We start from the raw sequence: 288,358 nt of genomic DNA, 5'->3' as shown, positions 1-288,358 counted from the left end.
TAGATCACATAATCAGAAAAAGGATTTATCAATCAAAATCCAAAGGGAAAGGGATAACAAACTGGAGGTAAGGATCGGGTAGAGGAAAGAGATACAGTGGGAATGGTGCTGCCTTAAAAAAGATTAAGAAACATAGTACTATATTTATGGTAAAGGAGATGGAGAAATCATAACTTATAGGGGAAAAACAATACTAGAGACAAATGCAGGAAAATGGAAACCTAACTCTTGGATTAAAGAATCCAATAAAATGAAAAGGTGACAGATTAGATAAGAAAACAAACCCCTACAATCTTTTGCTTACAAACAACACATATAGAAAACAAAGACATACACAAAATAAAATTGAAGGGGTGGAAACAATCTTAACGTGTTAGCAAGTGAATCCAAAAAAGGAGGAGTTACAATCATGCTGAGAAAGCAAAAACATTCAAAAAATGAAAGTGGATAAACAAGGAAACTATAAGATACTGAAAGGAACCATAGACAACGAACCAGTACCAATAATAAATAAACGTATATCCTCTAAATGCCTGAGCACCAAACTCCATAAAAGGAACATTAACTGAGCTACAAGAAGACAGACAGTAGCTCACCAATAAAAGGAGACTTCATGATTTTTCTTGAGGTTCTGAATAAGTCTAACAGATGAAGATACTCTAAAGGGGAAATACGGAACTGAACTAATTCCTGGAGAAACTAGAGTTAAAAAACTTCTCTCATCTTCTAGATGGGACTCGCCAAAGAATATACATATTTCTCACCCACATGGAACTTTGAGAAAAACTGTCTATGAATTAGGGCACAGAGAAATAGCAAACAAATGTCAAAAGGCAGAAATAGTAAACATCTATGACTACACATAAATTGAGACAAATCATCATTGGTTCAAGGATCACAGACAGAAAACACAGACTCAAGTAGAGACTTGAAAATGACCTAATAAATAACAAGTCAAAGAAGTTAATGATGAATCATACCAAAATTTCTGGGCTCAGCTAAAGTAGTCCTAAGGGAAAAAAATCATATCCATACAAACATATATTAACAAAATAAATGAAGAGAGGATTAATAAACTGAATGTGAATTTTAAAAAAAATTAGAAAGCCAACAAATAAACTTAAAATAAGTGCCAAAAAGGAGATATTAAAAATCAGAGGAGAAATAGATTAATTAGAAACAAAAAAACCCATAGAAATGGTAAATAAAACTAAAAGCTAGTTGTTTAAAAGATTAATAAACCTTTAGTTTAACTAAAAAGAAGAGGACAGAAAATCAAATCAATAAAATAGCAAATGAGCAAGGTGAAAGCACAACAATACTATAATAAAGAGGATAAGCAAAAAATTATACACAACTATATGCTAACAAAACTGACAGCACAAAAGAAACAAAGGAATACCTTCAAAAATATAAAACACCCAAACTGTCAGAAGACCAGATAAAGATTTTAAATAATCTGGTCTCAGAAAAGGAAATAGATCTAGTTGGGAGGAAGGAAGGAAGGAAGGAAGGAAGGAAGGAAGGAAGGAAGGAAGGAAGGAAGGAAGGAAGGAAGGAAGGAAGGAAGGAAAGAAGGAAGGAAGGAAGGAAGGAAGGAAGGAAGGAAGGAAGGAAGGAAGGAAGGAAGGAAGGAAGGAAGGAAGGAAGGAAGGAAGGAAGGAAGAAGGGAGGGAGGGAGGGGAAGAAGGGGAGTAGGGGGGAGAGAGGGGGAGAGAGAGGGAGAGAGAGAGAGAGAGAGAGAGAGAGAGAGCAAGAGAGAGAGAGGTAGAGAGAGAGAGAGAGAGAGAGAGGAAGGGAGAGAGGAAGAAAGAGAGAAAGAAAGAAAGAGAGAAAGGAAGAAAGAGAGAAAGAAAGAGAGAAGGAGAGGCAGCTAGGTGGCACAGTGAGTCGAGCACTGGCCCTGGAATCAGGAGGACCTGAGTTCAAATTTGGCCTCAGACACTTGACAGACTTACTAGCTGTGTGTGACCTTGGGGAAGTCACTTAACCCCAATTGCCCTGCCTTCCCCTCTGGAAAAAAACAAAACAAAAAAAAATTTTAAGAGAGAAGGAAAGAAAGAAAGGAAAAGGAAAGAAAACTCCTGGTTCTATGATAGATTCACAAGAGAATTCTATCAAATTTTAAAAAACAATTGATACCCATACTTTACAAACTATTCTCAAAAATTGAGAGGAAAATACCATACCAGAATCCTTTTATGAAACAAATACAACCCTAATACCTAAAGGAGGAAAACATGGAAGGAAAATGATAGACTAATATAATTAATAAATATTGGAATATTGACTCAAAAATTTTAAACAAAATCCTGTCAAGTAAGCTACAGTGATTTATCCAAGAAATCTTTCATTATGACTATGTAGAATTTATACCAGGGATGCAAGGATGGTTCAACATTTTTAAAAATCAGCATATTTAATCCAATTAAAAACCAAAACATCCAAAACCACATGATCATCTCAATAGATGCAGAAAATGTTTTTTAACAAAATACAACATTCATTTATGCTAAAGAACTCTATCAACTATAAACATAAAGTAACCTTTTTTAATATCATAGAAAGTATCTAAAACCAAAAGCAAGCATCACATGCAATGAAAATATATTAGAGTCTTTTGCAATAAATATGGGAGTGAAGCAAGGATGCCTACTCTCCTTACTATTATTTGACTTGTTTCTTAAAATGCTAGCAACAGCAGTAATACAAGAGAAAGAAATTAAGGGTATAAAGATAGGTGAGAGAGAAGGAGACAGAGGAGGAGAGAGAGGAAGAGAAAGGGAGGAGTAGAGAGAAAGGGAGGGCAAGAGGGGAAGGAGAGAGGGAGGTTGAGAAAAAAGGGGAGAGAGAAAAGGAGGGGGAGAGGGAGGGAGGGAGAGAGAGAGGGAAAGAGAGAGACAGAGAGACAGAGACAGAGATGTATTTGCTAATGACATAATGGCATACCTGGAAAATCCTAGGCAATCAGCAAAGATACTAATTTGGATAATTAATAGCTACAGCAAAGATGCAAGACACAAAATAAACCCTCAAAAATCTACAGAATTTCTGTATGATAAAACACAAGAAGCAAAAACAGAAAGGGAAATCCCATTCCAAATACCTAAGAATCTATAAAAAGTATCTGGGGATCTATCTACCAAAGCATACAAAAGACTTGTTTGGATTCAACTACTAAGTGCTCCTTAAAGAAATAAAGACCAGTTGAAATAGCTGGAGCCATATTTAGCGCTCATCACTAGACTATGACAACATGACATAAATGACAACACGACCAAAGTTAATTGATACTTTTAATGACATAACAAATTACCAAGGAGATATTTTGAAGAGCTTGATAAAAAATAAGATCTCTAGGGAAATATGAAGGGAAATGGTGAAAAGAAGTAGAGATGAAGGGAGAACATAGCATTTCCAGACCTCAAGCTGTATTCTAAAGCAATAGTCATAAAAACCATATGGAATTGGTAAAAATAATAATACTGATAATTGAGAGAGGTCAATAGAATGACTGTAAAAAGAGAGAATCTGAAACAATGGAATTTAATAATCCAGTGTTTGATAAAGTGGAAAAACATAAATTGCCTAGGGGGAAAACTCTTTATTTGGCTTTAAAAAACACTGGGAAAACTGGAAAGCAGCCTGGTAGAAATTAAGTTTAGACCAACACCTTATATAATATTCCACAATATGGGCACCTAGGTGGCACAGTGGATAGAGTGCTGAGTTCAAATCCAGTCTCAGATACTTACTAGTTGAGTGACCCTGGGCAAGTCACTTAACCCTGTTTGCCTCAGTTTTTCAACTGTAAAATTAGCTGGAAAAGGAAACAGCAAACCGTTGCAGTAGCTTTGCCAAGAAAACCATAAATGGGGTCAGGAAAAGTCAGACATGACTGGGCAACAAATAGCTCTCTTATTGCACTATTCCATAATATATTCTAAATGGATATATGACCTTAATATTAAAGACCATACTATAAAAAAATAAGAAGAGAAGCAGATCATATACCTTTCATAGCCATGGATAGGAGATGCACTTAACCAAAAATAGATAAAGGATATTTTAAAAGATAAAATAGTTAATTTTTATTACATGAAACTGAAAACCTTCTGCACAGACAAAATTAATGCACATGGGATCAGAAAAAAAGCTTTGTATCAAATCTCTCTGATAAATGTTTGTTATCCTCTAAAGGTGCACACGTCCATGTGTGTGTGTGTATAAAAGTGCATAAAGTATAAAATATATAAACACACATACATATATATCTCCAAGGTACATAAACTATATGTACACATACATGCATATGTGTATGTGTATATGTATTTGTAAATATGTAGGTATAGATATAGCTAATCACCATTCCTTAATAGTTAAGTGACCAAATGAACACACAGTTCTCAGAAAAATAATGGCAAAATATTCACAACAGCATGAAAGAATGCTTGAAATAGAAATGCAAGCCAAAAAAACCCTGAGGTTTCACCTCATACCCTTCAAATTGGGAAAGACAAAACAAATGGCAATACTTAATGTTGAAGTGGTTGTGCAACAATAATATATTGTTGGTGTAGCTGTAAAATGGTACAACCATTTTGAAAATCAATTTGTAGTTATGCAAAAAGTATGACTAAAATATCCATACCTTTTGAACTAGAGACTCCATTACTGGGTTTATTCCAAGGAAGCCATTGATAATAAAGTCCCCATATACACCAAAATAACCACCAAAAAAGCAGCACCTTTGGTGATGGCAAAAAATTTGGAAACCAAGCAGATGCCCATCAGTTGGGTAATGACCAAAATCCATGTGTCAGATAAATAGAATACTACTGTGCCATAAGAAATGTTGTATATGATGAATACGGAGCAGCATGGAAAGATCGACGTGAACTGATACAGAGTGAAGTAAGTAGATCAAAGAAAAAAATATACACAGTAACTACAAGAATACAAATGGGAAGAATAACCACATACACAAACACAAAACTAAAAGTGAATGTCACAAAATTATAAAGATCGAGCAGGACTTGGATGAAGAGAGATGAAACGATGCTCCCCACTACCCTCTTCCTCAAGATGGGAAGCCCACAAGTGTTACACATTTCACATATTTTCAGACTTTTTCAATATATTAAGATTTTATCAATATATATTCAGGCTCACTCCACTCTATGTCTACTGTTCTTTATTGTTATTTATGATTCTCCATGATTCCTTTTGGGGTTTTCGTGGCAAAATACCAAGTAAAGCTGGACTTGGAGTCAGGAAGACTCAACTTCCTGAGTTCGAATCTGGCCTCAGACACTTATTAGCTGTGTGACCCTGGGTGAGTCACTCCACCCTGTTTGCCTCAGTTTCCTTATCTGTAAAATGAGCTGGAGAAGGAAACAGTAAACCACTCCTATATCTTTCCCCAAAAAATCCCCAAAAGGGATCACAAAGAGTGAAACACAACTGAAAATAACTAAACAACAAACTAACAAGGCATTGTAAGACAGGAGGTGAGGAAGACATATGTTTCAGGCATGAGGAAGGGCTCATAAAAAGGGGGAAGGGAAGAAAAAGGGAAGAAAGGGAGAACAGAATAGGCATTTATATAGCACCCATTTACTTTGTGCCACTAAGTGTCTCATTTGATCCTCATAATAATCTTGATTGGGTAGATACTATTATTATCCCCAATTTATAGTTAAGGAAACCAAGAAAAACCAGAGGTTAAGTGACTTGTCCAGGGTCACACAACTTTAAAAAACTGTCTAAGGCAAAATTTGAACTCAGGTCTTACTAATTGCAAGTCCAGTGCTCTGTGCACTATGGTACCACTTAGCTGCCGCCTTCCACGATATTTCCATTTGTTGATGCGCTCTGCTGCCCCTACCCAATTACTTTGCATATATTTGGCCCCTTTTTATCTGTGTACATACTGTATGGGTCCCCTGAGTACAGGGACAATTTTTGTATTGTCTTGTCTTTGTTTTCTCCATATCTAGAACAGCCCCTGGCACCTTTAGGTATCCAATATATGCTTGTAAATCTGAACTGAACCGCTGAGTTGTAAAGCAGTCGGCCCAATTTGATGGGAAGGGGAGGAGGGGAACCAAAGTACTGTAGTAGCCAAGAAAGGCAGAGAGGGTCAGGGTTGAAGACACTTCAACTGGGAGGGAGTCCCATGGGAAACAGAGCCTTAGAGAGGTACCATGCCAGTTATTTTGTGTAACAACTGAAAGTCCAAGGAAGAAAGAAAAAAAAAGAAAGGACAAAAAGAAGGCTGGAATGATCACATTTGGGCAGAACTGTGGCTCTGATTTTTGTTTTGTTTTTTAAGCTGGTTTTAAGAGTTCTGCTTTTGACTGGTTTCAATTGCCCTCTGGCAATTCACAGCTTTGGAATCAGGCTAGGTCTGTTCATAGTTAGCTGCATTCTATAATAGTGATGGTCATGTGAGTGGAAAGAAATATATACATATAAGAAATGTTGGGGCAGCTAGGTGGCGCAGTGAGTAGAACACCGGCCCTGAAGTTAGGAGAACCTGAGTTCAAATGTGACCTCAGACACTTGACACACTTACTAGCTGTGTGACCATGGGCAAGTCACTTAACCCCAATTGCCCTGCCTTCCCCCCTCCAAAAAAAAAATTAAAGTTGTTAATTATTTGGTGGGGGAGAGGAGGGAAGAAAATCTGGAACTCAAAATTATGCGAAACTGAGTGTTGTAAACTAAAAATTAAAAATCTTAATTTAAAAAAAAAGAAATGTAGAATCAGTTTTGTCATTGTTCACTCATTTGTGTCTGACTCTTCGTGACCCCATTTGGGGTTTTCTTGGTAAAGATACTGTACCGGTTTGTTATTTCCTTCTCCAGCTCATTTTACAGATGAGGAAACTGAGTCAAACAGGGTTAAGTAACTTGCCCAAGGTCACACAGCTAGTAAGTATCTGAGGCCTCATTTGAACTCAGGTCTTCCTGACTTCAGGCTGGACGGTTCTATCTACTGCACCAACTAGCTGCCCAAGAATCAACAAAATACAACAATTTTTTGGGTAGAGCAGGCAAAAAAAGTGAAGAGGTCAGGATCACTCCAAGATCACAAGCCTGAGGAACTGGAATGTTCACATCCTAGGAATGAAAGGTGGGTGTTGTTTGGGTTTTTTGAGGAAGGGACAGAGTTTACGCGGGAGGAAGAAATGGTCGATTATTTTCAATTATGTAGAGAAATATGGTTCAGTCTCAAAGTGGTATGATTTCAAAGGCCCCCAAACCTCACTACCCTCGTTATCCCTCACCAGCCCTCCCTTAGAGTTGGAGGCAGAAGGGGAAGTCATCTGAGTCAACCTCCTTGGTTACTCTTCACTCAGGAAGATAAAACAAACATCGGGGGCTCTTCTCAAGTGAGATACTCTCTTTTGGGCTCTCAGGAGAGGAAGGTTCTAGTTCATTTGCAACCTTTCTCATAGGTCAGGAAGAGAGAACAAGACTGAAGAGTTACGCAGAGCCATAAGCCTACAATTAGTGGGGCTGAGTAGCCTAATGACCGGGCTGAAGTTAGCTGTAAGCTGAGGAGAGAGAGCTTTAAAGAAAGACAAATAGGAATCCTCATAGCAAAGAGGACAAGAAGCAAACTTCCCGCCAGGGGACCCCAGCTCTGGGCTGGAAACAGATTAAGTTCATATCCTGGGGGATTCTGAACCCAAAGCAAGAAGTTAGGTTCTTTAGTTCTCAGGTTCAGTGCAGCCCACCCAGGAGCCCCAGGTAAGCATCTCTTAAAGCTTAAGTTTGATTCATGTTCAGAGTCTCCAGAAAAGTTATTGACAGACTCTATTCTAGAAGGGTACTCAGCGTACAATGTGGGTCAGGCAGATAACAGCAGCTAGCTGGCACAGTGGATACAGCACCCCTCCTGGAGTCAGGAAGACCCAAGTTCAAATGCAGCCTCAGATACTCACTGTGTGACCCTGGGCAAGTCCCTCAGTTCAGTTTGCCTCGGTTTTCTCATCTGTAAAATGAGCAGAGAAGGAAATGGCAAACCACTAGACTATCTGCCAAGAAAACCTCAGAAAGGGGTCAAGTAGAGTCAGACACAACACCACCAACGTGCTTAAAAAACAAGACCCACGAGCAGACGGCGATGGATACTTAGAGCATAATACAATGAATAACACTTCTGGATTTTACCTTGCATTTACTAATTGAGTGATTCTAACAGTACCTGGCATTGGCATAGCACCCTAAAGTTTATAATGACCTCACTAAATCTTCCCCCAAGCCCTACGAAGCGCTGTTATCATTCTCACATTAGAGATGAGGAAACTGAGGGTAAGTCATAGCCATTGTCACACAACTACCGTATTTCACTGCACAATCGTTGCAGACTTATGACAAATGCATGTGAAAAGTGGGGTGGGACCACTATGTGAAGCTTTTAAAAAATATGTGCTGGTATTACTTAAAAATCATTTATTACTAAACTGTCTTTGGTGCAGGATTAGGATGCATGGAATACTTGAGAATATACGTTAAAATTGGGAAGATGCAAGTCTTACCATATCACATGACTTACTCATGGCAGCATCGCCTGCCCTCCCGTCCTCAGCTCCCCTTGGCTTATGGCTCTTCACTGGGTTGGGTAACAAAACCGTTAGTACCGCAGTGCCCTGAACAAACCACGCAAGTGGGCTTTTGGAAATACACTGACAATTCAGGTGCGCTGAGAGTTCCAGGCTTACAGTTTACAATGCACAAGACATAAATGTGCATTCAAATGCCACTGGTGAATACACTGCTGCTCTGTTTACCTTTTAAGCAGCATGATGAACAGAACTATACCATGCATGATAACACGATGAAAGGTTATAAACCAATTTTTAACTGAAAAAACAGGAAGCAATGGTACTTTGTGTGGGAGGCATGATTTGAACCCAAGGTCTTCCTGGCTCGAGTCTAGTGTTCAATCCACTGTACCATGCTGTTTTCTCTAATTAAACCACTTCTTTAACCACAAGGTTGCAGTTTGCATTATTTCAATTATACCCTCTGTGAGGCTGATACTTAAAACATCAAAACATGAAACACTTTTTGGAATTGCTGAACAGGTATTTTATTTTCACCTTAGATCTGTGCTCTTGGAACAGCTTACAATACATACCTTCCGATAAATCAGGGAATGGCTAGGACTCATCTTCCTAGCAGTGATTATTTCTTCCAAGAAGTTATTTCCGAAGTCATCCCCCTACCTGGCAATCAGCATGCACCCACCCCTAGGAGCTCCTGACCTCTCTTATTCCTGAGGTTGCCACCAAGGACAGAAATTCCCACCTTAGTATTTTTATTTGGTTTTCTATGCTCAGGAAAAGAAATATAAAACCAAAGAGGCATCCAGAAACTTGCCCAATCTCAGACTCTTACAGACTGGCACATGTTCGTTGCATGTAGCAGCATGGTCTAATGAGAGAGATGGGTGGGGGCACAGGGGAGGGTGAGATGACTATCTCAGCCTGTACAGGCTTGGATTAAGGAGTGAAATCTGGCAGTGGCAGTAAATTTGGGGGCACCTGGAGGACAGCCAGTGGGTATCATGGCTGGGGCCATGGAAACCAAGAAGCAGGCCAGTGACTGACTAATCAATGGGATGAAAAACAATCAGGATCCCCCAGGAGCAACCAGAATCATTCCCCACAGCAGGCAGACAAGGCTGCCAAAGCTACAGCCTTGGAATGGAAGAAAGGCCTGATGAGTAATGGATCCTCACCACAGCATACCCAGCGCCATAAAGGCTGAGGGGTTGTCTCCATTCTCCCCTCCCTTAGATGAATCTAAGAAAACAACTATATCTTGTTGTGCTATCCATCATCGCTGTTGGTATTTGGTAAATCTGATTGTCTTTTTATGAATTGGTTCATCCTCATTGTTGGCCACATCTGTGACTTGAGATCAGAGCGTACAGGGAGGAACAATCCTGAGGGGTTTTGTATATTACAGGCTTCCTACTATACTAAGTCCCTGTGATTCTAACAAGGGAGGTCAAAGACATTCCTGGAAATGACTGAGTCACAGTTTAGTTTTATGAATGATCCTATCACTCCCCCAGGCAAAAACCCTAAAAAAGTGAGCCATAAATGGCTCGCTGATGTTTCCCCTTGAAGAACGAGCCATTGGAGGCATTGGAGAATGGTTCCTACCCCAGGGTTGGGGACTAAACTGTCAAAAGAAAAGGGAAAATAATTACAGCACAGACCCTAGTGGCCCACAGCCGCTGTTTGTGGGTTCACCACAGCCGGGTGTCCTAGCTACTAGGAGCAGGGGGGAGGAAAAAGAAATCCACAGACTTAACAGAGGGGAAGAGAGAGTGAGAGCAAAAGTCTCTCCCTTCAAAGACTACTGAGCAGCACTGCTTCCTCCTCAATGGTCCTCCTTTCACAAGGGCCAAGGGCCCAACCAAGACCCTCAATTCATTTATGCTCTTCAACATGCCACCCCAATAGACCTTATATGGGTCCACAAGATGAGAGCGGGGCAAATGCTTAGTTCCATGGAAAGTACCCTGGACAGAGAAAACTGGGGGTAGGAGACAGGGACATGTTCTCCTGATCATTCCCATTATATAAGTGAACCTGGACTAAACATCTGACTCAGTCCACCAGGAAAAATAGTATCCTCAGGCACGAGCACTAGAGTTAGATTAAGAAGTCTTCCTTATTTACAATTCCTTTTTTCAGGGGAGTTTTTAGTTATTCATGTCAAGATCAGTATTTAGGAACTTTGACATCTGGACTACCTTCATTTGCCCTTCCCTTCTCAGATATACGGCACCCTGGGGACACAGACTTGAACTGGTATACTGACCCGTGTCAAGGATGCAAGACACCATGGTAGGCATAGACTTTGAAATAGAGATAGAAACATGGCGGCAATGAAGAACATCCCTTCTCCTTCCTTGCTCTCCTGGTCCTCAATGATATGAAGGCCTAATCCTGGCCTCTGGTGCAGACAGCAAAGATGGGTGGCCTGAACATAACAAGGCCTGGGAGGTGTAGACCAGCCAAGAAGAAAGCAGTTTGGAGTAAATGACATGTGACAACCGGCACATGCTGCCCTGACCAGTAAGGGACTTCAACCAATACTATGTGTTCATGAGTTAAACGGCATGAATGACAGAAAAATCTCTCACTCCTATGGTATATGGAGATGGGAGCTAATTAGGTAAATGTAATTCCAGGTTGTCTCTCTCATAGCTCAGAAAGGAAAAGAGATACTAACCTCAGAAGCAGACAGAGCTGGGCAGGGTTTGTCTGGCAAGTTACATTTTATGATACAAGTGGTTAATGCTGCTTGACTTTACGTTGCATTTATTAATTTTGTAATCCTAACAATGATGACATTTACCTAGCATGCTAAGGTTTACAAAGCATTTTACGTACACGATCTAACTGGGTCTTTCCCCAAATCCTGTGGAGTGCTATAACTATTCTCATGTTAGAGATGAGGAAACAGAAGTTAAGTCACTTAGCCATTGTCACACGACTAGTAAGGGTGGAGAGAGGCAAGATTTGAGCCCAAGGTCTTCCTGACTCAAGTCCAGCGCTCAATCCACTGTGCCATGCTGTTCTCTTGAATTAAATTTCTTCAACCATGATTCTGCACAGTGTGACTGAGTGAACATACTAGGATCTGGAAGGAACAAGAGGGGCTATAGGTGAGGGCTGGGGCTGATGAATTTATAAGTAATAAGGCAGTAAGGAAGCAAGCATTTCTTAAGCACTTACTATGTGTCAGGCATTGTGCTAAATATTTTATAAATATTATCTCATAATACTGATTTTTGTTGTTCAGTCACATCTGACTCTTCGTCACCTTATTTGGAGTTTTCTTAGCAAAGATACTGGAGTGGTCTGCCATTTGCTTCTCCAGCTCATTTTACAGATGAGGAAACTGAGGCAAACAGGATTAAATGACTTGCCCAGGGTCACACAGCTAGTAGGTGTCTGAGGCTGGATTTGAACTCAAGAGGAGTCTTCCTGACTCCAGCTCCAGAACTCTATCCACGGATACTGATAATAATGAGCATTTCCACAGCAAAGCACTTTATAAATATCATCTCATTTGATTTTCACATCAACCCTATGAGATACATGCCCCCCATTTTATAGATGAGGATACTGAGGCAGAGGTTAAGTGACTTACCCAGAATCACACAGTGACGTCCTAGCAGATGATTATATATGTCCCCGTGAATCCCAGCCATCTGGGAATAATCAGAAAATGGTGCTTTCAGGTTGCAGTGCTCAATTTCAAAAGAGCCTCTTCTCCCTCCCTCCCTTGTCCTGGTGATCAGTAAGTCAGTCAGCTGTCACCCAGTAGGATGCCCCCAAATAAATAAATGAATGGGTAGATAGATAGGTAGATATATAATTAGATAGATAGATAGATAGATAGATAGATAGATAGATAGGTTGCTATTCCAGTTGAAAGCAAAAAATTTTTTACTTTCAACTTGGCCACTGAATTAAGGATTTGGGTTGCTCAGCCCAGTAGGTTCCTGCCCAATTCCTACCCACTGCCATCTTACTCTTTGATCCCATTAATCATTTCTTCTTCCCGCACGTAGAAGATTATACTCCTGAAGATCTTTCTCCATCCTACTGTCTTAGAAAGTGGAAAGTACTGCCTAGCATGGAGCTGAGCTCTAGCTTTGAATCACAGATGTTTATTTTGTGGTGTAATAATGAAGTCTTGGCTGCCGGCTCTGGGCCCCCAGCCAGTGACAAAGCTGTTTTTACAGCCCTTGGTGACACAACAATGCCGTTGTGCAGCACTCTAAACTTAGAACATCATCCTGGTGGCTGCACGGGCCAAGATAAATCACCATCCTGCTAAGTGCCCTAATCCGATTAATCTCACCAAACCCCTACCCTTGCCAGGGCAGCCACCATCTTCCAAGAACTGCTCTGGGTGTGCCCTCTTGGCAGTGCCAGCTGATAGCCTGGACCTTCACCAGCTTTGGGAATTCCCTCCGCTTTCTCCTCAGTAACCTGCTACCCTCAAAAGCAGCTTTCGATGCACGTGGGCTAATTGGGTACAAAATGCCCCCAGACAACGCAATCACATGATGGCAGCTTTGAAGTAGAATGTGAGAGAGGAAAATAATTTCTGAACGAATAAAATTTATTCTCATAACTCAAAGTACTTGTATAGTGTTTTTACCTTAATGCTGGCAGTTTTAATTTCCCTCAAGCAAGACACTGGATTAACACGAATATTGACATGTCTCTGATCCCCACCTTCTCCACTTAAAATTTAGCTCATGACAGTGACTTTTTAAGTTTATATCCAATTTCCTAATGGCTAGCAGACTTTATGTCTTCATATCCATTACAGGTAAGCAACTATAGAACAGTGCAAAAATGTCTTTTGCTTGACTACTCACATATGTTACCAGGGTCTTGTTTTGTTTTGTTTTTTCAATGTTGTGGGGAGGGATGGGGGTGGAGGGGAGAAAATTAATGCTTATTAATTGATTTTTAAAAGAATGTCAATAAGCTAGAGAGCATCCAGAGATGACAGCCAGAAATGATGAAAAGCCTCAAGCATATTCCACAAGATCATTTGAAGCACCTGGGGCTGATTAGCCTGGAAAAGGAAAGATGATAGGGTGGGGAAAATGAAAGCTACTTTCATGTATTTTGAGGCCTGGAAGAGAGATTGTTCCTTATGACCCCAGAGAGCAGGTCTAAGGAAAGGGGAAGAAATGACCTAGAAGGAGATTTGGGCTCTACATAAGGAAAAATTTACTAACAATTAGAGCCATCTATTCCCTGGAGGCAGAAGTTTCCCTTGGAGGTCTTCAAGTAAAAGGCTGACAGACCACTTATGCTTTTCTAAAGAGTTTCTTTTTTAGGTATTAGTCGGGCTAGACCTCTTAGGCACATCCCACTTTTTCATTCTTTGATTCTATGCCATTTTTTTTCTCCTTAACTCAATAAATATTTCAGTGCCAACTCTTTTTAAGATGCTTTTTAAGACCTGGGCAGTGTGGTACAGTGGAAAGTCTGGCAGCACAAAAAGGTAGTAAGGACCCAAGTTCAAATACCATTTTTGCAACTTGTGGCTCCCTCTTTGTGACATGGAATCCCTGGCAATTCTTTACAGGTCTGGCTGGACTTACTCTTAGAATGCCCCCTCCTAGTCACTGGGCATGGTGGGAGAGGAAAAATGCTCTTTGATCCCCTTTGTCACTTCGAAACTCTCCCTCTACCACTACTCAGTGACCATGCCTCCTTCCAGGTTCATGCTATCCAAATCCTTTCAACTCAGATCCTAGGGGCCATTATCTAATGACCCAGGAAACATTCTCCTTCCTTCTTCAGTGATCTCAATGCCTGGCTCACACTCTCTCCACCTCAGCTTCTGTCCTCATGTTAAGGGACTTCAACATAAATAATAATGATAATCCCTAAAATACCCTAACCTCTCAGTTCCTCAATCTACTCCATTCTCATGACTAACTTCTCCATTCTATCTCCACTACCCAGAGAGATGATCATTGCTTTCAATTTGCTATCATCCACAAGGGTTCTACTCACATGTTTATGAACTCTAAAATTCCATTATCTGATCATAATCTTTTATCATTCCACCTTTCCCTATGTTTTACAAATCTTAACATTCTTCCTCATCCTTATTATGAACTCCTATCTCTCCATCCCTCAATTCTTTCCCTAGATCATTACCCAGCCTCGCCTTGGTGAATCAGCTGAATTCAGTATTATTCTCTATAACCTTTCCCCTTTGACTTTTAATCAATCTTGTCTTACCAAATTGAAACTTTAGATTATTGGACAAAGGAGCCAGCTCAAATCGGATCACAAGAGGCAATCATTTAATTTTCTTTTTTTTAATTTTTTAAAAATTTTTTTGAATTCCATACTTTATTATTTCATACTTTTTAGTTTTCAGCATTGATTTCCACAAGATTTTGAGTTACAAATTTCTCCCCATTTCTACCCTCCCCCACACTCCAAGATGGCATATATTCTGATTGCCCCGTACCCCAGTCAGCCCTCCCTTCTGTCCCTCCCCTTCTGTCTCCCCCCCATCTCTTTTCCCCTTACTTTCTTGTAGGGCAAGATAGATTTCTATGCCCCATTGCCTGTATATCTTATTTCCCAGTTGCATGCAAAAACAACTTTTTTTTTGAGCATCTGCTTTTAAAACTCTGAGTTCTAAATTCTCTACCCTCTTCCCTCCCCACCCACTCTCCCTAAGAAGGCAAGCAATTCAACATAGGCCACACATGTATCACTATGCAAAACACTCCCATAAATAGTCATGTTGTGAAAGACTAACTATATTTCCCTCCCTCCTATCCTGTCCCCCTTTATTCAATTTTCTCCTTTGACCCTGTCCCTTTTCAAAAGTGTTTCCTTTTGATTACTTCTTCCCCCTAATTGCCCTCCCTTCTATCATCCCCCCTTTTTTTTAATCTCCTTCCCCCTACTTTCATGTGGGGTAAGATACCCAATTGAGTGTGTATGTTATTCCCTCCTCAAGTCAAATCCCATGAGAGCAAGATTCACTCATTCCCTTTCACTTGTTCCCTCTTCCCTTCCAACAGAACTACTTTTTCTTGCCACTTTTATGTGAGATAATTTACCCCATCTCTCCCTTTCTCCCTCTCTCAATATATTCCTCTCTCATACCTTAATTTTATTTTATTTTTTTAGATATCATCCCTTCATATTCAACTCACCCTGTGCCCTCTGTCTTTATGTATATATATATATATATATATATATATATATATATATATGTATATTCCTTTCAACTTTACACACATCATCTTTCCATGTAGGAATGTAACCAAAACAGTTCAACCTTAGTAAGTCCCTTATGATTTCTCTTTCTTGTTTACCTTTTCATGCTTCTCTTGATTCTTGGGTTTGAAAGTCAAATTTTCTATTCAGCTCTGGTCTTTTCACTGAGAAAGCTTGAAAGTCCTCTATTTTGTTGAAAATCTATATTTTACCTTGGAACATTATACTCGTATTTGCTGGGTAGGTGATTCTTGGTTTTAATCCTAGCTCCTTTGACCTCTGGAATATCATATTCCAAGCCCTTCGATCTCTTGATGTAGAAGCTGCCAGATCTTGTGTTATCCTGACTGTGTTTCCACAATACTCAACTTGTTTCTTTCTGGTTGCTTCCAGTATTTTCTCCTTGATCTGGGAGCTCTGGAATTTGGCAACAATATTCCTAGGAGTCTTCTTTTTGGGATCTTTTTCAGGAGGCGATCAGTGGATTCTTTCAATTTCTATTTTACCCTCTGGCTCTAGAATATCAGGGCAGCAATCCTTGATAATTTCTTGAAAGATGACGTCTAGGCTCTTTTTTTGATCATGACTTTTAGGTAGTCCAATAACTTTTAAATTATCTCTCCTGGATCTATTTTCCAGGTCAGTGGTTTTTCCAATGAGATATTTCACATTGTCTTCCATTTTTTCATTCCTTTGGTTCTGTTTTATAATATCTTGATTTCTCATCAAGTCACTAGCTTCCACTTGCTCCAATCTCATTTTTAAGGTAGTATTTTCTTCAGTGGTCTTTTGGACCTCCTTTTCCATTTGGGTGATTCTGCCTTTCAAGGCATTCTTCTCCTCATTGGCTTTTTGGAGCTCTTTTGCCATTTGAGTTAGTCTATTTTTTAAGGTGTTATTTTCTTCAAAATTTTTTGGGTCTCCTTTAGCAAGTCATTGACTTGTTTTTCATGATTTTCTTGCATCACTCTCATTTCTCTTCCCAATTTTTCCTCTACTTCTCTTACTTGCTTTTGCAAATCCTTTTTGAGCTCTTCCATGGCCTGAGACCAATTCATATTTTTCTTGGAGGCTTTTGATGTAGGCTCTTTGACTTTGTTGACTTCTTCTGGCTGTATGTTTTGATCTGCTTTGTCACCAAAAAAAGATTCCAAAGTCTGAGTCTGAATCTGAGTCTGTTTTCACTGCCTGTTCATGTTTCCAGCCAACTACTTGACCCTTGAGTGTTTTGTCAGTATATGACTGCTTGTAGAGTAGACAGTACTTTGTCTCAAGCTTTAGGAGCTATGCTACTGTTTTCAGAGCTACTTTTACACAGCAAGCTCTGCCACACCAGTGCTCTTCCTCCTCCATGAACCGCCAACCCGGACCATGACCCAGATCCAAGCAGGCTCTGCACTCCTGCTCTGATCCACCACTTAATTCCTCCCACTGGATGGGCCTGGGGCCAGAAGCAACTGCAGCTGGAGCTCTGGAGGCAGCCCCAGAGCTGCACCACTTCCACGCCTCCAGGGCTAGGGCCAACCTCGCATTCCTTTCACTCCATTCCAGCAGTTTTTCCCACTAACCTGCTCTGTCATCTTTGGCATTTGTGGGTTGAGAAGTCTGGTGACTACCACAGTTCAATGATTCAGGGCCCTACCGCCTGTTCCGACTGGTTCCTAGTCTGGTTGGTCCTGGGGTGGCCCACACTGGGCTGTGCTCTACTCCGGGTTCCAACTCCGTGTGATAGACCCTTCCCAGCAACCACCTAGACTTTCCTGGGCTGGAGCCCTGCTTCCCTGGGCTGGAGCCCTGCTTCCCTCTGCCATTTCATGGGTTCTACAATTCTAGAATTTGTTCAAAGCCATTTTTATAGGTGTTTGGAGGGACCCGAGGGAGAGCTTAAGCAAGTCCCTGCTTACCAGTCACCATCTTGGCTCCACCACCAATCATTTAATTTTCGGTGTGAAATTTAATTCAGAAATCAGCCAAGGACACAAATCAAGGCTTGATTAATGATTATTTTGTTGATTTCTAGACTTAAGTGATAGAAAAATGTTAATAATACAGAGTAACCTTTTTTTTTTTTTTGAAGAGCCAGTTGTTAAACATTTAATAGCACATCCCTGGATTTCTCCCATCATATGCTTTCTTTGCTCCTATTCACTGGAATGGAAGAGAAAAAAAATCACAAAACTATGCTGATTGCACTCACTACAAAATCAGATTCTCTCAAGTGGGAGTTGAGATCTCAACATGGAGTAAGTAAAGCAATCTTTTTATATCTCCTTAATCAACTCAGTATCTGTCTCACCACAGCACTATTCTAATCTCAATCATCTAGTCTCTGCTCATGGGCACACCAGGAGAAAAAAAGAAGGTAAAAACCAGTCACCAAGTAGATTCTCTAGGATGTCAGCAGTTTTCTTGCTGACTTTAAAAACTGCTTTTATATTCTTGCCCAAAAGGCCCACAGCTGACTCCTAGATCAATCCACCTGGGGGCAAAGTTAATCCCACCTGTCCAGGTCTGCCTCACTGCTTCCTTGATCACAATAGTCCTAGCTGAGATTGTAGGTTATGGGAATTTAATTCATGCCTCCCTAGTTCCCCAAATATTCTGGCTTACAATGCCCTTCTCTACCCTCTCGGATGAGGAGCACAGCTTCATATTTCACTGAAAAAAAAATTAAGAGTATCAGTTTAGAGCTCCTTCTTCTCTCCTCCTGACTCATATCACACAGACATCTTTCCCTATTATCTCCTTCTTCATCTCTGTCTCTTGTGTTGAAGTAGTCTTCTTGGGGCATCTAGGTGGCACCAGCTCTGGAGTCTGGAGGACCTGAGTTCAACTTCAGCCTCAGAAAGGTAGTAGCTGTATGACCCTGGGCAAATCACTTAACCCTGATTGCCTCCCCAAAAAAGTGGTTCTTCTCCTTTTTGATGCTAAGCTCTCAACATGTACCCTTGATCTCATCCCTGTCTATCTTCTCCGGTAGATTGCCCCTCCCCATTTTCAATTTTTGTTTTCAGTCTCTATTAGCTCCTTTCCTGCTGCCTACAAACATTCCCATGTTTCCCCATTCTTAAAAACCCTCATATGAGCCAACTATTCCCTCTAGTCATCATTCAATTACCTCTACTAACCATCCTGGCTAAACTCCTTGAGAAAGCCATTTCTCTACACTAAGTACTTCCACTTTTTTTCCTGTCACTAGATTCTGAACCCTCTTTAATCTGTTTCTGGCCTCATCATTCAACTGAAATTGCTCCCTGCAAAGTTGCCCATGTTCACTTAATTGCCTAATCTAATGGCCTCTTCTTAACCTCCATCCTTCTTGACCAATCTGTATCCTTTGATACCTCTCCTTCTGAATCGAGCCACTCTCTCCTCTCTAGGTTTTCATGACCTGCTCTCTCCTGGCTCTTCTTCTACCTAATGCCATCCCCTTCTCAATCTGCTTTGCTGCTCACACTAGGTCATGGCTAAAACTCTGCCTTTATCCTAATCTGCCTCTATCCTAAACCTCTGCCCTTCTCTTTTCCCTCTCTATTATCTCACTCTGTGATTTTTCCAGCTCATGGTTTTCACTATCCTCTCTATGCAGATGATGTCCAAATCTACATATGCAGCTCCAAGCCTCTGTCCTGTCCTGCAGTCTAGAACCACCAATTGCCATTTGTGGATCTCAATTTACAATGTCCCACAGGCATCTGAAATTCAACATGTCCAAAACAGAACTCGTTATCTTTCCCTCCACACCATCTCCCCTTCCCAACCTTCCTAGCATTGTGCAGGGCACAAACATCTTCCCAAGTCACCCAGCTCACACTTTAATTTTGTTGTCTACCCAGTTAGTGTACCATCCCATTCCAGTAGCAAGTGCTTAGTAAATGTGTTTGTTGATTGTACTGACTGACCTCCTACCCGTTCATCTGCACAGGAAACTCAGAGGATTTCAGGGACAGAGGGAAGTCACACACATCCTCAGATCCACACAGGCGTTAACAGTTTGTTGAAATATAGTCTCCCCAAAATGGTGGTATGAGAGGGAATGCTGGTCGACAATCAGCCATTGATTAAATTAAAGGGAACTTTCTAACCTCAAGTCAGATAGCAGTTTGAGACACAGGCTTCAGTTCAGTTAGAAGGAGGAAATAATTTCAAAGGGAAAACTAAAAACTGCCAGGCTCTAAGCAGTTGGCTCAGAGGGTTTGAATTACCAAAGAGCTTAGGGCCTGAGGCTAAAGACTCAGAAAACTGAAATATCTCTCTTCTTATAGAAAAGCTTCTTTCTTTGTTTGAACAAGTGGGGGGTGTGATGCCTCTCTCCCTAAAATAGTTGAAGTTTTGACCCTGGATAACAATAAAAAAAAAGAGAGATGGCAGAGACAATTCTTCCTCTTATGGGAAAATGTAACAACACCTCAGCTAAAGACTGAAGGCACTGGGGCAGCTAGGTGGTGCAGTAAGTAGAGCACTGGCCCTGCAGTCAGGAGGACCAGAGTTCAAATCCGGCCTTAGACATTTGACACGTGTACTAGCTGTGTGACCTTGGGCAAGTTACTTAACCCCAATTGCCCTGCCAAAAAACAAAAGCAAAAGAAAAAAAAAAGATTGAAGGCATCAAACAGCCAAAACAGGTAGGTAAGAGAAAACAGCAGAAATGAAGTGTCCGGTCAGGATACAATGACTAGTGGAGTGCAGACTCAACAATGCAACTTAATAATCTCACCAGAAGACACCAGTTCCCATTACCTGCCCCCTCTAGTGTATATACTGGCAATTCTTCCTCTTCTGTCAAACATGTTCATTGAGTATCCCTTCCCTCTGTGTGTTCAGGCCACATGTGTTCCCTACTCACATGTTGTTGTTATTCAGTTGTGTCCTTCTCTTTGTGACCCCATTTGGGGTTTTCTTGACAAAGACACCAGAATAGTTTGCCCTTTTCCTTCTCCAGCTTATTTTACAGATGAGGAAACTGAGGCAAACAGGGTTAAGTGATTTGCCCGGGGGAAGTGTCTGAGGCCAGATTTGAACTCATGAAGGTGAATCTTCCCAACTTCAGTCCCAGTTCTATCCACTGTGCCCTCATGTGCCCCGTGCATCATTCCTATGCACAGTCTACCCTTTCCACAATTGTGGTCTGTATACTTGTAGCCAGGTATTCTCTAGGTTTATGACGAGAATATTCTATTACTACTTTTCCTACTCTTACCCTTGAGTCTTTAATTTTTCCCTATCTACTGGTTCATTGCTGACTATTAAAAAAACAAGCCCCCCTCCCATCTTAAAAAAAAATCCCTTCACTTCATTCTGCTAGTCCCCTAAACCAGCCTCTAACACCCCACCTCCTTTTCATATCCAGACTCTTGCAAAAAGCATGTCTCCACAAGCCTCCTCTCATTCAGTTATCATCTGCAATCTGACTATCCCACCTCATCATTTAACTGACATTTCTCTCTTGATTAATGATCTCTTAATTGCCAAATCCAATAGCCTTTTCTCAGTCCTAGTCTTTTTTAACTTCTCTACAACATATGACACCACTGACCACCCACTCTTCTTGAATATACGGCTGTGTCCTTGTGCAGGAACGTTCGTATCTAGATTGTTTGTGAATGGCTCCATGTGGGTTTAACTACAAAGCACCCCAGTTGATATGTGGGGACAATAAATGTTTAATTTGGAGGAGAGCGATTTGATTCCTGACCTTCTCTTCTCTCCCCCGTTGACTCAGTTGGAGTCAATGGATGTAATCACAGATGATGACTTTTTAACCTGTTAACAAGATGGCTGAATCTGAGAGACATTCATACTTCATAAAGAGATAACGGGGAGTTAATACTTGGCTAACCTGTTAGCACCTCATTATCTGCAATTATATCCTGCGATTTCTCTATGGAACCAAATCCTTTACCCTCCCGCCCTTCCACCAATTACATTAGCATGGCTGCTTGGTCACCTATACTCAAGGGGAAAAATTACAAATCCAAAGAGGCTGGAAGAGGCCTAAGGCCTAGGCTCAGGCTCACTTAGGCAGCCTGTGTTTTTTGGGGAAAAGAAAGAAATCTGTTCCCCCGCTCCTCACTTCATGGGAAATGCAAAGGAGGAGCTCTCATGACCCATAGGAGAGAAAAGAGACAGGGCCGAGTCAGCTCTCTGAAAATCTGAGTGAGCGGGTGTCTCAATTGTCAGGAGACCCATTCTGCTGTTCTCCTGAGAAAAGGGATGGCCGCAGCTTCCAGATAACCAATCCTTCAACACTGAGCCAGTACATATGACCCAGAGCTCTAGGATCCCTGTTTATACCAATTACATTTACATTAAGCCTAAATCTTTCTGCACCTCCTACTATTGCTCCTGGTTCTCCTTTCTAGGACAAAGCGAATCTAATCCCCTTACCCCAGCTCCTCCTTTTACAGGTAAAGAATCTGAGAGCCAGAGAAATTGTGCCATAATTGCACAATGAATTTAGTGGCAAAAATTATTAACTAGAGGAGTCACTGGATCTCTCCCCCATAACATTCCCAAATACTTTTTATCTGGAAAAGTAAACATTTATTAACAAGAAAACTATGACATAATGTAGATAAAATATAAACATATGTGTTTAATAGAGGTTTGTTAAAGTCCCAGCTCACAAGTCTAATTTTCTCAAGGTAGGTTTTGGCCAATACGAAAAAAGCTGGGCTAAAAATGTTGTAGGATTAGGCCAATTAGTCACCAATTCTCCTCCATTCTACCTCCACAACGTCGTTAATTATCTGTCCTCTTATCTTGACTCACACAATCACCCCCCACCCCAGTTCGAGCCTGCATGACCTCTCAACTGGACTATGGTAATGGACTCCTCATGATCTTCCTTTTTCTAGCTCTCCCTTCTAATCCATCCTCCACACAGCTGCTGAAGGGAACTTCCTCAAGTATATGTTTGATCAAACCATTCCCCTGCTCTAAAGCCCCTATTACTTCTTGGATCACATACAAATCCCTCTGTTTGACATCTAAGGATTTTCACAACCCGTGCCCAGCCTTCTTTTCCAGACCTGTTAACAATTTCTCCCATTCACACACAAGTGCACAAGCCCTCATACATGACATCTCTCCCATGCCCAGGGCCTGGAATATACTTCCTCCTCATTTTTACCTCTTAGAATTCCTAGTCTCCTTCAACACTCAGGCCTAGGACCAACTTCGAGGCCTTCCTGATCTCCACTACCCATGCCACTTCTAGAACCAGTCTCACCCCTCTCCCCAACCCCAACCAATTGCCTTGCTTTTATTTTGTATCTATTCATATATGAACATGTTGTTTTCCCTGAAGGAGAATGTAAGTTCTTTGAGGTCAGGGATGGTTTAATTTTTGTCTTGGTGTGCCCAGTACCTACACATTGCCTGGCACATAGCAATGCTTGTTTTCTGATTGATTGGCCTCCAAGGTCCCTTTCAGCTCTAGGATTTGAGAGCTATTTTCCCAGGGGACACACTTGAGAACAACTCATCCGTCGGTTTGCCAATAGGCCTACTCCCTTCCAAATGGGCACACTTCCCATTATAAGCCTAGCACTGTGTGTGACATATTGCATGGTTATAGCATGTGTTTATTTAGTCCCTTAAAGAGCTAGAAATTGTACTTTCCACAGCTTTATAAAAAGCATAACTTATTAGAGAGCTCAGTTAAGGATAAAGAGCACATGCCTATCAAAGCTTTTCTATAGCCCTTTTTACTCAAAAAAAGGTAAGGGCTGTGAAGAGGGAGGATGGAGCTGAGCCTGCTCCTGACAGGGAGCTCTGGTCAACTGTTTCTCCGGGGAATTCTTCAGAGGGTTCATAAGCCTGAGAAATACAAGTAATGTCCTCCCTAGCTAGGAAAGGGCGAATGCTATTTTGTTAAAAGGATGAGGCAGAGCCCCCAGCGGGGTGTAAATCCTAAAGGGTAGGTCCAACATGGCGAGGCCTTTGGTCGGAAGAAATAGGGCAACCTTCATAGCAGTGTGACTCCTAAATCATTCTGCCCAGCACTGAGTAAACAAGGCAAGGGGAAAACATCTCTGGGCTTCGGGGAGAGCTGTGCCAATGTATTAAAGGTCAACAGAGTCATAAATCAACTACATTTGCGCCCAACAGATTATGAGAAGTTATTTTAAAATGACTCGAGGGGAAAATGCTCTAGAGGGGAACTGATTCAAAGCACACACTGTGAACGGGGAAGTCTAGCTTTGTCCTTACCTTTGGCCTTTCTCTCCCAAGAGAAAGGGATGAATGAGAGGCTAAGGACTGAATCCCACCAAGCTAATAGAGCCTCGCCACTCTTGCTTCCTATTTTACTTACAGTGTTACACAGCTGAATTGAATGCTGGTGCAAAGTGGTTTCGGTCAAGTAGCAATGGTCTCAATTAGCCTTCATGGTCTATGTAGCAGTCGTAAAGACTTGTCTCTCAGGGTCAGAACTGGAGAAGAGCTGAGCTGGTAGAAAAGCACCTAGCCTAGCTCCAGTAAAGCCCTGAAATTCTGGATTCCATTTTTTTAATGGTAGAAACACTGCATCTTGGTTTTTGGATGCCTAATCAGTTTGAGATCAAGAGCTAGAAAGCCCTAGGACTGCAAAATAAAAAAATAGGTGTTTGGAGCAAGAATCCTAGTGAGAATTGTCAGGACCTTAGTTTTTCAATTAATAAATATTTACTGAACATTGGACAGCAAATTTAGCCACTTATTTTCTCCATTACTTTGTAATCATATCTAAGTCATTACCAACCAACACCAATCAAGTACCTAGCACACGGAAAGTGCTACAAGTATAAGATAATTTTTGCCCTCAAGGACCTTACAATCTTGGGGTGGGAGAACAAAGGGCATAGACATATGGGAGGTCTAATAGTGAGGATAAAGGAGCATAGGACTTGAACTCACTGTTACCTAGGGAAGAAAACTCACTTCCCTTCTGAGTCTGTTTTCTCACCTGCAAAATGAAAGAGGGTGATCAAAATTATCTCTAAGGTCTTCTCAAGCTCTAACATTAAATATGGACCATAGACTTGGTTCTGGAAGTGACTTTAAAAGTCATCTAGTTCAAGACCCTCACTTTACAGATAGGGAAACTGAGGCACAGAGAGGCCATGCCAGCAGTAAGTGGCAGCACCAGGATTTGATCTTGGGTTCTGCAATCCCAAGCTGATCACCTCCACTTTACCACCCGGCCATACATATATATGCATACTAAGGGGTCAGAGTCATGCAGGATAAGATGTGGATGGATTTTGATATGCACTGTTGGAACAAGACCCACACTATAAGATCAAAGATACATGTAAGTATCTAAGTAGAGTATTCAGAGATAACTAACAATGTAAGACAGCCTGCATCTAAACCATGGAAAGTGCTATATAACTGGCCAGGGACATTGTGGTTTTCAGGGAAGGCTTCACAGACTTATGCTGGACCTTGAAGCAGGTGTAGAAATAAAAAGGGAAGAAAAGATGCCATCAAGTCTTTGGGGAATGCAGCAGAGTAAATTCATTAGAAGTTCAGCCATAGATGAAAGGGGAGGACCTCAACACAGTAGGGGTTGTCAAGAAGTCAGCTCCTGGAAGGTGGACACCGCATTGAAAAGAATCTGCTTGGGGCAGCTAGGCGCAGTGAAGGAGCACCAGCCCTGGAGTCAGAAGGACTTGAGTTCAAATTCGGCCTCAGACACTTGACACTTACTAGCTGTGTGATCTTGGGCAAATCACTTAACCCCAATTGCCTTGCCTTCTCCCCTCCAAAAAAAAATAAATAAAAATTTTAAAATTTTAAAAATAAAATAAAAAAATAGAAAAGAATCTGCAGGTGGTGGCCAGGGGAGGTTGATCTCTGCACCATCGGAAGACCATGAGACTTGGCCTGAGGACCATAATCATCTCAGGGACAAAGTGTTCCCTCCACCAGGAGATGCCAGCACCCTAGAGCAAAGCACCCATTGTTACACGAAAGTCAATATTCTGGACTTACTGTGCTTCAATGACTTTGTCCTACCTTATCAAAGTTTGGGGTCCTTCCAACAGTGCAAAACAAATCCATATCTTCTCATTCTTGCAGCTCTGACAAGAACAAGAATCTAACATAATAATAAAACTAGCTAATTTTTACAAAGTGCTTTAAAGACTATAAAGTGCTTTATTAAAATTATCTCTTTTGATCTTCATAATAACCCTGTTACATGCTATTATTATCCCTATTTTACAGATAAGGAAACTGAGACTCTGAGAAGCTAAGTAGGGAAGCTGACAAATGTGAGCCTAAGGAATGAACTCCAGCAAGCCAAGGAACTCGAGCTATTATTACTTCCTCTTTTATTTACAGTGTTATAAAGCTAAATTTAGTGCTGGTGAAAAGTGCCTTTGGCCAAGTGATAATGGCTCCAGTTAGCCTTAATGATGTATAACAGCCATTAAGACTTGTCCCTCAGGCCCAACCTGGCATAAGACAGGATTTGAGATCAGGTCTTCCTGACTCCAAGTCCAGCACTTTATCCACTATGCCAGACTGCCTCCTTATTCTTAACCTCAACAATAAATGGAGAGTTAATGAATGGATCAGTGAATTGGAGTCAGATTGTAAGGAGCCTTAAATAAAAGACTGAATTTGGGGCTGAAATAAAAGAAGTTTAGAAGTTTAGAAATTTAGGCTAAGATAATGACCTATTGGCATCCTCTAAATATCCATGTGATAACTACAATCAATCTAGACCAATCAAATCATGGAAGGTAGAAGAGACATTATTAGTGGTCATCTAGTCCTTTTCTCATTTTACAGTTAAGGACATGGAGACTTAGAAACATGAAGTGGCTTGCCCAGGGTCAAATTGCTACTAAGCAACAAAACCAAGACATTACTCTCAGTCCAGTACAATTTCCATTGCATAACAAGGTCTCTTTGTAACATAGGAACACAAATTAAAGTTTATGCTACTTACTCTCCAAATAGGTCATGTCTTTATTTGTCTATCCCAGGAACTGGTTCTGTGAAAAAAATAACTTTTGAGGGCTAACACTGCTCACTTTAACTATATGTATGCTATATTAAGAAGCAGAATTTCACCCAAATGAAACCAAAATTATTTCAACTTGTTCATTCTGTTTAAGGAAACACTCAAACTATCAGAATAATACACAATAACTTATATACTAGGACAGTGGTTTTCAAAGTAGGGCAAGGGAGTAATCAACCTATCAGATGGTCAAAAGAGGGTCATACTCATACTCATACACACATATACACACACATACCCTCCAAAATAGCCAGTTTTGTGGTTTGTTTCAACCATAACCTACCCTCATGCCTCAACACTCCTTCCCTCCAATGTGCAACTTTCCAACCCCCTTTCTGAGTCCTTTATTGGCCCCTCAGGGCAGTTATAAACAGATTCCTTTCCTATCCAAGTGACCACAGCAGCAGCTGCCCAGGTGCCACTGGAGAACCCCACCCCCTTAATCCCAAGCATTCCCAGATCACTTTGTGACTGTAGCAGAAGCCCCTTTCAGTGTAGGCTATGCTTTCCATAACATTGACTGATGAGTAAGGGCATCACTTCTCCATTTTCATCTTGGGTGGGATAATGCAGGTGGCACAGGAAAAGCAGGTTGTGAGAGAACAAAGCTCTCGTTATCTTTTCCCCAAAACCCATGCTTCTTCCAAACTTATTACTATTAAGGACACAATTCTTCCAATCTCCCACGTTCACAATCTCCCTGTCACTACCTCCACTCATTCTCCTTCACCTCACCTATTCAGTCAGTCGCCATACTTTGTCTTTTCTACCCCTACAATGTCTCTCCCCTTTTCTCCATTTATATGACCACACTCTAGCTCAGCTCCTTATCTCCTTTTAGCTGAACTATTGAAATAGCCTCCTAATTAGCCTCCTTGCCTCAAATCTCTTCCTTCTCCTATCCATCTTCCAAGTTAGTGATTTTCTTAAAACTCGGTGACGCGTCACTTTCTATTCAGTAAAATTCGGTGATTCCCTATTGACTCTAACATCAGATATTATTTCATCTTTCTATCATCCTTTTAAAATGTTTGTTTTTGTATAATATGTATAATTATTAGTATGGTAGTACATGTATATCATTTATAAATATACATATATATGTATATGGGGCACATGTCTAAAAAATGTTTTATTGATAAGGATGCATGATCAAAACAGCACATACCAATTTACTAAGAGACAAAGATCATCTTTCCATCCTCTGGTCTTCTAGGTCCTCCTTCTGTCAAGAAGGGGGAGAGACTGAGTGGCCGTCCCTCCTTCCTCCTCCCACCGTCCTTCCCCCTCCTCCCTCCTGTTCCCACCAACCAATTCCTTCTCAAAAACTTTGTTGGAGGCTTCTAAAGATACTCAATTTCTCCATTCTAAACTGGTTTGCTGGTTTTATACAAGCCCCACAGGGCACCTTCAAATACAATCAAGCAAGCCAAACAGACTTCTTCTTACACCTAGTTGAAATACCTTGATTGAATCAAGATGTCCAGACAGACATACTTATTGGAGTGTTAGCTAGATGGCAGGAAATCTTTAGGGGAAACTACTTTAACAGACAAGTCATGGGTGGAAGGTAAAGGATTCTTGCCCTCCTGAGGCCTGGAGGTGTGAGAGGAGGTAGTTTTGGGAAATGGATAATATAGCACCTGTTTCTTATTTTAATTTCTTGTTATGAGAGGCAGTATCAGCTTGAAGAATCACACTTGGAGTCAGGAAGATATAGGTTCAAATAATACACTTAGTCTAGACTTATGAGGTGTATGACTCTGGGCAAGTCACTTAACCTTCCTCTTCCTCAGGTCCTTTATCTGTGAAATGAATATCATGTTACCACCTACCTCCCAGGGTTGTTATGGGGATCAAGTGTTATAATATGTGTTAAGCCCTTAACAAGCTTCAAAGTAAGTTATTGTTATTAACTTATTTTATTATTATTATTAATTATTATTATCTTAGTTTAAGTAAACATCCTTTTGCCTTACTATGATGGCTCATCCTTAATTCTGGCCAGGTCAGGAGGAGTGAAAAGCAGGAGCTGCCGAGCTATGATTTTGAATTGTAGACCCAAGCAAGTTCTAGAAACCCAAATGGAGCAGCAAGGGGTAGAAATAATAGTTAACATTTACATAGTGTCTACACTGTGCTAAGCGCTTTACAATTATCGTCTCGCGTGAGCCTCACAACAGTCCTGGGAGGCAGGTGCTGTTCCCATTTTACAGATGAGAGACCTGAGGCAAACAGAGGTTAAGTGACTTGCTCAGGGTCACACAGCTAGTAAATTCCCAAGGCTAGATTTGAAGTCAGATTTTCCTGACTCCTGGCCCAGCATCTGGCCACTGCATCAGTAGTATGGGAGGGAAGGGAGGGGAACGGGAACCTAGACAATTATGCCACCTCACTTAATGTAAGATATTATGCTCCAAATCTTTTCTTGGGTGAGAAAATATCTCAATCGAATCAACCAGAGGTGAACTAGGTGTAGACAGGTCTAGATGGCTTGGTTTAATCAAGGTATTTCAATTAGGTATAACAAAGTCTGTTTGACTTGGTTGATGTACTTGGTCAAGCCCTGTGGGGCTTGTATAAAACCAAGAAGCTTAGAATCGAGGATTCAAACATCTAGTAGCCTCCAGCCAAGCCCCTGAGAAGGAATTGCTTGTGGGTGGGGGTGGAGAAAGACAGTGCTTCATCCTCAGTCTTCTCCCCACCTTGATGAGAAGAGGACCTAAAGGTCCAGAAGACTGGGACTTTCCATCAGATCCTAGAAGTACCCCCAGAACACCAAGAGCCAAGGATGGATTGGACTCAGTGAGAAAATGTATATTCAAAGTTCTACAAGGACCCTGGGAGGAACTTCATGAGTATCCTATGAAAAGGAAAAAGGTCTTCCAGTAAAGGGACTTCCAAGAGCTCTGAGTGGCGCCTTTGCCATACATGCTCCCTCTCAAGCTGAATCCACTTTGTATGACTCAACAGAGGGAATATCACAGACTTTTTTCCTTGGAGGAGGGGAAGAATGTTTTGTATCAACTAGGTGTCAAAGTGGACAGAGCACTGAGTCTGCAGTCAGGTCTGTAGTCAGGCCTGCGTCCAAATCCTGCCTTAGGTGGGTAGGTCATTTAACCACTTGCTCTCTGTCTCAGTTTCCTCAACTGTAAAACAGATTATAACAGCACCTACCTCCCAGGGTTGTCAAACAAGATAATATTTATAAAGTGCTTAGAACAGTGCTTGACCCATAGTAGATACCTAACAAATGCTTCCCCGTCCCCTTTATTACACTTACTTCAGTATATACCCTTTCTGTAACTAGGCCTCTTTAAGTTAATCAAGGGATGGCCCCTTTAATCAAAACTCAAAGTGAGAACCTGAAAAGACCTTAGCCTAAAAGGGCCGGTCTCCCAGTGCATCCTGGGCCATGTCCAGTCCTCCTGGTGAATATCAGGTCACTGAACCCAGATGGCCCTGGAGGAGAAAGTGAGGCTGGTGACCTTGCACAGCCCTCCCTCACTCGAATCAAAGTCAACTGCAAGTCATGTCATCATTTCCCTGATGCCATGGTCCTCTTCGAGAGCAAAGGACAAACACAACGATACCTTTTCTAAAAAGTTAATTAATTCTGGCTGATTAATTGCTCTCAACTGATATAAACGTGGGGGAAAGCACAGACATTGGGGCCTGCGGACATTAGAAAAACAGCACTACCCAACTACACAGGGCTACCCCAGAGCCCCGAAGGAAAAAGTGGGAAACTCTGGGAGTCCAGCTCCTCGGCACAAAAGGAGGTTTGAGGGAGTAACTTCACAGATGTCCTGTACTTGCGTGAAAACCACTTGCTATCTATTTCAGTTCTTCTATTTAATAACCCACATGTTTTACAAGTAAGTAATAAGTTTTACAAAATACTTTTTTCATAATGACACTGTCAGGTAGTCAGTGCAGGTAATTACTATGCTTATTTTACAAATGAGGAAACTGAGGGTCAGAAAAGTCATGACATCCTAAGTCACGCAGCCAATATGCGTCAAAATGAGGTCTCAAGCCCAAACCTCCTGACCTCAAGACCAGTACACTTCCCACTTTACCGAGCTAACTTTCCAACAGCGAATCTCTAAGCACAGACCTTAAGCATTTTCATAATTCTATTATTGAGTACAGAGACCTCATGAACTGTTCCTTGGAACTCCTAAGTGACGGTCTGGGGCCACCACTTCCCAGTGTTAACCCAGGTCTTGAACTACTAACCCAGCTTGCTTTAATTCACAGGCCTCTCAGCTCTAGAGGACACAGTTCAGCTGTGTGTCAAAGGGAACGGGGTCACCTTCTGACTCAGAAAAACCACTTCCTCCTCCGCCCCTCTCCCTGGAGGTGCCCTTGGGAAGGGTTCCATACCCAGTTTCATCTGTCTCATTCATCAGAGTTTGTAAGAACCATGGAATGCTAACCCCCCCAAGTTTATCCACAGAGCCATCTAGCTCAGCCTCCCTCCCAAACCCCCCACTCCCTGCTGCTTTGCCACCTCTAGACGGGCAGGAGGTGCCCGGAGCTTTGCTGGAGAAGAAGGTCAGTTTTCCTGTGGGAGAAAGCCTTCCTGGCTTTAGGCCTGCTGTTTTTCTCAATTCACAGAATGGGCCTTGCCTCAGACAAACTGAGACCTGGGAAAGACCTTAGCTTAAAAAAGCCAAGGCCATCCACTGCATCCTGGGTCGTCTTGACTGTTGTCCTACCATTGGACTCAAATGACTCTGGAGGAAGGAGGGAGGCGTAGACTGTGCCTCACTTAAATCCAATTTATGGACAAATCAAGATGATGCATTGGTCTCTTCCAGAACAAAGGGTGGACAACAATGGGCGTTTAATAAATGCTTATTGAATGATTGGCTATTTCACCGAATCACATAAGACTAAGGGTCAATTTCATTCATTGAAAAACATCCCAGAGTTCCTCCTGGGTCTAATATGGCAGTTTTCACCCCGGGGTTAAACTTCCAGCATGCTTTCCCACCCCATATCATCATTGTATCTTATCCTCTGTTTCTCTTTACCTCTGATGCTCTCCTTACTACATCCATACTCCCAGGCCCCTTCTGAGGCAGCGGACATAACAGGGAGTATGGTGAAGTAGAGAGAGCACCAGAGTTGGAGTCGGGAAACCTGGGTTCCAATCTCACCTCAGACAAATACTAGCAATCCGATGCTGGACAAATAACCTCTCTGGCCTCAGTTTCTTCATCTGTAAAATGGAGGGGCTAGACTTGGGGACCCTTCTGGCTCTATGAGCCTATGAATTCTGCCGAGGGTTTGCACCAGAGATCTTGTCTGAATCCTAGAATAGTCCCCTTTTGGTAAGGACCAGGCAAGGCCTGCCTTTTCCCCCTCCCACCTACCCTTGCTAACATTTGCAATTCTGCCCCCAAATCACCTCCCAGGTGGGTCCCAGATGAGGAAAAGCACCAGTGGAGACAAGTACAGCCTTTGGTTTCCCTGTGTTGGGCAATTGATGACTGTGGGGCAGGTTTAAACAAGAAGCAGTTTTTCTGGCACTCCTCTGAGGTCAAAGGCGGAAGAACGTTTGAGCAGTTAAGTGATGGAGCCTGGTGTCAGAGAGGAGGTGACGGAGGAGGTGGGGAGGGCTGGCCCAGCTTCTGCTTGCTCCTCCCCGCCTCCCCCTGCACCCCCACTAGCCTTGGAAGGCTTCTGGCCCAGCAAAAGACTCTCTGGGCATTGTCTGATGACCAGTCTAGTCAATCAAACCAGGCCAGCCCTGAGAGAACCACAGCAATCCACAGGGCCAGTTGGCTGGGGGCAGGGGTGGGGACGTAGAGGATTCTGCATTGGTTTAGGGAGTAAAGGAACTGGTAAAATCTCAAATAATTTAAACATTGAAGCATGTGTTGTCAATGAAAAACCTTGAGGAAACAAGCCGGGGCTTCCCTGCTCATGAGCAGCAGACAGGACTTTCAGCGAGGGATATGTGTCTCCTTGACCCTCCTGAAGCATTTATTAAGTTCTCACCATGAGCCAGACCCTGGGCTGAGTGCTAAGAATACGAAGATGGACCAAAAAACAGCCCCTGCCCTCAAGGATAAAAAACTATCAGCCATGACTTGACCCTCCTATCCTCCTCCCCCACCCCCATCCCCACCCCCCATGGCCCCTCACCACAGCACTCAGCCCCAAAGTCCACAAACAAATGTCAGCCAGCAACGTCTGCTCTATGGCCCTAACCCCTGACTTCAATCCCACATCACAAAGGTGAGGCTGGGGGTGTAAGGGCAGGATGGTAGAACTGGACCTGAGAACTGATTGTGACTAGATCAGAAGTGAGCATAAGGGAATGAATGAATGAACAAATTACTATTACTTTTATTTATTAAGCCTAGTAAGCACCTATACAATTAAGGATATCGCCTTTACCAAGCCCATTCACGGCACGTGTCACAATGACATACGGAGACTTTGGAAAACAATTCCAAAGGGTATCACGCTTGGCGTTTTTTTTTATTCGTTTGTTTGTTTCTGGTGTGCTTTCCTTAGACAGTGGTACTCTGGCATTCTGGGAAGAGCCAGAGAACCGGAGTCCTAGGCTCATACACCTGCAACTGGAAGGGCCCATTGAGGCTGCCCAGCCCAACTGTCTCATTTCACAAAGGAGGAAACTAAAGCCCAAGAAGGTTGTGAATTGTCTCAGGTCACACCAGGGAGCAGGATTTGGACACGTATCCTGAGACTTCAGGTTCTTTCCCACTTCATCACACTGGTTTGACTCCTCCTCTGACCCTTGCTAGCTGTGTGACTTTGGACAAAGCACTAAACCTCTCTGACCCTTGGTTTCCTCATCTGTACAAGGGGGACAGTAATATTTGTTGAGAGGCAGAGATAAAATAATATATGTAAAGTGTTTACCAAACCTTAAAACACTCTATCAATGTCATTTATCATTATTAGTCATAGGAAAATAAGAGAGAGACAGCTAGGTGATTCAGTGCATAGAGCGCTGGGCCTGGAGTCAGGAAGACTCATCTTCCTGAGTTCAAATACGGCCTCAGACACTTAGTAGCTGTGTGACCCTGGGCAAGTCACTTAACCCTTTTTGCCTCAATTCCTCATCTGTAAACCACTCCAGTCTCTACACCAAGAAAACCCCAGGTGGGATCATGAAGAGTCAGACATGACTGAAAAACAATTTAAGAACAACAGGAAAACAAAGTACTTCTTACTGACCTTCCCCTCCCCGCCCCAAGATGCCCCAGAACAACAACAAAAAACCCTCCTCAAAGGAGACAGTTTCACTATTTCTAACCCAAAGCAGCTGTGCAATGATTCTATGGTAGGAAGCAGAACAGGCAGCTAACAAGTCATGAAATGAGCACTGGATTTTAAGGGAGAAGACCAAATTCAAATCCTGCCTCTGACACAATTGCCTATCATCAGACTCCTATGGACCACGGTTCCCTCCCCTTTAAAATCAGGGGATTCGACTAGATGGCCTCCAAGGTACCTTCCAGCTCTGAATCTGTGATCTTAAGACCTGGCTTTCAATTCTGGCTCTGATTTACTACCTGTGTAAGCTTGCACATGTCTCTTGGCCTTGATTTCCTCATCTGTAAAATGAGGAAGCTGGACCAGATGACCTCTCGTTCTAGATCCTATAAATCTATGAAATCTTTTTTATTTAGTTCAAGAGGAAAAAAAAAAACTCCGAATTTCCTTCACAGTATTTAGCTAGGAAGACCAAATTCATTGGTCCTAAAGTTCCCTAATGCTCCAATGGATTTGTGACCTCAGGATGCAAGTATTTCCTCCCCCTACAATGCTGATCACAAACTCTCCATGTCTGCCTCTCCTATGTAACTCTTAGTCTTGTCTTCTCATAAATTCACCACAGGGGGATCAGTCAACTGGCTGGGGATCTTCCTGGATTTTCATACTCTGATAATATACCAACAGAACACACAGGTTGGTTTTCTACCTCTCTCCTTCACCACACAACCAATCTCCCTTCTTTCTGACTCAAAAATATCTTTGATAGCTTCCTTTATAGTACTTTTTCATAATTTCCTGTTTGTAATGTGTTGCAACCTGTTTGTACCCACCATACACCACCCCAGTGTCCTTTGGGGTAATCTTCAGTTTCAGTTCCTTGGAGACCTTAGTGTTCCGTGACTAGGATATCACTGGCAGAATGCTGGTATTAAAAAGATGGGCCTTTGTTTCAAGGAAAATCTTGGATTCATTAAGAGAACTTTGTAATTTCGTCAGAGCAATCCAACTGACTTCACTTCTTCCTTAGTTTTAGGGTCCGATCATGGCAGCGTCTGTCTATGATAAATATGCTGCAATATCTAACTGTATCTCATAGTCTAAAGAACAGGAAGTCTTCACTCACTTGGTCTTTGCAGCGCAAATGGCTAGGCCAAGCCTCTGTAATGTTCCAGGACTTGATCTGCACGGTACCATCCACCAAAAGGGAGCACTTCACCATCTGTGGCAGGAGTTCTTAAGGGGTTTGTTTCTTGCATTTTGACGAATCCTCAGACATTCTCAGAAGAATGTCTTTAAAGGCATAAAATAAGGTACATGGGATTGCAAAGAAAAGCAGTTACATTGAAATATAGTTATCCCTTCCACATCACGGGGGTTAGGGGTGCAATGCCCCCACAATTTGGAAAATCCACATAAAATTTTTTGACTCTCCCTTTGCACCAGGGAAGAAGTCTGAAATATTATAGTATTAAAATATAAAATATCTTGATATTATTCAATACTATATGTATACATATATATAAATTGCATTTCTGAGTTTCTAAACTTTTTCTGTGTTGTCTACTGGGCTTCACATGTTGTCTGTGGCTTCCCCCCAAATTCCCATTTAATTTCTTAGGCTGGACCTGTCATATATTGAAACCACTATGGGAAAAGTTGCAATGTGGAAGGAATAACTATAAAGGTATAATTTTTTTCCAAGTTCACATGCCCCCTGAAATCTATGCACAAAGCCCAGGATAAGAATTCCTGATCTATAAGGATTCCTTCTTTGATTGGACTCTGTACTAGACATCCTCAATAACAGGAGCGTCTTTGCCAAGCATCTCCCTTCTTATTTGATATTAATAATTAGAGGGTCGGCAAATAGAGTTATCTCTGTTGTTACATCTTGTAAGCAACCTTGTATGATTTTTGACACATGCATGGGAAAAGGAGGGCCTTTGGCGCTACTGAAGTGATTTTTTTTTTTTACAGACAAAATAATACTTGTACTCTCTTTCAGTCATATCCCAAATAACAATGTAAATTGAATGTGTCTTCAAGACAGTTTTGTTTTGTTTTTTTTCATTTAGGTCGGACAGCAGGACAGGGGAGTCAATTCTGACTCAAACCAGGCTCAAAAAGTGATAAATGTGCTTTTAAGTGCCAAGGTTTCAGACTCAGTGTTTTACCATCAACACGGAGACATATCATCACGTCACAGTGTTTTACAACTAGTCATATTCACAGGATTCATAAAAGAGGTCTGGGAAATAGATTTTTTTTAAATAACACACTGTACTGTTACCATGACCACTGGGCCTTGTAACAGTAAATGGGAATGAACCGTCCTTTGTCCCTGTATATTGCCCCAGGGCTAATCTCTTTGGGAAACTGGAACCTCTAAAGCTTCAGCAGTCACAAGAAATAGAAGGGAGGGAAAATTTACCTGCTGCTGTGGACCTGCCAATTCTGGCAGGCCATGGGGCTAGAACCTTAACCAAGAACCTTTAGACACTGGATAGATAGAACATCTGCTGAAAGCTGACAGCTGTACCAACTCGATCTGTGGCCTGTGTGAGTTACCTTGGATGAAGTGGCTCCTTGCCTTGTGCCCATATGTAGCTTTCAGGGCAGAAGTGGAACATGCTGCTTTATCTTTTATGGGTGAGATCCGAGGAGGCCCTTTTTTTCTCCCCAGTATAAAAGGCAATTATAGGATAGCAAAGAGGTCCAAAGGGCTACATTCTAGTCCAGTTGGTTTAGCCTGGTGTCCCTAGGCAGTCAGTGGTCCTCTGGACCTCTGCCACAAAATTAAAATCCATCTGGTTACTGATACTGTTTGGGCCCATTACTATTGTGGGAAAGAACATAGGGAATGGAGAAGACTTTGGACTTTAGCAAAAGGCACTATAAAAATAGAAATACTGGTTTTTATCACAATGTGAAAGAGAAGCCAACTTTGAATATGAGGATGGTTAATATAGAGATACATAATGAATCTGCAAAAAAAGGTCGCCCTCCTACTGTACCAATCAATCAACCAAGTATTTAAAAGACCTATGTGCCTGGCACTGTGCTAAGTTCAGGAGGGTCATAGAATCAGAGTTAGAAGAAACCTGAAAGGTTGCCTAATCCAATCCCTCCATTTTAGAGGTAAGGACACTGAAGCCCAGAGAGTTATGAAGTTGTAGAGAAACCAACTAAGGAACTGGCTAAAATGGAGAAAAGTGAACAAACCTGGGATTTCACTCAAAGAGAAAACTTAGAAGTCACCTGTTTAACAACAAGAAAATAGCAAATAAAGTGGAATCTCTTTACAATAAAACATTTAATAAAAATAAGATTCCAGGGCAAGGAAAACATTTGGATTGTTTCTCGGTGTTTACTGGAATGGGATTTGGCCTGTGTTCACCTTTGGGTGTGTGTGTCAAACCCCTGTGGCCTGCAGATTCAGTATCAGCCAACAGGGTGACGTAGCAGACAAAAAGTAACAGCGGCATTTGTATTGCATTTTAAGGTTTGCAAAGCACTTCAAACTTGTTATCACATGCATTCCTCCCACCAGCCCCTGGGAGGTAGGGGCTATTATCATTCTAATATTACAGATGAGGACACTGAGGCCAAGAAAGATGAAATGACTTGCAGGGTCATACAACCAGTTAATGGTTATATGAAGCCACATTTGAATGCAGGTCCAACCTGACTCCAAGCCCTATCTATTTCACCTCTAGGTAAAAGATGGTAGGATATCATTATCTCCTAATGATATGCTACTAAGGGCTACAAGTAAAAGAGAATTCTGTGATGGGCGCCATATTTTAAGAAGGACATAGAAAAGCTGGAACACCTCTGGAAAGGAGCAACCAAGAGGATGAAACTTTGAAAAGTCATGTCATGAGAAGACTAAAATAATATGAATAGGGGCATTTAGCCTCAAAAAGAGCCTTAGAGGGGGATGTTGAAGCAGCATGGTTTAGTGGAGAGGACTGGGTTTGGTATCAGACGCCTTGGGTTGGAACCTTGGCACTGTCCCTTGGGCACAGTCATTGTAACTGCTTTGTGACTCAGTTTCCTCATATGTAAAATGAGAAGGTTGGCCTCTATAGACTCTAAGGTCCCTTCCAGAACTAAATCTACAGTCCTGTTATTATAATGCTATCTTCATGTATCTAAGGGGCAGTCATAGAGAAAAGGGACTAGATCAAAGGTTCTTAATCTTTATTGACCCTTTTGGCAGTCCAGGGAAGCACAGAGATCTCTTCTCAAAACAATATTTTGAAATGTATAAAATTAAAAAAAAAACTAGAATTGCAAAGGAAACCAATTATATTTAAGTAATCATCAAAAAATTTTTTTCTAAGTTCACAGACCCCAGGTAAAGAATCCCTGGATTAGAATTATTCTTCTTGGCCCACCCCCGAGAGCAGTGGGTAGAAATGGCAAAAACAAACAACAAAAAAACAACAAAAAACCCCACAAACTTCCTAACAATAAAGTCTGTTCCATTCCAAAGTGGGATGAGCTGCCTTGAGAAGAAGTAGGTTGGTTCCCCCCTCAATGGAGATCTTCAAGCAAAATGTGAATGCTTATTTATTGAGGATGCTTTAATAAGCAATCCCAGGGGCAGCTAGGTGGTAGTTCAGAGAGCACCAGCCCTGGAATCAAGAGGACCTGAGTTCAAATCCAGCCTCAGACAGGTACTAGCTGTGTGACCCTGAGCAAGTCACTTAACCCCAATTGCCTCCCCCACCAAAAAAAAAATATAGAAAATCCCTTTTGGATTCCTGCTCAGGTGGAGGCTCAGACTAGGGGACCTCTGAGGTCTTTTCCACCTCTCAAATTCTGTATCCTTCATTCAGGAAATAGGCAAATGGCAGCAGGAGTGGGGCAAACTCAGTAATGGAATATCTTTCCTTGTCTTCCTTGACCTGATCTCCATGTGCATTGGGAAAGCTTGGATGTCGCCCTGCCCAGAGACAAAGGGCCCCTACCAGTCCTGCCATCACAACAGGAAATGTCAATTGTGCATGAGTTGCTTTCAGTAGGGTTTGCAACTCTAGCCTCCAGAACTATGTAGTCCAAAGGATTCTAGGGATGCCACAGGCATATGCTCTGCTCTAACTTCTCATAGGTTTCCAATTCATGGACAAAGGCGACGGTTTTTCTCGATGAGTAACATCAGACTAGGGATATCCACAAGGCTGGGAAACAAAGACATGACTTGGTCCACCTCATCTTGGGGGAAAATGTTATAAAGGGCTGTCCGAATGTGGGCTCGCTCTCCAATGACTGAATCCAAGGTGGGGTATTTATATTCAGAAGAGTGTAGGTAACTATCTGCTCTCCCAAAGGGATGGTTTCCCCAGCTGGAGTCCCCCAAAAAGATGGACCAGGTGGTTGCTTCGGTACTTGCTCCATACTCCAGTTTTCATTGGGCTGGGTGGGATGGGGAAATGGATCCTGAGTGTGAGGGTGAGAGCAGTATACAGACTGCCGTTGGGGCTGTTGCATATCTGCTTTGAATGTGTGGTTACTAGGGGCGAAAGTCTTCTGCAGGACTGGGCCTGGCTCCCTGGTACCATTACAATAAGACCCTCTGATTGTCAAGTGTCTACAAGCATATGGAGTTGGCATGGCCCCCTCCTGGAAATGACCACTCCTTAGACAGCTACAATCCAAGCTGTGTTGATGAGGCTTGGCGTGGCCGTGACAGCTGGAGTGATTGAGATTGCAGCCTTGGTATAAATTGTTCGTCCCATTCTGAATCCTGGAAGTGGTGATACCAGTGTGCAAGCCACAGCCATATAAATCATCACTAAATGCCAATCGGGAAAACTGGCTTTCCAAGAACCCAATATCTCCTGCTTGGTAGTTATTTGGAAAGCCACTGTCAGGGTCCTGCCTCTCCTGAGCACAGTCCCTCCAGTTCCTGGCCAGAGTTCCCCTAAAGCTCCCATCCACAGAAGGAATTCTCTCTTCTGTCCAACTGGAGACTGGGCTGCTGTTACAGCTACTGTATTTATTGATGCTTCCCCTGGGATTCCATGGTCCTTCTGTGCTCAGGCTGGGGCGAGGCAGGGAGGGAACTGGCCCAGGCTTCAGGCTGGGTCCCGGCGGCTCCTCCTCTGACCCCAGCAAGGTCCTGGTCTTGGCTCGAAGCTCATCCGCCACCGACATTTGGGTTTGATGCAGTCTCTCTGGGTGGTAGAATTTACACTTACTGCCGTAGGTACACTTTCTGCCTGGAAGGAGGTGAAGACAAGAGTCAGCCCACAAAAGGTTGGGTCAAGGATGGATTCAGGTCCTTTCACTGCTGCTTTGAGCTGGCCCCACTGCCTATTTCAGGTCCTGAACCACCCTATAGTGGAGCAAGGCCGTGGCAAGTCCTACGAACTGTCACAGAGCCAAATTCTACTTAAGTCAGCCCAGCCCCATCGGGTGGGTGAATAATTACTGCTCTCTTCCCATGGTATGGCTATGACGGGCAGACCTGGATTTAGTAGAACTGGCGGTGTGTGTGTGGGAAGGACAGGAAGGAGGGATCTGTGTGGAAGCGGACTGCATTCAGTATGCACGCATGGACCAAAGAGACAGATCCATCAATCATTCCGTTCTCACTGCCCAAGAACTCAGGGTGGTCTCAGCATCCGGTGAGTGGGACGCCGTGGAAAGAGCTGCTCCCCCTGGCTCTGTGATCACAAAGACCAGACCGACAGGGTCAAGCCGGACACGGCCAGCTGCTAGGACCTGCCCACTGAAATGACCTTGTGTTTAATTTGTAGATATTTGGTAGGTTCTTTTAGATGTACAGATTGTTTTCCCCTACAGAATGTAAGCTTCTTGAGGGCAAATATTGTTTTTTATTTTGGAATTTCTTTTTGGCCTTTGTATTCTCAGCACCTAGCACAGTATTTAGTATTTTTTCAGCCATTTTCAGTCATATCCAGCTCTCCACGACCCCTTTTTGGGGTTTTCTTGGCAAAGATACTGGAGTGGTTTGCCATTTCCTTCTCCAGACCATTTTATAGATGAGGAAACTGAGGGAAACAGGGTTAAGTGACTTGCACAGGGTCACATAGCTGAGTCCACATTTGAACTCAGGTCTTTCTGACTCCAGGCACGGTGTTCTATCCACTGTGGCACCTACTTACCCTCTGGGACACAGGAGGTGCCTAATACATGCTTGTTGACTTACCGAGTGGCAGTTGCATCTGGGCTATGATCTGAAGTTCAATGGAAAGGCTTCTCCCACCCACCCTAATATGGAGTCAGCGTGGCCCCTTTCTGGAAATGATCACTCTGCCAGCAGCCACAGTCCGCACTGTGCTGATGAGGCCTGAAGGGGCCACAGCAGCCCTCCAAGATTGAGTCTGACTCCTCCACAATACCTGAAATTCTCCCAGTAACCGGTGCCAAGCACTGCCTGCCCCTGAAGCCCTCTGCACGTGTACCTGTTTCTGAGAGGGGGACCCATGAAGACCCTGACGCTCTTACATGTAGGAGTTCAACAACATTCCTTTCCTCCATGACAAGAGATAGTGAAAACAGTTGGGGTGGGGGTAGGGGCAGGTTGAGGGAGTAAGGGGAGGAGGGGACAGCATCAGAGCAGGAGGATGAACAGGGGAAAGGAAAACCAGAGGAAGAACCCGGGACAGGGGTGGGGAACCTAAGGCCTCGAGACCTTCTAGGTCCTCAAGGGTGGCCCTTTGGCTGAATCCAAACTTCCCAGAACAAATCCCCTCAATGAAAGGATTTGTTCTGTGAAACTTGGCCTCAGTCAAAAGGCCAAACCCAAGGACCTAAAAGGCCACATGTGGCCTTGAGGCCACAGGTTCCCCACCCCTGGCCTGGGAGATTCTACAGACAAACTTCATCCGACATCCCCTTTTCGTTTATGACCTTCCTTCACAAGCTCACTCAAGTACCCATAATAATAATAATAATTGTCTCTGAACCAGCCACAGGGGGCAAAGGGTAAGACCTACCATAGGGGCAGTGCTGCCAGGAGGCCTGTGGAAGTTTTGGCTTTTTGCTAAGGAAATTATTAAGAGTTGGTCCGTGGCGGCCCAGAGGATCATCAGGAGGCATGAATCTGGAAAACAAGACAGTGGTCATTCCCAGAGAAACAGGGTCAGCGGCTCATTCCTCAACAGCCTTCAAAGATTCTGAATACTCTAGTTTACCACTAAAACAACTCCTATCTCTCTAGCTTTGCAAAGCTTTGCTTTTCTTTCCTTACAATGAACCTATGAGGCTGGCAGAGTACCTACTATGTGCAAATGCACCTACTATGGTGCTAGGCACATTGGGGAGGATATAACTAGGAACTGGTCTTATTCCCTGCTCTCAAGAAGATTCCATTGTAGCAGAAGAAATAAGCTCTGTACACAAATAACTATGATACAGAGCAATATGGGAGAAGAGTTCTAGGAAAAGTAGGAAGGGCCATAGGAAGACTGAGGAGGAAAGCATCCCTTCTGGCTGGGGGAGGGAGAGAGAAGAGTTGAGAAAATCAGGGAGAGCTTCATTGAGGAGACAATGGTGACTCCAGACTCTGAAGAAAAGTGGAATTATAACAGGTGGAATGGAATGCAGGTAGAAAGAATGACATAAGGCAAGACCCAGAAATGAGAAAGCAGACAGCCCTTTTGGGAACCACTAAGTGATGCGATTTGTTCGAAACATAAAGTAGAAGGGGGCAAAGGAGGAGGACGGGCTGGGCACAGAGCACAGGGAATCTTGACCTAATTTTTGTGAGAGATAAGAGTCCACAACGGAAGGACTAGCCAGGGATGGGGAACTCTAGGTCTTCAAGTGCGGCCCTTTGAATCCAAACTTCACAGAACAAATCTCATTAATAATCAGTCAAAAGGCCATACTCGAGGGCCTAGAAGGCTGCATGTGGCCTCAAGGCTGCAGGTTCTCCACCTCTGGTAGACTCCTCAGGAAACCTGTGTCCAAGCCCCAGTTTTAACACTTACCAGCCATGTGATCATGGGCAAACCACCACCTTTCTAAGGCTCAGTGTTCTCCTTTGGAAAAGGGGGGACTATTTTTGCACTCTCTGTGAGGACAATTCTGTGTATACCTTAACATGCACCAGGGATGTGATTATTGTTGTTGTTGGACATCCCCAACTCTTCTTCACAGAGAAGCAAAGCAGGGTAAATCCCCAGACAAACCTGAAGGAATTGGCTACCTTCCTACTGTCCATTTCATCTGCTTCCTCTTCACTCCTCTCCTCAGACACAGAGATGCCTATGGGAGGAAGACATCTCCCACACCCCTCATGGGTGCTGAGGTCCCGGGGGTAGAGGCCCCTGCCTGCCACAGGGATGGATGTGGGTGTGAAGCAGACCTGAGGCAGAGGGGTGACACGTGGGTGTACATCCCAGGAGAGGGCAAGAGACCTCTCTGAAAGCAAATGAATCAGTGGTTTCAATAGGTACCATCTGTGACTAATGGAAAAAGTAACTCAACTCCCCTCACAGATTCTAAACCACATGAAAGGTCTGGGGCCTTGGCAATTCAGAGCTTGGGGCCACAAAACAGGTAGCCCAAAAAAAAGTCATTTGATTGGGTTATAGACTCATAGAATGTTAAAGATGTGAGGGACCTTGGAGATCTTCTAGTACAGACCCCTTTTACAGATGACAGATAAGGAAACTGAGATCCAAGAGAAGTTTAGACACTTGTCCAAGGACACAGAGCTAATTAGGGAGAGAGTCAGGCCTAGCTAGGACCCAGGTTTTTTGACTTCTAGGTCAGTGTGTTCCACTCTAGCCAGTCAGTCACCCCAGCATCGTCTCCAGTAGGCTATGCCAAACTTCACAAAGCTTGCGCTCTATTTCAGGGAGATTTCCATACTCTTGTAAGCGCCCAGGCACTGGGGGCCAGATATTTTTTTTCTTATATTCTCTACAGTTCAGAGCACAGAGCAGATGCTGAAATACTGACCCTGATTGGAGTCTTAGTTAATGAACTGGAGGGTGGAGCAGAAGGGCATGGGCAGATGGAAGGAGGAACACGGGCAGAGACCCAGAAATGAGGACAATTCATGGCACATTTGAGGACCATGAAGTGGGATGATTTGTTTGAAACATAAAGTGGACAAGGGGGAAGACTTAGCCAGCGTTACTGAGGGTCCGCGGTGTCTCCTACTCTGCCTGGAGGATGAATTGACCTCCTGAGTTTTTTCCGCATCTGGTTTTAGCTTTTCATGTTTACTGGCTGAATTGCCCCGATTTGAACGTTCATGGTTCATGGCTCACTTGCACTGCCAAATGGGGAAGTGACTTCTCCCTATCTGTGCCCAGGCAATAATACTTACTCTCAGCAATCACCTCTCAAAGGCAGAGTGACTTACAACAGATGGGAACTTCTCTCTATTATCTGGATAAATGCAAATTTGTTCCCAGAGCACATTTCCTGGTTAAGGAAAAGCTGGGTCAGGTGGATCACCAATTCTGAATAAGTTTAAAAAAAAAAACAATACAGTTCAGATCGAAATTCCCCTCTGAGGAGTCCATTGGAACGAGTCTATAGATCACCCCAGGCCGGAGGCTGCATGTTCCAGTGTTGGACTCTGGTTGCTCAGGCTACCAACTGTACACAGAGCTTCTGAATGTTGGACCCTAACCAAGAATCTGGGAAGTGGCTTGCCACGGTTATTCTCAGTGACCAAAGGCCTTGCCTCCTGAACTCTCTCTCCTGGGCCCCAGGAAACAGTGCCAACAGCCCGCTAGGGCCGTGCCGAGGACTCTGGGATGGAGTTCCTTCTCGCCCAGGCAAGCTGGAGGGCAGGCGGGCACAGCATTCTGGCAGCGAGGGAGATGACAGGTCCTGTACAGGGATCAGTTGTGTTAGACGGACTTGGACCCTAACCCAGATGCTGTCACCAGTCCAGAAGTCGTCATGGTTCTTTAGGCAACAGTGAGGATTTGTTGGCACTCAAAGCACTAAGACTGGCCAGATTCCTCTGGGCTGAAACTGGGCAGTGGGAGCCTCTGGCTACACACACATGGAAATGGGAGAGAGACTGAATTTGACTACCCCGGAAAGCAACCAAATATCTGCCCCACGGTTTAGGGGGCAGCCCTTCATTTTCAGGAGCATAGGGTAGAGTAGCAGAGTGGTAGCTCCCTCCTCACTGACTTGACCTCCCACACTGTGCCTGCCCTGGCTTGTGGAAAGTTGCCCAACCCAAACCACAATGAACTCTCTCCTTCCCTCTCCCTAGGGAGACCAGGTCATCTTATAAGTCTTCACCTGAGTCACAGACAAAAATATTATAGGGTCAATGGAAGACAGATCCCTGAGGCACTCTCCTCGAGACCTCCTCCAAGTTAACATTGACCCCATTAATGTAACCGTTCTTTGGGCCTGGTTCAGGGATGGGGAACCCGCGGCCTCAAGGCCACACGCAGCAGTCCTCGGGTGCGGCCTTTTGACTGAGTCCAAGTTTTACAGAACGGATCTTTTTATTAAGCAGATCTGTTCAGTGAGGTTTGGATTTAGTCAAAGAGCTGCACTTGAGGACCTAGAGGGCCACATGCAGCCCAGGAGGCCGCAGGTTCCCCACCCCGCTGGTCATTCAACTAGTTCTGAACCTACTTAACTATACCACAACTAGTTATAGTTTACTATACTATAAGGTACTTAGTACATGCTGAATGGACCTCGCTCAAAGTGAGAGCCTGAAAGGGCCGGGGTCTCCCAACGCATCCTGGGCCATCTCCATTTGTCCTGGTGAATATCAGGTTATGGAGGAGAAAGTGAGGCTGGGGACCTTGCCCAGCCCTCCCTCACTCAAATCAAAGTCAACTGAAAGTCAGGTCATCATCTCCCTGACGTCATGGTCCTCTTCCAGAACAAAGGACAAACAGAACTTACACTATAGTGACTATACTGTACCTACTTAACTATGCCAGCCCTCACGTCTCTATCGTATCCTCTAGGACAATAAGAAAGACTGTCAAATGATTTGCTGAAATCCAAGCTTCTCGGAAAGTGATTTTGAATTTGTTTTCTGCTACCCCAGAATCTCTGGAGAATGGTTATACCCTATCTACAGTGTTCTCCAAATCTCCCAGTGAGAAGCATGAGATACAAGCACAGTGTGGTATGGAAGAAAGAGCTCTGCATTTGGCCTCAGAAGACCTGAATTCAAATCCTGCTACTACCTAGCCATGCAACCATTAACTTCTCTGGGCCTCTAGTCTCATGATGCGTAAAATGGAGACAATACATCAGATTTTAGAGGAAAGCACTAAGACTAGGTGACCAATTAATAATAAGCGGCAACATGGAGCGACAGATAAAGAGACAGCCTCGGAATCAGGAAGACACAGGTTGAAGTCTAGCCTCTGACTAGCCTCTGGCTGTGTGACCCTGGGAAAGTGACTTAATCTGTGTCCCAGGCAATGTTCTAGGATGCTAAGTTGTACAGTGGTTAGAGATCCGCCTAGGTAGAGGGAGCTTTATCCCCAAGAATTCCCAATACCAGTGAGATCAGAGGAGTAGCTCTCATTTCTCAAAGTCCAGGCCATACCCTCAAACAGAGGCTCCTCATCTTATTTTACTTATTTTTTTAGTGTTGTGGCCCCCTTTGGCAGTCTGGGGAAGCCGAGGGACTCCTTTTCAGAATGACATTTTTAAATGCATAAAATATAATATATAGGATTATGAAGGAACCACTTCTACTAAAATAAAGCTATGGAAAATTTTTTAAAAACAAACTCACAGACCCTACATTAATAACCAAGCCCTCACTTAAGCATAGAAACAAGGTATTTCCTAACTCAACAAGGAGAAACTAAAAGGAAAATCTTCCTTCCTTCCCCTCCTTTTTAATTCCCAAGTCTTACTTGGTCCCTTTCATTTTCCTTTTCTCTCTTAGCTCTTGCTGTTGAGTTATTTTTCAGTTGTGTCAGACTCCTTGTGACCCCATTTGGGATTTTCTTGGCGAAGACACTGGAATAGTTTGCCATCTCCTTCTCCAGCTCATTTTACAGATGAGGAAACTGAGGCAAACAGGGTTAAGTGATTTGCCCAGGGCCACACAGCTAGTGAGTGTCTAAGGCCACATTTGAATTCAGGTCTTTCTGACTCGAGGCCCGGTTCTATCCACTGTGTCACCTACTGTGTGCCGGGCACTGTGCTAAGCACTTTACAAATATCATCTCCTCTGATGCTCACAACAACCCTGGGACGTGGGTGCTATTATTTTTATCAGATTATTTTCACACCTGAGACCACACAGGTACTAAGTGTCCAAGGCTGGATTAGAAAACGGGTCTTCCCTACTTCAGGAACAATACCCTGTCTTCTGCTCTCCTTGGGCTGCCTTTAGCTACAAGGACCCTTCCCCACACATACTTGTCATTGACAAAGGAGAACATGAGGAGTCTCTGCTCAATGAACCACTTCCACTCCGGGTTCTCGCTCTGGAGGTCCCGATAGTTGTCATTAGAAACGATGATGCCGTCCTTCTCATAGGCCACCTTCACAATGTAGCGGTCATCGTAGCAGACGACTCGTTTACCATTGACCTTGCGAGATGGGGTATACACTAGAACCGCCTGCTTTTCCAGATCCTCTAGTATATGCTGTTCTGAAAACAGAAGAGGGAAAACAGGGAACTCATGACACTATGCATTTTAAAATTTCAACCATTCTCTATACGTCACTCTCTCTACCCCCACCCCTAAAAAATTGCTTTGTTAACAATAATAACTGGGATAAGTAGTCATACACACACACACGTGCGCTTATAGATTGCTTTAAAGTTTTTCAGGGCACTTTACATACACTAATTCATTTGACTCTCTCAACAACCCTATGGAATACATACTATAAATATTACTGCCCCATTTTACAGATGAGGAAACCAAGCATCAAAAAAGTTAAGTGATTTGCTCAGCGTCACACGACTAGTAAGGACAGCTAGGTCCTGATTAGTGAGAATAATGAACCCTGTGAAACGGTCCCATGTATTTGTACTATTCTGTTACAGTGATATAAAATGTAGTTATAATTATACAAAAATAATAATTACATAATTATATGAAATGTGACCATTAGTTCCAGCCCAATAGACATGTGGAGTGAGAATGCAAATGAGACCACAGGATTCATTATTCTCACCAATCAGGATTTAGCTATGGCCACTTAGTGGGGTAAACAGAATTCACTCTGGAATGGGCTCTTGGAAGAACTCTGTGGGATTTACACTCTTCTGATAGTGATGGTTTAGAAGCCATGTTCCATCTCATATGGAACCTCACATTTGTATGGTACCTGCCGATTTTCAAAGCACTCTTAAGTATATTTTCTAATGTGATCAAAATCACAGGCAGGGCAGATAAATTGTCCCTACTTCATATAAGTGAAAACTAAGGATGGGGGAGGATCGTTGACTTGCCCAGTCACACAGCTAGTGAAGAAATAGAAATCAGGATTGGAATTCAGGTCTCTTGACTACAAGTCCAGCATTCTTTACCCTACTCTACTGTCTTTTTTCCTTGTAAAGTTGTTACAATAATTTCTATATGTGTACGCATATAATACACCATAATGTATTGGATACAGGATCATCCTCCTAGCCAGGAGGATCTGGGTTCAAGCCCTACCTCTGACACATACTGGGCAACTCTCTGAGGCTATAATTGGCAGAGAAAGTATCGACCTGCCTTGATAAAGGGAGTTTCTTCATATGGGAGCTCTGTAAACCAATGAAATCACAGGACTAGTTTTAAACTCAGGACTATTTAACTAGTTTAAATACTATAATCTGTAGATTATAACCTTACAGAGAGGCCTAGAGCACAGAGTTGATAAACAACTTTGATAAAAAAAATTTTTTTAAGGATCACAGAATGTATCGAAAGTGGGACTTGAACTCAGGTCTTCCTTGCTGTGAAGCCTATTCTCTATACTTGACTCACTTCTTAGAGAGGCCTATTCACTAAAAGGGCATTGCCTCACTCACAGTGAGAACTTGAAAAGACCTTGCCTTAAAAGGGCCAAGGTCTCCCACAGCATCCTAGGCCATCTCCAGTCATCCTGATCGCTATCTGGCCACCAGACCCAGATGGCTCTGGAGGAGAAAGTGAGGCTGGTGACTTTGCACAGCCCTCCCTCATTCAAATCAAATTCAATTGCAAGTCATGTCATCATCTCCCTGATGTCATGGTCCTCTTTGAGAATGAAAGACAAACAACCCAATTCTCTATTCACTATGCCATGTGCCCCCCTCTCTCTCCTTTCACTCTCTCTACCTCTGTGTGTATGTCTTTCTCACTCTTTCTCTATACGTATACATACATGAATATATATAAATATACATACACACACTCTTGATGCACATACACATACACAAAGAGTTAGTTTTCATATATCCTAAAGTGAGCTTCATTTCCCAAGGGAGTCACTTCCTCCATAAGTCACTACAGAGGGTCAGAGAATTTAGCAGAAGGAAGAATGCAGAAAAGCACCAAAGAAAACGACGGGGTTACCAGCTGAATTGCTTCAAGCAAATGAAAGTACCACCCGCTGCTCCTCCCTTCTCTCCCCACACCGCACAGGCCCCAAGGGTTTTTATTTCTTACTTCCTCTGAATTTACCCACAGCTCCCTTTCAAGAGGGCTCCTTTCCTGCCTGCATGAAGCCAAGAGTCCAAAGTACAATATTTGATAAGGAAAAAAAAAATCAGAACCTCAGAGCCGGAAAGGGACCATAAAAAGTCTGACACTCGCTGGCTTCTGCTTGAGCCTTTCCACGAACTCTGTTGATTAGCCCCTCTAAGGGGTGAACCACTTTCATTGTCGTAGTGAGAGAAGCACTGGCCTGAGAGTCAGGAGACCTGGTTCTAGTCCTGATTCCTCCGCTTAACTAGTTGTTTGACCTAAGATGAGCCACATATAACCTTCTTCTGCCTCAAATTCTTACATGTCAAAGAGGAGTAATAACACCTGCCCTGCCTACCTCAGTTTCTGTGGGCATCAAACGAAAAAGTGTAGGTAAAAGCTCTTTAAAGCTGAAAAGCCCCATGCAAATGTAAGATACTATTGCTATCACCACCATTATTAAATTCTTTCTTGGGGTGAGCAGAAATTTACTCTCTGCTTCCTTGTCACTTTCACCTGTTGGCCCTAGTTCCATCCTCTGAAGCATAATCCAATCCCCATTTCCACATAACAGATCTTAAAAAGCTTGAAGAAAAGTGCTACATGCCCCTAATCTGCCTTTCTTAGGAGAATATCCCTTCAATCTTTCCTCACGGGGTCACAAAACCCTGGAGCTGTATTTATATGTAAATAGAACAGCCCTGCCCAGAGCCAGATGTTCAGCTGTACAAACAATTAATAGGTTACTGGGGATAAAACATGGTGATTTTATGAAAGTTTGAACTACCCATTTAATATCTCCCTAGGTCCCCAGTTTCTTGGCAAGGTCAGCAGGACGACATATTAAGAGCAGGTTATGGCAGCTTAATCTTTTTTTTCCTGACAGATAGAACAGGGAAATGTATAGACATTGTAGGCTAGTTTTCAGGAAAGCATCTGACAGTTTCTCATACAGAACTTACATAGGTGACACTAGCTCTATGACCCTGGGCAAGTCACTTCACCCTGTTTGCCTCAGTTTCTTCATCTGTAAAATGAGCTGGAGAAAGAGATGGCAAACCCCTCCAGTACCTTTGCCAAGAAAAGTCCAAATGGGTTCATGAAGAGTCAGACACAACTGAAATGACCGAGTGACGACAGTATGCCAAACTTAAGGATCAGATGGAACGATAAGAGCTTGATAATAGTATTCACCCAATATATCTAACTAGGTGGAATCAGAGCTGGTTGACTGATCAAACTCAAAAGATAATTATCAATGGGCAGCTAGGTGGCTCAGTGGACAGCTGAGTCACTAAGTCGGGAGTCAGGAAGACTTGAGTTCAAACTTACTAGCTATATGACCCCGGGGGAAGTCACTTAATTTCTGTCTGACTCAGTTTCCTCATCTGTAGTTTGGGGATGATTATAACACCTCCAATGGTTGCTGTGAGCATAAAAAGAGATAATATTTGTAAAGTACTTTGCAAACTTTAAAGCACTATGTAAATGCTAGCTAATTTTTATTATTTTTTTTTTAGTGAGGCCAAGGTAAATTTGGAAGGAGATCCCTATGGGAATGCCCCCAGGCATCTATTTGCCCCTGTGTCATTTTTGTCAGTGGCCTGGAAGACACAAACCAAAAAAGAAAGTATGTTTCTACAAACCCATGTTTACTTTATATATACTTTACATGTAAGAAAGTGTGTTTGCCAGACTTGCAAATTACATAAAACCAGGAGGAATAGTTTACATGATGGTTAGACATCTAGACATCTAGAGCTTGGCAGACTAGAACGATGGACCAAATATAAGAAGATGAAATTTGATAAGGAAGAAAAATTCTAAACTTGGGATAAAAAAAAATCCACTTTACAAATACAGGATGGTTGAAGTGCAACAAAATAACACTTTTGTTAAAAAGATTTTCGTGTTTCAGTGGCCTACAAGCTCAATGAGTTAAAAGTTTAGCAAGTCAATCAAAAAAACTAATGATCTCTTGGGTCCCACGGAGAGGCACAGAGTCGTAAGAAGTAACTGATAATTCCACTGTACTGTTCTCTGGTCAGAACACGTCTGGTATATTTTATTCAGTTCTGGGCACCACATTTTAAGAAGACCTAGATAAGCTAGAACCAAGTCAGAAGAGGGTAGGCATGTTGATGAAAGAACTGGAGACTGTATCGCAAAAAAGGACTCCTTGATGGACCTGAGAATCTTTAATCTAGAACAAAGTAGGACCATGATCACTGTCACCAAACACTTGAAAGGATATTACATGGAAGAGGAACTAGACCTTCTTTTCTTGGAACTAAGAACAAAGCAGCTTAGTTTCAGAGAGGCAGAGAGAGACTTAATGCATGGTGAAGACTTCACAATGATTAGAATGAACCCAAAGTGAACTGAGATTCCTCAGAACATGAGCTTCTCCCTCCCCCTCCCCCCAAAGGTTCTGAAGTAAAAGCTGGATGACCATTTGTCAGAGATGCTATAAGACACAGTCTGGATTAGATTGCTTCCAAGGCCTTTTCCAGTTACCCTCCAGACATCTTAAACTGGATGTCCCATAGACATCTAAACTCAACATGTCCAAGACTGAACTCATTCTGCTTCCCCCAAACCCTCTCATTTTCCTAATCCTCTGGAGGGTACCACCATCCTCTCAGTTGCCCACACTTGAACCTTTGAGATCATTCTCAATACTTCATTCTCTCTCTCTCACTCGGTATATCCAATCTGTTGCCAAAATGGATGGATTTTACCTTCACGACATCTCTTGCATATGCCCCTTCCTCTCCTCCGATACCGCCACCACCCTGGTGCAGGCACTGATCCCCTCATGCCTAGGCTGTTGTAATAGCTTGCTGGTTGGTCTCTCCCTATTCTAGCCCCTTCTCCTGTCCAGTTGATCTTCCTAAAACACAGGCCTGACCATGTTACCTCCCTATTCAATAAACTCCAGTGGCTCCCTATCCCCTCCAGAATCAAATATAAAATTGTGTTTGGCATTCAAAATCCTTCATAACCTCCTTTCCGCCCCCCCCCAAAGCCCTGCCTTTTCAGCCTTCTTAGACCTTCCACCCCTCCATGTACTCTGCGAGTCAGTGACACTGAATGCCCTGCTGTTTCTTGAACAACACACTCCATCTCCGGACTCTGGGCATTTTCACTGGCTATCTCTCATGCGTGGTATGCCTTCCCTCCTTTTCTCTACCTCCTGACTTTCTTTAAGGTCCAACTTAGATCCCATCTTCCATGGGAAGCCTTTACTGAGCCCCTCAGTTCTACACACTCCCTCTGTTGACGATCTCCAATTTATCCTGTATATTGCTCGTCTGAATTTGACTGTTTACATGTTATCTCTCCATTACACTGTGAGGTCCTTGAGAGCAGGGCATGTCTTTGGTCTTTCTTTAAACCCTCAGCTTTTTTGCACAATGCTGGTGCTTAATAAATGCTTGTTGACTATTTCCGCTTTGAGATTCTGTGATTATGGGATTATATTTCTCCATCTCTCTTTTTCCTCCATTTTTCCAAAAGTGAGGCTATATTAGCTGAACTCTGAGTATTCTCCCAATTCTAATACTGTGTGGTCTTATAATTCTATTTATTTTACAACAAAGTATAGATTATGTAGCAAGAGAGACAGCATACCGGCCTGATATTTTTTGTAGGCTGGTAAATTTTTCTGCAAGGCAAAAGTATGACTACTTTTGAAGCCTCCCTTGGCACCTGGAAGATGGAGAAGCATCTGTAGCAACATACCTGAAATAGGGGTATCAGATCTTGGTGGTTCCTTCCTCCAAGATGGGACAAAGACCTTGATGTAGTTGTGTCCTCTCTCCCTGAACCAGTCCACAGCCAACCGAATTCCCCGGCAGGAAAAGGTTTCTTTATTTCCATGACTATAATTGGAAAATTTAAAAATATATGCTCATAGAATGTTAACGCTAGAAGGGATTTTCTAGTCCAGCTCCCTTATTTTACAGAAAAGGAAATTGAGGTCTAGAGAAAAGTTAAGTGACTTCTCTATGGTCACATTTGTACTAAGATTGATATTCCCCTCTTCTGAATCCAAATTCAGTGCTCTTTCTACCATACTGTGTGTTGCAAAGATTTATAATCACAGATTCTGGGAGTTGCAGTCCAACTGAGGATCTCCAAGGAGGGAGTATTCAAAACCTTCCCAGGCTGGCCTGTTCCCATCTTGGACAGTACTCATTCTTAGAAAAAATTTCCTGACATTCAGCCTAAATTGGTCTCTTTGTAACTCCCTTCATTACTGATGGTTCTGCCCTCTAGGGCCACAGAGAACAAACCTATCCTTCCTCCATGTCGCCCTTCAAATGTTCAAAGATGACTGTGATGACCAAACATGGCCTAGTTCCTTCAATCTGCCCTCATACGACATGGACATATATCAGCTAACATAGCCTCACTTTTGGAGAAATGGAGGAAATATAGACATGGAGAAATATAATCACATAATCATGGAATCTCAAAGTTGAAATAGTCAATAAGAATCCATTAAGCACAATCCACCATGCAAAAAAAAAAGCTGAGAATTTAAAGAAAGACAAAAGACATGCCCTGCTCTTAAGGACCTCACAGTCTAATGGGGAGAGAACATGTAAACAGTCAAATTCAAACGAGCTATATGCAGGATAAATTGGAGATCATCAACAGAGGGAGTGTGTAGAACTAAGGGGCTCAGTAAAGGCTACCCATGGAAGATGAGATTTAATATCTTTACCACCCTGGCCATCCTCCTCTGGACACTGTCCAGCTTGTCAGTGTCCTAAACTATCACACCCCAAACTGAACATAGTAATACTATAGATAAGGGCATTGTAGAGTGGACTCTCACCTCTGTATTTCTAGAAGCTATGCCTGTCTTGAGTAGGTAGGTGGCACGGTGGATAGAGTGCCAGGACTGGAGTCAGGGAGGCTCCTCTTCCTGAGTACAAACCTGGCCCCAGACACTTACTAGCTATATGACCCTGGGCATCTCATAACCCTATCTGCCTCAGTTTCCTCATCTGTAAAATGAGCTGGAGAAGGCAATGGCAAATCACTACAGTATCTTGGCCAAGAAAACCCCAAATGGGGTAATGAAGAGTCAGACACGACTGAAACGAGTGACCAATAAAATACCTGTGTTAACAATGCCCGATGTCACCTTAGCTTTTTTAGCTACCACATTGCTGACTGTGGTTAACTAAAACCTCTAGATCTTTTTTCAAAACAACTGGTCTCTAACTATGCCCAAGAAAGGACTGTCTTCTACCTCTCTTTATATCACCAGTCTTAGAATAGGCCTGGCACAGTGTAGGAATTTAATTAATGTTTATTAACCAACTGACTGGCAAAAGAAACTAACTTTAGACAATGGTCTAGGATTAACCAGAAGGTCAAGTACATTAAGTAATTAAGTAGGTATTTGAAATTTGTACATTGTATACAATTGGTAGGTGCCTATGACTACATAATTCAATCTATTCGGTCAATTTTCAAGTTAAAATCTGACTACTATTGCCATTAAAGTTATTCCTTGTGTATCAGAGACTTGAATCTGCACTCTCAGAGGAAGGATCATTCCTTCCCACTCCCTTACTTAATGCTTTCTGAAAGCCACTGACTTATATGGCTTCACCCAGAGAAAGATAAGAGTGGATTTAAATAGGAAAGGAGCTGAAGCAGGTCTTCCAGACCTCTCAAGAATCACTGCAGATGGGAGGGGAGGAGGTACACTGCCTGTGTAGTATCAGAGGAAAGAGATAAATGGAACAAATTCACCCTTACTCAACCAGAAAGAGAAAATGCTTACTTGACGAATAAAAGTGAGCAGAAAGAGGTTCTCAACAAGAACAGAAAAGTCACTGAAGTCTTTTGTTTTGTAAAGCAGTAGTGTAGGACTGAGTATAAAAGAACAGAAAAAATAAACAGCCCAGAGATACTGGCTCTTGACATGAAAGAACTTCAAAGACCTATTAGGATCTCAGTATAATCCCTCCTCACTCTAAAGACGGCACCATTTGTTCATGAGAAGGAAAAGAGAGCCAAAGAGAAGAAAACAATGAGACAACACTGAGGACAGAGATACTGGGGAGGACATCCATGATGGTAGATGGTGACCAGGAGCAGAGGACAGCAACCATGGCAAGATGGAGTAGTGGAGCCCTGCTGCAAACAGAGCTACCACAGTGAGATACATAAGGAGCAACCTTCACCTCTCCCATCAATAGATGTACACCCAGCATGACACTATGAGGTACATGCCTCTTATGTGGTCAAGAAACGGACCTGCAGGAAAGAGGTCTCCTGACTCTCTACTGGTTTGCATACAAGTTCTTTTGTGTCCTTTGAAGAGTAAATCAGACATGTTCTATGCTTGATGCTTATTTAAAGCCAAGTGCTTTTAAGGGGTTGAAGACCACCCCCATGGGAACTGCCATGTACTGATGTTCTCTAGTTCCACCTGGATAGAGGCAAACAAGCTAGAAGGTCTCCAGAGTATACCTAGGGCCCTGTGGTCAGGAAAAATCTGCTGACACAAGTGGAATTTTGTTCTTCTCTAGAATCCTATTCATCTGCTATCAGCAACTTGGAGAAGGGCAGGGGGTCTGGCAGCTTTTCAAAAGCTGTGTGTCAAAGCCCTGGTCCCTTTTTTCCTAGCCTTCCAGGGAACAAACATTATTGCACATAAATTTGTATAATGTATATAGTCAGGAGGGTTGTTACTATGCCATTTTAGGATTAGACAACACTCTCACAAGCCATGAAGAGTAGAGAACACAGCAAGTATGTTGAGACCAGTGAAAAATAAGCCAACATGCCATCTTTAGCATATGTACCACAGGTTGCCAATCCTAGCCTTAGAGTCTCTGAATGGTAAGAAGGTAGGACCCAATGAGTTAAGGAAAGGAAGAAAGGAAAGAGTTTGCAGAATGCAGGACAGCTATTCAGCTCTTCTGTTAATTCAGAAACACTGGTTCCAATATTCAATGACACCACTTAGTTGCCCTAGGACTACTATGCTCCAATGAGTGTTTCTTCCTTTCTTCCCTGCTGTCCATGATCTGGCTTTCATTCTGCATAGAGATTACACAGGGAAGACAGGTAAGGCCTCAGATAAGCATTTGGTTTGAACCAATCCAACTGACTGAGTTCACTACAAATTTATGTTATTGAGCCTCAATTGGACCTGTTGTTCTGCACAGCAATCTCATTCCCTCCATCACATTCACCAAATGGGCGGTTCAATTCCTTCTCTCCTTAAGACTCCAATCTCTACCCTCATATCCTCAGGGCATGACTTTGATCCCTACACTGTTCAGATGGGAGGCACTGGTCTGAACCATTTTCCTTCTCTCTCCTTTTCAATATTCTCGCCTATCATCCCCTTCCCTCCATCCTAAGATGGAAAGCTGGCCTTCCTCCTTGCCAGATAACCTCCCACTTACATCTTCGGAGGCCGTCGCCTCTCATCCCTTCATGTCATTGCTCCCTCAGTCATCCTCTCTCTCATGCATCTTCAATAACAATGACAATCTTTCACATTTCTATAGAGTGTTAAGGGTTTCACTTCTATTACCCTATTGGCTCTTTTCTTTCAGCTCATAAACATGCTCAGGTCTCCCCAATCCTATTTTTTCTTTTTTTTAAATTTAGTTTTAATTGATATCTTTGATTTTTATATAACTTTACTTCCCAATTTATATCTCTTTCTAATCTTATGACAGAATAAAGGAGAGAAAAAAACAGCTCAGCAAAACTAACCAAGATGAAATCTGAGTCCAACAGTATATGTATGCCGTGCTCCACAACCATGGTCTCCCACCTCTGCAAAGAAGGGAGAGATGTAGATTCTGTCTCTTCTTCAAGGTCTCTCTGATACTAAAAAACAGTCTTCCTTTGAACTTACAACTACCTCAAGCAATTATTCTTTCTAATTTCCCCTTCATTGACAGACTTTTGAGAAAGAGTTGTTTATACTTGCTACCTATACTTCCCCCATCATTCCTTAGCTCCTTTCCTTCCATCTTTACTGCTTCAGTAAAACAGTTCCCCCCAGGTCATAAGTTATCACTAAATCCAAGGTCTTTATTGTCTGCCTTAATCTTCCCTGACCTTTCCAAGGTTTTTGGCCCCCAGAAACATCCTTTCTTTCTAGATAATCTGTGCCCCCTTGGCTTCCATGACTCTATCTCTCTGTTCCTCCTTGGTTTCCTTTATGGCTCTTTATCCTCTTTGTGTGAGTCTTCCAAGGTTCTGTCCTTATCCATCTTCTCTTTCCATACTCTCTCTTGGAGATGTCATAGCACTAATTATCATCTCTATGTAGATGACTCCCAAATATATACAGACACCAACATCTGCCCAGAACCTCCAGCCCTGTATTTCCAACTCCCTAGTAGTTATATCCATATGGATGGCCTACCAACACATCAAACTCAATATATCCAAAATGGAACTCATCATCTTCCCCCCCCACTCAAATAAAAACCTTCCTCCTTTCCTGATAGCTTGTCTATTTGTGTAGGTAAGATCACTATCCTCTTAGTTACCCCAGGCTCTAGACCACACAGACATCTTTCCTCTCCCTCTCTGTTACCCTCCATACTCAAACAGCTGGTCAGTCTTATTGACTCTATCTCTTGCTCACATACATGCTCTCCTCCTTCAGGCCCTTCTTATCTAGACCACAGATGTCAAACACACAGCCCATGGTCCACAACACTCTCAAGTGTAGACAGAACCAAATTAAAATGTAATTGGGACATATTTAACAAAGCAAATAAAAATACAATAAAACATAGACAATATTGCATTTTAAAACCAAGTCAACAAATAGGCAGTCCATAGATGTCCTCTGTATGAATTAGCAGCCTCCATTTCTACATGAGTTTGATACCACATATTAATATTAAAATATTTAAATTAATTTTATTGTATTATATTATATAATAATAAAATTAATATTATACTAATATAATGATATTATAATAATTATGATAACATAATAATACATTAATATTATAATAATTATAGTAATATTAAAATCTCCCCCTAAATAGTGTTCCTAAACAGGCTCTGCCCTTGAAAAGCTCACATTCTATTAAGGGAAACAGCATATGTACACATACACCCATATGTATATATGCTATATATGTGTATATTCATACTCACACACAGAGTATAGGCACTAGCAACTGAGGGAATCCAAAAAGGCCTTGCGCAGGATATGGTGCTTGAGTTGAGTTTTGGTTCAAAGAGGATTATAGGGATCCTAAGTGGCAGAGGTGAGGTGGGAGTATATTCTAGTTACAGGGCACAGCATGGAGCAGGGAGAAGGAATTTCATGGATAGGGAAGAGCAGGTTGGATGGTCTGGCTGGACCACAGATTGTGTGAAGGTACATAAGGCACAGTAAGTCTGGAAAGGTAGGTTGGAGTCAACTTGTATTTGATTCCTAGGAGCAATGGGAGGAGGGAGAGGACTGAAGGGAGAAACATGTGCTTTAAGAATATCACACTAGTTTAGCAGGTATGTGAGAATGGATGAGAGAGAGAAAAATGGAAATACTTGAGATAAGATATAAACCCCTCAAGGAGATCCCCAAGGCTTAACACCTTGACTTTCACATAGTAGGTACTCAATAAATGTCTGTTGTGGTTGTTGTTTTCATATCATCTCCAAAGAATAAATGTCAACCAACTCTGAGACTTTCCTTTAGGCATCTTAACTGGTACTATATGAATGGAATTGAAACTCTCACTATCACCCAGAGAATTCACTAATCTGCTACCTTAGGGAAGTACCAAAGTGTGTTTGTTATGTGCAGGGAGAGTAGACAGTCACCCACATGCTGAGAAGCGCCAAATCATCACTTTTTCACCCATGAAATTCCGCTGAAAACTCTCTAAAGAGCCCTGCTTTGACCTTATCAAGAGTTACAAAACAGAGCCTTTACCAATCATTTTGTTCAGGTGTTTTTTCAGTCATGTCCAACTCTTTGCGAACCCATTTGGGGTTTTCTTGACAAAGATGCTAGAGTGGTTTGCCATTTCCTTCTCCAGAACATTTTATAGATGAGGAAACTGAGGCAAACAAACTCAGGGTCATCCAGCTAGTAAGTGCCTGAGGCTGGATTTGAACTCACAAAGATGAGTGGTCCTGATTCTAAGCCTAGTGCTCTATCCACTGCACCACCTAGCTGTCCAGCTACCAATCATTAATCCCTTTATCAAAAATTTGCTTGTCAAATCCTTTTCCAACTATAGCTCTACTGGAGCAGGCCAGAGAACAGGTTAAAGTGTTAGGGCAAGTTGAGAGAAATATCCAAAGTGCAGGTCACTGCTCAGGAAGGGGGAGATCCTGATTAGGGTGATGTCTGTAGAGCTTTGAGCAGCCAGGCAGTATCTGGGGGTGGGAGAAGAGATAATCAGAGGGTGCCTAAGACGAAATTTCACCTACTTTAAGTTCTCTGTATGGCTGGCTGCAGTCACATCACTGTTCATTATGGTGTTTGTATCACCTATCTGATAGACTTTGTAAACATTCTATGTATAACTCCTGTCCCAAAAGTTCACGTAATATTTGGGGGCTTCTCAAAGACACAGTTCTCCCCGCTCCCTAGGTCATTTCTGTGGTGACCCTCATAGACCACAAATTAAGTTTCACAAAATTGTTCAGGGAGTTGGAATTTTAATCTATGCCATTGTTTCTCATCACTTTTTATATTGAGGAAACTTTATATAACCATAACATTGAAGTTAGATGCCATACCCCACCCCCTTCTCCCAAGGGTTCAAAATCACCTCACATGGGGAAATCAGGACAGGAGGGGGCACTGGCAGTGTCAGCCAGGAGGAGGTAACACCTGGGGAATCTGGAAAAGCCTCAAGTTTCTTCAAAATATCATGGGGATATGAGGCGGGAGACAGGCATAGTTGATTCCTCCATCTGGGCTGGACATCAGTGGTCAAAAGTCACACTCAGAACCACAGTCCAAAGGGCTCCTTGTTAGAGGTTGTCCTTATTTCCAATCCAGTCAAAGGAACCTAGGATCATTAAACTAAAGCCGTGAAGGACCTCAGAGGCCATTTAGTCCAGCCACTTCATTTTATAGACGAGGAAACTGAAACTCAGAATGGTTGAGAGATTTCCCCAAGGTCACATAGATAATATGTCAGAAGCAGGATATGAACTCAGGTTTTCTGCCTCCCTTCATAGGTTGCCCAGATTTCAATATTAATAATGCTACTAAATGTTTAATATGATTGTGCACCTATAGCCTATATGAGATTGAATGATGTCTTGGGGAAGGAGACAAAAAAAATTTGGAACTCAAAATCTTATGAAAGTGAATGCTGAAAACTACCTTCCATGTAATTGGAAAAAATAAAATACTATCAAGTGGAAAAACAAAACAAAAAACAAAAATTTCCTACCCCAAGACAACATTACAGGAAGGGGACCTTTACACTCTTTTAGTTACAAAATAAACCATCTCCACTGTTCCTAAAAAATAAAAATAAAATGCTATTGAATGGGAGTCCTCAACTAATACTTTTGGGAGGGTTGGTTATTCCAAATAAGCCTAATTCAGCCTGTTTTATTACAATTACAGAAAATGGGGACACACATAGTCAAATGAAACCCTTGGGTAAGGCTGTAGGAGGATGTGAAATTGTCAGCTGTTTCCCCCTAAGCTTTATTCTTCAAATCATGCCTGCTGCAAATTTGCCTACTGAATATAAAAAGTCGTTAGAGCTATTTGACTGAATTTGCCCTACCCCAGTTGCATACAAGGAAATGTATGCAACTATTAGTATATGCTAAAAGACATTTGGATAAGCTCTTACCAAACACCATAAGGAATATTAGAAAACACCTTCAAAAACAGCCTCTTTTGTCCTTTCAGAGTCTGGGTGTATACCCAGGCACATACAATGTGAATATCTGCTCTCTCGACATTACCCACCCATATCACATATGGCTGAGTGTCCCTACATACACGTGAAAGACACTTTTCACTCATGGTTGTATCCACATCATCTGGTTGAGGCCATGCACACACAACATACACACTCACACATATCACATCTGAGTGACCACACATATAAGTTGCCCACGTAGGACATATGGCCGAATATCCATGTACGTCCAACACATGCCCAACACACATACACACACACACACATATCATATTTGTCTGACTGCTCAAACTTATGACACATGCATCACATCTCGTTAAGCGCTCAAACATATGACATCACAACTAGCGGAGTGCTCACACACACACAACACATCATATCTGGCTGAGTGCCCACATGCACAACACATCTCATCTGGTTAAGCACTCACACAGCCATGATACACGTGACATACACTGGGGCCCATAAGCATGTGACACACAGATATCTGTTGAACCACTGGGGAATTTTTTTGAAGTGTATTCTTAATCGGTCTGTGACATTATGCAAATATAAACATCATATTCTGTAAGCTTAACATTAATGGACTGCCAACAATAGAACTTAGAGTCATCTAAGTACATCCGCCCATATCATAAACACTTTATACCCAACTCTGGCTTCCTTTAAGTCCCAAACCAAAATCCCATCTTCCACAGGAAGCCTTTCCCAACCCCTCTTAATTCAATGCCTTCCCTCTCTTAGTTACTTCCTATTTATTTTATCACTTTTTTGGTACATTATTTGTTTGCTTGTTGTCTTCCTTATTAGATTGTGAGCTCCTTGAAGACAGGGACTGTCTTTTGACTCTTTGTATCCACAGTACTTAGCACAGTGCCTAGTACACTGTAGGCATTTAATAAATCTTTATTGACTGACTGGTTGATGCAATGATGGGAAACTCACTATTCCATGAGTCAGAGCATTCCACTTTAGAAAACTCCAGTTGTTGGTAAGCCAATCAAACCTACCTCCCAGTGATTCAATTTCCCCAAGCCTATCTTGCCTTTTGGAGAAGACTGAGATATCTCTCATCACAGAAAGCACAATTAGCCCTACCCCAGAGTATGCTGAAGAAACCATAAGAACCAGGTGTGACAGCCATAGAATTAAACCCTATAGGAAGCAGCTGAGCCTATGAGGGAGCTGGCTCTGGATGGAAGGGGCATCACCATGCTGGGAATCAGGGTACTGCTTTCAGGACAGTGAAAGGTCTGGGAGAAGCCCACTGGGTCTCATTCCCTGTCTCCTCATAAAGATCAGAGATGTGGATGACAGCGTGGTTTCCTTATTGCTCTGGCTACAAAAACAGCAGCCCCACGACCAGATTTTGTAACAGCAACAGAAAAAAGGCAAGTATAAAATGCAGCATCTCCATGAAATCCTTGTGCACTTTCGTGTTTTCATAACTAGAATTTCTAGTATAATAGAAACGATTTGTTAATAAGACTTAAAAGCAAATTTTTAAAAATTTAGGACACACAGCTGTGCAAGATGTATCTTCTTTCAGATCTTGTGACAAATGAAAAACAGCTGTAAATAGTAAATATTGATGCAATAAAAGAGGAACCTGTGTCTCCCAGTGAGCACTGAAGTGCCAGTAAGCCATGGGAAGAAAACTCATTTTGCCTTTAAATGTCATTTATAAATAGCTTCCATCACACAACCGAAGTTACTAATATTGAAATGTTTAAAAATTACAGAAGAACTTTACAATCCTTTGCTATTGTCATGGCCCTGAAAAGAAATGCGAACATCTTTCTTTTGCACTAATTATAATAATTGTTGAAAATGGACTTTGTGTAAAATAATGGTACCGTCAAGGTCACTTTACATGTCAGAGGCTACATAGATCATATTCAGCAGAACAATGTGAAAGTTTTGGGTTCACTCTGTGAAACAGAATTATGCAGAATTATAGTGGATTCAGAGTCAGAGGGCCTGGGTTCAAATCCTGCCTCTTCTACTTACTACCTATGTGACCCTGGGCAAGTCGCATGGACTCTGTGCCTCTGTTTCCCCATCCATAAAACAAAAGAGCTGGGTTTGATGAGCTCTAAATTTGTGATTTAGTGTATTCCAGCTTTAAATCCTGAGAAACTTGGAAAGGTGAACCACTATTTTCAATCAGGAACATTGTTAAACCACTAGAAAGATAAAAATCTGTCACATATCAAAAGGTTCAAAAAAAAAAGTCTACTATCTTGCTATGCAACCATTCTTCCTTCTTCAAGCTGTAGTTTCTTGTCTTTGGATATCAAAGAAGATTTTTACTTAAGAAAAAAATGTTACAAACCAAATAAAACTAATAGTCTAGTGTTCAATAAGTCCAAAGACCATAATTCTTAGGGAAAGGTAACACTACTTGACAAAAACTGCTAGGAAACTAGTTTAGACCAACACCTCACACCATATGCCAAGATGATCTCCAGATGGATATATGACCTATAGATACAAATGGTCATATGACAAACAAATTAGAGAAACATCGAAGATACTACCTATCAAATCTACGAATGGGAGAAGAGCTCAGGACCAAACAGGGGATAGAGAGGGTCACAAAAGACAAAATTGTGATTGCATAAAATTTAAAAGTTTTTGCATAAACGCCGCTAAAATTAGAAGGAAAGCAGTTAACTGTGGGGGAAGCAATCTTTGCAGCAAGTTTCTCCAATAAAGGTGTCATCTCCAAAGTATTTAGGGAATTGATCCAAATTATAAGAATAAAAGCCATTCTCTAATTGATAAGTGGTCAAAGGATATGAACAGGCCGTTCTTAAAGGGAAGAAATCCAAGCTATCTATAGCCATATGAAAAGAATGCTTCAACAGACTAATAATAAGAGAAACGCAAATTAAAGCAACTATGGGGTTCTACTTCACACCCATCAGAATGGCAAAGCTGACGAAAAAGGAAAATGACAAATGTTGGAGGGTGTTGCCTAAAAACAGGAGCTAGCTATTGGTAGAACTTTGAATTGGTATAGCCCTTCTGGAAATCAGTTTGCAACTATGCCCAAGAAGTTACTAAACTGTATGCCCTTGTCCCAACAATATCACCACTTGGCCTATACCCAAAGAAAAAGTAAAAAATTTTATGTGTACAAAAAATATTTACAACAGCTCTTTCTGCACTGGCAAAGAACTGGGAACTAAGAAGGAGTCAATCAGTTGGGGAATGGCTAAACAAATTATGCCATGTGAATATAATATAATGTTATTGTGCTATAAGTAATGAAAAAAGTTTATTTTAGAGACACCTGGGGAGATTTGTATAAACTGATGCGGAATGAAATGAACAAAACCAGGAGAAGAATTTATACTATAAAACAACATTGTAAAAATGAACTGTTTTGAAAGATTTAAGAACCTTGACCAGTTCAATAATCAACCATGATTCTAGAGGACCATTGATGAAGAATGTTACCCACCTCCTGGCAGATGATGAGCCAGGTGGCAGACCAATAGGCAGAATGAAACCAGAATCTTTGAACATAGTCAATATGGGTATTTGTTTTGCTTGATTATTTGTTAAACACTTTTGCATTTCTTTTCTTTCCAGTGAGAGAAAAAAAAAAGAAGTACTTGAAAGCTGAAAAAATATACAATAAAAGAAAAATCTTTGTTTTATTCTTTTTGACCTCTAGTGAAGCCCTGCTCAACAAGCAGCATTGTGGTTTAGAAGTGAACTGGGTGTTTACAATAGAGAGCAGACTCCTGTAGGGGCAAGAAAACTGAAAATAATAACAATAATAATAATTAGTATTTACATAGTACTTGAAAGTTTTCAAACCACTTTACAAATATTATCTCATCCTCACAACCACCATGGAAAGTAGGTACTATTATTTTCCCCATTTTACGTAGGAAAAAACTGAGGCAGACAGAATTTAGGTAATTTGCCCAGGGTCACAGCTTTGAACTAATTTTCCTGACTCCAGGTCCAGTTGTATTTCACTCTGTAGCTGCCACTAAGGCTTCAAAAGTACAGACCCCAGGGGTAACATGCATCTGCTGTCCAAAAACCAGCCAAGCTTTTACAATACTTTAATATATAATTTAATACTATATATAACACATAATGAAATATTATATATAAAATAACAATATAATCTCAATAATTTTGGAAGACTCATCTCCAGAAATTGATCACTTACTAAGTGACTGATGTTTTTGACCCCAGCATTTCGCAAGCACCATCAGCAATCTTATATACATAGTAGGGGTGTCCTTGACAGTGAAATCTTGGGTTTCATTTCAATGTTTCTCTTTGTCATTAATAAATACCAACTCTTGCCTTTAAATTAGTTACAGAGCGCACTAGTGTCCTGACTTCTCACCCCCACCTTTGCCTTCCTGGTAAATATGATATATCCCCACTCTATATAGGGGGAACAAGATGGGATATAAAAAACCTGTGATAATGAGAATTGGGGACATGTTTTCCTACTTCATTTGTTTAGTTAACATTTATTTCACTTGTTTAATACATTAAACTATATTGCTTTTCCTAAGTCTTCATTACATGAGCCATCATTTGTAATGAAGTCAATGTGGTATAGCCAATAGAGCACCAAAATTGGAGTTTGGGAAGAACTGGGTTCAAATCTTGCCTCAATCACTTATTGGCTGGGAGACCCTTGGCAAATTATTTAACCTCTCTAGACCTCCATTCCTCATTTATAAAAAGAAAGGATTTATTCTAAATTAGATGGCCTTTCTAGTCCAGCTCTAAGTTTATCCTGCGAACATTCGTTTTACTTCTAGATACAAATGTCTTCCTTTTCTTATGAAAACAAGCAGATAGAAGGTTTTGTTAGGTACAGTATGGAGTAACTCTAGACCTAATTTCCTTGGTTTACATGGCTCATGGACAAATTGTGTTCTGAAAATGAGCCAATTCCTCCTTCAAGTACTCTGGGCAAATGAACTCCCATTTCTTTTAAGAGACTTTGGACAGCAGCATACACACACCTAAAACATGCTGACACTGCAGAGTGGTAAGCACAAGTCTATTAAAATCATTCTCTACTAATACTGTAACTATCCAGTAAAGAGGCTAAAATTGCCCTGTATGCAAAAAAAAAAAAATGGTTCAGGAGAAAAGCCTACGTAACTTCTCTTTAACAGAGAAGAGCATGGTAAAGCATCATATGAAAAGCAAAGGAAAACAAGATGTGGATGATGTCTCAAAAAGAGAATATGATGCCTAATTATGGTCAATTAACCCCCATCAAGAGTAGGTTTTACCTTCTGAGAAAAAGACAAGAGTTGTTTTGTTATGTTTTCTTAAATGAGTAGTTTTTCTATAGGTTGGAGAGTCCCACCAGAAAAGGTTCTCAGTAAATGTTGATGACTAGCTGGTCTTTGGGCCACGTTTTTTAATCAGGGAGAGATCTTCTCCCACTCTTTGCACTTCTTCCTGTGGCCTTATAAATTCTGTTCTCCTCTTCTAGTCAATCAAGTAATAAACATATAGACATGAGTGAGGGGCAGGGAGAAAATTAAGACAATTGACTTTCAAGACTTGGTTCAAGTCCCTTCTCTAACATACACAAGCTGTATGACCCTAGACTGGTCATTTAGCCTCCAAGTGTCCCAGGCAAGCCTCTAAGACTATGATTTACAGAGAAGTTCAGGATCTCCATAGATAAAGGGGCTTTCCTTATTGAAGAGCTCCTAACATACATGAAAGCATAGCTCTAGACCAAAAAAAAAAGCCATGTATAGAAAGGGAAGAACAATATTATGTCCATTTCTCTATTTGGGGGAGATCAAGTAAACGCATAGACCAAGAGATCTTTAGGTTGTAATACTTAGACTCATTAAAATGCAACTCAATCAATACTTGGTCCAGAGAAGGGCTTGCTTCAATTAAAATACAATTTAATTCAACAAGAATTTATTGAGTATAGATTATTGTAGGTGCCATGAGGGAAATAAAAGCAGCATAAGACACAGTCCCTGCTTTAGGGAGACCAGTCCCAGTTCATCCATGAAACTCTAAAGTGTTATTGAGTTATTGTATCCACTAAAGACTCCCACTGGTGACACATTAAAAAAAAAAAACACGGTTAGACAGTGGTTCATAAGAAAAAGACCTGGGGATTTTAGTAGATTCACTATGAGTCAACAGTGTGATGTTTTTGCCAAAAAAAGCTAATGTGTTGATCTGAAGGTGTATTTAGAAATGTGTGGTGTCTAGAACAAGGGATGTAATAGTTCAACTGCAATCTGTCCTGATCAGTCACATGTGGAGCATGACATTCAGTTCTGGATAACACATTTTAGAAAGGATATTGACAATCTGAAGGGCATCCAGAGGAAAGCAAGTAAGATGTTAAGAGTACTCAGAACCATATTAACTGAGGTTTGGGTGAAGGAACTGGGGATTATTGCCTCCCCAAATGTGGGGAGGGACATAATGGTTGAATCCAAATATTTTAATAGTTGTCATGTCAAAGGGGTACTGGACTTATTCTACTTGGTTCCAGAGGAAAGAATTAGGACCAACAGGTAGAAACTACAGAAAAGAAGATAGAACCTCAATATAAGGAAGAGTTTCCTAACAATTTTAGTTATCTGAAAATGGAATGGGTTGCCTGATACTGAGCTCCCTGTCACTGGAGATCTTCAAGTGAAGACTACATTACTAATTGTCTGTAATGTTGTAGAAAGGATACTTGCTTGACATAGGAGCTGGTCTAGATGACCTCTGAGATCCCTCCCCACTCTAGAATTCTATGATTCTATAAAGAGAGATGATGGTAAATTAGCAAATCCTCTCCCAGACACTTTCATTATATCAAATAGTACCACACCTCAAGGTACAAATTCTATAACATTAATAACAGCTAGTATTTATATAAATGTTTTAATGTTTGTGAAGCACTTTAAAAATATTCTCTCATTTTTTCCCTCACAACAATCCTAGGGGGCAGATGCTGTTATTAACCTCATTTTACAGATGAGTAAACTGAGGCAGAGGTTAAGTGACTTGCCCATGATCACACAGGTAGTAAGTGTCGGAGGTGTTACACACTTGCACTGACGGCAGAATGAGGACATTCAGGGGCACCATGATGCTGATACTTTCAAACTGGGGATGAGGTTATATTGTGTCCTAAAGGCTTAAGACAGTAAAGTGGCATACTGGGTAAGAGTTCTGGATTTGGAATGAGGAAGACTCGAGTTCAAATCCTCCTCAGATACTAATTTGCTGAGTGATCCTAGGCAAGTCACTTAACCTCTGTCTGCTGTAGTTTACTCAACTGAAGATGGGAATAATTATAGCACCTACTTCCCAAGGTTGTTGTGAGGATCAAATGACATATTTGTAAAGTGCTCTGTAAACATTAAAGCAATATATAAATACTAGTTATTATTATTATTAATTCCATTTCAGACCAGGAATATGTATGCAGTGAAATGTCTTCACTGAAATGACTACCTAACCACTTTACACCTATCAGAGGTGTAATATTAGCTATCAGAGTAGCTAATATTAAAAAAAAAGGAAAACGTTGGATGTTGGAGGAGATGTGGGAAAATCTGGATACTAATGCACTGCTGGTGGAGTTGTGAACTGATCCAACCATTCTGGATCTATGCCCAAAGGGCTATAAAACTGTGCATAACCTTTTATCCACAATACCACTGCTAGGTCTATATCCCAAAGACATCCAAAAAAATGGTAAAGGACCTATTTATACAAAAATATTTATAGCAGCTCTTTTTGTGATAGCTAAGAATTGGAAATCAAAGGGATGCCCATCAATTGGGGAATGGCTAAACAAGCTGTGGTATATGAAGGTAATGGAAGATTATTTGCTGTAAGAAGTGACAAGCAAGATGATTTCAGAAAAACCTGGAAAGACTTACATGAACTACATGAAAGACTTACATGAACATGAGCATAATGAAGTGAGTAGAACCAGAACACAGTACACAGTAACAGCAATATTGTTCAATGAAGAACTGCGAATGACTCAGCTATTCTCAGCAATACAATGATCCAAGACAATCCCAAAGGACTAATGATGAAGCATACTATCTGCCTCCAGAGAAAGAACTGATATTTATTGCATACGGACTGAAGCATGCTATTTTTCACTTTCTTTTTTTCCTTTTATTTGAGTCTTCTTGTACAAAATTACTAACATGAAAATGTTTTACATAATTCCACGTGGATAATCTATATCTGCTTACCATCTCAGGGAGGAGGGAGGGGAACAAAGGAAGGAGGGATGGAATTTGGAACTCAAAAATTTAAAGAAAAATGTTTAAAAAAAAAAAACTTTTTAAAAAAGAAATGACTATCTACTTGATACCATTTTCAAAAATTTGCCAGGATCTTTTTCAGTCACTTATCTGAGCCAGCCATTTCTAGTTGCCTGTTTCTGAATTAATTCCTGTATGCATTACAGTGTTGTAAAAATGTGATTTCCATTTAATCACACGTATCAGTCAATCAGATAAGACATTAATGTCCTAAACCAGAAATGATAGGTTCAAATCCCATATGAGATGAATAATTTTGATAGTACTAAAAATAATAATAAAGTTCATGTGGAGGCAAAGAAGTCAAGAATCTCTAAGGGAATAAATGGGGGGAAAGTGGGAATAAAAGGGAGCTAAAAGTACCAGATCTCATAATTATCCAAACAATTTGGTACTGGTTAGAATCAATGGAACAGGTTCAGTACACAATAGACAGAAGCAAAAGGACCTAGTAGCCTAGCACTTGATAAACACAAAGGCCCCAGTTACTAGGATAAGGGCTCATGATTTGATTTTTAAAACTATTGGGAAAATTGTATGGAAGTATGGAAGAAAACAGATTTAAACTAACACCTTACATCTTATACCAGAATAAGCTCCAAATAGGTACAGGGCCTAAATATAAACAGTGACATGAAAACAAATTAGAGAAAACAGAAAAAAATATACCTATCAGGTCTATGGATAGAAGAAAAGTTCATAACCAATCAGGGGATAGAGAGGAACACAGAAGATTAAATGGATAACTTTGATCACATAAAATCTTAAAATTTTTGTACAAACAAACCAAATAAAGCTAAGATTAAAAGAGAAGCAATTAACTGAGGAGAAAAAAAAACATTGTAGTAAGTGTTTCCGATGATGATCTCGTTTCCAAGATATGTAAAAAACTGATTTAAATTTATAAGAGCCATTCTTTAATTGATAAATGGTCTAAGGATGTAAACAGGAAGTTCTCAAAGGAAGAACAACTTATACTGTAACGACAATATTATAAAATTGAACAATTCTGAAGGCTCGTATAAACCGATGAAGGGTGAAATGAACAATTGGGAAAACAATTTATCCAATAACAGCAATACTGTAGGAAAAAAACCACAACTTTGAAAGCTGTAAGAATTCTAATCAACACATTGGTCATCCATGATTCGAAAGGCCTAACGACAAAGCATGCTACGTACCTCTTAACAGAGAGGTGATATATTCATTGTGCAGAATGAGACACATATTTTCAGACAGGAAACAAAGACAATTTGTTTTACTTGAATATGTATATGTACTACAAGGTGTTTGTTTTCCCTTTTTTTTTCCCAATAGGGCAGAGCATTAGAAGGAGAGAAAATGAATTTCTACTAATTTAAAAAAAAATTTTTTTAAAGTTTCCAAAAGAGAGAGACAGAAAGAGACAGAGAGAAGGAGGGAGGGAGAAAAACAGAAAGGGTGCTGGGTTTGGAGATAGATGACCTGAGTTCAAACTTCAGCTTTACCACTTCTATGTGTGACTGGGTCTTACCCATAAAATGAGATAGTTGGACCAAATGACCTTTAAGGTGACTTCCAGTTCTAAGTCCATGATCCTATGAACCACTCTAAATACTTAGATCTGCAAGGACTTGGTCAGAAAGCATAAACACATCTAATCCTTCCTTCTTGATTTGGCTGGCTGGGTCTACAACCAATACTAATAAACACTCACGTTACATAGGGAAATTCAGGCAAGAAATCATGTGGCTATACCTATTGATAGCCAACTTTAACTGTTCAGTGATACACACAAGTGACACGAGAATGTCTAATATTACCAGAAGTCAAATGAGGATGTTTTGTCAACATATTCTGGAGAAGGTAGGCCTTAGACTAGAGATTAGAGAAACCATAAAGCTGGATGGCAAAGAGGAGGAAAAGGACTCCAGAAAGCAGGTGTGTGTCAGAGCTTGGAGGCAGTAAAGTGTCCTGGGGTAGCAGGGTGAAAACAGCAAAGAACACCTCACTCCCACAAAGTGAGACAAATGCAAAGAATTGGAAACTAAAGAGGTGCCCATCAAGTAGAGACTGGCTGAACACGTTGTGGCATATGGATATGATAGAATATTATTTGTGCTATGAGAAATGGCAAAAGAGATGGTTTCAGAGAAACATGGGAGGACTTGTATGAACTAATGCAGAGTGAAGTGAGAAGAACCAGGAGAAAGACAAACAACTCTGAAAGACTTAGGAACTCTGATCAGCATAATGACCAACAACAATTCCAGAGGACTCAAGATAAAATGTGTTGCCTACCTCTGGATAGAGAGGTAATGGCCTCAGTATAGATTCATCCATATTTTTTTTTTTGATATGGCCAATGCCAGGATTTGCTTTGCTTGTAATTACATGTTTGTAATAGGAGTTTTGTTTTGTTTTTGCTTTTTCAATTGAGAAGGGAAGGAAAGGGGAAGGAAAGAATGTAAATCTGAAAATAAAATAAAATTTATTTTTTAAAAATTTTTAAAGTGAGTCAAATAGAAAAGTAAGTATAGAGCCTAATATTTGTTCTGGAGCCAGGGAGTTATTCCATTTCAGCAAAGCAGCAGCACCAATGAGCCGGATCCTTGGGGTCTAAACATCCTAATTTAGGTGAACTCATCCTAAATGGAAGGATTATAAAAAGTGACTTTAATGTCACATGTGTCTGTCAGTCAGTCAGCAAGCATTTATTAAACATGTGCTATGTTGGAGGCACTGTGTTAAGAATTGTAAAATAAAAGTAAAGAATGCTTTCAAGGAGCTTATATCCTAATGGGAGAGAAAACATGTAAATAAATAGTTATATACAAGACACATACAGAGCAGATGGAAGGTAAGCTTAGAAAGGAAGACTCTAGCAGCTGGGGTACCAAGAAAGGACCCCTGCACATGGTGGCTGCCTGATTGGAATCTTAAAGGAAGTCATGGATTCTAAGAGACAGAGGGGAAGAGTGAGAACCTTCCAGGCATTAGGAGGCAGCCCAGTGCAAAGATAAACAGACAAGAGACAGCATTATGTGTGAGGGACTGAAGGTAGACCAGTGTAGCTGGATCACAGAGTTTGTGTAAGAGAGTCAAGAGGAAGAAGACTGAAAAAGTAAGGAGAGGCTTGGATACAAAGAGCTTTAAATGGCAAAACCCAAACTAGGCTCACTGGATTGCTAAATATGTCAAACAGAATAGTTAACAGGAACTATTTAGTATTTGTATATATATAGATATGTATATGTACATGTGTATGTGTATGTATATATATACACATATATTATACATACATATATAGGTGGAGAGGGATGGGGGAGAGAGAGATCAATCAGTGGAACAGATCAGGTATATATTCCAAGATAAGCTCCAAACAGATACCACTTAAATATAAAAGGTGACATCGTTAACAAATTAGAAGAACAAGGAATAAAATATCTTTTACAACTATAGATAGAAGAATTAGCAACCAAACAAGGGATATGGACAAAGGTTATGCTGGAGTCAGGACAACAAATTAGCAAATGCTACAAATCAGGGCTTGATTTATTGTTTTGTTGATTGTCTAGACTTTAAAAAAAAAAAGTGATGGGGAAAGATGTTAATGATTCAAATTAAATGTAAAAGTGTGTCATGCATACATTTATTTTTTTAGAAAGCTGGATATTAAACATTTGCCAGCACACTTATGGATACAGGAGATCACAGAAAACAAAATGGACTAATTTGATTACATAAAATTTAAAGTGTTTTGCACAAGCAAAGCAAATGCAGCTAAAATTAAAAAGAAAGCTTAATGGGGGGGGGGAAATCTTTGTAGTGTTTTTCTGATAAAGAGAAAAATACAACACATATATGGTATTAATTCAAGTTTACAAGATCCAATCAATGAGTGAGCAGGAAGTGTTCAAAGGAACACATCCAAGCTTTCAATATACTCTCCCTTCTTACTTCCATCTCTTAGCTACCCTGACTTGTTTCAAGATGAAACTCAAATTCCATCAAAAGCAACAGACTTTTCTCAGGCCTCCCAGCTGCTAGTGCTTTCCCCTTCAAAATTCTTCCTCAACTACCTCGTATATATCTTGCAGGTACCAAGTTATTTTCATGTGTTTCCCCTATTAGAATATAAGCTCATTGAGGTGAAAGATTATTTTTATTTTTCTTTTAAGAGGTTAAGGGATTGTTATGCTTTAATGTTACATTTGCCATAAGCGTCATCAATATAAAAAGTTAATAGAAATAGTGGTGTGAGTTAAAATTCCAGGTCATCAAGCAATTTTGCAAAGTGGTTAGTCTAGACCACTGCCAGCAAGAACAGATGTGCCCTCTAGGCAGATTCATGGGGAAAAGGTGGGGGAGGAAAAGGGAGAAAGAGGGAAAAGAGGGAGGGAGAGGGACAGGGAAAGGGACAGAGATAGGGAAGGGGAGAGAGGGAGAAGGACAGGAAGAGGGAGAGAAGGAGGAGGGGGGAGGGAGGAAAGAGAGAAACCCACTTCTTTAATGAACTCTGAGTCAGACATGATCTCCTTGGTCAGTAGTAACAGAAACAATAAGTCCACTGAACAGATTATACATACAATACAATGAACAAAAGTACAGCCAGGACCAGCCTAGGTGTAATTTGTTAAAGCCACCTTCTCATTTCTGCTTTCCTGCCCCTTTCTCCAATTTAGTTCAATTCAACAGACATTTCCATAATTCCCTGACCCCAAGAAACTTACATCCCAAGTCCTAACCAGAGCCACTCTTCCCAGACAATAGACAATTGCTTTCTATTCTCCCTTATCAACCCCTTAACCAATCCTCTGACCTTTTTCAACAGACCAGCCATCAACTGTAAAAGATCTGATAAGATAATTCTTGATAAGGTGTTAATGATTGATAAAGGCTCAATATGTTGCCCCTCCCTAGACTATTTACATTTAAATTGGGGATGTAGCCTTGACCCAAAAGGAGTAGTGCTTATTACAACCTTTCAGGGTGGGTAAGGGGAAGGGGTTTTCCCAGCACACAGGTGACTGCTTGCTACTCCGGTTTATGGCAGGCTTGGTCACTTCCCTAAGGCATTCAGAGCAGTGAGCTCCCTGGTTGATTGTGGTGGTTACAATACTAGTGACACAGTGCCAGGTGGGACATCTCAACTTGACATTGGTTGGTATTTATTGCACAGAAATTCTACTGGTAAGAGTCTCACTTGGTTAAGGAGTCAGGGGACCTCACAGCAGCTCACAATTATGGTATTTTTTCATGTTGACCCTGAGGCTAGGGAGGTAGCCCAAATATTATCATCCCCATTGTACAGAAGAGGAAACTGAGGCTCCCAGAGGTTAAATCATTTGTCATTGGTCATACGGTTTGTCAAAAAATTCAAACTCAGGTTTCTTGATCCCCTCTGCTACTTGTCATTCTGCTATATTTGAGAAGGGATGTATAGAAGCCATTGTCAGAACATCCTTCATGTCTGAGACACTTCCAATCTTTACTATATTTTCTGCTTGTCCTTCTGACTTCACTATTTCTGTCAGTGGTCCCACCATTCAGTCTCGTATTTGTGGGGGACACCTCCTGTCGTCCTAATCTATATCTGGCCATTGGACCCAGATGGTTCAGGAGGAGAAAGTGAGGTGGTGACTTTGCACAGCCCTCCCTCACTTAAATCCGATTCACTTGCATGTCACGGCATCGCCTTCTAATGTCACGGTCCTCTTCAAGAAGGAAGGATAAACAACAATATATTTGTAACCTTGAGGTCCTATTGACCCTGTCCTCTCCTAGCTCATCAGTTACCAGGAGCTACTGAGTCCACCTCTGCAATGTGCCTTAAATCTTTTTGCTTCACATCTATTCCCAGGGGAATACAGGCTCAGGTACCTGGGAATCCAAATTATACACACCAATGTTCCCGCTGTCCCATAATGTAGAGCTGAAGAAGGGATCGGATCATACACAAGCTTATAGATTTAAAGCCTGAGAGGGTAATTAAATCCAACCTGTTATTTTATAAATGAGGAAACTGAGATCCAAAGAGGTAAGCTCCCTAGGAACAGGTCACTTCCCTGATGTCACACAGCTAGCTAGTGTGTGTCAGGGACAGGATCTGAAGATGGAATCTCTGATTCCAAACCCGAAGTTCTTTCCACTGTACTATGCTGATGGCATCCAGTATGCACTGACCCCAGAACACATCGTGTATATTTTTAAGGGGAAAAAAAGTCCTTGATAGTTATTCTCTTATGATGTGTCTGTTTCTCCTTAAAGTTGCATACAAATGGATTTGGGATGACCCTGCACCTCAACATTTTGAGGTGCCCCTGAACCTCCTCACTAAGATCCCATTAAGTCGAGTTACAATTTTGGGGCAGCTAGGTAGTGCGCTGGATAGAACACTAGTCTAGAGTCAAGGGCCTGAGTTCAAATCTGGTCTTAGATCCTTACTAGCTGTGTGACCCTGGGCAAGTCACTTAACCTCAATTACCTCAAAAAAAAAAAAAACACTAAGATCCCATTAATTGAAGTGTTATTCTATCTAGTAAATATGTAAAATCAGCGGAAATTTTTATACTTGGACTAGACCTGAGGGGTGGTGTTTGTGAAGCTGAGGCAGGAACCTGGTGCCCCTTTTCAGTTACTGTCTGCCAGAGCCATAAAGCCTTTGGTCCAACACATGTACCTTAATATCATAAAATAAACACCTCTCTGCCAATGAAAGGGTGATTGTGAAAATATGCATTGGGAAAAAGTAATATTAAAAAAAGTGTCATGCATTAACACCTCTGTGTGTTATTCTCTAGAGGCAATTGCCTAACTTTTCTCCTTCCAGAGCTCATTCTGATTGGGACTTTATTTTTTCCATAAGAAGCTCAGGCAATAAGAAAATAATCTTCAGTTTATTCACTGAGACAATAGTTACCTTTAGCAAGAGAGGAAGAAGACTGGATAGAAGGACGCCCTCAGAGTCAGGAAGGCCTGGGTTTAAGTCTTGCCTTCAAAATACACTGGCTATGTGACCCTGCGAATGAACCTGGGCAAGCTGCTTAATTTATCAGTGCCAAGTGATGTTCTAAGGTTGATCTGCATTCTTGGAGGGACTTTGCACACCAGGAGTCCCCACCCTGATGAAATCAGTGGCCATACCAACCTCCCACCCCTAAACCATGTACATTAGAAATGTGAAGCATGGGCAAGTTCCCTGACTTACTGAAAAAAGTTTAGTTCATCAGAGGCAGAGACCTGGGAATTGAATTCCCAGTGGTGCCTCCATAGCCAATTCAGTTATCTATTTCCCACCACAGCCACTGTCACATTCTGCTGGCATCTGATTTTCTAAAGAATTTTAAGTCTGTCCAAACTGACTGAGGCATCAGAGTCCTTTCTAGTTCTACCCCAGTCCTATAAACCGAACAGGACTTCAAATATGGTGACTTAGGGGAGGGGGAGGGGAACAAGGAAGGGACAGGACAGAGACATCTTTGGGCCTGGGAAGAGATTTTGAAAGCAGACCTTAACTTGGATAATAACAGCATCCCTTTACGTAGCACTTTTATGATTACAATTTGCTTAGAAGGCAATGTACTTATTCTCTCATTTTATGAATGAGTTTCACAGAGGTTAAGGGATGTGCCCAGAAGTCACCCAGGAAACAAGTGGCAGATCTGGGCAATGAACCCAGAAACTAGGACCAGGAAATATGACTTGACTCTGGGACCAGTGACAACCGGAGCAGCTGGAACAGCTTGATTAGTGACTCAGTAGTCTACCTCTCAGGGCTGTCGTGCAGATCAAACGAGATCATATCCATAATGAGCTTATCACATCTGGCACATCGTAGGCATTTTTTTGTTGTTGTTAGGCAGTGGGCCTGGCGTCAGGAAAATCTGAGTTCAAATCAAGCCTCAGAATCTGGCTGTGTGACCCTGGGAAAGTCACTTAACATCTTTGCCTCAGTTTCCTCATCTGTAAAATGATCTGGAGAAAGAACTAGCAAGCTACTCCAGCATCTTTGCCAAGAAAACCCTAAAAGGGGTCATGAAGAGTCAGACATGACTGAACGACAACATAGGCAGCCTCTCTGGTCCTCAATTCACTTACCTGCAAAATGAGAGTTGTATTTGACAACTTCCAATGCTCTCTCCAGCTCTAAAACCAGGATCCTATGATATAATTCTATGCGAAAAGGGCTCCACCCTCTGTTTTAATACTATCCCAGCCCAGAGTGACCCTACTGAATAATAAGAATAAAAAAAGAATGAATAAGCCAGATGTGGATCTATGTTGGGCTTGTCTGAACAGGAGCTATAAGAGACAAGTTTGTAGTTGAACTGTTGTAAACTCTTGACCCCTCATTGCCAAACTAAAGTCAGTTCATGCAAACGATATAGCCTGGTCATATCCACAGTCTGTTAATAAATATGAGGTTTTTGATAATGTCGGTGAATTCGATTCCACCAGTGACTCAGCTTACAAAAGGGAAACATATCAACAGGAATGACCCAACAGACAATTTCCTATGGTAAAGTTCTTTCTCAGGCTCTGACTCAGCAAACTGAGTTTGGACAAAGTGAAATCCTTACTCAATAATATTGTGGGCCCAGAAGTCTAGAAAACTCCTATGATTTAGACCCAAGTGATGATAAGTTAACTCCTGGAAATCAGGAAAGATGTTACTATTGCATTAGATGACCTCATTTTATTTTATTTTTGAAAAAGGCTAGTTTAGCCATATCTGAAACTGGGAAGCTAGAATTAATTCTCACAGAGCTGACAAGTGAAATATTCCCAATAGAAGAGGCAGTACTGGAAAGTGATGTGGAATTAGAGGCAGAGGACCTGGATTCAGACCTGATTCTGCTATGGGCAACCTATATGCCAATGGATAAAGCATTTCCCCTTGCCTCAGTTTCCTTATCGGCAAAAAATGAGGGGATTGGACTAGATGATCTCTGAAGTCATGTCCGCTTCTAGATCTATGGTCCTGATTCTTCCAGCTTAAAAACAATGATTCTGAGATGCTTTAAAGAGTGTATACACACAAACACACACATGTATATGTATATCATCTTAGTTGAGTCTCAACACCAGCTTGTGAATGAAAAAACTTGACATGGAGATGTTATGTAACTTGGTCAAGGTCAGGTAAGCTAGCTGGTGATGGAACAAAGACCAGAACCCCAAATCTCCTGCATCCCAGCTGTGCTTTCTCTATTACACTATACATCCTAATGGTATGTCAGACAATTTATGAGAAACAGAGCACCCTCTAGGTAACAGAATGAATGAACTGGATACCTCATTGCCACGTTGCTGCCATCAATAACAATGGGTCTCAAATGATTGTCAGGGTCCTCCAACTCATCTTCAGTATCTGTACCCAGAAGCCTTCTGGACAAGTCCACGGTGCCGCAGGAGCCCCGGGCGACAAGTTTCAGAGCAGGGCTCTCTCCGTAGCTTTCTTCAACGTGAGGTCGGTTGCCCATCTGAATCAGCTCCTGTAGGATGTCGTTCACCAGTGCCCCCTGGCCCAGCTTTGCCAACACTCTGACGACACCATCTCGGCTGTAGCCTAGTTTTCGGAAGAACTCCAGCTTATCCGTGTGGGGCTCCATCAAAACCACTCCAGCTTGGCTGGGGGAACAGGCTAGGTTCTGTCTGTCTCTGAAGTCAGCCCTTTCTGGTTCCTTCCTTTGTTTTGATCCTCACCACCAATTTGGAGATACGTGAACTAAAGGAGAGGAAAAAATTAGCAGTCTTTTTTTTTTTGCCAACCTGGCAGTGAAACTGTCAGTTTAGTGAGGACAAATTATTTATACACTTGCTCTCCAGCTTTATCTTTCAGGAAATCAGGGTCCCTTTGGGGATTTTCAGTTGCTCAGTGTGGTTAGTGAGCCACAGATACCATCACCCTGCTTTTACTTAGTGCAATCTCAAAATGTCAGCTCTGTACCCATGGGCAAGCTTCGTCAAGCACAGAGGAAAGAGGGAGGTAGGGAAATGAGGAGAGAAGTCGTTCTGGAGCATCGCTGCAGATCAGAAACGCATCGCAAAAATCCTTCTTTTGGAAAAATCGCCTTTTTTTAAATCTTGGAATTTTGGAAAGAAAAATCATTCCAAAAATCTTTTTGGGAAAAAAAAAATCTTTCCAAATATTTTTTTGGAAAACTCTACATTCCCTTCCCCCTAAACACACACCACACATAGAGCCAGGTGAAACGTTCTTCTAGAACAACTCACCTTACCTACCATCCCAGCTCTATCATTCAATGGCCACCTAGTATGACCCTCTGTCTTGCAATTCAATTCTGGCTGACCTGAAGTTCTAAAACTCTTGCAAAACTAGCAAGACCAGCCCCTGAGAGCTCTTGGGGTTAGTTCTTTCTTAGGATCACATGGATAATAGGTTTTGAGTGGCCTTTAGCAAACATCTAGTCCATCTCTCTTTGTCTTACAGACAAGCCAACTAAGACCCTGCAATGGTGTCCTGGGAAGTTTCTGTCCAGGATCCCCCCCGCTTTCCAATCCACCCTCCAAACAGGCATAAGAGTGAAATTTCTAAAGGTCTGACCACAACACTCCCCTGCTCAAGACACTTCAGTGATTCTCTAGTGCCTCTATGATAAAGGACAACCTCCTTTGTTTAGCATTTGAAAACCCTTCACAATCTGACTCTAATGCTTTCCACACACTAAACTCCTGCCATCATGGCCTACTTGCAATTTCATGAATACGACAACCCTCTCTTTGTGCCTTTGCAGAGACCCTCTCTCATGCCTGGGACACTCTCCTTCCCCACTTTTACATCTTGGAGTTCCCCCTTCAAGGCTCAGATCAAATACCACTTTCTATGGGAAGATTCTCCCTATGCCCTCATTGTTAGGATTCACTCCCAACCTTAAAATCATTTTGCATTTATTGTGTATTTAATTATCTGTGTGTGTGTGTGTGTGCGTGTGTGTGTGCGCACACGCACATGCACTATTTCTTCCCAGCAGAATGTAAAGATTTGAGGTCAGACTTTTTTTTTTAATTCTTTGCATCCCCCCCTCTTTACACAGTGCCTGACACATAACAGGCAGGCAGTCACTAGATTGTACACATGGTGATGCTGTACTCTTTGCCTAAGAGACATTCAAAGACATCTAGACATACATGTATGTATGTGTATATATGTATACATACGGACACTGAGCTGGATCTATATATAAATATATACACATATGTATTTTTGTTGGCCAGTCATTTCAGTCCTACCCAGCTCTTTGCAACGTGTGTTAAGGTACCTGGATGCTTGAGGAATTGAAGTAACTTTCCCAAGATCACATAGGTAATAGGGTTGGGTTTCAGACCCATGCCCGTTGATTCTCCATCTGGAATTCTTACTGTCATACCACACTGCTTCTCCCTAGACATCTGAGTAGTTCAGGATGGAACCCAGGAGGACTGCATCGCTGTGGACATTTGTCTATCCCAACATAAAATGGTAGAAGCCCCAGCGTGATATGGTGTTGTTGTTCAGTCATTTTCAGTCCTGTCTGACTCTCTACGACCCCATTTGGGGTTTTCTTGGCAAACATACTGGAGTGGTCTGCCATTTCCTTCTCCAGCTCATTTTACAGATGAGGAAACTGAGGCAAACAGGGTGAAGTGGCTCACCCAGGGTCACACAGCTAGTAAGTATCTGAGGTCAGATTTGAACTCACAAAAAAAGTCTTTCTGACTCCAGGCCCAGCCCTAAATAGGATAATAGCTTTTTCAAAGACTACAAAGGTGACTGGGAGCAAACAGCCTCCACTGTTCCTTTAGCATCACAGTTCTGCAGTTCATCAACTCCTAGGTCTAGACCTGCAAGGGACCTCAGAGGTCATAGAGACCAATCTCCTCATTTGGCAGACGAGGAAGACACCCCCCCCCAAAGGTTAAATGACTTGCCCAAGGTCACACAATTATGGGATCATAGATGGAAAGACTTCCTCTGGCCTTCAGAACCACGTCCCTGTTCTAGCCGCCTTGGCCCCTCCCCTCTTAGCTTCCTCTTCTGTGTTGTCTTCTCCCATTGAAGGGCAGGGACTGACTTTCTTTTTGCCTGTATTTGTATCCTTGGCACTGAGTCTGGCAGGGAGTAAGCACTGAAAAAAAGGCTTGTTTCCTTCCTCCCTTCCTTCCCAAAGCTGGAAGGAACCTTCTAGGCCCCAGAGTCCAACCCCCACCCCCCCACACACACTTTGCAATTAAGGAAATTGAGACCCAGAAAGGGTAAAAGTCATACATGGTCACACAAGTCATAAGTGCAGAGCTGGGACACTAAGTCAGGTCCCAAGACTCCCAAGTCCAGCACTCTTTCCATTGTCTTAACTGTTACAGAAGGGATCTGAACCCAGCTCATCTTATTCTAGAGCCAGTTTTCTTTTTCACTATACTACACTGGGGACAGCAAGATGGTGCAGTGGCTACAGTGCTGGGCCCAGAATCAGGAAGACTCAATTTCATGAGTTCAAATCCAGCTTCAGGCACTTACTAGCTGTGTGACTCTGGGTGAGTCACTTAATCCTGTTTGCCTCAGTTTCCTCATCTGTAAAATGAGCTGGAGAAGGAAATGGCAAACCTTTTCGATATCTTTGCTGAGAAAACCCTAAATGGGGTCACAAAGAGTCAGACACAACTAAATGGCAAATACTACACTGCCTCTCTCCCCATTCAGATTCCTCCCATCATTCATTTCTCCCTCTCAAGTCCACTATTCTTTCTGTGGGACCTATCACTAAAATGCTATAGCTGGGATAAAAACAACAATCATAAAGGTGGATATGGAAAGATTAGTAAAGGAGATTCTCTTCCCCTCGAGGAGATCTAAGAATTTTGCAACATTCCAGCAAATCTATTTCCTAGCTGTAAGTGAGGAATCTCGAGAGAAGTAGAGTATCTCTGGATACACTGCAATGGAAATGGTGAAAATCTCCCAGATCCATTCATTTCCACAAGGTGATTATGTATTAAAAGGGAGGAAGGCATCGTCCTACCAACACAAATGGGGTGACCAGAATACATATGCAAGGAGGGTTCCCCAAAATCACACATTCGTTAATAACAAACCCAAGTAAAGAACCAATATTTATTTCTTTTTTTAATCTTTTTTTTTTAGAACCAATCAGGGTTAAGTGACTTGCCCAGGGTCATACAGCTACTAAGTATCTAAGGCTGGATTTGAACTCAGGTCCTCCTGACTCCAGGGCCAGTACTCCATCTACTACACCACCTAACTGCCTCTTTCAATATTTATTTCACGGAGGATAAAATTCTAAGACCCTAGAGTCACCACCCTCAAGTATCGCTTAATTGTCCTCCTAAATCCAAAGGGGACTCCATCAAGAAAAAGTAAACCCTTCTAAAAGGAGATAAATTGAAGGTTTTCTTATTAAGAGCTAATAATGCTTCTTACATTTTCTTGTCACTAGACAGTACATGTGGTGATGCTGTACTCTATATTCAAAATACTAGAAAGTATCTCTTTGCCTAAGAGACATTCAAAAACATATATACGTATATATGTGTGTATGTATGTGTGTATATATATGTATACATACAGACACTGATCTGGATCTATATATACATAAACATGTACAACATACGTATTTTTGTTATTCAGTCATTTCAGTCCTATACAACTCTTTGCAATCCCATGTAGGATTTTCTTGGCAAAGGTACTAGAGTAGTTTGCCGTTTCCTTCTTCAGCTCATCTGACAGATGAGGAAACTGAGGTAAACAGGCGTAAGTGACTTGCCCAAGGTCACACAACTAGTAAGTGTCTGACGGTGGATTTGAACTCAGGTCTTTCTGTCTCTAGGCCTGGAGCTCTATTCACTGTGCCACCTAGCTGCCATCACATACATACATATATGTATGTATGTAGGTAGGTATAGGTGCAGATCTGTGGTTTCATTCATATAGGAGAAAATTATCCCACTAGGGCAGCTCAACAACTCATATGTAACTTATAGTCTTGGAGAATTCCAGGGACATTGAGAAGTTAAGTGACTTGCCCAGGGTCACACAGTTGGTATGCACCAGAAGCAGAACTAACTTGCACCCAGTTCTTCCAGACTCCAAAGCCAGCCATCTCTCTATCTATCAGTTAAAGAAGGGGGCTATTTTAAGAGTTAAAGTAAACTGTAAGCTCCATGAAAGTGGGAATTGTCTCACTTAGTATTTGTGTCCAAGACCTAGCACAGTGACTGGTATAAATCAGATTTTTAATAAGTGCTTACTGATTGACCGAAATCTGTCACTTCAGAAACTCTTTAAAACACTTTGGAGTTTTAAAAATTCCTAAAGGAAGGGAGATATTTCTGAAGACTTTGAAAAAAGGTTGTTCACAAGAACCTGCAAACATCTACCTCCAGCTTATTTAATATCTTCCTTAAAAGTTAGAGATCGGGCCCTCGGGTCTATCTTACCATGAGCAGTTTTTCCCTTCCCTACCCCTTCCTTCTTCTCATTTTTCAATCTTGAAAGAGTTAAAGATTTCACCGGAGTTCTCTTCCTCTGCCCTGACTGGAAATGACAAACAGCACTGCTGATTAATAATGCTTTGCAAAATCTGTACAGCCTCCTTGCCAGAGTGTTGCAATCTTTATGAAATCTGCAGCATCATGATTACCTTTCTGTAGGCTGTGAAACAAGGGGGTAATGGGAAAATATCTAAGTTGATTCCAAAGTCATTCAAGTACTAAGGAAATTTTCCACAGGGTAGAACTAAGTGGAATTCTCTTGAAAAAATTTCCTTCTACTGCTATAATCAGTTGATATTAACTTAGTGCCCCCAATACAGGAGATCAGGTCTCAGAAACCTCTTTGGTCTTTAGTGCCACTGGCAGACCAAAGACCTAATCAGGGAAGAAGAAAGGATGGGAGAAAAAGTAGGAGATAAAAAAAGATTGATAGGTAGAAAGGGAAAAGGAAAAACAGAAAGACAAAGAGATTAGGAGGGAGAGAAAGAATGGGTGGGGGGGGGCGGTATCTGCCAATAGCAAGAGATTGGTCACCTTTCTGGCTTAGTGCATTGAGGACACTCAGGAACAAATATGGTGCCAGTACTGCTGACAGAAGAAAAACATACTAGCACTATTCTAGTTGGTACCATCTGTGGAAAATCTTCCCCAATCCCTAAGAGGTGCAGAGTTGCGTCAATAACAGCCTCAGGTGCTTCTCAGTGGCACAGGTTGCTCCCAGCCAGCACTGGGTACCCTAAGAAAGACCAAAGCTTCCCCTCAAAAAATGCAGTCCTCACCATCCAGAGGCAGATCTTCTATGGCAACAGGCTAAGTCACAATCCCCACTCAATTCAAGTCAAGTCAAAAAGCATTTATCAGATAGCTGCTGTGTAGGAGGCACTATGCCTTGTTAAGCTTCTTGGACCCTGATCTGAACTCTAGTCGGTATATCTTGTTGGGTCCATCCCCCCAGTCTCCTCAAGAACTCTGATGAAACCCTTTTCACTAGCAACTTTAAGCCCCTCAAAGTGTTCCCACCATGAGGAAAGTAAAGGTTTATTTGACTTCTTGTTTCTAAACACAGCTCTCAACAAAAAGAAAGAAAAGAAGAGAAAAAGGAAAGGACAGGAAAGGGAAATGAAATTTGCTTTTGCTCAAAACCAACACTCTAACACATGGTAGAATTTGCTACAATTTACACTGTGATTTTAAGAAAATCACGGAAGTCCAAGGTTTCAAAGAATAGCCCTTGAGAATACATTCCTGATTTGGTTTGGTTTGTTTTTTTCAGACTATCCCAGACAGTTATGTCTATTGCCTTGTTTTATTCATGGCAAAGTTGTAGTCACCAGGATGCTGATTTGCATCCATGTTCAAAGGGAGAAGGAGTGGAATTTTTAAAAGTATACCAGCACCCACACTTAGAGTCAATCTCCCCTCCTGAGTCACAGGGAACCGCTAAAGTCATTCTCTGTCTAATCACATGTCCGCAGTACCCAGCTGGCTGAGGTTCTCACTGACTACAGTGAAATAGCCATATGTTATCATCACAGTGAGTTCCCACTGACTTAGTTCACTGCCAGAATATTGTCTTTTCCCATTCTCCTGGAATCAGGTTCAGAAAACTTCTTCCCTTTGCACACTGTTTATACCTATAGAGCTCTTATCTAGGAGAAATAATTTGAGGAAGATACTGCACATTCATAATTTGCACTCAATCGGTTACGGTTACCCACAAATCAATAACTAAAAGATGTTTTCAAGGGAAAAGGGTACATATTAAAAAATATCCTGAGAATTGTACTGTTCCTTATTGTACACAAGGAAATTACCTTCTGCGATCACAGCCACTTTCATTCATTTTTGCATTTATGATTATCAACATAAGATCTTCCTTTGAGTAACTTTTCCCCCAGAAACCACTACTTGAAATTAAGTATGATTTTGCTAAAATGTATAAGAATTTGGCCTGAAGAAAACGAAAGGACATTTGATTTTCCATTTGAGTCCATAATGCAAAGATTGAAGCTATGAGAATTTAGATTGCTGAGAATAGTTATAAGAGGAAAAAAAAATTACATCCCTCTCTTCCCCGCATTCCACTGCCTTTCCCTTAGGGCCAGTTTCCCAGAAAAGAATGTGATGCTTACCAGGCAGTGGCACCTGTCTCTTGCCTTGGCTTGTCCAATGTGATCTTTGCCAGTAAACACCTGAATCATCCAACTATGGTACCAGTCTTCAGCCTGAGCATGGGACAGCCTCTGGAGGAAGTCAGGGCTGAATTCACAGGCTTAGCTGGAGTCAACTGAGAGGGGAAAAAAAGCAAACAGACACGACATGACAACCAAGCTCATAGGGCAGTTGTTAGCTATTCCATACCAACACCTCACTTCCGTAACTGCTGGGCTTTTGAGTGAGGTGGTTCTGCTTTGAGTTGAAAAAAGAAAGAAAACACACGTGGGCACACACTTACACAAAAGGGAAAGGCAGGCTTCCTTAAAGCCTCCGCATGAGTCAGAGACTCAAAGTCCGATAACCACATGCAAAAATGACTGGCAACTAAGTCGTTGGACCATGGGATATTTTACAAAATAGACTTAGGGACCAGCAAAGGGTGAGTGGATGCGAAATCATTTTAAAATTCTGAGAATTTGGATCGTTATTATCATTGTCCAACTAACAACAGCTTGTGCTGTTATTTTACAGACGTCATCTCATTGGAGCCCTACAATCTGGTGGGGTAGGTGCTATTATTATCCCCATTTTACAGATAAGAAAAGCGAGACCCACAAAGATTAAGTGATTGGACTAGGCTCACACATCTAGCAAATATCTGAGGTAGGATTTGAATCTGGGTCTTCCTGGCTCCAAGTTCAGCACTCTTGATCACCATATTGCTGCATCTCTCTGGTACGTAGAAGACCTCATTCAAACGCAGGATCACAGACTTGAGCTGGCAGAGCCCCTACAGGTCATCTACGATGGAACCAGGCTCAGAAAGCTTATGTGCTTTGCCCAGCGGCACAAAATGCAAATGTTTCAGGGGCAGGATTTAAACTCGAGTCTTCCTGACTTGAAAGTCAAACTTCTAACTGTGATTCCATTCTTAGGGCTCATACGGAGTCTTGTGTTATTAAACGATGGTGGAAGGTAAACAGACAAGAGTGGAGTGGGTGTAAAAGCAAAGGACAAAAAGGGGGAAAAGGCATCAGAGAATGTGTTGGTCCTTTAGTGAGAAAGACAAGGAGGAAAAGCCTTTTCTCTGCCATAGATTTTAGTTATACTGCCAGGCAAATCCGATGCATTTGGTGCATCCATCTCTCTCTCTCTCTGTGTAAAAATTTGGGGGGGCGGGAAGGCAAGGCAATTTGGGTTAAGTGACTTGCCCAAGGTCACACAGCTAGTGTCAAGTGTCTGAGGCTGGAGTTGAACTCAGATCCTCCTGACTCCAAGGCTGGTGCTCTATTCACTGCGCCACCTAGCTGTCCCTCAATGTGAAATCTTAAAGCAGGGATTCTTAATTATTTTTTGCATCATGGACCCTCTTGGCTGTCAAACAAAGTCTATCACCACTTCTCAGATGAATGTTTTAAATGCATAAAGTAAAAATACATAAGATTAGAAAAGAAATCAATTATGTTGAAATAAAGATGTCTTTTTTTTTCCTATCCAAGTTCACAGACCTTCTGAAATCCCAACCTTAAAGGAAGATACTGCTCTTTAATCCTGATATCAGTATTGCAAGAGGTTCTAATATTTTTAGCCAAACCATCTAGCCTAGAGACAGGCACAAGAATAGATTAAAGGAAAGGAGGCAAGGAGAGAGAGAAGGAAGAAGGAAGGGGGAAACAGGAAGGAAGGAGGGAGGGAGGAAAAGAATGGAAGGAAAGATGGAAGGAAGGAGGGAAAGAAGGAAGAAAGGGAGGGAAGGAAAGAATGGAAGGAAGGATGGAGGGAAGGAGGGAAAGAAGGAAGGAAGGAAGGAGGGAGCAAAGGAAGGGAAGCAAAGAGGAAAGGAAGAAAGAAGGAGGGAGGGAGAGAAGGAAGGAAGGGAAGGAGAGAGGAAAGGAGGGTAAGAGGGGAGGGGAAAAAGAGAGGGAAGGGAGGGAGGAAGGGAGGAAGGAAGAAAGGAAGGAAGGAGAGTGAAAAAAGGAAGGAAGAGAGGAATGAAGGAAGGAAAGAAGGGAAGGAAGGAAGAGAGGGAGGCAAGGAGGAGGGAAGGAAGGATACAAATACTATAGTCTATGTCCTTGAATGCCCTTCATAAGAATCAAAATAACTGCTCAACCTACCTGTAAGGACAACAAGTCGTAATAGATAGAAAATCTATCCTTTCTATGCTCCAGAAATGAGGAATGTCACAAGTCAACTAAAATTGACTCTTGTATGACTGCTGAACCTTACTGAAAAAAGTTGTATTAATCAAATTCACATGAAGAAAACTGCGTATTGAAGGCTCCAAGAGAGTTAATATCAAGAAAAAGCCTGTGAGACATCCTCAAATGAAATAAAGAAGGTTTGGGTTATATAATTAATTGCTACCCTGATTGGTTTATGATTTTGGATCTTTGTACAATGTGGGCATTATCTTTCTTAGTAGTGTTTGTTCATTTATTTGTTTCTTATTCGTTGAGCCATTCTTAGGATGTGATGCAGTAAAATTTGCCTAAGCTATGTCCAGAAATCCTTCCAGTTGATTCCGAAGAGAGTGCCATCAATCATCACACTTATCGATCACAACCCATACTTCCATAAGGGCTCATGGGAAAAGGAATAAAGCAGTCTCAGATATTAAAGAGAAGAAAAGATGTCAGCTTCCAGGAATATGGCAACCAAGTGACTCAATCTTCTCATCACAAACAGAACTTAACAAACGTAGAGTAAAAAAGATCTGAGGGATGGGAAAAATTGTAAGTGAAGGATAATTGCGCATGGAGAAATGTCTGGGAAAGCCCTCAAGGAAAAGAACTTTAAACTTAGTTTAAAGCTTTCAGTATCTTGGCAGTAACCTCCTAAAAGAAGATGACAGCTTGAAAGAGACTAAATTATAAACAGATATAAACCTATAAGCCTTCTAAACAAAATGCTAGCACTATAAGCAGTCTTAGAAATCATCTAATAAAACCTTGTCATTTTAGAGACAAGGAAAACTGAGGTCTAGAGAAAGAAAGAATATTGGATTTGAAGACAAATGGCCTAAGCTTGGGGCAGCTAGATGGTACAATGGACAGAGTGCCAGGCCTGGAGTCAAGATGACCTGAATTCAAATCCAGCCTCAGACACTTACTAGCTGTGCGACCCTAGTCTCAGCTACTCACTACCTCTATGACTTTGGACAAGTCACTTTATCTTTACAGGATGTAAAGTGTGTATGTAAATATTATATACATATATACAGGTATATAATATATAATCCTGATATATATGTGAATATAATGTGTATATTGTAAATATATGTGTGTATATATATAAAATGTATAATATAAATATGTACATTAAATGTACATTTTACATTAAAAATATAACATATAAATAATATATTTAATGTATAATATAAATGCTTTTTATCATTTTGGATTAAAAAAAAAGGAAACAACACTCTGGTGGAAGCAGAGGTTATAATGATTGGCCAAAATGAACTTCTTGGTTTGTCTTTATCCATCATATCCCTCCTTCCTACCTCCCTTCTCCCTCTGCACAACCAAGATGTGGCAAGGATTACAAATCTCTTTCTCTCCTCTAATTGGAAGAATCCTGTCTAACCACTCTGGGAAAAGGCAGAAAATGGAGGGATGATTAGGAAAAGGATAGAATGGTTTACTTGAATCCTGGACCCAGTGAGAAAAATGAATCAGTAATTATCAATGTTGTTGTTGGACACAAGTCGTGTCCGAATCTTTATGACCCCATTTGGGGTTTTCTTGGCAGAGATACTGGAGTGGTTTGCCATTTCCTTTCCCAGCTCATTTTACAGATGAGGAAACTGAGGCAAACAGGGTAAAATGACTTGACCAGGGTCACACAGCTAGGGTCTGAGGCCAGATTTGAATTTAGGAAGACGAGTCTTCCTGACTTCAGGCCCAACGCTCTTTCCACTGCGCCATCCAGCTGTCCTTACTAAGTGCTTACTATATGCAAAGCACTATACTAACTGTTGGGGCAGAGACAGCCCCTGTTCTCAAAAGGTTTCATGTCAGCTGGAAAAATCCATGATCCTGAGGGTATGGCAGCAAATCAGACGGTAACACAGTTATCCCTTCCCCATTGCAACTTTCCCCATTGAGGTTTCACTGTACCTTGGGTCCACATAAGAAATTAAATGAGAATTTGGGGGGAGTTTTGTGGAAGCCACAGATGACACGCAAAGGTCTGCAGATGACACAGAACGCCGTGACCAAATATTTAACCCAGATTTTACAATAAAGTACTGTAAGCACCCCATAAAAGAAAAAGAAAAAATTCAGATTTCTCTGGTACTAAGGGAGAGCCAAAACATTTTATGAGGATTTTCCAGATCGCGGGGCTGAGGCGCCCCCAGCCCCAACAATAACTGCACTTCTTTTTAAAGTGTCATTTATACTGATGCAAGCCCGTCAGTTTCTGATGTTGAATGATTGGGTAGCACCAAGAACTTTGGTTTCAAAGACTTTGCTTTCTGAGTCTTCGGTAGCTATGGTTGTTGAGAAGGTAGTGGCTTAAACACTAAAGGACACAGTTGCCGGGCAGTGTCTCTGTAGGGGCTGGTTCCCAGGATGACAGTTGCAGGCACTGGGCTGGAAGCAGGACCAGTGGCCTGGGGAGCACCATCCAGGGTTCTTGGGTTTCCATGCCCATTGGAAGCCACTGGTCAGTGGTGGTGAAGAAGTCGGCTTCCCCTTCTTCAGAGGGACTGTTTCTCTCAGCAATGGCTGCAGGGCCCACACTGGAAGCTTGTGGTCTAGGAGGCACTGCTATTCCCAGGCCTCCCTGGTTCAGAGACCTGAAATGACTCCATCAGAATCTGAGGTGAGAGTCCAGGTCAAGATAGTGGCAGTTGTTTGGTTCACCTAAAATATACCTATCTTTCCATCTGAGTGCCTTGATGCTTCAAGGTGGCAATGAAACAACCACCTGCTCCAGGTACTTTATGGAGATTTACTAGAATAAACACTAAGGAAAACCGCAAGAAACAAGAGCAACACAGGATCGCACATGTGGTCAGTAATGAGGCAGCCATTAGAGGTGCAGTGGAACCGCTGAGAAAATTCATTACTTAATTCATCCAACAGATTTAACACTGACTACAGTGGCCCTTAAACACAAACACTTATCAAGAGTTTACTGTGCACAAGATACCATGCTAGGCACTGTTGGGAAAGAAAAATTAAAAACAGGAATAGGCCTTGCCTTCAAGCAGTAAACAAATACCGGGGAGAGCAACATAGATAGATAGAAAGATAAACAGATAGATGGATGGATAGATGGATAGATAAAATATATTAAACATATAAAACATATTATATACACACACACACACACATATATATATATATATATACACACACACACACACACACACACATAATTACAAGATATTTTAAGGCTCGAGAGAATGCTAACAGCTGGGGTGGGGGTGAAAATCAAGAAAGACTTTACATAGGAAGTAACAATTGAGCTGAGCCTTGAAAATGGTGAGGAGAACAGAAACTGGAGACATCTGCTGAAGCGAAAGTGACCAAAAATAAATAACAACCCACTGTGGAGGGGAGGAACAAACACTGACCACTCCTCCCTCCCCAGCTAGAGATAGACAAGTACTATAAGTCACGGGAATTGCACAGGTATGTAGGGAGGAGGTTGCTCCCTGGGGGTACCATTACTTGTAGACTCTCTGTTTACACTAAGCTGTAAATAAAACCATTCATGCTTTGTGTCTCATGAACCTATGAGGCTGTAAGGGGAGCTGCTGACCAAGTTATATCTGGGCAGAGTCAAGCTACTGAAGTTTCCAGCTTAGACAATCTGGTGAGGGGCAATGAACCAAAGAAGGGAGCAGTCCCCCCAAAAGAACCTTTAAACAGATGTTCTTTTAATGATCAAGCAATGTCTTTGGATGAAATACTGTGCTAGGCATTGAGGCTAAGGAGAATGGGGTAATAAAAAAGATGTATAAGACAAGACTCTTGCCTCCGAAGAAGTTACGATCCAGTAGAGAGTTGAGTGCACTAGCATAGCTACCAGGGAGCCCAGCAGAACGTAAAGAGAGGATAAATTAGAAAGATGATGATTAGTTCCACTTATAAAATTACAAAATAATTCACTACAGGCTTCCATTAAATTAAAGCATCCCACATGAATTTAAACACACATTAACCATAAGAAAGAGAAGCTATAGAAGTGAGATACTGATAGGGGTGGGCCCAACACCAGCACTCAGATCAGGTTCCATCTTGAGACAATATGAAATACGAGCCAAGTCATTGCACATTTAACAAAAGGAGGCCTGATTTGTCCCAACATAGCAAGGATACGTAACTAAGACAAAGTGGTACTTAACTGCTATAGACACCGTCCCCGTTATCGTCTGTCATTTGGAAAAACACTGAATCAGCAGGGCAGGGTGTGGTGGCTCCGGTGGTCTTCAGACAGTCACCAAGCTGGAGATGTTCCCTACTCCAAGAGAATGGAACTTTTTGTGCCATTAGAAGACCAGGAAGCTATGTCAAGAGAGGCAGGGATCGATGAGGTCCTGGGCACAGCTGTTGCCTTTTTGGGAAACCAAGTCCCTATTACTTGAACAAGGGGAAACCCTGATAGATATTGATCCTGTCACATAGGGTAAGGGTGGGAAACAGGGAGATCAAGCAGAAATAAAAATAAATCTGTCAACCTACATCTGAGTTTGCAAAAAGAAACATTGATTGAGCTTCTATTACAGAGAGACAAGGTGTTGGGTTTGAAGATAGGAAGAGGTCTAGGGGAGTAACAATCCTCAAGAAGTTTTACACTTTAGTTAGGGGAGTCAGGAAATAGAACAAAAGAGAATAAAAGAAGTCGATACTGTCTTTTTGTGTGATCCTAACAAGAAGGTCAAAGGAGGTCAGAAGAGAAGAGATCACAGAAGATTAGAATGGTCAGCAATGGTTTGGGAAACAAGTAGGACTTGACCTTAAAGAATGCATAGATTCAATGGGAAAATACAATTCCATTGATGAAAAGGTGATTTTCACGTGATTCTTCAGGAAGATATCCATTGTATAAAATATGTACTAAAATAGAGTTTTTAGGCTAAGTTATTATCATCCCCAAAACGTCAACCAAAAATAGCCTATTGAAACTGCGATAATGGTTAAAGGAACAATGGCTCTGAAATATCAGGCCTCACTTAGTCTAGGAAAAATCCAAGCGCCTCTCTCTCTTTTTAAAGACTTATTTTTTGAAGAAAAAAAAAACCTGGCTAATTTCATTCAATTCAATAAACAACTGTCTAGGTACTATGTGCCAGGCACTAGGTGTCAGAGATACAAAGACTCCCTGCCCTCGAAAAGCTTACATCCTACTGGGAGAACATGACATTTACAAAAGATAAAGAAATACAATGTATATAAAAAAACCAAGAAGGAGAAAGCAACAACTAAGGGATTTAGGAAAGGCCTCCTATAGGCTGGAGCACACGAGCTGTGCCTTGAAAGGACTGAGGGATTCTAAGAAACAAAACAGCAAAGAAAGGGGATTCCTGATGTGGGGGGACCACAAGCACACAAAGGCAAGGAATAGAATAGCAAGCAGAGGAAAACAGCTAAACAGTTCAGTTTGACTGGAATGGAGTATGGATAAAGGGAAATGACATAAAATAAAATGGGGAAGGTAGGCGGGGAACCAGATCGTGGAGGGCCATAACTGCCAGACAGAGAATTTGGTATTCTATGCTACTGGCAATAGGGACTCATGGAAGACTTTTGAGTAGAGGAGTGACATAATTATATCTGTGAATTTAGAATAGCTATATTCTCCTATTTTTAATTTATTTTTATTCTGAACTTTACAAACCCCCCCAAAAAATGGATATTTCCATATATACAGAATATAACAGAAAAAGAGGGTTGTACATGAAACTTCAGACTTCTAATATCTACAACTTTCTTTTCTTTTATACATAACTTATCTTTTTATATATAATAATCTATCTTTTCTTTTATATATAATAAATTGAACTTGTAGTTTTCAAAGCTGCCCTGTCTATCTGTGTTAGCTATGTTCTCTTACAGATACGATCTTTTGCTTAAGTTTCTAGGGCCCAAAGCAGCCTCCTATTCCAAGAGATATTGCTGAGCAAACCACATCAACATTATTTTGGGAAGTTGATTGGTCTCTTATAATACCTAGTAACAAATGGAGTTTTATCAACTCCCCAAGAAATCAAAATCAAGTAAACTCTGAAGGGGCTTCTAGTCATTTTCTAACTATTTGGAGGAAAGGGTATAGTTGACCATGGAGCTCTCTAGTTGAACATACAACCACACCAACTTTCTCTACCCACTACCACTAAATTCATTTGCCCTGGATCTACCCTTTTGACTCACCAAAGGCAAAGGCAGTTTGGGGTAATGAAAAGAATACTGGATTTGGAGTCTCAGTCCCTCAGCTAAAGTCCTAGCTCTGCCACTTACTAGTGGTGCACTTTGGGTAAGTCATTTAATCTATCTGAGCCTCAGTCTTCTCTTCTGTAAAATGGAGATAATACTTTCCTGCTTCTCAAGGCTATTGTGAGGAAAGGACTTTGCCAATTTTAAAATACTCTTTAAATATATTATCTGCATATGATAGTCTTTATTCACTATCTGTATTGGCTGATATGGTGTTTATCTTTATGTCCATTCATGAGGCCATCCTCTGCATAAGATGATGAGCTCCCAGAATAATAGTAGGCTTATAGAGTTAGAGCTCAAAGCGTCCTTAGAGACCCTCTTTGTTCATAGATCCACAACTGAAAGGGACCTCAGAGGCCATCTATTCCAACTCCTTCACTTTACAAATAAAGATTACAATGTCAAAGCTGACTGACGAATCATTAATAGGTTCATAACAGCACAATTATATATTGTATCAAAGTGTATGGAGGCAGCTAAGTGGCGCGGCGGATAGAGTGCTGGGCCTGGAGTCAGGAAGACTCATCTTCCTCAGTTCAAATTCAGCCTCAGACACTTACTAGCTGGGTCACCCTGGGCAAATCACTTAACCCTGTTTATCTCAGTTCTGTCGTCTATAAAATGAGCTGGAGAAGGAAATGGCAAACCAGTCCAGTATCTCTGCCGAGCAAACCCCAAATGAGGTCATAAGGAGTCGGACAGGACTGAAACAACTCAACGACATCAAAATGTATAATCCAAAAAAGCAGAGAAGCACTTCGTAAAGGCTTCCCCGTGATCCCACTACTGTGGCTTCTCATCCCATAAAGTAGGAGGCCGTCGTGGCTAATAGCCAACATTTATAGCTGGCATTTGTTCACAAACATGCTTTATAAATATTATCTCATTTGTCCCACACAACAACCCTGGTAAGATAATAATAAGTGCTATTATTGTCCCCATGTTACAGATGAAAAAACTAAGGCATAGAGCTAGTATCTGAGGCTAGATTTGAACTCAGGTCTTCTTTCCTCTATATTCAGCACTCTAGACAGCATTCAGCTGCCTGTAGCTTACAGAAGCCACCCCCCTTCTTAAAAGGTCACAATCTAGTGGGATAGGGGAAGCAGTCCCTACTGATAGTATTACATATCCTTGGATATTAAGGGGAAGTAGATTTTCAGACAATGAAGATTTCTAGGCTATTTGTTGTTCAGTCTTATCAGAATTTCATGACTCCATTTGGAGTTTTCTTGGCAAAGATACTTGAGTGGTTTGCCATTCCCTTCTCCAGCTCAATTTACAGATAAGGAAACTGAGTCAAACAGGGTTAAGTGACTTGCCCAGGGTCACACAGCCAGTGAGTATCTGAGCCAGATTTGAACTCTGGAAGATGAGTCTTCCTGACTCCAGGCCCAGCACTCTGCAATGCTCCACCAGTTGCCCCATAGAATGAGGGGATCAGGTTTAATGACCTCCAAGGGCTAAATGTCTTCCCTGATGCTCCACAAACATTTTTTTCCATACCTAGCAAAACGCATTTTTTTAAAATTTCAGCTCAGCAAGCAGCTCCCCATCTCTGGACTCTACAAAGCCATCACCTCCTTCCCATAGGAATCCCTCATCCCTTGGAAATCTTCCACCTCAGACTTATCCCAACTCTCAGAGCCCCCTCATCCAGCCCCACCAATCCTTCCAGCATCTCACTCCCTGAACTCTCTGTCCTCCTATTTTGCTCCATTCCCTGGGCCTTCACTGATCAAGACAAACAACCTTTCTGCAGCTCGTACCAAGAAAAAACTTGAGTAATAGGGTACTCTATGGATGAAAGTAGGTCATTGTCTCCAGTCTTTCATCTTTCCTAGTCTATGCTTAGGGTCAGAGGATCATAAGTCTAGAACTGGAAGTAACTTCGGAGGCCATCCATCCCAACCTCTATTTTACAAATGGAGAAACTGAGGCCAGTGGGAGGTCAGTGACTTGCTCGAGGTCATACAAGTAGTGTTAGTTGCAATATTTTAACCCAGGTACACTGATTACGGAGCCAGTGCTCTTTCTACTGTAACATACTCTGAAAGTCATTTACTAAACAGCTAGGTGGTTCGGTGGATAGAGCACCGGGCCTGGAGTCAAGAAGACCTGAGAGCAAATGCAGCCTCAGACACTCACTAGCTGTGTGACCCTGGACAAGTCACTAGAGAAGGAAATGACAAATCCCTCCCGTAACTAACTTGCCAAGAAAACCCTATGGACGGTACAATCCACAGTGTCACAAAGAGTAGGACATGGCTGAATAACTGAACGAGTATAAAGGGGGTGCTTAACTGGAGTCAGGATGACCTGAGCTGAAATCCAGCCTCAGATACTTCTAGCTGTATGACCCTGTTTCCGCATTTTGTAAAATAGGTGTACTCCCAGGGTTATTGTGATAATCAAAATAATATAAATCAGGAGTTGTGCAAACTTTAAAGCGCCACATAATGCTTAATAAAAGAACAGTGCTTTTGCTATCCTTTTTGGTTGCAACCTATGCCTTCTTCTTATACTGCTTAATCTCTGTTGGGTAAGAAAAATGGAAGCAAGAGGGAGAGGAGATTTAAGCTGAACCCAACTGCCCGGAATTGCCTTTCAGATAGACCAGGGAACTGCTGGCTTACACAGTTCTATACCTGACCCGAGCAATCTGTGCCCGAGGCAGCAATCTCTAGATTCCATTCTGAATGAGATAATGTACATTAGAAATCAGCCCTTTTTACTGTAAAACTCATCACAGTATTTTCCATAAGCATTAACAGGAGAAAGCGGTGTTTTCATTTTGGTTGGTTTTCGGAGAATTAGCAGATAAAAGGTTGTCAGTAATAATGAAAAGTATGACAAACAGAAGGAAAAAAAACCTCATCATCATTGCTACCCATCCACTAAGAGAATAATCCGTCTTGTGTATTTGGCCATAGTCACAGTTCGGTTATTCATGGAAGTAGTTAACAATACCAGCTTCCAACCCTACACGTACCACAACTGTGACCACTTTAAGACAACCAGGCATGATAATTAAAAAGGTTAAAGAGATATAGTTTCTGGCAATTTAATCATTTCATAAACAAGACCAGGAAGTTATTAATAAAAGGACAGTCATTTGGCTATCTCTCTTAAAGACCCTTAACGGCGATGGGGGTCACAGTTTGCTCATCTGTAAAATCAGAGAGTTGGAAAGCAAGTTTTCTTTAAAGAGGTTTCAAGCTGTGATGTTTTCACTCCTCAGCTTTGCTCTGTGTTTTGTTCCCGAAGAAAATAAACTATATGTGAAATTAAGGGGATCCCCACATTCAAATGTTTAATAACAGGAAGGAGCAAATGTCTATAATGTTTCCCATCAAAACAAGGTTTCATAGCAACGTCAAAGAGGAGGTAAAGAATGTAAAGCTTCTGCTCTGAAGATTTTAACTTTAGTAATCAACTGAATGAACACCTTTTGTGACTCAAGCTAAACCTGAGGTTGGAACTTTCACCAAAAAATTCCTTTTAAATTTTCATTCTTTTAAGCATGTCCTTTGGGAATTGAGAGCAGTTGGAGTGGTTAATCCAATTCTGCAAAGACCTAGTTACTGATCTACTAAAATGCGTTTATTCTTCACCTTTTCAAAAAATAAAACTGACTCAAGTTTTTGAAAATGCACCAATTTTAGAGGTAGGAGGAAAACCTGAAGGTAAAGGTGGCATTTAGTGACTAATTCTATTTTTCAAGCAATGACGGTGTGGGTAAGAGTTTGTTTTAAATTCTGAATGGAAAATATTGCAGTTCACCCAAAGGCCCTTACCTACTTCCTGAAGTATTTCTGGGGAGCTTGAGGGTGGGGATTTGTATTGTCAGAGTCTAGATGCTGCCATTTGCTTAAAAGTGAGAGCTGCAATATGATGAAGAAAACAGGTACCTGAAAAGAACTATTCACTTTCCCCTCCATCTTAGTCACCATGACCTAGATACAACTTAAAGCAAGACTGGACTGTACCCCAAAAGCCCCTTTACAGGAGAATTCAAGATCAATACCACTGAATGCCTATTCTATTCTATACTAGTCAATGCCTATTTTTTCTAAGTACATATGCATCTGATTTTTAACTGTAATACCTCAAAACCAGTGCAACAGAATTTATAACTAATAACTTTGTTCTTTAAAATTTGTACTTATCACTTGCTTAATATCACCAACTATAATCATTTAAAATTATTAATTTTAGTTAATTAAAATTAAAATATTAAAAAAGAAAATTCACCAGTGTCAAGGAGGATGCAAAGTTGAAATGGAATGATTCCTTATCGTTGGAAGTGTTCCCCAGATGTTTCTATTTGAAGATAAAATTGTGCTGACTTGATGTAGTTCAGGTGGTCTACTGAGTTTACCTGAGATCCATGTGGTCACCCAAAGGAGATCAGCATACTAAACCACAAAGAAAAAAATCAAGTGGATAGAGAATGACTATTACTCAGATTGTGACACACAATTTGATGGGTGGCCCACTTTGTCCATCAGTGCGTACATCTTAGTCTGATGTTGGCTCCCAACATGCCCTTCCACAGCCACATCCCCAACTGTGGGAGAGTTGAGAATACAAATAGCAGGATTCCTATCTCAGTATCTTGCTCCTCTATTTCCAGCAGAGTCTGATTAGGCATAGGATCCTCATCTGGAGAAAGAGCATAGGAACCAGTGCCCTAAGTCCAGCTGAAGAACAGGGAGAGGATTTGATTGGGATCAGAAAAGACAATTCCAGCAACAGATCATTACTGTTGATTATTACTTTCTTTCCTCATCTTTTTCCTTGTGTAGTGGGAGAGAAGGGGAGGGAGGGGTTGGACAATGAAGGCCCATTCGTTAGAGCATGCCCATGTTTACACTTCCTGGTGGGTTATATGGAGAATAGGTGATATTCTCTGCCTACTGCCAATCCACCATCTGGAACTCTGGAGAGCCAGTTCCTAGGCATAAGTGAGAGTGATTACGTAATGATGAAAAGCCTTCTGGTTGGAAGAGAAGCCAGAGGTCTCAATAGAACAGGAGTTCTTAACCTGAAGTCTGGGATCTTAAGAGAGAGAGAGGAATACAGTTCAATATAATTAGTTTCCATTATAACCCTATGTATTTTATGTATTTAAAAACATCATTCTGAGGATTCACCCAACTGCCAAAGAAGCCCATGATACCAAAAACTCTTGCCATAGAGGCTAAGCCAGACCTGAGTATGAATGTAAAAGGCTCAATTTCTTACCCTATTCTGGCAGCTTTCTAGTGAGTAGATAAAAATGTTATAAGCCTCCAAATGGGGGAAGAAGCAGCAGCTAAGCTCCCTGACTTCCCCATCCAGCTCCTGTGTAACTGTCAGCAAATGATGCCTGTGTCTTTCATCTCTCATGCTTATCCTTTCTTGAGCTCAAGTGAATGAATATCTGGAGAGGAAACAGGCTAGGTTATGACCTTGGGAGTTTGAGAGGCTGCATGAGCCATCAAAGGTCCAACATCTAGAGTTGGTAAAAGCATCTGCTGGGAACTCTAGCAGTCAAGTCTGGTAAGGAGATGGCTCTGAGGAGCTGCCTGCTTGAGCAAGAGCAGAAGTGAATCAACCCAGCAGCCAAGATATGATATCCTGCAACCAAGGGAGCAACTTGTCCATTTTCTGTGTCTTACCCCAAAGCAAACCCGGTGGGGACTCCTCGAAGGGAGAAAAGGACTCCCTTGGCCACATGCTTGCTTCATGTATTTCAATAACTTGGTGCTTCAAATTTGAATCTTCCTCCTCAGAGACCAAGTGTAAAGGGTAGAGTATGTCCTCGGTTTAGGGGCCCCCCCTTTTTTTAAATCTTTGGTCATTTCTATATGTTTTCAATGGGGGCAGCTAGGTGGCACAGTGGATTAGAGTGCCAGCCCTGGAGCCTGGGTAAGTCATTTAACCCTGTTCGCCTCGGTTTCCTCATCTGTAAAAGGAGCTGGAGAAGGAAATGGCAAATCACTACAGTATCTTTGCCAAGAAAACCCTAAATGGGGTCACAAAAAGTCAGAAATGCCTGGAATGACTAAACAAGAACAATATGTTTTCAATAAATAACCTTTAGGAAAAGTTGCTCTTAGAGCAGAAATTAAAACTGCCCTATGGGGACCCAACTCACTAGTACAAGTTGGAGGTTCAGAGAGTGGGTAAAGGAGTGCTACATTGTAAAGAGTGTGTGAGCCAGGAAAACATCATATAACTGGATATAATGCAACCATATGAATACAGATGTAATTCATTCATCTATAAAATGGAAGATAACAGAATGGATCAGAAAGCAAAATTCAACAACATATTGTTGACAAGAAACACAACATAGATTCACACAGAATAAAAACCAGGTGCTGGAGAAGGACCAGAAAAGTTGGGGGAGGGCAGTCATGTTCTCAGAAATGGCAAGAGTAAAAATATTCAAATGGATTTGTTATCAAACACTTTGGAAGTTCCCTGTAATGATGCATGACAACCTATCCACGACACAGGAGGATTTCCTCACTTCCTCCTGACATTTTAAGGGTACCCGTAGAGTTGCCTAGTTTTCCACCTGTCATCCCTCACCTTCACCATAAAACCAGCCCTGGTTCTCTTCTTAAGAAATAATTTCTTGGTATCTTTTACTCCTCCCTCCTTTTTAAAATTCCTCATTGAATGAGTATTATCGCTAGGCAATGAGATGTGTCATAGTGGACAGTACTGGACCTGGAGTCACAAAAACCTGAGTTTAACCCAGCATTCAGACTTTAGGTGTAGGTTGTTGTCCTTCATTCTCAAAGAGGACCAAAATAACATTACTACATTAGAGTCAAGTTACAGTGTATCCAACTGTGGCTGATCAGACCAATACAAGCTCGGAATGCTCTACCACAAGTCAGGCACAAATAGTCCGTGTGAACATTTGGGGTGGATTCTCTAAATTTGTTCATCTCGTGTTTCTCTTGAGCTATTTCAATTCTGCTTTGCTCATAGAGCACAGCGCCTTCTCTGATAAGGGCACACCATGCTGGGAGGTCATGTGCCAGTGTCTTCCAAGTCACACAATCAATTCCAAAGTTCTTCAGAGAGACCTTGAGAGTGTCCATGTATTGCTTCTTCTGACCACCGCGTGAGTGCTTGCCTTTTGTGAATTCTCCATAAAACAGTCTTTTAGGCAAGCACACATTTGGCCTTCAAACAACATGGCCAGCCCATCGGATATGTGCTTTCTGCAGTAGAGTTTGAATGCCTGGCAGTTTAGTTGAAGAAAGAACCTCAGTGTCTGGCACCTTATCCTGCCAGATCTTCAGAATCTTCCTAAGACGATTCAAATGGAAGTGATTCAGTTTCCTGGCATGACACTGGTATAACTGCCCAAGTTCCACAGGCATATACTTACTAGCCAGGAGACCTTGGGGAAGTCACTTAACCTGTTTGCCTCAAGTTTCCTCAGCTGCAAGATAGGGTTACTAATAGCACCTACCTGCTAGGGTTGTTGAGGATCAAATGAGATAATATTTGTAACGGGCTTTTCACAGTGCCTGCTACAGAGTAGTCACCATCCTTCTTCAATCACGTCCGACGCTTCATGACCCCAGTTGGGGTTTTCTTGGCAAAGATACTGGAGCGGCTTGCTACTTCCTTCTCCAGCTCATTTGACAGATGAAGAAACTGAAGCAAGCAGGGCTAAGTGACTTGTCCAGGGTCACACGGCTAGTTTCTGATGCTGGATTTGAACTCAGGACTTTCTGACTCAAGGCCAGCTACTGTGTCACACAGCTGCCCTATGAATGTTATTGTTGCAGGCTGCTCACACTCACCATGCTTTCCATTGTCTTCTGTGTGGTAACTCATTCATTTTCCTTTGGAAACTGTAGCATTCCATATTTCACTGTCATACAGAAATAGTTAGAATGCCAGTTAAAAGTATGGGCCCTTGCCTTTATGGGAAGCTTGAGATCATTAAAGGAACAGAGCAATGTACCTAAGGCAATCCAACCTACTCTCTTGTTCAACTCTGGGCCCAAGTCTTCCATGGAACAAGCGCTACAGGTTGTCCATGAAAACGCATGTTGTGATCTGTGCAACAGACATCCTTCATCCTTTTGCACGGTCAGGCCAAATTCTTTTGACTGACGGCAGAACAAGGTCTTTTCCAAGAGTCTCTGCAATGTTCTAGGGCTAAATGTCACTAATACAATGTCATTATAAAAAGAAGCATATGGAGAAATTCACCACCCACAGGGAATCGCTCTCGAACCTGGGTTTTGTGGGGGTTCTTACTCATCCCAAAATGACAGCAGGCATCCCCGTTTTATGCTATGTCTATGTTACATAATGTTCGTGAACAGGGTTATTTCTGGTGTATTATTTCAAGAAATCTTGAATGACTTTAATGTGTGGATAAGAGATACCTTGATGAAAGAGCCTAGGACATTTTACTCTGCTACTTTTTCACATTCCAAAAAACATAACCATAGTGGGATCCCGCATCCTCATCTTTCAGTCAATGGTGAGATAATGAAAATTGTGAAAAAGATGGTCCGTTGTCAACTATTATTTGTGAAAGCCTGTTATTCCCCTACTGATACCTTCATCAAAGATGCCTTCAATTCATGTACTGATGACTTTTTTTAAATGGATGAGTAGGTATATAGGTCAGTAGTGATTGATATATTCTTTGTCATTTTTGGCATTAATAGGGTCAAAGATTTTTTCCATGACTTTGGTATCTTCCCCTCCTTCAATTACTTGTATAGCAATCCCTTGATATCCTTAAATTTTGTCACCTGCAACATAGATCTTTTACGGAAACTTGGTCCAAGGGACTGCTTTCCCCATTTTTTGTTCTCTTCAGTGCCATTTTTCTATTAGCAACATCTGGGGCTGTGATGTTAAAGTGGTAGTTTCATTGTCTTTGACGGAAAAAATTTATTTTTACAAACTCTTACCATTTCTCTTCTGTTTATGTCCTCTTTCAACACCACCAGGATGCTCTGGAAGGGGGAAGGGGAAAATATACAGGGGAAAATTTAGGTGATGTAAAATGGTATCAATATAGATTTTTTGAAAATATCCTTCGGATGCCTCTTTAGCTAAATGTCTTTCAAAGCTTTCTTTCAACAGGTTTTACTCTCCTGTTTCTCTCAATTTTATGAGACAAATAATGTTCATATTCATCTATCATCCTTCATTATATGATTTTACAAACAAGTTTATAAATTCCGACCTGGTGTTGCCTGTCATCCATCACCATCCGTTTGGTGATCAGGTCAAATATTTACTGACTTTAGGTACTTTCTGAGCTCCTTTAGAATTAATTTACATTCGTTAGACTTTTTAATAAAATTACAATTAATATCTATGTCATCTCTGTTGTTCATTTCCAATTTCTGATTTAACTAGCTCAGAATTGAGTTGTTTCAGCTGTACATCGTATTAATCAGGAATGGCTGTATTTGTCCATGCCTTCACCAACAATGCTCGAGTTTAATGCAGATAATAAGGAAGCCCAATAGTTGCACACCAAGAAAAAAATCAAATAGCAAGGGGTCAAAGCTATACACAAAATGTAATTATAATAGAGGCCAAAAGGGAAGGATGGCATGGGTACACAGCTGGGAGAAGAGCTATCAAGTTGTTGCCCAGTCATTTTTCAGTCATGTCTGCATCTTTGTGCAGACTCCCATTTGGAGTTTTCTTGGCAAAGATACAGGAGTGGTTTGCCATTTCCTTCTCTAGCTCATTTGACAAAATAGGAAATCGAGGCAGAATGAAGTGACTTGCCCAGGGTCACCCAGCCAGTAAGTGATAGGATGCCGATTTGAACTGATGAAGGTAAGTCTTCTTGATTCCAGGCATGACACTTTATCCACTGTGCCACCTAGCTGCCCCTAGCTATTCAGGAGACACATCTAAAATCATCTTCTCATCAACTCATCAACACAGCATTCCGTTGGAGAGAGCCCACTAGTATTAGGACTGAGGCTCTTCTGAAGCTAGCAATGTTCTTCTCAGCTTAAGAGAAGCCTCAGCTGATCAGGAACTTTCTGAAACTCCACAGCAAGGGCTTTCACAAAGAACTGTGTCTTCACGAAAATAGTGTCTGGCATTACTTTCCCAACTGGTCTTTTAGGAGTTGGTGTGTCTCTCTCTAGATCAGCCCCTTTAAACTGACACAAGGGAGACATAATCTGTGTGGTATTTCAAGCTCTTCAATCTTTCTAGACCTATTTCGCGTTTAATTCTCTTCACATACTAGAAGGTCCAGCCAAACTAGATTTCTTTCTGTTCTTCAGAAACAACAGTCCATATCCCATCTCCAAGCCTTTATGCAGACTGTTAAAAGCCCACAATGCACTCTCTCTTCACTGTGTTCTCAGCATCCCTAGTTTGCTTCAAAGCTCACTTTGCTACCTCCTATATTAGGTCCTTCCTGATTTCCCCCAATTACCGCTCCATCCCACCAAAACTACCTTCTACTTATCTTATACATGTTTACACATGTGCAAGTTCACTCTCACAAGGCTGTAAGCTCGAGGGCAGGGATTATTTATTTCACTTTTGTCCTTGTATCCCCACCATTTATGTGGCACAGAGGAGAGAGCGCTGGGCTTGGAGTTGGAAGACCTGGGTTCAAATGTGCCTTAGACATGGAGTAGCTGTGTGACTCTTGGCAAGTCATTTAACCTGTTTGCCATGGTTTCTTCATCTATACAAAGGGGAATAAAAGCACTGATTTCCAAGGGTTGTTGTGAGGATCAAATAAGATAACTGCAAAGCACTTAGCACAGTGCCTGGCATGTACGCATTATGTAGATGTCAGCTATTATTAATTATTATTATTACTATTAACAATCAAATTAGTTAATGTACCAAAGAAAATTTTAAAAATCTTTTATTGAGTCTTTCACGATCATGTATACTTTTTATTAATTGAAAATGTCTAGATACTTCAGTGAAAGATTTAAGCAAATAAAAAGTAAGAACAGTTTCTGACTTCTCTGATTCAGGGCTGTACAAATCCTTAATTAGCATGATCAGTCACACTAGAGAAAATTTAAAAGCCACTTTCGGAGGTATCTTCCTTCATCTGTACCTAGATCTTTCTTTGTCTCTGGCTTTCTTTGGGCTTCTGCTTCTGTCCCTCTTTTTATCCTTTTCTCTTTCGCGGGGTTCTGTTCGGTGTTTAGATTTACTGTTGCTACGGTAGCCGTCTCTGTCCCGAGATCGACTGCGGCTGCGGCTCTGAGGTCTCTCGCTTTTTTCGCTCTTCCGCTTCTCTTTACAATACTCTTCTTCATGTCTCCTATGATGCCTCTCCCAGCTGGAATCCTGCCAAAAGAAAATTGAGACATTTACAGGAGCAATAGTGGCTCATTTGGTGGGCACTTAGCCACAGTACCCAATATTCAAATAAAGAGATGATCTCCTTCCATTGATGCACATTCATCCTATCCATTCCTGCCCATCCTATGTGACTCCAGATCCTCCCATCAATTTGCCAAGGAGGGCCCATTCAACATCCAGGAGGCTTTCCTCACTTCCTTCTGAAGTCACAAAGACACTGGTCTAGCATCTTCTGCTGTCAGACAGTTCCCCGATGACATCTTTTACTCTTGTTCTTCATAGTTCGACACTCATGACATGGTGCAGCCTGTTCACACCCACCATCTGTCTCTGCTGCCTTCTGCGTGATGCTCATTTTGAATGCTTCAGTGATGCAGTGTTCCGTGTCTTACAGAAATTCAACACCGCTTTGTTAACAGGAACTCAACAAGAACTAGCACAGAATAACTCAGATGTAGATATTAACATTGCTAAATAGGCTCTTCTATCAATACCAACAACTGTAACAATAATAGTGACCACAACAAGCATTTTTAAACTTCGGTTTTACAAAGTGTTTACGTGTGTTATTTCACTTGACCCTCACGATAACCCTGGAAGGTAGGCACTACCGATACTGACACACGTGGAAACTGAGACACATAAGAGATTAAGTGACTTGCCCACAGCCATACAGCTAGTAAAGTCTGAGGTGAGAATCCAACTCAGATTTTAGATATACATCGACTAAGAGAAAAATCAGACAAATTTGAGTCCTCATTTGTAAACAATTTCAAAAAAGAATCAGCACCTAGAATTGAGAACTAGACCGCTAAATTTAAATTAGTACAAACCTTTGCTGCAAAAGCACAAGCTTTTCTACATATTTGTTAAGGAGATTCCTCCCTTTATTTGATTCTTATGAGGTACATCTGTCAGAGCAAACGATTTCTCTTTTCTGGAACATCCCATGAAGAGCTTCACATCACACAATAAAAGGGAGGGTGAGACAAGCAAAAAAGAACCTTCCTCTCTTCTCTTCTTTCCCAACGTCCACCCCTTATTAAATTTTAACATCTCAGCAAAGTGGCTAAGAATTGAAAAGGTTATAGTTCTCTCTTCTTCCTCTAATAGAGAGTTGCTGAAATGCCCCCACAAGTCAAGACTGCTGTCCCCTTGATCCATTCTGACCATGGGAACCCTAGGATTACTGCTTCCATGGGGATACCTGTCCTTGGAAGGTATATATTAAAGAAGTACATGTCAAAGCTTAAAATCAAGACTGCTGTGGTGATCCTAGGCTTCTAACGGTGTTGCATGGTTTCACATGAAAGCTGAAATTTTCCTCAACATCCTGTTTCTGTGCTTTATAAAACACTCTGAAAGGAGTTGGCAATGATCATAAAAGTTGACAGGGATATAGCAATGTAAGGTTTAAAATACAGGAAGAGCATGGTGTAGTAGAGAGGGGGCTATAGCCTTCCAGCCAGAAAAACCTGGCTGGAAAAGTCTGCTTCTAACACACACTAGCTGTGTGTCCCTAGGAAAGCTGCCAACCTCTCAGGGCCCCCAAGCAGGTAAGACTAAGCTCTCAATCTCATGTCAGTGCTTTTGCACAATTTTCAGTGTGATGCAGCGTAAGGAGAATTGGAAGAGATTTTAGGTTTGAATCTCAGCTCCCAATTTACTACCTGTAGTGACCTCCTGAAGGAAGATCCTTTCCCTTCTTTAAAGCTACAATCCTATTTTTCTCCTCTCCCAAAACAAATTCTAGCATTCTACAGAATTCTTAGAAATAATACACAGTGCTCACATAAATGTTCTTCTGTTCTGATTTGGCAAATATCTAAAAATGAATAAAGTCAAAGAGAAAGGAAAATTTATATTTTACGTAGAATATATAGCATGAAAATACCAATTCTTTATACAAAGAATTGCGATTTTTTACACCTGGTTTTTAAAAAATTTTAATGCATTTAAAAATGTATCCTCAACTTGTTAAACATCAGCAAATGTTCAAATATACAAATAGGAATAAACAATCATAAATTAAACAATAACTACATTAGGTTCTTGTAAAAAGTATCTATTTAGTTTTATTGATGTCTTTTGTTTTTTAAATAAGTCATTTCTGGGTATCTCCTCTCATAGACCCCTCCCCTCAAAACAAGAAAAAAACTGAAGCAAAACCAACACACTTTATGACCACACTTAGCTACTGAACAGACAGCATGTGTTATATTGTCTTTCCTCTGGGACCATGGCTGCTCATTGGGATTTAGTCTTTTAATGTTGTTTTCTTTTATGTTATTGTAGTCACTGAGTACTCTGACCACTCATCTTAGGCATATATCCTTGTATAGTCTTTTTTTTTTTTAAATGAAAATTTCATCACAGATACTTGGTACAAAGACTTATTCTCACTCATAACATCTCTATTCTAGCTATATTGGTTTGTTGAGGGAAACAGAGGCTTCTGAGGTTGAGGGAACGTATAGATACAAAGCCAGAAGGAACGGTCATTACAATGGGGTGTGTACGTGTGTGCAAGCACACCTGCGTACACACGCACACACATGATCAGTCCGTGACAGTAGAGACTGTGTCTTATATAGCTTCCCATCTTCCCCCGTGTTTTGAATACAGGCGTTTAGCGTTTGTTGAATTAGAATAAAAAGTTCACCTTGGGGAGCAGTGAGAGAGAATGGGTGATAAGTAGGGGGAGTACAGATTGTTGGGAAGCTCTTGCTGAATGTTGATAAACAGGGCGATGAACGCTATCAGCCTGGAACTGTTATGCAAAATTGCTCAGAAGGAGGCCAAGGCTGTCAGACAAGAGATCCGTTTGGAGGATGTTGTAACATAGCACAGATGCCATGTGATGATTTCAGTATGGCAAAGAAAACTGGACTGATACAAGCAACACTTTAACGCATCATCTTAATGGAAAGTTATGACAGTTTAGATGAGAGTTAAAGGAAAAGGTATTTCTTAAGCACTTGTTCTGTGCCACCCTCTGCTAACCAGCAGGATACAAACAGAAACATGAAGCTAGTCCTTGGCCTTAGAGTTATGTATGAAGAGGGGACACACAGAGAGGCAACCGGAGGCCAGGAAGGGGTCTTTAGGTTTGCAAAGCTGCTAGGCTGGCAGACAGAGCCACAGGGGAGCTAACCGACACCTCTACCAGCAGCAATGGTAGTACTAGTAGTACTGATTAGGGTTCCCGAACTGCAAAGTTGGAAGGGGCAAAGGAACATGCACAAGTGCCCAAGCTGCATCGGAGAAGATGGCCCCAGAATAGAGTTAAGCCAGCTGGTATCAGCCTAGAGCTCGGGGGCCACAAGAAGCATTCACCAAAGAGGCAGCAGAGCCACAGCCACCCTGAAAGAGTCAAGGAGTCCAGGTAGCATGTGTCGGGGTAAATGCTGAGAAGATGGCCAGGGAGTGAGAAGTCAAAGGAAAGGCATTACGGTAACAGAGGCGAGAGCCTCTCTGCCACTTACTCACTCTATGACCTTACTTAACCTTCGGCCTCAGATTTTTCATCTGCAAGATGAAGGACATAAGACTTGCACTGCCTACCTTGCAGGGTTGTAGTAAGGAAAGAATTTTATAAACTTTAAAGCAAGAGGTGAATATGAGTTATTATTTCTGTCTTTGGAAAATATGAGAAGTTGAACTTATCAAAGACAGCCAGCTGACTCCACAATACCACTGTGAATGATGAGGAAGGGAAATGAGGATTAATTGACCAAACAAGTCCTTATGACTGACTTCACTGAAAAAACTGTAGATGCTACTACTATACCAATGTAAAGGGAAAGAACAACAACCAAAATAAAGCTGTTATAAGAGAAGTCTCTCTGGAAAGGGGAGGGAGAGAGAGAGACTGGGAAATAAAGTCGACAAATACAAAAGACATCAACTTGTTTTTAACATTATAGATATTACAGAAGTTGAAAAATAAAACACTCCAAAACCCAAAATGCAATCCTGTTCAACAAATATTTGAATGCCTACTGTGTGCCTACTACTTTTTTTCCCATTGTTAAGCCAGTTTCCCCCACAAAGGCAAATAAATATTTTTTGGTTATTTAAAGATTTTTATACATCTCTCCCTAGGTATAAATACAAAAACAGCCACCCTTAAACATGTTTCTTTCATTTTCCTATGATATATTGGCTAAATTGGAAGTAATGACGCTATGCTTTATGGATTTTTGCCTCTTTCGGAGTAGTAGATTTTAAGAACTTGGCATTTAAAATAATATAGATCACAACAGGGAAATAATTTAGAAAAAGAAAAAGGCAAATAACAGATTAAGAAAAGTACTTACAGCAAATCTGATACATAAAAGCAGAGTATTTAAAATATATAAAGAATTGAATAATTTACAAAGGTGTAGCTCAGAATACCATATAGATACATAGTTAAAGAATATTATGAACAGAGAATTTTCTTTTTCTTTTTTAATGCTGTGCCTGAATTGATAGAAATTGCTGGGGATAATTTTTAGCAAGTCTTAAGTTTTAACCAGCCCAACGATTCTCAAGGTGTCATATGAGGTCTTCACACTCCTCGAAGTTGTCTGGAATAATTAAGTGTCCCTTTTGTCCCTAGTTTTCCTGAAACTAGCTGTCACTTTTCTTTTTAAAAACTTATAAAAATGTTTTATTAAAAGCATAATTCCGGGGCAGGTAGGTGGCACAGTGAGTAGAGCACCGGCAACCTGAGTTCAAATTCGGCCTCAGACACTTGACACATGTACTAGCTGTGTGACCTTGGGCAAGTCACTTAATCCCAATTGCCCTGCCCCCCCCAAAAATGATAAAAGCATAACTCCAAATACCAATACAACTAATTCAACTTGTTAAGTAGCTCTTTAATTAATTTCAACACATAAAGTAGAATAACAATTTCTCAGTCACTCCCTCTTTAGTCCTCTCCTCTCTTATCTCTCCCTTAAGCACTTATTGCTCCCTCCCATTATCCACCACAAAAGAATCCATAATGCCAAAGAGTCCAGCAAAATAAATTCATTAGCAAACCAGACATAATAACCAATAAAGTTAAAAAAAAACCCACCATACAAAAAGATTATCAAAATATGAGGGGGCAAAATTAAACTGGCCCATCCAAGGTACTCTACAAATTTTAAACAAAAATAAAGTTTGGCATACAGTCAGCAATCAGGGTTGAGATACCAAACTTACATACACAATTAGAAGCTATTCAAAAGCTAGTCTACCTCAGGATTCTACAGAGATAAAAATGGAGGCCCAAACCAAAAAGAAAAGCAAGCCCTTACAAATGCAAACAACACATGAAAACCACAACAGGGAATTATAACTCATTACTGTATCATCCCCCTATCCTGCCACGTGACCCTACTACCTAAGACTCATTTCCTGTAACATAGGTGAAAAGAATTTCTGTATCTTAACCACCTTCAGAATGTAGGCATAGGGTGGAAAAATTAAATTTATATGAGTTTTTGAAGTGAACTTCAAGGTTCAGAAAACAAAAAGATCTGAAAATATGAGTCAAAACATTCTTATAAAACCATTCTCATGAAAATAAGAAAGAATAGGAAAATATGAATTGCAGGTGGATATCAGTCAATAAACATTTAATGCTTGGAGTCGAGAGATGAGGGATCTTATTCAAGGAAAACCAAGAAGGCCATTGTCACTAGATTGCAAAGTATGTGGAGGGGGCAGGGAGGGCGACAGGGACGTGGGGGGAAGAAGGTATAAGAAGTTTGGAATTGGGGGAAGAGGGGGAGGGAGCTGGTTATGAAACATTAGAATGTCGGAGGATTTTATATCTGATCATGGGGGTGATAGGGATCCACTGGAGCTTATTGACTAGGGGTCATGGTCAGACGGGAGCTTTAGGAAAATCATGACAACTGAGTGAAGGATGGATTGTAATGGGGAAAGACTTGTGGCAGAAAGATCAACCAGTAGCTGTTACAATAGTTCAGGCATGAGATAATGGGGACTGTGTTAGGGTGGTAGCACTGTCAGTGGAGAGAAAGTGGAGTATACAAGATGTTAAGAAAGTGAAATCAAGGCCTTGGTAACAGACTGGATACATGGGGGTGGGATGGTAGTGAGGAGTTGAGGATGACACCTGGCTGACTGAGAAGAAGATGGTATCCTTGAGAGTAACAGGGAAGTTTGCAAGAGGAAGGTTTGGGGGGAAAGATGATAAGTTCAGTTTTGGATATCTACAGCACACTAAGCTTAAGATGTCCTGTTGGAAAAACAAGATCAACTGGAAGTCAACAGAGAGGTTACGGCTAGACAAGAAGATCTGAGAATCATCAGCACAGAGATGGTAACTGAATCCACGGAAACTGATGAGATCACCAAGTGAAACAGTACAGAAGGAAAAGAGAAGAGGGCTCAGGACAGAGCTCTGGGGACACCCACGGTGAGTGGGCATGACGTGAATGAAGATCCAGCAAAGGAGAATGAGGAATAATCACACAGGCAGGAGGAGAACCAAGAGAAAGCAGTGTCATGAAAACCTAGAGATGGGAGTATCAAGGGGAAAATGATGAGCAACAGCATCAAAGGCTTCAGAGAAGTCAAATAGGATGAAGACAGAGATCTTTAGATTTAGTAATTAAGGTATTTTTAGTAACTTCTGAGAGAGCAGGTTAAATGATGAGGTTGGAAGCCAGGCTGCAGAGAGTTAAGAAAGAGGAAGAAGAGGTACTCATTGTAGCCAGCTTTCTCAAGGAGTTTAGCCACAAAATGGAGAAGATATATAGTACGAAAGCTATTGGGCATGGATGGATCAAGTGAGGGTTTTCTGATAATGAGCAAGACAGGCATATTTTTAAGTAACAGGGAAGCCAAGGAGAATAAATGAGGGAACAAGCAAAGATAAGTGAGAGAGTGGGGATGATACAGAAGGCAACCTGCTAGAGGAGACAGGATACAATAGGATCACTTGTGCATAAAAAGGCATTGGTGTCACCTCATCATGTGAGACAGGGAAAAAAATGGAAATTACTCGAGTGTTCAAAATTGCCTTTAATGATTAAATAATTTTCCTAGACTAATTCACTTTTTAATTTTAATTAAAATACAAATGTAGACTCACTAAAATTTCTAATCCTAATAGTGAATTTTGTCAAAAAGTCAAGAAGAAAAACAGAGAAAACTACTAGCAACTCCTCTGCAAGTCAAAAAAATTAGCCAGTTGCCATTTACAAAGGGGGGAAAAACCCCTAAGAGATTACCACTCTTATTTCTGCTAGGTGACATAATTATTTAAACTAATACATATAGCAGAATTGGCTAACATTCTTCTTCCCATACCAACAGAGAGCGATTATAAATGCCACTGAGAGGTTATAAGGGATGAGATAACAGTGTCAAATAATTCACAACAGGAAAAGAATTTGCAGGCTGTAAATAATTTGTTAGTCTACATGTCTTAAGCCTTTATGTCCATCACCTGATCAGTATTTAGGCCTCTGTTCATTACAGATTCACACTTACTAGAATTTTGTCCTTGTTGGCCTCAATTACAGTTTGATCTAGGGTGTTCCCTACCCATATATATGTCAAACACTGGAAGACAACATTACTTTTCCTAAAGCACAACTCTAATTATGTTATCCCCTTCTCTGAAACCTTCAATGAATCTCCATAAAACGAAGTATAAATGCGATAGACTGGCACCTACTTTTTGCCTCATCTCCTACCACTTCCTTACATACATTTTCTATTTCAGACCAAGTGGATTATTCAGTGTTCCCTGAACTTTCCCACATTGGCAGAACGGCAGCAGTAAGATTAGATTTGGTGTTGGAGAACTTGTTTTCAAATCCTGACTCTGCAGATACATAGCTATATGACCTTGGGTAAGTCACACCTCCAATTCTCATTTGCAAAATAGGGGAGTCAGACAAGCTCTCTAAGATCCAACCCTCCAGCTCTCAATCCTAGGGTCCTAAACTCATTCTCTTTCCTATGACTAAAAGGTGCTTTCACCATTTCTGCTTTTCAAAATTACATCAGTCCTTCAAATACCATCTGTTTCATAAAATTCACCAAATTCCTAGAACATTTTTATACCACTTCTAGGTACTTACTACACACAACCTTGCAGTAATTCATGTACATTTCATTTCTCCCACTACACTGTAAATGCCTTGAGGGCACAGACCACCACTTGGTCATCTCGATATTCAAGAGCCTAATATAGTCTCTGTGCATAGCAGGCACTCAAAACATCTTTCTTAAATATTGTTTTTGCATAAAAACTAATTTTATTTAAACTCTAACAATTTGAAATACAGTGTTTTGAAGTATGATTAAAAAAAAGCATCACAGATTTCCATTTCTAACATGTACTACATTTGAAAAATAGATTGTTGTGACATTTGTTACAGAACGCCAAATATATCAAGGTTAAATGAAAACAATAAGAAAAATAAAGGGTGGCACGCCTTTCATTTACAAATTATTTTCTTTCATGAATACTTTTGTTGTCTTAATCAGGGCAAGAAAAAGGGATTCTGAGGATGGGAAAATAGGTTCTGTCAGTGTTAACTTTGGTATAGAGAACTCCCAAGTAAGGACTGTCCTTTTATCAATGCAGATTGTTACCTTCCCATAACATAAAGCCTTAGAGAATTGCCTAGAGCTTAAGTGATTAATTGGTTTGCCCAAGGTGACAAAATCCAAGAGTCAGAAGCAGAGATTTTTGATTTTGAGGCCTGCTCTCTACCCACAATACCATACTACCTCTCATGAGTGTTATATTTGTTTCAAATATGTGATACAGCTAAATATAATTTTTTGGGCCCAGCTTTCTCTAGCTACTGGACTTTATATGTGGAGAGGAATTAAAATCACAAATGAGAATTTTTTTCAGCATGTTGTAATTGTTTTTGATGAGGGAAAATGTCAATCTATAGCTCAAGGCACTCTGGTTTGTGTTAAAGACTATTAAGGGGTCCTCTGAACTTGTCTTTTTGAGTTGCCATATTTTCCATAAACACAGGAGGCCTTGAATGTGTCAAGGAAAAGCCCCCACACCTCACTACCACCACCCTGTCCTTAGCTGACATAAGGTGTTGTTTGCATCCCTGTGTGATCTTGGGACAAGCCACAGTCAGTTTGTACTAGGCTTGTGCAGCTGGGACCCTTACAGAAGCAGACCATCATATCTTCATGGTATAAGCCATTTCCAAGGGGAAAGAATGTGGTTTTTGCTGACTCCTTGCTCCTCCCCTTCCAGAAGGCTTTTCCTTTTCCTATCTTCTGGCACCTTTCCTCCTCCCATGCCACACTCCTTTAGGTAGAGATTTCTGGTATCTCCTCCTTCTTTTGTCCTGCTGTCATAAAAAACTTCTATATGGATTCTGAACTCTTTGAGCTCTACATGCACGTTCATTTCTCTTATAATAAAACTGGTTTTCACCAAGTTTGTGAAGCTGTGATTGCCTGTTGACACTTCCCAGGTGAAAAATCAGGTATAAAACATCCATTTATAATTTCTGACACCATACCCCACAGATAAACCACCCGAACACTCCCAACTATTCTGTGTCTGTAAGCCTGCGATGTAAAAAAATGTTCAGAACTGTATTCTTCCTAACAATCAACGAAAACAGTAGTGAAGTGAATACGTCATTATTGTGAGATTAAGTATTTTGCTCTCTGTAAGCTAAATACAAAGAGGAATTGAATTAGAAGTACCTTAGAATTTTTCACTGTTGTATAATCCTCTTCAGAACAGTGACGAGTTTTCTTCTTATGCTTTTTACTTGAGTGTGAGTGACTTGATTTAGAGTCTTCCATTTCTTCATCTAGCACAAGATCATATTTTGTACTGAAGTACAGAGTTAAGGGTAGTTTTGAGAGTTGATCATGTGTTAAAACACAAGGATTCAAGGACCAAATGAGGTTACCAAAGCAACTAGGTTTTAAAGGTAACAAGTCAAAAAAAATTTCTATAGAACAGCAAACTTAATTTGTAAAAGAAACTCAGTCAGCATTTTCTATCATTACATAGTCAGTGGACATGGAGGTCATTGTACTCCTTAGCGAATCCTCTAAGAAGGGAGTCAGCATTTCCTGTTAGGAACTACAGGTTCTTAGGATAACGTTAAACGCGAAAAACTGTGGAAGATGCTATTCTGAGTGTGTCCTCTAACATTCCAGGTCACCACTACAAAGGGCCAAAATCCTAGCAATCTCCAAATAAATCAGACACCTTGAAACTGCTGGCTCCTCTGTGGCAAGCCCTTCTTCTGGAATGTCTTATCACCACTTAAGAGCAAACATATAACAGAGCTACCTACTTCCCTTTCCAACCTTTTCCCTTGAGTAGTATCTGTACTCTGCCATAAATATCCTATGCTTGCATTGATCTGATGATTCCTCTCAGAAATGACATGATTTAAAAGCCACCCTTATCCCACATTTTTTATTTCCACAAGACTTGTCTATATTACTTCCCTCCCACCCCCATTCTCTGGTCTGTTTCAGGCAGGTTAAAACTAGCCTGAGACCATTTGCAGAACCTCGCCTCCTCCCCAGGCCTAACAAACCAGACCTTTGGGCCCTCTAGTTACTAATCTAAGTCTCATCTCCACCAGGACTGCTCAAAAAGACCTAAAGCAATCAAATTTCATAACAAATTTCTTTCTCCCCACCCCTAATCTCTTGGTATAAGTAGGAATTTACCTTGAATTCTAATAATGTACATTTGCATGGGCAAATAATATAAACTTCAGGTGTGTGTATATATATACATATATATACACAATCACATGTAAAAATACCTTTCCCAATCCCTCAATCTATAATCTTAGAATACAAATTCCTCAATAAGAAATATTAGGTTTGTTTTCATACAAACCTAAGAAATGTCATAACGAATCAAACCTATGTTTTCTCTCTTGTCCTCCATGTTAACCTCAAAAAGTCCAAACCTTTCTTTAATCTTTTTATTACATTTAAAAAAAAACAAATTTTTGTCCCCTCTTACGGAAACAAGTGCCTTAAATGCATTATTTATATACCAAATATGTGATCTCTTCAATGTGTCCTTTCACCGGTGTAGATCACAACCCATCCATGTGGTTTCTGCTTTTCCTGCTCATGTTCTCCAGCAGACCCTCTACAAAAGAGCTACCCAACATTTTGAGGGCCTACCCACCTCTAGATCTTTTTACATTTCATCGTATCAGCAAAGCACTCAGACTGTCAGCCTTCTCATCCGTATCATAATGATCCCACCTTTTCCAATCATAATAAACATTCATGATAACACAGGTTACCAAAGGAATATGCTATAAGACCGTGCCTACCAAGCATCTCTCTATTGACTTTTAGGTCACCTGAGCCTTTGATTTCTCATGGACTGTGCTGTTCCAAGATTTGTAACCAAAGAGAACAACATCAAGAGAATATGTGTTGAAAAGACTGGCCTTTACATCAGCTTGCTACCATTATGCATTAGTATGTAATTTCCTAAATTCAATTCAGCCCACTCTTTTCCTTTCATTTGATTCTGGGATCATTTCATTGTTCATTCACAGTGCTTATCCCAGATATATGTACTGATGTATGAAGACAAAAAACTGGCCTTCAACACTCATGTCACAGTCTGAACAGGCATTTTCAATCCATTTTGTTTCCTTATTTCTTTTGATAAATCCTGAACCTCAGTAAAAAGGCCCTGAAAGGTTGTTGTAATCAACATAATATCATCTGCAAGCAAGAACAAAAATTAGAGGACCTAACTGCCTTTAGGAAATCGCTCTTCTGTTTGGATTCTGCAAAGGACAGCTTCCATAGCTTGTTGGCAAACATCTCTCTATTTTATGACTCATTTGACATTAATAATCAAAGCGACACTGAAAAAAATTTCCTCTATGGCCGCATTTATCAAAGAATTTTGTGTGGTCTTAACATAATATGAGAGAATGACTGGAGGAGAGCCACTAAGGCTACAACTATGCTTCCAAGTCAATTGTAATCAATAAAGGATAAACACAGTTGTATGGTTGTAAAAATGTGGTTTGCTGAAGAGAACTGTTTATGAAAACTTGCCTATTCCTTTCCCATATTTTCATCAAGGGTACTCTCGACATTGTATATATCATTTTCATAATGACTGTATGAAGATGAAAAAGTAAGTATGTGGGTTAAAAGCTACTGATGTTCTCAACAAGCTATACAAATTAGTTAGGACTTTTTATTTGCCCTATCCTAAATTTACCTCTTTCAGACTCACAGTATTTCCACTAGCTTTCATATTCAAAAATCTGGTATAGATTTCCAAGTTCACTCTATATCAGGAATTCCTAACCTTTCATCCATGGATAGATTTCAGGGTCCATGAGCTTAGATGAAAAAAAAAACTCAATTACATCTTTATTTCTATATAATTGGCTTCTTTTTTAATCCTCTATATTTCATTTTAATGCATTTAAAAAGAGTGTTCTGAGAAGGGCTCCACAACCTTCACTAGACTGCCACAGGAGCCTATGACACAATGAAAGTGAAGAACCCCTGATCTATATGATGATTTTGAGATCCTGATATTCCTATCAATCCCAATTGTATTTTCCAGACTAAAAGAGACTATTTTTAGTCAATCTTAATATAACAGCATTTCCATCCTGATTATTCTTTTTTTCTGCAATCAATCAACAAGGACTTACTAAGCTCTAACCCACTGCCAAGCACTATAGCATCTCTTATACTGCTTTACAGACATAAAGAATTCAATAAATGCTTTTCACAAAAAGTCCGTCAGATAAAAATCTTCCTTCAAAAAATATTGGGTAGAAAAAGGTTTAGATGATGTAGGGAAAAATGATGCTGTTTTGCCAATAGGAAGCTGGAAAGAAAAAGATCATTCACTTAAGAATGCAAAAAAACAAACTGCAGTGTGTGAAATGATAGATTCCTAATGAGTCTATAAAGGAATAAGTAAACCAAAAATGACATAATATGAATTGCATGTTTAATTGCTTCCTGCTTGTCTCAACCCAAAACTTGGAAGAATCTCAATTTTTTTAATTTTTTAAAATTTCTTTTAATTCTATTATGTTGACTGACTTGCTCAATAAGTACTTGCTAGTTATCACAATAATAATGGTGATGATGATAATTACCAATTGAGGACAACGTGTTAAGGGGATGAGAAAATTTAGAAACAGAGTTCAAGTACATGAAGAATTCTTACACAGAAGATGACCAGATAATCACTATTTCCAGTAAAGACTAGAATGGAAGGAAATGTGTTTAAAATACAAGGGATTAAGGTTAGATAGAAGAAAGAATGTGGTGACTATGAAAGTTGTTATCATAATCAATATCTGAAAGAGACAAAAGTCTTCTCTGAGGGCCAGATGAGAATAGGTTGGGTTCCCATCTATCTAGGACTAGGTATGGTTCTGACTAGGGATGATGGAATAAACTCAAAGTAACTTTCAACCTTTTCCTAGCATACTACTGGTAACAGTGACTATTAGTCCAAGACACCTAAGTATTAAAAGACTTTTAAAGAAAGAATAATTTTGAAAATAATGACAATTTTGCAAACAACCCTGTGGCAAAAAAAAAAAAGTTTTCTATTTCTTTTGCAATTTTCCACAACACCTAGAATTCTGTATGTAGAAGGTGCTCAATAAGTGTTAACCAACCAGCTATAATAAAGGATACTCTTGTTTGGGTTTTACTTTATCTTTGAGAGCAAATTTAGATTTTTCCTGCTCCTTTTCATATTCCTTAAAATCACTCTTGGTATATTTTCCACCTGTTTATTAGGAAAAGAAAAGAGATGGTTGGGTTAGTTCACAAATACAGAATTCAATAAAAAGAATGAATTGCTAATGCTTCATGAAAGAACCCTCTGAAGTTTAACCAAACTACATGCTTCTTTTATTAATTTCATTTGTTAAATATAGAAACTTAGAGCTAGAAGGATTTTAAAAATAATCTAGTTCAGCTTACTCATATTCCAAGCCTAAGGAAGTTAAGTGGCTTGCTCAACATGGTGGCAGGGCTAGGACTAGAACCCAGATTCCCCAGCTTCTGCCGATCATTCTCTGGACTGGAAAAGGTCACATTAATTCATCTCTCTATTACAAATTTAACTGAAATCAAGTGGTGTGACTGATATAGGCAGATGCTGCCACCTAATGACTGAAGAGAATATTGCAACACAAAATACAAAAGGCGGATACAATACGTATGTGCTCCTTAAAAAGAATTGGCATAGTTTGGTACGATAACTTTAGACATAAGTCTTCTTAGTAATTTATGAATAAATGGATTCATGAATAAATAAACCGCAAAACACTCATACACAGCATACTACTGTTCTCCATCAGGAAAAGACCTCATTAGGTTCTAGATAATATCTATGTAAATGAAAAAGTTATGTGATTCTTTTCCTTATTAATAGCCCAAATTCTAAGAACCCATATATATTAGCATTTAAAAAGAATAGAAACAACATACCTTTCCCTCTCCATTTAACTTTTGCAACAGACTGGCTAAAATCTACATGTATTCTTCTGTCATCTATAAGCACATTATCCATTTTGAAAAAGGCTTTTTCACAATCTTCTTCCTAAAGCAATGTTATTTTTAAAAGTTAACTCTTCAGTATATTTTTACAGCTAAGTAAATTTGCTTAAAAACAAACATTAACAAACCTACTAGTCATTACTGATGCACATAAACCATTAAAATGTGAATGATTTATAAAAAAAATGTCCATATACTTCAGAAGGGTATAACTGCTTGACTACTACTCTAAGCCCCTATCAAACCCCTCCAGCTGGAGAGGCAGGATGGTGTAGAGGGCTGGGGATCAGGAGACCAGGATTCAACCCCAGTCTCTACCATTAATTAGCTAGCCTGAGCAAGTCATAACCTCTAGGAGCTCCAGATTCCTCATTTGTAAAATAAGGATTACATCTGCATCATCCACCTCACAGGGAATTATGAAAAAAGCATTCTGTAAACCATCAAGTGCTACATGAGTCATTATTATTATTATATGTAGATAATTAGCATCAAAATTTGCTAACTATTCCCTAGTCCTGAAAGGAAGAATGAGCTATAGATCTTTAAAATGTGTATTTCTGCTTTCTTTGTTTACTTAATGTATTTTTTTAAAAGCAGGAAATGAGGACTTATTCCACATAGGAAAAAACTTCCATCTCTGGAAAACATCATACTCTGATGCCTCAGGGAATAACGGGGATGACCTGGAACACAAATTCTGACAGGTTCTACCAGGTTAAAAAGGCCTCATGTTTAGTCCTGGAAACAAGGATCAGCCCAACTAAATTCAGAGAAGCTAACCACCAGGACTTTATCTAATAAGTGATAGATTCTTTGTTCTCAGAAGCCCACAAAAAGACAAATCAACTCAGTCTGTGTGACCCCTTTTGTTTCCATAGTCACCATGAAAGAGTAGAAAAAGAGGCTGGCAATGCTAAGAATCACAGTCCTTAGACAACTTCTAAACATTAATTTATCTCTTGGTTATCAAAATGTGAGCAGCTCCCTACTACAAAGACCCACCAACTGTCCTCCCAGCTATGCTATATGGCTATAAGTCACAGATGACAACACTCTCCAAAGAATCAAAGGTGAGGGCAACAGAGAGGCACAGAGAGGGTATAAGTAAGCCAGTATAACCAATGACTGTATGCAGGAAGTATGATTAGATGTGTATGCAATGGAAATAACGGGTCTGTCAGCCAGTAATGTGAAGGATAAGTGATCCATTCTAATACAGCCGGTCAGTCCACAAGTATTTATTAAGTGCTTACTATGTGCCAGGCTCTATGCTAAGCTCTGAAAATACTAAGAAAGGCAAAAACACTGTCCCTGTTGTCAAGGAGCTCGGGCGCTAATGAAAGAAATATTATGCAAATAACTAGATATATACAATATCTCAACAATATTTCTAAAAAAAGAAAGGAACTAGGAGTGGGTGGGACTGGGAAAGGCCTCCTGCAGAAGGTGGGGTTTGAGCTGAGTCTTGCAGGAAGCCAGGCAAGCTAGGAGACAGAGCAGCTGCTCCTACAAGTGCTACTACTACAACTACTTAAGACACAGAAAAGGAAGTTCTCACCATTGAGATCCTTGAAACTGCCAAATGGGTCCGCATCAGAAACTGATTTTATCAGTGGGAATGACATTAAAGAAGAGGACCGTGGGACTTTCTCCATCTGACCTGCAGCTGAAACCTGTTGTCTCTTCCATTAGAACGTGAGCCCCTTGAGAGCCAGAACTAGCTCACTTTTCTACTGTATCCCCAGCCCTTGGCACAATGCTTTGTACACAAGAAGCACTTAATATTTTATTCATTCATTCAGAAAATATCACTGCCAAATTTCACTCTCATTCTTACAACAGACTAGTCAACTTTCTCTTGGATCAATTTCTGTGCAATAAGATTAACTGTATGTTGTGGCAGTCACGACTAGTGATTGCTCTATGAAAAGAGAGGGCTTTGATGTAGATGTATTTGTATACACAGAAAATAATTGAAACACGATCTGGAACAATGGAGGTAAAACTATGATCTGGTCAGATCCCATCTAGACTATTTGGTCAGAACTGGGTAACATTTTAGGGTGGCTGGAGAGGGTCAAGATCAACCAGGAAAAGCTCCAAGAACACAACAGCTAAAATAATAAAAACAGCTAGATAACATTTACACAGTGCTTTAAAGCTATTAAATACTTTACATATCTATTTTCTCATTTGGTCCTCAAAACCATAAAGTAGTATAGGATATAATTATCTCTATTTTACAGATGAGAAAACCAAGGCTGCACTAACTGAGGTTAAGTATCTTGTCCAAGGTTACACAGCTTGTGTCTGAGGCAGCATTCAAGCTCAGGTCTCCCTAATTCAAATAAAGCACTCTATCCATTGTGCTATCCAGTTGCATGAGAAGATCAATTGAAGGAACTAGGGATACTCAGTTTGGAAAGAGAAGGCTTTAGAGGAAAAGTTATTAAATATTTAAAAGGCTGCAAGTGAAAGAGAAATTAGACTTGTTCTTCTTGGTCCTAGAGGGGAGAACTAGAAACAATGGATTATTTAAATTGCTAAGAGGCATGTTTTGGCTCAGAAAACTAGAACAATGTATTCAAATTGCCAGGAGGCAAATTTTGACCAGCAAAAACTTCCCAACCATAACATCTACCCAATAAATGCTCATTGGTTGAGGAGCGGTTATACAAATTGTGGTACTTGAAAGTAATGTACTATTAATGTGCTGCAACAAATGATACACATGATGAATACAGAGCAGGATGAAAAAGATTTACAGGATCTGAAACAGTGAAGTAAACAGAGACAAGAAAACAACACACACAATGACTATAACAATGTAAATGGCAAGAATCATGAGATAATCAAAAGTGAATGTTGCAATATTAGAAAGAACAAGCATGGTACCAAAGAAGGAGCTATGAGAGGACTTCTCCACTCTCACTCCTTTGCAGAGGCACAAGGTCAATGGCTTCCGTTCATACAAATATTTTCAGACTTTTTTTGATAGAGTGATGAATTTTGCTGATTTGTCTCTTTTTTTTAAATCTTCAAAAAATATTATTTGTTATAGGGGATGGCTCTCTAGGAGAAAAGAGGGATACTGCGAAAAATTTTGGTGATATAAAAAAACATGAAAAAATAAAAATTCATTCTAAAAAAATCTATCCAAAAGCGCAGTGGGCCATTTTGGGAAATTCTGGGCTACCCTTAATTAGAGGTATCCAAGGACAGGATGTAAGACCACTTGTCAAGAATAATACAGAGAGGATTCCTGCTCAGGCAGGGGCTGTACTAAATGACCCCCAAGATCCCTTCCAACTCCAAGGTACTGTGATTCTAGAAGGACAACCGTCTACATTCTAACTTTAGAGTCACAGAATATTAGGGATGGAACTGACCCTCAAAGATCATCTAGTCCTATTCTCTTATTTTAAAGAAAAGCAAAGTGAGGACTAGAAAGAGATTTGACTTCTTAGATTCTGACCTAGGATCAAGAACCAGGTCTCCTAAATCCTGGCCCAATTCTATTACAATACACTGCCCCTCCCTGCAAAAATGCATTAAGATATTAAAATGACGATTAAATACAGCTCTTGGATTACCAAGCACATTATCCAAAACACTTTAGGCTCTAAATGCAAACTAATGTGCGCTAGTTTTGAAACTAGAAATTGAAATATAGGTCAAGAACTAACAATAAATGAAACATCCTAACCTTTTAAAAAGAGTCATTTTTTCTTAATTGACTAAACAAGAAATTACTTATAAGAGATTAAATGAAGACCATACTAATACAGTATCAAAACTTAAAATCTCCTATCATAACAAAAGAGAACAAAACAGGTATGAATCTGAATGTTTCTGCAATATGGCATACCTTTTCAAACTCAATAAATGCGTAACAAAGAGATTCTCCCGTCTTCCAGTCACGAATAACTTCACAACTAAAAAAATAAGGAGAAAGGGATTAAAAGGAAAACTGAACATGATGGGGGGGCGGGGGGGGGGGGAGAGGTACCAGCAAGCCAACTCTATCAATACAAAAAGCAAAATAAGACACATGAGCATTAATGCGGAGAGTTCCTGGAGCTTGAACTCCTCCTATTTTGGTTAAATAATGTCTCTTTTGTAAATTTAACAAGTTTACAAATGGGAAGAATTGACCTAGAACAGCCTAAATGCCCAATGACATTAGGTCCCATGTATTCAATAAAGGGAAGGATGGTATAAAAATATTCTCTTTGTTTTCCCTCACCAGTAAGGGTCAACTTAATTTTGCCTAACCCTGTGCTTAAATTATTAAATTTTTTACTATTAGATTTTTGTGTAAACATTGAAGTTTATTTTTAAATGACCATAAGCCAAGACAGTGTATAAATATAGGTGTTTTTAACCACAGCACCATAAACAAAGTATCTTACTGAATACGACTACTAATAACAAGAACTAGAAAACCTTTATATGGTGCTTTAAAGTTTGTAAAGCCCTTTATACGTATTAGCTATTATTATTAAGAGTAGTAAAGATGTATAATTCAAAATAGTACATACATACTTGGCCTTGGAAGGCTGTGTTGTTTGTTTTTTTCCTATCAAACATTCTCTTTCTCTGAGCACAAGCCAACTGGCTGACAGCCAAAAGGTTGCCATGTAAAATCACATAAAGATTAATATTTTTCTCTGGATAGTTTACAAAATGGAAAAAAAGAGAGCTGACTACATTTTGTTTCTGATAGCTGAGATAAAAACTGAGCACTTTTTAAATTCTTGTTCTGGTAAAATACAAAAGAATCTTTTCTTATACAATCCACTCCTAAAAACTTCATGTTCTAAAAACAGAGGTATGTTATGGTGGTAATGAGTTAATATCTCCTTCGATGAGTAAGACGTTATAAGTAATGATCCTCCGTAAAATAAAAAGAACAAAAAAATTTCTGCCCCAAGATCTAAATTCTAAATGGGGAATGCTTCAAAGGAAAGAAATTAAAGGGCTGTGGATTCACGATGACACACTGCATTCAACCTCAACATAAGAAGACACATCAGAGAGGGCTCAAGCTAAGTATTTAATCCAGGAAAAAGCTTAACACCAATTCCAACCCAGCCAAGTAAATGTAAACTTGGCAGAAATGAGAAGATAATCAAGTATGAATAAGGCCTAACCAACAGAAACAAATAATCTAATCAGAACACTGAAAGAGAGTTGCTAACAAAATTAGGAAGAAAGTAAGGATAAACTATGATTGTCAAACACTGAATAAGTGATTATAGGATTGTAGGAGTCTCATCCACGATGAATTCAACTAATGTGAAAATAGGAAAAGTGAGTTCAAAATTAAATTGTGAAGGAAAATAGGCTTGAAACTGCCCTGTGTGCAGAACACATATACTAGAATGTTAGAGTAACAACTTATTTAGCTATCATTATCAGAGAAAAAATAATCTACACAAGTGAATTTTCCATATAAAGTTTACTCTCTTTAAAAAACCAAATTTTTTTTTAAATTTCACTATTTTTCAGAGGGAACTGTAAAATGAATCACACACTTCCCTGGTTTCTTAAACAAAAGGTTTTTAAGAAAGAAAACTGAACTAGCATTCCATAACCATGCCTGGAATGAAATCAACTGAACAACTGTCAAATGTCTATTACGTGGAAGATGCTGAAGGCCTACTCCCTCCTCCTTTCAATGTTTTAAATACCTTCCATTAAGGTCTAGATTCAGTGCCACTGGCTTTCTAAACCTCCCAGATATAACTGTTCTAAAACTCCTCCAATATTCCTAGAGCACTTGGTCTGCATCCGTCCTTTTTACCATCACTCCCTACCTCAAATTATATTTACCTATTTACGGGTCCCAACTCCCTCTGTAGAGGATAAGTTCCTGGAACACTTCTGTTTTGCATCCCCAGCACTAGTAGCCCAGAGTGTTGCCCACAGAGAGCCCATCATAAATATCTGTTGAGCTGAACATGATTAAATATGATCCAACTTTCTCCCAGGGACTGAGTCACCACAGTGACAACTAGCAGTATTCCATGAGTGGTTCTGTATCTTTCTTATGTGGTCCACCATCATCTACATCTACTTCTTTTCTTCCACATGGTCCTCCTCACCTGGCCCCAATCACCTTTATAATTTGCTGCTTCTAATATTCTGTGGTTTGAGAAGTAGGAAACCAAGGTGGTGAGAACAGATTATCATCAGCAGGCTCCCAACGAAACCTCAAGGTCAGACCGTGCTCACAAAGTAAGAACAAAAGCATGGGCGGAAAGACTTCGTGGCAGTTAGCTTGCAGGCAGAGCCCCTATGTTCATTTCCTAACTTCAGCTCTAGTCTGGATGGTTAAGGTTTCCAGTCTGATGTCTGGATAAGTGGGACTACAGTATTCATATAGCTTTAAGACTGGATAGCCAAGGACAAGAGGGGGATGAGTGTGGACCAAAAACTGTCTTGGTTTCTTCTTTTCCTGTTACTTCTTCGTGTGCGGCACAGTAGCAGTTACTTTTCCTGTTTTTGTCCATTCTTATGCTTCCCATGCTCTACCTAGAATTATTGCTTAAATAATGCATAAACAGAATTTAACAGTAAGGAAGCAACAATAACAGACTCAATAAGGTCTAGTTTTCATTGTTTAACTAGAAAATTATGGATTTAAGAAAGCTTGGTTTGTGGGAGGTCAAGAGTTCTCTTAGAGTGGGACCTTGGTCTGGAAGGAGCATGATGGACTCGGGGCAAAAGGCCCAAATCAGAGTCCCAGGCTCTGCCACTTTCTGGCTCTGTGGGGGAATCACTGGACCTCCCTGAGACTCAGTTTCTTCAACTGTCAAGTGGAGTTAGTCCTTGCACTATGCAGGCAAAGTGTTGTGTCAACTATACAGCACTTCTTAAACCATGGCAACAGTTAAAAGTTTCAGAGTGCATAATGAGCAAAAATTAATTAAAAATCGAACTCGTAATGAATCCGAGGTGTTTCTGGCAGAGCCTGCCAACGCGCACTTTGCACCGCACATGCCCTCAAGACACACAGTGCCAACAAACGCTGCTGAAATGGGAAACAGAGTCTTCAGTGGAAAAAATTTAAGAAGCCTTGACTACACAATATTATCTCCATATGGGTTACTATGTCTAATTCTATTCATCAGCATGTCCAGTAATTCACTGCATGTGGTCCATTTCTTCCTGGCAATTCCCATATTCTCTTGTGTTTCTTCTCCCCCATAATTCTCTTTCCTCCTTTTCCCCACTGCTACTTTGGTACCTCTGGCCCTGCCGTTAAATTAAGAGCTTCTTCGGGAGCAGGTAAAGAGCAAAGAGAATCAGCACGCCTTCCTCTAATCTGGGCTTTCTGCCTCTCCTTTTCTCCTCTTCTCCCACTCTACCTCTCTTACACTGAAGGTACAAAGCGGTTGCTGCCAACTCTGTGGTCCAACAAAACCAGTGAGCTAGAATTGAAGTGGATGCCCCACCCTGATACCAAAGCTTCAAACCAAACCCAAACAACGGAAAGGAAATCCTAAAAGTCTCCTTGAAAATTATTTTCTTCTCTGACATGTACCCCATTTTTACAGCCTCTTCTGCTTTAAAAAGGAAATTTTTGAAGGGACTGAAAAATGTAAGGAAATCCAGATTCAAATTAGAACTAACTGTTCTTTAACTCTGAAAACGTTATTAGTTTTTGATAGAGATAAATGCCTTAAAGATTGATAAGTGTGGTATCATGGGAAGAGCACGAGACTTGGATGCAAGGAGCTAGGTTCTTATCTTTTACTTTCTATGGGACCTTGGAAAAGTCATTTAATTTCTCCAAGCTTCAGTTTCCTCATTTGTAAAATGAAGATAATATTTGCACTAAACACCTCTTAGGGGTGTCAGGAAAGGCAAATGAGCAAGTGTACATAAGGCGCATTATAGTAAAAAGAAATCTACACAGATGTAAGCTACTATTAACATTCGTGAAGATGCTGGTAAATCAACAACTATGAAAACCATTAATTTACTACTTTAGAGATGAAATATTAAAAATAAAATCTATCTTCCAAATGCTATAGTTATCAATGAAAGCTAAACTAAGAATCAGTTCATATATTCATTAGTACATAAATACAAAAAATCATACATAAATTTATACTCTTTACATAAAAATAATATATAAATTTATACTCTCATACATCCTATTTCTTCATTTCTTTTCCCCCCCTCAAATGAGTAATAATTACCTTTTTATGGGCCCAAATCTTGAGAATATTATTTCCAGATCTTCATCTGTGGTTACTGGATTCAATTTGCACACAAATAGGACATTTTCTGGAGGTTTGATATCTGCATCAGGTAAATCTCCTACCTGAATTAAAAGTAAAAAGAAAAATGTCATTTTCTTTAGTAAAAATATTTTTAAAATTCTAAGTCTCACACAAAATCCGCTAATGAATCTGAATCTGTATTTATGAACTGAAGGTATAAGGAAATTAATCATTAATAAATATTTTAACATGCAGAGTAATACAAAATGTTCCTGATGATGAGAACAGTAACAAAAAGGGACAAAGGACCCAAGAATATTTCTTGCTCCATAATCTCACCACCACCTTGCTTAGTCACCTGCCCTCAGGAACTGCCCAAAAACAAGAGTGTGAGATCTCCACTTCTTTATAGTTTTAGATGATGATTGTAGTTATTGTGGGGAAAACTACATTTCCCTAAAGCCTTCAAGTGGACCAAAAGAAGAGCAAGCATCAATAAGTAGTCAATCATAAATGTTGTTTAGACAGAAAGACAAATGGGACAGAAAACCATTATTCTACTTACAGCACCATTAAGAGTGCCCAATAATAAAGATATTTAAAATTTATATTTTTCAAATGAAGAAAAGAGTACCTCTTACTGAAGCTACTTATCACCTACAAAGTATGCACTTGAAATAATGGATTCCTTTATGAATGAATAAGAAAGGCAATTCCATAAAACAATATCCACCCTAAAGTAACACTGCCAGTTAATTCACAAAGCAACAGCAAGCATGAAAGTTGCAGCAAATGTGATTCAGTGAAAAGGAAACAGCATGATGGAGGTTATGATGGCATATAAATATAGACATCATTATTATGAAATAAGAGGCAGCACAACATTGTGGATTAGAAATGGGGGAGGGAGACATATTTGGGCACTTAATCTCCTTCTTAACAACAGTCACTTAAATGGTCTCATGCCCTCAGCTATTATTGACTGCATACACAAAGAGAATACCTGCTAGCATCCTCAGTTTTCTCCCCACATTCATTTAGTTATGTTAGTTTTGCTTTATGATTTAACATAGTGTCATTAACTTACTCTGTAATAAATGTTAAATTCCTCAATACTCTTCATAATCAGAGGATTTAGAACTAGTCGTGATTTGGGAGGTCAACTAGACCAGGACCCTCACCGAGCTTCAAAGGCTAGGTGACTTCCAAAGTCACACATGAAAGAAGCAATAAAGCTAAAGATTCAAACCCAGATCTTCTGACTCCAGATCCAGTATTTTCCCCACTATATCATATTGCCTTTTACAAATCCAACAATTCATTTTTCACAAGATGAAATCTACAGTACACCCAAGTAGTCATTTAACTTGACATTTTGGAAAACATCCTATTTCTTTCTTTCCTTTTTCCTCCTCAAATAAGAATTACCTTTTTATGGGCCAAGTCAAGAGGAAGAAGACCTCTGGAGGGTTTGGGGGCCACACTACCTTCTAAGGAACTCTTCCATTTTTGGAAAGTTCTAACTGTTCCTCCCCTCCATGCCATGTATCTCCTTCGTGAAGTACAATTACAATGACATCATACAATATTTAAAAACAAACATGGACCTGGAAAGACTTTATGAACTGATGCTGAGTGAGGGGAGCAGAACCAAGAGAACATTATACACAATTATAGACACATGGGATCTATAAGAAGTAACTTTGATAGATCTTGGCTCCTCTCATCAATGCAAGGTTCAAAGACAGCTCCAAAAGACTCGTGATGGAAAAAGCTATGCACATCCAGAGAAAGAATTATGGAGTCTGGATGCAGATTGAAGCAAACTATTTGCTCTCTTTTTTCCCCCTTTTTCTTGGTTTCGTTTCTCCTTTCTCATGATTCATTCCATTGGTTAAAATTCTTCTTTACAACTGGACTATTATGTACATAAGTTCAATGAGAAGGTACGTGCAGAACCTATATTGGATTACATGCCATCTTGGGGGGGGGGGGAGGAGAGGGAGGGAGAAAGGTTTGGAACTCAAAAGCTTATGGAACTGAGTGTTGCAAACTAAAAATGAAAAATAAATTTAAAAAAAAAACTTAGGAAAAAAAACAAACATGGAAGAGACTTATTTAAATAGTTTTTCATTGCCCAGAAAACAAAAATCTAACTGAAGATGATGTAAAAAAAAAAGCAATCTTTTAACAATTTCTCTGTTCTACAGTGAACTCTGCAGCAAATCCACTTTATAAATACATTTTCAAACTGTTCCAGTTCTACAAAGAAACTGGGATATAGATGGATTTAGCACATAAAAATTGCTGTCCCAGGAAAGTTTATGCAAAATAGCAGAATATATAGGGATAATACTAACCTTACTAGGAAATATATCCTAGCCAGAAAAGTTGCTAGTTGTTATCAACACTTTGAAACCCCAGCCCTTATCATAGTGCTTTACACAGTTAATTGCCTAATAAATGTTTTAATGGATTCAATACAAAAGTACGGGATAGTCACGTAAAATTCCAAATAGGCTAAGGAAGGCTAGGAAAGCTAAAGACAACAAAAATGAGTTTTAAAAAGCTGTATTAGAGGGGCAGCTAGGTGGTACAGTGAATAGAGCACCAGCCCTGGAGTCAGGAGGACCTGAGTTCAAATTGGGCCTCAGACACTTGACACAGACTAGCTGTGTGATCCTGGGCAAGTTACTTAACCCCAATTACCTCACCCTCCCCCTCAAAAAAAAAAAAAAAGCTGTATTGGGGAAATGAGGATGACCACAGAGGGTTGACTGCTGCTCAAGACCCACGGGACAAGTACCAAATTTCAGAACTGGAAGTGATTTCAGAAGCCATGTCTAATCCATAGTCTAAAATGAATCCTCTCTAGAACACACCCAAATAGTCATTCAACTTTTGCCTGAAGACCTTTGGCAGGTTTGGGGACCCCACTCCCTCCTGAGGAACTCTATTCCATTTTCAAAAAGTTCTAATCATTCCTCCATGGTTCCTCCCCTCCATACCATATGACTCCTTCTCCAATATTCCCCCTTCTCTCCTGTTACTGCCACCATTCTGGTGCAAGCCTCAGGCCTGGACCACTGCAATAGCTGCTGATGGGTCTGCCTGCTTCAAGCCTCCCCTCACTCCAATCCATCCTTCATTTAGCCACTAAAGTGATTTTCCTAAAACACCGTGTCAGCCCAACCCACACTCAATAAATTCCAGGGGCTCCATATAACCTCCAGGATCAAATACAAAATGCTCTGTTTGACATTCAAAGCCCCCCTCCTACCTTTCCAGTCTTCTTACATCTCATTCCACACCACATACTCTTTAATTCAGTAACAGCTGCCTTCAGGCTGTTCCACAAACAAGATCCTCCATGTGTCATCTATGGACATTTTTCCTGACTCTCCTCTACCTCTGGAATGCTCTCCCTCCTCCGTTCTGACTACTGACCTTGGCTTCCTCTAAGTACCAGCTAAAATCCCACCTTCTACAGGAAGCCGTTCCCAACTGCACAATTCCAGTGCCTTTCCTCGGCTACTTATCTCCTATTTGTCTTGTATGTGACGTGTTTGTATATATTTGTTTGCAGATTGTCTCCACCCTTAGACTATGAGCTCCTTGATGGCAAGGACTGGTTTTTTGCCTCACTTTAAATCTCCATTACTTAGCATAGTATCTGACACATAGTAGGTATTTTATAAATATTAATTGGTCAAAATTATCAACGCAAGAGTAGCTCTGTAAACAAACGCACACATATGACTTAAGAAATATGTGCAAGAATATATTTAAGCAGAAAATTATCTTACCATTTCTAGAAGAATAGCCTGAGTTTTTGCCTCCTTCTCGGCCATCATTTCTTCAATTTCTTCAGCTGATCTCCCCTTGAAATCATCAATTTCTTCATCTGCTCCTATTCGGCCACTCTACAAACGAAAAAGGCGTTTTGCAAACAAAAACAAAAGTTACTGATCCATTTAAGAAACAAAATCTGATATATATGAAAGAAAAGATACCTTTTGGTAGTTTAAAAAAGCAACTAGGAGTAAGCTTACAAAGCTGATGAAATTTATCTAATGCCAACCAAAACGAGCTGCTGAGAAACCAAAATGACAAAGAATCCTGTAGAAATTAGCCAGTGTCCAACAAATTATTGAATTCCAAAAATTAAACAATGCCACAGGTGGTATCCAAAGTCTTTCATTCTCAAAGTTGGATTTTAGGTCACATGTCACAGATACCAGTTTAAGGGACAGAGTTAGGGACAAGATGTGATTTCACAGGTATAAAGCACTGCCAGATGAGAAAACTTCCAAGTGGGTACATTCTCTGCAACTTAGTCTTAGCGAGTAAGGCAGAGCACTAAGATATTAAGTGACTTGCCAGGATGGGTCAGAGGTATGACCTGAACCCAAGTCTTCATGGTTTCAAGGCTGGCTATCTGCTCATCAGGCTGATTCTGTTTAGAGCAGAAAAAAAATCAGAAAAAAATCTACACTGATACAAAACAGTCCCTCAACTGAAAGGGCCCTCCCTAGGAAACCAGTTTGGTTTGGACCTTGGAACACATCTCAGACAAAACCAAAGTAGTGCCCCAATAGACCAGTAATGTCAGAGGTAAGCTGGTATTAGCACTACTCCAAATACCCTCTGTTGCCCTTCTCCTCCTAGTTCCCCCTTGACCTATTTCAATAGAGACCCATATCCCTGGAAATAAGATCTTTCAAGAATTTTTTAAAAATTCAAGTCAAAACAGCTAACGCAGTTTGAAGTGTCTTAAATCATTATTGTTTTAATAAAAACAAAAGGGCAAAGAAAAAAACAACACTTTGCAGTAAAGACTTATATTTCAATAGATGGGCAGAAATAGAACTAGGAAGGAACATCAGAAGTGCAGCAGCAAGGGGATTCTATGTGTGACTTCAAGGAAAGTCACATCAAAGTAGTGGGTGGCCAAGCCAGTGTCTGTACCACTCATGGCTATGAAAAGAACAGTAGGAAAAAGAGGACTACAAGTTTCTCTAGCTTGCACCTAAGTAAGCCATACAGAAATAGTTATTCTAACAAAACATAATTCTGAAGAAATCATTTTAGTGTGAAAAGTATATCTGCCCATGACAATGTTCATTCCCAAGAAGGTTCAGAAAAATCAAAGAATTTCTTAGTAGAAAAGACTACAGATGCCATCTAGTCACATGCCCTCATTTCACAAATAGGAAAAAAATGACCCCAAGAGGTGAAGTCACAGACAGAAAGTGGTAAAGAGTCAGTATACTTACATCTAATTGTTCCTTGGTTGGTTCTGGCGATCGATCAGGAATTGATAAGCCAGCTGGATCATCAAATGGATCATCTAAAATCACTGTATGATTTATCCTTACAAATGAAAAGCAAGTCATAGTTCTGAATTAAAAGTGTTTCAGAATCTACAAATTAACCATGAATTTTTTAAGAAAAAATCAGCAATCTTGTAATTATTCTTCAAGTCAAAAGAGAATCTAAGCCAAATTGTTAAAATCTACTACTCCGAAAGTAATCATTTTCATTTTTGTTCTCATGTTGTAATTTATGACTATCTGATATGATATTCATCTGCAATGACCTCTAAAGCAGAGTTATTCAAATGTTGAAATCCTAAAACTTTTGCCCTATTTCTTCATTATCTATAGGACCCTCTAAAACATAGCATTTTACTTTCCTAGAAAAAATCAGTAACCATTAGTATTAACTACTATTAACATCAAGCTATATTATTTTAAAGATTTCTTTCAAAACAAATAACATGCGTAGTACAATAATCTTATAACTATTTAAAAAGAAACGCAAATAGTCATGACTACAAGTGTTCTTATAGTCTTCTATTAAACCACTTTCATTCCATTGTCTTTTATTTACCTATCTATGAACATGCTGTATCTGCTCCCACTCCACTCACCATGTCACCCCCAGGGTAGAATGTAAAAGGTCCTTGAAGGAGATCTTCTCCCTTCTATATTTTTATCAGAGTTCCTGTCACATAGCAAACCTGTTCACTGAGTGAATAATTATGATGAGCCTAAGTTCTAACAGGCTCTGGCAAGTCCTACCAAGCTGAAAAGACTCCAACTACATAGCAGACTGTGAGTCTGTCGCCCAGGGCTCATCATCAAATGGCTAACCGTAACAGATTTTTCTGGACACAGCCACTCATGAAGTCTTCTAAGGCATCAAGGAGTTGCAGTTTGTTATCAGAAAGGAAAGTCTACATGCTAATGAAATCACAGATCCTTAAAAAACTATATGCACAGTGTAAATAGTAGTCACACCTGATATCTTGATAAGGCACAAAGTCTTTGTCAACAAAAGTCTCATTAATTTTCTTGATTACATCCATTCCTTCCGTTACTTCACCAAATACTGTATGTACACCATCAAGGTAATCTAGATTTTCTCCTGTGGTAATAAGAAACTAGATGTGAAAAAGAGAAGATGTATATTATTACATAATAAATGCAAGCACCTTTAGTAATTATATAGCCAAAGTTATCCATGAATACAAGTCATACAAAAATATACAAAATGGATCGTATCTAAAGAGATAAGTTCTGTACAACTTCAAAACAGTATGTTAAAATGGTGCTAGCATAAATTTTGAAAACTCTTAGTTCAACTCTGTAGGCATGAGTGCAAGCATGCATGCGTGCATTTGTATTAATATTGAGATGGTCATCTGTGAGGTTGTGGAAATGGGCTAATTTCAAATGGGACTAATTTTAATGAATGTGGTGGGAAACCCGGGTTACCAAAAAAGTAGAGCAAATTAAAGATCTTAAATTTGGATATTATCACTGTCATCTCTAGTGTCAGCTCTGGGACTCTCAGACCAGGGAGCTTTGGAGATGTCATTTCACCTTCCTAGGCCTAATTTTTCAACAGTTAATAATATTTATAGTGACAACAACAGTAACTATAATAGCAGCTTAGATCTATATGCAACATCAAAATTTACAAAGTCCTTTTTTAAAAAAAAATTTTCCCCCAATCACGTTAAAACAACTTTTAAACTTTTTTTAAGTTTTGAGTTCCAAATTCTATCCCTCTTTTCTTCCCTTCCCTCCTTTTTCCCTGAGACGATAAGCAATCAGAAAGAAGTTATACATGTGAAATCATGTAAAACATTTCCACTGTACAAAAAGAATCAAATAGAAAAAGAATGAAAGAAGAAAGTGAAAAACAGCATGCTTCAGTTTGTATTCAGACAACATCGGTTCTTTCTCTGGAGGCAAATAGCATGTTTCATCATGAGTCCTTTGGGATTGTCTTAGATCATTATATTGCTGATAATAGCTAAGCCATTCACAGTCCTTCATCAAACAATATTGCTATTACTATGTATAATATTCTCCTGGTTCTGCTCACTTCAGTTTGCATCAGTTCATGTATGTCTTTCCAGATTTTTCTGAAATAATCCTGTTTGTTATTTCTTTTAGCACAATAATATTCCATCACAATCATAGCTTGCTTATGCTATTCCCCATTTGATGGGTATCCCTTTGATTTGTCGAAAGACAATTCACAGCCACCACAAAAAGAACTGCTAGAAGTATTTTTGTACGAATAGGTCCTTTTCCCTTTTTTGGATGTCTTTGGGATATAGATCTAACAGTGGTATTACTGGATCAAAAGGTATGTACAGTTTGATAGCCCTTTGGGCACAATTCCAAATTGCTCTCCACAATGGCTGGATCAGTTCACAACTCCATCAACAGTACATTAGTGTCCCAGTTTTCCCACATCCCCTCCAACATTTCTCACTTTTCTTTTTTGACACAGGCCTTTTGCAAACATTTCATTCAACCTTGTGAGGTAGATAATATCTCTAATTAGCACCCTCATTTTATAGACAAGAAAACTGAGGCTTAAATAGTAAAGTGGTTTGACCATAATCACACAACTAGTAAGCATAAGAGCCAGGACTCAAATCCAGGTCTTCTGACTCCCAATTCACCATTCTTTTCATTACGCTAAGCAAAAAAATAGAAAGAACTGGCCTAGAAAATATCCAAAATCTATTCTAGCTCCTTTATCCATTTCCTATTTAATTGACTTCTTTTTCATTACAGAATTTAAAAGGATTACCAGAGTGTTTTAAAAAATTAAAATTAAAAGAACAAATAAACTGTAATCAAGCACTTAAAAAAGGTTAAGTAGCATGATGATCTGATTCAGAGGTTGAAAATAATTTCCTTATGATGAAAATTATTAAAACATTAAAATGGGAAGAGGGGGGCAAGGTAGGAATCAGGGTACGGTCTACCATCCACAAGTCCTCCAACAGGTCTAGAAATTCACTAGACCAGATCCTGATAAGGAAATCCAGAAAAAGTCACTGTGTATCCTTTGTCCAAGCCAGTCTAGCATAATGAGACAGAAAGGGAGGTCTGTGGACAACAGGGGCAGGGGCAGGCCAAGAAAATGCTGTAGCTCAAGCAATCCAACATCCAGGGAGACGCCAGAACAAAAGGAGGTTCCAGATCCAGATCGGACCTGGACCTATACCATGGCACTGTAAGAGGGACAACTGTGAACCTGCCGCTCTGTCACCTACTATCAAGTTTCAGGTCAGAGTGAGAAGGGGGCCTGCTCACAGTGGTAGAGTGGTAGCTTTCCCAGGTAGGAGGCCCTGGGTGATGAACAGGAGAAAGTTCAGAAGCAAGCAGCAGAGGTGTAGCTCAACTCCAGAAAGACAGTGGAATCTCAGTTCCAGCATCTAGTCCACCATGCAGAAAATAAGCAAGGCAGGAATCCCAGACCAAAGGGGAATCTACAGTTCTGTCACTCAAAACCAACAGAGTTTTCCCTCTAACTGATCATGACACAGTCCAGCAGCACTCTACTCTTACATAGACCCAAACCAAGGATCAGATCATTCTGGGGTCAATGAAAGCTTGTAAGTCCTCAGAATGTCCCTGAGATCCAGGAATGACACAATACTCAAAAACCCAAGAAAACAGCGCCAGTAACAGCTCACTACTTCCCTCCAGAAGTGGGGCAGACCCCAGCCCTAACATTGAGATCAAAGTCAGGAAATGGGCTAGAAGAATGGGCAAAGAAAAAAACAAAAAGAACCCCACCAGAATGAGCTATTATGATGGCAGGGACATTCAAGACAGGATGGGGAGGAGGAGGAATCCACCTTATGATGACGTTTATGCCAAAACAGAACACTTATTGAAACAGAGAGCTTTAAGAAGCAGGTGGCCTGCCTCAGGGTGCTATTAGTGAGCAGCAGTCAGTACCCAAATCAACAGATTGTCCCCGGTCAAAGAATGAAGCCCAAGGAAGAGCCAAGAGGAGCTACAGTAAGAAAAGTATATGAAGAGGCTGGTGTCAGAAGAAAACTAGGCAGACTTCTGGGGATACTTGAGTAGAACCAAGACAGCAAGCATTGCACTTAGGTTTATGTTCTTACCATCACTGAAATATTGGAAAACTGGGGAAATTCTGTCAATACAGCAAGGAAGAGAGAATGGTTCAAGATTGAAGATGCCATTAATGTTCTTCAATGTACATGCTGAGTCAGGGGGCTTACCAACCAATGGAAATTCCATTGTTCCCACCCTTCTAGACAGCAATTCTTTAAATGTAACTTCTGCATAGACTTTGGAGTTGCCACCTACTGTAAGATCTACTATCTAAGTAATCATACAGTCTCACAGGGAGAGAAGTTTCTGTATTTGACATCCACATGTTTAAGCTCTTTCTGAATTTTCATATAATATGTATTCAGGCAGTATTCATATTTTTCAGATGCTTTGAAATATTTCCCTTTTAACAGTATAAAATATTTCAGTAACAGTATAACAGTATAAAATATTTCAGTAAACCAAAGCCAAAAAAAAAAGGATTTTTTTTAAGACGCCTTAACTATAAGCCCTCTCTCTTTCCCCAAACACATTTTTATTTTTCAGACTGCTCTACATTCTGGTTTTCAGAATTGGTCAGTTTCCACATTAACTTACTCTGCTGTGGTTGTCTGGTGGGTGTTGCTTTTTTTAAAGTATATCCAAGGGAGAAATAACTAGATACTTTCCTAAAGTATTGACCCATTGAAAGCAAGCCTCCTATAGTGGTTTTCAGTTTTTAAAGCTACTCATTTCAAAAGATTAAAATTTTTATAGTGCCACTTTATGTTTCAGTTATGTTATCGCCCTCACGATTTCTTGGAATTTAGAAAGAATTGATGTGTACTGAATTCCACCAAAAGAGGGTATTGTTTTGTATACATGTGATATCTTTTCCCCCCTTCTTATTTAAACATAGAACTCTTCTCCAATGCCCAGTATGGATGATATTTTACTATGAGCCACCTTCATAATACATACACCCTGGAAATATACAAAATAGGCTCATGAAAAAGATCACTAAGATTCAGATTCATCTTCAACTTCCCTTTGCTTTATAACCTTTTTGGGCAGAATGCCTTAGGAAAAATTCAAGTTATTGTTTTTAATGAAAAAAAAACCCTACTTTATACAATTAGTCATTTTCATCATGGTCTACTTTTTATTTTGTTTCATTAATCCACTGCTACGAATAGCATACTGGCATCAAGCTCAAATACTTTCTCATTCAGTTTTTGCATTCCTTTTAGTCTCTGGGAGCTTCTTGATTATCTTTTCTGGCAAACAATAGCCAACAGAATTTAAGATATCCAGGTATATGATGTGTGATGACAGGGAGCTTACGTTGTTTTGGAATCTCTTAAAGTGTTCTACAAACCCCTCAAATTTCATTCTCAATGAAAACTTAGGAGTGGGACATTTTTGCATCCCTTCAAATTTAGAAAAATATTATGAATAAGGTTTTTATTTACAAGTCTTAAAATGCTTAAGCCATTTAAAGCTAAGAATCTCATCCAAAACGCAAAGATTTCTGGAATTTCTTCTGCTCTAATCAGGTCAGAACTCAGGTTTATGTATAAAAACCTTTAGCACTGTGAAGAGATGTGGGGTTAAAAATCATTCTTCTACATAAACATTTGTAAATATTTCTATTTCCTGGAGAGTTCAAATCTGGCCTCAGACACTTACTGGTTGTGTGACCCTGGGCAAGTCACTTGACCCTATTTGCCTCAGTTTCCTCATCTGTCAAATGAGCTAGAGAAGAAAATGGCAAACTACTCCAGGATCTCTGCCAAGAAAATCCCAAATGGGGTCACAAAGAGTCAGACACGACTAAAACAACTGAACAATAACAAGAAAATATTCTAAATGGTAAATAGTGAGTGGAAAGTGGAAAGTACATATAATTTAAACATTTTATTCTTCAGTATACAAATTGTTGGCCTTCTTTTAAAACACAATTGTATAAAATGCTACTCTAAATTAAAATTGAGTATTGTTAAAATGGATTACTGAGGAAAAAAACATGAATTCTGTTAAAGTATAAGTCTCACCTTTCTAGAATTGCTGCAATAGATCTATTTGCAAAGGTTTCTCCCCATTCCTCTGACTTAGAAGGCTTATTTGCTCAACTATGAGCTCACCTGAGATCCATGTTGATCACTGCCATTGTTCACCATAGATACTGTGCCTTTTTTCTTGTGCTTAATTCTTGGCATTTTTTCTGCCTCAAAAAACCTTGCTTGATCACCATACAGTTGTCTGAAAATACAAAGCTCTGTTTTTAATAAGCATAAATAGGCAAAAATGAAATTATAATAAGGAAGCAGTTTTTCAAATAAAAACTATGATGAAATAGTCCAATTGTTTACAATCATTTTTGAATTTTAAAACGGAACTTACTAGTGAAAAACTGTTTCTGTAAAGATGTTGAATTTAAACATTTCCATCATTTCACTGGTATATTCATTAATTTAACATCAGTGAAGGAAACTCCTAAACAATTTTGTCTGGCTGAAACTTAGTGTGACATTGTAGGCATACTGAAAGATGACATAAAATTACACCTAAGTTTCTACTGAACATCAATCAGGACATCAGCATACTCTTCTTTTTTCCCTTCTGAAATCAAGAGGTACACACGAAGTTGAATATACAAAATAAATTTATAGCTTAAGGCCTAAAACAAGGGTATTGACTGTGTTGTGAACAATGTAAAAGAAAGCATTATTTATTCTCCTTATGAAAAAAATATAGCTTTTCATATTATAGACAGATATCAATCAGTAGGATGCTCAGAGATGCCTCCTCAACAAAGCACCTGCTTGATTTCTCCCACATATTCTTACTCTTCTCCCATATGAACTATCATTCACAAGCTAGGGACCAATCAAATGCCCTGAATCTGACACCTATGGCCTCATTAGCACCTTACTTGAACTCACTGGACTAGCCAATCCCAGATCATTTACAAATAATACTTTTGAGATTGTAATCATGGTTCCAAATATTACTTTCCACTACCTCCCTCCCCTCCCCATTTACTCTACACATTCCCTCAGGAAGTTGGACTCACTTGAAAATGCTTTAAAAATCATAAAATGATGATATAAAAGTAATTTACTACTGTTGTAATAAAGATGTATATATGGCCAAATGAAGCACACTTAACAAACATACATTTAGGAAATTCAATTTTTGGCATATAAACAAAAAATACTTACACAAAGACTGACTCTCCTCCTCGGCCAGTACCCATAGGATCACCAGTCTGTATAATAAAATCTCTCTACAAGATAAAAAAGGCTGATCAACTGATACTCTGAGTTGAATAACTTAAGCAATGAGGAAATAAGTAATGAGCACCAACTTACCTGTACATTATGAATGAGACAATAATTGTAGTACTTTATTTTGCACAACTTCAGAAAATTCAAGCAAGCTGAAAGAAATTAACACATTCTAATTCATCATAGCAATTAATGAAGAATTTTTTAAATAAGCAAACACAAGACAAGTTCTGAATTTACTTCAGTAACTATGATGGTTAACAGTAGACAATATATCTTTTTTCGTCCTTGTTAGAATGTAAGTACTAGAATAGGAATTATTTCTTTTTTGTGTGTTTTCATCCCTGGCACTTAGCCCAGGGACCTGCACACAGCAGGTACTTAGTAAATGTTTATTATTGGACTGATATATATTAAAGGCCTGGAAAAAAATCAGAAAGGGGATTGAAAAGAAATTTCATGCTTAATCTTTCAATTTGTTCCTTCTTGTTTTATTTTTAAAAGAATCTGTCGGGGCGCAGTGAGCAGAGCACTGGCCCTGGAGTCAGGAGGACCTGAGTTCAAATCCGACCTCAGACACTTGACACTTGTACTAGCTGTGTGACCTTGGGCAAGTCACTTAACCCCAAATGCCCTGCCAAAAAGCAAAAAAAAAAAAAAAAAATCTGTCAGCTGCAGACCAATAAAAAAGAGCTTTGTAAACCTTAAATTGTTATACAAATGCAAAAATTATTATTTTTATTAATATTGAACATATCTAATACAAGCAATCTTTGTTTTACTGGTCTGGTATAGAGAAAGTATAAATTCAGCAGATAAATATATTCTAGAATAAAATTATTTTTGAGAATCTTTTGTAAGCCTGGCGTTTTTAAGTAACTGAAATCACAAAATTTATTCAATACACAAATTCAACATTTACTAAACATTAAATGCCTATTATATATAAGGCACTGTCCTTCAATGACAAAGTAACTGGCTTGAAGGTGGATGAGACACACAGAAATAAATACAATGCAACTTACAATAAGAGAAATGTATAGGAGAAGTCACAGAGGCACAAAAAGATTAGGAACTAAAGGATCCTTCTTGAGCTAATAGTATGAAGGAAGCATTCACCACAGAAACAGAATCTGGGCCATAACTTAAAGAAAGGTTTCTTAACTTGGAATCTATGAACTTATTTTTAAAATATTTTGATAACCATATTTTAACATAATTGGTTTATATTCCCATGTATTTTATGCATAAGAAGGGTTACATAGGTTTCACCAGACTGCCAAGTCTGGTGCCACAACACAAAAAACATTAAGAACCCCCACCTTAAATGGAGACAAAGATTTCAGTAAGTATAGTAGAGAAAGTACTTGACTTGGAGGCAGAAGAGACCTGGGTTTGTATCCTATTACGATTTAACTAACTTTATAACTATGTCACTTAATCCAAGTCTCAATTTTCTGATCTGTTAAAAGGGGGTAGAAATGCTTATATTACATACCTCACAGGGTTATGAAAATTAAATGAGATTTTGTATATATACATATATATCTATATTTATCTACAGATAGACGGACAGAAGACATACTTTGTAAATGTTGGTTATTATTAAACAGGCTAAGATGTGTAACGGAGTGCACTGCAAAGATGGGTATGATATACATAAATGCAGAGAGGCCAGAATAGGCAGAATGAGGCCAGAAAGCTAATATTCAAGTTTGCTGGAACTTAAAATGCAATTTAAGTATGCAGTATGAAATTAGGATCTAACGGAGAGACTTAGAGGACCTTAAATAGCAAGGAAAATTTTGTGCTGTCTGCTTTTGGAAGATTCCTTCTGGCAGCTGTGCTTGGAAAGACAATATGAAGAGACCAATTAAAAACCTATTATGAGAAACAGGGGCAGGCTTCCTCAGACTCTCCCAAGGAGCCTCTCCTCACCCCACTTTACCCCCAACCACACCCCCTTCAGACTGCCCTTCTAAGATTACCTCCTACTGTTTATATATCCTGTATATCTGGGAAAAAAAACTCCCTCTGTTAAATACAGTTGCCTCTCCTCTGTGACTGTAGTCGAGGAAAGTTCTAAAGGGCTCCAGGAGGTGAAATGATAAGTCCAGGGTCATACCGCAAGACTCACTGAACCTAAGTGTTCCTGACTCAGAATCCAGCTCTCTATCCTCTAAGCCAAGCTGCCTCCCTTTGAGCACATCCATCCTCTTTTCTTGTTCCTTTGTTCTGCCCTCTGGGGGCAGACCTCAGGGTCTAATCCTCCTTCCACAAGACTTCCTTTCAAAGATCTGAACACAGCCAACTATGGTCCGTTTTCTGATGGGGAGCTTTTCCTCAGACTCCAGTTTTAAAAATCACATTCCTCTCTAGCCTCAAAACACTATCCTTAACAGTTTTCTCCCCAGCCCAAGGACACTATGCCTAGCAATAACTCACTAGTGGCCCCCAGTAAGACAAACTACTTTCCCGACAATTACTCACAGGAGTGACCTGTAAAATAAGCTATATATTTCCCCATCGCAAGAACAAGCTGACCTCCGAAAAAATTCTCTTGCTAAAAACAGGACTACCTTGTAACCATAGAATTATCATGTGTTGATTTCCAAAATTATCATATGCAATCCAGAGGTCAAGCTACAGTCATCAACTCTCAAAGCTATCTTGCTACAGATGCAATAGACCAAAAATACACCCCTGAGAAAGCCCTTCCCCGGGCTTCTAGTAGTGAATGACTCCGGTGACAACCTTGTAAGTTACCACCTAATTAGCATATCTGGCACATAATCCACTACATTTCCTATATAAGCTTTAGCATCATTCCTGCAAGTTCCTTAAGGAATCTACGTTCCCTAAGGCGCTCTGCGCTACGGTGTTATAATAAACCTTTGCTATCTTGACTTAAACAATGCTTGGGTCCCTGAATTCATTCCAGACGACCCCCTCCTGTACTCCAGTCCTTGAGGGATCCTTTAATGCCCCCCTCAAACTGCATCATTTCCATATAAACCCAAGGCACGAACAAGGGCCATCTCAGAACTTTCAACGTGGGAACCACCTGCGGCTGTGCAGATTGCAACTCGTCTCTGTTTTAGTCCTTATCTCCTAGGGGGCTGCCCGAGTTTCAGAGGCCACGGGCACAAGGCTACAAAGTGTCAGAGGCTGGAAGCAAAATTTTCCTGACCCCAAACTCATCACTGTTCCCGGCTGCCTCCAAAACCGGAGGATAATTTTGCGCGGTGGCAATACCCTCCTCCTCTCCAGTATTCCCAGAAACTTTTCCCAGGACGAAAATCAGGATCCAGTTAAAGGGGCTGAAGAGGTCGGAGCCACAGGTTCTAGGGGCCCTGACCCCGTCCCACCTCCCACCACCCACCACCCACCACCCAAGGGTCAGGGGCGGCTAAGAGGCCGGTGACCGCCGACGCAGCTCCTCACCCCGCGGCCGCTCCTCCGTGTACAGATCGATAACGATGTCCCCCAGAGTGGTCTCCAGCAGCACCGCCATGACGCCGGCGCCGCCTCTGTACCCGGGACGCCCAGACCCTTAAGCTCCGGCGGCTCTTCCGCGCCAGCGACTCTCCTGCGTGGCGCCTCGATCTTACGTCATCGCCAGAGCGACGCCGTGGCGGAGAGTCATCGCTATGGCGACGACGTGACGGAACCTCGTCACTATAGCGACGCCTCGACTTCACGCTCAAGACCACGCCTCCTTTCTTCCCGCCCCGCCCCCATTTCTGACTACCGCGAAAAGAGCTGCAGCTATTAACAGTTTTGTACCTATAAATCACTTTTCCTTATTATTTTATTTCTTTGGGGTATAGGCTTAGTGGGGGGAGGGGGGAGAAATAAGACCTGGATAATAGCTGCTGCGACCAGTTTGCTCACTCTCTAGGCATCTTTCCAAATTACTTTCCATAAGGGTTGGACCTATTCACAGCTCCACCCAGGGGGCATTAGTGTACTAATTTTCTCACATTTGTCATTTTCCTCTTTCGCCTGTACTTAAAAATCTTTGTAAAAATCCCCTCCCTATAAAGCAATGACTTATTAACAAAAGATAAGAAAGGGGGAAAAAAATCGGTTCATCCAAATTAACCAACACATCAACTGAGTGAAGGCATATATCATAACAATCAAACTGGATAAATCTAAGTACGCATCAAACCTGTAGTTAGATAGAAATTCTGCTACCCACAAAAGGGCGCATCAGAAAAAAAAAAACCACTGCAAGCATCTAGAAAGAAGCAGTTCAAGTATTAAGGGACCACAAACAGGACCCCAGAAGACTTGACAGCAACTACTATAAATAAGAGGAGATCTAGGAACACAAAATTCCGAAAGGCAAAAGAGATAGGCAAACAAACAAGAATAACTTACATTGTAAAGTTGAGTATAATCCTATGGGGAAACGGGAAACCTTTAAGCAGTAGAGGACATTAAGGCACTTTTGATGAAAAGAGTACAAACCACATGGTGGCACTATGAATCCAGGTAGGACTCTGTAGAACCCTGTGAAAGAGCTAGGGATTTATCAGAATGTCAGGGCATGCCCTCTGGGCAACTCCAACCATGCTCAGTTCCCTTCTAAGGGAGTCTAAACCACAGACTGCTGATGAGTTAGGAGGACTGGGAGAAAAGTAGAGTCCAACATAAAGGATGACTTGTAATGATTCCTTATTGCTATTGTACAAGTTCTGTGTATTTTCCGTATCTGCTTATGAGTCCATATGTGACATGTACACTTTACCCCCTTCTCTCTGAGCTTAAGTTCCCAGTAGCTAGGTTCTCCCCTTGAGGCCAGTAGCTACCAGCTCCAGTTCCATTTAACTATCTAACATTAATTAGCTTTTACAAAGGGATATTTACTGTAAAGATATAATAAGGACAAATATATAAATATTCCCCACTACCACCTCTTTAGAGACATGATCTCCCCTTATACTTCCTGGTGTATGAGTAGGCTAATAACTTAGCTTGGCTCTTTCCTAATACTGATTCCACCAAGGTCATAACCAAAAGCAACTTCTCTGTTGGATTAGCCCTTGTCTCAGTTACCACTAAGCTGGTATCCTGAATGTTACTCAGTGCTACAATGGCTCTGGCATTAAGACACTGGAATGTTGGGATGCTAGAGTGCCCCCTGAACCTTTTGCATTCACAAGGTCAGAGGATCCAATGTCCTTCACCTCAAAGGGAAAAGAACGATTTCAGAAGATAAGGAATGAGGACTTTTCACCAGGCCCTATGGCCTTGGAGGGGAAAAGACTCCTTGATGTTCCCCTTTATAATATTGTCTCTCACTAGCTACTGTGAAGGAAGTCACTGAATGCAGAGAAAAGGTCTCGCTGAAACTGTCTCAGGCCTTTTTGAAGATGCCTCCAGTTCCAGCTACATAGCCATTCGTAAAAAGGCTCCTCTCAACTGTGAGGTTATAGACCAGAACTAGTTACAGAATCTCTGTGTATGCTGTAGCCTATAGATTCCCAAAGTGGGTGATACCACCCCAGAAGCCCCCCAATGATTGAGGGAAAGGGGCGGTGGTAGCCTCCAGTGCAATTGGGGAGCACAAGGAAAGAAGAGAAGAGAATTTTGAAAAATCATTTGCACGTTTCATCTGTTGCATAACAGAGTTAAAGTCATAGTGATTATATTATTTTCCAAGGAAACACACAAAATGCAAGTTATAACCCATCAGGGGTCAGGTCTACTGACAGGTCTTAACACGCAAGTGATGGCAAGCAAAGTCCAGCATGCATCAGCAAGAATATGTGCACGTAATGACTTCTTTACAATAGGATACTCTAGTTACATGATGCATGATTGCATCAAAATTTCAATGAAGGAAAATACTATAAATTTACAATAAATTATTAAATTTAAGATGTGTCTTTTTTAAAAAATATTTTATATTTTTTGAAATGATGCAAATTTTAAAAATTAAAGCCTTAAAGAAAGTAGATGTCCAGAAGGCTCTACGTAGTTTTTTTTAAAGGGGGCAGTAGGCCAAATAAGTTTGGGAACCTCTGTGCCTCTCTAAGGCACTTCTTCTACAGCCATTATAACTCCCTCAGAAGCAGGTCTGCCAACTTCTCCAGATATGGAAGTTGCATAGGTTAAGCAAGCTGATGGGGTCTACACATGTGCCATACTCCAGTTACATGTATTTTCTGTAGGCGGCAGTAAAGACTATTCTGTACCTGATACACATTTGTCACCTTGAGTGCCTATATGGGATCCAGAGACCTGTTACCCACATTTGTGGAAACCTGGACAGCTCTGTTAGAGATTTCCCAAAGTAAACTCTGGTTTGGAACAGTAAATCAAAAGCAAATTTATTTTTAATGGTCACCCTTGAGATTAAATGTGGGCCATTTGAGCCCTTGTTGCACATTTGCAGTTTGTTTCAAACCTGAAATTTCAAAGATTTTTCATCAATAAAACAATAACCTCTTTTTCAGCTGAGGATAAAGCAATTTAAAATAGGCCAATGTAGCTATCCTTCAATCAATTTAATAAGCACTAAGTAACTACTATATGCTACATACTTGAGCAGACACAGAGGATACCAAGACCAAAAATGAAAGAGGTCCCAACTTCAAAGAGTTTAACTACTAATTGGGGTGAAATTAAACATATGTAGATAAATTCAAAATACATACAAAGCAAATACAAAGTAATTTGGAGACTTGGAGAGAGCATTAACAACTAGGGGGATCAGGAGGAGCCTTCAATGGAAGAAGCACATAAGCTGAACCTTGAAGGGTAGAGGTAGAGGGGAAGCATGGGAGTTAGTTTGTGCAGAAACAAAGAGATAGGAGGTGGAAGGTGGAATGTGTATGAGGAGCACACAAATAAACCAGTTTGGCTAGAACTGCAGGGTGTATAAGTAATGTGAAGTCAATCTAGAAAGTGGTTAGAATCAGATTCTTAACAAATAGCTCTCTTCACCTAGATTATTCTCTGTGATTCACTCTGCAGAATAATGTATGAGATGATCAAAATTTGAAGCTGATAGTTTTTTAAAATTAAATTTTATTTTCATAATGATTAACCTTCTCAACTTACTCCCACCTTCCAATGAGAAAGCAAGAAAAACAAAACCCCAGTTTATATGTATAATCAAGTAAAACATTTGTGCATTGGCCATGTCTAATAAATATACATACACATTCATACACACACACACACACACACACACACACATCTCAATCTGCACTCTGAATCCATCGCCTCTCTATCAGGAGGTAGACAGCATATTTCATGATGAGTCCTCTGGATTTGTCATTGTGTTGATCAGAGTTCTTAAGTCTTTCAAAATTGTTTCCTCACTTCACTTTGCATTTGTTAGTTCATACAAATCTTCCAAGATTTCTTCTCTTCCAAGGGCATCACTCAGTTTCCAGTTCTCTGATACCACAAAAAGAGTTGTTATAAACCTTTTTGTACATATCAGTCCTTCTCCTCTTTCTTTGATCTCTTTGGGATATATATAGCCCTAGTAATATTATTCCTGGGCCATAGAGTATGCACAGTTTAATAGCTCCCAAAGTTCCAAATTATGTTCTGAATGTCTGCAACTGATCACATCTCCAGTAACAGTGAATTAATGTACCTATTATAACACAGAGCACTCTGTGACCCATTTCCTGAAGATCAGGTAAGTAACATTTCACTCCTTCCCCAGGGTTTTCTGGTACCTTTAAGGGCTGTTAGAGTACTCTGCAAATGATTCCAGCCTCCACCAATGGTGTTCCCTCAATTGTAGGGTGAGTAGCACCCTGCACCCCAATTCCATTAACCATTAGTAGTCTAATTAACCTTTACCCAGAAATATTTACTTCAGAAGGTATTATCACAAATACACACATATGGGAGGCATAATTCCTAATCCCCCTTGCATCACTTCTCTCTGGGAAGGATATGGGAATTAGGTTCATAGCTTAGCTTGATTCCTATAGGGCACAGTTCTGTTCTGAGTCCAAAACCCCTTTGAAGCCCAAGTCCTAGGCACCTTGGTTTCTCTGGGTTAGGCTTCCTTGCTAGAGTGGCTGGCAGCACTGTCCCATGTGGAACCCTAGCTTCAACATCAACCATCAAACTATTGGATCTGGTGAGGATCACTGATGCCACCTAGAAACATTTCAGATCATAGCGCCTATACTGTGAATGAACTGTGATCTTTACCCTTGAGTGGGATAGTGAGGACCCCTCATGGAATCTGGGTCTCAGCCTTTTTGTGAATTGAGTGGGATAAATGGAGGTGGGGACTTTTTGGCATGGCTCAGGGCTTCTGATTGACAGCTAGGCCTAAGTTTCAAGTTACTAAGAATCACCTGAACCGTGTCCTCGACAAATAAGGATAAAAGTGTTCTTAAGAGTTGTTATTGGCTAAATTAGCATTTCCTTGCTCCTTGTACTTGGGTTAGATTTCCCCCAAGATTGTGAGCCTGAACTCCACCAATTGAGAGTGAAGGTCAGTGGTGGGAGGAGGATGGAACATGCTAAAGTATATAATCATGCTTTACTTCCTATACTGCACCTCTCCTACTAGCTCACTTTGGGTGGTGATGATGCCCTTTCTCCGGAGATCTTAAGTTTTCTGTTTCTACTTTGAGAGACTTCTGACTCTTTTAATTAATTGCTGGTGAGTGATGTCACCCCACATACCCTCTCAACATGGCACCTATACTGTGAATGAACCCTCCTCATGAACAGTATTTCTCCAGTTATTTAGATCTGTCTTTATTTGTGTAAGTGTTCTGTAATTATATTCAGAGTTCCTAAAAGTGTCTTAGCAGGTAGAGTCCAAAGTATTTTATACTATTTGTAGTTATTTTGAGTAGAATTTCTTTCTATCTCTTTTGTTTTGTTTTAATACTTAAAAGTTTTAATACTTTAAAAACTTAAGTTTTGTTAGTAATATGTAGAAATGCTGATGATTTGTGTAGATTTATTTTATGTACTGCAATTATGCTGAGGTTTTTGTTTCAATTCATTTTTTACTTGATTGTCTATTGATCTCTAATAATCTGCAAAAAAGTGATAATTTTGTTTCCTCATTACCATGCTTATTTTCCCAATTTTTTTCTTGTCTTATTTTCATAGCTAGCATTTCCAGCACTATATTAAACAGTAATGGTGATAATGGACATCCTTGCTTTACCACTGATCTCGTTGGAAAGTTTCCTAGTTTGTCCTCCTTAAAAATAATGCTGACTCTCAGTTTTAGATAAATTCTACTTATCAAAGGAAAAACCCACTTATTTCTATGCTTTCTAGTGTTTTTTTTTTAAACAGAAACAGTATTATATCTCGTCAAAAGCTTTTAATCAAATTAAAATCAAAATGTCTTAAATAATTTTGGTGGTGGTTATTAATGTGATCGGTTATATTTATAGTTTTCCTAATAATGAACAAGCTCTGTATTCCTGGCATAAATCCAGCCTGATCATAGTGTATAATATTTATGGTCTATTTATTGCCACAGTCTCTTGCTTTTTAAGATTGAATTTTTTAAATTTTGCTTAATAATTTTGCATCAATCATTAGGGATATTGTCTTACAGTTTATTTCTCTCTCTGTTTGACTCTGCCTCCCTGCTTTATGTATCAAGATCATATTTGAATCATAGACGGAATTTTGCAGAATCTCATCATCGCTGTTGTGTAGCATTAGAATGGACGTTTCTTTAAATGTTTGATGGAATTTATGAAGTCGGCAGTGCTTAAAGGTGGTGCCCCCCCCCAAGCACTTTCTCTTTGAGTTAGAACATCTTTTAAATCGAAGTTTTCTCAGTGAAATCCTACACTCAGAGCATTAACAAGCAACCCTTACTGCTCTTCAATGTCTAACTGTATTCTCTAAAAACATTTCTCGCTTTCTCGATTTTGGTGAACTCATTTCATCTAAACACGAGCTCTCTACGCGAATGCCCCTGTTTCCGAAGCCAAGTCTCGAAGTAGGGGGTGCAGGCAGCAGAGCCCGGGGCTGCCTCGGGCGGGCCCGGCCTGGGCCGCTCCTCCCCGCCCCGCTCCGCTCCCGGGGCTGGCTGGCTCCTCCCCCCGCCTTCGCTGCTGCCAGCTCCGTCTACCAAGATGGAGGGAGCGCCGCTGTCCGCCCCTCTCCGCCTGCTGCTGCTGCTGCTGCTCCCCTTGCACCCCGCTCCCGGGCGGCTGTTGGCCGGTGCCGCGGAGCCGCCGCCAGCTGCTTCGTTCACCCAGGTAGCAAGCAGGCTCGGGCGGCTCGGCTGGGAGCCGTGCGCCGGGGCAGGGGTCCGGGCGCCGGGAGCGCGGGGGCATCCCCGGTGCCATCCTACCGGGCACATCGCGGGGTGACAAACTCTACTGGGGCTACTGAGTGACAGCGAGCTCGAGCCCGTGCTGGGAGAGAGGGGAGGCGAGGCAGGAGAGGAGGAGGAGCAGCGGAGTCAGGGGCTTCTGGGCAGCCCCTGCTTGGGGGCGGAGAGGTGGAGGGTGGGGGGCAGTGGGGCAAGGGCAAGAGGTGAAGAGTTTAGGGAGCTGGAGAGAGCGAGGAAGGGAGAGGGAGGACAGGCAAAAAAAGGACCATTTCCGGTTGCTTAAATTTGACACAGTTAACCTGTTGCTTCCTGGACCCGCTTCACTTCACACTCCTGATGGGGTTTACTACCTTAGGGCGCAAAAATAAATCTCCAGTCACTTTAATATTTCATAATGGCGCCTTCTGGGGGCAGAGCTGGGGCCCTAGTTACTGGAGGGTTGAGTGTTTATCAGGTTAGGACATCTAGAAGTTGCATTATCGGAGCATTCCTCCGCTGCTTAATCACTGGCAGCTTCATTCCCGGCGAGGGGAAAGAGATACAAATTATCATCTCAGAGGATGTTGAGGTGTAGGATCCCACCCATGTGGCATTGCCAGCTCAGGAAAAGGGTGGAAAATGGGAAGATCCCAAATTAGGCTTTCCCTAAAGCATGGTTTGCTTACTTCCTTTTGCTATGCCAGATTTTTTAAAAAATTTAAGTTGTGACAGCTTAACCCCACTCACTGCCTGGTGCCTAATAGAATGGCTTGGATAAGGAAGGAAGATTTCAAAATGAGTAACATCACACTGGTAGACTTTTTCAGGGCAGGTCCCAAGAGTTCAAGGTCAGCAGAACTTCAAGAAACAAGGTGTGTCTGAAACTGGTAAACATAAATGTAGTAGTTGACATAGTACAGAGTACCTGCCCTTAATCATTTCAACTTTTAAAGTTTGAGATGAGACATTATTTGCCAGTCTAGAGTAGGAAGAAAACAGTAGAGACGGTCTGTTTGAGTTCTGCCAGAAAGGTCCAGGAAGGCACCACACAGAGTGATTAGAAACATTTGTGTCTACCAAAGTAATTTGAGATAATTTCATTTTGACTGCTGGCTTTAAGTCCACAGTGCTTTGAGCTCTTGAGGTTTCATCATTTCTGGTTATTGCACGATCTCTACACCTCCCTTTCCCCACCCCCATTTTAGAAAAGTTCAGCTCTGGACTTGAAATTTTCATTTCGTGTTGCCCAGATGGTGAAACAGACTGCTAGGATCTAAGTAATTTGTTTACTCTAGGATTTGTGATGCCACTATTAGTAAATCTTTTGGATTTGAAAACAGAAAAAAAAAAACTATCACATTTTTTAAGAGAACATAGATACACATATGCTGGAGAGTGTGGGCTATAAACACTGGTTTTATTCATAGGAGAATTTATCTGGGGGACAGTTCTTTTTGTTTAGATGTGGCACTAAAAAGAACGTGCCTTTAACCTTAAAAGTAGTTGGGTCATCAGAACGGAGGCAGTTGAAGGAAATCTGACTTCATTTGTGCATTTTCCCCATAATATATGCAATTTCTACTACCATTTTTCCTTTGAAGTAGTCTTGCACTTAATCTGGATTCACCGCATTGAGAAAATAGAAGAGGGCATTGAAAATGAATAGGGAAAGAATAGCATTTGAGTGATCATCTAGTCCAGGGATGGGGAACCTGTGGCCTCAAGGCCACATGTGGCCCTTTAGGTCCTCAAGTTTGGCCCTTTGACTAAATCCAAACTTCACAGAACAAATGTTCAGTCAGAAGGCCCACATGGCTCAGCACAGAACAAATGTTCGGTCAAAGGGCTGCACTAGAGGACCCGGAAGGCCACATATGGCCTCAAGGCCGCAGGTTCCCCACCCCTGGTCTAGTCCCTTGTTTTCATTTTATAAATGAGGAAAGTGAGGCCCAGCAGAATTAAATAGCTTAGCCAAAGCTATACAGAGATGAAAGAGCCGAATCAATATTCAAGATCACATCCTCAAACTCCACTTCCAGTGTTTTTCTGCCATACCTATTGCCGAGAGAACCAGGATCTGGCTCTCACCAGATTTCTGACCACTCAGGCATAAGGCTCTGATGAGATAGATTTGAGCAAGTCAAGAAGGGAAAAAGATGGGAATTTGGTAGCTAAGATAAATGGGAAGCAGCTCAGGGTGAGGACAGGTGTAAAAGGGGAGCTTTAGGGGTTACAGAGTGGGTCCCAAGGAGCTTACAATCTATTAGGGGAGACAACATGCAAACAAATATATACAAAGCAAACTATATACTAGAAAAGGAACTGGCAAACCACTCCAGTATCTTTGCCAAGAAAACCCTATGAACATTATGGTTCAGAATCATGAAGAGTTGGGCCTGACTGAACGACCACAGGCTATATACAGGATAAATATGAAAAAATGGAAGACTATTGAATTAAAAAGGTTTGGGAAGGGCTTCTGTAGAAGGTGGGATTTTAGTTAGGACTTAAAGGAAGCAAAGAAGGTCAGTAGTCAGAGTGGAGGAAAGGGGAGTGTTCTAGGCATGGGAGAGAGCCAGAGAAAATGCCAGGAGCTGAAAGATGGAATGTCTTGTTGGTGGAACAGCCAGGAGGCCAGTGTCACTGGATTGAAGAGTACATGGTTTGGAGTAAGGTGTAGGAAGACTGGAAAGGTAGGAAGGAGCTAGGCTATGAAGGGCTTTGAATGCCAGTCAGGCCATTTTGTATTTTGTCCCGGAGGTGATAGGGAACCACTCGACTTCACTGAGTAGGGAGGGTGATGTGTTCAGGGAGATTGAAAATAAATGAGTGTGGATGGCAGAGGGAGCGTGTTAGAGGGGAAGGCCTGGGATGGGATCTCTTGAAAAGAGGGGTTAGCCTTGGTAAAGAGTAAGGTTACTTCATCTTGTGAGATGGGTGGAGGAGAAAGCGGCAGGAGGCACTTTAGTGATAGAAGATTTTCTGTAAAATATGAGGCAAGATTCTCAGCTGAGAGAATTTGGGAAGGGGAAACCATGGGCGCCCCTGTGTGGAATGGAATGGTGAATTGATAAGGGAGGGCAGGGACTGTTTTTTGCCTCTTGGTATCCCCAGCACTTAGCAGAGTGCCTGGCACATCGTAGGTGCTTAATAAATGTCTATTGACTGGTTGATTAAACCCAAGAGGCAGGGTGGCATAGTAAATAGGAAATCTGGTTCTAGTCTTCTCTGCCACTAACTTGTGTGGCACTTTAACCTCTCTGGGCCTCAGTTTCCTCATCCTTATCTGTAAAATCAGAGCTTGGGATAGGTGATCAGCTGGGTAAAAAGCTGGGAAGAGTTTTGGATTAGGACCTGGGTTCCAATTCTGACTCTTCCACTTAACTACTTGCGTGACCCTGCATACTTTGTAAACCTTGAAGTGCTACATTAGTGCCAGCTATAAATGTTGGTTATTTTTCTGAGCCTCAGTTTCTTCAACTGTAAAATGAGGTGGGTTAGACTAGATAATCTAGAAGATCCATTACATCTCCCAGGTTATGACTCTGTGTCCTGTAAAGGTCTCTTCTGGCCCTAAAATGCTGTGGCACTGGAGGTGAGCTTCTAATCTCTGCTTCACATTCCTGAACTTCCAGTTAGCACTGGAAAATCATTACATATAAAACTTGATTTTAGCATAGACACAAAGTTAAAAGCTATAAAAAAACTTCAATTTTTTGTGGTTTTAATTTTTTTGTCTTTGTTTTCTTTTACAGCATGACTACTATGTACATATATTTTGCATGATTGTACATGTATAACCTATATCAAATTGCTTACTTCAGGGAGAGGCGTGGAGAGGGAGGCAGAGAATTTAGAACTCAAAATTTAAAAAAAAAAAAGTTAAAATTGTTTTTCCATGTAATTGGGGAAAAAAATAAAAATTTTTTTTTTTTAAAAAGGAGGTTCAAAGTATAGCTTGCCAGAGTTAGCCATATTGGGAAAAGTTACTCATCCTCAAGGCAAAGGTGCCGGAAGGGGAAGAAATGACACAGTTTCTGGGTCGTACCTACATCGGGGTGGGGAATCTGCGGCCTCAAGGCCACACGTGGCCTTCTAGGTCCTCAAGTGTGGCCCTTTGACTGAATCCAAACTTCACAAAACCTAGATCCACTTAATAGGCTTAAGTCTGATAAGTAGATGGACAGCTGGCCTTGAATCCTAATGACCTAAGATCATGTTCCAACATTGTTACACACTAACTGTGTGTCCCTGGGCAAATCACTTAACCTTTCCCTGATCCAGGCATCTTTCTTAACACTATCAATTGCAGGAAAGTTACTGACCTACATTGCTTATTGGTAGGGGGAATTCTTCACTCTGAACTCCTGATACTGATAGAATCACAGGTCCCCCTAGAAAAAAGCTTAAGAAAAAAACAACTCACACTGAAAGGCTGACATGGAAATAAACATATCCAGATCTGATACCCAAGTGGATGTTAGTTTCCTTCTCGCAAAGGGCATCTGGTTCTCACTTGGGCTTCAGATTTAGACCATGGTATGCCAAGAGAGGGACTATCTCAGTCTAAAAAATTTTCAGGACTGCGCCAAGAATTGTGTAAACTCTAGGGCAGGGGTGGGGAACCTGCGGCCTTGAGGCTACATGTGGCCCTCTAGGTCCTCAAGTGCTGCCTTTTGACTGAATCCAAACTAGAGGGCCACGTGTGGCCTTGAAGCTGCAGGTTCCCCACCCCTGCCCAAGGGCATGACCATTTTGGTATAGGCCTTCTCTAAAATGCAACCTAAACTTGGACTAGCTTTGGAACTGACCCAAGCTCATTTCTAGAATCCCTTTCAGAAATCCCCTGTTGTTCAAGTCAAAAATAAAAAGGAAGAGTTTGGAGAAATGCTCCTTCTGTTTTGGCAAGAAAACTGACTTTTTGCCTATGTATAAAACTGTGGTGGAGAAAAGCGTTCATCTCTAGGTAGTCAGTTCAGTCCGTACATTAATTATTTAGTTATTTTTCTTACTGCAGTGTTTTCTGCTGCATAGTAAATTGAGGCCGTTGTGGGGGAAAAAAACCAACTCTCAGTGCTGCAGACAGTTCTCTAAAACTTTGTTATAGACAACAGCTGGTAAATCAGTCAGTCAACAAGTCTGCTAACAAGTATTCATTATGCGCTTTCTGAGTGCCCGTCAGTATACTTACTAAGTACCAGTCAGCCGGTCAGTATACATTTATGAAGCGCCTGCTACATACCAGGCACTGTGCTAAGCAACGAGAATACAAAAAAAGGCAAAAGACGACCCCCTGCTCTCAAAGCTCTCAATCTACCTCAATCAATGTCCAAACAAGATAGATGCAAGATACAACGGAGACAATCAATCATCAGAGGGAAGGCACTAGCATTGAGGGGGATCAGGAAAGGCTTCCTTTCTGAAGGTGGGATTTGAGATGGCACTTGAAGGAGGCCAGGAGATAGAGATGAGGGAGAAAATTCTAGGTGTGGGGTCCGCCAGTGAAAGTACAAAGCCAGGAGATGTTCAAGGAGGCCAGTGATACTGGATTACAGAGTATAGGATATAACAAGACTGGAATGGTCGGAAGGAGCCAGATTATAAAGAGCTTTGAATGCCTAATAAGATTTTATATTCGATCCTGCAGGTAATAGAGAATGACTGGAGTTTACTGGGTAGAGGGTTGACATAATCAGACCTGTTCTTTAGGAAGATCACTTTGGCAGCTGAGTGGAAGATGGCCTGGAGTAAGGAGAGTCATTTGTCAGGCAGACCAGCCGTCAGGCTTTATAATAAAAGTCCACATGTGAGATAATGAGGGCCTATACCAGGGTGGCAGCAGTGTCACAGTAGAGAAGGTGGTGTGTATGATAGGTGTTACCAAGGTAAGATTGACAGACCTTTGGCAACAGATTGGATATGGGAAGGAGGAGTGAAATATCCAGAATGCCACCTAGGTTTTCAGTCTGGGTAACTGGTAGGATAGTGGTATGCTTAACAATAATAGGAAAATTGGGAAGAAGAGAGGGTTTGGGGGCGGAGGAAGATAATGAGTTCAGTTTTGGATGTTTTGCATTTAAGATGCATTCAGGATATTCAATTTAAGATGTCCGAAAGGAAATTGGTAAAGCAAGATTGGAGATTAGGGCTGAAGAGATCTGTCTGGTAATCATCTGCATAGAAATGACAGTTGAACCCAGGAGAGCTGATGAGATCACCAAGTGAAATAGTGTAGTTTAGAGAAAGAAGAAAAGAGAGCTAGGAGAGGGGCTTGGGGGCTACCCCAATTAGTGGGCTGGATAAAGATCCAATGAAAGAGCCTGAGGAGTAGCCAGACAGCAGACGGGTTGGAAGAGGACCAGGGAAAAGGTCAGAATTTATACTGAAGAGGATTTAAAAGTGAGTGAGAGGGGTGGAATTGCAGGCACCTTATGTAGACAGCTTTCTCAAGGAGTTTAGCCGAGAAAGGAAGAAATAGGGTGGCAGCTAATGTGATGGTCAGATCAAGAGAGAGTTTTTAAGGATAGGGGATCTAGGTGTGTTTGTAAGCAGCTTTCAGATACAGAGTTTGTAGACCTTTCCACATACAGATCCAGGGTTTCCCGTACCAGTAGAGTCACAGGTCCAGATTTTGGGGGTGTTCAGATTTTTCCAAACTCTCTTTTACCTACTACCATAGTAATGCCATTGTTACTTGCAGGACACTATCAAAATCAATGTAACTACCCTGGGAGATGATGGGGAACTCCATGAGAAGCAGGTTTGTCTTCCTTTCTATATTCTTTTAATATAATTTGCTATTTGTCTGAATTAAATATACTTGTTTCTCCATTATTTAGTCTTTTGATCTCAACTATCACTTAGTTCTACTATTTTTTCAATATAAAATTTTTGCCATCATCAATAGACCATTGGAATTCATGCAACCTTTGTGTTTTATTTTAAGGTTTTTCTTAATATTTTTTATGAGAATGGGCAGATATATGTAAATGACTTCTCCCTAAAGAGTGGAGTAACCCGAATAAGGGGTGAGACCTTCATAGGTGAGTACCACTAGATTATTTCCACAATGGTTCTGTTTTAATAATTCAAAAGAAAGAAATAAAGAACTCCTGGATTTATGTTTTTCAAATGCAGATTAATAGTGTACATTATCATAGGACTCAGTAGTATCTATAGTTGTCTACAGCTTTAGTTCTTCATCTTCAGTGCTGGCTATACCTGGCATTGTACACTGTTTCTCTTGAAATGCGGGTCTGGCATTTGAGGTTGGACCTCATGGAGATACATCTAAGGTAGGTCAATGTCACTTTAGTGATGCTAGTGCTAGCGATGAAGTAGCAGTGTCCTCATATCGCTTGAAAAAGCCCAAGGAATTCCCTATTTCTCAAGTCTTTAACATCTTCCATTCTTACCCACACCGTTTTTCTTTTTAGCCTCTTTCATTTTCACACAGCTAGTACAAGTCTAAAATAGGATTTGAACTCAGGTGTCCCCAACCCTGAGTCCAGTCCCCTATCCATCGTGCCACTACAACACCTGCCTGCCAAAGGCAATCATGTGCGCTGTTCTGTCATAATACTACTCTTTTCTTCTGTTACTCCTGCCTGTCATAATTTCAGAAACAGTTTAGTTTTGTTTTTCATGACACTGCTTAGTTAGGGAAACACCTTTTATTTATAGTAGAAGTCAGATTTATTGACTAGAGAGAAACTGATTGTATTAGAGCCTTAAAAATCACCACTTGCTTATACCCTGGTTTAAGCAAAATAGTGAACTCCTTCAAGTATTGACTATGGGGAAAAGAGTGCTTTCTACAAACTCCTTTCCTATTTCCATATTGAAAGTAAAAATATTGCACTTACCCATGACACTGTGAAATTACTTTGTATTATTTCATATGTATATTTATATCTTGGTTACATGTTACAGGGATTCTTAACCTGGGATCCATGAACTTATTTTAAAAAAAATATTTTGATGATTTTGATAATTGATTTTATTTCTAATCCTCTGCATTTTATTTTATGCATTAAAAAACTTTATTTGGAGAAGGGATCAGTAGGCTTCACCAGACTGCCAAGGGGGACCATGACACAAAAAAAGCTTAAGAACCCCTGATGTAAGCTGGAAGCTGCTTGAGGATTTTTGATCTATCTTCAGTACCTACCACAGTGTCTTACACATAGTAGGTATTTCACAGTTGTTGTTTTTTAACTCAAATCAAATGGCTAACCTTTTATAGGATGGTACACTAGATTTGCAAACCAGAGAATCTGAGTTCAAACACTGACTCTTCCACTTACTACCTTTCTGACTTTGGGCAAGGTCACTTAACCTCTGCACCTTATTTCAGCATCTATAAAATGGGTTGGACCAGATGATCTCTGGTCCCTCCAGCTCTAAATTTGCAATTTAATTCTATGATGTATAGAGAAAATTCACACACCTCTCTTCATTTCCTGAATGTAGGGCATCCCTGGGAAGACATCCATTTGGCAGTAAAATGTGAAATAGCAAAAAGCTTTTCTTGAAGTCTGGCTGTAATTCTTGTGCAATATCACACTTCCCTTAGGAGTCTGTTGTTTTCTTTATGGATATCTTCTAAATCTAAAAATGTCAGGCCTTCCCTCTCTGCTGACTATTTCTCTTCCAACTACAAACTTGTTCAGGTCTCCTTGGTTCTTTATAAAAAAAATTATCTTTACTCTGTCCCCTTTCCAAGCTGCCATCTTTTCTCCCCTAGCCTTTACTCACTGCTTCTTACCATTCACCCATTCCTCCGTCACCTGCAATTTGGTTTCTTTCCAGACCGCACTATATTGGAACTGATCTCTGCAAAGTCATTAGTGACCTCCTAATTGCTTGATCCAGTTACCTTTTCCTCTTCGATCACTACATTTCACAGCCCTGACCACTCTCTTCTTGGCTTCTATGACACCGTTTTCTCCTTCATGGGCTTTCCTGTTCTGTTCCTCTACTCCTACCCCCCGCCCCCGCCCCTCCTGCCTGGATATCTTCCACAGTAATGCCATAGACTCTTTCCCCTCGACCTCATTGTTCTCTGCTTTAGCAGTCTCATGCATTCTCATGGCTTCATTTACTGCCTCTATGCATTCTTTGCTTCTTTCTATGTACCCTATGATCCAACAGCACTTTGTCCCCCTTGCTGTTCTTTGAACACGACACACCATCTCCAGCTCCTGAATCTGTGCCTTTTCACTTGCTTTTTTCCATGCCATGCAACGTTTTCCCTCCTCATCTTTACCTCTTGGCTTCTTTTAAGACTCAGTTAAAATCCTACTTTCTGCAGAAAAGCTGTCCTAGTCTCCCATAATGCTAGTGCCTTCCCTCTGAGATTTCCCTCCATCTACCTTGTATATCTCTTTTATATGCATAATTATTTTCATGTTGTCTCCCTCATTAGAATGTAAGCACCTTGAAGGCTGGGGTTGTATATGCCTTTCTTTGTATCCCCAGTGCTTACTTAGCAAAGTTCCTGAAACACAGTAAGCACTTAATAAATGCATGTTGATTTGACTTGATGTAGTCAGCTCTCAAGCCTTCTTGCTTAAGTACCCATTCAACATCTCCACCTAGATGACTCACAGACATCTCACTCTGTGTCCCCAAAATGGAGCCTACCTTCTTCCCTCCAAACCCTGCTTCTCTTAATTTCCTTTTTTTTTTTTTAAGGAAAGCTCCATTTATTCCTGTGCTTCCTAGTGTGTTTATGTTTTTGTGTTTTTGGTGAGACAATCAGGGTTAAGTGACTTGCCCAGGGTCACACATTTAGTAAGAGTCAAGTGTCTGAGGCTGGATTTGAACTCAGGTCCTCCCCCCTCCAGGGCCAGTGCTGTACTCACTGAGCCACCTAGCTGCCCCGTCCTGTTTCTTTTGATAACTATCATCCCGCCAGTCATCCAGCCTTGAAACCTCAGTATAATCTTTGATACCTTCTTCTTGCTCACTCCGCACATCCAATGAGTTGACAGGTCTAGTCCCTTCTACTTCCTCATATGATCTCTAGCACCTTTTTCCTATTTTCTACTCTCACTGCTGTGACCCAGTTCAGGTCCTCTTTATCTCTCAATTGTTCTGTTGTAATAAGCTCCCAATTGATCTCCCAGACTGCAGTCTTTTTCTATTTCCAATCCATCATTTACATAGCTGCCAAAATAATTTTTCTAATGTCCAGGTCTGATCATATAACCTTTTTGCAAAAAACCTATGGTTCCTCAGTACTGCCTGTAGAGCAAAACACATGTTCCTTAAGCTGGTATTTAAGGCTCTCTGTAATTTGGCTTCAACTTAGCTTGCCATTTGTGTTTCATACTGTTCTTCCCCACGTACATTATATTCCATCCAAACCGGTCTCCCCAGTTTTGTCCTGCCATTTTAAAACTCATTTTATTTCCTATACCTGAAGCATATACCCATCACATTTCTTGGCTACTGAAATAATGGCTTCAGTTTTTTTAAGACCTAATATAGGGGCCTCCTCCTTCTCACTCTCCACCCTCCAAACAAAAGTATTCCTTCTGCTTCTCTGTTAAACTTCTCTCAGGGACTTAATCTTATTCTAACACATTATTATAGTTATTTTCATACACGTTCTTTCCATCCTAGATTATAAGCTCTTCCAGGAGAAAGGCCAGTCCTTTTTCATTATATTCGAAAGGTACTTAATGAATGTTTATTGGTTTGGGGGGAAGAAAGGGAATGTTATAGATTTTAGTCTAACGTGGGTATAGCATAAAACTCTGCTTTTTTTCCTTTAGCTGGCTCATTGACCCAAACCATACCCGTACCCATACCCATACTGGCAGTTCTGTGGTTCCCTAAGAGGGCTATACCACATGTCTACAATCCAAAACTCTCAGGACCTTAGGAGTAACTTTGGTGTGTGTTTGTGGTAGGAGGGAAAGATTCTTACTACTTGTCACTTTAGCTTCTGAGCGCCCACAGGTGTGCTTTCCATTTATATAAAAAAAAATCGCCATGACGCCTTTAACTCTTAAACTTACTAAAAACAAAAGCAATACTAATCATGACATTTACTCAGAGCTCCTCAGACCTTTAAAAAATAGGAGATTCTGCTTTGCTCAATCCAAAGCCAGTATTCTTCTCACAGCATGCAGAGCTCACAGTTCATAGTAAAACAGAAGCAAAACCTGTGGCAACAGCAAGAGGCTCCCCCACAAATAAAACCAGAGAATAGCGAAGCCTGGTGGCCCTCCACATTCCACTGAGCCTCTAGGGGCTTCTCCAGCCGCCAAGGCAGCTGGAAGCCTCTCATGTCTTCTGTGCCTAGTGTCTTCTCTCTGCCCCTTCCTATATTTTCTTCATTGCCTCAAATCAGAGCTTCCTGGTGGTTGGTCATTGATCTGTTTTTGCCCTATGAGATAAATTCCCCTTTCTGTCGGGCATCTTTATATAATCTTCCCAGTGTCCCCAAAGAGTTATTTGACTTACAGTTTCTTATTTATAAACTTCAAAACCCTAAAAATTAGTCACATGCAAATCCTCTGGTAGACACCCTACAAGCGTTGTTATCTCAATCATTGTTATTTCTGCCTCCCAGCAAATCTTCTCAGTACATTTATCTGCAAGACTCTATCTGGCTCAGCATTTTATCCAGTGGACAGTGTTTCTTCACATCAACTGATTTTATCAGTTTTCCTTCCACAAATGGTTTGTTGGGTTGTTTGTTTTTTTTTCTGTGCCATTCTGCTACAAGACTTCACATGTGAAAGGGGCGGTACCTAACATCAAGTCTTACATTGACTTATAAATCTAGAGCTAAGAGGAACCTTATAAAACAGCCCTTTCTTTTAGAGATCAGGAATCTCAGACCCAGAAAGGAAAATGACTTAACCCGGGTCACACATTATGGAACAGAGCCACAATTCTAAACCAGACCTTCTGACTCAAAATTTAGTGCAGCTTCGTATCACACACCATACTTTTTAAACATTAATAATAACAGCTAGCATTTATATAGCACTTTAATATTTGCAAAGCACTTTACAAATATTATTTCATGTACCTTCATGACAACCCTGGGAGGTAGGAGTTACTATTTTCCCCATATTGCAGAAGAGGAAATTGAAGCAAAGAGACATTGCGATTTGTCCAAAGTCACACAGCTCGTGAGTGAGCATCTGAGATTTGAACTTTATCTTCCTTCTTCCAGGTAGTGCTCTATCCTAGTACTGAACCACCTATCTGCCTATTTTAGACTGTGTTAGGAATGCCAAAGGTAAGGAACCATTTAAATAAATGAAAGATTCTGTGAATAAAGTATTCAGGAATCATGACTATGCTTTCAGTTGTGCAGAGTAAGTTTCCAATTTTTAGCCAGGCCACAGGCTGCCTTTTAGTATTAGCTGATGAATTCATAATCTGTTAGTTTAGCAAATAGCCATTTACCACCCACCCTGTATAAAGCAATGGTGGTGTGGAGGGTACAAAGGTGAATTAGACAGAATTCACAACTTTGGTGAGCTCATAGTAGGGGGAATAAGAGGTGCACAAGTTACTACTATAAGACAGGCTGTGGTTAATGTTGTAAGACAGGTGGCATTAAGTGTTGTGGTTATTTAAGAAGGATTGGGACCCAGGATTAGAAGAGCTTCATGGTCAGTCAGTCACCTAGCATTGAGAAAGGATGTACTGCGTGCTAGGTACTATGCTAAGTGCTGGGGGATACAAAGGAAAACACCCCCCCCAAAAAAAACCCAAAACTAACAAACCAGTTTCTGCTCTCAAAGGGGCTCAGAGACATCTGAGGCTGAGGAGATTGGGTGTGAGGGACATGCCTCTATGGGACGTATCTACAGGGGCCTCTGCCCTCAAAGATCACCTGAGACCCTATGATATGCCCATCACAGCACATCAGGCTTTACTCTGCAACCTCCCCATTTGTAGGTGCCTCCTCTGCATGGGTCTCTGAAGGGTTTTACTCTCACCAAAGTGCCTGAGGCAGTATGGGCACTGGGGGGAAAGGTACCTAGAGAGGGTATACATAAGGAAGCATTTGAAGATTAGGTTGAAACTAACCTGTGGACACCAGGCTAAGGAGCTCGGGGTTTATTGCATAGCCAATGGGGAGCCACTGGTAGCTTTTGAACAGCAGAGTGATGTGATCAGAGGGAGAGGAGGGCTGTGCTTTAGAAAAATTAGTCTGGCTCATTAAAGGAGTTAGATGGGTGGAACAAATGCCTAGACCACTTAAAAGGATATTGCGGTAATAAAGTAGGATTGTGGCAATGGAGTGGAATGGGGGATAGATATACAGATGGGATTTATGTGAAGGATGAGAGAAATCAAAGATTACACCTGGAGTCAGCAAGACTGGGTAAATGGTTGTGTCTAACAGAAACAGGAAAGTCAGGAGGAAGAACTCTTTTTTGTGGGGAGGGAGTGATGGTAAAGATAATGAGCTGGGTTTTAGATGTGTTTGCACGGATACTGCTAGCAGGGCACTCAGGTACAGATGTCCAAGAGGCAGCACGATGTGTTCAAGAAAGAAGCTGGGGCTGGAGATACGGATTTGGTTTTCATATGCACAGAGGTGTTACTTGAAGCCTTAGAGGTGGATGAGATTGCAATGGGAGAAACCAGTTATTCCAGTAGTGCTTATAACAATACATCATGGTATTTATTGAAATCACATGCTTGTGTCCATTCCTAGGTGATTAAAGAGTTTGACAGAACGTTCTAGAACTGGACCGGGTTGGGTCACATCATATCTCTGTTACATTAACAAATACACATTTTTATTCCTGTTTGGCAAGTAATCCCTTAACTGACATCAGTTAGATAGAGGCAACACTCACATAAAGGCAACATAGGATAGTGAATAGAGTACTGAACTTGCAGTCAGAGAGATCTGGGTTCAAATTCTGCCTCAAATACTTAAAAAGACCTCTTTGAGCCAGCCTCTATTTGGAAGGAAAAATGAGAATCATGATAGCATCTATGCCAGAGGCTTATTTTAAGAATCAAGTTAAACATTGCCTATAAAGTGCTTTGCAAACTTTAAAAGTGCTACAAAAATGTCAGGATTAGCATCATGATCATCATTTAAGGGACAGAAACTAAATGGTAGGATTTGTTTTGCAGCAGTTGCCTTGGCGTTCATTGCTCTGTGGTATCTTTCAGGATGCTCCAGCTGCTGATTATTTTCTACCATTAGGTGTTAGAGCCTTCCCTGGTTGACTTCCAAGCCATTGGCTGCTGCTTTGTTCCACCTCTGAAGCTGGTGGGCATTATTATTAAGGAGGAGCTTGTGGCTATCAACTTCCCTTCACTACTGTGGGTGATTAAAAGACTTAAGACAATTCAAAAAATAGTTCCTCTTCAGGAAAAAATTGGGGACATCGCTATGCCATCACTGTGTTGGGGCTTCCTTGTGTCACTGGGATGCATTTACCTTGTTTGTTCAGGGTTTCTTCTTGGCTGCTCTATAGATACCTTACCAAGGTTGACACTGTTAACACCTTGCTAATGATGAGAATCTAGAGAGGTTCCCAGGAGCAGCGAGGTGGCGCAGTGGGTAGAGCACCGGCCCTGGAGTCAGGAGGACCTGAGTCGAAATCAGGCGTCAGACACTTTAAGCACTTACTAGCTGTGTGACCTTGGATAAGTCACTTAATCCCAATTGCCCTGCCTTCACCCCTCCAAAAGAAAAAAGAGATAGATGTTCCTACAGTGGCATCATTTCATAGAAACTCTGGACTATCCAGCATTTGTTTATTTCAAAAGCATGTAAGTAGGTACATGATTTGATAGCAATTTTATCTATGCTATTCTTATAGATTTGCATCAGCAATGAGGATAGGGACGAAGAGGTAAAGCCATTAGAGGGGTGCAGTATTGGCTGTTTTGTTCTGTATAAATATCATTAAACTAAGAGAAATTATTTTATGATTATTTCTGTTTAACAATGTTATTCCTTTTTGATAGTGGAAGATGAAAATTCAGAAAACATGAAGGTCGAGGGATATTTTGGAACTGTCAGCGTACGGATATTAGTTCATCAGTGGCCTCTGGCATCTAGTTCCAGTGTGCAAATGATTGCCATCCAAGAGGAGGTAGTGGAGGTTGATGGGAAGCAAGTAAGAGAGCATACTTACTTATTTCACACTCTGTAATTACATTAGAAATTGTAAGCAATTGTGCCGTGAGTTTTGTGGATTTTAGATTGTGTTTTCTTCTATCGTGTTTCTGACTTGGTTTGGAAAAAAGCATTTAAGCGCTGATGTTCCATGAAGGAGCCTCTAAACTCCAAATCCCCTAAGTTTTGTTTTACATTTTTCCCATTGTCATATTCAGCATAAGAATCATCAGTTATGTTCCTCTATGTTAGTTCATTTATGAATACTCTTGGAGGAGGGAAATGAAGCAATTAGCCTTGGTTTTTACCTCTGCTGTAGGTTAGACATAGCTATGGATTAAATTAAATGGAACTGAAAGTGGGGCTTGAAAAAAAGGGTGCCAAAGCAGACAAAAGTATGTTAAAATTGCAAAACTTTCCCCAACATGGAAAAAAGTAATTCTTCTAGGTTACTATAGTTGGCAACCTACAGAAAGAGATCAAACAGGAAAATAGTTTAAGGTTATGTGTGATCCAGGGGCATTATTTAAAACAAAGAGTGATTGGTTATTTCATCTCTCACAGGCTCAACAAAAGGATGTGACTGAAGTTGGTATTTTAGTTAAGAACCAGAGAGTCCAAAGACGTTCTAATTACACCATTCCTTTGGAGGAAAGCATACTGTATTCTATTCCCAGAGACAATGACGTTTTATTTACACTTCCTAATCTCTCAAGAAAAGGTAACTATATATACATATACTTACACACACACACACACACACACACACACACACACACACGAGCTGAGTAAATACTGAGTTGAGAAAAATACCTTCCTGGATGAATACCTGTTTAACACTTGAATATTAAACTGTTTTGTGCATACTTCAGTGCTTTAATGAATCAGTTATCTTATTGGTGTGGACACTCTTTCCAGTAATCACTGCATAGATGGTATGGATTGCAACCCACTCATGCCTTCTCCCATTTACATCTTTCCATAAATCCTCTCTGAAGAATCAATTCTATATACTAGAGGTGCTCCTTTTCTTTTAGTTTTGTTAATATTTTTAATACCACAGTCATTTCCCAATAGACCCTCCCTTCCTCATAGAAACCCTTCCCTGTCCACCTTATAGTAAGAAAGAAAAAGTAAAGCAAAACTAACAGATGAAGCAACTATAAAAGCCAGTATGTACAGCATTTGTAATCTGTAGGTTCTCCCTGGTCCAAAGAAGAGGAAGGTAGGTTACATTTGTTTCCTCTTCCTTAAATTCATGGATCTCGCTACAACACTTGGGAGTCATTGCCCCACTCTTGACTCTTGATAGTGACTGGCCCACCAGCTTTTTCAGTAATACATGTTCTCAATGACTGGTCATGCCAATTATTCACAAATTCAGTGGTAAATTGATATAGCCTGCTTAGACCCACCATGTCCCTTTTCCATTGCCCCTGAGGTCATTTAGGTCACTTGATTCTTCTGAGATCATGATGTTCCATAGTGATGCTAAAAGAGAATGGAATTTCCTATCTTTTAGCAGTTTGAGAATATTGGAAGTGCAGTGCACTTTCCTAAATGTGATCCAGCCTGAGCTTTGTCCTATATCCTTTTAACATATTTTACTGTATGTAATTACTGATGCATATTTTTAATCACAGTAAGTTATTAGGGAATAAGCTTCTTTCAGAAAGTCTTTTGTGTTGTTTTGGATTTATATTCAGGGGTTTATAGGAGTCTCTTTTGAGATATAAGCTGTATAGGGCAGGGGAAAAAGTGTTGACTGGAGTCAGAGAACCTGAATTCAAATCCTTTCTCTGATGCTTATTATCTGTGACCTTGGGCATCACTTAACCTTCCTGGTCTTGAGTTTCTTTAGAGTAAAATTGGGGGGTGGGTAGGAGAAGAGGTTGTCTAGATGGCCTCTGAGATCCCTTATAGATATATGATCCTCTGGCTCTATATATATGATCCTGTGGCCATTCTATGATTTGGTAGATCTCTTCTGCTGTAATTGTGTACTCTTAAGTAGAACATTAAGTATCTTTGTTTTAAAGTTCTCTTTTAAAAGGAAAATTACTTTACTTTTGAAAAGCAGAAATCTTTTTGCTACTTCAGTTAAAAGTTATTTTTGGTTGAGTTGAGTTTTCCTATCATTTTTTTAAAAGAACAGATAAACCTCACTTTCTATTCAGTAATAAATGTGGTTAATTTTATAGTTTTCTTTTAAAAATGCTAGTTATACCCAGCTAGGTGGCACAGTCCCTGGAGTCAGGAGGACCTGAGTTCAAATCCTGCCTCAGACACTAGACATATTTACTAGCTGTGCAACCTTGGGCAAATCACTTAACCCTAATTGCCCTGCCTTCCCCCCTCCAAATGAAAAAATTAAAAAAAATAAAAATGGTAGTTATAAAAAATCTAGATAATTAGACTTTTGATGTTGATTTCTGTACGTACTATGACTTTTGCGACCTTAATTTTATTTCCTAACCTTAAAGTTAGTAGTAAAGAGTACATATAAAGGAAACTAGAAGCATTCAGTTAACATCAGTCCTCCTGCTTCTGTAGATAGCCCTAGTCCATTGCAGACAACCAGTCAGTACCTTATCAGGAATGTGGAAACGACCATAAATGAAGACTCATTGCCTGGCAAGTTACCAGAAACTCCACTTAGAGCAGAGCCTCCATCTTCATATAAGGTAAATATCAGTATCTCTTATTGTCTAGAATGGCAACACACAAGAAGAATAGAAAGATTGAGGGTTGGAGCCCTGCAGATCCCTTAAAATAGAAATCTTCGTATGATTTTTATGTGAAATTTTATCTTTCGTTTTTTTAACTGGCCCTGTGGTATCAACAATATAACAAGCTCCTGGGAAAGACCGGGCAGCAAAGTGGTGCAATGGATAGAGTGCCAGGCACAGAGTCAGGAAGACTCATCTTCCTGAGTTCAAATCTGGCCTCAGATACTTACGAGCTGTGTGACCCTGGGCAAGTCATTTCACCGTTTGTCCGTTTCCTCATCTGTCAAATGAGCTGGAAAAGGAAATGGCAAACCACTCCAGTACCTCTGCCAAGAAAACCCCAATGCGGCCATGAAGTCACATATGACTGAAAAACAACTGAACCACCTGGGGAAGAACTTCCCCTACCCATGAGGTAGGTGATGCAGGGAATAGTGCTGGGTCTGGAATCAGGAAGAGCCGAGTTCAAATACCTCCTCAGACACTTCCTAGCTGCATGACCCTAGACAAAGAGATTTAACCTCTATTGGTCTCAATTTCCTCATTTGTGCAGCGGGGATAACAATAATAGCACATCTTCCGGGGTAGTTGTGAAATCAAATAATCAAATCTGTAAACATAGCAGGTGGTTATTAACTGATTATTTCCTTCCTATCTTCGTGGGTGTGGTTACAATAGAGACAAGCCCCACAACTATCAGAGTACTAGTCTTTCAGCCATTCCCTAATTGATGGGCACTCCCTTAGATTCCGGGGCTTTTTTTTTTCTCTTAATTTCCCCATTAGTATCAGATTTGTTTTGCTTGTGTCTGTTCCCTCTTTGCTACTATCCTTCTTAATCTTCCCTACGAGCTGGTTTCCCAGTTGAGCTTACTATGTTTTTATGCCAAGTTCTTTGCGTATGTGTGTTCAACCTCATTTTGACTGTTTCAAAAAAGTGCGGTTCATCTGATGCCTGCTCCTCCCCTCTTCATGTTCGTATATTCTTACACACTCCAATTATAAGGAATAGCAAGTTCCATTCCCTTCTTCCCCTCTTCCAGTGTATTTCTCATTTTGCCCTCTCTTAAGATCCTCAGAACAGATTCATTCCACCCCCATGACTTTGGTTTTTTCTTATCTAACTCCCTCAATAATGAAAAACGTTGAGGTTCTGAAAGAACACTTGTCGCTTCTCCCCCATAAGAATGTTAGCACTACATTCTCATAGTCTCTTCTCATTGCTCACAGATTTATCTTTCTTGGTAAATTTCTCTTAGCTCTTGTGTTTGTATTTCAAGTTCCTATGCAGGCCTGGTCTTTTTTATAGCAAATGTTTGAAAATATTTTATTTCATTAAAGGTACTTTTTTTCTTTCTTGTAGGGTTTGATTCAGCTTTACAGTATTTTTGGTTGTAAGCCCCCATTTTTCTCTTTTGTAAACAAACGATAAACCAAAATCTTCCCTGGTTTATAGTAGAAGTTATCAGTTCTTGTGTACTTGAAGTACTTCTTCCTAGATGCTGGCAGTATGATTTTCTTGGATGTGGGTATTCTGGATTTTGGCTAACATTACCTTTTTGTGGTTCTTTTAAAGGAAGCCTTTATCTTTGTCTTCTGGGTTTAACGCATAGGGAGGGAGGGGCTTTTCATTTTTTCTCCTTTGCTTCATTTCTTGTAGGTATTGTGTTCCTTGTGTAAAATCCATTTTTTCCTTTGAGTATTTGTTCGCAATTATTATAGACTTTCTTCTTCCTTTTGGAGAGCCTTAAATTTGCAATTATACTGGTGGGTGTTTTCTTTGATTGACTCATCTTTCTAGCTTTGAGTTCCGGAATTAGGGCTTTCTGTTGGAACAAGGCCGCACCCCCTTGCTGCTCTTTTTGGTGAGCTCACCTGCGAATTTTGATCTTGCCCTAGGTACCTTGAGTTCTTTTGCTGACCTCCATTACTCTCCCACTTTCACCCCTCAGGCTCTTCACTGCCCTCTTTGGTATCTCATGACAGTTTGAGACCTCAGAGCACCTACCTTGTGCCATCTGGGTCCGAGCATTATTCTGGTTACTGTCTGCTGCTGCTTTTCATGTTTTTTAAGGTCCTCTAGGACTTTCTAGCCATCCTGAGGCCTTGTCAGGAGAGTATTACACTCTTGCTTCTTCTGGACACAACCTTGAAGACTATGCTGTCTCGTGCTGGGAGCTTAACCTGATATGGCACTGGTTTTGCTGGAAGGTCACCCTTTCCTATCACCTTCAGGATTTTGACTGACTTTTTTTGAAGCTCTTAGATGGAAGATGTCACTTATTGTACTTTCCCATTGGATTTGTTTTTTATCATTATTTGATCTTCTGTGAACTTCAAGGTTTTGCTAGAGTTGGTATATGGGAGCTGGGTGGTATGTCTCCTGTTCAGGTGGCCATCTTGACAGAAGTCTAAATATGCTGAATTTGAACTCTTTGAGGGGAGAAAGAAAAGTTGGGAAAGTTATGGTCACCAAGACAGGAGAACCAGGAGAGTGTGATGTCATGAAAGAAAAAGGAGGTAGGAGTGTCAAGGTGTGGTAAGTAGTACTAAACGGTGCACAGAGAGGTCACAAACAGTAATGACTGAGATGAAAGTATATTTGGAAATGAGGTCATTGAGGGAGCAAGTTCAGGGGTGACTTCAGAAGCCAAATTGCAAGGAATGAAGATTCATTTGATAGTAAGAAAGTAGAGGAATTATCTGTAAATTTTTTAAGTTTGGTAATGGAGAGGGGAGGTGAAATTTTAACTTGAAGTGGTAGGAGTCCCATGAGTAAAATACCCAAGAAAGATCAAGGGAAAGGGTTTTAGTTTTTAAAGAACAAAGGATATTTGAACTTGTTTGTAGGCAATTTGTTGGAAAGAGAGGGGAAAGAAAAATTAAAGACATCCTAGAAGAGTCAGAATCTAGGATTACAAGTGGAGGAATCAGTCTCAAAAGAGAAGCATTCCTTCTGGGAAATGGGCAAAGGTAAAGACCTTTTGAAGTATTACAGGGATGGGGAGTTAAAGCAGGGCAGATGCAGTAAACAGGGGGGATTAGGGTAGATACTTAGTTTTAGTTTTAGTAGCAGCTGGATAGGAGAAAATTTTTTGGTTGGGGTAAGGATTTCAAAGCATCAGTCAGAGACTAATTTCATAATGAATTTATACTGCATAAAATCAACATGTTGTCCTTTTCCATCAGTGGTCAACTGACCAGGGAACAGAAACACAAGATGAAGAATCTGTCTTGATTTAGTTCTACCATCTTTAAAGCTAAGACCCCATACATCTTTTTTTTTCTTTTTAGGTAATTTGCCAGTTGATGGAAGATTTCAGAAAATATATGTGTAAATTCTGGATCAACGTTTTCCCAGTACTTTTTATGTTTATGAATATCACAGTGCTTGGAATTATAGGAGCAGCTATAGTAATAGCCATCTTAAAGGTGCTTTTCCCTAATTATGAATCTAAGTAAGTAATTCTAATTTTTAATGGAAACTACCACTCTAGCTTTCCTTTCTTCCTGCCATTCTACTTTGTCATTTAGGTACATGGACAGACTCAGTAAATGCTCCCACTCCCCCATCCCTCTTCAGTGGTAGCACCTCCCTAGAAACATGGGTTATATTCTAAGACTATGGCTGACGGACACTACTTTGTTAATATTGTGACCATCTGCATGAAGATCCACTTTTATTAGTCTTTCTTCATGGCTCTTTTGGTGCTTAGATGCTTGTATTTTGTTATAGCCCATGAAAGAAATTATTATGATAGCCTACAATACAATTCTGATATACGTCATTCATTTATGTACTAACATACTATTAACAATATGTAGTAGCATACTCGAACATACTACAATAATAGGTACATAGTATACTAGTAGGCACCAGCAGTACTACTAGTATACTACGTACTTATTAGTATATTAAAATGTTATTAGCAAAGAATAAGTACTTAAAATAAAACACCTTATTTTCAATCTTTATGCCTAGAAGGTAGGAGTAACATTCTTTTCTTCTAGGTTAGGTAATCTTTCTTCTTAGCCTGTGGGTTGGGGATTCCCACTTCTCTCAGGACCATCCTCTAGCCAGTGCTCTGGAAGCTCCAGTGGTACTTCTACCACACCTATCTCTCTTCTCCTCCCCCATTTCCTGAGAGTGCATTACCATTACTGTGGACCTGTTATTTTAGAATCTGTTACTGTAGGTCAAAATAAACTGAAGAAAAACCTAAGTCCTTATCTAGTAGGAAAATTACTATCTTCTGTATTACAATAAAACATATCTTTTTTAATTTCAGGGGAATTCTTCACTTGGATAAAGTGGGCTACCATAGGTACTACCCTATCGACTTCTTAGAGACTACAGAGAAATCAAAGGATAATCTTGAAGAGAAAATATGTATTTAACACATCCTTAACTCCATTTTCCCATTGTAGAATTTGCTACTTAATTCATAATTTCCAATCATTTAATGAAAAAGTATAATTCAAATAAGAAATAAAAGTATGTTGAAAAACAGTGCCATAACTAAACTTGGCCTTCTAAGAGAGATTGAAGAATGAGGATAAAATATTTGAAATTACCTGACTGGTAATGTCAGATATGACTTCCTAAGAAATGGGAGAGCAGTAAAATTAGCCAAACTGAAAAAGAATAAGCAAAGACTTGAAGTACCTATGTTTGCATACCAAAAAAGACTTTAAGCCAATAATTCCAGATGCCTTATTATTAAGAAAATTACACCTAATTTTTTTATTGTAGTGTATGAGGTCTTACTTTAAGCACTTTATGAAAAGCTAAACTTAAGAGAAACCCCAGAATTAAACTTTTTAAACTATCTGACTTGTATTTTATATAACATTTATGATTTTGATAAAGACCGTTGAGATACATTATTACTTCATTGTATCTATACCAAGGCCACTTAGCAGGATCCAAATGGAATTGTCAAGTGACATTCTTGCTGCAAAAGAAATCTCTTGGGGAGGGAAGGGGTTGGGTGTATACACTTTCTGGGGTGTCATAGGTCAAAACTTATGCTGGCAACTCATTCCCCACAATAAAAATCAGTGACAATATTACTAAATTTTAGTAAGCAAATAATACAAAGTTTTAAAACAATCTAGTAGTGATCTACTTGGTCTTTCTTAGCTATTTTGACTTTGCTTTTCAATGCAATTAACATATGAATGGACTTTAAATACTAAGTATATTTATTAACACTGGCATTTCAATGGAATACCTGAAAATGGAACAAGTTATTTTGAGCCATAAGAAAGTTTACTTAAGCTTTAAAGAATATTAAATAAAAGCAATGTTTTAGTGAAATCTTCAAAGATGGCAGAGTCTCTGCTTAAGCTCAAATATCCAGTTCTAGTTTTATGGGACCTTGGGATGTATTTTGAAGCAAATTTATACATAGAAACTTATTCTATATATTTAGAAGGGGGAAATATAAGAGAAATCGTTTAACGTTTCATAACTCATTTGATTTGTCAATTCTATGTCATTTATAGAATGCCTTGGATTTAGCTCCCAAAATAAGCTAAATAGATTCTGAATAAAACTTGGGAAAATAAGTATTTACCTGCCCCTACAGCAAAATTCTACTACTCAGGGACATGAAAGCAAAACCAGGTAAGACTCCTTATACTTCTTCAAATGACTAGTGAAATAGGCAAAGTAAGGAAAGCCTTCTCCAGCCTGCACAGAATCCTGCAAGCAGGAGGAAGGGCAGTGTAGGTCCGTGTTTCAAGTTATTTCCCCTTTGGTTTACCTAAATGAACAAAACAGTTCTTAAAAGTTATATCCATGAGCAAATGAGCCTGAGGTCACAGCTGGCTCCATCACTACTTAGATTGAAAAGTGGCTGGCTCAGGTTTTTTCCTGTATTAATAGATGAAATAATGAAAAAATAGGTGCCATCTCTAAGTGTATATGAAGTTATGGCCTAAAATAAGTGTTAATTATGAAATACTTTTAAGTAAAAAAGATTTAATGCAAAAGTAACAAACTGAGTCGAATTTCCCTGCAGCTTAAAAAAATTATATTTATTCAGAATCATGAGTTCCTTTTATAATTATCATTATGAAAGTTTAAAAAAATATAGCACTCAGTGCAATGAAATACTACTTTTCATTACTATTGAAACAACATAAGGCAGGTTTCTCACAGTTTACTTTAAAAAAGAATTTAGCATGATCCAAATTCGTATATCCATTTTTCATATCTTTCAATGTCCGCAGCAGATACTGATTTAGAAACCTTTTTTAAAGCCATTCCAAAGTCCTCCATAGTTGTAGGCATATGCATTTCATCTCTGGAAAGATTTCTGATTTCTTCAGGTGTCAAACCTTCAATGCGCCTCCTCATGGCCATCAGGGATGCATCTCTTCATTTTAAAGAAAAAAATCAAAGGTTAAATCTTTCACATGTCACAAGGGTCTGGCTATATGACCTTACTACCTGTGCAATAGAGTTGTATGATATACATGTTTCCTTTACTTGAAATGCTTCTGTACTATGCCAAATGACAATTCCTATCTTAAGGCCCAGTTCAAATAACACCTCCTCTACAAAGCTGTCCCTAATCTTCCCAAGATGGAAGCTCTCTCCTGATTCTTGAAGCACTTTTTTGGGTGTGTATTTCCTAAGCACTTGTGTTCTATTTTGTATTATAATTATTGGTATATGTGTCATTTATACCTACTAGACTGTAAGCTCCTGGACTGGAGGGCAAGGACCCTGTTTTTTAATCTTTGTCTCCCCCTTGGCCTAACACAGAATAGCCACTTAATAAATGTTTGTTGAATAACTGAAAAATGTTATCAGTTTATTTTAACAGTTAATCACATTACTTATAAAGAGAATATGCCTGGGGCAGCTAGGTGGCTCAGGGAGTAGAGCACCGGCCCTGGAATCTGGAGGACCTGAGTTCAAATGCGGCCTCAGACACCTGACACGCCTGCTAGCTGTATGACCTTGGACAAGTCACTTAACCCTAATTGCCCTCCCTTCCCCCCTCAAAAACAAACAAAAAAGAGTATATCCTAACATATAACTATTGTACACTATTAAAATAGATAAATGGAAGCTACATACACCAAAATATTTACAGCTGTGCTTTTTGTGGTAACAGAACTAAAAATAAAGGGGATGCCCATTGATGGGGGAATGGCTAAACAAAATGCGGTACATGGATATAATGAAATAATTACTACTGTGTTATAAGAAATGATGAACATGATGAATTATAGAGAAGCAGCAAGACTGATGCAAAGTGAAGTAAGGAGAGACAGGAAAACAATTACATCACTACAGGAAAGAACAATAAAACCACCAAAACTGAACACTGTGAAATTATATTGAATAAGGTTAGCCTAGCCAAATGAATACACATCCCGTCCCCTCCCCCCACCCACTTCTTTGAAGTAGAAGACATAGATGTGGAACGCTAGAGACATCTAATATTGACTTTGATATTTTGGTTAGTTTTGTGGAACTTTCCCTTTAAAAAAAAATTCATTATTATAAAAGATGGCACATGGGTAGAAGATAGGAAAAGAATAAAGGAAATGTAGGGAATAACAAAAGATCAAAATTTTATTTAAAAAATAAATGAATGCTGAACATGAATTATGTGGAAAAGCAAATTTAAAAGGAAAAAGAGGCAGTTGTAGGAAACTTATTATTAACCAGTAAGTGAGGCCGATGCACAACAAAAAGCCTTCATCCCACGGGGGGAGGGAACGTTTGTTACCTGTATGACAGATTGTATACTAAAAGCTAAATCCCTTCTTTTCCTGTATGTCAGAAAGCCTTTTAAAAAGGGCTAAATCTGAACACACTCGGGTATGTTGGGCAGCATGTCTGACACCTTTGATCTACGTTGCTGGAAGTAACATTCCCATCAATGACATCATAAATCCAAATGAATATTTGGGTACTCAGGTCTCATTTTTACACTATACCTACTTCCCCATAATTCCACTCCTTAACCCCACTTAATCTTCCTTTATGACAACAAAAAATCAAAATTAAGTGAAACCAACCAACAGAGCAACAGTTCCTGAAAGTGTATTTATCCAGCGTTCCACATTTGGAGTTCCTAACCTCACTACTGAGAGGAGGAAGACATTCTGTCTCATTACCAATTTTTAGGCACCAAGATTATTTACTTAGATTTTAGTAAAATATTTGACAAATCTTTCAATTATTCTTTTAGATAAGGAGAGAGAAGTGCTAAATTCATCAGCTGGATTAGATTATATTCACGAGAGATTAGATGGATTTAGAATTGGCTGAATAGTCAGACCCCAAAATTAATCAGTAATGATTCAACATCCACTTAGAAGGCCCCAGAGATTGGTTCTTGTTCTTCTGTGGTTCAACATTTTTATTACTGGTTTGGAAAAAGACAAGGCTTGGATAAAGACCTTTCAGCTTTGCAGATGACACAAATCTGGAAGAGAAAAGCTAAATCACTGAAGTACAGAATCAAGAACCTGTATCAATGGGCTGAATCTAATCAGATGAAATCTAACAGGTATAAGTATAAAGTTTTAAACCTGAGTTCAAAAAGCCAACTTCACAAGTATATGAGATGGGCAAGCTATCAGTAAATGCCATCTGAAAGAGATCCAAGCATTTTTGTAGACTGAAACTCATAAAATTAAGAATATGATAGGCACTCCCCCCTCCTCAAAAGGTATCACATCATCTTAGGCTGTATTAAATGAAGCATAGTCTCCAGAGACAGAGAGGTGATAGTACCATGTTACTTTTTGTAGGTCAGACCACAATAAATGTTTATTAAATACTTACTAAGTGTGTTTGTGAATATCTATGTGTGTGTCTACATCTATCTATACATACATATATGTCACAAGTATATAAACAAAACACAAAGTAGATGGGAGCTAACCATAGTAGGCAAGACAGTTGTTGGAGGTTTGGAATAGGGATCAGGAAAGGCCCCTTTAAGCTTAGAGCATCTGAAAAGGAATACTGAAGAGGCTAAAGAACATGCCTTATGTAGGCTAGCTGAAAGAAATAAGGATGTTTTGCCATAAGATTTGTGGGGAATGAGGAGTAGGGGTAGGTTTGGGAGTGTGGAGAGAATTGTCTGGAAACATTTGAAATGCTGTCAAGAAGACCAAAAGAAATTGGTAGAAAGAGAAGGTAACAGGCATTTATTAAGTGCCTACTATGTGCCAGGCTTTATGCTAAGCACTTTACAAATATTATCACATTTGATTCTGACAACAACCACCCTGTGAGGTAAGGGTTTATTATCTTCTTTTAACAGTTAAGGAAACTGAGGCAGGCAAAAGCTGTGAATTGCCCAGGGTCTTGGCCAGCTGGTGAGACTAAACTTAAATTCCCATTTTCCTGCCTCTAGGCCCAGCACTCTATATCAACTGTGCCACCTAGCTGCCTAAAGTAGAAGCTGCAAAAATTTCTGTTTCACATAAATAAAAATGCCTAATACTTCCCTGGTTTGACTCAGTAAGTAATGGGTTCCCTGTAACTGGAAGTTTTCAAGCAAAGGCTAGATGACCACTCATTGGTTATGTGATAGAGAAGATTCTTGCTCAGTTATGAGTTGGATCATAGGAGTTTTGAGGTCCCTTTCAATTCTGTTTCTGTGACTGTGTCACCCATGATACTTTTTTTTTTTTAAAAGTTCAACAGCACCAGTTCAAAGGACAGATCCCTAAGACACTCAAGTAAAGACCTTCCTCCTGAGGTCTGGCCATTCTAAACTATTTACTAGCCAAGATTTTTCCATATTGTACATAAGCATAGCACAAGAAATGTTGCATCACTGAACCTAGAGAAGGCCTAGCTGTGAAATATAGCTACATTACTGATACACAGACACACATGTGAAACATAGCTTAAATTTTCAACTGAGCAGAACAGGATGTAACATTTTTTCTCTTCAAAGCCAACTTTTAACTTAGGGTTTAAGATGACTTGAGGTTTCATTTAACTTAATATAACCTAAGAACTCTAAGGAAACCAACACCTACAATACCTTCCATCCAAAAGAATTCCTACCTGCATACATTGGTAATATCTGCACCTGAATAACCTTCCATATTTTCTGCTATGCTTGCAAGGTCAACATCATCAGCCAACTCCAGTTCACGTAGATTTATTCGTAAGAGCTCTTCTCTGCCCTTTGCTAGACAAACATCAGAAACGGGAAGAAAAAAAATTAAGCCCTCAACAAATAAATTAGGTAATTTCTCCCACTCTCACACCAATTTTCTAGGGGAGCTCCTTTGTAATACTTCACCCTCTCATTTAATTAGTCAGTGCAGATAAGCATGCTTCCCTACAAGTACTTGCTACTGTTGTGCCTTAGTTGTAGAGAGAGCCTTCAAAGAACCCTTTCCCCCAACTGATAAATGGTCAAATGATATATGAACAGCTTTCTAAAGATGAAATCCAATCTATCAATAACCAAGTGAAAAAATGCCCCAACTAACTAATAACTAGAGAAATGAAAATTAAAGCAACTCTCAGGTTCTACCTCATAATCATGATTGGCAGTTGACAAAAAAAAAAGACAAATGATGAAAGGGCTATGGGAAACAAGCAATCAATGTAGGGATTTGTTTCAATTAACCATGCATATCTATTAAAATGGATTTTGCTTTTCTTTTTTGCAATAGAGGGAGGGAGAGACTAGGAGAGAGAGCGAATTGATTTTTGTTAACTGAAAGTACTCAAATGGTTAAAATGACTAGACATTAAGATGTTAATATGCAGCACCATTTTCTCTTACGAAGAAATCTATTAATGCCCAATTTTTAAAAAAAGATACGTTACAAGTTAAGTAACAATACCTGATGGTAATGGAATGTAAATTCTTTTTTCTAGTCGTCGTCTTAAAGCCTCATCAATATCCCAAGGAAAATTAGTAGCTGCAAGAACCATAACCATTTTGGAAGGGTCATCATTTTCAGAAGCCCCTCCAACACCTAAAAGAAGAGAGAGGAGGAAGAAGAAAAGAGTCTGGTCCCATAAGTCATGTTGAAAAAATACAACAGTAATATTACTACACTGATAATCACTTTTAAAATCATGATTATAAAATATTTGGCTCAATGGTTATCAATAAAAATAATGAACATATAAAATGTTTTTTCAAAAGTATAGCCTGTCCCATATTTGTCAAATAGGCTTAAAAAAGAAAAACCAATACCATGTTAATCCTATTAGCACTGAGAAACAACCAGATATAGTGGAAAGAGCTGGTTTTGTAATCAGAACACCTCACTCTGACTGTTACTAATTGTGTGACCTTAGGCTAACCCTCTAATTTCGTTAAGCCTCATTTTCATCATCTGTAAAATATAGGTAACAGTGCATGAATTAACTTAATTCAAGGTTGTTCTATTCAATTCAACCAACACTTACTATTGGCTAGCACCGTATCTGGCAAGAGACACACAAAAAAAAACACAATAAAGTTCCTAACCTCAAGGAATTTACATTCTATTGGATCAAATGAGACAGTAAAGCATTATATAAATGTGAACTATTATAATTTAGCATTAAGTGTGAAGATGGGGGTTAACCACCATACATGAATGTTGGAAGGTGCTATGTAAAACATCTGCTACGTTGCAGCCCTCTTAATATGCACCAAGAGTTCCAGCCAGGGTCATTGCTACCAACGCCCATGAACAGTTCTGGGACTTTTACTAAGTTCACCACCTCTAGTCCTATGAAAAACTTTGGCTGGTAAAAGCCCAAGATTTGAAGAGACAGGAGGGAATTGATTAAGTACAGGGAATGCTCCAGATGCTTATCCCTACTTCTCCCAAAGTAAATTTATTTACCATCCATCTGAACCAGTAGTTCTGCTTTTACCCTTCGGCTTGCTTCATGCTCCTCAGAAGTTCCTCTTCGACTACAAATGGAATCTATCTCATCAATAAATATTGTTGTTGGAGAATAAAATCGAGCCTAAATAAAAAAAATAACACGATACCAGGTTATATTAAAACAAATCAGCAGATAGGTGGCCAATTATAGAAGAGCTAACTAAGTACCTTTCTTTCCAGTGAATTTTTTTTTTTATCTGGACCTGTGAATTTCATTGGTGTAAGGACCTTGTATGAAAGACATTCCCTCTTCTAATGCAAATGCAATTTCTGGTCTTAAGAGTCTCCTGAGGCACTGGAGAGGTTAAGTGATTAGACCTACAGGTACACAGCCAGTACGTATTATAAGAGAGAAATGAAAAAAATAAAAAATAAATTAAAAAAAAAAAGAGAGAAATAGAACTTAGGTCTTCCTGGTTTTGAGGCCAGTTCTACTTTTTCCACTACACTATATACTATATTACCTCTTCAAGAGAAAGGGAGAGAAGTTAAATCACAAACTCTCTACACATCCTTTTCATGTGTTCTAATCTTACATGTGCAACATATTCCAGATCACTTCTAATGAATAAAGTATCTAGCTAGCTATACGTATACACATATGTATGTATATGCATATAGAGGTATACATGCATATGCATACATATATATACATATATATTTTTTAAAGACAAACAATGCATTATAGACTATAATGCCAGAAAAAGGGCAAAAGAAGAACAATTATACACAGTTGCAAATGTTTATTTACATATATTCTAGAAAGGTCACAAGATCACAAATTATGTCATCTAGTCCAATTTCTGTATCTGACAGTTAAAGAAAATGAGGAAACGGATGCCTAGGGAGGTTAAATGATTTGCCCATAGCTACACAGGCAGTGACAAAGCCAAGATATGAACCCAGGTCTTCTGAAATTAAATCCAGCATTCTTTCCACTACAATATATTAGCTACCTACCTAGTTAGAAGTCTTACGGTGGGTTAATTTTTTTTTTTTGTTAAGGCACTATCCTCCAAGGAATATTAAGAATAAAGGAAATGAAATTACCATTCTTTTCTACTTTAATGAAATAAGTAGATTTTCCTCCCATTTATGAAGGCAATGAAAAAAGTAGGTAAAACAAATATTTAATAATATACTGGTGATTTCTAGGGGCACTTTAAGCACATTCCATTCTACAAACTGATATGCAGGCCAAAATATTAAATCCATCTTTAGAATAATGTTTCAGGCTCGACAAGGTTATATATAAACCAACTTTTGGGGAAAGAAGTAAGGAACATAAAAACAGAACATAGCAGCTCCTACCAGTCAAATTATGAACAACTTTGAGGGCTACAGATGCTATTTGTCAAACAGGCTTAAAAATTTTAAAGTATTTACCAATTATGAGGTTTAAGCCTAAATAACAACTGGAATTACAAAGGGATGAAATAATATCTAAATTATGCTATGCTGCAGTTGCTTTTAAGTAAAAAACAATTCTTTTAACCATCCTTCTTTCTAGAAAGGAAGTCAGGCCTTAAAGGTAATTATAAGAGATATAGCACCTAGCACATTTTAGAAGTGGATGAATTTTAGAAAATTAGAGTATAATTTAAATATACTAGAAGTTTCATAGTTTACTAGAATATATTAAAATAATTTGACTCTTCACTCATCCCTTGTCCAATTAGTTGTCAGATCTTGTCATTTCTATCTCCCCAACTTTTCTTACATGTTCCCTTTTCTCTACTCACAGAACCATCACCTTAGTTTGGGTTTCATCACTTCTTACTGGGCCTACTGTAATCATCTAGACTCTCTACGAGCCTGTGCCCACTCCATAAAGCTGTGCAAATAATTTTCCTGAAGTGCAAGTCTAACAATGTTGTACTTCTGTGCTCATTAGATGTCAATGTAGCTCCCTCATACTTCAAGGATGAAATGTAAACGATAGCACTTAAAGACCTTCACAATCTTTTAATCTTTTTATACATTATACTTCTCCACACCTTCTATAATTCAGTCATTCTGGCCTCTCTGCTGCTCTTCACACATGACATTTCCTCTGCTGTCTCCCAGGCCTGGAATGTACTCACTCCCTCCACTCCATTTCTGGGAATCCTTGGTTTCCTTTAAGACTCAGTTAAGCACTACCTTATACACAAAGCTGTTCTTGACTGCTATAACTACTACTTCCTCCCACTAAAAACTACCTTGTATTCATTTTGAACACGTACACAGTGTTAATTAAGACAAAGTTGTCTGCTATAAAGCAGGTACCTAATAACTGCTTATATTGATTTAGGGCTATCATCTAATTATTCTTAACTTTCAAGGTTTATGATGTTCAAATTTAATTTGATTTTCTATCCAAATACTTCACAGGGGTTAAGAAGTCATCCATTCTACCAAAAAGGAAATTTCATTTCTATAAAGACTTGAATACTACTTGAGATTTGAATGCTGAAACATCATGCAATATTTTCCCAGAAAGGAAACTTTTACTGTCCCTCTCAATTCAATAGCATTTATTAAACACTCACTATATATCCAAGGCACTGAGGATAAAAAACAAAATGAAAAATACTCCTTGCTCTCAAGGAACTTAACATTTTACTGGGTGCATACACTACATAAAAAGGTAAATAAATGCAATTTGAGGAGAAAGCACAAAAAAAGGCAGAGGGGGAAGGGTCAGGTCAGGAAGGTCAGATCATAAGGAGGAAAGAAGGTAAGGCTTCCAAGAGGCAGAAGTGAGAGGGAAAGAATTCTATGCATAAGGGAACAATCTGTGTAAAAATATGGAGGCAAGAGACTGAGGACTCCAGGCCTCCGTCAGCTGCAGAGCTTTTCCCCACCTTCAAGTTTTAGGTCTTCCATCTCACTGTATTGGGAATGTCTATGGCATGGCTCCCTCTCAAAGCATACTTCCCCCCTCCCTTATTCTGGTTAGTTCACTAAAATCCTACTAGCTAGATCTTCTTAGTTAGTTTGGTGGTTAAGTTACATCAATCATCTGTACTGGTCTCCCCACTGCTCAGTCCAGATCAACACACTGTTTAAGGTATGGCCTTTGTTCCCTCAACTAAATTTGTCTCTTCCTAACTCTTAAGCCCCTCTAAGCCTGACCTTAGGTCCCCTCCATGCTGCCAGCAAAGCTGAGCTGACAGATACAAACTAGAACCCACAGAAGCTAAGTTTCTTAAGGGCAAGGCCTTTTGTCTTTGTATTTGTATCACCTGATACAGTGCCCTGGCACATATCAGGTACTTAATAAACATCTGAGCTAATGAATAATACATATTTCAGCTACTGGTTCTAATCACTTTCCTATATCCCTGGGCTTATACTCAAGCCTTCCTGCTTCCCTGGAAAGGACAGATCTCATAAACTATATACCATAAAGTTTATACCGTATTTCAAAAGAAAAGATCTAACAAGCAAGACAACAACTTGCAATTACCCTCCCCAATTAGACAAGCTAAATCCACCAACATATCCAAATAATCATGACGAGACATGCAATATAGCACCTTAATAACAGCTATATTACTTCCTAAGGCAAAGACAGTATTTTGGGGGTTTTTCTTCATGATTCTTTTTGAGCTTTTCTTGGCAAAGATACTGGAGTGGTTTGCCATTTCCAGTCAAAATCAGTAATGAAATTTAGGCTGAAAATACTACATCAGAATTTGAGGAGTTACATTTTTTCTTCTTATTCAGATTTTTAAAGGGTGAAAGAATGAAAAAGAAAAACCTCGAATAAAGGACAAACAACTTAAGGCAACAATTGGGCCATTAAACACAATGTATTTGGTTAACATGTCCCGTTGAAAAAAAAAGTGAAATGATCCAATCTCCACAAACTTGGTTCAAGGTTTTCACCAACTGAAATGACTGTAATTATGTTGTTGAGATTTGGAATCACTGAAACAACACATTTATACAAAAGGCACACTAGGAATTACTTCAAATTCCAATTCCAAATCACACCTGGTACCAATCCTGGGGGGAAGGAGAGGGGACAAGTGGGAAATTATGTTACAAAAACAAGCTTCAGTTGACAGTTTTCAATTGTAGGTATCACTGGACTTAAGGCAAATGCTATACCAGTTAGTTATTCTAGGTTTTCCTGGTCTCTTGAATACACTGAAATCATTCCAACTCACTTTCTAATCCCTAAAAGAAATAAAGTAAAAAACATAGGAGAAAAAAAATGTATGGAATCATCAGAGCTCTGAAACATTCACCATTTCAAACAGGAGGCGAACAAGCTTCTCAGACTCTCCTCTGTACTTGGAGGTGAGGGTTGATGAAGATACATTGAAAAATGTTGTTTTGCATTCAGTAGCTACTGCTTTAGCAAGCAGAGTCTTTCCAGTGCCAGGTGGACCAACCATCAACACCCCCTGTAGGAAATATAGTAATGTAAGTAAAGAATTAACATGAACCTATACAACTGTGATTGGTTCTGTTTAATACAGTCACTTCTGCCAATTCCAAAACAACCCATACATATACTAAAATGATTAAAAAGGCAAAAGGCTACTTAATCAGTTTTATGGAACATGTTATTTCCCTTCCTAGACTCCTCCCTTGACCAAGAAAGACAAATTTTAAAGAGGATACATTATAGCTACTATATAACATTCAACAATTAACACACCTTGCGCTCAGACAAGCTCAGTCATCTGGAAAGTAGTTATCTTAACTCCTCTAGCCCATAAGACCTGTATTTTTTGAGGCCCTGAATTGAGAATCAAATGAGATATTTGTAAAAAGTGCTTAACGCAGTATCTGGCACATAACAGGCACTATATAAATGCCTTCTCTTCCCTTCCCCTTAGATCACATTCCACAATGCTTTTTAACTTATGTGTTTGGAACCATGTTATTAGTGTCCTGGGATAATTCTAACTAGTACTCAACTTGCTTAAAGCTCAACAATCACATCTATTATTTTTATTCACTTTTTTTTATACTAGCTGCCTCAAAAATCAGAGTCAGTTATTTCAGATTCTGTGGTTAAATAAAAATCTTGAGGTATTTAACTGATAATTACCTGCATATTAATTTTGAAATGCTTCATGTTATCACATTCAAACTCACTCAACACAGAACCAATCTAGAAGTTACCTAAAAGTCACGTTGTACTCGTTTATGGTGTGTAAAATAAGCAAACTTTGGTTTCTATTAGGGCATGTGCCACAACTACTCTGATGATGCCATAATACTGAGAGGGTGGGGAATACTTACTTTCCAGGGTCTCCTAATTCCCTTAAAGAATTCTGGCATCCACATAGGTAAAACTACTGCTTCCTTGAGTAATTTTTTAGCTTCTACTAAGTCAGCTATGTCATCCCTGTAAGAAAAGAAGAGATCAGCAGTTCCTTATAGATTTAAAACTTCATCATCATAAATCTATGCATGTGCATATATAAAATACCTGAGATATATGTGTGTGTGCATGACATATACACACACACACACACACAGAGGCAAATCTCCATGTATTTGTGAAGTCTCTATAAAGAACTCAGAATTTAGTTCTGGATTCAAAAAACAAAAGGAAACGTCATCCTTTTTAATTAGAAAGAACTGAGTCTAGTTGCTTACTTAGGAGCATTGCCACTACTACACACAAAGAGCAATCGTGAGGTTGTATAAGCCAAATTTCTAAAGCACCGATTTTAGCAATACCAAATACTGTAAAATAAGTATAACAACACAGGCTGAGATACTGAAGTCCCACACCCAACTCTAAGAGGATGGTCACCAAAGAACAACAGGCAACATAAAAACTTTTTAACTTCTATTTATGCTAGTCTAGGAGACAAAAAAAGTGAAAAGGTTCACAAAAATTAATTACATTTTCCTCTCTATAGGTGGTAAAAGAGATATGAGCCAAATTCACCTCAGTTAGAAGCATAGGCCAAAATATTACTGTCTTAAATAAGTAGAAGTCTCAGACAAAAGGAAGTAGAACTCAAATGCAAGTTACTTTTTCAAATACTTTTTCAAACCCAATGTCAGGGTACTGATCCCAACATGATCACTCACACTGGTTGAAAAGGTCAAGGGTTGAATCCCCCTCAGACAGTAACTAGCTGTGGGACACTAGGCAAATGACTAACTTCTCTCAGTTCCAATAAAATAAGAATCTGAACGCCACCTCACTGGGTGTCATGTCTCAAATGAGGTACAGAAAGACCTTTGAAGTTTTCAATGGCCTAATGTGTCAGGTATTATGATTACTTTCAACAAATTACTCACAACTTCATTTCAACTTCAAAAATGTTGTGACAATGAGCCATCATCAGCAACTTTTTTCTAAATCTAAATCTTCACTGTGTTACAAGCTGGTAACTTACCATCGAATATTTGGATTCTGAGAAATTATATCTCTTTCCAAAGCTTCTACTAAGTCTTTATCGTATCCCGTGCCATCAAATTTATTTGTCTCTGGTTCAGGAATTGCAGCAGGTGATTTGTTCTACACACACACACACGCACACACACACACACACACACACACACACACACACACAAAGAGAAAAAAATTAAGTGAGTCAGACACACAATCCACGTGCTAAACATAAAGCTGTTATTTAAAATGCTAACATGCTACTAAGATTAGTATTGAACTACTAGGAAATGACCAGGAAAAAATCCTACCACCATACTCAATATCTCTTGAGTTTTACATGCAGTTTTGATTTTCACATGAAAAGAATATGACACGCTGGCCGGCCCTGGAGTCAGGAGGACCCAAGTTCAAATCCAGCCTTAGACACCTGATACTTACTACCTGCCTGACCCTCGGCAAGTCACTGAACCCTAACTGCCTCACCAAAAAACAAGGCAGACAACATTAAAGTAAAAAAAAAAAGGGGGGGGGGTCTAAAAATAATTTAAAGGTTAGAAAAAAAGGGCAGCTAGGTGGTGCAGTGAGTACAGCACCAGACCTGGAGTCAGGAGGACCTGAGTTCGAATCTGTCCTTGACACATGTACTAGCTGTGTGACCTTGGGCAAGTCACTTAACCCCAATTGCCCAGCCAAAAAAAAGGTTAGGAAAAAAAGAATTATATATAAACAAAAAGTGTGTGTGTTATAACAAATTCAAACATTTAATGTTGTGATTAGCTAGCTAATTAAAAATCAATGACTAATGTCATATGTTTATTAAGCTAAGTTGATTATTTGTTGAGAAATGCACAATTTTTGGAGAGAATTAAGGTTAGAAAGAGGTTTTATTCTCCTATGGTTGCAGTCTAATTTTCAGTACCTACTCTGCTCTTATCAGTGTTACAAATAAATCTGTTTTGGATTTTCCCAACCTCAGTTCTCCACTACCACTTTCTAACAATGTGTCAATTCTTAACCAGCCACTCATTTTGTGGCTATTTCCTTTTGCCCTCTACAATGGAATAAAACTCATCTGTCTCTCTTTTTAAGCCCTTCAAAATCTTGCCCAACTATTATTTTTTCCAGGCATCCTCCAATTCAATCAGGTAGGTCATTCCTTAATATTCTTGCACATGGCTATGCTCATTCCTACTACTGTCCTTATAGTCATGCTATTGTGTCTCATTTGGTAGATTTAGGTAAATAATCTCAATCAGGGATCTCAAATCAGTGGTACTTCCAGCCCCCCTCCAAAGTAAAAGGCAATAGGGTACAATTCTTTAGAAGTGGAATGAAGAAAGCCAAGTTTTTAAAAGATTATTAGTCTAGCCATAGTTTGTAAGACTAATGGGAAAAAGAAGATGGAAGGAGTGAGATTACTTAGGTTTCGGCCCTCTCGGGCACTGTCTAGGAGAAATTTTCTTTGAGGCAGTGATATAGCTTTTTCACTCATACATACCCTGACGTTCTAGAATTCACTAACTGTATAATGCCTGTTATAAACAATCACACTACAAACAAGGTTTTAAGTCTCACGACATTTTCATTATTTAGACTTTTCAAATACAAACTGTCCATAATCATGAATAATCTTGGCTTTTTAAATACAGAGACTGAGGCAGAAGTCTTACGTTGGCACCATCTACTGCTTTAAGATTTAAAGCACAGGGAGCTCTAATTTCCAGTTAACAAATCAAAAAAAAATTTGTTCTATGGGCAATCAATATCTAACACTCTCTCTTTCCCATCTTAATGGTTGTGAAATTTAAGCTTAAAATAGATTGCTACTTTACTGCTAAAAATAGTTTATTCATTTTAAAATAAAACGAAATCATATTCTTAATTTTCTCATAGCATTGGAAATTCTATAAAGGCAGCGAGATGGCAGCCAGTGGATAAGAATGCCAGGCCCCCAATCAGGAAAACCAAAGTTCAAATCTGGCCTAAGACACTTCCTAGCTACATGACCTGGAATCAGTCATTTAACCTATCTGCCTCAGTTTCCTCAACTTATAATAATAATAGCACCTGCCTCCTTGGGTAGGTATGAGGATCAAATGAGACAATTGCAAAGCACTTAGAACAGCTCCTAGCACACACGAGACATTTAATAAATGTTTGTTCCTTTCCCCCTTCTATAGCTTCCTAATGGCAATCTGGTGCAGCAGTAAGACTAGCCATCATACCTCTTCTTCCATTATAATTTCTCCTCAAACTGTCTTATTTATAGCCAGTACTATAAGAAACATTTTCAATATGAAAAAGAATTCCTACTCTGTACCTCACAGATGTGTGTCTTTTTTCCAACTATATAATAAACGACAAGGCAGAAACAATTTCTCATACTTTCTGTAACCCACATCTCTTAGCAGTTTTTTATATATCATAAAAAAATCTGTAAATGAAAAACAAACTGTCAGATACTTATTTGCAGCAAAGTTTTCCCTCTGTTATTTTCTTTTAAAGATGAATTGCATTCAATATATTTTCCATTAGTCACTTTTAATATCAAACTGGCTTAAAATTTGAAAAGTAAGATGATCTTATGGATATCTAAAACTGGCTAGTGACACTGACAGGAATAGCTAAGGTCAGAAACACTATTTGATGGGAAGAATGGAGGTAAGGATAACATTCCTAAAAAAGGTTTAAGGGAAATAGGCAGCTAATGACCTTAAGTCAACGAAGGCTAAGAAAAATCTATTACTAACTTTGAGTAGATAAAGAACCTAGATACCTTTGCTTATGGGTGGAAGGGACCAGAACATCTATTTTCAATACTTTGCACTCCAAAATTATGTCTTTTTGAAAGAAAAATTGTAGGTTTACACTGAAGTCAATTATTTGAAGGAATATCACATGGCCCATATCTGGATCAACATGCTACTTGTTATTTATGTGATCTAGGGGAAAAAAATCCTCTTTTGCTCTTTCCCTTTGGTACCCAAATACCTTGTTCAAAATGCCTCATTATTTCAGCTGAACTTCAATACTCTCACACAGTTTACATCTTATTATTACTACTTATTTATTAGTAGAGAGCTTGCCCCCCTCCCTATTCACAGGGTGAAGAGAGTTAATGTGTAGTGAACAGGTTAGAAGACTAAATGTATTCATCTACATTCTCAATTCAGAAGTGGGCTTTTGTGGGGAAAAAAACAGCTCTTCTCTGACTACTGGAAAGGAATGTATGTGTCTATACCTATATGAATAGTACTTTACCTTCGTAAAGGGCTTTTTGGGCTAAAAATTCTACTTAGTATCCTTATGTAAAATATACACTTTACTAAAAAAGTTAAATAATAAAAGGTTTTATATTAAAAAACAGAAAAAAAAACAAGTGGGGTGAGGGTAGGGTGCTAACTCCCTTCTTATTTCAAGTTGTTTCATCAATGTGTCCAAACTTAAATTCTATTTTTACCCTATTCCTCCAAGCTTACATTCCTATATTAGCAATTAGATAAAATAAGAGGCTTTTTAAAAAAAAATATGCAGTGGGATCTACTAAATGGAAACTCAAATAAAAAAAGACATACTGTGAAATTTGAAAAAAACATAAGTGACTTCATCAATAACTTTTTATCTCATTTCCCAGGACTTCAGTTGCTTCATAAATCCTTTATTACCTGGAATACATGGGAAACGGGACACTCTGCTATAATTTTCAAAAAGTCATCTTCGTTACATTTATTAGTAATTTTTTTTCCTGCCAATCTTTGCCAACTAACTGACTTATATTCAAAGTGTCAATTCTCACTGTACATGTATGTGGGGATACATACATGAATACATACACACATATATAAATACGGTGGATACAGAATGTAAAGTATTGAAGTCAGCACAATAAAGAAAAAGGAGCACTGGACTAAGAAAAATAAATGGAGTTATATTTAGGCTCTACCCTGTGTGACCTGGGTAATTTCATAACTTTGGGAGAGGTACTTAACCTCTTGGGGCCTTGGGTTCCTTGGCTATAAAGATGTGGGATTGGACTAGCAAATTACCAAGGCCCCTTCCAGCTGTTAATTTTGTATATATTTCTAGAACAGGCCTGTACAACCTGTGGCCCTCCAAAGGATTGTGGGTGGCTGGCGAAAAATGTACAGGATGTTTTCCTACATTTTTTTCACAGGCTGCCCAAAATCCTTTCGCATGCCACACATGGCCCACAGACTGCAGGTTGTACATGCCTGTTCTAGAAGCTGGATGGGTGTGTGTGGTTTTTCAAAAAAGGATGAATATCTGTGATACTGTTTGCCTTCATTTGTTCAATGGAATATAGGAAAACTAATAATTTGGGGCTATGGTTAGTAGGGTTCAGGTTATCTGAAGTTTTATACTGTAGCTTACTTTGAAAAATCAATAGTTTGGGAATACAACTAGCCAAAATCTCAAATTTTTACTTCCATCTGTTAAATATACAACTTGAAATTTCACTTTTTCTTGTGGGAAAAAAATTAAATAATTTTTACCTTTTCTTCTCTTCCTTTATTTTGTTGCTCTTTCTTTTCTCGACAACGGACTGCTTTTCCTTTGTCATTATTAGGATTTTGTGAAGACGGACGATGAGGAACCTTGACTGCTGCGCTTGGACGGTTACCGTGGATTCTAGCGTCACTATACTGAGGAGACTGACGTTTTCTGGGTCCTGGTGATGGTCTGATTAGTGAAAACAGATCATACTATAAAAACAGGTGAGCCTGGTGGTGGCAGAGGACAAGTTATTTTGACTGACTGAAAAAAGTGAACAAGATAAAAAAAGAATATGAAAGGCACGAGGTAACAAGGCACAAATAGGGAGTCCTGATATTTGAATCTAAGGTGTGGATTTGGTCCAAAGATTAATTGAAAGTAAGAAGAAAAGTAGTATTGAAAGCAGTAACCATGAAAAAGGATCTCTGAAATTATTTGGACACATCAAGAAGTATTTATTAAGTCATTATTGTGTTCTTAGTATTGTGTCAGGAACGGAGAAGAATGTAAAACTAATCCAAAGTCCTTGTTTTCAATTAAATTTAAATGAATTTATAATTTAGTTGATACACAAGAAAGATATATAAAACTGGATCCTTGTGGGCTTGGGTAGTTAGACGTGGCTTTATGAAAGATTTGAACTAAAGTGAAAGGAAGTACAAGAGCTAGACTGCTAGAAAAGCATAAAGGCAAAACAGCCAAAAGGGAAAACCAATCATACTAATGATGACCATGATGAAGAGAACTGACATTTACACAAAGCTTCATACACATACATGTGTATCTCACAACAACCCAGCAAGGACCTACAAGTGTTATTAATCCCCACTACACAGATTAAGAAAGTGAAGGCAAGAGAGGTTAAATTACATGTCTGTGGTCAAAGAGCTAATAGGTATCAGATCCAGTATTCAAATCCAGGTCTCCTGGCTCTGACCCCAGCAGGAGGGATAACAATGAAACTTCCTGACTGGAATAAAGGATTCATGTTGGATAGCATTAGGAAGAAAATGTAATATTAGATAAATAGGGCCAAGGGATGGAAGACTGAAGGCTAGGTTGGAAATTTGGGCAACAAATTCCACTATAGATCTTAATCAGTAAAGTATGATGAAAGTGAAGATGAATCTAGTGGTAATATATACGTGATCAAATACAGAGGGAGAAAATAAAGGCAGGAGATCAGCTAAATGACTATTATAGCAATTTAGGCATAAATTTAATAGGGGACTAACCTAAGGCAGTAGCAACAAGATGGGAGTCAATAAATAGTCAATAAGCATTTATTAAACACCTACCATGTACTAGGCACTGTGCTAAGCCCTAGAGATACAAATATAAAAAAGACAGTCCCTGCCTTCAAGAAGTTTATGACCTAATGGTGGAAGACACTAAAGAAAGGGAACAGTGATGGGGGTGATGATGGAAAAGCCAAAAAAGAAAATGATTAACAGAAAAAGGCAGCTCAACTCAATTTCAATGAACAATCTTGGTTCTGGAGAACATGGGGTATAATGTATATTCTTCATCTCAATAGAACAGTGGGAGACTATGGATGTGGAATGCCAGAAAGGGTTGCTTTGTCAGTTAGTTGTGCTTAATTGTTTTTTCATAACTTGGAGGACAGAGACTACATCAGAAAATGACTGATGTTAAAAAAAAAGCATCAATTACGAAAAAGAAAAAACAATTAATCTGAAAAGTAACCAATTCAAACAACATTGTCAAGTGAGACAAACTGGATATGGGAGACTCAAAATGACCAAAGCAAGAAAAAATAACTAAACTTGTCAGCTACACAAAAAACTTAGTAAAAGAGAAAGAATAAAGGACCCATTTTAAAAAGTGTGAGACTGAGGTGATGAAAAGACATCAAAATAAAAATGTTCTTTGGGCAACTGGAATTTAAGTGATGACAAGGCTGAAGTGAGTCATTACTGCAATATAAGAGTTTAAAGCTTTCTGAAAAAATAAGTATAAAGTAAGAAAAGCCAGAACATTGGGGATTGGACCTTCAGGGAAACCAGGTTAAAGGGCATGAAGAAGAAATAGATAGATGAAGATGGAAAGAAGCAACAAATGACCCCAATGAAGTAGGCTTTACAGTAATAGTCTAGGGAATTAAAAACCAGGTTCCAGTAGAGGTACTATAAATAACAGAAATTCACAGTCATATTGTCTTTGAAGGCTTATAAAGCACTTTACAAAATTTTGTTTAACCTTAGAGATATTGTTAACGAAACATTAATAAATGATTGCCTTGGAGAAGCCACTGATGAATAGCTGAAAAGAGAATTCCAAAGAGAGTAAGTAATATTAGGTTATCTGCATTATTCAGAGATGAACATCACTGAATTTTAGAGTCAGAAAGAACCTAATAACACATACTCAGTGAGGAATTCCTTTCACAAGATTACTAGAAGACAGATTTTTTTCTGATTTACACTAGTAAAGGGGAGTCTCTCCAGGGTCAGGATGTTTGGACAATGGACAGCAATATTTATTAGAAAATTCATATCAATCAACAAGCATTTATTGTAAATGCTTACTGTATGCCAAGCACTTAGTGCTAGGGATACAAAGAAAGGCTGCCCCAAAGAACATACATTCTAATGGGGAAACATAAAAAACAAGGTGAATATGGATTACCAAGGAAGAGGCAACAGCATCAAAGATTTCTTAGAGAAGGAAAAGGTACAGGAAAAAGGAACTTACAGGTGTAAATGTTAAAGAAACAAAGATAAAATAACATTAAGATGACTGGTAAAAAACTTTAGGAGTTTACAATCAGAAAATAAGAGGAGTGAGATGAGAAAATTGATAGCAAAGAAGGGATTCATCTCTGTTCAATCGATAAATCAGCAAGCATTTATTAAACACCTATAAGATACTTTCTCTTGTGTGACAGTCTACCGGACTAAGATTTCTATATTGATGGGGCAAAACTTTTATAAAGAGCCAAAAGTTATCAAGGATGTAGTAAAGAAGGCTAAGAAAGCAACATTACTAGATACGGTATGAACTGTAATTAGAGAATTATTTTAAATTAGCCAAAAATCACAAAACCCTTATTTCTGATTTATTCCTAATATGTCTCCTAAAAGATCCCTACTTACCTTCGTTCAACAGGTACTGGCAAAGACCAAACTTCTCCCTCTGAAGCTGGAAGTTCGTGATGAGCAGCTTTCAAAGGAGTGCTATCTAATTTAAAGCTTTCTAGTGTTTTCATGATATCCTTAACATGTTTAGCTTCCACACTTATCTCTTGCCAAACCTGGTTAGAAAGGAAAAACATGATCTTTAAACTCAAATGACTTACAAAATCAGCATCACAAATATTATAAATCTGTATTTAGACAAAAAAAAATTTTAACTAGATAATCCAAGAATGAAGCTTTAAAGGCTTCCTGTTATACTCCCAAATGCAACAGCAACTATAACAAGTCAGAAGAATGGTTTCATACTTTTTTCTTAAATTATAGACAACTACAGACTTCTGATTCTAAGTCAAGAATCTAATAAAAATATAGCTAACTTAACAAAGCAAAAATAAGTCAAATACGTAATTTAAAAAAAAAAACAGACCCTTACATACTGACCTCAACCTCTTTTCTCACCCAGAGTAAAATAATAAAATTGACTAAATTTAACTTTATATTTTCTCAGTGTTACCTTTCTGATTTCTGATATAACCTCTAATTAATTGTCCAATATAGGCCATAAGGAGGAATGTGGAAAAAAAGAAATGGCTCTGATAAATCTACAACTTGCATAACTAAAAGTTGAATGAAAAGAAGACTATACATCAAAACCAAAAATTAACTAATTTATTCTTCAGCAAAGACACAACAAAAAAACCCAATCTTTTCCTACACATAAATAAAAGAGAAGCTTTATTCAATGACAGAAGGTTAACTATGTAAAGTATTAGAAATGGGTTCAAAATTACCTTGCCATTGTTAAAGCTGAGTTAATATATGAACACTACTTATGAACTACATAGAAAAAATAAAAGCATTTTTAACAAAATATGTAAGACACTGATTCACAAACAGGAAGAGGAAAAAAAGGTCTGAAATGTCTTTCAATGATGCCTGGAAGGGGACCAACAGTCAATACCAAAGAAACAGCTCATTGGATCTATATGGCTATCCTAGTAAAATACAATACTGAAGTAAGTTACTTAAAACATCTTTGTATTTTCTTTGCTATAATACTGTATAATTGAACCTTGCTATGGCATCATCCCTGATACTTGTCACCCTACAGAAACATCTAATGGGTGATAATGAAGCCTCAAAAAGCCCTCCTAAGATGCCCTAATCCTATATCGAATTTGGTTCTAAAGAAAATGTTGAATTCATTGCCAATGTATTTTGTGAAAAAATACTGGCTTATAATTAGGTTGTCAGAATGATACTAAGTAAACCTCCCTTTATCAACCTATAGCTGGAATGACTAAGTGGGATATAATGGGGTTTTTACCATAGATAGTAGTTCTATTTAAATGCCAAAACTCATATAATAAGATTCCATGTTCTAAAAAGATTGTACTGCATCTATATATAACTTTGAATCTTTCAAATCCTTCTTAAAAGTTATCTGAGTAACGAAACCATTAAAGCAAAAGTAAATAACAACCAATCAATAAGGTTTTATCAAGTACCACTAAGTTCTAGATACTTTACTAGGCATGGATACACAAAGAAAAAAATTAAGCAGTCCCTTCCTCTGAGAAGTTTTCACTCTATAATGAGAAAACATGTACACATAAGCATAAACAAAATAAAACAGATGACAAATGTTTTTTGGGGGAAGAGGGTACTAAGTAGTGTGGTGAGGAGAAAATCAGGGAAAAATTTCAGGTAAAAAGTGATGTTTAAGCTGAACTTTGAAGGAAACTAGAGATTCTAAAGGCAGAGGCAATGAAGAAGTATATTCCCAAATAGAAAGGGGGGGCGGGGCCCCACACCCCAGGCACCAACGTAAAGGCACAGAAATGGGATAAGGAAAGCTGTGTATGAGGAACAGGAAGGCAACCAGTTTGGCTGGACTTCAGAATGAATGAAGGAGAACAATGTGCAATAAGACTAGAAAGGTAGTTTGGAGTCAGATTGTGAGGGCCCTTAAACGCCAAACAGAAGAGTTTGTATTTGTAGAGGCAACAGTGAGTCACTGTAGCTCACTGAGTGATATGGTCAGACCTGTGCTTTAGATTTAGAACAAACACTTTGACTGCATGTGTAGGATGGAGAGTGGAGAAATTTGGGATATGATTTCTCACCTGTTGCCATTTTTGCTGGAGGTATGTATCTTTGACTGAGTACAGATATTTGTTCATTTGATCAAGCACTCCCTGATAATAGACCATCGCAGAGTCATAGTTTCCCAGCAAAGCATATTCACGAGCCAATTTTACATTTTCACTAATCATAAGAAGACTCATGCTCAAATGCAAGCTGAAAAAAAAAGAAATATTTTTCATGTTGCATGTCTATTAACAGTAGGCATCCCAAACAGGGCCTAATAAGCAGAGAGACAAAAAGGAACATTACCCAAGGCACAGAGTGCCAGAAGAGCCCAGCTCAGACTATATCATTACCATAAGGGGTGGGGGGGGAGAAGTGGGGGAAGCCTGTGGATGAATTTTAAGCTTTTGAAAAGACATTATTCCAAGTTACAAACTAACTAGGATTTGTGAATACAAAACTAATCAGAAGCTATTTTAATAATTCAGATTAGATGAATCCAAGGTTGTGATCCTGGGTAACCAGAAAGATGACAGTGCCCTTGGGAAAAGGGAATGTTTTAAGGGGAAACAGGGGATCCCTGCTGACTTTTCCTAGGTTATAAACTTAATCTCAAAGAAAAATGTACAGTATAGCTATTCAGGGGGATAGTAGACATGAGAAACACTAACTTATAAATACATAATGAGAAGACCCAAAGCTATAAATCTATATTTGACACAGAAAAATAGCGCTTGGGTATAAATCATCCCTTTGACAATCTAAAGTAGAACTATTACACTGGATGGGCAATGTGGCCCTTGGCCCAATATGACAACTCAATTTCTTAGCCATTTATTATAGCAAATTTATATTTAGGAGTTTGAGAGTAAGTAAAACAGGCCTTTAATAAATCTTGATTGTGAGAGATATTTAAATTTGAAAACAGAAGTCAATTCAAATCTTGCCTTTCAGGTAACTTATAATTTTACTATTATGAATGATCTGATTTATGAAATAGTTTATCAAACAAATTAGAGGTGGCAGTTTTATTCTTTCAAAGATCCTACCACAGATTTCCTATTTACATATTTAACTTTTTTGCAATTAAAAAACTAATATTTCCTTTTTGTTTTTGTTTAGTAAATGGCTTCTACTTTATTATAAAATTATCAAGTTCTCTGAGGTACAGAATGCATAGAAGAGAATAAAGAATAGCAAAATGTCACACAACATTTGGGGACCTTTAAAATTGTATAAATATTTACTTTCTTGGAATCAGATACATGCTACAGGCTATATTAAGATAACATATTTGGGGCAGCTAGGTGGTGCAGTGAGTAGAGCACCAGCCTTGGAATCGGGAGGACCTGAGTTCAAATCTGGCCTTAGACACTTGACACACTTACTAGCTGTGTGACCTCGGGCAAGTCACTTAACCCCAACTGCCCTGTCTACCCCCCTCCAAAAAAAAAAAAGAGAACATACTGATTTTACTTAGAATAATTTTATTTTTATAACACTGGTTAATATTAACATAAATATTAATATAATCAGCTTTTATTGTTATAAAGACAGAAAGACAAGGTGGAAATCTGTTTTGCTTCATTATGCATATTCATTACAAGAATTTTGTTTTCCTTTGCTTTTCCAATTGGAGGAGGGAGGCACAAAGAAAGGGAATGAAGATAGTGTTCTAAAAAGAGGGGGAAAGGAGACAAGACTTCAGAACAGAAGGCCAGAAGGAATCACAAACAGGACAGATCTGAAAATTATATGTTGAATTTATTATACACAGTTAGTTACCCTTCCACATCACAACTTTCCCCATTGCAGCTTCGATATATCAGGAGTCAGCATAAGAAATCAAATGGGAATTTGGGGGGAATTTTGTGGACACTGCAGACAACACACAAAGACCAACAGACGACACAGTGAGCCTATGACCAAATACTTAACCAGTTTTTACAATAATACTGTAAACATCCCACAAAAGAAAAAGAAAAAAAATTCAGACTTCTTCTCTGGTCTAGTATGAAGGGAGTTTCTAGATCATGAGGGTGTTGTACTCCTAACCTTCCCCACCCCCAATGTGGAAGGAATAACTGTAATTTAAAAGGGTTCCACAAACAATCCTCTCTTGTTTTACAATATATAGAAGTGCTCATTTCATTGAGATTGAAAGGATACTGGTGCCTTCAAAAGAAATATGGAAGTTTAGAAGAGGAAAGAGTTTAGGGGAAAAGTTAATGAGTTTAGTTTTAGACATGCTGATTTCAAGATGTCTCCAGGATATCCAGTATGAAATAGCCAATAAAGAATTAGTGTTCTGGAACTAAAGTTAGAGATTTGGGATGAACACACAGATCTACGCTAATAGGGTTATCAAGAAATGAGAGAGGAAGAAGAGGAGGTAAGGACTGAACTTTGGTGTATACCCATAGTTAAAAAGTATGATATGGATGATGAGCCAGCAAAAGAAATGTTGTAGTCACATAGTAAGAGAACCAGCAGAGAACTGTCACAAATAACCAGAGAGGAAAAGAATATGCAGGAAGAAAGAGTGTTCAACAGTGTCAAATGCAAGATCAAGAAGGATGTCAAATAGGTTGACAGTCAAATTAAATCAGCAAATTAAAATAATCACCAGGCTCATTGGGAAGAAGTTTCAGCTGAGTGATGAGGTTAGAAGCCAGTTTGCAAACAGCTGAAGAATGAGTGGCAAGTTTCATCATGAGTCCTCTTGGAAACATGGTTTGGTCATTACGCTGATGAGAGCTCCTAAGTCTTTCAAAGGTGTTTGTCTTTACAATACTGTTGTCACTATATAAATTGTTCTGGTTTTGCTCACTTCACATTACATCAGTTTATACAAGTCTTTCCAGGTTTCTCTGCAACTTCCCTGCAAACTCTTCCCTCTTTTAAACGTACGTGTACGTGTGTACATGTGTGTGTATTTTTCGAAGGCACCAATATCCTTTCAGTCTCTTGGGACTGTAGCCTTATCTTCATCCTAGACTCCTCTCTTTCATTCCATGCATTTCTTACAGCATACCAGTATTTCCATCACCCTTCTATATCATAACTTGTTCAGTCATTCCCTCACTGATGAGCATCCCATTTTCCATTCTTAGCCACTGCAGAGCTATAAATATTTTTGTAAATCTTAGTTTGTTTTGTTTAGGATTAACTCCCCTCCCCTTATTTACCCTTTTTCCTTCTCTCCTTCCTTTCCTTTTGGTTCCCTGATGAGTGAAATGTATTTCTGAACTCCTCTGTGTATGTGTTCTTCCCTCCTTTGACCAGTTTAGATATAAATAAGGTTCAAATGTGAGCTGCTCCCTCCACTCCTTCCTCCTTATTAGTATACACTTCTCTATTTGTTCATTCTTGTTATGTAGGATAATTTTTCCTAATCTTCCTCCTCTTTTCCCCTCACCTCCATGTTTTCCTTATCTCCTTCCTTGCCATTCTTCGAAGATCAAGATTTAACAGAACCACTCCCAGTCCTTTTAGTTAGAATTCTTCTATGACACTTAATGATAGGGTTCAGAAGGGACAGGCCTGTCTCATCTCTATATTCAAATATAAAGTTTATCCTTGTTTAGTCCCTTATGATTGTTTGTTCAAGGTTATCTTTTTTATGTTTATCTTGACTCTTCTGTTTATGATTCAAAGTCTCTACTTAGCTCTGATCTTTTCATCAGGAAGGCTTGGAAGTCCTCTATTTCATTAAAAATTCACTTTTCCCCATCTAGCATTACATTCAGTCTTGCTAAGTTATTCTTAGTTGTAATCCTGTATCTTTAGGCTTTGGGAATATCATATTCCAAGGTCTCCATTCTTTTATAATACAGTGGCAGTTAAATCATAAATGATTCTAACTATGGTTCCTCAGTATTTGAATTCTTTTTTTCTGGCTGCTTGCAATATTTTTTGATTTGATCTGGAAGCTCTGGATTTTGGCTACGATTTTCCTAGGAGGTTTTTTTCATTTTGAGGTACCTTGCAGGAGGTGATATCTTTCTGGGAGATCTACTTTGCTCTCTGGTTCTAAGAGATTTTGGTAGTTTTATGATTTCTTTAAATATGTCTAAACTCTTTTTTTGGTTATGGCTTTTAAGTATTCCAGTGGTTCTTAAATTATCTAACTTTGATTGTTTTCTGGATTAGATGTTTTTGCTATGCGATAACTTATATTCTCTGTTGTTTTTTCCAGTCTTTTGACTTTGTTTTACCATTTTTTGTCTCAAGGAATCTTTAGCTTTTATTTGGGTTTATCCTCATTTTCAGGGAATCTGTTGTTAGGGTAAAGCTCTACATCTCTTTTGTCAAGTTATTAGTTCTTTCTTTCACAGTTCTATTTTTTTTTCTAATTTTTCCCGTATGTACTTTAATTTCATTAAAAAAATCATTTTTAAGCTTTTAAAAACTTGCTCCCTCTTAGAAATTGTAGTTGAATTTATGCCCAACTTCCACTTTCCTTTGAAGCTTTGCTTGTAGATATTATGGAAACCATTTTCTTCCACTGGGTTTGTATCTTGAGATTCCCAGTCAAGATACTAAGTCTTTAAGATGGGATTCCTTTTTTGTTGCTGATTCTTCCAGCGTACTTCTTGACTTCAGGCATTAGGTTAGACAGGCTTTGCATGCTTCTGGATGAAAGGTCTGGACTGGTCCTTCTGTTGCTTTCTTGGGGTATTGATTGTTGTATTATTTCTGGATTTCAGAGACAACTCAGGCTGGGGACCTAAAAGCTTCAGTGCTCCCAAAGTGGTATGACTCAAAGCAAAGACTGATCACTGCTCTCTTGGCTTGAACTTTGCAAGTTTATAAATTGGCTTTGAGTCTTAGCTACGGTCTGTGGGCTTGCCTCCTTTGGAGTTTCAATAGCTGCTGCTGACCTTAGTTTTCAGCTAAGAGGAAAGCTCTCCTGGTTCAGAACAACACAGCAGTTGGCTCCCTTTTAGTCTAGGACTCCTGCATTGGTTATTCCTCTGCAGGCTTCAGCCTGGTTTAGAGGCTGGGAACTAAAACCCCACTCAGATCCTAGAATCCAAGTCACACAGCTGTTGCTTGCTTCTGAACTTGCTCCTTGCTCAGTAACCAGCTAAGAAATCCTGACCAATCCTCACCTTAGAATGCCATCCCTCAGCAAAGGTCCCCTCCTCAGTCTGCTCTTGATCTGTGGCCCAGAACTGGATAGTGAGCAACACAGCTGCCAATTGGTACCTTTTCCAGAACAAGTTTAGGCACCTCTATGCTGGATCTAGGACCTCTACTTGCCTCTTTCACAATGGAATGCTCCCAGAAGCATGCTCCTCACCAGACCCTGTCCCCAATGTCCACATACTTCTCCCTATGCTGACTGACATGGGCTGGAAAAAAAAAATGACTCACTTTCACCTTTTTTTATTGGATTTTCTGATCAGGAATAAGTCTGGTACATCTTCTAAATCTGTTTGGAGGTCTTAGAGTGAGGGTGGGGGTGGGTGGAGGGTGGAAGTAATGTACTTTTTTTGACTACTCCACTAACTTGACTCCCTCCAGCCCTTAAATTTATTTTTAATGGGACTCAAGAGAACAAAGACTTTTTGGCAGTTGGGGAGGCATTTCTCCTACTGCAAAATACTCTAATAACAAGCGTAGGCAATATATTATTCAATGTACTCTTTGAAAGAATAAGTAAAACAATGTCTTATGTGATCTAGAATTAATTAGAAATGCAATGATTAATCAAAATAGATTTTAATCTATATTGATTTACTAAGCAAGACAAAATATCTATCCCATATTGGTTTTTCTAATACAGATAAGAAAACTTTGTTTGCTAATCATAAAAAAAAAACAAACAATGGAGGCATTTTGAGAAATGTCCTGTCATGGAAGATGGCATAGTAGGTACAGTGGAAAAGGGCACTGAATTTGAAGTGAGAAGACCTGAGTTCAAATCCTGACCCAAACACTTAAAATTTGTGTGATTTGGGGTTTTACCTCACCAGCCCACAGTTTTCTCATCTATAAAATGAAGAAGCTGCACTAGATAATAGCTTCTAAGATTCATCTTAACTCTAAATCTTAATAGTGTAGAGTTAGTATTGCTAGCACCCACATTCCTAAGGAAGAAAACCCCAGATTATTATGGTAGTCAATACTTTTTGAGCTGTGTGTGTGTGTGTGTGTGTGTACACGCACTCGAGCTAAACACTATGCCACAATCAGAGGTGTGTGGTATACTGAAGAAAGTCAGAAAATCCAGTTCAAATACTGTCTTATATATTTTATTTGTGTGACCTTCAGCTGGTTGTTTTACCTCTCTGGGCCTTGATTTCCTCATATATAAATCAGGGATAGATTAGAGATTTCCAAGGACCCTTCCAACCCTAAAGTCATAATGCAATGAGGCTGCCCTGTGTTTAAGATTTATAATAAAATTAGGGAAGCATGCTGTATACACAAATAAGTAAACATTTTTACCTCTTTATGAATTGAAAAGGGAGAGAGAGGTAGAAACCAGTGACAAGTAAAAAATGTTTCTCTACCTCTGCTTTAAAAGGTAATGTTTATACTAAATTTCACCATGTGGTAAGATATTCCTTATGGGCAATGAACTGTCATTTTATAATTTTGTTTTGTTGTTTAAAAAAGAATCCAGTTCAAGAAAACACCTAGTCCTCTTTTAACACATTATTAACATATTTAACACATATAGCATGATCACTCTGCACCAAGCACTGAAAGAACATTTTCTTTACTCTTTTAGTAACCCTAAACACCATCTTCCTCCCCAATTTAATGACAGTACTGATGACAGTACTGTATAGTTCTACAAGATTCTCTAATTCTGAATACTCACCCTAAATTTCCACTAAGTGAATACACCTAATTTTAACTATAATTTTTGCATATCAGATATTAATTCAACATTTTAATGCAATCCTAAGAAAATAACAAATTTTCTATAATTTTAATAAAATTCCTATAAAACTTTTTGCCCAAAAAATTTTTAAGAATTTTAACTTCATAGAATATTGCTTCTCACAATTATCACTGGTTGCACCTACATGATTTCAGAACAAGCTTTTCCACTTACTCTCACCCCATGAGAGTCACCCTTTGTTTAGATGGCTTGTGAAGGATTAATGACTTAACTGATGACTAAACTCATTAAAATTAATTGAGCAAGTTGCTAATAAAATAAGGAGCAAGATCAGATTTTTAAATGAAATGTGATGACATCTGATGTTTCAGAAAGGTCAGGCCACATGTGATATCCATGTAGTAAGTGTGAGTTCAGTTCTTTTATTCACATACAACTAGGAAATAATCAGAAGGGGAGGGGGGAGAATCCTTCCTCAAACAGATGGAGAACAAGCAATAAAAAAAAAACAACTTAACCTTTAGCCCTCTATCTCCTTTCCTCAAAGTTCTCAAAAGAAAAAAGAAATGAAACTTCTCTGAATTTATCTGAGGTGCTGGATTTTTTGGGAATCCAAGTAGGGGAGCATTGTTAAAATATGGACAAAATCAATGAAAAAATTTCTGCTCCTTTCTGCAAGGCTGGCTTACTCAAATATATAAAAAAGATTAACTCTACATTATCTGAAGTCAAACCAAGAAGTGTTTGAAATAGGCATCAGAGTTCAGTAAACTAAACTTCAAAAAAGAACAAGGTGTTACACTGGTAAATAATTCTGAACATCTGAGCTTTGTAATTAGATTTTGCAGATATTATATATTAGTCACTGGTAATGATGAATAATCACTAATGAATGACCCATGACCACTTAAAACCTGGTAGATGTTCTTTCTTATTTTAAAGCTTGACAAAGTTATTGCTGTGGTACAAGAGTACCTTAGAGTAACCTATGTTCAGAAAGTATTTTAAAAATTAAACATTTTAAAAGTAAGGGAGTGAGGACGCTATTCTTTATCATTGTTAATAAATGTAACTTTGTTGTGGTAAGAAAATGTTTGTAATAGAAAAAGTCATATACATACTAATTTAATGATAAGATAGCTCAATTTATTCTAGACAAAACTGGGAGGGGAGGGGAAGGAATAAAGAAATTAAGGGGCTTACACAATTCAACAAAAATATAGCCAAAAAGCCACACTTAAGTTAGCTATCAAGCAAGCAGGATGATTAAATGTACTCAGAATTTTATCAGTGGTCAACACACTATGACTTCTGATAAATAACACTATCTTAGTAAAACAGTCAATAGGGTTAAAAAGAAAATATTTAGCCCTACGCTGGAAAAACTGAAAATTCCACAACGTACTTCGTATTAACTTTCTGAAGTGTATTATTTAGGAGTGGTGGGAAAGTAATCAATATTGTCTTTTAAAGTTTTAACATATGATATAAAACTAAGTAGAAATATGTAAGAGTGTATGGTTCTTAATGCTTCCTGGAAAGGCTGCTATCATTTCTTCGTACAAGAATGACCATTATACCAATTATTCTTTGAATTTTTAAAAAAGTCTAATTCAAGGAACCACCTTTAACTAACTTCTAAAAAGAATTTTTAATCCTCCTATGGAAAAGTTGGGCTACTATATATGTAAGTAATATATATTATTACATAGTATAAATACTGAGAACTTTTCAGCCTGTATGAACAGTGCATAAATCACATCAGCAATCTTTCGTGTTCTATCATTGTGACTAAGAAGGAAAGATCTTCGCACACATTCTAAAACACCAGCAATGTTTTTTTTAACAATCAAAGAAGGACGCGAGTCAAAAGCTGAACTGTTTCAAAAGTGATGACTAGGCTGGCTATCGATGCGCTGGGAGTCGGCTGCTTATAAACCAGGCAGTTCACCATTAAAACCGAAAACACTGGCTTGTTTTTAACAAAGTGCTGGCGTGGAACGATAAAGCCTTTCCAGTTATGGAAAAATCACGTTCCTCCGTAACTCTGCCATTAAGGCAACAAGGAATAACATCATGGAAAAACAACATTCAATGAGAAGCGTTTCCCTAAAACTACCTACTTTTTTTTTAAAGGGTGGGGGTGGCAATTAGAATTTGACAGCGCTATGAAAAACTAAAACGATGATTACTCTCGAAATGATAATCAACACAACAGCCAAAATAGAAACACATTACTTCTGAAAATTAAGGGTTAGTTTTGTTTGTTTTGGGGGGAGGAATAAGAAAGTCTTAAAATAAAGAATGTTGAAAGGAGGGTTCAAACCCCGAGGCTGCCCGACCGGCCTCGGGATTTGTCGGGTCACACGAGGCTGGGGGGGGGTGTTGGGGTCTGGCCGCAGCTCGGCCTCAGGCCCCCGGGAAGAGGGGAAACCTCAACTCAGAGGAGCAGGTGTGTCAGGGGACGGAGGGCTGGGGCTCACTCAGAGCTGGAGGAGAGCGATCACCATGGAATGCGGGGCGGGACCCCCGACTTCCCACCCCCACCCCCCACAGTCTCATTCCCACGGCCTCGGAATGGGGGGGGGGGTGGAGAGAAGAAGGGGAGAGGCTCACCTGCCTTCGTCGGGGGCTCGGGGGAGGAAACCGCCCACCGCGGCTGGGGGCGTGGGGGACTGGACTGGCCCCTCGGTCCACCCCCAGCAGCAAGGAAGAGAGGCTCCAGAGACCCTACCCTGCACTTCCCCGCCCAACCGCCACCCCTCCGGCGCCGCCGCACCACCTCACAGAGAATTTGAAGTCAAACCCGCCAGGGTCACTTCCGGCGGTGGCCGCGGCGGCCCAGGCGACATCGGCGCATGCGTGGGGGAAGGGACCGCCCCGGGAGCGAGGACGAGCGAGGCGTGCGCGCGCCTGGCCTCGCTCCTTTGGGGAGCGCGTAGAAGTCGGCAAGGGGGTGGGGCTGGCGGCGAGGACCGCGGCTGTGTTACCTGTCGCGAGTGTTCTAAGCGCCGCCGCCAGCGCCGCCAACGCCGCCGCCCCCGCCGCATCCGCCGCCGCATCCGCCGCATCCGCCGCATCCCCCGCATCCCCCGCATCCCCCGCATCCCCGGCGTCCTCCTCCACGGGACAGTGCGTGCGGAGCCCCAGCCTGGGCCACCCCTGCGAGGAGCCTCTCGGTGCGGTGCAGGCTGCGGTTAGCGAATTCTCCCCCACTCCACCCCTGCTGAAAGGGGTCTCCTGCTCTTCCGCGTCGAAGGCGCTGTCACCCCTTTCTCTAAGCCGGAAAAAAAGAGTATATGTGTATGGACAGACGGACAGAGAGAGGAGATAGAGTCTGCACACACCCACTTGCACACACACACACACATATGGGATTCTAAAAGTCTTAGTGCGACTTTAATAGATTAACAATCTACACACACACACACACACACACACACACACGGAGTCCCAAAAGGCTTGGTGCAGTTTTAAACTTTTAATAGCATTTCAGGTGGTAGTGTATGTATATACACGTGTGTACATGTGTGCATACACGTTTGTAAGTAATACATATGTGTATTGTCTCCATAAAATTGTGTATACATTATATATTGTTTATAATTTGATTTGTATTCACTATGTAGACATTTAGTTCTATTTAACATGCATGCATATATGTGTATGCACAATATACACATACTTGTGTACATATATGCATATGCATTGTATACACACTTGTCTCAAGAATTATTAAAGATTTTTTATAACCGCACTAAGACTTTTGGGACACCCGGTATTATTGCATGTTTGTCCCATATTCAGTTCAGACTCACCTTTTCAGTATCAGCTTCCTCCATTCTATACAACATGTAGTTAGCTTCCAGGCAGAGCTTAAAAGGTTTGCAGTGTTTTATACGTCACTTGTCTGATCCTCACGACAAATATGAGTGAGATATTATGCCCTCTTTTAGGGAGGAGGAACTGAGGCTGAGAGGTTGTGTGACTTGTGCGGATTCATAGTCAAGGAAATGTCTACAGAAGGACTCGAACTGAGGTCTTCCTGTCAGTCCTCTGACTGACTGTGTTAAGGAGATGCCAACTAGTTTACCATTTGTTGCTGAAATACTCCCTGTGCCTCCCAGTCTTTAGTTACCCCGCCCCACCCACTTAAAATGCTCTTACCTTGCCTTATAGCTCAATGAAAAATTTGAGGCCATTAGCTGAGAGCTCCTTCGTTCACCTCTTCTCACATTAGCCAGATGCCTTCTGTTACTATCTCCCCCTTCAGCCCTGTCTCACACAATGGGATGGCCCTTCTCCTTGCCATGGCAAACATCTCTACAAATACAAGTGATCCCATTCAATCCTGGTTCCTGGAGCAGATTGCCCTCTTTATCAACTCTACTCTCTCATTTATCTTCAATCTCTCCTTTTCTACTGGCTGCTTTCCTATTACAAACATGCCCATGTCTCCACCATCCTCAAAAAATCCTTGATCTGTTCGTTTCCACTAGCTATCATCTCTTGTCTCTCCTCCCCTTTTTGGCTAAATTCCTTAAGAAGGATATCTGTAATCAATGCCTCCCCTTCTTTTCCTCTTAACTCTCTACAGTCTGGCTTCAGATGTCATCATTCAAACAAAACTGCTCTCATCAAAGATACCAATGATCCCTTAATTGCCAAATCTAATGACAGATTTGTTGTTGTTTGGTCGAAAGTTCAGTTGTTCAGAAAAAAGTACTTTGCTTTCCTACTGTTATTGTTCAGTGGTTTTCCAACTAAACATAAGATAGGAGAGGGAGTAGACATGTCCACAGTATCTCAGAAAGTTCAAAATTCCTGGCTTTTCAGAGGGTCAATCATCTTGACTGGACTAGTGAGTGCCTGGACCCAGATCCACAATTCCACCTCCCTACCATCTCTATGTCACAATGATGAAAGGAAACCCTCTTTCTCCCTTTCTGACCCTTCACTTCCAACTCTAGCTCTGACAACAGTAATTTAAATAAGCCCTACCACTCCTGGAAAGGCTATGCCAATCAATGGCCCTGTGACTCCAGTCACCATTTCCAATGCCTTCCCTGTCCAAAACACTCTTCTCCATGAACTATCCATAAAATTAAAAAGGATAGTAAATGGATTAAAAAACAGAATCCAACAACATATTGTTTACAAGAAGCACACTTGAAACACAGTTACTTAGAACTTAAATAAGGGACCAAAGAAAAATCTAAATCAAAAAAGCGAGATAGCAATCACGAAAAAACCAAGAGCCAACATTGATATGATTAAAAGAGATTAACAGGGAAATTATATTGTTCTGAAAGGTATCCTGGACAACGAATTAATATAATACTTAACTTATTTGTACAGAGTGGTATTGTATCCAGAATCTTGAAGGAAAAGGTAAGTGAATTACAGGAAAGACACACAAAACACCCCTCCATGGCTGAGACTCCTTTATATATATTGTGTTCTGTTAGAATATACGCTTTTTGAGTGTCAGGGCTCTTTTGCTTGCCTGTATCTGTATCCCCAGTACTTAGCAAAATTCCTGGTACATGGTAAATACTTAAATGTTTCTTTCTTTATTCATTCACTCTGTTCTCCATAGGGCAGGGTTTGCCACTGGTCTTAGCTATACTGGATTGTAAAAGCAATTGTCACACACACTTAGGTTGTACCTAGGACAATATGCTCTCTTAGATATCTGCCACTTGTATAAACATGCAGTGTTATGATGAATTAGGTAATAGGTTTGGCAGCTGGAAAATCGGTCCCTTTCAAGCACCATGTAAATTGTTTCAGCCTTGTAAATATGCCTCTAGTGCTGGCAAACCTAGGGTCCAAGAAGTGGGTAGCAAGCCCCAAATCAGTGATGGATAATAATGGTCACCATATTCCCCTCGGGACACTTAAAGTGAAAGCAGAGGTTTTCTAGCATTAGCCAGAACATTGTAAGGATTATGTTGATTCTCCTGGTTCCAAAATAGAGTGAGGCCAGGGATTATGGCCAAAAATCTGCCACAGTATTGGCTAAGGCTTTGTGAGTTTGGAGTTTTGTGATACGGAAAAGTTCAAATGGCAATAAGGCTCAGATATGAGGACCAGAAGCAAGAGGTGGTAGATACAGCGCAGAAGTGTCTGTTGTTGGAATTCCACCTATGAAATACACATCAAATGTGGGTGTGAGATAGAAGCTATGTCTGAAGAGTAAGTGGGCAATGCAAAGTCGAAGAGATCCAAGATGCACATAGTAAACACAGGCCAAAGTCTGCCTATGTTCAGAGAAACTGTATGTCCAACTTGATCTTACCTTGAAGAAAGGTTTTGTACACAATTTGTCATGTAAGGAGCTGACCAAATTGGAGTCCCTTAAAGTCCTGGCATATGATTTATTTATAAGTCTTGGACCCCCTTGTACAGCTGAATAAGCTTTAACTGTGGTCAGCTCCTAGCTGTTAATGTTATTTTCTTAATGGGGAAAAAAAACTGTCTTGACTTCAGTAGAAAAGAATGAGAATTTGCAACTGTGCCAAAAGGGCTATAAAACTGTACATACTCTTTGACCTAGCATTACCACTACTAGGTACGTACCCCAAAGAGATTTTTTAAAAGGGGGTGGGGGATGGGGGAAGAACCTATTTGTACAAAAATATTTATAGCAGCTCTTTTTCTTATAGATTTGACTCAGTTCTCTATATATTTTAGAAATGAGGTCTTTATTAGAGACACTGGCTGTAAAAATTGTTTCCCAGCTTTCGAGCAGGATGATTTCAGAAAAACCTGGAAAGACTTACATGAACTGATGCAAAGTAAGCAGAACCAGGAGAACATTGTGCACAGTAATAGCAACACTGTGTGATCAACAACTGTGAATGATTTAGATATTTTCAGCAATATAATGATCTAAGACAATTTCAAAGGACACCTGATGAAAAATGCTATCTGTTGGTGGGTGGAGCCAAGATGGCAGCTGGAAAGCAGGGACTTGCTTAAGCTCCCCCTCTCAGGTCCCTCCAAACACCTATAAAAATGGCTCTAAACAAATTCTAGAGCTGCAGAACCCACGAAATAGCAAAGCGAAGCAGGATTCCAGCCCAGGACAGCCTGGATGGTTGCTGGGAAGGGTCTATTCCATGGAGCTGGGAGCAGAGCAGAGCCCAGTGTGGGTGGCAGCAGGACCACCAGACCCGGCAGCAGGACGCAACAGGCCCTAGCACCCTGAATCAGTGAGCTGTGGCAGTTACCAGACTTCTCAACCCACAAACACCAAAGACCACAGAGCAGGTTAGTGGGAAAAGCTGCTGGGACAGAGTGAAAGGAGTTCCTGGTCGGCCACCACCTCAGGGGTAGCGGAGGTGGTACAGCTCTGAGACTGCTTCCAGAGCTACAGCTGCAGTTGCTTCCAGCCTCAGGCCCACCTGGTGGGAGGAATAAAGCTTCAGACTAGAATGGGAGTGCAAAGGCTGCTTTGCCCTGCCTGGATGTGGGCTGCAATCCTGGTTGGTGGTTCTTGGGGGAGAAGGAGCACTGGTGTGGCAGAGCTTGCTGTGTAGAAGTAGCTCTGAAAATAGCAGTGCAGCCCCTCAAGCTTGAAACAAAGTACTCTCTACAAGCAGTCACATCCTGACAAAAAGTTCAAGGGTCAGGTAGTTGCCTGGGAACATGGACAGGCAGCGAAAATGGTCTCAGATTCAGACTCAGACTTTGGAATCTTTTTTTGGTGACAAAGAAGACCAAAACATACAGCCACAAGAAGTCAACAAAGTCAAAGAGCCTACATCAAAAGCCTCCAAGAAAAATATGAATTGGTCTCAGGCCATGAAAGACCTCAAAAAGGATTTAGAAAAGCAAGTAAGACAAGTAGAGGAAAAATTGGGAAGAGAAATGAGAGGGATGTGAGAAAACTATGAAAAACAAGTCAATGAGTTGCTAAAGGAGACCCAAAAAAATACTGAAGAAAATAACCCCTTAAAATATGATATTCCATTACCCAATTGAGAAATGGTCAAAGGATATGAACAGGCAGTTTTCAGAGGAAGAAATTAAAGCTATCTATAGGCATATGAAAAAATGCTCTGGATCACTACTGATTAGAGAAATGCAAATCAAAACAACTCTTAGATACCACATCTCTCCTGTCAGATTGGCTAAAATAACAAAACAGGAAAATGATAAATGCTGGAAAGGATGTGGGGAAATTGGAACATTGTTGCATTGCTGGTGGAGTTGTGAGCTGATCCAGCCATTTTGGAGAGCAGTTTGGAACTATGCCCAAAGGGCTATAGAAATGTTCATACCCTTTGACCCAGCAATACCACTTCTAGGGTTGTATCCCAAAGAAATCACACAAGCGGGAAAAGGACCCATATGTACAAAAATATTTATAGCAGCTCTTTTTGTGGTAGCCAAGAATTGGAAATCAAAGGGATGCCCATCAATTGGGGAATGGATGAACAAGCTGTGGTATACGAAGGTGATGGAATACTATTGTGCCATAAGAAATGGGGATGATGCAGACTTCATAACAACCTGGAAAAACCTACACGACATAATGCTGAGTGAGCGGAGCAGAGCCAGGAGAACGTTGTGCACAGCCACAGATATATAGATTCCGTGAGGACCAACCCTGACATATTGCGCTCTTCTCAGCAACCTAAGGGGCAAGGACAACTCCAGGGGACTCACGATGGAGAATGCTATCTTCATCCAGAGAAAGAACTGTGAAGTTTGAATGCAGATCGAGGCGCACTACATGCTCACCTCTTTTTGCTTCTCTTTTGTTTTTGTTTTTGGGTTGTTTTTTTTTTTTTTTGGTTCTGTTTCTTCTTTCTCATGATTCATTCCATTGGTCAAAATTCTTCTCCACGACTTGACTAGTGCATAAATTAATTCAATGCGAAGTTATACATGACAGTTATATGAGATTCCATGCCATCTTGGGGAGGGAGGGGGGAAGGGAGGGGAGAAAATCTGGAACTCAAAACCATGTAGAACCGTGTGTGGTAAACGAAAAATAAATAAATAAATTTTAAAAAAATGATATTCCAGAGGTCAATGGAGCTAGGATTAAAACCAAGAATCACCTACCCAGCAAAACTGAGTATCATGCTCCAAGGCAAAATACGGATTTTCAATAAAATAGAGGACTTTCAAGCTTTCTTAGTGAAAAGACCAGAGCTGAATACAAAATTTGACTTTCAAACACAAGAATCAAGAGAAGCATGGAAAGGTAAACAAGAAAGAGAAATCATAAGGGACTTACTAAAGTTGAACTGTTTTGTTTGCATTCCTACATGGAAAGATGATGTGTGTAATTCATGACACCTCAGTATTAGGGTAGCTAAAGGGAATATACATATATATGCATATATATTTATGTATATTATATATAGACAGAGGGCACAGGGTGAGTTGAATATGAAGGGATGATATCTAAAAAAAATTAAATTAAGGGATGAGAGAGGAATATATTGAGAGAGGGAGAAAGGGACAGATAGAATGGGGTAAATTATCTCACATAAAAGTGGCAAGAAAAAGCAGTTCTGCTGGAAGGGAAGAGGGGGCAGGTGAGGGGAAATGAGTGAATCCTGCTCTCATGGGATTTGACTTGTGGAGGGAATAACATACACACTCAATTGGGTATCTTACCCCACAGGAAAGGAGGAGGGGGACAAAAAAGGGGGGACAATAGAAGTGAGGGCAGATAGGAGGAGGAAGTAATCAAAAGCAACCACTTTCGAAAAGGTCAAGGGAGGAAATTGAATAAAGGGGGACAGGATAGGAGGGAGCAAAATATAGTTAGTCTTTCACAACATGAGTATTGTGGAAGGGTTTTACATAATGATACATGTGTGGCCTATGTTGAATTGATAGCTTATTAGGGAGGATGGGTGAGGAGGGAAGAGGGGAGAGAATTTGGAAATCAAAGTTTTAAAAGCAGATGTTCCAAAAAAAAAAGTTGTTTTTGCATGCAACTGGGAAATAACATATACAGGTAATGGGGCATAGAAATCTATCTTGCCCTACAAGACAGTAAGGGAAAAGGGGATGGTGGGGAGTGGGGTGACAGAAGGGAGGGCTGACTGGTGAATGGGGCAATCAGAATATATGCCGTCTAGGAGTGGGGGGGAGGGTAGAAATGGGGAGAAAATTTGTATTTCAAAATCTTGTGGAAATCAATGCTAAAAACTAAAATATTAAATAAATAAAAGTCTCAAAAAAAACGCTGTTTCCAGAGAAAGAAGTGATGGAGTCTGAATACAGACTGAAGCACACTATTTTTCTCTTCTCTTCTCCTTTCTTCCTACCCTTCTCTTCCTTTCTTTTTATCTTTCTTTCTTTCTTTCTTCCCTCCTTTCCTTCTTTTTTTTCACTTGTCTTCCACAAAATGACTCATATGGAAATATCTTTTACAGAATTACACATATATATAACCTATATCAGATGCTTACTGTTGGGGGGAGGGTATGAGGAATAGAATTTGGTACTTAAAACTTGAAAAAATGAGTGTTGACATTTTTATATGTAATTGGGGAAAACAATATTATTTTAAAAAATAGAATGAGAACTTTCAATGGGCCTTGGGATCCAGAAGCCACAGGGATGGTACCATACATAATTTATACAATTTGGCTTCTGTACAACTGCTTTTCATGTTATCCAATGACATCTTCTTTTTGTCACATTACCTCCTTTAATTGTCTTTAGCATTTGACAGTGTTGACCAACTCCTCGACAAACTTTTATTAAGTACTTTCAATGGGCAAGACACTATACTAGGTGCTAGAGATATGAAGATAAAACAAAAAACAGGGACTTTCTTCAAGGAACTTTTATTTTCATTTTAGGGGATATAACATGTAAATAGATATGTATGTATATGTGTATGTACATATGCACATATGTAAAGATTTCTATATGAATAAATGTATAGATATGTGTAGATAAAATAATATGAAGAGATGGAAGAAATAATAACTAAGGGGAGAGAGAAAGGCTTCCCATATAAGATAATACATGAATTAAGCTTTGAAATAAGCTATCAATCAGAGGAAGAAATTAAAGCTATCTACAGGCATATGAAAAAATGCTCTGGATCACTACTGATTAGAGAAATGCAAATCAAAACAACTCTTAGATACCACATCTCTCCTGTCAGATTGGCTAAAATAACAAAACAAGAAAATGATAAATGCTGGAAAGGATGTGGGGAAATTGGAACATTGTTGCATTGCTGGTGGAGTTGTGAGCTGATCCAGCCATTTTGGAGAGCAGTGTGGAACTATGCCCAAAGGGCTATAGAAATGTTCATACCCTTTGACCCAGCAATACCACTTCTAGGGTTGTATCCCAAAGAAATCACACAAGAGGGAAAAGGACCCATATGTACAAAAATATTTATAGCAGCTCTTTTTGTGGTAGCTAAGAATTGGAAATCAAAGGGATGCCCATCAATTGGGGAATGGATGAACAAGCTGTGGTATATGAAGGTGATGGAATACTATTGTGCCATAAGAAATGGGGATGATGCAGACTTCATAACAACCTGGAAAAACCTACACGACATAATGCTGAGTGAGCGGAGCAGAGCCAGGAGAACGTTGTGCACAGCCACAGATATATGGATTCCGTGAGGACCAACCCTGACATATTGCGCTTTTCTCAGCAACCTAAGGGGCAAGGACAACTCCAGGGGACTCACGATGGAGAATGCTATCTTCATCCAGAAAAAGAACTGCGAAGTTTGAATACAGATCGAGGCGCACTACATGCTCGCCTTTTTTGCTTCTTTTCTTGTTTTTGTTTTTGGGTTTTTTTTTTTTTTTTTGGTTCTGTTTCTTCTTTCTCATGATTCATTCCATTGGTCAAAATTCTTCTCCACGACTTGACTAGTGTATAAATTAATTCAATGCGAAGTTATACATGACAGTTATATGAGATTCCATGCCGTCCGGGAGGGAGGGGAGAAAAACTGGAACTCAAAACCATGTAGAACCGTGTGTGGTAAACTAAAAATAAATAAAGAAATAAAAAAAAAAGAAATAAGCTATCAATTTTAAGAGGCAGAGATGAGGAGGGTGTACATTATGAGCAGTCTTTTAAGTGTAGTATCAGAAATGCTAAATCTCAGAATGAGTGGAAGTTGGTGAGGAATACTAATAACAATAAAACTTGCTCACTTTATTTCCTTTTTTTATAATTATTAAACTAGTAGGTCAAGGGAATGGTAGAGCATAGTTTACCTAGATTTTATCCAGGCATCTGATCAAGTATCTCATGTTATTCTTGTGGAAAAGATGAAGAGATAACGCTAGATGACAGATGGATTTAGAACAGACTGACTATGCAAACTTAGAAAAGCTATTAATGGTTCCATGTCAATTGGGACACTCTTGTAGAGTGCCCTAAGAATATTGATTATTAAACATTTTTATGAGTGGCTTGATAAAGATAAAAAAAGATGGCATGTTAATAACATTTCCAATCGACATAAAGTTAGGAACATATGGATGACAATCAGGATACAAAAAATATCTTTACAGTCTAGAACATTTGACTGAATCTAAAAAAGTTAATTAAATAGGGATCAATTTAAAATCTAATATGGATTCAAAAATTAACTTCACAAGTATAAACTTGCCTAGGAAGGCAAGGTTAGTCATCAGTATGCCTGGAAAAGATCTGGGAATATTCATGGATCACAAACTCAATATAACAAGGTAATATGGCAACCCAGAAAGTGAATATTTGTATGCATTGAGACACATAGATTACAGAAATAAGGAGATAGAACCAATGTACTCTGTCTTGGTAAGATTACATCTAGAACATGGTGTGCAGTTCTAGGCATTACAGTTTAGGAAGGATATTGATAAGCTGGAGAGTGTCCAGCAGGTGAAGGGCTTCAAGCCCATACTGTATGAGGATTGACTGAAGGAACTAGGGATGTTTAGCACAGAGAAGAAGAAAGTTGGGGGACATGATAGTTGTCTAAGGATTTGAAGGGCTGCCATGTAGAGGAAGGATTTGGTTTTTTTTTTTCTTTTTGGCTCCAGATGACAGAATTAGGAGCAATGGGTAGAAATCAACAAGAATAAAACTTATTTGATTAAAGGAAAAAATTATTAACAATTGGAGCTATGAATAAACAAAATGGACTACCTGAAGAGATAGTGGGTTCCCACTAAAGTCTTTAAGGAGAGGCTGGATGACCATTTATCAAATGTCATAGTAGAGATTCTTTTTCTGATACAGGTTGGATTAATGGTATCTGAGAGCCCTGCCCTTTTCCAATTTGGAAAATCTGTGATTCTCTTTAGCTTGAAGGTTTACTGCCTTTCAAAAATGCTCTGAAGTATATATTACTACCACTTCATAAAATCCACTGAGCATCTTCAAGGATAACTTCTTGCCCTCAAAATGCATTTCATTTATTTGTCTACTCTAAATGCAATGATGAATTTCATAAAGTATGGTTTCTATGTATACATACATACATATATATATGTATATATACATATATATATATATATATATACACACATAAATTTCATATTAGGCTCCCAGCTGTCAGTTATATTTGCTGACTGACACAACATTTGCTACAGAACTTCATAAGGTTTCATTCTTGGCGTGACCTTATGTTAGTTTTAACAGATCAGAGTCTCTCTTCTACATGATCCAACAAGAGCACCGCTGAGCTTAGACACTATTAATTTGCACTTTGATACCTGGTGAATTCAGTGTTGAAGTGCTCGTAATTGATGGCAGTGAAAACCATGTTAGAAAATATAGCTTCCCTAATGCCCACAAACATGCCCATGTCTCCAGCATTCTCAAAAAAAAACCTCACACTGGATCCACTAGCTATAATCCAATATCTCTCCTCCCTTTTGTAGTTAAACTTGGGAAAGAAGGCTGTTTATAATAGGTACTTCCACTTCCTTTCCTCTTATTTGGTTAAAAATATATGTCCTACCCATAGCTGTGGGAAGTATAAAATCTGATTCTGTTCTAATTTCTTTCAGTATAAGCTTTAATATCAAAGCTGCACATCTATTTAGAACATATTGTAGAATATAGTGTAAAGGAATTGGTCTAAGCCTAATTTCTGGCAGACTTAATTTTTGAATCCATATTAGATTTTAAATTGATTATATATATACATTATATATAAAACTCTTTATATATATGTCTATATGTATAAGTCATATATTTGTCTCTCTATATATAAAGCCTACTTTAGTAGACCAACTTCAAAATCCTTTATGCATTTTAAAGTAATTTGGAATAGGATTTTCTTTTCCATTAATGCCTTTTGGATTTTGTCATTAAAACATAGAGACGCAATTGATTTTTGAGGGTTTATTTAGAAGCCTGAAATTTTGCTGAAGCTACTAGAAATAGAAGACAAAATAAAGAGAAAGAATCACCTCATGAAATAATTCCTACATGGAAAAGTCCTAGGAATATCATAGCCAAAATTCCCACATCAAAGAAAAAGTACTGCATGTATCTAGAAAGAAATAAAGGCCAAAAGGCAAAAGAGATAGACTTACAAATAAGAATAACTTACCTCATAAAGCTGAGTGTAATACTATAAGGAAAAAATGGACCTTTTATATGTTTTTTTTTTGGTGTTTTCTGTTTTTGGTGATGAGTTACATCCTATTCTTCATGACCCAATTTGGGGTTTTCTTGGCAAAGATACCAGAGTGGTTTGCCATTTCCTTCTCCAGCTCATTTTACAGGTGAGGAAACTGAGAGTGAAGTGACTTGCCCAAGGTCACACAGCTAGTAAGTGTCTGTGGCCAAATTTGAACTCAGGTCTTCCTGACTCCAGGCCCAGTGTTCTATCCACTTCACTAACTAGCTGCCCCTTTTATGTAGTAGAGGACATTAAAGTATTTCTGATGTAAAGACCAGACTTTGGTAGGAACTTTGAAATACAAGTACAAAAGCCAAAAGAATCATAGAAAGGTAAACATATTTGAGCAATTGGAAGAAGCTGTATGATGACATAATGCTAATATTCTAAAGAGGGAAAAGAAAAGAGTGCTCCTTCAAAACCTTGGTATCATGAAAGAGTACTGAGGGAGTTGGGGCAGCTAGGTGATACAATGAATAGAGTGCCAGGCTTGAAGTCAGGAAGACTCATTTTCATGAGTTCAAATCGGTCTCAGACACTTACTAGTTTTATGACCCTGGGCAAGTCACTTAACCCTGTTTGCCTCAGTTTCATATGTATAAAATGAGCTGGAAAAGGAAATGGCAAACTAGTATCTTTGCCAAGAAAACTCCAAACTGGGTCACAAAAAGTTCACACAACTGAAATATGACTAAACAACAACACTGAAGGAGTTAAATAAGAAAAACAAAGGACCTGGGAGTGAATTAGTTATATTCTGAGAGTTGAAAGGGGGGAACGAGTAAAAGGAATAGGAAAAATAAAACAAGAAGGGCTGAAACATTTTTCGTAAATGAGATGTGTGAGAAGAAGAGGATGGGGCAGCTAGGTGGTGAAGTGAGTAGGGTGCCGGCCCTGGAGTCAGGAGGACCTAAGTTCAAATTGGGCCTCAGACACTTGACACTTACTAGCTGTGTGACCTTGGGCAAGTCACTTAATTCCAATTGCCCTGCCTTCCCCCCTCCAAAAAAAAAAAGAGAAGAAGAGGATACAAACATGGTAGATTGGAGATAGTGGACATCAGATGAACTTCATTCTTACCTGAAATGATCAAAGAAGGGTTGAACACACAAAGAGTTTGGTGTAGAAATACATCAAATTGGCTAGGGAAGTAAGTGGGGATGCATGAAGATGAGAGAGGCTAACATTAGGTAAGGAGTAGTGGAAAGTGAAACCAACTTATTGATCCTGAAGGGTGAATTACAGGAAAGAAAGAAAGATAGGTGCCCACCCCATGAAGCAGAATACCTGAACAAATTGTGGTATATGAATGTAATGGAACATAACTACATTGTAATTATGAAATTACAAAGAGACATTTTCAGAGGACCAATGGAGGTGTTTGAACACACATGGCATAAAAATGGAACATTAGATAGATTATCCAGGCAGTAATGTGTAGAGGGATTAAAGAAGTAGTAGGCTGGCAGAAGGAAAACAGTTGGGAAACTGTTATAGAAGAGATGAAGATCTAAACAATGTTTGTTGTAGGAGGAGTGGAAAGTTAGGAGAAACATGAGAAGGTAGAATTGACAGGACTGGGCAACCAGTTGGATGTGGCAAGTGAAGGAGAGGATACCCTTAAGAGATCACTAAGGGCTTAATCCAGAGTGAATGAGATAGTGATGTTATAGATAGAAATAAAGACGCATTGGAATGTAAGCTCTTTGCAAAAGGATTCTTTCATTCTTTGTACGTGTATCGCAAATACCTACTGGCATAGTAGGTACTTAATAAATGCTTGTTAACTGATAACTTCATAGGATCACAGATCCAGAGTTGGAAGTCTTTAGAGGTAATCTAGTTCAATCCCCTCATTTTTACAGATGTACAAATTGAGATTTGGGGTTAGGTTTTAATCCAGGTCCTTTGATTCCAAATTCAGTACTTTATGGGGGAAGGGGGAGGGAGGGAAGATAATGGATTTAAATTTTGAGCATTCTGAGTTGAATCCTGGCAGGATATTGGAATATAGGGAAGTTTTGGATAGGTACCATTTTGGAAATCATTTCCATAAAGCAGATAATGGAATCTATGGTTGTTAATGAGATCACCAAAGAAGACAGTACAGAGAAAAGGACCAAGGATAGTTCCTTGAGGACACTCATTTTTTAAGGAGTTGGAAGGAGATAAAAAGTTAGCAAAAAAGAGAAACTGTCAGAAAGGTGGGAAAACTGTGTGGAATTGTGGAAGCTACAGGAGAATCAGGTGTCAATAAGCAGCAGGTGGTGATTATGTTAACACCATTATTTCTTAACCATAAATTCAAAGAATAGCTAATCTTCTTCAGGAGCATGTGCCTTCTCCAATGTGCTAGAGAGGTTAAGGAGAATGAGTTCAGTGGAAGCCTTTCCCAGTCTCTCCTGCTTCCCTTATATCCACTCCATCTAGTACCTTATCTTAGAGATTACCTCCTATTTATGCTGCATGTATCTTACATATATATATATATAGCCATTTGCAAGTTGTGTCCCTTATTAGAATGGAAATTTTGAGGGCAAGGGCCATGTTTTTACTTTTCTTTGTATCCCCAGGACTTAGCACAGCTCCTTGTACTTAGCAATCACTTAAAAAAATGCTCATTGATGGACACAAAGACCACTGGATTCAGAAATGAGTTAATTATACAGTAGTGGGACAAAAATCTAATTGCAAAAGATTGAGGAGTGAGTGAAATAGTAAGAATAAACCATTCTTTCAGCAATCAATTAAAAAGGAAAGATGACAGTAGCTTGAGGAAGTGGCAGGATCAAGTCAATCTTTTAGGATGTGGAAATATCTGTTCATATTTGCTGAATAAGAAAAGAGAGTCACTAAAGAGAGGAAGAGATTGATGACTAAGCATGAGAGGAAATGTTTGGTGGCTCTATCTCAGAGAGATAGGAGTGGGAGGTGTGTGTGTGTGTGTGAGAGAGAGAGAGAGAGAGAGAGAGAGAGAGAGAGAGAGAGAGAGAGAGAGAATTTAGAGCTGGAAGAGATTTTAGGGATCATTGAATCTAACTTCCTTATTTTATGAATAAGGCAACTAATGCCTACAGTAGTAAGAAAAATAACATGGAAAAATCATAAACGAAAAGTTACCAACAGTTTAAGGAGGTCATATGATAAAAAGAAATTTTACATTTTGAACATGCAGCTCATAGTCTGAAGTGGTTATTAGCTAAGAAAATTAGAGAAACAGAAAAGGCAATAGGCTAAAGCAGATGAAATTATTTTCCCCAAGATACCTAAAATTAGCTTTGTCAAGAAAGATATCATAGGGAAGTATAGATTTAAAGTTGATGTCTTTCTCAGAGCTGTTCCATCATCTAAAACTAGAGAGAAGAAGAAAAGTATGGATAAGGATATTAAGCAGGCTAGGAGAGAGATCACAATGGAAGGCCTTGATCTTTTCCTATTTTTTAAAATTCTGAATTTAACATAAACTAAAATAACACAATACAGAAGGAGGTACATGAGACCATATCTCCATTATGTATGACTAATTTTTCTTTTTAAGTATATAATAAATTCAACATGTCACCTTCAAAACTGTCTTGTCTTGTGATTCTGTCTGGTATTCCTTTTGCTCTATTCTGTACATTTCAAAAAATCTCTCAATTACCCTTTTTCTTCGGGTTTTGTTTTTTTTGGGGGGGGTACTTCTATCCCTATCCCTGACTTCCCTTTCCTTCTCCACTCTTTCCCTACCACTTGATGGAAGGGGAAAAAAAAGCTTTACAACAAATATGGATAGTCAAACAAAACAAATTCCTGTGGTGTCTGTGTTAAAAAATGTATGTCTTATTCTGCATCTTGAATTCATCAACTCTCAGTCAGGAAGTGAATAGCATACTTTATTACACTGGTCAAAGTTCATCTGTCCTTCAAAATTGTCTTTGCAATGGTGTTGTCATTATATAAATGTTCTTCAAGCTCTGCTCACTTCATTGTCAGTTCATATCAGTCTTCCCAGACTTCTTTGACATTATCTTTTTTTGTTTTCTTATATGGCACAAACATATTCCTCTACATTCACACATTATCATTGGTTCACCCTTTCTCCAAAGAAGGCCTTAATCTCAGGAACGAAAGGAAAGAAGTCATTGGCAATGAGTGAGTAGGGAAGAATAAGAGACATAAATTGAGCAGAACTGAGTTGAAAAGGGATTGCAGGAGTGGGAAACTTGTGGCCTTGAGCTCACGTGGTCTTCTAGGTCCTCAGGTGCAGCCTTTTAACAGTCCAAGTTTTACAGAACAAATCCTTTTACTAAGGGAATTTGTTCTGCGAAGTCTGGATTCAGTCAAAGGGCCCTACTTGAGGACCTAGAGGACCACATGTGGCCTCGAGGCCATAGGTTCCCCACTCCTGGATTATTCAGTGTGGAAACAGTAAAGTCTAAAGGAATATTTGAATGACAGGGGTTGGGAGGAGACATTCAGAGAGGAGCTGTAGGGTTCAGTTAGCCATAAAAGAAACAGGAAAACAAAGGAGGCAGGTGATTTAATTGAGAATCAGTGCATGCATATAGTAGGTATATAATAAATACTCATTACATGATTGTGCACAAAGTTCTCTTTAGTTACTGGTCCAAAAAAGTAACCCATATGGTACTTTTCTTTTTCTAAAAATTAACGCTTAAAAAAAGATTGTTCCCCCACCAAATGTTTACGTCAAACACGTACACACAAATACATACACTTGAACAAAGAAGTACAGTTAAACAAGAGAAACCGACAGCGTGACTCATGATTCATACGGCTCTTTTCTTATGTTTACAAAATCCTTAGAATACTCTATCAAGTAGACTTGGTTCTTCTCAACAACACAAGGTTCAAAGACACCTCCAAAGAACTCATGATGGAAAGAGCTATCTACATACAGAGAAAGAACTAGAGTCTGAATGCAGATTGAGGCAAACTATTTGCTTTTTTTTCCTCTTCTTTTTTGGTTGTTTCTTCTCTCTCATGATTCATTCCATTGGTCATAATTCTTCTTGGCAACTTGCCTAGTATGTAAGTAAGTTTAACGCGAAGGTATGTGTAGAACATATATAGGATTCCATACTGTCTTGGGGGGCAGGGGGGGAGGCGAGGAAGGGGAAGAAAATTTGGAACTCAAAAACTTATGGAACTGAGTGCTGTAAACTAAAAATAATAAATCTAATTAAAATGCAAAAAAGAGAATATTCTATCAAAGATAGATTGAAAAAAAAATAGAAGTGACCAGGTAGGCTTTCATAGATGATTTTCTACAGCAGACCGGATCTTTGTAACTATTAGATATAGAGAACATATAATCTGTTGTATCCATTGTTTATTAATTTTTTTTAAAGACAATTCACTTCGGTAGAACAGATTGCAGCCTCAAATGCTCTCCTCCAACAAGATAACTCCTATTCAAATTAAAATCATAAAAGATTCTATAACAAATCATAACACTGAATAGTTCTGTTAAATGAGGCATAAAAGGACATAAATGTTTATCCATCATATTTTAAAGTTTAATGAAATGTATCCTTTATGCCAGAGGTATCAAATACACTGCCTGTGCCATATGTGGCCCACAATACTGCCCCACTGCAACTTGAAACAGATTAAAATGTAATTATATTTGCAGAATGCATTGTGCCAATTCCATTGAATCCCATGATGATCCAAAACCTTTCAGTGTGAGCCATAGTAATTTGAAAAAAGGTATGATCATCCATACTGAGAAAGCAAGGTGGATGGAAATTACTCATTATCGAGCTTTTCAAATGCAATGGAAGAGCAATTCATTTTTAACTTATATAGGGGTGTGCGTGTGTGTGTGTGTGTGTGTGTGTGTGTGTGTGTGTGTGTGTGAGAGTCCAGAATTCTACACTTTTTTTTTTTACATTTTTACTTTTTTTTGTTGCATTTTAAATTTTGAATTGTCTCTCCCCCTTTCTCCTCACTCCACACTAGAGAAGGCCATCATTTCACACAGATTTATATTTATATGTAAAGCCATACTATGCATACATTATTTATCAGTTCTTTCTCTGGAGATGGATAGCATCTTCCTTCATAGGTCCTTTATAGTTGATTTGAGTATTTATAATACTCACTCAGAATAACTTGGTTGTCCACAATTATTCTGCAAACAACATTGCTGTTAATGTATATACAATGTTCTCTTGTTTCAGCTTATTTCACTTTTCATTATTTCATGCAAGTCTTTCCATGTTTTTCTAAAACCAATCAGCTCATTATTTCTTATAGCATAGTAGTATTCCATCACAATCATGTACCACAACTTCTTTAGCCATTCCCCAATTGATGGGCATTCCTTCAATTTCCAGTTCTTTGCCACCAAAAAGAGAGCTGCTATAAATATTTTAGAACGCATAGGTTCTTTTTCTTTTCTCCTGGTCACCTTGAGAAACAGACTTAATAGTGGTATTGCTGGGTCAAAGGGTATACCCAGTTTTATAACTCTGGGCTTAATTCCAGATTGCTCTCCAAAATGGTTACATTAAGTTCACAGTTCCACCAATAGTGTATTAATGTCCCAATTTTTCCATATCCCCTCCAACATTTGTCATTTTCTCCTATCATTTCAGCCAATCTGACAGGTGTGAGATATCTCAAAATCAATGATTTAAAGCATTTTCATGACTATATATAATTTTGATTTATTCATCAAAAGTTGCCATTATCAATCAAATCATAATCTTATAAATCTGACAAAATTCTCTACATATTTGAGATGAGAAACTTTTTCTGAGAAACTGTCTATAAAATTTCCCCCAATTTTCTGCTTTCCTTCTAATCCTGGTTGCATTGGTTTTATTTGTACAAAACTTTTAAAATTTAATGTAATCAAAATTATCCATTTTACATCTCACAATGCTGTCTCGTTTATTCATAAAGTCTATCCATAAGTCTGATTGGTAATGCATTCCATGATCTAGTTTTCTTTTATCTCCCTTTATATCTAGATCATATATCCATTTTGATTTTATTGTGGCAAATGGTGTAAGATATTGTTCTATGCCCAATTCCTGTCAGGCTGCTTTATAGTTTTTCCAACAAATTTTTTTTTTTTACCAAATAGTGCATTCTTATTCCAAAAGCTTAAATCTTTACATTTATTAAACACAAGGTTACTATAATCATTTGCAAATGTATTTATCTACTCAGTTCTTCTGATCCACTGATTTCATAGCCAGTACCAGATAATTTTGATAATTATTGCCTTACAAACACAGTTTAAGATCTGGTACCTGATTCTCCATACTTCACATTTTTTTCATTAATTCCTTTGCTATTCTTGACCTTTTGCTCTCTCAAATGAATTATTTTTTTTAGCTCAATAATTTTTTTTGGTACTTAGAATGGCACTGAATAAGTAATTAGTTTAGGTAAAATTGTCATTCTTACATTGGCTCTGCCCACCCATGAACAATTCACATTTCTTCAAAGATTTAAATATTATTTTATTTGTATAAAAAGTGTTTTATAATTATGTTCATGTGGTTTCTGGATTTTTCTCAGCAGGCTGACTCCCTAGAATTTTACATAGTTTAGTTATCCTAATTACTATCTTGTTACAGGGTTTTGTTGGTAATATATAGAAATGCTGATGATTTGTAAGGGTTTATGTCGTTAGTTTGTTAAAGTTGTTTCAACTAGCTTTTTAGTTGGATCTCTAGGATTTTCTAAGTATATCTTCATAGAGTCTGCAAAAAGGACAGTTCTATTACCTCACTGCCCATTCTGATTCCTTTCTTTTTCTTCTCTTATTACTATTGCTAACGTTTTTAATACAATAGTGAATAATATTGGTGATAATGGGCAACCTCCATTGGGAAGGCTTCTAGCTTATCTCCATCATAAATAATGTTTGCCAATGGTTTAGGCAGATGCTTATCATTTTAAGGAAAATTCCGTTTATACCTATGCTTTCAAGTGTTTTTAATAGGAATGAGTGTTGTATTTTGTCAAAAGCTTTTTCTGCATCTGCTGACATAATTACAATTTTTGTTACCTTTGTCATTGATATAATCAATTATGTTAATAGTTCTCCTTATGTTAAACTATCCCTGCATTCCTGGTATAAATCCCACTTGGTCACCATATATAATCTTCATGACATGTTATTGTAATCTCCTGGCTGGTATTCAGAATTTTTGCATCCATATTCATTAATGAGATTGGGCTATAATTTTGTTTTTGCTCTTCATGGTTGTATCAACACTACATCTGTTTCATAAAAGGGGTTTGGCAGGACTGCACATTGATATTCAACAACATTGGTACTTTTCCAATAACACTATGTGGGAATTACGGGACATCATGATTTTAACAGGAGCAAAATAAAAAAAAAATAGCTCAAAGGGCAATGAAAATGTATATGGTGGACATAAGATAACCTTACTTGTACATGAAAAGTGGAATAAAAAGCATAATTGAAATGTATGACTAGAAATGTAAGATAAACAGAATGAGAGTCAAGAGAGAGATGGCCAAAAATTGTCACTAGTAGCACCAAGACTATCTTAAAATGTCAGATAAATGTCTTCAGTATATTGGATGGGCTTTCTATGGAGAATTTATGGAAAGATACAGAAAAAAACATCATAAAGAATGAGAAACTTAGCTATGAAAGGGTAGCTATTCTCACCATTAGAAGAAATGACCATACCATTGAAATCACAGAACCAAGTGTTAGAACTTCTGTAGAAGACAATGTTAGTGTTTTTTTCTTGGTTGTGGTAAGACTCAAATTGATTTGGTAGTACTGTCACATGCCTATCACCCTTAAGCATTCTTTATTTGACTTGCACATTCCCTCCACTAGTATAAAATTTGAAACCCTGAGGCTTTTCACCTTCATGTCATAACGAGGCACATGAGTAGGGTTTTCTTTGAAGAATAAATTTAACCATTCAGTAATCAAATATATTCACCAGTGAAAAGAATATTTAAAAAGAGAATTTTCAAATAATAGATTTGGCACATTTCGCTGAGTAAATAAAGGATGATAATAGATTGAAAGGATACAAAAACAATTAAGACAATTTTATATTGAAAGATGAGAAACCAGAAAGAAGATAAAATGCATGTTTTAAAAAGTAAAAAGAATTTAAATCAGAACTAATTTGTATAATGAATGGGTTGTATACATACTAAATACTTAGCTATACAAAATATAACTTTATCACTATAAATTTATTTTACTAAGAAAAAATGATGAATGAACTTTAGAACAGTTCTGCATTATATTTATGTAGCAGGATAATAATTTCCAAACATATTACAGAGGAAAAGATGTTTATATTTGTTTTTTTTTTATTACCCCAGTAGATGTTACACTAGAGAAAATGATTGAGAAAATACAAAGAGATTCATAAAACAGTCAAAAAATGTCACTGATTACCGGTAACTATTACATTCAGAAATATTCAAAGAATTCGGTATCGCAAGGCTGCAATTCCTTCTAACAAAGTATAATTTTATAAAACTGTAGTGTTATAAGAAGAACATTTTTAATACAAAATACATATATACACAATACAATATAAAAGTAAACTGGTATAGTGCCTTCCACACAGGAATTTCTTTAAGGCGCTTCACAAATATTAAACTAATGTTGACCCAAATTATTCTTTGCTTTGGATGAATTAAAGCAAACAAACTTAAATGTTTTACTTTAAACATCAAAGACATATTTTTTTTTCTCAGAAAGGAAGGAGGAAAGGAGGGATAAGAGGGAAGAAAGAAAGGGAGGAAGGAGGAAGAGTGTTTAATGGTACCTTGGGATAACAACAGCAGCATTGTCTATGAATCTGTCCACTGCATTTTCTAACATTTTAAACATTATTATTGAAATCAGAAGAAACCATTTCCACTCAAAGTTTTGCACTTTGCAACAGTAGAAGGTAATTCGTTTTTAAAGTCAGTCTCAAAGTGACTTTCTAGTCATACATTCTCTAGTTTCTATTACAAATATGAAGGTAGAAAAGATACAGCAAGAGGGCCTGCCTTGGAAAGAATGTCATTGAACAATACATAACAATAATATTTACAATTACGTGATTATAGAACACATTTTATAAATACAATTTATATGAATAAATGGGCAAGTTAAAGAAAGACAGTAAGTTCTTTTCTTCTAACAAATGGAAAAAATTTTAATAGTCTCAGTTGCTATTTGTGAACATCTTTGTACCCTTCCCCCCACCCCCCTAGATGTGCCAGTGTCTACAATGAATCAATATGAACTGAATTTGGCATAAGACTTAAGAATAAAGTTAATCTGTATGTATAAGTTATTAGAATTGTAGACAATAAAAGTCTAGAAACTGTCGATGACCCATAAATGGTATGTATACTGCTGTGAGAGGGTATTCCTAGAAAACAAGGGTTGCACAATTCCCAAAATTGGGAAGTTATAAGCATTATAAATATTTTCTTTCTTTTCGAGGAAGTGGGGACTGGTGGGGAGGAGCAAAGGTAAGAAGAGAGGTAAATATCTGTTTTTGTGAGAAATGAACAAAGCTAGTTCTACCCTTTATTGCACCAGAGATCTAGAAACAAAAAAAACTGTAAAGAGAACTAAACAACCCAGACTGTAGATTAAAAATTGTAGAGATTTACTTATATGAAGAAGCAAGAGTTGAACTGGAAAATCTTTGACCAGCTAATTTTTTTTTGCATAGTTTTATGGAAATAACTGTCCCATTAAATGAACAATGTTATCCCATTAAAATTAATTTTCATACACCTCTCTGAGCAAATGTGCCTTAGAAAGAATACTATCAATAGGCTACAAAATACAATTAAAGCATTTTTCAGGCAACCTCTCCCTATATCAAATCTCAACAAAACAAAGTGATGAGAGTTTCAAACTTAGATCAGCAGAGAGGCAAGTATGGGGACAGCAGAATGTTTCTTACAGACCTTTACTATCATACAATAATAGAAATGTCTTAAGCTAAATCTTAGTGAAACAACTTAAAATAAGTTTTACTGTGTTGTTTTATCACAAAGGGAATTTTGAGCTTCTTCATATTTATGCATATGAATTAAATTTTAAATTAAGCTTTAATATAACATGATTCTACTTTATTGGTGCTTAAGAAAGGTAAATTAAAATGGCAACTTTAACTGACACCCTGCTCTCCCATCTGCCCCTTACCTCCAGAACTAAGCTAAATGTATTTTGGGCAGAATCAACCACCAGATTTTCCTTGAAACCTAACCAGTACACACAATAAGGATGCTGAAATAAGTTATATATTAATGAAAATTAAATAAGTTAGTGGGAATTCATTTTACACAAAGTATAAAATAATTTCTTAGCAATTAACTCCCCATCCTACCCCAAAGAACTACAAACATTCATATCCTTTCACCAAAGTTAAGTTAGGTCTTAAAGAATTATTATAGTAAAATACATTTTTCTTTTAAAGATCATGTTTCTCTAATGCAGTACTATCCTGAATGAGTTCTAGTTTGACAAATAAACCTTATGAAACTCCTGAAATTTCCTAAATAAAATAATTTGCTGTTAATATATATAAAGGAGGATTTCCTGGCTTTTCTGCCTTTAAAGCCCAACATAAATGCTATCTCCTCCATGAAGCCTTCTTTTATTCCTGTCAGTAGTGACCTTTCCCTTTGGACATTATATACTGTACACCATTTTGTACTTCAAATGCACTTATTATATATTATAGTTATTATGTCTTTTATCCCCCTATTAAGACTGTAAGCTCTGTGGTGAAGAGGGACAGTCTCATCTAAACTTTGTATTTCTCTCAGTGCTCTGTACATAATAGGCACTTGGTAAATGTTTACTGAACAGGATATTCAAGATAGTAGTTTCTAAGAAAACACAGAAACTTGAAAATAAATTCAAAATTTTGCTCAAAACTACAAAAGAAATACAACATGAACAAATGATAACAAAACTATTAGTTTAAAAGGTCTTTTGTATGGCAGCGTTTCCTTTTAAATGTGGAAATATATAAAAACATATAGTAATATGAAGAGAAAAACTGGTAGTGCTATAGCTTTCTAAAGTTTCTAAGCTTTAAAAATATCTTGAATATACTATTACATGGACTAGTTACAAAAAAACCCAACTTTAACTATTACTTTAACCCCCATCTGATAAACAATGACATTGTTGCAACCCTGTATTTCCTAGTTCCAGGATGTGAATTATTCAGATTATCATCAGCCCTCGGAACATACACTGACCAGATGGCTTAATTTTTCTAGCTTATCTTGTAGCAAAGAGCCAGCAACACCTAGCTTTGTATCAAAACCAAGGTTATGAAAAGAACTGTAAATGTGGAATATATTTCATATTTGGTTAAAAGCAAGGTTAAACTGTCTTTCCAAAATTCCAAAAGTTTTTTTTTTAATTTTAAAATTGCTTAGTATATGTACAAATACATAACAGGCATCTCCTTTTAAACAAATCACTATTTCCTTATTTTAAGTACTTAAAGTACCAAGAACTGATCACAAAATTCAGTTCATAATTTAATTTTCCTTAGAACATTTTTTCCTAAATTATTGATTAACAATGCTGGAATAAATTAATAGTTGAAATAAATTCCCTATAATTTGGGGAAATAAAATAATGTACACAGAGCAAAAATAAATAGCTCTGTCACGTTTGCATAATTTTTCTCTTGAAACCTCATAATACAGTTGAGGTCTTTTTGCAAAATAACTGCCATAGAAATGTAGTTCAATTACCTTCCAGTGTGCTAAACATAAACTAAATCACCATTTTTGACCCCTGTCCCTGTGTGTTGATCATCTTCATTTAACTGTTGCTCTGAGTCTTGTAAATTATTGTACTCATATTCAATAGGCTTGGGATAATTATATGGATAGCCATTATCATCAAAAAACCTTCGAAAAGTAAATTCGTAGAAAGCATGCTCAGGATGCTTTCCATTCTTATACCACCCATTAAGAGTATCATTTATATTTCCTTCATCATTATCCTCACTCCATAATTTATCTGGATCAACGGGGTCAAAATTTGATGTATCTGTTGGGTGTGTGATTTTAGGAATGTATGAAGCAGACTGCTGTCTCAGATCACTAGAGAAATCAATTGCTTTAAAAAATGGATGAGCTTTTATTTCATCAGCACCATTCTTCCCTAAGCGGTCTTCTGGTCCTCGACAAAGTTTAATTATTAAGTCAGAGGCTTCTGGACTCAGTTTAGCTTGTTGGGGAATGTGAAGAGCTGTTTGCCAGTTGATAACCTTGAAATATAAGGAAAAAAAGAAGCTACTTTAGACAGCTAATTAAAAATTTTTATATAAAAAAACCCAAAATATGAAATAGAGTGGTTGATAAATATATCAGCTAAACTTCTTGGAGAAAAAAATGCTATAAAAATCTAAGAGTAAAATGTGATCCATTTTATATGTAATGAAACTCAATAGCAATGAAATTTTAGCCAGACAGCTATTTCAAACCTTTCTCCACCCTGCCCCTTCACACTCCAATTCAAGGTTATATGAAGGGTTTAGTTTTAAAAGTTTTAAACCACTCAAAAGCTGAGGCCAAACTTCTAATGATGATCTTCTCTATAGTTAGCTAACTAAGAGCTAGGTGAGGTGGCTACTTGGTGCAGAGGATAGGGTGCTGAACCTGGGCGTCCGGAAGAACTGAATTTAAATCCAGCTTCAGGCACGTATTAGCTGTGTGACCTTGGGCAAGTCACTTAACTTCTGTCAGCCTCTGTTTCCTCAACTGTAAAATGGGATTAGAACTGCAACTACCTTACCTTCCAGGCTTGTTTTGAAGATCAAATGATATATTTGCAAAGTGCTCTGAAAACCTTAAATTGCTATACAAATGTTAACTATTTGTTATTTACATTGGTCCTTGGACAAAAGAACTAAATAGTCTGTTATCAGATTCCAACTCAGGCAAGGTAGTTATCTTCCAGATGCTGTAGTCTGTGGGCCTGGTCTTTGAGATTTAATTGATATCTTCTGCCAAGGTGAGGCATCAGGATATTGGAGGAAGTAACCGTGGGTTTATAGAGAATATTTCAGTATTTCAAGAATGAATGAGTGGGTGAACATGGCACCACTCTCTACTTGATGCTCATTACAACCCCTCTAAAATTCAAAAGATAGTCCTCAAGATTTCCTTTGGCTCAAAACGCTAACAGCCTAAGTCCAATTTTGTGATATGCCCTCTCGTTCTGAACTCAGCTAGGCTAAGCCCCCCCCCCCCCCCCCCACAAGAGACATACATCACCTGGAAGTACTTGAGGCCTTTCCAGCTTACTAAGATCTGCCAGTATTTGTAGTCTATTGACATAGTTTTCCAGAAAACACAGTAACCACCATTCCATGAGGAAGTATCAGAGTAAGACCTTAAGTATCCTCCCAGAGGATAAGAAAACTTTATATTCAGTATCCTCTATTAAACTATTCAACCTTTTCTTTGACGACTTAGCTGTAATTATGAAAATCCATTATTGTACTATGTAGTAATAATAGTTCTGGTTCCATTTTTACTTTTTTTACTTTTTTTTTTGTCTCTTTTGCATATCTGCCACAACTGTGTCTGCCTTTAATAATCTCTTCCTCCTTCTCCTGACTAATTTGTTATGAACTAGGAAGCCAAAAAACCAAATATGTTAGGAAATATTAAATAATACTTATGACTGGATATACGGTTGACTTGAAACAAGACACTTTTGTTATAAAGATCTTTTACCTTACCTTCATTTGTGTTTCTAATGGTGTCTGTGCCAGGAAGGGAGGCTGCCCCACCAACATTTCAAAAAGAATTACACCAACACTCCACCAATCACACAACTGTGTATAGCCTAAAATAAAATCCCAGTATGCTATATTAAAGGAAGGTTATACATGTACAAATCCAGTAACAATAATAACTTAGAAAAAATATCATCAAACACAAGAATATTAAGTTACAAAAACCCTTTGTTTTATTGCACAGATTTCAATAACATAAACATTTTTATTAAAGCAAGGTACATTCTAAAACAGGTTCTGTTTATTCTACATGAATGTAACTCTTATAAATGAACAGCAAAAAGTATGGTACCTGTTCGTAACAACACTTCTGGAGCGATATAATTGGGAGTCCCAACCAGCGAATGTGCCAGACACCGCTGGTGCTGGCGGGCTGCTCTTCTCTCTAGAGGTTTCAGTCTGTCGCCACATCGACAACTGGCCGGGTCACCCCATTCATTACTGAAATCCATGCTATCCTGACGTGGATGATCACCTATATAGTAAGATTTAAAAACATTCAGGAAGTTACTTGATAATAAGGGTAAGAATTAAATGAATGATTTGAATTAAACTTTTTGATCTTATAGTGCAGGACTCTAATCTCACCTTTAGTGCTTATGACCAAGGTGATCTACGGCAACTCACTTTTCCTTCTTAGGCCCCAGTTTCCTCAATTCTAAAATGAGTTAGACTATATGGCCTTTGAAGGCTCTTCTAGTATGGGATTTATGAGCCTAGGGTCAACAATACTTTTCTCTTCATAAACCAGTTTAAGAGAAGACACAATGCTTACCAGTTCAAAGGTGATGGCTAGACAGTGACCATACACTTTAATGATGTTCTAGCGGTCTGAGTTAATGCTACAGGGCAAATCCGGAGGGTGGATAAACCTATCCACAAAGAGTGGGCAGCCACAGCCTTGTGGTCATCCTCTGGCCAATTATTATCCATGTTCCATCCCATTTAGGCACGGTATAACCCAGGCCTCTGTCTTGGGCCCTCTTTATTTCTTTCTCTACACAATCTCTCAGTGATCTCTTTAACCACCATGAGTTTAACTATGCTCTCTGCACATGATTTTCAGATCTACAGATACAAGTCCTTCCATTGACTTGGATCACCAAATGCTTATGGCATATCTCCAAGTAGATGTCCCCTATGCATTTCAAACTTTCTGTGTCCAAAACAAAAAACCATTTTTCCCTCAAACTTGCTTTTCTTCCTAACTTTATTTCTGCTGAGGCACAGCCAATCTTTCACTACCATCCTTCTAGTCACCCAGATTTGCAGTCTCAACTATTCCCAGTCTCTCTCTCAATTAATTGTCAGGGGTCAACAATCTATATCCCCTATAAATCTCACACCTATCCTCTTCTCTCCATTTACAAGGCTATCATCTTATATTGGGCTCTCATCGCCTATCACCTGAATTTAACAGCTTCCTAACTGGCCTCAGTTTCTCTCCCTTCTCTAAGAGCTCCTTCTACACAGATGCCAGACTGACATTCCTAAAGCACAGGCCTGATGATATTTCCCTGCTCAAGAAGATGCAGTGGCTGACTCTTGCCTTTAGGAAAACTACAAACTCTTATTTTTGGTCTTCAAACCTTTCACTTTCTAGCTCCCGCTTACCACCAGGTTATTTCACAATATTCTACTTCACAAATTAAACTGTGCATTACAGACAAACTAGCTTGCTTTGTTGTTCCCCATGTGACTCTCTACCTCAGACTATTTCCATATTTTTATATAGGGTGTAACTGATGTACATCCTCAATTCTCCCTCATTGAAATCACTAGGTTCCTTCAAAGCTCAGCTGAAGTGACACTTCCTACAGGAAGCTTATCTTGATCCCACTAGTTGCTAGTGTCCAAACCCTGGAAAATAACTTTAGGTTTATATTTTTTTTTCATTTTCTGTTCACAAGTTCCATTCTCAACTAGCTTGCAAAAAAAAAGAATGCTACTTGAATGCAGAAATGTTTTTTTTATTTGTCTTTCCATCTTCAAAGCCTAGCACTGAATTAGGTGTACAGCAGGCAATTAATGTTTGGTGAATGAATAAACTAATCTCAAAGCACTTAAAAAATTCCCATAGCCAAAAGATTCAGCATGAGACTTTTATCAAATGTCAGTACCATTTACTAAGGTTAAAAATTAAGTAATTTGTTTAATGTTAAGTGACCAGTAAATATAGATTTATAGGCAAGATAAAAAAATTTTTTCAGGAGATTTCTCACTATTTTAAACAAGCTTAGAAATAAAACTGTGATGATGGGAGATACTGATACAAGTTTAGGCATCTGTTGCATCACTTAAATGTCTTAATTTCATCTACCCATAGTGATAAAAAAATATAATTTTAAAATAAGAAACCCTCAAGTACAATCCAAACACTTCACTGGCCTAGATAAGGAACTGAAACCTAGAAGAGTTAAGTGACTAGCATTGAAGTAGTCTTTGGTCATTGTGAGTCAGAAAACATATATTTAAGACACATTTACTAATGCTTTTACCCTATACATTTTACTTTTTGGTGGCTTGGTTTTCTCATCTGTAAAATGAGGAACACAATATTTGCACATTACCTCAGTGTTGTTGTGGGCACTATTTGAATTTAAGTAGTTGTCATGATGATACTGATGACAACAGTTATTACTATTATCCAAAGTGACAAGACAGGACTAGAACCCAGGGTTTTTTTTTCATCTATCCACTTTATCAATCCCTGATTCACCAGCCCATATTAGTATATTAGTACAGATAAATGAAAATTGGCTTTTATGATTTTTACTTACCACTCTGATAGTATTTAGAATCATGGGTCCATCGAAAGCCTGTACAGAGGCCAAAGTCAGTCAGTTTAATATGACCATCACGATCAATCAAAATGTTATCAGGTTTTATATCCCTATGAATAAAGCCCATTTTATGAACACTTTCAACAGCACAGGTAAGTTCTGCTATGTAGAACCTTGCTAAATTTTCTGGAAAGATACCCATTCTAATTAGCAGGCTCATCATATCACCTCCAGGAATGTAGTCCATTACAAAGTATAAATTATCCTTATCTTGGAATGAATAGTATAGGCGAACTACCCATTCGTTGTCAGCCTCTGCAAGGATATCTCGCTCAGCTTTGACATGAGCGACTTGATTTCGAAGCAGCACATCTTTCTTTCGCAGAGTTTTTGTTGCGTATAAAGCATTAGTATCCACTTTTCTTGCTAGACAAACTTCACCAAATGCACCTATTCCTAGTGTTTTTATCTTCACAAACATGGACTTGTCCATTTTAGCCCTTTTAAGGCGGATGTAATTAGATTCCTTCTGGCAAAGCATCTTTCTCATTTGATCCTGGGCATCTTGGGATAACCCAACCTAAACAAACAAACAAACAAAGTATTAGATCCTGAAACTGAGAGATTTCCCCCCTACTGTTTTTATTATACATTTAGAAATATATAGGAAAATCAGGCATGTAACTTGAAGGTTAAGTGTGGAGTAATTTTTAATAAAGCATGTTAGAAATCTATAAGACACGAGAGAAAATTAAATGTCAGATGTGCATTTCCAGAAATAGTTAAAACATGATTTACAAGGTGAGTGTGCTGACAGGATTCTGCTATTAGGAACAAGGACAGGGTAATGATGGTCAGCTTCCTTACCCTCCCTAAGACACTATCCCAAACAAAAACTTCCCATGTGCTAAGCCCCACAAGAGACATCTTTCAACATGCATTCTTATCTGCTCCTCCATGCATATTCCATCTCAAATCATAACTAAACTGAGAGAGACACTCACCCTCCATAAAATGACCTCTTTTTGTGGTGTGCCCAAGCCCTCAAATACCCCTCTTTCTTATTCAAGGTGGCCCACTTTGCCTTTCTATCCAATGCTGTGAAATAGGTGGTGGTGGCAGCTTTTCCCATGTTCTCCTCCTCCTCCCATGAAGATAAAAAACAGTTTCACCCCAGCTTGGTTGATTCTTCTGCAACTAATGTATTAAGAATGAAAGTAGGCAGCTTCTCCCAGTCTAACCATCTTTTAATCACCATTTTCAAAGAGAAGCAAGATAGCAGTCTTTAATAGTCAGCTTTCCCCTTTATCTTCCTAGGGAACCAAAATAAGGATGATCTTGAAAGTTCTATTTTAAAGTATAATGGAAGAAATGCCTCTTTTCTCATCAAATGGATGTTTGGGGTTTTTTTTTTTTGGTCACTAGACATATTTTAGGTTCATTCACTAAGAAGTATTGTAAAATAATATTAGTTCAACACAAGATAATACAGGAAGGGGAAGAAGAAAAGATCAATTTTAAAATTTTTTTAAAAAGAACTTAACAGATGGAAAACTAAGAGGGAATGACAACTTCTTTCTCCGCTAACACATAAAACAATTAAAAGCGCTATAGAGAAATGGAATTCAATTTTAAAAATTAGAATTAAGAAAATTCAAGACTAAAGACTAGTTAAAATGTAGCAACCTCATGCTTCTGTTATGATGCACATTTTCATGCAGTTTTAAAAAGGGTGTCATGCTAGTCTTAATATAGAACTGTTGCTCTGAAATCTTACTTGCCTACAGAGTAATGGAGGCTACAGAAGTCAGCAAAGCTTCCAACACCTTAATAGTTTAAATCAGCTATTAGTGAAAGTGAAGAGGAAAAAGGAAAAATAAACTAAGAAAATAAACCTAGAAAGACTTTAGTAAGAAATCTTACTTGCTAAAATACATAAAGGTCAAAAATATTTTAAAGGCAATTATCAAAACTCAACAAAATTCAGTTGGCAAAATTAATACAAATACTGTGAAATTCACAGATTTTAAAATACAACTTAAAGGAATGGCTTGATCAAGTAAGTGAAAGTGTTCCTCTTTCCACATGTTTTAAAAGCAGTAATTTAAAGACATAATACCTCATTAAGAGACTACTTTAATAAATTCAAAGTATATTCTAGATTTTCAATATTAAGAGGACTATAATAAAGGGACAGAGAAATTTAATTATGTGCACAAGCTACTAAGACTACCAACACATATACAAATGAAGGAACCAATTGAATTAAAAGTAGAAAACCATAAATTATATCTCTAGACTGAGTGAGTGATATAGAGAAAACAAACTTACTGGTACTAGAAATGCAGCAGCTTAATTTTTCTGTAATTAATAAATTAAATACATCAAATCTTTCTAATAAATTGAATGTTTGATGGAAAAATAACTGAAAGGACTTGCCCTGGCAAACTTTCAAATGAAATTTAATGGGTTCTAACAATGAATAAAATGTCAATTCCAGAAATTTACTAATTCAACTACATGCTTAATAATGCAAAAAAGAAAAGGACTCATGTTTCTGGGTTTTAAATATAGCAGTCTATCATGCCAAAAATGTAAATCTTACCAATTTTCTGTAGAGTTTCATGCCAAAATTACATAGTGTAATGACATTCAGCTTGATGCAAGCAAAAAATTCATGGAAGAATGCACCAAGGAAATAATAAGCACAAAATTAAAATGCCATGAGGTTTGGGCTAATGCTCAGAAAATTAAGGCTAATCAAAATCAACTGGTTTTATTTTTAAATTAGTCAACAATTTGAAATGTATATATGTTGGGCAATATCATCTTTAAATAAACATGTATTCAGATGTTCACACAATTTCAAAGGAGATTTTAAAAAAATGTTTTACCCGCATCATTTCATTCTCTAGTTGTTTCTTACGATGAAGACGTTGGTGATGAGACTTGAGTATGTTTTCCACATGCTGCTCCATGAAGAATTTAAATGCCTGAGGAGAGTAACTCTGAATACGAGATTCCCTTCTCTCTTCATCTCTCTTGTTTTTCCTAACAGGGACGGGTGAAGTTGTAATCTGTTTCTTTTCTTTATCGCCACTATCAATATTTTCAAAATTCTTTTCCCCCTCATCTTCCTTTGGTGAACAAGGTTGATCCTCTTTGCTAGGTTTGGGTACTGATTCATAGGTAGGAACAGATGAATTCTGGTGTAGCAAATGTTTTGGATATGGTGGTGGAGGACCTTGATAATTTGGAGCCTCAGCAACAGGTGGCATAACTGCCATAGTTGAGGATGGTCCCTCAGAAAAGGGAATTGACTGTGTGGTTTGAATTGGTTGTGGAATCCAAGAAGGATGGGTAGGTGCTAAAGCAGTCTGGAGTTCTGGTTTTAAGACACGCATGCTTTTCACTGGCTGCTGAATAGGGGCTGGTGTAATAGCAGTTACTGTTGTAGCCGAAGGCTGAGAATTAGAAGAGTGACTTGGTCTATTTCCTAATGGGTTATTGAAAGAATTTGATCTCACTGGAATGTTAGGCTGCCATGCAGGGATCTCATGTCCACTACCAGGTGATGACTGGGGTGGGGCAGATGATGACTGAGGCCAGGATGTTTGTAATCCAGGTACAGTTATGTTATAAAGTTCCATATTGTGACTATTTCTATTTGGCACCATCACAGATGAAGGAATGTTTCCATTTGTGTATGGTGAGGAAGTAGCAGGTCCCCCAGTTTGCATTTGTAACGTACAAGGACTCTGCCCATTGGTTGGAGATAAAGGATATGGAGGGGGGGGCTGACGATTCACAGAGCCACCAGGGACAACATTCTGATGCATCATAAAATCATTCTGACCACTGCCATTCTGAATTCCAGGTCTTCCTGGCGGAAAGTTAAATTTGTTGTTAGAACTTTGCATGATGATTGGTTGCCTGCCAACAGGGACAGAATTAATGCCTCTTTGTCCCTGACTAGAAGGATTCAATGGGGAAGTGTTTAGAGGTGGTGGAGGGTAGCTATCCTGCCATGTCCCAGGTGGCACGGGAGAAATACGAGAAATCATATAGTCCATGTTCCCAGAATAACGTTTTGTTTGAGAATTTGTTTCCCATGATGAGGGTGGTGTACCTTTTGGAGGGGGAGTCTGGCCCCTTGGAGGTGGTGGAGGAGGGGTAATACTCCTTACTTGTGGAGGTGGTGGTGGGTTCACTCTCTGTCCATTTCCAGGATGACCTTGAGAAAATGCTGCTATACCAGATCCTGATAAAGGTCTTCCCACATCTGTCTGAGAGTTGGGACTTTCAGAGCGAAAAACTACACTTTCTCCCAGTGGTGGGCCATGTCTTTGAGGGACCAAAGATTCTTTAGAACCTTTCCAGCTTTGTTTTCGGTTAATTGATTGCTGTACATTCCCTGATGTCAAAAAACAAAAGAGATAAAGCCATAGAATGTTGTAAGTTTTGGTCCAAAATACTCTGATTATTAACTAAAACTTATTTACTTTCTTTCCAACATTATGACTGATAACATTACAGTGACTTTAACATAGCAACATAGTTCATAGAGAAGAGGACAGAACAAATAATAATAGCTAGAAACCAAACAAAATTAGAATTCTGCAATTACCAATTAATAAAATAAACAAAACCCAAAAAAGTTATGAAAGAAGAGTTTGTAAAGGGACTTAGGGACAGAAAAAAAGGTCTATATATCAACCACAGCATAACCCAGTAGTAGTAATTTTAGTACATTCAGCTCTTTCAGCACTTCAGCTCTTTAAGAATCCATGATTTCATTCTCATGAGCATTCCTGACATCAGAACAGATCACAATTCTTCTAGGCTTTGGTAGATAGCCCTTAAGAATTGCTGTGGCTGACAACAATCCATTGCCTAGGTGGTCAACATTGTAGTAATAAGCCTCTCTGGATTCTCAGATGAAACATCACTGCCAGGCCCATACTCACAACTTAAATTCCATTGGCACTGCCTTTGAGAACTCAAGGCCATTGCCATGCCATGATGAGAAATTAGAGTAGAATTTAATAGACAAAATTATAAAAAAATTATTCTAAGTCAGGCATATCAATTTATAAAATTATAAAAAATAATATATTTTCTAAAAGCAAAGAAAAAACTTGAAACAAATACTTATGTGATAATGGAAGCTACTTGATTAGCTTACAGTTATGAGAAAAATTTTAGATGAACAAACCTGGTGGTTTGGGGCCTGCATTAACAGGTCTAGCAGCGGCTGAAGCCATCTGTTCTCTTCGAGTATCCTGGTAACTCATTTTACTAATGAATTCAATTGCTGCTTCTATACTTTTATTATTAGTTTGCCGAAGTGCTCGTATAACCACATCCTAGAAGGAAGTTTATAAAAAGGAAAAAAAAATGAATTCTTCTAAATTGCCGAGAAGAAATGCATTGTCTGAGACCTCCTGGGTAGGACCTAATCACAGAAAATGGTTTATTTAAAAAACTACATAATCTCATAGTTCAAAAATTCTTGAACCATATCTGAATTTTTTAATATCATTTGTTAACTATCTCACAAAATGAACTGCTTTGTAGCTAAGTACAATATTATTACTGCTTTTACTTCATATACAAAGATGTAAGATCTGTGATTTCATCAATCTGGTAAACTTTCAGTATGGTAATTCCTTCTTCTACATTCTCATACTGATCTGCCTGAAACAAACAGAGGTTAAGCAAGTTGGTAAAGTTGGCTAGTTGGTGAGCTGGTATAGGTGTCAGATGTTGAATTTGAACCCTAATCACTTTGTTATGCTATTTCATATTCATATAAAAAAGTAGGATTTTAAAGTGATTATTCAACCTACTCAAATGTTTTTTAGAGAAGTAAAACATTTTTATTAAACACCTTCACCATCAAGAATATTTATTAAGTGCTTAATTGCAAAGAGCACTACACCAAAAGAACTACACTGATCTGGTATATGTCCTCTTAGAGCTTACAACTTAAAACAAATATACTGATGTAGCTATACATAAAAGGTATAAAGATAGTAGAAGAAAAATATGAAGATGATGCATTGAGGTACACTGATAAGCAATTTAGGGATAGTTGAGAAAATACACACTGGGCGGCGAAGACTGAGGAGTTCAGTCATGGAGTTTTCATATTCAAATTGAGTGGCATGAGTCTAGGATATAGGATTGAATTCTGAAATGTATCTGAGGACCAACAATGTTAAGTGCCTTTCTTAAGGTCACAAAAGCTAATTACATGATAGAGCAGAATGGAACTTTGGATCTCCTGACCCTTAATCTAAAGTTCTCTCCACTATATCAAGATGCCTTAGTCAGCTCTTCCCTGTTTTATCTAGAATGGCTTCATACTACAGACATTATTTCTGGAGTTCTTTTAGTGATGAGAAAATATTTGGACTCATATATAAAGACTGCTTAGAATAGCTATCTTTGAGATAAGCAGAAGGAATGGACTAGTATTACAGCATAGGAAATTATAAAAGGAAATCCAGAAGGTATAAAGTAATCTGGAGAAAAACTGAAGGGTATCAACTACTAAGAAGATAAGAAAAAGCCTTACGTAAGTAGGTAGCATTTAGGAAGACTCTTAAAGTGAGCTTTGATCTATGAAGTAGAGGTAAGGAGGAATATATTCCAGGCAAGGATATACGTAAGCAAAGGGATGGAAATGAAAGATAGAAGGTTATGAAGAAGGAACATCTAGTAGCCCAGTTGTTTGGAATGGAGAAACGTATGGAGGATAATAATGAGATTAGAGGAAAGTAATCTGCATTGGGTCTGGAAAGACAGGTTGGAGTCAGAGTGTGAAAGGCTTTAACGGCCAGATAAAGAAATTTCTATTCCATCCTAGAAGCAATATGGAGTCACTGAGGCTTCTTGAGAGATAGAATGACATGGTCCAATCTGTGCTTTAGGAATAGTAATTGGAGAAGGGATAGCCTGGAAGTGGAGAGACCACCTATGAAGATTTATAAGTTAGACTGATTAGGAAGTCTTTCTTGCTTGCAAGTTTCAGGTAAGAACTGATAATCGCTGTAAAAAATATTTATAGCAATTCTCTTTGTGGTGGTCAAGGACTGGAAATTGAGGGGATGCCCATCAATTGGGGAATGGATGAACAAGTTGTGGTATATGAATGTAAGGGAATACTATTGTGCTATAAGAAATGATGGACAGGCAGACTTCAAAAAAACCTGGAAAGATTTATATGAACTGATGCTGAGTGAAGTGAGAACCAAGAAAACATTGTACACAGTAACAGCCACAGTCTGTGATGACTGATTTCAATAGACTTAGCCCTTCTCAGCAAAGCAAGGATCTAAAACAATTCCAAAGGACTCGTGATGGAAAATGCCATCCACAGCCAGAGAAAGAACTATGGAGTCTGAATGCGGAGCAAAGCAGACTATTTTCTTTTCTTTTTTTTTTTTTTGCTTTTTCTTTCTCATGGTTTCTCTCATTTGTTATAATTTTTCTATACAATGTGACTAATGTGAAAATACATTTAATAGGAATGTATATGTAGAGCCTATATCAGATTTCAGGCCATCCTAGGAAGGAAAGGGGGAGGAAGGGGGAAAAAACTTAAAACTTATGGAAGTAAATGTTGAAAACTAAAAATAAATACATTTTTTAAAAAAGAAAAAAAGAGATATGATAATTGCCTGAACCAAGGAGTAGTTATGTGAGTGGTGAGAAGGGGATGAATGCAATAGATGTTGCCAAGGTAAAAATCAACATGACTTGACAAGTGACTGGATAGGAGTAGTCAATTTTTGAAGTGTAGGACATTTCTGGAATTAGTAAATTTTCATAACTCAAAGTACTATACACATGCAATATTTTTATTAATACTGTTATAATGATGATGATGATGACACTAACTACAAAAATTCACATTTGTATAGTATGTGGTAGGAAACAGTATCCTATCTTTTTTGAATTGTTTATAAAATGAGGTACGTTTTCAGAGAAATGCATGCCTGGAGAAAAATTGGCTGGTCACAAGTATAAGGGACAATCAGTGAACAACAGTCTTTATTTATGGTTCACTGATATCCATGCAATATCAGACCAGGAAAGTACCAGGTACATTGGGTGAGCCCCCTATGATGAATTTCTATGAGAGAACGTGGACAAGAGTCACAAAGTATGGGCAGGCATGGATGGGTTGCAATCAGTATCACTGGAAGGAATATCCAGGCTAATGAGATAATGGATCTGTTAGAGTAGTTAAGCATATATTATTCTATATACATGAACTACAGACTAAGCTTCTTGAGTGTAAGGAACATATTTTATACTTTTCTTGAAGCACCAACAGCTAGCATAGTGTTAGGCACAGAAAAAAACGCATTTTTATAGTACTTTACATTGTAAAGTGCTTTGTGTACATTATTTCATTTGAGCCTCATTAGCAACCTGTGGAAACAGGTCATGGAAGTATCCAGATCTCTGTTTTACATAGGGGGGAAATCAGAGAAATTAATGCCCCCTTCCTAATCCCTGTAGGAGAGAACCAAGAATCCCTGTTCTAAATCAGATCTAACCCACTCCTCACTTCCTAATGATGGTATGCCAGACCCCCTGCCCTAGTAGTTAGATATAGCCACTCACGCTACTACTTTTCTAAAAGGGTGGAAGGAGGAAGAGAACAAACATTCATACAGCACCTAGTATGTGCAGGCACTATGCTAAGTGCTCTATAAACATTACCTCATTTGAAAACTGCTTAGGGCCTCAACATATAGCCTGCCATGACACCCTCCAGAAATGTGGACACTGCCATATGACTTGCTGATATGCCCTAAGGACCTCTGGGCCTTGCCATGTACTTCGCTACTGAACTTTTACAAATTCTGGGCCTTGTTATCTGGCCAGCAGTTGAATCCTCCTCTAGGTGTTGTTATAATGATCAAATGCTTGTTTCCTTCCTTCCTTCCCCTTCCTCTCCTCCACAGCTTCTTACTGTGGTATGAAGAGCACTTGGCACGTCGTAAGCTCTTAATAAGTAAGTGCCTTTTCATTTTGTTTATTCATTCATTTAATTATTCATTCATTAGGGGACTTGTCCAAGCAAATGGTAGAGCTGGGTCTTAAATCTAGATCTTTCGATTCCAAGTCCAGTGCTCTTTCTAATTTACCAAAAGGCAGATACTGACTGTGACTAATAGAGGTATCTGCTTTACCTACAATATATCATCCAAAGGACCTTTGCAGCATGTGACTTTTTAAGTAAAAATTTTTATTTTTTGTTATTTTGAACTAGACAAACACAGACATGAATAGTTTCATGTATAAGAAAAAAAGAGAACTGCATATGAAAATGCAAGTTACATAAGACTTTTTAAAAATTATATAACAAATTCACTATGTTGTTTTCAAAGTTGTGCTACCTGTTTGTGTCTCCTTCTGAACTTTCTTTTGTTCTTTTCTGGGCATTTAAAAAAATGTTCCAATGACTTTTTTCTTTCCTGGAGGGAATCACTATCATTAGCCACCCTACCCTCCCAAATTAAAAGAAAACAAAACCATTTCGCATTACAAATACAGTCAAGCAAAACAAATTCATGTATTACTCATTTCTGAAAATGTGTCGCATTCTGGATGTCTAGTAATCTATCATTTGTCAGGAACATAATAGCATACCTTACTATTAAGCGTTCTGGAGTTATGGTTGATCAGTGAATTGATAAGAGGTCCTAAATTTTTCAAGGCTATATTTCTTTACAATATTGTAGTCATTATATAAATTGTTCTCAGGGTTCTGCCACTTCACTTTGCGTCAGTTCATAACAGGCTTCCTAGTTTTCTCTGAATTCATCTTTTTCACAGTACAATAATATTTCATTACATTCATATACCATAATTTGTTTGGTCATTCTCCAAGTGATAGGCATCCTCTCATTTTCTAGTTCTTGGTTAAAAGAAAAAGTTCTGATATAAAAGACTTTGCATATATAGATCCATTTCTGTTTTCTGTGATCTCTTAGGGATATATGTCTCTTGTGCTGGTGGCACAACAAAATCGAAGCTCATTCAGTTTCGTACTTTTTTGGAAATAGTTTCAAATTGCTTTTCAGAATGGCTAGAATAATTCCTAGCATCACCAACAGTGCACTGTATGTCTGTCGTCCAACAGAATCTTTCAAATAAATATAATTTTTCTTTTTTGTCCTCTGTCAATTTAATGAGTATGAGATAGAGACTTAAGAGTTATTTTAATTCATATTTCTTTTATTATTAGTGACCCGGAGCACATTTTAATATGCTGATGGCTTCTATTTCTTCTGAGAACTTCCTATCTATTGGGGAATGGCTTCTGTTCGTATGTATTTGCATCAATTCCCTAAATAACTTGGATGTTAATTCCTTATCAGCTAAAAATGTTTCCCCCTTTTCTATTTATCTGTAATTAAAGATTGTTGACCCCTTAAAAAATGTTTCACCCAATTATGTTTCCTTTCTAATTTTAGCTGCATTAATTTTGTTTATGCACAAGCTTCTCAATCTTATTAAAAGCTGCTCATTTTCTTTCCCTATCTCTTGTTTGCTCAAGAACTCTTCCCCAATCTATAACTGTGAAGGCGTTTCCTTCCCTGCCCCTCTATTCTATTAATAATGTGATTTTCAAAATAGAGTTTATTGTGATATTGTAATATATAATATGTTGGTCTAAACTTAATTTTTTCCAGACCAGATTCCAGTTTGCCCAGCAGTTTTTGTTGAAATATTGAGTCTTTACTTCACTGGGGATTTAATTTACTGTGGGCCGGGGGTGGGAAGAAGTAACTAAAACAATGCTACCATGTTCATTTGTTTCTTGCTTCTTAAATTGTGTACCTATCTGGTCCATTTTCCAACTTTTTTAGCTTTTAACCAGTACCAAAAGTTTTTATTATCGCTTTGTAGTACAGTTTGAGATCTGGTACTGCTAGGTACCCTTCCTTGCCACTCTTTTTTCATTTTTTTCCCTCTGAATTTCTTGACTTTTTATTCTTCCAGGAGAATTTTATTTTTTCTGGTTCTAAAAAGCAGTGCTTTGGTAATTCAATTTATATGGTACTAAATAAATGAATTCATTTAGGTAGTACTATCATTTTTATTGTATTAGAATGGCCCAACCATACCCAATTAATATTTTAATGGAATTTCCCTATTTTTTACAACTGGTAAGACCTCTAGTCTTCTTCCATTACAGAAGAATGTTGGCTGTTTATTGTACAGCCAACCTATCATTTACCGTTTATGGAAAAGTCTACTTATTCCTATGCTTTAGAGTGTTTTTTTATTTTTGTTTTTTACAAAAGGGTGTTTTTTGTTAAAAGCCTTTTCTGCATCTACTGATATAACCATGCAGCTTTTTCTTATATGTATATACCCTATTATATTTACAGCTTTCCTACTAATGAACCAACACTGCATTCTTAGTATAAAGCCAATCTGGTCATAGTATACAATCTTTTTAATTTGTTGATGTGAACTATTTGTTAACATTGTCTTCAATATTTTCTTTTAATTCATCAGGAGTGAATAGTTTATTCTATAGTTTTCTTTCTCTGCTTTTTCTCTCTCAAGGTTAAAAGTCAAGACCGTATTTTTAATTACAGAACAAATTTGGTAGCATTTCTTCTTTTCCTATTTGGGCAAACAGTTTACATTATTACATTCATTACTGAATGAACTGTTCTATGAACATTTGGTAGAATTCACTTGTAAATCCATCTGGTCATGTTTTCCCCCCTTTTGGAGTTCATTCATGGCTTGTTCGACTATTCTATGAGATTGGATTATTTAAATTATCTATTTCTTGTTTTGTTCATTTAACTATTTTTTCCCCGCTAATATCCACCCATTTCATTTATACAATGTGTTTTGTTGGCATATAATTAAGCAAAAGGGTTTTTTTTTAGTATTTTATTTCTCCTTCATTTGTTATGAAGCTTCCATTTTCATTTTTTATTAACAATGTGGTTTTTCTCCCTTAAAAAAAAAATCAGACCAGTTAATGTTTTGCCTTTTTAAAAATTATTTCCTCCTTACAAAAAATCCCTAGGTTTTAATGAACCCTGGATTTACTGACTTCAATTTTGTTAATTTCCTGACTTTCAGAAATTCTATTTTTTTGTGTTTAGTTGAAGTTTCTTGATTTGTTGCATTTCTATTTTAAAAAAAAAATGTATGCCTACTTCATCGAGCTATTAAAGTATTTAGAGATAGAAGTTTTCCCTTAGGGATTGCTTTGGCTACATCCCAAAAGTTTTGGCATGCTGTCTCACTGTTGTCACTTTCTTTGATTAAAAAGTATCTATTAGTTCTATTATTTGTCCTTTGACCCACCAATTTTTTAGAACTAAATTATTTAATATCACTACGTTTCACTCTTCTTCAAAAGACCTTTGATGATGGAAATATGCATTAGCAAATACACATTTCATATTTCCAATTTTCCATATTGCTTTGAGATTTTTATGCCCTAGCAAGGAGTTGGAAAACTATATATAGACAGAGGGCCAAATATGCAACCTCCTCCAGTTCCCCCAGCTAAGAATGGCTTTTACATTCTTAAATATAATAACTTTATTTTAAAATATAAAAACAGTCTTAGTTCAGGGACCACATGAAAACAACTGGCAAGCTGGCTTTGACTTGCATACCATAGTTTGCTGAACTGTCGCCTAGTACATGGAAGATTTTGTTACACACACACACAAAATATGCTGATATGTGTATAAAATATATGTATAGCTGAGACATGCATATAATCTTTTCAATTCCTAGTCAGTAATTGCCAGAGATCTATCATATCTAATTTTTCTAAAATTCTATTCAGTTCTTGTAGCACACTTAAGTCCTCAGCTATTTAGTTTTGCTATCTATTTCCCTGTGTACTTTAATCAAATTTTCCTTTAAAAATTTTGATCAGCCATTTGATTCTATACACATATTCTCTCCCCCAGCAATACTCACAAAGGAGAACCCAAGATCATTAGAGTCTTTTCATTGCTTTTTACTTTGGCCCATCATCATGGAATTATAAATGCACTATTCTGGAGATGCCTATTACATCAGTTACCCAATTCAGAAAATTCATGTGATGAAAATGCTTACCCCTGAATCTTTCTTACATCTAAGTTTTTGTTTTAATTTTCAATACTTCAAAAACTATGAGGTATGAAATATGTACAAAACAGCAATAATAATTAGACAAATAACAAGTAGAATACACTGCTTTTCCTCTGTAGTTTGGTTATAAACTTCACTTCTATTACTGCTGTTTTCCTACCTCTTTTCCTCCTCCCAATTAATGAATGCTTAAGGATTTTGTTTTTAAAAAGTAAAATCAGATCGTGGCTATTTAATTATAGATAGTCTATTGTGGGGACTATCCATGGTCAAACTCAATACAACCTCTGCATTTCACCCCAAAAGTTTCCAATCACAAAGTGTATTATCAGGAAACAGAAGAAAATTTAGGATTATCCTAAACAAAAGATATATCAAGGAAAAGCCACAAAATAGATTCTCAGCATTAATAATAAAGATTATTATGTAACATTTGAATTAGATATACTATTTTTTTTTATACTGACATGATTGAAAGCTGTCCACCAATAAAAACATACAATCCCCCAGAACTGAACCTACCACTTGGCTTCCTGATATATCATCATAATCTTTCCCTCTGCCATTGCCTTATATAGATAGCTATCTCTACTTCGGTATTGGTTACCTAGCTTATCATCCTACAGACTCACACAATCAACTCTCCTCCCTGAAACCTTTTACCCGTGGCTGTCCTGAATTTTTCTGACTCCAGACTTTGTCCTTTGGATGCCCAGGCCACTCCAGGAAGAGCAGAATAAGTTAGTGAATTTAGTGTGATTTTTTTAATTGTACTTAGATACTAAGGTGGTAGGTTCATATAAAATGAATAAATAGTATCAGGACTACAAAAATTTTTTGTAGGTGACATAAAAAAATGTGTGTATGCACATGACACATCTCAATCAATTTTTGTGCTTCAGATTCAAATTATTTCTCTATTACATGGAGGTAGATCCTTTATTTAGAAAATAAAGCAATCAAAAAAGCAATATTTAGCATAACCTATAGTTAATCTGGTGAAAGCTGGTCTCAAATCCAGCTTTGAATACTGCCTCTGATATACTGGCTATTTAACCCTGGTCAGGCACTCTCAGTGCTCTAGGCCAGGAGTCAGTAAACCACTGACCACTAGGAAGTGGGCCAGATTTGGAATGTGGAATGTATTTTGCCATCTTCCACTCTAGGCAACTCTAAGACTATAAGTTGCAGAGAAGATACCAACCTTATTGATAGAAGGACTTTCCTATCTAGGATTTTTTCCATATTAATTAAATCACAGGCCTAGTGCCTATCCTTATCCTATAGTAAATCTTAAGTCTGTATAAATGAAATATTTTATAGTGTCTTTAAAGTTTCTTACCTCATCAAGTCCACTAATTTGCATATCTTGTAGCATTTGTCGATTAACTTCTGATGCACTCCTGGTAGATGAACTGGCTTCATTTGCAAATGGGAGTAGAGAGTTTCGTATTTCTTGCAAAGCTTTATGATATGTCACAAATTTGGGTGGATTTCGGCCTTGTCGAGGATCTTCAGTTGTCATTTTGCTCATACTGTGCTCGGCCTTTGCAGCATCTGATGGTTTAGGTAAATTCCTAAGAGACTCCCGTATTTCTTGCAACATTTGCCTGCTACTGCCAGTGTAGTTACTGGCAGGAAAGGTCTTAGGCCTCATTTGTCTATACCCTTCCGGCTTTTCACCTCTCTTCATGAAAACATCTATCTGTATAACCTTCACAATGGATTCACTCACACCAATATCTGTCAAAGCTATTCGGTAGTTTCAGAATTCTCTCAAGCAAGAGGTGAAAATGGTACTTCACAAAGCATTGAGGTCTGCTGGATTCTTTACTGCTGAAATGGTTCACCTCTGAAAAATAACAGAAAATCACAGCTATAATTGATCATAGGGAAAAGAACATTGAATCTAGTCAGGAAGCTCCATCTTCCTAATGAATTATTATGTGGCTAGAGTTCAAGTCCAGCCTTCATTTTTCCTTACTTTAAATACTCATAAATGTTACAAGGATCAATGAGTAAAAGAACTTTGAAAAATATAAGCTATTATACAAATATCAGGGACTATCAATAAGTTTGCAGTGGAATAATATAGCCAATGAACAATTATTAAGCACTTACTATGTGCCAGGCACTGTGCTAAGCAGTGGAAATATAGAGGCAAAAATATTCCCTGCCCTCAAGAAGTTCACATTTTAATGGAAAAGACAACACATAAATAATTAGGTAATACAAGATATATACAGGGTAGACAACCAACCAATCAATAAACATTCATTAAGCATCCACTATGTGTCAGGTACTGTGCTAAGTGCTGGGGATAAAAAAGAGGCAAAAGACAGTCCCTGCTCTCAAGGAATGTACAATTTAAGGGAGAGGCAACATAACAAATATTCACGAGGCAAGCTATATACAGGATAAAAAGGAAACAATTAACAGAGGGAAGGCACTGGAATTAAGAAGGGTTGGAGAAGGCTTCCTGTAGAAGGTAGTAGGATTTTACTTGGAACTTAAAAGAAGCCAAGGAGGTCAATAGTAAGAGTGATGGGAGAAGTAGAGTGTTCTTGGAATGGGAGGGAGCCAGAGAAAATGCCGGGAGTCCAGATATGGAGTGTCTTATTTGTGGAATAGCCAGGAGGCTAGTGTCACTGGATGAAAGAGTATATGCTGGAGAGTAAGGTATAAGAAGACTGGAAAGGTGAAAGGGCTTTGAATGCTAAACAGAGCATTTGGTACTTAATCCTAGAGGCAATAGGAAGCCACTGGGGTTTACTGAGTGGAAGGTGGAGGGAGTAACATGACTTGCATTTTAAGAAAATCACTTTGGTGCCTGAAGGGAGGATGGACTGGAATGGGGATAGACTTCAGGCAGGGATACTTGCAAACAAAATATTCCAATAGTCCAGGTGTGAGGTGATGAGGGCCTGCCTGTACTAGAACAGTGGCAGGGTGAGAAGAAAGAAGGTGGCATACTCAAGAGATGTTGCAAAGGTGAAATCAAAAGGCCTTGGCAGCATCTTGGATATGGTGGTTGAGAGATAATGAGAAATCTAGGATGACTCCTAAATTGAGGGCCTCAGGCACTGGAAGGATGGTGTTGCCCTTTATAGTAATAGGGAAGGTAGGAAGGTGGCAGGGTGTAGAAGGAAAGAATGAGTTTGGTGTTAGACATATTGAGATTAAGTTGTCTCCTGGACCATCTAATTTAAGATGTCTGAAAGGCAGTTGGAGATGTAAGGTTGGAAGTCAGCGAGAGATTGAGGCAGGAAAGATAGGCTTGAGAATCATAAGCACAGAAATGGTAGCGAAATCCATGGGAACTAAGCTGATCACCAAGTGAAGCAGTATAGAGGGAAAGCCAGGGCAAAACCCTGTGGGACACTTTTGGTCAGAGGGTGTGATCTGGACGAGCATCCAGCAAATGAGCTAGAGAATGAGTGATAAAACAGGTAGGAGGAAAACCAGGAGAGACTGGTGTTCTGAAAATCTACAGAAAAGAGTCTTAATGACAAGAGAATAATCAAGTGTCAAAGGCTGCAGAGATAAGGATTGAAAAATGGCCACTGGATTTAGCAACTAAGAAATCATTAGCAACTTTGGAGAAAGCAATTTCCAGAAAGAAGCTAGATTGTAAGGTGTTAAGAAAAAAGTGACAGGAGAGAAAGTAGAGAGACCTACTATAAGTGGCCTTTTTTTTTTTGAGTTGAGCTACAAAGGGCGTAAGAGATATAGAATAGCAGGGATGAAAGAAAGGGTCAAGTGAGGTTTTCTTCAGGATGAGGGAGACATGGGCATATTTGTAAATGGTAGGAAATGAGCCAGTAGAGAGGGAGAGATGGAAGATAAGTCAAAGAGTAGAGATGACAGAGGGGTAATCTGTTAGAGGAAATGGGATGGGATGGGATTGCTTGAATAAGTAGAGGGGTTAGCCTTGGTGAGGAGTAAGGTCCCTTCATCATGTGAGCTAGGTGAAGGAGGAGAAAGTGGCAGAAGACACCTGAATAACAGGAGATGAGGAGGAGAGAAGAAAGAGTTCATAGTGAATGGCCTCAATTTTTTTTTGTAAAATATAGGCAAGGTTCTCAGCTGAGACAGTAAGTAGGAATTGGGGGTAGGAGAGCCAATTTGGAAGAGCTGCTGTGACTAGTGGGATAGTGAGTTGATAAGGGAGGTATAGTAGGACTGCCTACTAGGCAGTGAGTGCCCAGATGAGGTTCAGAGAAGAAGGTACTTAGCAGCTAGAGGGTGGTAGGAGCCACCTGAAGGACTCTGGAGGGATACCACCAGAAAAAGCCTATTGCAGAAAGTGGGATTTTAACCGAGTCTTGAAGGAAGCCAAAGAAATTAAAAAGTGGGGGTAAGGTGGAATAGCATTCCTGGGCAGCTAGATAGCACAGTATATGAGAGTGCAAAGCCTGGAGTCAGGAAGACCTGAGTTCAAGTCCAGCCTCAGATACTTAGTTCCTATTCCACCTTGGGCAAGTTACTTAACCTCATTTGCCTCAGTGTCCTTACCTGTTCAAGAGGATTATAATATCTCCTATCTTCCAGGGTTGTTCTGAGGATCAAAAGGGATGATAAATGTAAAGTGCTTAGTATAGTGTCTGACGCACAGTATTTGTTGTTATTCAGTCCTGTCCAACTCTCTGTGACCCAATTTGTGGTTTTCTTGGCAGAGATAATGGACAGGTTTACCATTTCCTTCTCCAGCCCATTTTTACGATGAGGAGACTAAGATAAACGGAGTTAAGTGACTTGCCCAGGGTGACCCAGCTAGTAAGCATCTGAGGATGGATTTACATTTGGGTCTTCCTGACATGTTTTATCTACTGTGTCACCTAGCTGCCCTGGAACACAGTAAGCACTATATAAACGTTACCCATTATTAGCTGTTACTATTCCAAGCATAGGAGGCAGCTAGTGCAAAGGCACAGAAATAAGAGATGGAGAAAGAAAAGCAAGTGGGTCAGTGGAACAGATGGAGAATATGTGGAAGTAAGGAGAGTGTTAGGAAGACTAGAGAGTTAGGAGGGGTCCAGGTTGTGAAGAGCTTTAAATGCCGAACCACAGACCTTTATATTGGAAGCAAGGGAGAGACTCCGGAGTTTACTGATTAGGGAGGGTGACAAAGTGCCCATTCATTATCTTTATGTTCAATACAGACACTTAGCAACATCAAACACAGTCAATTCTCATCATTTACAGTAATTATGCTCTATCAATTCACGGCAAAAACAAAATTAGGGAATACTGAACCATTTCTCCAAAGGAAACTACAGGATTAGGTTCCTGTGAATCTCTGGTAACATTAACTTTAACCCTTTCAGAAGTGGCCTCACCTACAGACTGACAAAGTTCCTGTTCCTTTTTCTGGATGTGCCATATTACTGATACATTAACAATGAATTCACGGTCAGCAGCACCATAACTCATGCCTGAATGAACCTTATCTAATACATGTATTATCTCCAAAGGCACATTAAAACTTTCTTGTGCTTAGGAACATTAAACAGCACTATACCACTAAGGTTGGGGGTCATTTTAAATAGCAAAATCACTACCAAAAAAAAAAAAAAAACTAAAAATTTGGCACTAAATAAATAGATTGTACAAAGGATACTTGTTTAACTAACATGAAAGCGGAAATCAGAAAGCAGAGGATCTCCTTGTTTGACCTCAACTGGGCCCATGCACACTGTGCTATTCCAATTCTTTGCTACTCTGCACAGGTATTGATTTTGTGATTACAAATATGTCTTAGTGAATAGGAACATAAAAAATGGATCTTTCTTTAATACAATAAGTAGTGTCTATCTAAAACCAACAGGGATAAACTAGAGGCCTTTCCAATAAAATCATGGGTGATGCAAGGCAGTGGTAGAAATACTAACTCTAGCAACATGACAAGAAAAGACAATTAAAGGAATAAACACAGACAAAAAGCAAAGAAAATAATTGCTTTTCACAGATGGTATAATAATTTGCCATCAGCATTTCTATATATCACCTACAAAACCCAGTAGGAAGAGACAGAGAAATTCCATTTAAAATACCACCACTAGGTAAAAGACTTGGGAATGAACCTGCCAAGAAACACACAGAAACTATATGAATACAATTATTTTTTAAAAATGACTTTATAAAAATACAGAATCAAAAAAAATTGAAGAACTACTAATTCCTCATGGATAGACCAACCCATATAATAACAATGATAATACAACCTAAATCTATTTTAGTGTTATGCCAATCAAACTTCCAAAGCATTACTCGACAGAGCTAGGAAAAAATAATAATGAAATTCATTTGGAAGAACAAAAGGTTAAATATCTCAAATGAATAAAAAATATATTTAAAAAGGGGGGAAGAAGGGAGGGATCCTAACTGCACCAGATTTCAAACTATATTACCAACCAGTAAGCATCAAAATAATTCTGGGTAAGACATAGGTTCTTCAGATTAGGTAGACAATTTTTATTCAGTCATTTTCAGTTGTGTCTGACTCTTTGTGACCTCATTTAGGATGTTCTTGGCAAACTATGCTCAGGAAGTTCGTAAACTGTATATACCCTTTGACTCAAGCAATACCACTACTAGGCCTACATGTCAAAGAGATCAAAGACAAATGACCTGTGTACAAAAATATAGCAGCTCTTTTTTTTTGTGGTAATAAAAAAACTGGAAACTATCCATTAATTGGGGAATGGCTTAACAAATTATAGTATATGAATGTAATGAAATTCTATTATGCTCTAAGAATGATCAAGAAATCCAGGAACACTTATATGAACTGATCCAAAACAGAGCAGAAAGAACTATTTATGACCATGATTCCAGAGGACTCATAATGAAACATGCCATTTGTACCTCCTGTTAGAGAAGTGATGAACTCAAGGCAGATCTCTATCTCTTCTCTCTCTGCCCCCCACCCCCTTTTCTCCCCTGTGTGTGGCACATGGTGGTGGTTTAGAGGAAGCCATGGTCTCTCAGGGCACTTCCTGGAAGAGGATGCACCAAAGGTCTCTCATTCCCCGTTCTATGGTAATTCAACCTATGACCCTCACAGGGTTCTTCATCAGTAACCCAGATCCCGTAGTGGGGAGGTCCTTGTGTCCCAGTTGTGGTGGCTTCCCTTGGGACCGTATTTAGATACCTACCTCCAATTTCAAGTCTTTGTCAAAGTAAAGTTCTATATTTATTATATATCTTCTGGTATAGTAGGTGGGAGCTGTGGGTAAAGGAGGGCTAGTCAACACAAACATTCTACCCCTCACTTGCACTTTCCCCAGCTGTGGAAACCAGGGTGAAGACTGAGCAACAGCCCAAGGCTGAGGCCACCAGTATTTACTGTAGTATTTATATATTCATTAACAATTTAACATGAATAAAACTGGTAACTGATTTTATTAAGTTAACTATCTTTTTAAAATTTGTCACTGATAAAGTTTTTGAGTATTGTGCCCCAAATCCATTTTCTCCATAAGCCCTATGGTTTTCACATAGCACAGTGATCTGTAGGAATGTCTATGCCAGATATGACAGTACCTGAATGCTCAGTGACTTTAGAGAGAATAGTGCAAAATATTTTGAAAAATATGAACCAAGAGCTAAGATTGAGAAAATTCACAGACTTGTAAACTACCCAGAAACCTTATGCCCATATACTATGAATACTATATTGGAGAAAAAAATCATAAGGTACTGGGCATAGTAAGCACCTAAAAACATCAAGATGGGGGCGGAGGCAAGATGGCAGCTGGAAGGCAGGGACTCGCCTAAAGCTTAACCCAGGTCCCTCCAAACACCAATAAAAAATGGCTCTGAACAAATTCTACAACTGCAGAACCCACAAAATAGCAGAGAGAAGCAGGGTTCCAGTCCAGCATAGCCTGGATGGATGCTACGTAAGGTCTATCACACCATGCTGGGAGCAGAGCCCAGCATGGGCCACGCCCAGACCAACCAGACCTGGGAGCGGGACGGAACAGGCCCAAGCACCCTGAATCAGTGAGCTGTGGCAGTTACCAGACTTCTCAACCCACAAAAACCAAAGACAACAGAGAAGGTTAACGGGAAACACTGCAGGGACTGGGTGAAAGTAGTTCCTGGTCGGCCACCACCCTGGGGGTGGCGGAGGTGGTGCAGCTCTGAGGCTGCTTGCAGAGCTACAGCTGCAGTTGCTTCCATTCCCAGGCCCAGCTGGTGGGAGGAATTAAGCTGCGAACTAGAGTGGGAGTGCAAAGCCTGCTTAGATCTGACTCTCAGTCCGGGTTGGTGATTCTTGGGGAGGGAGGAACACTGGTGTAGCAGAGCTGGTTGTGTAGAAGTAGCTCTGAAAACAGCAGCACAGCCCCTCAAGCTGGGGACAAAGTACTCTCTACTTTACAAGCAGTCATACCCTGATGAAAAGCTCAAGGGTCAAGTAGTTGGCTAGGAACACGGCCAGGCAGCGAAAACTGACTCAGATTCAGTCTCAGACTTTGGAATCTTTCTTTGGTGACAAAGAAGACCAAAACATACAGCCACAAGAAGTCAACAAAGTCAAAGAGCCTACATCAAAAGCCTCCAAGAAAAACATGAATTGGTCTCAGGCCATGGAAGAGCTCAAAAAGGATTTGGAAAAGCAAGTTAGAGAAGTAGAGGAAAAATTGGGAAGAAAAAAGAGAATGATGCAAGAAAAACATGAAAAACAAGTCAATGACTTGCTAAAGAAGACCCAAAAAAATACTGAAAAAAATAAAGCCTTAAAAAATAGACTAACTCAAATGGCAAAAGAGCTCCAAAAAGCCAATGAGGAGAAGAATGCCTTGAAAGGCAGAATTAGCCAAATGGAAAAGGAGGTCCAAAAGACCACTGAAGAAAATACTACCTTAAAAATGAGATTGGAGCAAGTGGAAGCTAGTGACTTGATGAGAAATCAAGGTATTATAAAACAGAACCAAATGAATGAAAAAATGGAAGACAATGCGAACTCTCTCATTGGAAAAACCACTGACCTGGAAAATAGATCCAGGAGAGACAATTTAAAAATTATTTGACTACCTGAAAGCCATGATCAAAAAAAGAACCTAGATATCATCTTTCAAGAAATTATCAAGGAGAACTGCCCTGATATTCTAGAGCCAGAGGGTAAAATAGAAATTGAAAGAATCCACAGATCACCTCCTGAAAAAGATCCCAAAAAGAAAACTCCTAGGAACATTGTTGCCAAATTCCAGAGCTCGCAGATCAAGGAGAAAATACTGCAAGCAGCCAGAAAGAAACAATTTGAGTACTGTTGAACCACAATCAGAATAACACAAGATCTAGCAGCTCCCACATTAAGGGATCAAAGGGCTTCGAATATGATATTCCAGAGGTGAATGGAGCTGGGATTAAAACCAAGAATCACCTACCCAGCAAAACTGAGTATCATGCTCCAAGGCAAATGATTGACTTTCAATAAAATAGATGACTTTCAAGCTTTCTCAGTGAAAAGACCAGAGCTGAATAGAAAATATGACTTTCAAACACAAGAATCAAGAGAAGCATGGAAAGGTAAACAAGAAAGATAAATCATAAGGGACTTACTAAAGTTGAACTGTTTTGTTTGCATTCCTACCTGGAAAGATGATGTGTGTAATTCATGACACCTCAGTATTAGGGTAGCTAAAGGGAATATACATACATACGTACACATACACATACACACACACACACGCATACATAGTCAGAAGGTACAGGGTGAGTTGAATATGAAGGGATGATATCTAAAAAAAATAAAATCAAATTAAAGGATGAGAGAGGAATATATTGAGAGCGGGAGAAAGGGAGAAACAGATCAGGGTAAATTATCTTGCATAAAAGTGGCAGAAAAAGCAGTTCTGTAGGAAAGGAAGAGGGGGCAGGTGAGGGGGAATGAGTGAATCTTGCTCTCATTGGATTTGACCTGAGGAGGGAATAACATACACACTCAATTGGGTATCTTACTCCACAGGAAAGAAGGAGGAAGGGGATAAAAAAGGGGGGGATGATAGAAGGGAGGGCAGATAGGGGGAGGAGGTAATCAAAAGCGAACACTTTCAAAAACGGACAGGGTCAAAGAAGAAAACTGAATAAAGGGGGACAGGATAGGAGGGAGCAAAATATAGTTAGTCTTTCACAACATGAGTATTGTGGAAGGGTTTTACATTATGATACATGTGTGGCCTATGTTGAATTGCTTGCCTTCTTAGGGAGGATGGGTAGGGAGGGAAGAGGGGAGAAAATTTGGAAATCAAAGTTTTAAAAGCAGATGTTCCAAAAAAAAAAGTTGTTTTTGCATGCAACTAGGAAATAAGATGTACAGGTAATGGGGCATAGAAATCTATCTTGCCCTACAAGACAGTAAGGGAAAAGGGGATGGTGGGGAGTGGGGTGACAGAAGGGAGGGCTGACTGGTAAATGAAGCAATCAGAATATATGCCATCTTGGAGTGGGGGGAAGGGTAGAAATGGGGAGAAAATTTGTAATTCAAACTCTGGTGGAAATCAACGCTGAAAACAAAAAATATTAAATAAGTAATTTAAAAATAATACAGATAATTAAAAAAAAACAAAACAAAAAAACATCAAGAAAAAAATTTAACTGATTAGGCAACAGAGAACAATAGAAAGAGCAGTGATTCCAGAGCCAGAGGATCTGGGTTCAAATCCCACCAGCATTTCCCACTGGCTACACTCCTGGACTTCATCATGGTCTCAACGAACTCATCACCTTGAAAGATCACTTCAATCCTGAAACTCATACCTCACAAGTACCTCCAGCCCCTGGGGTCCTCCTCTTTCTCTGATTGAAGAGGGTGGAAGATGATGAGTGGAGAATCCTTCCAGATCCTTCTTTCAAAAGAGTACTCATGGAAGCCATTTCATTTCCCGTTCAGCTGCAATTCTCTAGACTTCATCACACTCCAAGCTGGGTATGTTCCACCCTCTCCTCCTTTTCTGCTTTTTTTTATATTGTCTTCCTCTACTGGATAGTGAGCTCCTTGAGGGCAGGAACTGTCCTTTGTCTTTCTTTGTATGCCCAGTGTTCAGTATAATCTCTGGTACACAGCAGGCATTTAACAAATGTTTACTGACTACCTTGGAGAGCTACTTAACCTTTATGTGAATGTTTCTCAGCTCCAAAATGAGGGGGTTGGACTGATATATCTTTTTGAGCTCTAGATCTATGATCCTCTGATCCTATAATTACATTTTAAGAGAAAGGAAATACATTATTAATGATATAGGAATCATTTCTGAGTCAGCTATCTGTGTACAATGTGATCATCAACTTGTTAGAACCAAGATCAAAATATAAAACTAGAAGAACAAAAATGAAAAGAAATGGTATAAAACTACAACTCCAACCTGCCTTTAAAACAAGTAATTGTTGTCAAAAAAAATGGCACATGAAGGTGGAGTCAAGATGGCAGAGTGGCAGGAAGAACACCAAACTTCCTCCACAAAGATCTAGAAAAGGTATTAAGTCTGAATTCTGATTGGGAAATCTAAGGAAAAGTCACAGTGAATAATTCTGTCCAGCCCAGGATGGCTTAAGAAGGCAGATAAAGAGTTCTACAGCCACTAGGTCTGGCCAAAAGGTCACTGTATGCTGAGCATCCAAGGATTAAAAGAAGGTAGAGATAGGCAGAATTAGGATGAGGTAGAATTAGGGTTAGACAGAATTAGACTGGGCACCAGAGCAGGAAGCACCAGTGGATCCATGAGCAGGGTGTGGGAATGAGTGCCATCTGGAAGTTCTGTGGCCACTAGGTCAGACCACAGGGGACCTGAATCTATGTATGGCAGAGAAGGGTGGTTGCAAAAGCCGCCCCTGGCTTTGTACTGAATAAGGAACAAGATCAGAAGCAAACTGTAGCTATACAAGGTAAGGCCTCACTATTCAACAAAAATTGCTGGGAAAACGGGAAAATAGATGACAATTAGGCTTTGAACAGCATCTTACACTATATGTACCAAAATAAATTCCAAAGAGACATTTAACCAATATATAAAGGGTCATATACTAAACAAATTAGAGGAGGAGGAGGGAAATCAGTCAACTAGCATTTATTAAGCACTGAAACTGTGTTAAGCATAGGAGATACAAAAAAAGGCAAAAGACAATGCCTGCTCTCAAGGAGTCTAATGGGTGAAATGACATGCAAATGGCTATGTACAAAAAATATATATATGCAGGAGAAATTGAGGAATCTGGTCTGGAAAAAATTTGGTTTAGACCATCATACCACATATTATAATATCACAGTAAACTCTAAATAGTTCTCTATATATCTGGAAATAAGGGCTTTAGCCGAGAGACTTGCTGTAAAAATTCACCCCCCACCCCCGTCTTCTGTTTTCTTTCTAATCTTGGCTGCATTGATTTTGTTTGTACATAAGGTTTATAATTTAATGTGATCAAAATTATGCATTTTATAATCCTGTAATGTTCTCTATCTCATTTGATCACAAATTCTTTCTTTATCCATAGATCTGACAGGTAAACTATTCCATACTCCCTTAATTTGGCTATGATATCACTCTTTAAGTCTAAGTCACATACCAATTTTGACCTCATCTTGGTACATGGTGTGAGATGTTGGTCTATAAAGGCTAAACTGCTTTCCAGTTTTCCCAGGAGTTTTTGTCAAATAGTGAGTTCTTATCCCAGAAGCTTGGATCTTTGCATTTATCAAACACTTGATTACTGTGGTCACTCAGTACTGTGTATTCTATACCTAATCTACCTAATCTATCACTCTATTTCTTAGTACCAGATCGTTTTCATGATTATCACTTTGTGGTACATTTTGAGATCTGGTACAGCTAGGCAACCCTCTTTCATTTTTTTTCCCATCGATTTCGTTGATATTCTTGACCTTTTGTTCTTCCAGATGAACTCTTATTATTTTTTCTAGATCTATAAAATATTTTTTTGGTTATTTGGTTGTTATGGCACTGAAAAAGTAAATTAATTTAGACTTAATTGTCATTTTTATTATATTGGCTCAACCTACCCATGAGCAATTAATGTTTATACAATTGTTTAGACCTGCCTTTATTTGTGTGAAAAGTGTTTTGTAATTGTGGTCATGTAGTTCCTGGGTTTGTCTTGGCAGGTAGACTCCCAAGTATTTCATATTGTCTACCGTTATTCAAATGGCATTTTTCTATCTCTTGCTGCTGGACTTTGTTGGTAATATGAGAATGCTGATATTTATGTGGGTTTATTTTATATCTTGAAACTTTGCTAAAGCTGTTAATTATTTCAACTACTTTTTGAGTTCTCTACATATACTATCATATTGCCAGCAAATAGTTATAGTTTTGTTTCCTCATTATCTATTTTAATTCCTCCAATTTCTTTTTCTTCTCTCATTGCTACAGCTAGTATTTCTAGTACTATACTGAATAATAATGGAGATAAAGGGCATCCTTGCTTTACCCCTGATCTTACTAGGAAGGCTTCTAGTTTATTCCTGTTACAGATGATGTTGGCTGATGGTCTTAAATAGACACTACTTATTTTTTTTATATCTTCAATACTCATTTTATTAATATTCTGCATAGATAATTTTTTTATTTAATTTATTTAATATATTTAGTTTTCAGCATTGATTTTCACAAGAGTTTGAATTACAAATTTTCTCCCCATTTCTACCCTTTCCCCCACTCCAAGATGGCATATATTCTGATTGCCCCATTCACCAGTCAGCCCTCCCTTTTGTCACCCCACTCCCCACCATCCCCTTTTCCCTTACTGTCTTGTAGGGCAAGATAAATTTCTATGCCCCATTGCCTGTGTATCTTATTTCCTAGTTGCATGCAAAAACTTTTTTTTTCTGTTTTTGAACATCTGTCTTTAAAACTTTGAGTTCCAAATTCTCTCCCCTCTTTCCTTCCCACCCACCCTCCATAAGAAGGCAAGCAATTCAACATAGGCCACATGTGTATCATTATGCAAAACCCTTCCACAATACTCATGTTGTGAAAGACTAACTATATTTTGCTCCTTCCTAACCTATCCCCCTTTATTGAATTTGCTCCCTTGACCCTGTCCCAATTGAGTGTGTATGGTATTCCCTCCTCAGGTCAAATCCAATGAGGGCAAGATTCACTCATTCCTCCTCACCTGACTCTTCTTCCCGTCCTACAGAACTGCTTTTTCTTGCCACTTTTATGTGAGATAATTTCCCCATTCTATCTCTCCCTTTCTCCCTCTCTCAATATATTCCTCTCTCATCCCTTAGTTTGATTTTATATTTTTTAGATATCATCCCTTCATATTCAACTCACCCTGTGCCCTTTGTCTATATATATACATATACACACACACATACATATACACACACACACACATACACACACACATATATATATATATATATATATATATATGCATATTCCCTTCAGCTACCCTAATACTGAGGTCTCATAAATTACACACATCATCTTTCCATGTAGGAATGCAAACAAAACAGTTCAACTTTAGTAAGTCCCTTGAAATTTCTTTTTCTTGTTTACCCTTTCATGCTTCTCTTGATTCTTGTGTTTGAAAGTCATATTTTCTATTCAGCTCTGGTCTTTTCATTTAGAAAGCTTGAAAGTCATCTATTTTATTGAAAGTCAATCGTTTGCCTTGGAGCATGATACTCAGTTTTGCTGGGTAGGTGATTCTTGGTTTTAATCCCAGCTCCATTCACCTCTGGAATATCATATTCGAAGCCCTTTGATCCCTTAATGTGGGAGCTGCTAGATCTTGTGTTATTCTGATTGTGTTTTCACAATACTCAAATTGTTTCTTTCTGGCTGCTTGCAGTATTTTCTCCTTGATCTGCGAGCTCTGGAATTTGGCAACAATGTTCCTAGGAGTTTTCTTTTTGGGATCTTTTTCAGGAGGTGATCTGTGGATTCTTTCAATTTCTATTTTACCCTCTGGCTCTAGAATATCAGGGCAGTTCTCCTTGATAATTTCTTGAAAGATGATATCTAGGTTCTTTTTTTGATCATGGCTTTCAGGTAGTCAAATAATTTTTAAATTGTCTCTCCTGGATCTATTTTCCAGGTCAGTGGTTTTTCCAATGAGAGAGTTCGCATTGTCTTCCATTTTTTCATTCATTTGGTTCTGTTTTATAATATCTTGATTTCTCATCAAGTCACTAGCTTCCACTTGCTCCAATCTCATTTTTAAGGTAGTATTTTCTTCAGTGGTCTTTTGGACCTCCTTTTCCATTTGGCTAATTCTGCCTTTCAAGGCATTCTTCTCTTCATTGGCTTTTTGGAGCTCTTTTGCCATTTGAGTGAGTCTATTTTTTAAGGTGTTGTTTTCTTCAGTATTTTGTTTTGTATTTTTTGGGGGGTCTTCTTTAGCAAGTCCTTTACTTGTTTTTCATGATTTTCTCGCATCCCTCTCATTTCTCTTCCCAATTTTTCCTCTACTTCTCTAACTTGCTTTTCCAAATCTTTTTTGAGCTCTTCCATGGACTGAGACCAGTTCATGTTTTCCTTGGAGGCTTTTGATGCAGGCTCTTTGACTTTGTTAACTTCTGGCTGTATGTTTTGGTCTTCTTTGTCACCAAAGAAAGATTCCAAAGTCTGAGACTGAATGTGAGTCAGTTTTCACTCCCTGGCCATGTTCCCAGCCAACTTATTTGACCCTTGACTGCTTGTAAAATAAAGAGTGCTTTGTTCCAAGCTTGGGGGTCCACGCTGCTGTTTTCAGAGCTATTTCTATACGGCTCTGTCACACCAGCACTCCTCCTTCCCCAAGAACCCCCAACCCAGATTGGACTCAGATCTTCAGCAGACTCTTCACTCCCTCTCTGATCCACCACTTAATTCCTCCCACCAGCTGGGCCTGGGGCTGGATGCAACTGCAGCTGTAGTTCTGTAGCTGCACCACCTCCGCTGCCCCGGGGGCCGTGACCGAACTGCCAACTCCTTTCCCTCACTGCAACTTTTCCCACTAACCTTCTCTGTTGTCTTTAGTGTTTGTGGGTTGAGAAGTCTGGTAACTGCCACAGCTCACTGATTCAGGGCGCTAGGGCCCGTTCCACCCGGCTTCCGGTCTGGTTGGTCCTGCCACCACCCACGCTGGGCTCCGCTCCCCTCCCAGCTCTGTGCGCGATAGACCTCACCCAGCGACCACGCAGGCTGTCCTGGACTGCAGCCCTGCTTCCCTCTGCTATTTTGTGGATTCTGCAGTTCTGGAATTTGTTCAGAGTCATTTTTTACAGGTTTTTGGAGGTATTTGGCGGGAAGCTCACGCAAGTCCTTGCTTTCCAGCTGCCATCTTGGCTCCGCCCCACTACTTATCATTTTAAGGAATATTCCATTTATTCCAATGCTTTCTAGTGTTTTTAACAGGAACGAGTGCTGTATTTTGTCAAAAGCCCTTTCTGCTTCTAGTGAGATAATCATGTGATATTTTTTTTTTGGGGGGGGGGGTTCTAATTGATATGGTCAATATACCGGTAGTTTTCCTAATACTGAACTAGTTGTGCTTTCCTAGTATAAATCTCACCTGATTATAATGTATGATCTTTGAGATAAATTGCTGTAATCTCCTTGCTAGTATTTTATTTAAAATTTTTGCACCAATATTCATTAGGAAACTTGATCTATAGTTGTTTAGTCTATAGTCTTTTTTTCCCTCCTTTTTTGCTCTTCCTGGTTTAGGTATCAGCACCACATTTGTGTCATAAAAGGAATTTTATAGGACTTCTTCTTTGCCTATTTTTTCAAATAGTTTATATAGTATTGGAATTAATTGGTCTTTAAATGTTTGATAGAATCCATGAGATAACTATAACCAAAATTAAATGCGAAAGAAGTTAAGGAGATGAATGGAATTTTAGAAAAGTTAGATATGACAGACATTTCCTTAACTTCTTTCTTGTTTATGTTTTGGTTGTACTTATCTAGTTCTGAGAGGGGAAAGTTAGGGTCCCCCACTAGTATAATTTTACTCTCTACTCCTGTAACTCATTTAACTTGTCCTTTAAGAATCTTGGGTTCATATGTGTAACACTGACATTACTTCACTATTTATGGTACCTGTTAGCAAAAAGGCATTTCCCTGCTTATCTCTTACAACTAGATTTTTGCTTTTGCTTTGAGCATGATTGCTGTAGTTGCTTTTTTTTTTACTTTAGCTGAAGCATAATAGATTCTGCTCTAGCCCCTTACTTTTACTCTGTAACTGTTCAACTGTGTTTCTCATAAACAACATATTGTAGGATGCTGATTTTTAATCCACTCTTTCTGCTTCCGTTTTATGGGTGAGTTCATTTCATTCACAGTTGTGATTACTATGTGTTTCCCTCCATCTTATTTTTCTCCTTGTTTATCCTTCTCTCTCTTTTCATCCTGTCCCTCCTCAAAAATGTTTTGCTTCTGACCACTGCCTCCCCCAATCTGCCCTCCCCTCTATTAGCACCTGCCTTATCTTTCCCCCCTCCTCTCCGAATTTCCTGTAGGGTAACATAGAGTCCATTTCAAAAAAAAAATTAATTAATTTTTAGTTTTCAACATTCACTTCCATAAGTTTTCAATTTTCTTTTCCTCCCTTCCCAAGATGGTAAGCAATCCAATGTAGGCTTTACATATACATTATTATTAAACATATTTTCACATTAGTCATGTTGTATAGAAGAATTAGAACGAATGGGAGGAACCATGAGAATACAAAACAAAACAAAAAAAATAGAGCAAATAGTATGCTTTGATGTGTATTCAGATTCCATATTTCTTTCTCTGGGTGCGGATGGCATTTTCTATCACGAGTCTTTTGGAACTAACTGTTTTAGGTCCATGCATTGCTGAGAAGAGCTAAGTCTATTAAAGTCATCCATCGAACAATGTTGCTGTTACTGTGTACAATGTTCTGCTGGTTCTGCTCATTACATTCAGCATTGGTTCATTTAATTCTTTCCAGGTTTTTCTGAAGTTTGCCTGTCCATCATTTCTTATAGCACAACAGTATTCCATTACATTCATATACCACAACTTGTTCAGCCATTCCCCAATTGACGGGCATCCCCTCAATTTCCAGTTCTTGGCTACCACAAAAAGAGCTGCTATAAATATTTTTCCTTTTTCCATTTTTATGATCTCTTTGGGATACAGCCCTAGAAGGGTATGCACAGTTTTATAGCCCTTTGGGTATAGTTCCAAATTTCTCTCCAGAATGGTTGGATCAGTTCACAACTCCACCAACAACAAAAGTGTTCTAATTTTCCCACATCTTCTCCAATATCTGTCATTTTCCTGTTTTTCCATGTTGTAACGCAGATTTCTATACCCAAGTGAGGATTTATGTTATTCCTTTTTTGAGCCAATTCCAATGGGAGTCAGGTTCAAGGGTTGCTTGCCACCCTCCAAATCTTTCCCTCCACTCTAAAACCTCTTTTTTTTTGTCTCTTTGTTGTGAGATACTTTACTCCCTTCTACCTCTCCCTTCCCCATTCTTCCAATGCATCCCTTTTTCTCACCCTTTAATTATTTTTTTGGATATCATCCTATCATAATCAATTCACACCTGTGCCCTGTCTATGTATATTCCTTCTAATTGCCCTAATAATGAGAAAGTTCTTAAGAGTTGTAACTATCTCCTTCCCATGTAGCCAGCAGCATCCTGATTGGGTAATTAACATGAATTGAATGAACCTCAAAGTAGGAGATGTTACTGAACAATGATGGAAGACTGAAAGCTTCGATGGGGAGCAAGGAGTTATCTAACTATCTCATCATATCCAGTGAGTAAGAGGATATGAATGAAAGTATGACTAGAGCTAGAAAAGGTAGTCAGGGAAGCTGTGTCAGAATGGAGTCAAGTCTCAGTCAGTACAACAAAATAGATCGAGAAAAGAAAAGTTTTAAGATGAAATCTAGTTTACCTATGTAGCAGACATCTGAGAGAGCACAGTGGAGATACCTTTGGCAACTATGAATAGAGGAAGGGTTCATGACCAGACAGAGGATAAGGAAAATCACAAAAGACAAACAATTATGATTAAATAAAACTGAAGTTTTTCTACCAACAAAGTCAATGCTGTTGGGAAATACAAGTTTCTCTAATAAAATTCTGTTATGTAAGACACACAATAGCATTCCCCAAATGATAAATGGTTAAAGGTATGAAGAAATAGTTTTTAGTGAAAGAAATACAGGTTATCAATAACCACATGAAAAAATGCTCTAAATCACGAGAGAAATGCAAATTTAAAAAATTCTGAGGTTCCACTTCACAGTTATCAGATTGGTAAGGAAAACTTAAATAAAGGAATATCACAATTGCTTGAAGGGCTTTGGGAAGATGGTTATACTAGTAAACTGTTGGTGGACCTGTAAGTTGGTAAATCTATTCTCGAAAGCAATTTGAAACTATGTCCAAAAAGTCACTAAACTGTGTATAATCCTCTGACCCAGCAATATATTACTAGATCTATACTCTCAAGAGAATAAAGAATAGGAAAACCATCTAAAACTATCCAAAAAAATATTTAAAACAACTTTTTCTTCTAGGAAAGAATGGAAACAAAATGGATGCCAATCAATTGAGAAATGGCAGAATAAATGACAGTTATGAGTGTCATGGAATACTACTATGCCATATAACAAAAGGTATAGCATCAGAGAAACTTGGGTTGACTTGTATGAATAGATGCAGGATGAAGCAAGCCAAGCCTGGAAAATAATTTTTCAAGACAACACAGTAAAGAAAAACAATTTGGAAAGACTTAAGAACTCTGATCATTGCAATGACAATTACAATGAAGTAGTGCTACCTACTTCCTGATAAAGAAGTGATAGGCTCAAAGTGCAGAATGAGACATACATTTTTTGGATATGGCAAATGTGAGGGATTTTTTGCACAACTGTTTATTTGAGGGAGGACCTGAGGAGCAGTGAGGAGTACTGCTTTTCTCAAAGGGTTACTAGAGCATTTTTTTAAAATGTAAAGATCAGAAAGAAGTTTTGAAGTAAACCAAGACACACAGGAAAGCTTTGAAATATGATGAATTTATGATATATAGTAATTTTTTAAAAAGCTATATATAACAGATATGATAGAATTTCACATATAAACCTCTGTTTTAGTTATACTTTGTATATGGAAATGTTATCTCTCCTTTTGGTATTTGTTAAATTCAGAACAGAACATTTTTTAAAAAGATAAGTGTAAAAAACAAACAATAAAAAAACCCCAGCATTTGATTAAATAGAGCAAAACACTGCCTTTTACAATCACTTCTAAAAAGGTCTCTCATTCATATTTCAAAATTATTCCTAGAAAAAGATTTAACAACAGATTAGCAAAAATTCCTGAAAGATTTGACAGAGATGTTTGTTCAACAACCCTCTGATTATCAATATGTTTTAATTAATATCAGGAGAGGCACAGAATACGGAAATATACGCTCATTAAGTGTTTACCAAGATAACTGGTTGAGTCTAAGTAAAAGGGGAATTTTCTAAAGTTGCTGAGGTCCTCTAGAGTCTCCTGTTCCAAGATATTCTGCTGAGTGCTTCAAGCCCTGGAATACTACAGAGCCTCCCAATGTACATAACTACTCAAAAGTGTTTGTGAAGGAGACACAGAGTGAAGAATGTCAAAGAAATGTATGAGCAGAAAATAAAAAGATGGGTTGGTCACACGGGGACAGCAAGGAATAACTGATGGCACTTTACTGGAATTTTCAAGATGTCAAAAAGCAAGATGGATGGATCCCTTGCGGCAAATTTATGTGAGGACAAGGATAAGAGTTGCATAGGAATGGCATGCATGGATGGGCTACAATTCATAACATTTAAAGAAATATTCACACTGAGATCACAGATGTTCGAATGTCTGGATACTCCAGTTGCTCCTCCGCTCTTGAAGCCTATGCCAAGGAAGCCTAAGCTCTGGCAGAGCCTACAAAACTTGAAAGGTTTCAAGTATTGGCTAGGCAGTAGATTATGTCTCCTGTCCAAGGATCAGCATACTCTGAATTCATACAGCCTACTCTGAATTTCAACAACAAAGACGTTATTGTTCAGTTATTTCAGTCACATCTGACTCTTTATGACCCCTGAGATACTGGAGTGGAGTGGTTTGCCATTTCCTTCTCTAGCTCATATTACAGATGTGAGGAAACTGAGGCAAACAGGGTTAAAGTGATTTGCCCAGGTCACACAGCTAGAAAGTATCTGAGGCTGGATTTGAACTCAGTTCTTCCTGACTCCAAGACTGGCACTCAATCCACTTTGCAAAGAACTGGGCAGTAAATAATGAAAGTGTATGTCAATCCAACTTATTAAATGGGAAAGGGTTGTGATCTACTTGGGTATAGAAAGCATTAATAAAATCAAAGGTCCTTTAGGTACGTCAAAAGCTATGATCAATGATCAGAATAAGAGTTAAAAATGACTAATCCTGGTGAGTCTAAGTATATTTACAACTACTTGCACTGTCAAAATACTGGCCTTGCATTATCTGGTAACAAGGCATCACAGAAATCTAGAAACTAAATTTTTTTTCAGGCAATCTTCTCTTTAGATTTTCCTTTAGATGGTCATAATCTAATTGTGTAATCTGGAGCTGATTTTTGTTTCAGTTATATGAAAACACAGTATTTCCTGCAATACTGGAAGATTTTTTTAAAAAATAATTTTTTTTTTTAGTTTACAACACTCAGTTCCATAAGTTTTTGAGTTCCAAATTTTCTCCCCCTCCCTCTTCCACCCCCAAGATGGCATGTAATCTGATATAGGTTCTACATATACCTTCACATTAAACTTATTTTTCCAATAATCAAGTTGTAAAGAAGAATTATAACCAATGAAATGAACCATGAGAAAGATGTAACAAAACCAAAAATAAAATAAAATAAAAAGAGCAAATAGTTTGCTTTAATCTGCATTCAGATTCCACAATTCTTTCTCTGGATGTGGATAGCCTTTTTCAACATGAGTCTTTTGTAGCTGTCTTAGAACCTTGCATTGTTGAAAAGTACCAAGTCTATCAAAGTTAGTCATCACAGAAGTAATAATGTGCCTGTGGTTGTGTATAATGTTCTTCTGGTTCTGCTCCCTTCACTCATCATCAGATCATATAAAACTCTCCAGGTTCTTATGAAGTCCATCTGCTCCTCATTTCTTATAGCACAATAGTATTCCATTACATTCACATACCACAATTTGTTTAGCCATTCCCCAATTGATGGACATCCCCCTGATTTCCAATTCTTTGCCACCACAAAAAGAGCTGCTATAAATATCTGTTGCACATACAGTTCTCCTTTTCCCCCTTGTATGATCTCTTTGGGATACAGCCCTAGAAGTGGTAATACTGGAAGATTTTTCAAACTATAAGTTAGGTTATACCTAAATGGTAACATTTTACTTAAAAGGGCCTAAATTCCATCTATAAAGTAGTTGTTAAACTAGATAGCAAGCCATCGAAGTCACATTTTTCTAATGTAGAAAGGCTTCAAAAATTATTTCAGGAAATCACTTATAGCATCTTGGATAGATTTAGAAAACTGTGACTTTGCTATAATGAGGTCCTAAAAGTTCATATAATCAAACTTCACTATAAGAACAGGAGTTACAAAGCTTAGAAGAACCTGTGGCTCTATCCACAAAGTAATGAGGCAGATTGAATCTAGTGCTGTTTAGTATATGCTTACCTCAATTTTCTGGATCTTACAACTCCTCTTCTCATGTTAAGGAAAAAAAGCTGACAAAATATTTATTTATGACACAATTTATGTCTTCTTTTCTTTTCCTACTCCTCACTCCTGGTAGTTCCCTCAGCTCTTTTTTCTTCCTACTCTACATTCTCTCCCTTTGTAATTTCATTCATTCCCAATGCTTTAACTATCATCTCTGTGTGGATGGCCTCCACATAAGTCTATATCCCATCTCCCAAGCTCCAGAATGTCACTCAGAGAAGTTAAATTACTTTTCCAGGGTTACAGTTAGAGAAAAAAAAAAAGCATTTAGATGGAAGGGATGTCTCAGGGGACCACAAACACTGCAATGTCTAAAACTTAATCGAATGCCTCTCAAAATGTTTATTTCTGGCTTAATAATAATTCACATTTTTATACTGTTTTCTTCACAATGTGCCTGTGGGACAGAGTAGGAATTATTATTCTCATTTTACAGATAAGGAAACTGGAGCTTAGAAAGGTTAAATGATTTGCCCAAGGACGAGTATCACAGCAAAGATTCAAACACAGACCTGATTCGAAGTCTTTCCATTAGCAAATGCTGACTTTTCTATTTCTGTGAGTAGCTTCACCATTCACCTAATCTTCCATGTTGGGATTTCTTGACATTTTCTTTCTTCCTCAGGTCTCATATGCAATCAATTTCTAAACCCAGTCAATTCCACATTCTGGTTCCCCAGCTACTACTGGTGTCCCCTATGAGATCCCTTTCACCTACTCTGTTTATAAGGTGTATGGTACCAAATCATTTGCATATTATCTCCCCCATTTGAATGTGAGCTCCTTGAAAACAGGGACCATTTTTGCTATTCTTTGTATCCCCAGCACTTAGCATAGTGCCTGACATATATTAAGCGCTTACTAAATATTTTTTTTTTCTAACTGTAAACCTGGAGAAGTAATTTGACTTCTCTTAGCCTTAGTTTCTTCAAGAGTAAAATGGGGATACAGCATTTACCTTACTTGGGTACTGTTAGAATAAAGTGAAATGATATATATAAAACATTTTGGAAAACCTTAAGCTTTTGCTGGATAGAAACACCATGAATACAAATAAATAAATACATGATATTTACAAAGTGAATACAAAGTAATTTCAAGGGCAGTTATGAGAGGGCTAATGATGTGTATTAGCAACTGTAGAAACTTTAAAGGAAGCTAGGGTGTCCAAGAGTTGGAGGTGAGAAGAATGCCCCATAGGTATAGGGAACAACCTGTGCAAAAGCAAAGAGATAGGACATTCAATGTCACATATAAAGAAAACAAGTTGTGTGTGAAGGGCAGCAATACTAGTCTGGAAGAGCAGGCTACAGCCAGAATATGAAGGATTTAAAATGTCAAACGAAGTTTGTTTTTTATCTTAGAAGCAATAAGGAACCACTACACCTTCCTGAGCAGAGGAGTAACAGGGTTAGCTGTGCTTTTGGAACACTGATTTGAGCAGCTGCATAGAGGATGGATTAGAAAAGGGAGAGACTGGATGTAGGGAAACCAATCTTATAAGAGGCTACTGCAACAGTTAAGATGGAAGATGTTGGAAGGCCTGAACTACAGTAGTGGTCATTTGGGAGAGGGGGGCAGATACGAGAGATGTTATGGAGTTAGAACTGTTAAGACTTGACAAGTGTCTAGAAGTGGAAGAGGGAAAAGTCAAGAATGACTGAGATGGCAAAGCTGGTTGCCAATGACAGAAGAGGAAGTTAACAGATGAGGGTCTTGGAGAAAAGATAATGAGATCTGTTTTGAACATGCTAAGTTCGATATGCTTATGGGACATCCATTTGGAGACATTTAACTGGCAACTGGTGATATAGCACTGGACCTAAAGAGAGAGACTAAGGTTGGGATATATAAATCAGCAATAATATGTACTGAGATGACAGGTGATCACTCATTTGGTGATCTCATCACAGCGTAGAGAACTTGTAGCTTCAAAGTATCTCTTAAATTCATTTACTTCATTCTACAGCTACTGGATCATAGGACCCAAGAAAGGGGACAGTAGGTTAAAATATGGCCTCAAATGTCATACTCAAAAGTCTAAAGCTTGGCAAACATGAGGAAACTAGACTAGGTCCTAATACAAGAACGCATATTTAACCTCACATCTATCATTAGGGCATGATGGGATGAAATCAGGTCTAGAAAACGACTCTAGATGAATATAACATATTCAAAAGAAATAGGACAGGTTAAAAAGGAGAATGGGGAAGCAGTATAAAAAGCAAATAGATTTATGGGAGGAAATCTTAGAACTTAGAAACTAGTGCAGGGAAGCATGATAGAGAGTATCTGGATGAAGATAAATGGAGAGTGAAACAGAAGTGATTTCATTCTTGGGGTATACTATAGACCACCTGGAAAGAAAGAGCAGAGACGGCTCATCTGGAAAAAATCATGAGTCTGGCACAAGGGCAAGCTATAGTAATTATGGTGGACTTTAATTATTCAGATATCTACTACAGTTCTCCTTAGTAACTAATAACTTTTTGAACTGCATAAATGATAATTTTATCCTTAAAAAATGGAGAGATCAACGAGGTGAAATTCTACTGCGGCCCTATGCGATTCTTATGAACAGGGAGGAACTGGTTACTTAGCATAGAAATGATGGGAACTGGGGGGAAAATGACCAATTTTTCCTAGAGTTTGTGTTATAAAAAAGTAAATCCAAGCACAGTCTGACGTGAACATTAGCCTCTGAGAAAACAGGTTTCAAAGAGTTCAGAGGAAAAATGGGTAGGATCTCAAGGATTAAAATATTACAAGGGAAGTTATCCAAGGAGAACAGTACCTGTTGAGGAATAAAATTCTTAAGACACAAAGGGAAAAAAATTCCAATAAGAAAAAAATGAAATATATTTAAAGAGAATGATGTGGATAAACTTACCAGCAATGTAAAAAAAAGAAAAAGAAGATGGAATACCATGTAACAGAGAATGAAGAGAGAAAATCATAGCACCTTCCTGCAGTTCATAAAAAATGCTAAAGCTCAGGATAGGTTGAACCTAGCAAAAGAGGCTAAGGAAAACAAAAAGGGTTGTGTTGTTTTTCTCTCCGAGTTATACTGGGCGAAAACGGAAGATCAAAGGAGGGATAGGATGTTTGCTTGGAGAGGATGTGAAAATGTTAGCTGATAGCACAGAGAAGGCAGAGATGCTCACTTAAAAAAAAATAAAACTATTGCTATCTTGTTTTTACATAGCCTAAATTTCCCTCTGCCCCCATGCAGAGTCATTCTATATAACAAAGATCTTTTTTTAAAGGGGAAGAGAAAAAAATCAGCAAAACACCACAGAGAAAAAGTCTGGAAATATATGCAAATGATCCTTACTCGTAAACATCTCTTCATTGCTCACTAGGCTGCATTCCTCTGGTCTCTATCATGCCCCAGAAATCTCTATTCTGGAAGGTCACTTCAGCTCTGGAAATGACACCTCCGAAGTACCTTCTGCCCCTTAAGACCATCCCTTTGACTGGATACTTCTCCTAGAACCTCCATTTCAGGAGGGTAACCAGATTAACCTTCTCTTCATTTCCCATCAGGCTGCACTACTTGGAGTTTTTCCAGTGGTTACAATCCCCCCCTTTTGAGCTTTCTTCTATGTATGGTTTTTCCTATTAGAACATAAACTCCTTAAGGGCAAGGAATATCTTTCTTTACCTATACTAGTATTCTTAGAACTTAACAAAGTGCCTGGCACATACTGCACACTTAATAAATTTTTGTTGACTCACCAACCTCTCACCTTTGTAAAGGAGGAGGCGGAAATGTGTCTTCTAAAACTTTGGAGATTTTGCAATACTTACATTTGATTTTTTTGGTGGTTTGGTGATTCTCTTCATTTACATGCATACAGTCATTGTATAGGAGCAGCTAGGTGGCACAATGCATAGAGTACCAGGCCTAGAATCAGGAAGCCTCATCCTCCTGAGTTCAAATTTGACCTCGGACACTAGCTGTGTGACCCTGCGCAAGTCCCTGAACCCTGTCTGCCTCAGTTCCTCAGCTGCAGAAGGAAATGACAAACCACTCAAGTATCTTTGCCAAGAAAACCCCAAATGAGGTCACAGAGTCAGACAGGACTGAAGAGCACCACAACAAGCGACTGTGTATATATATTTTTGGCTCTGCTTACTTTACCTTGCAACAGCATGCCTAATAAGTCTTTCAATGCTTCTTTGTATTCATCATACTTTGTTTCTTATACCACGGTAATATTCCATCACATTCATGTAATACAATTTAAGTCAATCGACCAGCATCTACTTTGTTTTCAGTTTTTTGCTAATACAAAAAAAATGGCGCTACAAATATTTTAGTGCATAAGGGACTTTCTTTTTTTCATCAATAAACTCCTTGGGGTACATAACCTAGGCTAGTCAATCTTCAGTTCTTATTGTGATTCTGTTTCTCTGACAGGAAGAATAACCTTCGCACTGAAAGAAATGACAGAACAAAAATGACTAACAGCTGATACTCAAGATAAGGAGATAGTAAAAGAACACCTAGAGGCCCTTGATGAATTCAAGTTACTTGGCCCAAATGAACATAACCCTCAGGTTCTAAAACAACTAGCATATATGATTTCTAAGCCACTGTGAACAGTATTCGAAATATCATGGAAAATGGGAAGAGACTAGAGACTGCAAACTCTTTATCAGTGAACTTGACTTCAATTTCTAGAAAAATTCTAGAATATATCATTAAAGAGACAGTATTGCCTTTAATAATACAGATCATAACCCCAACACACCTAAATAAACAATCTTCATGAGTTATTGTAACAACAAAAAAAAAATTGTCATTCAGTAGCCATCCTTCCTTCTGGTGTCAAATACCACTGAATTTAGCTAGTTTTTTCCTCAGATGATATATTCAGCTAATTAGGATCTGCCAAAACTTATATTTCAACTAGCATAGCCTTTGAAACATATATGTTGCAACGAAGCATGAGAGCAAAACTTTAGTGGAAGGACTGAGGCAAAATCAGTGATATTCAAAAAATACCTAGATACAAATGTGTGGAATTTATAAATCTCTTTTCAAAAGCTCACCGATTTCACATTAAATATTTTATTCAACCTCACATTTCTAAATTTTAAAAAAGTTGTGATCTAAGGCATACTGATTATTACTTAATGGCTCAAATAATAATAATGGGTTATACTCCCTCAAACACCCTAAAAACCTCAGCCACATACAAAGATGATCATATCCTTGATCTTGCCATCACCCAAAAATATATATCTTCATGTTCAAGAATTCTGAAATTCTCTAATCTGACCATAATCTACCAGTTGTTTACCTCTCCCTCTGCCTTCACTTTTCACTCACAACTTGCTCTCCAATCCCTTGACCCCTCAATTTTCTCTGAGGCTACCTCCTGTGCTCTAGCCACTCTTCTCTTTTCTCCATCTTAGACTCCTTCATGAACCAATTTAACTCAATATGGTCCTCTACTAGCGTCCCTTATCATTTTTTCACTAATCTAGTCCTGCCAAGTCTGAGTCCTGGATCACTCCCACCACTCACTAAGCACACCTTCACTCCTACACAAGTGCTGCTGAACAAAAGTGGAAAAAAATTAAGCAACTATTATGATTGGATCCACTACACATTTATGTTAAACAACCTCAACTGGGCCCTTACTGCTATTCAGCAATCTTACCATATCTCCTTCATGCACTATCATACTATTCACAGCAGCTCTACTGAACCTTTTCATCCTTCTCCAACCTTCTCAGCTGAGAACTGCTGCTTCATATATTAAAAAAAAAATTGAGGCAATACACCACAAGCTCCCTGTTTTCTTCTCTTCTTCATCTCATATGCCTTCTCTCACTATTTCCTCCTTTACCCCTATCTCACATGATGAAGTGACCTTACTTCTTAACAAAGCTAAGGGATCCCATTCCATCCTGTCTCCTCCCAATAGATTGTCCCTTCCATCACTCCCATTCTATTTTCAATCTCTACCCCTCTCTACTGCCTGCTTCCCTATTGCCTATAAACATGCCCATGTTTCCCCTAGCCTCAAAAAACCCTCATTTGATCCTTCCCTCTCCTGCTAACTATCATCTTACATCTCTTCCGCCCTTTGTGGCTAGACTCGAAAACGCCATCTACAACAGGTGCCTTCACTTTCTCTTCTCTCACTCTCTTCTTAACACCTTACAACCTGGCCCCTGACTTTATCATTTCACCAAAACTGTTCTCTCCAAAGTTCCCAATGATCTCTTAATCGCCAAATCCAATGGTCTTTTCTCAAGACCTTTCTGTAACCTTTGACACTGTTGATTACCCTTTTCTCCTTGACACGCTCTTCTCTCTAGGTTTTTGGGACACCATTCTCCTGATTTTCTTCCCACCTGTCTAACCATTCCTTTTTCATCTCCTTCACTGGATCTTCAACCTGATCACACCCCCTCTAGCCAAAAGTGTCCCACCAGGTTCTACCTTAGGCCCTCTTCTCCTCTACCTCTAAACTACTTCCTTTGGTGATCTCATCAGCTCCCTTGGATTTAATTACCATCTCTATGCTGATAATTCTCAAATCTACCTAGCCTGCCCCATCTCTCTGCTGATTGCCAATCTCCAACTGCCATTTAGATATCATGAACTGGATGTCCAGCAGACATCTAAACCTCAACACATCCAACACCAAATGGCTTTCTCCTTTCCTACCTTCCCTATTACTGTAGAGGGCAACACTATACTCCAAGTTCCCTAGGGATACAACCTAGATCTCATCACTGACTCCTCACTCTCACTTCCCCGCCCCCATATCCAGTCTGTTGCCAAGTTCTGTCAATGTCACATCTCTCCAAAACTCCCCTTTCCTTTGACATTGCCACCACCCTGATGCAGGCCCTCATCAATTCATATCTGGACTACTGCAACAGCTTGCCGGTCTGCCTCCCCCAAGGCTCTCTCCACTCCACCTCATCCTCCATTCAGTCACCAAAGTGATTTTCCTAAAGCATAGGCCTGACTTTGTCAACTCCCTATTCAATAAACTCTTTATCACCTCCAGAATTAAATACAAAATGCTCTGTTTGGCATTCAAAGACTTTCATAACCTAGTCCTCTCCTACAATTTCAGTTTTCTTATACCTTATTCCTTACCATGGTACTCTTCGATCCAGTGATACTGGCCTCTTGCTTTCCATGAACAAGACTATCTCTCTCAGCTCGGTCAATTTTCTCTGGGTGTCCCTTGTTCTCTCATGTATATAATGGAAATGATAATAATGATGATGATAGCTTATTACCTCACAAGGTTGTTGTAAGAAAAATACTTTGTAAAGCATAAAGCATTATATGAGATTATCAGTAATATGATAACTGAAAAAAATCAACAGTACTATCAGATACTACATAACACAAGGAAATTTCTGAGAACTACCAAGACCTATCTCTTGGGTTTTGTCAAGCTTTGTGCTGAGCTTATTCTTAATTAAAACCTGAATGGCAAGTCTCTCAATTTCTTTCTTAGGGCAAAATCCTCACTCTCATCACCTGATCACCCTATTGCTTCTTTCTATCATACAACTATTTGATTATATCCTTTAATTTTGTTCTTCAAAGTTCTTCTTTAGTTATATGTTGTCACCTGTTCATACCCATCATGCATCTTTCCATTATACTCTGTGTGATGTTCATCTTTAGTTTTTCAGAGGAAGTTATGATCATTCTTTTCAAAGAAACAAAAAGCCTCATGGTATACAGTATTATAAGAGTGTATACAATATTCATAGCCTTTCTATTGATTTTCAAATAATTAACTACATTTTATTATGTTGGATATAAACAGAATCTCTAGAGAACACAAGAAGCACAGATGAATCACTATTACTCTCAAGCTGAAAACAAAATGGGATTGCATTTCTATTGATAAAAATATTAACTAAACACATTTCTATATTTTAAAAAAATTCTCAGTACTTAAGCAAAGGCTGTCCAAAGTAGGTAAATAACTAGCTAAGTAACCAAAGCTGGCATTGTTCCAAGAATATAATCATAAAATATCAGAACTAAAAGTCATGGGTAAGTTAAACCCACAGAAGAGAATCCAAAAATCTCATACACATGTGGTAGAAGCTTGTCCATGAGATTCTGAACAATGGCAAGGCATGTTCAATCAACATTCACCCACCAGAAAGAATGTGCCTTACCCAGCATGTGCCATGACCTAGTTTCCTGCAGTAGTTGCTGATCAGAGGAGTACAATGCCACTTCCTTTACTGTTAAGCCAGTCAAATTCCTTCATTGCCTGAGGGAATCAGGCAGCCTATTTATCTGTCTGTCAAATTCATAAAGGAAGAAATAACCCTGCTTATAGAAACTACAAATGTGGGCATTTTAGTATAAAACAGGTACTCAAACTACAACTTTCTATCTTCTACTTTTCCCTTAAAGTGAGAAATATTTTGAAATCTAACTTTTTAGTGCAACAACATCCTATCAAAATGAATAATCTGAGATTCAATCAATTTTCATAACCTCACTAAAACATACAAATCAAATATCAATTTGCTAAACTTTACAAAGATGCATTCTTGGGTCACTGGGGAATCTAAGGTAGGGGTATCAAATGAAATCAGTAAAGTTATATTAGGGTAAGAAGTAAGAATCAATGAGATTGACTAGGTTACTTCTTCAGCCCTAATCAAATCAAAGGATGAGGAAATCAGCTTGAGAATTATGATGATCCTGATATGCTCAAGGATGAAAAAAATTAAAAGGTCACAGCTATATCTTATAAAATATTTACTCTATTTACTAAAGAAGGCCTTAGGTAGACAAATTAGCAAATGATTTTTAGAAACAAGCAGGCCTGAATTTAGTAGAAGTTTTAAGGCAGTAGATTTGAGTCCAAAATAAAGAACTAATGAATAGAGCTGTTCACCAATGAAACGGGCTGGCATGCCAAGTCCATAATAACAAATAATAACTAACAATGCACTCTAAGGTGTATGAACCCCTTTTCCTCACAAAACTCTAATAGTACGTTTTTATTTCTATTTTACAGACAAGAGAAACTGAACTCACGAACCAGGAATCAAATCTAGATTTTCTGACTCCCAAGTCCCATATTCTTTGCACTACACTGCCTCATCACTTAGGGTTTAAGCAGAACCTGGAATGACCACCTGAAAGGAATGCTATATAGCATAAGTTTTTAATCTTTTTTTGTGTCATGGACCCTTTTGGCAGAGCAGTAATGCTTACAGATGCCTTTTCAGAATAATATTTTTAAATGCATAAAGTAAAAAATACACAGGGTTCCAAAAGAAACCAATTATATTGAGAATATAGATAACAAAACATTAAAAAAAAAATAAGTTCATAGTCCCCAGGGTAAGAATTTGCCAGTGTAGGAGTTTGGTTTAAAGTTCCTTCTAGCTCTGAAAATCTGGAAGAACTACCACTTTCCCCAGAAACTTTACCACTTCAGATTTACATATGCACAAAAACGTCATACTGAACATACGTATAAAATTTCACTCTATTTTATTCCTATATAAGCAGGAACCCCAACAGAATTAAACATTTATTGAGGCCCTAACTGGAGAAGCACACATAAAAGGACAAAGTACGGTTATTATAACTGCACTTCTCGTGAAATACACTCTTTTATATCTACAGCAAAAAAAAAAAGAGGATTATCCATAATTCTTTTAGCCCCCCCTTCCTTCACCTCCATCATATATTCACCTTTGCTTTATTCACTTGCTTTAATCATTACCATCAGTTTCCAGATGTTAAAAGTAATCCAATATTATGGAAGCTTTCAAAATGTTAAAAGTAACTCAACATTACAGAAGCTTTCAAAAAGTTCTATGCACATAGATTTCCAGAGATTCTTAGGGTACCGGTTTCAGTATTATCTCCTAAAAGACAGGAAGGAAAACTACAAAGGGGTTCATTCGGGATAGGGAGGGCACTTCACAAAGCTCAAAAGATTATTTATTGGTGGGGAGGGGGATGAAAGAATTCTTGGTGCTGTCCCAGTCATATGGAGTTTGGAGATTGCTATCAAGGGGGCTTTGCTGGGAGGAGGTCCTGGGTGGCTAGTCCAGGAAAGATCGCCTCGAGAGGCGATAACGGGACCACGACCAGATGACGAAGATGCTCCAGGAAAGATGCGCTGTGTCGGTCCCATAGAGGTCCCGGCTCCCCGGGCACGCACACATGGATAGCCTCCCGTCAGCACTATTCTCTGCCCAGTGAAGCCGTCCCGGCCGCTCCGAAGCCTCCAAGCCCGGGGGCTCTCCTTCCGGCACCGAACGAGACCCAAACTCCTATCTTCTCCCGGGCAAAGCACAGTTCAGGTCAACGCGACCCGGCCAAACCAGGCCGGGCAGCCTTGCCCTGTCCTCCCGCAGGCGGCTGTGGCCCCTGGACCCCCGCCAGCCTGAATGGGCGTGGGCCGCTGCAGCCACCGCCCCACGGGCCCGGGCCTCAGGCGGAGGAAAAAGCGGGCCCCACCCGCCCGGTCAGCCCCGCCGGACCTACCTGCAGGAGAGCGGGACTCCAAGGTGGCGACGTCCGTGGGCTAGAGGCCTGGCTCGAGCTGAGGCTCGAACCCGTGCCGGGACTCCCCCAGGATCGGAGCTGCGCCGGGTCCGAGAGCGGAAGGGGGCGCAGCCGGCCACCGCGGCACGTGTGGGAGGGGGAGGGAGGGGCCGCGAGGACCGGACTCTCCCCTCAGCGCCGGGCCGCCACCGGCGCCGCCGCCATTTTGTCTTTCGCTCCGTGTCGCCGCCGCCGCTGCTGCGGCCGCACTCCGCTCCAGGTTTCCCGGATGTGGGCATTTCCCGGCGTCGCTTGCGCGCCGTGCGACGGAGCGGGCGGGGGAAGAGTGGGGTGCGGAAAAAGAGGGCGGGGGCACGGAGGACTTGGAGTTTTGCCTACGCTCTTCCCCGTGTGCGCTATCGACTTCCTCCTAAGTTGCGAAGAGGTCCGGCTTGCTGACCTTCTGCGTCCTGGTTGCCCGCGGGGTGGGAAAAGCAGCCTGCTGCATTCCCTTTTAACGCAGGCGGACCGCTTTCTCTCTGGGGCTTTGACTGCCTCGCTCGGAGTCCTTTGCAATTTGAGCTACGTTTCGCTCTCGCAGGCGTCCCCCCTTTCTTTATCCCCCTTATCCCCACAAGTCCCCAGCTTGGATCATTTGGAACCTCTCATCTTTTCAATGAGCGCTGATAGGCGCCTCTCACTCTGCTAGGGCCTGCACTGCATGGACGCCGAAGGGGTGAGGCTTAGTCCTGCCTTCTCGGAGCCTGGACCTAGACGCAGCATCATCGTTTTGGAGGCCGTCTGGTCAAGCCCTTCATTTTTAAAATGACGAAACTAAGCCCCTGGCAGCTTGTGAGTTGCCCCAAAGTAGCACAGGTTGTAAGGGACAGAGGTGGGGAATCTGAAGCCAGATCCAGGGGTTGGTTCCCCTGCATCGCAATTGGTGCCTCTGAAACGACACTTGTTAGTTTTTGTTTTTTTTTTTTATCGTGAAGTTGAATTCCGAATTTAAAAAAAAAATGATCCTGTGACCTCCTAGAGCAAGTATGGATTGCAGTGATCCGTAATTAGATTTCTGAGATCTTTAGTTATTGATTGCCCTGATTCGTGATAGATCTCAGAGATTTTTAAATACTAATCATAAAATCAGAGGATGAGTCTTCTGGGGGTGAAGATTGATTTAGATAAACAGTAAGAGATTGAAACGGAGAATAGTGTACTAAAAATTATCCTGAAAGGAGTGCAAGGGGATGCGGAGGAGCTGCTGCAGAAAGCGTGAGGAAGAAGCAACCGTGCTTAGCCAAACAGTAGCTGCAGAAGGAATCGAAGGTTGGCAGACGATTGGCAGACGAAATTCTAAGAGGAGAAAAGCTGGAGGATAAAGACTGCAGCAAGAAGAGAATCAATGAAGATGCTAGAAGCAATTGCAGAAAGAGAAAGAATCGAGAAAGCAGTTATATTATGCCATGGAAGAGGGTCAATATGAAGAGTATGAATATGGGGAAACTTTTACCTGCAATGAAATGTTATTTAAATATTCTGAAACTCTTCAAAGAAGTGATAAAAATATGTGGAAGGTGGTTAACAGTTTCTTCTTTGAGACCCCTGTATTATACTCACCCCTCAGTCCCAGAGAGCAAGAGAAACGAAGGAAGAGGGGGCATTCTTAAGAGTGTGAGAAGGCTCGCCAAAGGGAAACAGCTTGTGTGCCTGGGGGAGAAACACTTAGGTGTGTGAGAGTTTTGAGAAGTGTGTTTAGTAAGTAGTCTGGAGGAGTGAGTCTGTTATATACAGGAAAGAGACAGTGAATTAGATGAGTCAGAGGAGGAACTTGACTTCTGTATGAGTTAAGGCTATGTTAAATCCTGGAAACATATGACTTAAGAGGCAGACAGCTGAGCATGAAAGTGAAAGGGGAGTCACAGTGATGAGGTGCTTGTGCTTCGACCCTGAATTCTAACAGCCTCTGCTTGGGTGCCTGTGCCTGAACCCCAATTCCAAAACACATGGAGTTCTCATAAACACATCTAGTTCTCAAAACATATTCTCTCTGAGGCTCTCTCTCTAGGTAAAGGGCAGCCTGCTCCAACTTATCTCTGCTTCTGACTTAGTACACTGAGTCATAACCATATTTACTATTTACTGACCTTTCCAGCATGTATCATAGCGTTAGTATTTTGTCTAACAAGACACTAGATGAGAAACTATTCCCTTTAGCCCCCACTGATAGTGAACTTAGTGACTTTCACAGTAAAGACCACACCCCTAGTAACCCCACTGTGGGCTATTTCCTAGAGAACTCTGGGTAATACACCCCCACAGTAGATACTAAATGTTCATGTTCCTTTAAGAACCAACCATGCCTTAACCACTCCCTAATCCCACCCCCAAACACCTGACTGACATGTCCCCCCTCACCCCTCCCCATACCCTATTAGCTTCTATAAAGAGTCCTGTGTAATAAATCTTTGCCTCCTCGACTTCAAGAATGCTTGCATCCATGAATTTGTTCCAGGCGACCTTGCCTGGGAACTTTGGTTTGGGATCCCTGCATCCCTGGGTTTCTTCTCCTGCTCTACAAAAGCATCCTATAATTGGTCATCACTGTGTTCTAAGATTACTAAGATACTCTTTGATATTACTGATCATTATTTGACATGGGCTAGAGAGTTTCCCCAAGGTGTTTGTGAAAAAGTGAGTATAGAATGGAATGCAGTGTAAAGAAAGGAGAATGGAGTTTTGAGACTGATTTGTGGGCATGCCTGGGTGAGGATCCTCAGTAGTTGATGGGGTTTTTTTTGGTATAGTTTCGGATCCCTAGGTAGTGGAATTTTCTACTAACATTGGTTTTGATCTTGCTTTTCTCCTTTTCTCTTGCTTCTGGAGCTAGGTTTAGATAAGTGTGCTTCATTGGTGTTTTAAGCCCTGAAATTGGGTCCCAGTATTTTTCTTAGCAGTGATGTTAGCATTTGAAGAGCAATGAAGAGACAGCCCTAGCAGCTAGCTCTATTCAATTCATTTTTTAGTCCTCATGGGAAAAGAGCCCATCCAGGGAAATGCCAGTGAATCCAGAGCTTGGTAAATGGTTGAGATTAATTCAAGTGCCATAACAGATTAGGGTTTGCTGCCTGAGAAAGTACAGGGGTTAGGTGTCAATGAGAAGGGTCAATGTGGCAAGGGTTTGGCTGTTCTAGAACTTTGTGCCTTCACCATGTAGTGATTCAGCATTGGGGAGCTATGATGAAAAAGCCTGGGCTTATTCATTCTATATTGCATATATGTCTGGTGGGTGTGTCTGAGGTCCTTGGAGTCTCTTCTGCACTAAACTTGGAGTGTGGAACACAAAAGGGATCCCAAGACAGAGCATGAATGACAATCAAGTTGAATGAGAGTTTCTTAATAATCAGTTACTTCTTTAGTTACCATGTTGCACTGCTCACTCAACATTGCACTATTAGTCCACTAAAAACCTCAGTCAACTCAGTCAAAACCTTTCAACTCTTTCTTTTTCTTGTACATTTTTCTTAAGAGGTTCCATCAGTTTCAACACAGATGAGAAGGTGAGGAGAGAGGAAGGTAAGAGAGAAATTTAAATGAATGTTCAGTATGTCTAGCACAGCAAATATTCAGGCTTTCAAAATTAATTGTTCCAAAGAGAACAATGAAGATGACAAAACACTTGAGTGTTCACTAAACTCTGGTGACTAGATCTAAACACAGGGATCTCTGAAGGGCTTCACAAAGAATTAACTCCTTTTCCACTTTCAGTTTTTAAAGTAGATATAGGCTCTTCCATTGTGAACCAGTTTGGAATGCAGGCAAAGAAGCACAGCCATTCATGAAGCAAGGTAAAATGAATAGATCTAGCAGGCCCAGCCTAGTATGCATTGACCATGGGCCTGAAATGGGAAATTGGTGGTCCAAGTTCTGGGGTAAGGAATTGGTAAGGGCGTGGGATGAGAAAAAATTTTAAATATCAGCATCAGATTATCACAGAACTGTAAAAGGAAATTAAAACTTAATGGACCACCTCTAAGGGAATTATGTTAGGGAACCAAGTGTCCACTCCAGATAGTGCAAGCTGGTGCAGGGGGTTTTCTATGACCATTTGGGACCTATGCCAATGTGGACATCTCTTCCTCCAAGTTATAACTAGTAACATAACAAACACAAATTTAGGGTTAGTGCCTTCCCCTCCCAAATACTTATCTTTTTAACGTTCTATTTATGCTTGATGTGTTTATATACACTTATTGCCTCCATCCCTCACCCCCCCAAAAAAGTCTAGAAGCTTTGTAAACAGAGGTTGTTTCATTCTTTGTACTTCTATCTCCAGTGGTGAGCACAGTGCTTGGAGAATGGTGGCTACTTAATACTTATTGCTCTCTATTGTCTGTACTAGATATGCATAGTGTTAGACAAACTCTATAGGCTGTTCATGCATGGTGAAATCCAGGAGATAATCTTCATTTATCTGCTCTTTCTGCGTGGATGGACTGGCCAAACTCTGGGTCATTACAGATCTCTTCCAGAAGGCTTCACAGTATCTTAGGGCTTGATGCAATCCGTATATTGTTATATAATACATAATGTTATTCTCAGGCAAGACCATCTGTAGTATCTCGCCACTCACAGAGAAAGAATCCCTCTCTGAATTCTGCACTGGATCTCCTCTATCATAGAAATAAATACTTTTGGCAAGCATCCATTGTATTGTAAAAGAGCCTATTAAAGATATGATTATTTTTACTGAGTCAAATGCTTTTTCATAATCAACAAAAAAGCAAAATGAGATCTTACATTCTCTATAGCAGTCAATTATGAAATACTAAAGCTGTGGTCCACTGTTAAATTTCTCAACCTCACTGA

The 288,358-nt window shown here is 39.2% G+C and overlaps 5 protein-coding genes and 1 pseudogene across 6 annotated transcripts; 2 read left to right on the top strand and 4 right to left on the bottom strand.

The window, feature by feature from the left end:
• Positions 1–38,794: 38,794 nt before the first annotated feature.
• Positions 38,795–86,613, bottom strand: ZC3H12D (zinc finger CCCH-type containing 12D). Its single transcript, XM_036767753.1, is given in 7 exon segments — positions 38,795–39,456; positions 39,459–40,322; positions 42,066–42,172; positions 47,458–47,692; positions 53,451–53,590; positions 79,219–79,651; positions 86,565–86,613. Coding segments are annotated over 6 exon segments (1,899 nt in total). The 5' UTR covers positions 79,536–79,651; positions 86,565–86,613; the 3' UTR covers positions 38,795–39,220.
• Positions 86,614–105,919: 19,306 nt separating this feature from the next.
• PPIL4 (peptidylprolyl isomerase like 4) lies at positions 105,920–145,479 on the bottom strand. Its single transcript, XM_036769449.1, has 13 exons — positions 145,299–145,479; positions 141,939–142,006; positions 141,789–141,853; positions 140,709–140,826; positions 135,487–135,629; positions 134,461–134,557; positions 132,991–133,107; positions 129,161–129,285; positions 124,819–124,885; positions 120,879–120,990; positions 120,078–120,171; positions 116,097–116,229; positions 105,920–106,373 (listed from the first exon to the last, which is right to left on the bottom strand). Exons 1-13 carry the CDS (start codon positions 145,366–145,368, stop codon positions 106,128–106,130), a joined length of 1,455 nt encoding a protein of 484 aa, XP_036625344.1. The 5' UTR covers positions 145,369–145,479; the 3' UTR covers positions 105,920–106,127.
• Positions 138,490–138,859, top strand: LOC118856410 (annotated as a pseudogene).
• Positions 145,480–151,932: 6,453 nt separating the features above from the next.
• GINM1 (glycoprotein integral membrane 1) lies at positions 151,933–176,802 on the top strand. The gene is made up of 8 exons (XM_036766792.1): positions 151,933–152,083; positions 158,840–158,899; positions 159,086–159,182; positions 167,110–167,261; positions 167,825–167,981; positions 169,814–169,944; positions 173,283–173,446; positions 174,278–176,802. The coding sequence occupies exons 1-8, from the start codon at positions 151,958–151,960 to the stop codon at positions 174,384–174,386; spliced, it is 996 nt and encodes a 331-aa protein (XP_036622687.1). The 5' UTR covers positions 151,933–151,957; the 3' UTR covers positions 174,387–176,802.
• KATNA1 (katanin catalytic subunit A1) lies at positions 176,007–207,802 on the bottom strand. Of its 2 annotated transcripts, none has more exons than XM_036766789.1 (11): positions 207,475–207,796; positions 198,035–198,209; positions 195,867–196,024; positions 192,750–192,936; positions 188,240–188,361; positions 187,125–187,230; positions 186,119–186,277; positions 181,836–181,962; positions 180,837–180,971; positions 180,043–180,169; positions 176,007–176,371 (listed from the first exon to the last, which is right to left on the bottom strand). In XM_036766789.1, exons 2-11 carry the CDS (start codon positions 198,194–198,196, stop codon positions 176,173–176,175), a joined length of 1,482 nt encoding a protein of 493 aa, XP_036622684.1. In that variant the 5' UTR covers positions 198,197–198,209; positions 207,475–207,796; the 3' UTR covers positions 176,007–176,172. The 2 variants fall into 2 exon arrangements, with proteins under 2 accessions (XP_036622684.1, XP_036622685.1); XM_036766790.1 differs by having other exon boundaries at positions 176,011–176,371; positions 207,641–207,802.
• A 20,995-nt stretch (positions 207,803–228,797) lies between these two features.
• Positions 228,798–283,762, bottom strand: LATS1 (large tumor suppressor kinase 1). The gene is made up of 8 exons (XM_036766796.1): positions 283,490–283,762; positions 251,584–252,093; positions 242,311–242,461; positions 239,990–241,509; positions 237,093–237,675; positions 234,605–234,787; positions 234,256–234,362; positions 228,798–232,776 (listed from the first exon to the last, which is right to left on the bottom strand). The coding sequence occupies exons 2-8, from the start codon at positions 251,932–251,934 to the stop codon at positions 232,267–232,269; spliced, it is 3,405 nt and encodes a 1,134-aa protein (XP_036622691.1). The 5' UTR covers positions 251,935–252,093; positions 283,490–283,762; the 3' UTR covers positions 228,798–232,266.
• Between the last annotated feature and the right edge of the window lie 4,596 nt (positions 283,763–288,358).

The sequence above is a fragment of the Trichosurus vulpecula genome, chromosome 7 (genome assembly GCF_011100635.1).
Source record: "Trichosurus vulpecula isolate mTriVul1 chromosome 7, mTriVul1.pri, whole genome shotgun sequence".
Taxonomy (NCBI): Eukaryota; Metazoa; Chordata; class Mammalia; order Diprotodontia; family Phalangeridae; genus Trichosurus; species Trichosurus vulpecula.
This window is presented reverse-complemented; position numbering and strand designations above follow the sequence as displayed.

What these genes read in the sequence shown, in the direction of transcription:
- PPIL4 (XM_036769449.1), bottom strand. Translation starts at nt 145,368, where the DNA reads ATGGCGGTGCTGCTGGAGACCACTCTGGGGGACATCGTTATCGATCTG. An exon ending in GGAGGAGAGTCAGTCTTTGT is followed by an intron (nt 140,827 to 141,788) that starts GTAAGTATTTTT and finishes TTGTATTTTCAG; the next exon opens with ACAACTGTATGGTGATCAAG. An exon ending in AGGCTATTCTTCTAGAAATG is followed by an intron (nt 129,286 to 132,990) that starts GTAAGATAATTT and finishes CTTTTAATTCAG; the next exon opens with GTAGGAGATTTACCTGATGC.
- GINM1 (XM_036766792.1), top strand. Translation starts at nt 151,958, where the DNA reads ATGGAGGGAGCGCCGCTGTCCGCCCCTCTCCGCCTGCTGCTGCTGCTG. An exon ending in GGGAACTCCATGAGAAGCAG is followed by an intron (nt 158,900 to 159,085) that starts GTTTGTCTTCCT and finishes TTTTATTTTAAG; the next exon opens with GTTTTTCTTAATATTTTTTA. An exon ending in TTCCCTAATTATGAATCTAA is followed by an intron (nt 173,447 to 174,277) that starts GTAAGTAATTCT and finishes TTTTAATTTCAG; the next exon opens with GGGAATTCTTCACTTGGATA.
- KATNA1 (XM_036766790.1), bottom strand. Translation starts at nt 198,196, where the DNA reads ATGAGTCTTCTTATGATTAGTGAAAATGTAAAATTGGCTCGTGAATAT. An exon ending in TCCAGCAAAAATGGCAACAG is followed by an intron (nt 196,025 to 198,034) that starts GTGAGAAATCAT and finishes CTTTCTAACCAG; the next exon opens with GTTTGGCAAGAGATAAGTGT. An exon ending in GATATTACCAATGTATGCAG is followed by an intron (nt 176,372 to 180,042) that starts GTAGGAATTCTT and finishes TTTAAAATGAAG; the next exon opens with AGATGCATCCCTGATGGCCA.
- LATS1 (XM_036766796.1), bottom strand. Translation starts at nt 251,934, where the DNA reads ATGAAGAGAGGTGAAAAGCCGGAAGGGTATAGACAAATGAGGCCTAAG. An exon ending in AAATTAGTGGACTTGATGAG is followed by an intron (nt 242,462 to 251,583) that starts GTAAGAAACTTT and finishes ACTTCCTTCTAG; the next exon opens with GATGTGGTTATACGAGCACT. An exon ending in TTCTAAATACTATCAGAGTG is followed by an intron (nt 234,788 to 237,092) that starts GTAAGTAAAAAT and finishes CTTACTATATAG; the next exon opens with GTGATCATCCACGTCAGGAT.